The 231,873-nt window shown below is 39.4% G+C and overlaps 12 protein-coding genes and 1 long non-coding RNA gene across 29 annotated transcripts; 8 read left to right on the top strand and 5 right to left on the bottom strand.

The window, feature by feature from the left end:
* The first annotated feature begins 7,047 nt into the window (after window positions 1–7,047).
* sp7 (Sp7 transcription factor) lies at window positions 7,048–12,112 on the top strand. Of its 2 annotated transcripts, none has more exons than XM_042405992.1 (2): window positions 7,048–8,044; window positions 9,649–12,112. In XM_042405992.1, exons 1-2 carry the CDS (start codon window positions 8,024–8,026, stop codon window positions 10,996–10,998), a joined length of 1,371 nt encoding a protein of 456 aa, XP_042261926.1. In that variant the 5' UTR covers window positions 7,048–8,023; the 3' UTR covers window positions 10,999–12,112. The 2 variants fall into 2 exon arrangements, with proteins under 2 accessions (XP_042261926.1, XP_042261925.1); XM_042405991.1 differs by having other exon boundaries at window positions 7,048–8,059.
* A 3,248-nt stretch (window positions 12,113–15,360) lies between these two features.
* LOC121893868 lies at window positions 15,361–20,665 on the bottom strand. The gene is made up of 3 exons (XR_006095441.1): window positions 20,512–20,665; window positions 19,837–19,971; window positions 15,361–15,864 (listed from the first exon to the last, which is right to left on the bottom strand). It is a non-coding gene; the product is annotated as an uncharacterized LOC121893868 (long non-coding RNA).
* A 5,058-nt stretch (window positions 20,666–25,723) lies between these two features.
* tarbp2 (TAR (HIV) RNA binding protein 2) lies at window positions 25,724–32,952 on the top strand. The gene is made up of 7 exons (XM_042405994.1): window positions 25,724–25,966; window positions 28,282–28,596; window positions 28,795–28,864; window positions 29,043–29,160; window positions 29,289–29,416; window positions 29,791–29,986; window positions 30,935–32,952. Exons 1-7 carry the CDS (start codon window positions 25,914–25,916, stop codon window positions 31,090–31,092), a joined length of 1,038 nt encoding a protein of 345 aa, XP_042261928.1. The 5' UTR covers window positions 25,724–25,913; the 3' UTR covers window positions 31,093–32,952.
* Window positions 32,543–46,619, bottom strand: tespa1 (thymocyte expressed, positive selection associated 1). 2 transcript variants are annotated; one of them, XM_042405984.1, is made up of 13 exons: window positions 45,343–46,619; window positions 43,760–44,055; window positions 42,345–42,532; window positions 41,936–41,978; window positions 40,920–40,960; window positions 40,170–40,223; window positions 38,401–38,440; window positions 37,768–37,815; window positions 37,380–37,475; window positions 36,880–37,088; window positions 35,519–36,756; window positions 34,332–34,419; window positions 32,543–33,400 (listed from the first exon to the last, which is right to left on the bottom strand). In XM_042405984.1, exons 3-13 carry the CDS (start codon window positions 42,487–42,489, stop codon window positions 33,309–33,311), a joined length of 2,094 nt encoding a protein of 697 aa, XP_042261918.1. In that variant the 5' UTR covers window positions 42,490–42,532; window positions 43,760–44,055; window positions 45,343–46,619; the 3' UTR covers window positions 32,543–33,308. The 2 variants fall into 2 exon arrangements, with proteins under 2 accessions (XP_042261918.1, XP_042261917.1); XM_042405983.1 differs by having other exon boundaries at window positions 43,760–46,619.
* Window positions 46,620–47,630: 1,011 nt separating this feature from the next.
* On the top strand, window positions 47,631–54,849 carry sp1 (sp1 transcription factor). 3 transcript variants are annotated; one of them, XM_042405980.1, is made up of 6 exons: window positions 47,631–47,738; window positions 48,369–48,442; window positions 49,479–50,874; window positions 52,087–52,228; window positions 52,387–52,577; window positions 52,797–54,849. In XM_042405980.1, the coding sequence occupies exons 1-6, from the start codon at window positions 47,732–47,734 to the stop codon at window positions 53,102–53,104; spliced, it is 2,118 nt and encodes a 705-aa protein (XP_042261914.1). In that variant the 5' UTR covers window positions 47,631–47,731; the 3' UTR covers window positions 53,105–54,849. The 3 variants fall into 3 exon arrangements, with proteins under 3 accessions (XP_042261914.1, XP_042261915.1, XP_042261916.1); XM_042405981.1 differs by lacking the exon at window positions 47,631–47,738 and adding an exon at window positions 47,762–47,796; XM_042405982.1 differs by lacking the exon at window positions 47,631–47,738 and adding an exon at window positions 47,789–47,813.
* Window positions 54,850–54,903: 54 nt separating this feature from the next.
* Window positions 54,904–59,449, bottom strand: LOC121893866 (cell division cycle-associated protein 7-like). Its single transcript, XM_042405993.1, has 9 exons — window positions 59,349–59,449; window positions 59,136–59,252; window positions 58,194–58,565; window positions 57,646–57,738; window positions 57,237–57,389; window positions 56,583–56,726; window positions 56,203–56,352; window positions 55,359–55,495; window positions 54,904–55,084 (listed from the first exon to the last, which is right to left on the bottom strand). Exons 1-9 carry the CDS (start codon window positions 59,349–59,351, stop codon window positions 55,039–55,041), a joined length of 1,215 nt encoding a protein of 404 aa, XP_042261927.1. The 5' UTR covers window positions 59,352–59,449; the 3' UTR covers window positions 54,904–55,038.
* A 105-nt stretch (window positions 59,450–59,554) lies between these two features.
* Window positions 59,555–69,275, top strand: LOC121893864 (anti-Muellerian hormone type-2 receptor-like). Of its 2 annotated transcripts, none has more exons than XM_042405989.1 (12): window positions 59,555–60,010; window positions 61,707–61,887; window positions 62,968–63,168; window positions 63,471–63,626; window positions 63,882–63,995; window positions 64,851–64,957; window positions 65,093–65,314; window positions 65,644–65,758; window positions 66,254–66,411; window positions 66,508–66,661; window positions 67,760–67,896; window positions 68,036–69,275. In XM_042405989.1, the coding sequence occupies exons 2-12, from the start codon at window positions 61,851–61,853 to the stop codon at window positions 68,150–68,152; spliced, it is 1,518 nt and encodes a 505-aa protein (XP_042261923.1). In that variant the 5' UTR covers window positions 59,555–60,010; window positions 61,707–61,850; the 3' UTR covers window positions 68,153–69,275. The 2 variants fall into 2 exon arrangements, with proteins under 2 accessions (XP_042261923.1, XP_042261922.1); XM_042405988.1 differs by having other exon boundaries at window positions 66,490–66,661.
* Window positions 69,276–69,475: 200 nt separating this feature from the next.
* prr13 (proline rich 13) lies at window positions 69,476–75,205 on the top strand. Its single transcript, XM_042406746.1, has 4 exons — window positions 69,476–69,689; window positions 71,191–71,242; window positions 71,363–71,853; window positions 73,811–75,205. The coding sequence occupies exons 2-4, from the start codon at window positions 71,227–71,229 to the stop codon at window positions 73,853–73,855; spliced, it is 552 nt and encodes a 183-aa protein (XP_042262680.1). The 5' UTR covers window positions 69,476–69,689; window positions 71,191–71,226; the 3' UTR covers window positions 73,856–75,205.
* Window positions 75,206–76,220: 1,015 nt separating this feature from the next.
* On the top strand, window positions 76,221–89,783 carry LOC121894159 (poly(rC)-binding protein 2). Of its 6 annotated transcripts, none has more exons than XM_042406557.1 (14): window positions 76,221–76,449; window positions 77,666–77,794; window positions 80,653–80,676; window positions 80,783–80,815; window positions 80,964–81,080; window positions 81,174–81,305; window positions 81,481–81,609; window positions 82,160–82,234; window positions 82,974–83,015; window positions 83,852–83,971; window positions 84,256–84,328; window positions 85,678–85,730; window positions 85,881–86,050; window positions 88,433–89,783. In XM_042406557.1, the coding sequence occupies exons 2-14, from the start codon at window positions 77,726–77,728 to the stop codon at window positions 88,467–88,469; spliced, it is 1,074 nt and encodes a 357-aa protein (XP_042262491.1). In that variant the 5' UTR covers window positions 76,221–76,449; window positions 77,666–77,725; the 3' UTR covers window positions 88,470–89,783. The 6 variants fall into 6 exon arrangements, with proteins under 6 accessions (XP_042262491.1, XP_042262490.1, XP_042262496.1 ...); XM_042406556.1 differs by having other exon boundaries at window positions 84,229–84,328; XM_042406560.1 differs by lacking the exon at window positions 83,852–83,971 and having other exon boundaries at window positions 76,222–76,449.
* Window positions 89,784–91,487: 1,704 nt separating this feature from the next.
* On the bottom strand, window positions 91,488–117,680 carry LOC121894771 (mitogen-activated protein kinase kinase kinase 12-like). Of its 3 annotated transcripts, none has more exons than XM_042407604.1 (14): window positions 117,536–117,680; window positions 105,133–105,665; window positions 101,909–102,092; window positions 101,353–101,544; window positions 100,869–101,027; window positions 98,302–98,460; window positions 97,941–98,049; window positions 95,923–96,032; window positions 95,451–95,567; window positions 94,933–95,070; window positions 94,017–94,728; window positions 93,067–93,134; window positions 92,431–92,731; window positions 91,488–92,280 (listed from the first exon to the last, which is right to left on the bottom strand). In XM_042407604.1, the coding sequence occupies exons 2-14, from the start codon at window positions 105,623–105,625 to the stop codon at window positions 92,194–92,196; spliced, it is 2,829 nt and encodes a 942-aa protein (XP_042263538.1). In that variant the 5' UTR covers window positions 105,626–105,665; window positions 117,536–117,680; the 3' UTR covers window positions 91,488–92,193. The 3 variants fall into 3 exon arrangements, with proteins under 3 accessions (XP_042263538.1, XP_042263539.1, XP_042263540.1); XM_042407605.1 differs by lacking the exon at window positions 117,536–117,680 and adding an exon at window positions 107,814–108,150; XM_042407606.1 differs by lacking the exon at window positions 117,536–117,680 and adding an exon at window positions 106,651–106,684.
* Window positions 117,681–118,175: 495 nt separating this feature from the next.
* On the top strand, window positions 118,176–141,205 carry myg1 (myg1 exonuclease). 5 transcript variants are annotated; one of them, XM_042406981.1, is made up of 9 exons: window positions 118,176–118,376; window positions 119,361–119,515; window positions 120,816–120,928; window positions 126,399–126,558; window positions 128,753–128,902; window positions 132,276–132,398; window positions 132,830–133,011; window positions 140,689–140,919; window positions 141,022–141,205. In XM_042406981.1, exons 1-8 carry the CDS (start codon window positions 118,190–118,192, stop codon window positions 140,876–140,878), a joined length of 1,260 nt encoding a protein of 419 aa, XP_042262915.1. In that variant the 5' UTR covers window positions 118,176–118,189; the 3' UTR covers window positions 140,879–140,919; window positions 141,022–141,205. The 5 variants fall into 5 exon arrangements, with proteins under 5 accessions (XP_042262915.1, XP_042262914.1, XP_042262919.1 ...); XM_042406980.1 differs by having other exon boundaries at window positions 140,689–141,205; XM_042406985.1 differs by lacking the exon at window positions 118,176–118,376 and adding an exon at window positions 119,163–119,209 and having other exon boundaries at window positions 140,689–141,205.
* Window positions 141,206–144,862: 3,657 nt separating this feature from the next.
* On the top strand, window positions 144,863–149,502 carry LOC121894522 (leucine-rich repeat-containing protein 3-like). Its single transcript, XM_042407167.1, has 2 exons — window positions 144,863–144,913; window positions 146,966–149,502. The coding sequence occupies exon 2, from the start codon at window positions 147,031–147,033 to the stop codon at window positions 147,886–147,888; it is 858 nt and encodes a 285-aa protein (XP_042263101.1). The 5' UTR covers window positions 144,863–144,913; window positions 146,966–147,030; the 3' UTR covers window positions 147,889–149,502.
* A 1,495-nt stretch (window positions 149,503–150,997) lies between these two features.
* On the bottom strand, window positions 150,998–204,919 carry col2a1b (collagen, type II, alpha 1b). The gene is made up of 54 exons (XM_042407091.1): window positions 204,452–204,919; window positions 201,000–201,209; window positions 199,418–199,434; window positions 198,919–198,951; window positions 198,170–198,202; window positions 197,900–197,953; window positions 196,043–196,144; window positions 195,087–195,164; window positions 192,814–192,858; window positions 191,735–191,788; window positions 190,289–190,342; window positions 188,834–188,887; window positions 188,013–188,066; window positions 187,849–187,902; window positions 187,508–187,552; window positions 187,352–187,405; window positions 186,978–187,022; window positions 186,714–186,767; window positions 181,025–181,123; window positions 180,575–180,619; window positions 180,103–180,201; window positions 179,826–179,879; window positions 179,331–179,438; window positions 178,990–179,043; window positions 176,513–176,611; window positions 175,725–175,778; window positions 174,491–174,589; window positions 174,118–174,171; window positions 173,564–173,617; window positions 173,089–173,142; window positions 172,642–172,695; window positions 171,984–172,028; window positions 171,797–171,895; window positions 170,269–170,376; window positions 170,113–170,166; window positions 169,943–169,996; window positions 169,646–169,699; window positions 169,226–169,279; window positions 167,071–167,178; window positions 166,650–166,703; window positions 166,427–166,480; window positions 165,511–165,672; window positions 161,021–161,128; window positions 158,514–158,621; window positions 158,147–158,200; window positions 157,524–157,631; window positions 156,898–156,951; window positions 156,575–156,682; window positions 156,334–156,387; window positions 156,075–156,182; window positions 154,348–154,636; window positions 153,899–154,086; window positions 152,823–153,065; window positions 150,998–152,552 (listed from the first exon to the last, which is right to left on the bottom strand). Exons 1-54 carry the CDS (start codon window positions 204,543–204,545, stop codon window positions 152,406–152,408), a joined length of 4,476 nt encoding a protein of 1,491 aa, XP_042263025.1. The 5' UTR covers window positions 204,546–204,919; the 3' UTR covers window positions 150,998–152,405.
* Window positions 204,920–231,873: the final 26,954 nt, after the last annotated feature.

Below are 231,873 nucleotides of genomic sequence, written 5' to 3'. Positions count from 1 at the left end.
TCATGAGGGACAGAAAAAATGCCATACAGACAAAAACAATCACAGTTATAGTTAAACGACAGGCCCTCACTGCGTGCAGGTTTGTCTTTCTCAGATTCATCAAGAAAGACCTGCAAAAGTGTATTTGTTTTTTATGTAAGACCGGCGATTATAGGTAACCATTAACTATTAAATAAATAAAGAAAATGTTGTGTGAGAGGGTTTCATAAGCTGAGGAAAATGTCAAAACTTCCAGAGTGAAATTTTGGTTATTTCAGTGCATTAAGAACATCCAGGAGGGGAGTTCATTAAATCAAGGAGAACTTCCAGGGTGAGGGGACCAAAAATGACTGCTGGTGGCACACTCGACACATGGAACAGATCACACGACGCATGGAGTTGGATTTGCCCATACGAAATAAAGTAACCCAAAAAAGAAAACCTCAATTTACTCCCTTTAAAAAACCCTCCCCCCCCCTCCCCTCCTTTTGGCAGGGCTCCGCCAGGGAGTAATGAGCTCCCACCCAAACCTCAGCACCAGCTGCTGTCAGGGTCTGGGGGCACTGACTAAATATGTATAAACCAGCGGGGGGAGAGGAGAAGGTGGTGGGCTGCTCTGTGGGCTACAGCTCCATACCGTCTGACATGACAATGTTCAAAGAAATCAATAAGAATTAACATGAAAAAACAAAATGCAGCTAATTGATTGGAGAAATCACAGCAAGGAAAGTATGTGCAAGCATGCAAACACACACACGCGCACATATGTGAATGTATACTTCTAAAATCGCACATATGAGTTATTGCTGCCCCCCTGGAGTCAACCACACTTGGCTTAATCAACTAAAATGAGTATTTATGTGGTGTTTCCTTATGTGTCACAAATGTAGCCCACCATGCTGAAATATTGTTACAGGGAGTTGTGATCATTTTTCAATCTTAACTGTTCTACATTGGTTACATAGTTCATTTATAACTTAAGTCACGTCTATGCCTGGAATTAATTAGTTCATATGTGGTGTCTTTCGATCACGTCTGAAGGTCACACTTTAAGACGGGGTAAAAAAAATGGTGTTAGACTCGTTTATACAATACAAAAAGTGACAGAGGTAGTTGTGTAAAAGAATGAAACAGGGAGAGCTTGAGAAACCAGATCAAATCCTGCATGCTTTCTTTTTCATCACTGTGTAAAGTCAGTGTGCTTGTTGTATTGTTGTTTTTGGAAAGTTACACATTTGTTGTAGGGAGGCCCCCCAGTACTGCTTGATGATTTGACTTATGACTTTAAGTCCACATCAAGTCACAAGTCTTAAGAGTCAAATTGCAAGTCAAAAGACTGACCATAAAAATATAATTGAGACCAATAATTAAATATTGAAGACGTGAAGTTAAGCCTGCCTTACGCTGTCCTATTTTTATATATACATATACTGGGATTTCACCAGGTCAAAACTTGAGACTTGAATGATATGCTGCCAAGTCTCAAGTCAAATTAAGTCTTTAGGGGGTCAAGTCTCAAGTACTCAAGTACTATTAGAATCTGAAGTCCTCGTTTCTGAGACTTAAGTTTGACTTGAGTCTGAGTTTCAAGTATACAGCACTGCCATAAAATAACATTCTTCAATCAAACAAGCAAACAGTGTGATATTTCGAATACGCATTTCGATATTTGGGCCTTTTTCACACATCAACCAAATCAGTTAAATCAAAAACATAGTGTGAATGATATTAAAACATGCAGTGTTTCTATTAAAGATCAACCAAACACACAACCCTGCCACACTGCATGTATGTTGCTTCACAGATAACCTGAAGTGTCCAGTCAAACGCATAGTACGCCTCACAGTCCCTCTCATTTCACAAAGTATGTATAAAGAGATATTGAAAGAGACTGTCATTGCGCCATCCTGAGCAATTGCATGCATGACGCCTGTTGGGGTCATTAGGTGGCCACAGGTCTCCTCGACAGACGGGGAGATTACAGGCCAGATGTCGGCTTGTATACAGCAAGAAGGCGGTGGCCTGGGATTTGTTTGGGAGTAGATGGACTTCTGTGTTTCTAGAGCTGATACTTGCATGTAATACCCTGTATGATAAACTGTATATTTAGCATGTTACGCAATATTTGCAATTCCAAAGTGGGATAATGGCTCTGTCATTCTGCGAACAGTAGAAATTTTTCATAGAGGAAAACAATTAATGTCTCTCCAGTGCCGTGTGGGATTATTTCTGACATTTGTGGTCACTGAGACATCACAGTGAGACGGGATCAAACTAGTCTTTGCTGGGGGTGGGGGATGTCAGACTCAAGTCTTGTTGCACTTTTAGAAAAAATATTGAATGTAATAAACAGCAGGAAACATTTTGCTAGTTTTCTTCTATTTTGCATTTAAACAAAAGTTCATACGTGAATAGGAAAAAATCTTCTTACAGGGAAAGAAGTACTTTCTCCTCATTGGTATATGTGATTACCACCATGTCTGGTGACTGAATATGTTCTGTCCACTGGCTGAAATGCAGCCTGTTGGTGGTTGGATTACTCAAAACCACCAACATGCCCTAAAGTAGAGACAGACCACTCGAGCCGGGCAGGTCATTTTATTAAAAGCATGTTGTCGCTTTTATGTCTGACTCAAAAAGGCATAAAGTGACTAACATCTGATGCCATAATCAGTAGCATCAACAGCGGTACAAATGAACATGATATACACCGGTGCGCTGTGTAACCCACCACCCTGTCTCTCTGTCCCTGTTCCTGTCTCTCCCTCTCCCAGTCTTTCTGTCTATACGTCTCCTTCTTTCTCTCTTCTCCCCCACTTCTCTTGCTCTCTCATTTTCCGTTGACAAGCTCTCTGAATCTTTGACCACACAGCCTGGAAAAATAGCACGGAGTCATGCTGCAAGGCAAGTCTATCCCTGACCCTGATTCCCTCTCACCACATTTCCATCAGCAGCGAAGTAAAACACATCTAATCATTTCAATTTTCCCCTTCCGTCGCAGTATTATTAACATTGTTAATTTTCTGAGGGTTGCAGCCCAGAGGGGAATGTCAAGGGAAATGCATTATGGCGAGATATTCCATTGATCCACCATTATACACACTTACTTGGTTGCTGTAATGGCCTAATGATACCAAGAGGCCAATTTAAAACCAATGTAAAAAACAGAAGGCTATTCCCAAAAGAAAGATGCATTAAAAACCCAAGCATGTGATGTGAATGTATAGATGTAGCCTAACATCTAAGAAGTCCTGCTGCTTTGTTTCATGCTCGCTTGTACTGCTGCTGCGCTTTCACGTTACCACCAAGTTGAAATATCTGGCAAACTCTTCACTACTATTTCAAGAAAGATGCCTGCTGGATGAACTTGCTGGTACTAAAGTGAACACAAGGAAGCAACTGGAAGTACTGCATGCCAGCACAACTGGAATGAGTACTACAATGTCCTCCTGAAGTGAGAGTACCCTTACTTTACTTATAATTTACTGACTGTGAGTATAAGTAAAAAGAAGAGGACCAAACTTTACTTTTGACAGGTCATTGTTCAAAATATGATTGATTTAAGTGGAAAAGTCAGAAAGTATGAGAAATCAGAAACAAAGTCAAGTGACAATACTTTTCTCTTCTTCTCTGGCTGACTATTGAATGTAAGCTGCCTCAAAGTCATCCATTGTCCTCTGCAATCGCATGTTAAATGGACTTCCTCAGTGAAAAACTTTATAAAATACTCCAAAAGTACAAGTACACGCAAACTCATTCACAGTAACAGGTAGGAATGGATATTGTGTGAAATTTTCTGATGCCAGTGCAATACCTGAGTTTTGGTACCGATACTAAAATTGTACTTATTTTGATACCATAGTTTGAAGATTATAAATATATGCATCTACAAAACACTTTTTGTCTCAACACAAAGCACAAGTTTGCTTAATCACAGTCTAACATTTGAAAAAACTATATAGTTATATCAGGAAATGTCTGATCAAAGAATCATTAACAAGACTAAGAATCTGACAAAGCATTCACTGCCAACTTTTGGCAGTTGATGAATCGCTTCTTCGGACAAATTTTGGTCAGTACTCAAAAGATATTGAGGTTCAATACTCAGCCCAAGTAAGAGGAGTACATGTAATTAAGCATCTGCCTTTGCATGATTCACTACCTCTAATCTCTGATACCCTTTCATACACTTGAGTGTCTTTAGCACACAAGAAAAAGAATTTGTGTCACTTTCCTCACCAACCTCCTCCTCAGTTTTTTCTGTCCTGTGGCGCCATCAGCACAAGTTGAACCATGCTGTATCAAGACTCTATCTCCACTCAGAAGACAAACAACACACACACTGCCATCATTTGAAACTGCTCCTCACTGGGAGCGGTTTTTCATTTTCTGTAGAGCCGAGCAACCAGAAGAATCTAAAAACTAGAAGGTTTGCACGGACAAGTTGACCACTGCTGAACATTTTGGAGACAGTCTTGTTGCTTCCTGTTTTCTTACAAAAGTGAAAAAAAAACAAGAAATATTCTGCCAGCAACACTCAAAATGCGCAACAAGTTGATGCCAAAGCTTTAGAGTACATTATAATTTCTATTTGAAAAAACACAGTTAGCAATTAGCGTGTGCCAACGCAGAGAGAAAACTGTGTCTGTACTTGATGGTTGTAAAAAATTATGAGAGTGCATTTAGCCTACAAGCAGGACTACAACAAAGTCAATGTGAGTGATGAAATCAATGGAATTTAATAGAATAAGTACATGCACAACTCTAGTATACACCTGATTTGTCAATCTTAGTCATATTGCCAAAGCTAAATAAAATAAGACAAGTTCAGTGTTATCCATTTAAACAACTCACTAATGATAAAACACACTGATCAAATCAAAAACTATCAAGCTATCAACACAGAGATATTCATCCTCAGAAAGCTTACATGTTCACACTGGACTCTTTACCCAGAATGCTCTGAGAGCAACAGGCCTGCATGGTAAGAGAAACGTGCAACATCCTTGTTTGAGGTACTTGAATGTCATCAATTGCCTACTTGAACAAGAATAACCTTGAAACCATAAGAAACTACTATGAAGTTGTTAAGGAAGAAACTGAAAGGGGCTAATATATATATATTTTCAGTTATTGATACTTAGCACTCACACGCCACTCATTGCATTCACGCAGTCTTAGGCTAATGAGCTAGCAATGCTACAAAGACCTTTAACCACTAATACATTTGATAGCTGTCACATGGACAGTAACTATCCATACGAAACATATAATCAGCCTTGGGGGAACATAATCGTGCCCACCCAACGCCCTGAAGCTCATCAAGCCTGCAGTGCCAATACTGTACCCAACTGTACCCAAAGAAATCTAAACCACACAGGGCAGAAAATAGTAAATACAGCAAGAGAAAGCTTTTTGAAGAGGCTGTTAAGCGCTTAACGCATTCTCTAATTATACATCTCACTTGCTCTCTTTTTGAAGAGAACTGTAAATGGGAACACGCCAAAGTTTTAGATCAGTACAAGTCTTATAAAAATGAGGAAAAGCCGACCACTTTGCAGCAGGATAGGAGTTTCTTTTACCTCCCCTCTCATTTCACTTAAAGGTAAAACAGAAAGCGTTAATGAACGCTAAGGAGAAGGAACAGTTCACTTAAAGACTTACACCAGTAACAGGCCATGTGTCAAATGAGAGGGGAAGGAAATGCCTCAGAACGTGTCAAAAGATTGCCACGTATAACACATGTATCTGTAAAGATTTTGGCACGATATAGTGCGTATAAGAGGGGATGTTATTGAGATAGATAGATAGATAGATAGATAGATAGATAGATAGATAGATAGATAGCTAGATAGATAGATAGATAGATAGATAGATAGATAGATAGATAGATAGATAGATAGATAGATAACAGGTGTTATCTTCAGTTTGATGTGAGGTTTATATGACTGCAGAGAGCACAATCCCGTAGGAGTGTGTGACAGTGTAAACTACTGCATGTAGCATCCTTTGTTCTTCTACTCACACCCCTCCTGGAATAAGAAAATAAAGCAATGAAGGTCAGTTGGAGAGCAGACTGCCAAATATAGCCGCTGTGTTCATGTGAGGGCCAGACTCTCCAGAACGACAAGCCCAGCTCTGACCATGCCCTGTAATTGAGGAGAAAATAAGGACAGAAATTATATGTTTATTTTTGACAACAATTTTAATCTTCTGTGCTCTCCTTCAGAAAACGAGACGCCCACAAAAAGGCGCTGAGAATCGGTCTTGTGCTGACTGAAAGTTGAGTTTTTGACTCAGCTTTCAACCAATAAATGAAGTCCGTCAAAATGAACATGACCTTTCAGCTAAGAAATCCGATGAACGCTGTTGATTGAAAAACAAATTATTTTGCCATCTTATGACATTTATCTTCACTTCAAACATATCACACAGCTCAATAAGAACATATTAAGATGCATGAGTTTAAACTTTTGAATTAACAGCTTATTATTCTCATTAAATACAGATTTAGCCCCCCAAATATCCTAATTAGTATTGGTTAGTCTTGTTTGTCTGAAAAAAACAAACAAACATAAGGATTATTCCTTTTCTTCTTCCTGTATTGTAACATTGCTCTTACACTCTATAGGAACAAATTTGTTTAAAATGAATGTTTTCTGTGACCACATTTTTAATATAACTGACATAAACTTTCCTGTTTTTACTATGATGTGTATGAATATTTGATATATATGTAAAATACTGCAATAAAAATGAAAAGTAAAGATGCGGATGGTTTGTCTTGTATGCATTCCTGACTTTAACTGTGCTGTATCTTTTTTTCAAACAAATTAAAAGTTAAATAATTTTCATGTGTTTGCTTTGACTAGGATGAATTTTATAAATAAAATATAAAATAATTATAAAATAGTGTATAGCAAGTTTAAGAAAGCAAAAAGCCATATTAACTGCATGCAAGCAGTTTGGAGATAAAATACATTCTAAATTGGTAAATCAGCAAAATTAGGCCAATACATATTTTCACATTTTCCTCTAAAAGATTTTTATTCCAGACTCACGATAGAAAATAAACTATGACAGACAGATATTTGACTATTTTTAACCACCACTCTACAACTGGGTAAGACTAAATATTTTTTGACATTTTCAAACTTTCTGTTCATCCTTCATTTTTTTCTCTCTCTTTTTTTTAAAATCAAACTTGAGGAAACAGTCTTTTCCCCCTCGTGAATGCGCCGTTTGAATTCACTTTATTTGATGCCATAATCTGCTCTTTATTTTATTTAATGACTTGATCCTTTTCTTCTTCGCCTGTCTCTGTAGCTCAGCCTCTTTAACCATCACAGTTAATGTCTAAAAAAGCAGTTAACTGCATTTAAGAATATTGGAAACAGAGAGAGGGTTGAAACCAGAATAATAAAATCTCGAACGGAAACCACAGACTCGGTCAGCTTAATTTTTGTGATTTATGTGGCGTAGGCCGAGGCTAGATGTTCTTTTGTTATTTTTCCTCTCTCACAGAAAACCGGGAGGGTGTTTTAGTTACTTCTCACTTCTTTATTTACAGTCCCCCCCTATAGTAATGTGTCTAATCTCATGCATACAATTGATAGCATGCCTCTACCATGAATCTTTTTGGAGAAATGCGGCTAGATAACTCTCTGCGAGATGATGCGTCAGACTCCACTGGACTAATCCCAGTGGAAAAAATAATGCCAGTGAAATTGAAATAATGTCCACATGGTGATTGATGAGTAACCCATTCATGCATTTATCTTGAGAAATGATTCGACACTCTCAGTTTGGGGAGGTGGGATGTCCTCTTTTATCCACCAATCTCCTTCCATTTTCCTCCATTGCACGGTTTTTATTGCTTCTCAGCGAGTCTTCAAAGAGCCCGTAGCCTGTAATTAGGGGGCGGGCTCCCCGTGCCTCAAAACACTTCCCCGCGTTAGTGCCCAACTTCTTCCAAACTGTCCCGGGACTCAGAGCTGCGCTTCTCCCGCTCCCCTCAGCTTCCTTAGGATTTTGTTTCTCAGGGATGGCCGCATCTATTCTGGAGGTAGGGAATGTAATTGTAAGTATATTTGATTTTCTTTTTAATTCTTCTTCTTCATACAAACCCAACATATTTTGATGTGAATGATGTTGAAATTCCCGCAAGAGTTTATTTGGAAGTATAAGACTGAATATAAACAGGGCATTGAAAATTATAATGTGGATGATGACGAGTATGGTTTGGCCTTAGTGATATACGGGATTTAAATAAACTTAACGCTAAGCTGCTGACAGAGTTTGTTTGGCTCAGTAACATGAAACTTTGTTTGTTAACATCTCTTCATTTTTGCAAAAGCCCATACTTGCACTTTCTCCAGGGTTACTCCTTATTCAAAAAGCAGGCCAAAAAAAAAGGATAATACCATTTGAATCAAAAAGTTGACTCCTGTTACCACAAGCTGAGACTGTGGTGGGATGCAAGAAATAAACAGACACAAACTATTGAGATCTTTAAGTCTGTGATGAAGCGTTAATAATGTGAAAATGGATGAGGGCTTCTTGCATGAGAAGGAAATAACCACTAATCACCCTTAAATAGGGAGTCACTGCATGGAAAGACCATAGTCTGAGTCTTACAGTTATGAGAATATTTAAGCAGATGTTTTTTTTGGGTTTTTTTTAAAATACAAATATTCAAAGTTAGAGGCTAGGATTAAATAGAGCTACACTGAAGAAAAGAAGAAAAAAATTCCACTTTACAGACTTTACAGCTTAACCATAATCATAAGGGTCTTACAGTGGTACCACAACAGATAATGAACCATTTAAATAAGAGTAACATCAGTACTGCAGACGCACTGCAAATTTCTATAGAAATATTATAGGAATATAACAGTGATTCTCAATAGTTACATCCACGTGTACAGTGTGTGGTGACAGATAGAAAGACATAACGCCTATGATAGAAAGACATAACGCCTATGATATGCAGGGCTTTGGTGTTTGGTGACTTGCCACAAGGAAAAGTAAAATACTAGAAAAAAAGAGGTACTAATGTAAAGACATTTTTATGTCAAATTAAATAGATTCTGTTTCAGATATCCAAGAACATGTTGACTTGAAAAATAGAAAATCTTCTAAACTGGCAGCTAAATTTTCTTAATGTTTACAGGAAAAAAACACGCATACACTTAAATCTATCAGAAAATGAGAAGATAAATGGCAAGACGCTGTGTAACAATGTACCATTATCCATGTTGAAATAAACACGTTTAACAAGATGTCTGTGTCTGCTATAACTGGGACATTACAGTTAGTAGTGCGTCACTTATATTTATGGATGTTGGGGATTGCGGAGACAGGTGGAAAAAAAACCTAAAAGTAAACATCAATGCAAAATTAAGAATAACTCGCAGACAGTGGTTTAAGTGAAACAAAAGAACGAGGGAATTCCTCCTTTGCTGAGCAGAGCAGAACCTTCCCAAGCGTAAACATTCACTGCTTGAAATTGCCCTGACCACTTTGAAAACGGAGAGAGCAGGAAAAGCCAGCGGTGGCAGTCAGACATACGTTTTTTATTAGAGTTGACACTGACAGAAGCAGCAGCAGCAAGCAGCCATTTCCTGCAGACAGACAGTCTCATTTTCCTCCTTGTCTCCTCCTCCTCAGGAAGACGCACGCTATGGCTCCAGTCCTCTGGCTATGTTAACTGCTACCTGTAACAAGTTTGGAAGCACCAGCCCAGTCAGGGATTCAGCTACACCCGGTAAGACCGGCAGCACCACTCCAGTAAAGAAGCCCTACAACATGACCTCTGACCTTCAGACAGCTAAAAACGGACGGACCGCAGACGGCAGTGGCCTGGCGGACTCCTACACTGGCTCCTTCACCACAGCTGGAGGAGGAGGAGGTGGCGGGCTGCTCACCCCCACTGGAAGCCCCCCTCCTTCAGCCGGAGGCTACACTACAGAATATAACCCTTTCTCCCACTCCTTCCAGACCTCTGTCTCCCAGGACCCGTCTCTTTTAGTGTCCAAGGCCCACGCTACGGCAGACTGCCTCACCAGTGTCTATACCTCGCTGGATATGACGCACCCTTACGGCTCCTGGTATAAAGCCGGTATCCATCCTGGCATTACTGCTGCCCCAGCTAATGCCACATCCTCCTGGTGGGATGTCCACCCCAACTCCAACTGGCTGTCAGCAACCCAGCCCCAGGCAGATGGAGGTCTCCAGGCCTCCCTGCAGCCTGTGGCGCCACAGGCTTCCCTTAGCCCACAGCTGCCCAGTTACAGCACCGATTTTACGCCTCTAAACCCAGCTCCTTACCCCTCTGTGGGACTGGGCTCCTCCTCTCACCTCCTCCAGCCCTCTCAGCACATGCTGCCCCAGGACATGTACAAGCCCAAGCCTGTGCCAAGTGCAGGGCTGATTGAGAGTCCCATGGGCCTAAAGCCTGCAAGGGGATCAGGGGGCTACAGCGGAGGGGGAGCACCCACCAGGTCTTCATGTGACTGCCCCAACTGCCAGGAGCTGGAGAGGCTGGGGGCCTCAGCCGCATCCCTGAGGAAGAAGCCAGTCCACAGCTGCCACATCCCAGGCTGTGGGAAGGTCTACGGCAAGGCCTCCCACCTCAAAGCCCACCTGCGCTGGCACACTGGCGAGAGGCCCTTTGTGTGCAACTGGCTGTTCTGCGGGAAGCGTTTCACCCGCTCGGACGAACTGGAGAGGCACGTGCGCACCCACACACGGGAGAAGAAGTTCACCTGTCTACTGTGCAACAAGCGTTTCACGCGCAGCGACCACCTCTCAAAGCACCAGAAGACCCACGCAGATTCTGCATTGCAGGGAAAAGCTGTAGCTGTGGAGGGAGACACAGATCCCCGGAGTGAAGAGACTGCAGAGCTCAACACCAGCGCTGTGCCCACCAACGCTGTCGCTGACCCAATCACCAACGGAGATGAGAAGACTGGCACACCTAATGGAGTGGAGAACAGCAGCGGACTGTTGGAGATCTGACTTCACTCAGTGTTGTATCCAGTGATATTTTGAAACATGGTGGGTTAGTTTTTTATGGTGAAAAATTGACCTTTTAAATAAAAAAAAGGGCAGTATTTTGTTTCAAGACATACAAAGGAGATCAGATCATGTTTGAAAAGACTTGATATAATAAATGACTAAGCATGTTGCAGGTAGCAATCACTTCATTTCCTCTGGACCACACACACACACACACACACACACACACACACACAAATATAAGAGAGCCTGCAAACATACATCAATGCACAAATGTTTGCGGGCACACAAACTCAACACACGCACAATATTAAGCCACCATGCCAGCGTGTATATGCACACAAATATAACATGCGTACATGCACAGAAAGAAGTATGAAGAAATGTGTAAGCCTATATAATGCAAACATGCATGCAAGCACAAACACAAAAGTATGTCTGCACACACACGTATAAGTAAACACGCTCATGCACACATTTTGTAACCTACACACATTTTCTGCCTTTCAAATGAGACAAACCACTGGGGAAATTTAATCTGCAAAAGCAGAAGGAAAAGAGCTCTGAAGCCGCAAAAGGAAAGTAGTTTTAGAACGAGACTTATGGTTAGGATGATGGAGTTGATGGAGCATTGCATGCCAGGAGAAAAATCTGATTTACAGCTGTACTTTGATACTTATTCATTATTCTTGAAACAATCAATGGACAGTCTTACTTACTGTTTCTTGTTGCCAAAGACATTTTGATGTAAAAGGTTTTGCATTTCACTTTTGTTTGCTGTTTGCTTCTTACTATGTCTAATTTAATTTCATATTTACATAAATAATCTAATTTATGTCTTAAATTATACACATGGAAGATTATCTTGCACCTTGCAGGAAATATAATGCCTGAAAAAAAAAAAAAGCGAGATAGTTGAAGCTGGCCAAAAAGAAAATAAAATGCATTAAATTAAGACTTATTTTTCCTATTTATTAGTTATAACATGGAGTTTGGGACTATGTTTTAAAGATTTATTTATAGATCTTGAGGTTAGATGTGTGTACTATTTCTATATAATCTTTGAATTGTGAAGTCTTCCACACCTAGCAAAGTAATGATTAATAAGGGCTTCTCCTTTATATGTCTGTACATATTACAGTTATAAAAAGTTTGGGCACCCCTTGACAAATAACATATTTTGGTGAATATGGATGTAAGAAGAAGTAAACACAGCCTCTCTAGGATATGGAGCATAAAACACAATATTTTCAGCAAACATTTATTTAAAGTTATTTTTTATGTCATAAATTGAACAAAAATAAAAACATCATTGTGGCATGGCATCCTACATAGTCAGTACTTGGTAATTCCCCTCTGGCAGATATCAACGCTTTTTGTAGCCAGCTAAGAGTCTTTCAATTCTTGTATTTTGTATTTTCTCCCATTCTTCCTTAAAAGGCCTCTAGCTCTGCAATATTCTTGGGCCGTCTTGCATGCACAGCTCTTTTAAGTTCGACCCACAGATTTTCAATCATGTTTAAGTCAGGGGACTGTGAGGGCCATTCCAAAACCTTCAGCTTGCATTTCTTGAGGTAGTCCATGGTGGTTTTTGAGATGTTTTGGATCATTATCCTGTTGTAGAAGCCATCCTCTTTTCAACTTTTTTACAGACGGTGTGATGTTTGCTGGTATTTAGTGGAATCTATTCTTCACTCCACCCGTGCAATGTTTCCTGTGCCACTGGCTGCAATACAACCCCAAAGCAAGATAGATCCACCCCCATGTTTTACAGTTGGCACGGTGTTCTTTTCATGAAATGCTGCTCCTATTTTTCTCCAAACAAACCTTTGCCGATTATGGCCAAAGAGTTCTATTTTAACTTCATCAGTCCACAGCATTTGTTTGAAAAACGCATCAGGCTTCTGTAGATGTTACATTGCATAATTCTGACATTAGATTTTATGATGAGGACGCAGTTGAGGTTTTCTTCCACTGACTCTTCAATGAAGGTCTTGTTTGTAGCATCGTTGCACAGTGGAATGGTGCACCACCACTCCTGAGTCTGCTAAATCTTCCTGCCAGTTTTTTACAGTCAAAAGGGGGTTTTGATTTGCCTTTCTGACCAGCATACGAGCAGTTCTCTCCGAGAGTCTTCCAGATCCCATCTTGACCTTCACAGCTCTCCTAAACTGCCATCTCTTAATTAGATTTCACACTGTGGAAACTGCAAGCTGACAATGCTTTACTATCTTCTTGAACTGTGGGCATCAATAACTCTCATTTTCAGAGTCTTACACAGCTGCTTAGAGGAACCCATGGTTGCTGAGTGTTTGCACAAGTTTTGAAGAGTCAGAGTATTTGTAAAGCTTTGAAATTGGCACTAGCTGACATTTTCTATTGACAATTGTTGACAGACTTTGGAACTCTTAGGGTGCCCAAACTTTTTCACACGCCACAATGATGTTTTTGTTTATTTATTTATTTAAAAAAAAAATCTATTTATGACATGAAAAGTAACTATGCATTAATGTTTGCTAAAAATATTGTGTTTTTTCCGTATCCTAGAGAAACTGTATTTACATCTTTTCAATTAAAAAAAATCACCATAATATGTTATTTGTCAAGGGGTGCCCAAACTTTTGCATATAACTGTATATATTTACAACAATATATAGATATTGTTAGGTGTGTTATTTTTCTACTTTTTTTCACATATTTTCTCTACTTTGTGTAACTTTCCACAATGAAAAGATGTCTGTGTTGCTTCAGTTAAAAGAAACATAAACATAAGAGCTTAATTTGTTGCTCACAATTTTGCTCGTGATGGTGAACTACCAAAGTTTTCTGATTTGTTGTGAAATGAGTGTATAAGATACTGTAAATAGTGATAAAGCATGAAACCTCGTAAAGGTATACATGTTGTAAGAGTTAAGGTGTGGAATCGTGACAATTTTGGTGCTTTTAAAAGTAAAGAAATTCCAAAAAGCATTTTTCTTCGCTGGTATTATTCGTATACAAAGACATTGAGAGATGTCAGTTTGACTTAAATGAAAAGCTGCTTTTTCTTTGAGCATGAAGCTCACTCCTCCACACCCTGCTCACCTCTCCTCACTCACTGCCGTGCTTTTCATATCTTACTATATTTCCACCTCACATGGCCAAGCAAATACTTTCATTATCTTTTGCAGCACAAACAAAGCCGTCCACTGAGGTGAAGTCTTAACTCCACACAATGACCCCCTTTCAGAGAGCCACTGTAGTTACACTCAAGACAATTACTCCACTCTCCAGCTTGAGAGGGGTAATTACTGAGAGCGATGCTCCAGCAGAGTCCGTATAGAGGAGAAGAGGGGATTAGGACAGGGGAGCTGTGGTTGTATTGTTTATTGAGGGAGGCGGTCAAACAAAGGACCCCAATTAAGGCAGGATGCAGGACGAAAGACATGATGTGGAGATACGAATGCAGAGGAGAAGCTGGGCTGACCATCAAACATTTTTTCTGTCAAATTTGACATTGTGTTAGGTAAAGTTAAGTAACGACAAGTGGCACTTATGTGTCTTTCTGTCCAGTTTCCTTTCAGGTCATTCAGGCTTTTGCAGACTAATAAAAATACTTGAGGTGGGTGGACTGCCCGCACTGCATTAAAAGAGAGATAGCCTCAGGAAAGACTAAATGAGGCCTGCAACAGATGTGCTGTCTAACATAGAGCCAGACAAATAATTATTCTATCTAAACGATATGTTAATAACCACAGTGGCTAAGATGTGATGTTTTAAATGGATGATAAGCGTTTAAAACAATTTCAGAGAAATGTTCAAATTGCATTATCTAACCAGTTAGAAGACAGAAAAGTGCAATGGGAAAAAAAAAAAACTATAGAAAATAAAGGATTTTCATGGCAGACATGAAGAGGAGACCTGTACAGCTGGAACCCCCCTGAAGCTACCGATTCTCCTGTTGTAATATTTACACTTCCCGGGCTGCATGGTTTCAATTTAGGGCTTCTAATGAGCTGTACTTGAGGTCAATTTATATAAAACGTCCCGGGGCCGACTCTGTCATCAGGGACCGACATGTTTATGGTGGTCTGAAGTGGGCGCACGGTCGAGTCCGCAAAATAAAAGGCAAACAGGGGGAATGGGGTGTGTCAGGCCAGTGAGTGAGGGTGGGGGGATTAAGAAGATGGTCAGTGGCTTTTAAAACCTCTGCTGCTACTGGTATTTTTCTGCCTTTTTAAAATACACTCCCTGTAGCCTTAACTTTATTTTTACTTCTTTTATTTAGAGAGTCAGGAAACATTAAGTGTTGCTTCAAATAAGGTCATAAAAAGAAAAATATACATGGAGTGACACATAGGGGCAAAACCAGAAGCCGGACAATCTGTTCCATATGGCTTGCCCACTTGTGCCCCTGTACTCCATTTACAAAATCAAATCATGGCAACACACAGACTTGTTAGAGGCTAAAAAAAGTTATTACAGCAGATCCCAGACACACCTGTTAAAGCCATCACACAGCCCATTTCCAACCCGACTAACACAAAGAAGCAATTTTAATACATTTACTCCAGCAGTGTTTATTTTAGCCATAAGACTTGATGAGTTACACAAACTTGCGCTTCATGAATTACTCCAGGGAGTTTCAACTTCCTGAGAGAATCCAGCTCTTTAAAATAAGGGGATACATCATGATGTGGTGAACAAAATGCTAATGAATCTCTTTTTCTTGCTATTATCTGGTCCTAAATGCATAGTCGAGTGAAACAATGGAGTGTGCTGACATAGCCACAGGCACGGGTGCCCACTACTGAGGGAGGGGCAGGGGTTTTTTGGGAGGCACGAAGCAGGACAAAAGCACAGGTGTCTGCAGGTGTGACTGGGTCTCTGTGGCAAAGCGGGGGAAGAAAGGGAAAAGAATGTCAGCACGCCCAGAGGCACAGCAGTCAGGCCATAAGTAAAAACAAGATAAGGTTTTCTGGCAAAGGGGAAAGGTAAAGTGACCTGAGTGAACCATAACATGACCTGAGGAGCAGAGGAGGTCAGCTTAAATAAAACAGGGGTTAAAGGGGAAAACAGAACAGATAAGAAAGGGCAAGAGGTAAAAAGGTCAAGCTATCTCACAGATATACTTTATGTCTACTTTGCTTATCATTTCAAGTCATCATTTACATTGTCAAGAAAGGAAACAACACCATGTTACAAAAAAGTACAATAGATGTGTATCCTCATTAATTATCCTCATGTGCTTTTCTTCATTTATGCACTAAATTCAGTTCACGTTGTGGCAACATGCCTTTAAGTCTAGCTGATGCAACAACATTGTATCTTGCTGCACTGCTTCCTATCTCTCCTGATTGTTGATTATTACATTGGTGATGGAAGTTAGACCACCCTTTCACTTTTGACCAAAAAGTTTGACTTGCAGCGACAAACTCTGAGTGCTATTCATATTTCCAACACTAATTGTACACATGTCGCAGCTTTTCTAGGCTAAAGCTGTCTTTAAAGTTTAAAGTACTCCGCTTACTGCCCAATGCACCAAATGCGGCACTAAATGAGGCCATTTTGTTTATAGGAACTGTGGGAGGGTTGTGGGTGACTCTGTGCCCCTTTAAAAAGATAATATGCTTCCCATTTAATGGCCTCCGGATGACAAATTGCTTCCAGGGGAAAATGAAGTTAAGAAAATTGCATGTGTGACATGTAAAGACATATCCACTCTACTTAAGATGTTTGACATCCATAATTCAATTATACGCAACAGTAGGTGCAGTTAGGATTTTTTGAATAACCGCATTTGCCCATAAGGCACGGATGAAGTACATACTCTGGCCCTTCATCACTGATCCCGATTATTTCCTATGTTGCCCTTAAAATCATCATGTAACAACAATGTTCGTGTCCTAATAATTAAAAAATATTCATTTTACATGCAGATTTGAAAAGAGAATACAATTATTTATTTGGAGCTTAACAGTGTGCAGACCTCACTCCTTCGTATCCTGCAATGATTTTTCTTTTTTTCTTTTTTGTTTGTCTTGTACCTGAGTAATTTGCCTGGATGTGTGCACACTCAGTCCCTCTCACATGCAGATTTGAAGACAGTAAAGCTGGCATAGTTTACTTAAGTTTGACCGAAATGGAACGTTTTTTCATTGACAAGAGGAATAGGCCCGTATCCCTTAAAGATGGTTGGAAAAACATTTAGAAAATTGATGGCCCATTATAACCTAATACCCTTACAAATATCTAGAGCACCCATAAACTATTCTTCCCTTTTAAAAATGCTTACTATCTTGATGGTATTCTGCCCTTATACAGCTTTCTGTCTTTCTTTCTTTCTTTCTTTCTTTTTTTTTTTTTTTTAGCGCAAGCCACAAAATACTTCCTTGGAACATTTAAAGCGAAGGGATTTAAGAGAGACAGTGCGGAGAAGGGGCGGTGGATATGTAAAACAAACAAACAAAAAAAAAGCCTCAGAAAGAAAAGGTAGAGAAAACACAGATCAGATTGACCTGCCGCTGAAAGTACAGCAGTAAGTGAGAAAAATAGAAGGAAGCCAAATAGCAAATGAATCTGGATCTGAATCAACTGAGTGAGGAAACTGAAGAAGGAAAAAGAGGAAAGAAGGAGAAGAGAGAGAGAGAGACAGTGAGACAGACAGAGAGAGAAAGAGAGAGAGTCAAAATGCAGAAAGAACTGAGTGATTTGGGTTGGAAGCGGGAGCAGGGAGCCAGGGTTGGCAGGGTTTTGGTGGAGGAGTGTGGTGGTTCAGAAGTCCTCCAGCGCGAGGCGCCAGTGTGTCCGGCGGGGGCCCTGACCATGAGCTGCCTCACCCCCCCTGAGCCACGGCCACAAACCCCCTCTCCCCCTTCACCACCAGCACCACCACCCATCCAACCCAAAACCCACTGGCAGGCAGCGCTTCACTGAAGCTGCTGCTGCTGCTGCATGTTTATTTAATATTCTGAAGAAATTGAAATATCTTTGTGGGTTAACACACATACATACACCATTACATATCACTCACCCGCACACATACGCACACACACACACACATACACACACACACACACATATGTACACACATACATTCACACACATTACCACCACAATATATAAATAAATAAAGTAGAGTAATAACGTTCTCTTGATCTGTGGCCAAGAATAGAGTTGGAGAAAATCTTTTTCAAATGATGTTTTCAGAGGCGTAGAGGGAGGAGCGTGAATGTCTGACACTGCATGTTGCCTGAGCAGGCGGCATGTCTCAGTCTGACTCCCACAGAGGAGAGAGAGCATTAACAAAGTGGTTGACAAACAAGAAATAGTTCCCATGTGACAGGAGCGGAGTGACTTTGAAAAATAAATAAGGACAGATATGTATATTTGCTGGCAGAGTTAAATGCCAGTTCAATCATATATGGACGGCACTGATTCTACGAAGCATTTCACATGTTAAGCAATTTAGAATCTCTGAGTGTGTGGTCTATAATTGAGAACATGTATATGAGGTGTTTGTGAAGTGTTAAATGAACAAATGTGGATGCCAGCCTTATTCTGAGCGTGTGTGTGTGTGTGTGTGTGTGTGTATGCATGCATGGCTACACACACATCCGTAATGAGCCTCTGATCATTACAAAGCAATTCCTTCAGACAGAAATCCCTTAAACAGCCTTGGTTTTGGGCTTCATGCTATCCCCCTTCTGTCTCCTCTCTCCTCAACAGCCACCAACCACTGCTGCTGCCAAAAATAACACAGGAGCGCCACTCGAACCCGCGCCTCACCACAGCACAGCTTGGCCGCAAGAGAGGGATCAAAACACACACAAAAAAGGAAACACATCATATTGTGGAAGGAGGGAAAAAGAGCATTCATACAGCTCCACGCTTGAAGATATCTACTGATGATTTTGGCAATGAAAGAACCACACATACTAATGTACCGGGCCAAGACAGGGGAAAGGAAAGTGTGTTTGTGGATGTGTGTGTGTGTATGCACGCATGCATTTTGGATGAAATATATTGTAACTGCTAAGATGGTATTCATTTCTGATCTCATTCAGTCAATGATTTAACCACTAGCTCCATAAAAACACTTACATTATCACGTTAAAGGTCAATAAATTAGGACCTTCAACCAACAAATGAAGCCCCGGAGAACAAGGCAAATTAACGCTGAAAGTATGAATAATGAGTAGTAGTGGGGTGTACTATGGTCACAAATAAATCATGGTGCTTTGATTGTAGGTTTGGGAGTTCAAATGGGAGACAACTTTACTCATTGTCATGGCCGGTTCACTTTGTGTTGCATTTGGCAAAATGTGCTTATCCACACTAACACACATATGCCAGTGAATGAAGCCATCAGAATCCAAGCTCTACTTCAATGGTGTCCAGCATGGGTTTACGAGCAAACCATCACAGGATTAATTGTCGAACCACAGAAATAAAGGAAATGATGGAGAGGTGGAAAATGTACAGAAATATTTTATGGAAGTGCTGCTAAATAGTTGGGCAGGAGGCTCTGAGCTCGTGGGCCCAAAGGATTTTAAGGGGTGGTGCAATTCCCCTGGGCATTAACCAAGGCAAACAGATCCAAAGTACAAAATGGGCCCAAATTAGTAGAGCTGTCAATCTGCAATTGTGTCTATAATCAATCTCATTACTATAACCTTATAAATAAATGCTATGTTCCTACACATCCACATACAATACAGTTTGGTTATGACAGGTTAGACAAACCTGCTGTCTTTTCAAAATTTTATCTTTTTTTTTTAATAAGACACACTAAAGGTTATCCAGGTCTAAACCCCCATATTTAGCTTAAGGATAGTCAACTAAATATGAGAAATTTACTGTGTTTCCATCTCGGCCTGAAGTGAAGATGACAGGTGCCAAACACCCGGAGGCTCCAAAGCACTGCCAAAGACACCGGCAGAGGCCCGTCAGCTGGGCAAATCAATGACTGACTGTCGCCCTCTTCTGGATCCACTGTGTCATAACAAATTGGTGCACAAGAAGCCAAAATGCAATTAGACTTGAATTAGACTTCCCATGCAAAACAAACGCTTTATAACTAATGTAGCCTACAATTAAGTGAAAACTTAAAAAAACAAAACAAAACCTTATGTTCACGCAGAAAACAGGCATATGAATAGTGGGGCAATGGCCTTCTCACACTATGGAGGAAGATTAGCCTGACTTAAAAAAAAAAAAACACCATCACAAAGTACAGATACTGGTACTTTACTGAGTACCCAAGTTTTCCCATACTTTTTACTTACAGAACATATGTTGCTTTTGTTTTTTTATGCAATTTTTACACTAGTAGAGTAGGTCCAATTTTCCTTTTGGAATTTAACGTTAGGTAAGTACATTATCACTGTGCTCGCTATTTCGTAGTTCTAGCAATAGATATTACTTGTGTACAATTTTGAATGCACGACTTTGACTTTTAATGGTATAAGTCTACATTGTACTAGTGGTAATTTTTCCGCCACTTCAGTCTGTTTAATGTATGTGACTATTCACCTGATTTAGTTGTTAAGATGAGGCAGTCGTCCACGTCGCCGTTAAAAAAAAACTTTGTGACTTTTTTACTTCCTATCCTGTACAACCGTGGAGCAATGTTGTGAAAACTCGGCACATGCGAGGCGGTGTATTCCGGTGTCCAAACCAGACGAACCCAAAGCGTCTTCGGACGAATGAGAACTTTTTTTAATGCTTTATTGAACAAAACATTTACAAATAACAAGGCAAGTCAACCATGGTATTGAAAAACTTGGCATGTGTCTCAGTAAGAGAAAACAAGAAAGAAAAAAACACACAATAAAACTATTAAACGTAAGAAAATAGATTAAAATATATAAAGTTTAAATAAAACAATATAAATAATACAATAAATAAAGTTAAAATGATAAATTTACACAAATCGTTCTTCAATTTAAATTAAGTGTTAGTAGTTAAATTAGTTATAAAATCATACACTTCAGGGATTTACAATACAGTCGAAACTCAGAATAAGCATTGAAAATGAATGGAGTTTTCATGAATTTGGCATATCTATATAATATTTTGCCATCTTTATTGACATAAGAAACGGTTTCAGTTTCCTTTTACACAATACGATCATTTACAAAATATCAAAATATTAATCTTACGGTTTGCAGAAGAAAGGTAAAAAACAAACAAAAAAAAACCAACCCAAAACAACAACAACAAACAAACAAACTCTGAGCTAGGGGAAGTTACAGTTCATAGATTTTAAGCAAAAAAACAAATATTCTTAGTTTTTACAGCCTTTGGATTAGAGGAAAATCGATTGAATCAATATTCTGTTTACCTGTCAATTAAATTTAGAGTTACCCTCAACAGTACATGTTTCCAGTATAAAATTTCCATCAATATAACTGTTGATTAAGGTACACATATTCTTTTCATTTCTCTTTCATAAGCAGTCCATACATTCTCCTTTATGTGCCTTCTGCAAACAGGAGATTGAGTCCTTTTCTCATTTATTTTATGTCTATAATCATTCAAGTAACTTTTGGACTCAAATTTCCTTATTAATCTGGGAGACTCATAAGGTCTTGGTCCCCTTTACAGAAAATATGGTCTTATTTTTTAATGTTGAGTACAACAGCAATGTCGATAACTCGATAAAATTGCTGTATCTTTTAGGCAAACATATTCACAAAGCCAGATTTCTTTAGTTTCTTCCAAACAAAAACTTGTTTTATGTTTAACTTCAGACAGTCTGTGATTCTGTCTGTAGTCTCTTTAAAGACATCTCATCGCTTTAGAAACATTGTGGACAACATTGCCAGATGATTTATAAAAGAAAGAGAATGGCTGACAGTGGTTTCTCTCATACACATGGGCTCAGAAAGATTACAGCCGCACACACACACAGATCACACTGTGCAGACACACAGATCACACTGTGCAATGGCTGCAGGGGTAGATGTCTCAGGTGCCTGGGCTTCTTCTGGAGGGTCTCCACTGGATGTATGTGCTCAGCTAGCCACAGGAGTTTTGCTGTAAAGGCTCAGTTGACAGAAAAAACCTGGTGTGGTTTATCTGCTGAGGAGATGGTAAAGGAGACCATGGCACCATGTAGGATCTGCAGCTCTTGCCTGACTGTTCTTAAAGGGAGATCCTCAGCTTCCCCTGTTAGGCCTAGCTGCTGGGCTGCTGGGTGGAGGATTGTACGTTCTGACTCGTCATCCACACAGGCATCCATGGTTCTGTCTCCGTTTCTCAACACCACCTTACTGACCTTGAGCAGAACCTTTCACCCCTCTACTGGCCTGTCAATGTATAAACCTCCTCTGTGGAGCTGTTAAGGGGGGCTTTAATGTGCTCTGGCTTTACTCCTGCTCGCTCTCTGTACCCTTTGTAGCCCACTTGTTGATATCATGCAGTACAAGGAGGTGTCTTTTGCTACAGGTCTAGCAGCACATCTTCAGTTTACATTCAGCAGCCTGATGGCCTCACCCACAGTACTAGCAGCGGTTGTTATCCTTGATTCATGTCTACTTTTGGGTGGGGCTAAACATCTTAAAATTAGCACAGTTGATCAGTGAATGTTTATTGTTGTCGTGATAGGGGTAGTATTTCTTATTTGTCTCAACTGAGGTTGGCAGATGCACTGCCTCCTTCTGAGACATGGCTGCTGTGCTCTCTAGAACTGTTCAGGTTCTCATTGTAGACCTGAAAGTGAAAGGGTTCCTTTGCCCTTTGGTTGTTATGTCCTTCTCTCTTCATAAACTGCTGCTGAACCGGGTGTTGTCTTCCTGCACTTTGAGCTCATACTCTAGCCAGTCTACCAGATCAAGGAGGGTCAGTACGGGTTTTCCTGACAAGTTAGAAACATGCAAGCCACACTCTAGTTCACTTTGCCTTTTCTTCCCAGTTGCTCCAACATGCTGACCAAGGGGTATACACAGAGGGAAAACATCCTGAAGGCTCTGGTGTCACCACTTACAATGTTGGGACCATCCATTAGTTCAGCAATCCGCTGTAAGGCAAACTGATGGCATGATGATGTTGTACATATTGCAGGTTGAGAGCTGCCATGGTGTCAGTAAATGGATAGCCAGTTACTGTAGGAGTCAGCGATCATTAGCACTTTTTCTATTTTGAGGTGGTCAACAGGTATTTGATACTTAAACCTCTATTAGGAAGAAGGTTGTCTAGAGTGATTCTCAGATGGTTGAACTCTTTGAGGTTCAGGTGGCTCATGTCAAGAATTGTCGGCATTGGGCCCCTGTAGAACTACTCTTGTCCACCAATTGGGCTTGGTGATGGTGCTTGTGGATTTTGTCACACCTCCTAAATGCACCAGCAAGCTCATATGACCGTGAGTTTTGATGTGTACGTGATGCTGACCTATAAAGGCACTCCTCACAATCATCACTCTCATGAGGTATCTCATGAGGCATGGTAAGTACCGTCTAAAGGGAAGGAAGAGATGGAAGTCACAAGGCTCAGGTCCAAAAGAAGGATAAGCCACGATGAAGCAGACAGGAATGAAAAGATTGATGAAGCAGGGGAGAGCAAATCAGGTAGGAAGCATGATGAATAGGCCTATTGTTTTTGTAAGGACAAGATTGCGTTCTTAGCATTTCTGGCCATGGTGATTAAATGTGCTGCTAAGGCAGAAAGGAAATTCTAGAGAATAGAGATATTTGCTAATGCAGCGATAAAAGTTTTTGGATACCATGGAAAATACTGGAGAGGAAGTGCTGTTGAGAGAGGTGTTCAGGCCCTCTCAGAGCCCAGATCGAGAAGTTATATTAGAGAATGATGTGAGTCATTTGCAATGGCCTTTGCAGTCACCAGATCTCAACCCAGTTGAACACCTATGGGAGATTTTGGAAAAATGTGCTGGACAGTGCTCTCTCCCACCATCATCAACATACCAAATGAGAGAATATCTTTTGGAAGAATGGTGTTCATCCCTCCAGTAGAGTTCCAGAGACTTGTAGAATCAACGCCAAGGTGCATTGAAGCTGTTCTGGTGGCTCATGGTGGTCCAACACCGTACTAAGACAGGACAGAACTCCCCATGCACAGCCAGTATTTTCAGTCAGGTGCTGGTCGGTTGCAGGAACATATAAGGTGAAAATCAAAATTAACCACCGCACACTGTAATGACTTTACTGTGACTTTATTAAGAGCGAACAACGCATTTCACCTGTAGCTTCATCAGGTTCGCTCAGTACAACCGCTGAGTACTCACAGGTGTGATAAATACATCTGAGTCACATGACTAATTATCACAGTCTTCATTTTCTCTAAGTGAACATGCAAGTCAAACAGATTATAAACAAACATTGGAAAATCCTAGAATGTGACCCTAGCTTTAATCAGTCATCCTCTAGACCTCGTTTCTGCTTCAAAAGAGGAAGAAATGTCAGAGATACTGTTGTCAGTTCTATGTATAAGGAACCTGCACAAACTAATTGGTTTTCTCAACAAGTGTATGGAAATTATAGATGTGGAAAATGTGCACACTGTTCAAACATACTTGATACCAAGACATTTAATCACCCTCATACAGGAAAGAAATATGGCATAAAAGAATTCATTAACTGTCTCTCTAGACATGTCATATACATCTTGAAATGCCCATGTGCCTTAATGTATGTAGGTCAAACAAAGCGCCATCTCAAACTAAGAGTTGCTGAACATAAGGCTGCCATTAGAAATGGTAATATGGATTATGTCATTGCTAGACACTGCAAGGAGAAAAACCATGGGTCAGCTACGTCCCTCAAATATATCGGCATTGAAAGAGTGCGAACCAATCCAAGAGGTGGTAACTTGATTAACCAGCTCTTAAGAAGGGGGGCATTTTGGATTTATGAATTGAATACTATTGAACCTTATGGACTTAATGAAACACAGGATTTGAGTTCTTTTCTGTGATATGAAAATGTTAACCATATGATACATAGTATTTTAGCTCTTCTCTGTGATATGAGTATGTTTACTTTATGAAACACAGGATTTGAGTTTTTGTCTGAGATATGTAAATATTAACTTGTATTTCTCTCTACAGGCTATTTGGACTCTTAGGGAGAAATGAGCCACTAGGCCCCCTGGCACTCACCCTTCCCATTTAGTGATGTGGAGGGACAGCTGTGGGACCTGTAGTCCATTATGCTAAGGGAATTTTACTCATCCTATTCAGTCAGTTGTTTACGGGATGTAATGAAGTTTAATTATATAAATTGGTGTAATTCTTGTAACTTTGTGCAACATTAATCACGTCATGTTTTTTGTAATATGTATATTTTCATTTTCGTGCCCTTTGTAAAATGTTCACTTTGAGAAAATGAAGACTGTGATAATTAGTCATGTGACTCAGATGTATTTATCACACCTGTGAGTACTCATCAGTTGTACTGAGCGAACCTGAAGAAGCCACAGGCGAAACGCGTTGTTCGCTCTTAATAAAGTCACAGTAAAGTCATTACAGTGTGCGGTGGTTAATTTTGATTTTCACCTTACTTAGACACTTTATGTTGTTTTTTCTTTTAATTTGTCACCCGTCTGTATATATATGTTTTATGTGAAATATAATAATTTAGATTAGATAGGTGAAATGAGTGTTATTTTCAACCCAGTAGTGTGCGGTAATGCAACACTTTGGATGCAAACCGCTTCTAATAATCAACGAAGAAGAAGAATTTGAGTTCGACCAATGAGAGCTCGACGTTCACGGAGATGCGTCATACGTCACATCTGTGCTCTTGAAACACTCCGCTACGTTGTGTTGTTGGAGCGGAGGGAGCTTCGTCTGTTCTTTACATATTGTTGCCTCATCATCTGTCTGGGAAAATATCGTCTAATGAAAGCAAGTGTCTGTTTTGGTTGGGGGGATTTAGCATCCGAAACCGACCGGCTCTGTCTGTGTGAAATAGGGAATGAACGACGAGACAGCATCGGACAGCTGGAAGAGAAACTCCGGGTGCTCCAGGTGAAGCTAAACTAGCTTAGCACGGCGGCTAGCCTGGGTACCAAATCTGGGAATAAGTTCATTTCATTTGCACATTTTCTGAAGCAGAGCTACTGATTTTAATTCTGTCTAACGTACCTAAAATGTAGCGAGTACAAATTTTACTCAGCTAGCTACAAAATGAGGTACTAGACATGTGTCTGTGAATGTGACATAGAGAGATGTTGCCTAACGTTAGTTTACTGTCATCAATTCAACTTTCATTTCAAGGTTTTTATTGTCATTCCAACACATTGTACATGTATTGGATTGAAATTAACATTAGTTGAGTCCCAGTGCGTTAAGATATCAAAACAAAAACCAATCGCAAATGGAAATAAATACTGAAAATACCAATAATAATAATAATGAATACCCTAATAATTAAAAAGTTTAAATCTTTAAAACGTTTTAAAGAATGAAAGTAAGAGCAGCAATCAATGCAACCATCTCATCAGTATAACCCATACGGTGCATCTACTAATTTGGTGGTTTGGTCTAGGAAGTCTGCAGGTGCTGCAACGATAAGAAATAATTTATTGATATGACACTTTACAGTCTATGGACAATATACACAGTCATTTATAGAGAAGTACGAATTTGATTATAAATTGCATTACACGTGCTATTTTACAGGTCTGGATTCTTGTAAAGCACTTCATCCTCTGATCTTTAGGGGTTTGTCCATTTTCCTAATGGAACTGTGTTTCCGTATACACTGCCTGGCCATCCCTTGAGTTCCCTTTGCATTGTGCGTGTGGAAATGCTCTTACTTTCGCTATTAAACATAGCCCTGAGTTCTAGTGTTGTTTTTCTGCGATTTGATTTCACCAAATGTTTAAGTGATCGCTGATCACAATCAGTTAGGATTTTTTTCCGACCACATTTTTTCCTCGAAGATGATGGTTCCCCACTATCCTTCCAGTTTTCAATAATGCATTGGACAGTTCTTAACCCAATTTTAGTCGTTTCTGCAATCTCCTTAGATGTTTTCTCTGCTTGATGCATGCCAATGATTTGACCCTCCTCAAACAGACTAACATCTTTTCCACAACCACAGAATGTGTCTTTTGAAATGGTTGTTTAACAAATGAGAAGCTACTCATTGCATCTGTTGGGGTTAAATAACTTGTTGACAGCTGAAAGATAATCGTCCATGCAGTAATTATCCAATAGGAGGCTCTTACCTATTTGCTTAGTTAAATCCAGGTGGCGACTTTTTTTTTGGCCAGGCAGTGCACTTTCTGATAAACTAGGGTGGTATTCCAGAAAGCAGGTTTAGTGAAAACTGAGTTTGTTAACCCTGAGATAAGGGAAAGTCTGGGTTTTCATTTCCAGGAAGAAGGGTAACTTAAACTCGTGGTCAGTTGCCATGGTAACTTACTCTGTGAACCTAACCTGCTTGCTGGCAGGTTTTCTTCAACAAACCCTCAGTTTCTCTGAGCCAGAGATGCTGTTTCATGTCCTCATTCATTCAGTCCCAATCACAAGTGCATATCGAAGCTCATTAGCAGAGGTTTACTGTCTGTCAGACTCAAAATCCTGGTTGGATATTAGTTTAGTTTCTCAAGGACTAGGCTATCTAAAGTTACTGCTTTTATGCGCATCAATCATTTCTTTGAACAGCGGTTTTTGCTCTCACATTCAAATATTACACAGCATCAATTCACCCTCAGCTCCTTCAGAATAAAGCTGAACAATTATATTCAAATTGTAATGTAGGCTATAGCCTGATACACAGTCAGATTCCACTTTATCATCATTAAGGAAATGTAAGTCTTGTAAATGACAAATTAATGGAAAACACTGAATAAAACTTTGTGTTAACCTATTGACACTTTTCCCACTCCGATTCTGGTAAAGATAAATGTGCACTGTCCACACACAAATGCATTAATGTCTCTACATCCTCTTGATTGAAATGGAGGCCCTGCCTTTTATTTACCTGTTGCCATGGTGACTCATAGTATCAGAGCTCCATTAATGATGGCTTTTTTCATTCATGATGCACCCACTTAACTGAGAGTGAACATGCTCAGAGTTGATTGAAGTGACTCTGATTAGCTGTTTCCCATCTCAGGGTTCATCAACACAGAGTTCAGGGTTAGACTCAAGAGTTTGTTGAACCTGCTTTCTGGAAAGGACCCTTGAGCTTGTTTGTATGAAATATAATCAAACAATCATTCATAGGGTGGATATGTTGACACAATTAATTTCTCTGATATGCTTATATCATAGAGATCAATATGATTTATCAACAATCCATCTCATGCAATTATTCTTATTTTTTCATTCAGTATTGAGCAAATGCTGGCTGTGAATCCCGGAAAGACGCCCATCAGTCTGCTGCAGGAGTATGGAACGCGGATAGGTAAGACCCCAGTGTATGACCTGCTGAAGGCCGAGGGACAGGCCCACCAGCCCAACTTCACGTTCCGCGTCTCCGTCGGAGAGATCAGCTGCACCGGCCAAGGGCCCAGTAAGAAGGCAGCCAAGCACAAAGCAGCCGAGGCTGCTCTGAAGATGCTCAAGGGAGGTCTCGGAGGTCCCGCCGGACTTGGTGTTGGAGTAGACGGGTTTATTGGGGTTGACGTGCCTACTGATGAAGACGGGTCAGTTTCTTCTTTACTTTTTGAATTTCTTTCCATTGGCTTTACAGTTAAAATGATACATTGGCAGATACATTAGAAGTAAACCTTTGGATGCCTCACTATGTAGAATAATTCAGCATCGAACGCATGTGAGATGGAGGTCCCTGTGGTTTCATAACTTCCTCTTCTGTGTTTGTTTTTATCTTATCCTCTGTGCAGCTCCCAGTCAGAGATGAAGACTTCGGGCAATTCTCAGCAGTCTGAATGTAACCCTGTAGGAGCTCTGCAGGTGATGAGACAAAGATAGAGCTGCTGTGGTTTAAGGTTTTATGTTTCTGTTAGACTAGTGGATACTGTCAATGTTTAGGCAGTCCATCCTGGTTTTCTGTTGTTAACAACATCTGCAGTGTTTATAGTGGCATTAGTTTTTGTTTGTGTAATTATTTGTTCATGCACTTATCTGCCAGGAATTGGTGGTGCAGAAAGGATGGCGTTTGCCAGAGTACACAGTCACCCAGGAGTCTGGTCCAGCACATCGCAAAGAGTTCACCATGACCTGCAGAGTCGAGAGATTTGTGGAAATTGGTAATTGCTAAATTAGAACCCATATCAAGCATACTGTTAGGTTTCTTATACATAACAAAGTCTTACTGAATGAAGATCAGTAAATTAAACAGCTGCAATGTGACTCATAGTTTCCTGTACGTCTTCAGGAAGTGGTACGTCCAAGAAGCTAGCCAAGAGAAATGCAGCAGCTAAGATGTTGTCACGTATACATGATGTCCCAGTGGACCTGAGGACCAGCAATGATGCTGACGCAGAGGAAGACACATTCACCATGGTGAGAAACAAACTTGGTCTGTGAAACCATTTCACCAATTGACAATGCTTATGAAGATTGTGCATGTTGAACGATTTGACATCATTAGAGGAAAGGACACACAACTGTGTAGCATTTAATTGAATCCCAGGTATTTAAAACATTCTGTTTTATTTCCTTGATTTCATGTAAATATTGTGTTTGCATCATAAAGTTCTTAATGTCTTGCATTTTATTTGTTCTAGTTGTTTGCCCTTAAAAAAATATGAAGAGTACTATAAGCTCTGCACCTTGCACTTGTGCACCATTAACACTTCACTGTCTCATGAATCTTGCTGGTAGATAATGACAGTGTCCATTAATTACTATAAAACTAATCTCCTCTGCACACACAGCACATGGGGAGCAGAGCTGAGTCGGGCAAAAGTAAAGGCTTCAGCTGCACGTGGGACTCTCTGCGAAACTCTGCTGGAGAGAAGATCCTCCAGCTCCGCAGCCACCCTCTGGGCATGCCCTCCGACTCTAACTTCTGCTCTTTGTTGAGTGACCTGTCCACTGAGCAGTGCTTTGATGTCAGCTACCTGGACCTGGGTGAGTCCACATACAGTACAGTAGCACTCAAATAGATAAAAATTACACACACTGCTGCTCAGTGCTGCATTCTGTCTACACTTGAAGTTTAAGAGGAGTATAACTTTGAAAGGGTAAAAAGAAGTTTGAAGTCATGAATATCTGCATGCATGGAGAACTCTGTTTTAGTTTTAGTTTTCTTACTGCTTCCACATCTGATTCACACCATCAACTTAAGACTTGTAGAGCATTATGGGTACATCTTGATGGCATAATACCACAAAATAAATTGCATGCTGTGTGGTGACTGTCATCAGATATGGAGGAAGTTCGTGGCAGCTGCACGTTGTTACGGTTTTGTGCTGTTGAGCCATTTTATCTTTACAGACAGACAATAATTTTAAGTTGGGTTTATGTTTGGCATGACTTGCCGGTTTGTTATTTCCTCTGGATTTTGTTGAGGAACCGGCACCCAATGAGTCTGAAGATTTAATTTTATGTAAATTGAGATGAACACACTTGAGTTCACATGATTAAACTTGTGCTGGGAAACTGTCATTATTTTACATTCTACGGGAAATATGAATAATAAAATGATAAAAAAGTGATTTTTGTAAACTATTTTTAGTTGCCACCATTTCCTTCTTCACAGGGTAATAAATTTGCAATTTACAAGAATTAGACTTAAACTGGAACATAGCCTGGATATGAGTGACTTCATGCATATGAATGTGGTCATCATGATCATAGCTGTCAAACCCCTAATGTGATTTATAATGGAGATAAAATACAGTATGTCAGTGAAATGCCACTAAAATATACTGTAGTGCTCTTTTCAGGCCAATGGATGTGGAGGATAAGACACATCATCATCTGCTGTGTCTACAATAATGCTAATACTTTTAATTTCCAGAGCAACAATAATGGTGTAAATATCTATTTTAACATTTTTGTTTGTTCTTGTTTCAGAGGAGCGCAGTCTGAGTGGTCTGTGCCAGTGTCTGGTGGAGCTGTCGACGCAGCCAATCACAGTGTGCCACGGCTTCGCTCCGAGCATAGACGCCGCTCGCGCCAACGCAGCCCACAACGCACTGCAGTACCTCAAAATCATGGCTGGGGGGAAGTGACAGGCCTCATTATCTTCCTCCTCACAGACTCTAACTCATCACAACGCAGCGCCAGGATAAATTTCCACTCCAGACGACACTTATCTCGTCAGCGAAATGGTCGTAGCGCATGTGATGAGTTCACTTACCTGAATTACCTCATATTTGGAAATGAAGACTTTTTTTCTGTCCCCAAATTAACCCATGGAGCCCATTTTCGTCACATTGATATCTAATTGTTGCCAATGAAGATTTAGTTGCCCAAAAACTCATTTACCCATCTCCTTGACATTTTGCATACAAATTATTTGTAGTTTTTAAAAGTTTTTGTTCGTACCCAGCATTGTATTTTCCTAAAATCTTAAGTTAAAAAAAATCTTGATCTGAAAATACAAATGGTGCTCTTGCAGTGAGTTCCCAAATAACTACTGACATACTCTAGTGCAACAAAAATTCAACAGGGTTTGTAGAAATTCGGGATTGTGGAATCCTCAATGATTGGTGCTTTGTTTAATCTCCGTTCACATGGATCAATGCCAAGAAGAAATTTCCCAGCCGTGCTGCTGAATTATGGAGAGAAAAGGACTCTTCTGCATAAATGTCAGAGGATAATTGTTTTAAAGACTGCCCCTTCATACAGCTTGTATGAGTACTGAAAATGTGACTTTTGTTGTGATTATTTCAACTGTAAAATCCAAAACTGATGTTCATTTGACATTTTTTGCTCTGATTATAAAACTCTGTTCAGGATAGCAGTCAGTTGACATGTGATTTAAAATTCAAAATTTTTGGAAATTAACCCCTTTTTGAGAGTTCCTTGCAACAGTTGGCCGGATACACAGTATGTTCATGTCTTTCAGAGGACTTTAGGAACTCTCAACAAGATCATCAGAAGTTTTCACATTTACGAATACTAAAAGAGAAAGCGCTAATACTGTCTTTTTAATTGAAGATAATTGACAACTGTACACATATTACAATTAAATTTAAACCTTATTAGTTTACTTCACACTTGTCAGTGTAATTATCACACCTTCAAAATTTGCCATTTTTTTTCTATTACCCTTCTTTTAGCTGACAGCCTTTGCATGAAATTTGTAAATTTATTTCAGTGTCAGAGATTTATGATGAGGCTGAAAGAGGAAATAATAATGTGAGTCTTCGATAAAGCTTTGTTCTTGGTATAACTGATGGAGCCGTACTTTTGACTTTCAACATTATAGACCAGGCAAATAAAACCACCACACATTTTCATGTGGAGTTTGAATGTTTTTACCTCAAGACTTACTTTGTGTTCATTATGTCGAGTGTTGTGTCTGGGTCACTTGCTATGTGAACTTTGTGATTTCTTCTTTAAGTTTTTTTTTTCTGTCGATGTGACTATAATTCCTGTTATATCAAAAAAATTGATGATGGTGATTTTCCAGATTGTATTCTCCACCTACAATCGTGTCTTTGTGTAAGGTTTATCTTCAGTACCGTAGTCACTTACTGCCTTGCACAGTTTAAAAAAGTCACAGTATTGAAAATGGTAGAGTTTGCACTACTTGAAAAGATAATGTCCTTTGCACAATGTAGGCTGACTGAGTTTCTGTACATCACTCTACAGTGTGCTTGATGTAACGTTGACTTCATTCTCTGAAAAGGCAGAACAGCGTATTGTTTTCTGATTATTGAAACACGGAGGTTATGTTGGTTTTTTTTTAACTGAATTTAATGTGCTGATACTATTGACATCAATGCTGACATTAAATTCAAGATACTTGACTTCTTTGTGGTGTTACAAGAAAAATGTGGCCCAGTTTTTAAAAGCAATGAACTAAAACCGGAGCTCTGTGTCAAATTGACTGTTTCCAATAAAACTTTTTTTTGTAAATTTTACTGTGAACTGTCATAATGAATCAAAAATGCAAAGAAAAGTTCTGATCAAAGGTGCCATTCTAGTTGAATTATGTTAACACAGCATGTCATCAAGGCTTTTACACAGCTTTACTTATTTACAATATACTGTATTCAGTATGAGCACTGTGAAAAAATATATGCTTTGCATATCCTGAACTTTTCTCATAGAAAAAAATGCTTCTTCAGTGCAGGGCCTCTGAAATGACACCCTTTAAATGTAGTCCGTTTGTCTGAAACACTTTCCAAATCCTTAAGCTTGGGAAATTCATGTCCTCAAGTCCACAGGTGACAAACATTCCTTCGATGTGTGTTTACATGGAGTTCCAGGTTTCCTGTCATCTGTTATGTCTGTCGGTCGCAGGGCTGACTTCTTCATCCGCGTAGCCGCTGCTGTCTGACTGAATGCTGTCACCCCGGGCCACTTCACCTGGATAAGGTCACAAATACAGTCAGTCAACAACTCCATGTACTGTGTACCACTGCACAGATGCAGCTTCAGTCTGACCTGAATATATGTACAGAATATACATACAGAACGTGTGTCGTATACATGTTCCTTGTGACAAATAACACCTGCACAATTGCACAATGATCTGTATACACCAGTCTGTCAGAGTCAGAGTCTTAGCTGTAAAGTTCCTGACACACTTTCTCTGACCTCAATACAAGACACTGAGCCTAAATCTAAAAAGGTTCAGCAAGAAATTTTGTGCTCACACATATTTGTGCCTTTCTGCTAGCATCCTTAATGCTGAGAAGTGCAGCACTGGTTACAGTAGCTGTTTACAGTAGTGACTGACTGACAACACCCGTTTCTTCACTCATCCATGACCGTTTGAACAGGGTGAATGCTTATTTGTTGTGAACTGGATCAGCTATTTGGTGACCACACAAACTGTATATTAGTGCTGCTAGTCCATTAATAGATTGGTCAGTTGACAGAAAATTAAGCGGCAACTATTTTTGATAATTGATTAATCATTTAAGCTATATTTTAAGCAAAAATGTCCAAAACGCCTCAGCTGCAGCTCCCAGTGTGAGGATTTGCTTGTTTTCTCAGTTTTACATCATTATCTTTCTTATCTTTCCTTATTAATTGTTTACTCAGATGTCTGAGTAAACAATTAATAAGGAAATGGTCTACAGATTAATCGATAATGAAAATTAAAAAAATAATTAGTTACAGCCCTGCTGTATATTACAATATAATACAAACAGCTATTTTGAATTTGAGAGGTCATGTTCCTGTAAAACATGACTGCAGGTTTCCAGCAACAGTTGTATCTACTGCCTGTGAACTAATGTTTTCATGCAAAAAATGTCAATCACACACAAATAAAATTATATATATACTGTACCTTTGTATTGATGTTTTGTGGCCAGCAGTGAGGTTGTTATTCTCGTAGTTTCTGATTGTCCAAAATCTTCCTCTCCTGCACTATGCACCTATTGAGATAAATAGTAGTAAGTGTATATTGCAGAATACACTGTAGGTCTGTTTTGACTCATCTATAATTAGAAAACACAAAAATGTTATGTGACATTAGGGCTGAATGAGATACTGTTTCATCATCAAAATTACAATGTACACTTGGATGCTATGTAATAATCTAAACTAGGCCCATCATGGTCCACTATGTAAACCCACTTACTGATAGGATATCAGTGGCTCTGTGTTATCAGTAGCTCATTTTTCATTTCTTATCTTAAAGACAAACAGTCAGATCCATTTGACACATACTGTTGTTTAGCCTTATCTAGTAACAGTTTGTTGTTTTGCAAGCGTATGTTGCCTGTGAGACAAATGACCAATCAAAATCATTCTGAGAACTGACTAGTATGAAATAAACAAAAATGGGGAGTCATATGACGTGAGAGTGCATAGCCAAAACTGAGTGCCATTCAGTGAGGCAAAAGTCTACCAGGGCTCAACAATTAATTGAAATTTTTATCTAAATCACAATATGGCCTACTGCAATTTTCAAATCACAGGAGGCGCAATGTTTGTAAAAGGCAAAATGTCTGTCAAAATACCATTTTAAATTAAATATTGTCCTGCTGCAGAGATGTCCTGGCCTACACATCATATTCTACAAACTTAAGAAATCATCTTTATTTGGTACATATCCCCGCAAAAATCATGCCATAATCATTGCATCAGTCAAAATAATCGCAATTAGATATGTTTTCAAAATCGTTCAGCCCTAATTTAAACTGAAGAATATTAATATGAAGCTTCCTTTTTCTTTCTGGATCTTTTCGCCAATTTCATAATTAATATCATGGTGATCACAGACTTTAACCTGGAATGATGGGTGAATATTGAATACAAATTTCATGTTAAATCAGTGTGATTAAACCTTTCCAAATGGAGCAACATGCTTTAAATGCTGCATATTTACAGTATCTGATAAAACTGTGCAACTTTCCTCTTAAATATCGAAATGTATTATTGCTAAAAACTAAAATATTTTTTTCCAACATCATTCAGCCCCAAAGTCTGTACATATTGTACATGTGCAGTACTATTTTTAGAATACCACACCTCCTCCAGCTCAAAGGAGTTAACCTGTTGTAGGTTATTGGAGTTGTGCCCCAGGGCCTGATGAGTCAGTGGATTGAGGTACCGGCTTTTGTCCTCGCTAAGTGGCTCTTCACAAGTCTCAACAGGTGGCTCAGTCGAAGTGTGACTGGAATCGGGTGTGTTCAAGGAACAGGAAGAGACTTCATCACCTTCCCACCCAGTCACAGTGATGCTGTAATGGGTGTAGCTACCATCAGGGTCGAGGACATGAAGTGATCTGGATACATCCGCCTGTGTGGCTTCCCCTGAAGAGGCAACATCAGCTCTGTGTGAGTCCTTGTCAGGCTCAGACACAGATGTTTGAGTCTTGTTTTGTATGTGGTGTCTCTGTGATACAAGACATGATCTATCCATGCGTTCTGTCCGATTGGAGAGATGAGATAAAGTGTTTCTTTTCACACTTTGCGTGTGTTGAGAGAATGGTGCCTGGTGTACACTCTCCACTATCGGCGGACAGATTAGATCAAATGTAACCTTGGTAACTGGTTTTAGATCATCTGTCCTTGTGTCACTTTGAGTCAAACATGAGTCCAGCTCAGTCTGACATGAAAGAAACTGATGATCTGCTTCTATCACGGTTTCTCCTGATATGGATGACGCTAGAGATGCTCTTATACTGTGAGTCATGCTGTCAAAGTCTGTTGGTTTGATAATTTTTTTATCAGCATCAACATTATCTGTTTGTTTACTGTCCTGCATCTTCTCATGACAGATTTTATTTCCATTTTGAAGATTGTCTGTGTCCGCCACGGTCTGCTGTATTTGCTCGTCTTGCTCAACGTTACAGAATTTATCAACATCCATAACCAGCCTCACATCCACAGCTGAATGACTCCGATTATATTCCCCCAAATCCAGTTTCTTGGTGGGCCTAGTCTTGGCCTTATCCAGGACTATACCCACAACATCAGGAAGGCTAGACCTTTTCCTGGGTGAGGGCTGTGGCGAGGTGGAGTCTGATCCTCGAGGAGACCCTGTGTAGAGGCACATCTTGGAGACGGTGTCCTTCAGCCTCTCCACAGGAGAGCGTGGCTCACTGCGAATGCAGCTCCTGAAGCGTTCGATCTTCTCCACGGGAGACATGGAGAAGGTAAATTCTGGTGTGGCCAGTTTCTGGAGAGGAGTGCGAGACACATGGGAGTACAGGGAGTAGAAAGCGTTGGCCATTGCTGTGAGTACTTGAACTTGTCTGAAACGACCTGTAGAAAGAATAAAATGTAAAATAATACAAGTACAATACAAATGGTGATCCCAGAATTATTTCACCCTATCACATATCAAACAAACTACAGCAGAGTAATTTAATAAATCAATGTTCTTACTAGCAAGAGACAGGCTAGGATCCTCCTCTCGTATCCGCCGTAGCTGTGAGTCCAGGAAAAGGCGGAAGTTTATGCCCTGAGCCTGAGAGGGGAAGGTGAAGAATCGAGGAGGAATGCGCACAGTGACCTGTGGCTCATCACAGCCAAAACCCAACTCATACAGAGTCTCCTCTGCATCCTCCGAACACATCTGCAGCACCTCAGATACACTAACATGCATGTGAGAGAAAGGGAAGGGAAAATGTTTTATTCTGGCATGTAGAGCACTTAATAAAACAGAGTTAAAATGTCTTTTACCAAATAATTAAACATGGAGCCAATACATTAAAATGTGACCAATGATAAGAAGGATATCAGGATGAAATACTACTATATAGAATTAAAATAGAACACATTCAAACGAGCCAAGAAAAAGAGAAACTTGGATTTGGAAAGTTGCATCTTGTCGAGCAGGTCATTCGAGAGCCAAAAGAAACCTCCAGAACAATAAAGTGCCTCACCTTGACGTGGTTTTACAGGTGGAGGAGGAGAGACAGCTGGAGGCCATGCTGTGGCCCAAGTTCAGTGTCGGCAGACATAGTCCCTGACGAGGGGTACTATCAAACAAGGGCAAAGGTATTAATATATTTTAAGTGTTAAAATGCATACGACCTACAAATTAGAATCATATTCATGTTAATAATGCGATCGCTCCAGCGTGTAAGTGAAGATTAGTCAGCTGAATAAGCTCACTTTGTTTTTGCTTTCCATTTACAAAACTTTAGAAGTGAAACCAGGTAATTTAAGATTCTTTTCTGAGGAAAACATTCCTGCGACAATAATCTGACACCAGAACAACCCTTTCTATTATACTTTCATTGCGAGCTTGGAAAGAGGTTGGTAACTGACCTGGTGAGTCTGCTGTGTTGTCGTTTGGTGGAAGGTTGCCTTGCGAGGCTTCAAGGTCAGCACAGAGAGAGAAAAAGAAGACAAATAACAGTCTCCTTAATCATCATTTCTTTGAGATTTCTTTACTATTGATTATAGAAATGCAGAAAGTCAGATGATTTCAAATATGCTTTCAAAACATACAATGAGTTTGCATATTAAAGTTTCACACACACATATCTGCAATAAAGTGATAAATAAACACTCTACTGAATCATTTTCATAGAAACAGCGTCACTATGCAGGACCTTAAGATATCAATCCAGAGACTTGGCATGAATTTTATGATGGGAATTGCATGATGGGAGGTGCAGTTTATATGCATTTACATCTGACTAAAATTTGAGTAACATCAAATACTGTTTATTGCTCACTTATATGTATATATATATACATATATATATATATGTAAAACTACAGAAGAAAATCTGTGTCCTCAATGCTATTACAGCCCTGTCAGTATGATGATTAAAGCAACATGGATTCATATACAGTATATATAAACATATATTTACTAAATCAGTGATAAAACATTCTTCTTGCTTTTTGTGTTGTTTCATTGTTAATATCTTCCGCTTTACAGTTGCTACTCACCCAACTCCAGGTGTAATTTTTCCACCATTTAACGCACAAGCTGAAACAGAGAACTCATTTCAGAATAGAAGAGGAATCTGTTGATATGCATCTGATGGTGGTTTTCACAGTTTATTTGCAAACCTGTGTCCATGGAAATAGTGTGTGTGTGTGTGTGTGTGTGTGTGTGTGCATGTGTGTGCATGTGTGTGTGTGCGCATGCATGCGTGCGTGTGTGGTGAGTGGGTTACCCTAGTCGATTTAACCACACAGCAACTCCAGGTGCACTCTTACTTTTGCTTTATGCCCAAACATGTTGACAGAAGCTGTCATACAGATGCAAATGTAATGAAACACTTGTACCAGAATGTCACTCAGGGATGAATTCATACTTTATTCAATTTCAATTAAATTCAATTTATTTATTTATATAGCGCCAAATCATAACAAGAGTTATCTCAGGACACTTTTCACATAGAGCAGGTCTAGACCGTACTCTGTAATTTACAGAGATCCAACATCCCCCTATGAGCAAGCACTTGGCAACAGCAGCAAGGAATAACTCCCCTTTAACAGGAAGAAACCTCTTGCAGAACTGGCCTAATACAAAGGGTGTATTGTTATGGATATTTTCTTGAACAGAAGTGTGCTACAAAAGACCGTATCTTAAACTTTAAGGCACTTAAAGATAAGATAACCCAAAGTTACACCCAAGGTATTAGTCCTACTACTTGAATTGTAACCTCACAAAAATTTCACAACTTTGGTGGTGTAAATACTTATGGCCCTGATAAGACTGTATCCTGTACGTCTAAGTGTAGGTACAATTAATATAAAAACTCCTAGAAATCTGTATTATTAAAGGTAAACTATGCAGTATTTGTTGGTTGCCTTTTTTTAAACATACAACCTTTTTTTTTTAAACAAAGAGCAGCAGTGGTTGAGCGAGCTAGAGAGTGAATGGAGAGAGGGAGAGGCGCTAGCGAGAACAAAGCCGTGAATCGGATAAATAAGACGTTATCTTCTGATTGTACCACGGTGGTTACATTCTAAGGCACAAATAAACATGCCCACACCTCCGCACACCTCCACACAACCCTGCAGGAAGTTGCTGCATTGCTGGATTTTGTGTGAATGCAGAGCGTCATCCTGTCCTCTGCGGCCTCTCTGCTCTGCATGTGTGTAGCTCAGCCCCGCCCTCGGTCAAGCAGACACAGAGACCTACAGCTCATCCATGACACTGAGACAGAGAGCAGAGCGGAGCAGAGGAGAGACTACAGACCCACTTCCCAAAAGTTAACGTCCTGAAGCGTCCCAAACACAGCTAAACAATAAGAAAATACAGGCAGAGGGCAGGGCCTCTGCAGATTCATACACTGCCACACGTTTCTAGTAGGTCATAAGAGGTGATTGAGAGGGATTATTTTTGTATGAGTCTATACATTGTTGTTTTTTTAGGAGCATCCTGCATAGTATGCCTTTAACTTTTGAGTTAATAACAAAAAAGAACAAAGAAGAACTGCTCCACACTTTCTCCTCTCAAAACATATCCTCCTCAGCAGAGGTGGAGTAATACTGTATAAAACTTCAAAAATATTTGTCTCTGTGCATGTTTGTCACCAGTATTACAGATAAAACAGCAGACCTGTTATGTTCACCTTATTTCCCTTTAAGGCCATTTCCTTCTTTTGTGTGTGTGTGTGTGTGTGTGTGTGTGTGTGTGTGTGTGTGTGTGTGTGTGTGTGTGTGTGTGTGTGTGTGTGCGTGCGTGTGTGTGTGTGTGTACTTACCATCAGCACCAAGGCTCAGGTCATCATCAAAGTTGTTGGCTTTCAGCACAGACTCTGAAGGACAGATACAAACAATGATTTAAATATTTTTATACCTTGAAATCTTGCTAGTGTGTAGTAGTGGAATGTAACTGAGTACATTTACTCAATTACTGCACTTAAGTGTACATTTACTTACTTTTACTTCACTTGACAATTTCCATTTCATGCTACTTTATACTTGTACCACACTACAATTCAGAGGAAAATATTGTATTTTTTTACTCCACCACATTTATTTGACAGCTTTAGTTACTTGTCACTTCACACATTAAGAGTTTCAATACAGAACATATGATGAGCTTATCGAATATGATACACTGTTGTAGGTCAAACTACTCAGCAGTACACAAAAATTGTTATCTCCACCTCAACCAACTACAACAGTAAAATGCTGAAAATACAACATATGATAGTATTAACACTCAGAGCAGCCATTTTGGATGTCAATACTTTTACTTTTGATACTTTAAATATATTTTACTTAAAGTGACATTTTAAATGCTGGACTTTTACTTGTAATGGAGTATTTTTATAGTGCAGCATTGTTACTTTTACTTATGTGTGTATGGACATGATTAAAGACAACAGAAATGTGAATTTGTGATCAGCATTTACTACATGCAGCAGTAGGTATGTTAGCTGCCAATTTTAAAAATGACTTATGTTGAATACTATTTGTGTTAAAGCTTCATCTCAGTTTATACTCACCAAAACTCAGCTGCCTAGTGTTCTCTGAGCATCCCTCCAATCTGTAAGACATATCCATATAGCTATTGCATAAATACACACACATACCCAGTCAGTTTCATATGCATGCCATTTCCTCTATCACAGAAGTGGTTTATATATAGATAACTTCATCTTGAGTACGATAGCAGCAGCACAGATCTACTCCCTGATCAGCTCTCAACAGGCTGATGAAGGCTGCAAACTTCCTCTTGCTGATACGTTCACACACTGAGCAGCAATAGGGTCAACACCTTCAAACCAATCTGGTCATTTTCATGTATAATTCTGAGAACTCACAACCATCCTCCTACTCCTTAAACTGTATCTCATTGACCACTAATGCAGCTTCCTTGTAATTGGCTGCTATATGAGACATTAAACAATGTCTTTGCATGCTGATCGCCTTCCTACAATCAGTTTCATAACAGTAAAAAGGAACTGTTATTTCTTTCTTGTTAAATAGTTGTGTTAGTATGAATCACAAGGGATTTTTTTAAAAACTGAATCAAACACAGGGCACAAGCTTGTTGAAGTGTTAGCATCTATATCTTGACAAGTAATATTTTTTTCTCATGATTAACACTGCCATAAAAAGTTGTTTGCATGCATGCCATGGCCTAGGCAGCTCTCGGTTGTGTCATTCAAGACTGGCAGATCTCCTGAGAACAAAATTAGCCTTTTCTGCATATTCAGTTTGGAGTATTATGATTTTAAAGAACTAAAATGTTTTTTATTCATAGGGAGCTGTAAAAATGCATCGCCTAAGGCCATTGTGGGGAAAACAATACTGTAGCTACCTTATTGCATCGTCTTCCTGGAACACCTGACCTCAGACAGTTTCCACTTTCTACGTACGGCTGTTTGTTAAACCAGTTTCCAGTGACTGACACCTTGTCCTTTAGAGCTTGTTAGTCAGAGCTGAAAGTGATCATCTTACAAAACAACAAACAAAAAAACAACCAAAAAAAAAAACTTAGTAAAGCAAGTTAACTTACCCACAACCCTGTAGCCAGTTCTCAATCTTTCCTACAAAGCATCCTGTGGAAATCAGACACTGCTTTATGAGTAATCTTCATAAAATAAACTGCTCTTCTTGTTCTTTTAGTGGATTTCACTTTTTTTTAAACAAACATACATACAATATATACTAATCTTGAACATACATTTATCTTGAAAAAAGTGTTAACTTCTGATTGCATTAAACAGTGGAAGTAATACTGTAGTCTTCTTCTGCTAAAAGAGGAAGTGGTCTGAGTTTTTATCTGAGTCACTTTTTTGTCGGGACATTTCTTTTAATGCATTTATACCGTCAGAAATTAAAGTGCTGACATAATCAAACATAAATCATAGATACTGAACAGATATGTGACTGGATATGTCACACTCTCCTGGGTTCGGACTGACCATCTGAAAAGACATCGTCATCTGCCGTAGAGGCTGAGGGGAGGTTGCCTAATGGTCCATCAGGGTCCAGTTCCTCCACTGTGGGCCACTGTCGGCTGCTGTTGATCCAGGCTCGCCGCCTCACTGTGGAGGACGGACTCTCCATCGCCTCAGTTCACAGACGACCGAGGAACACAGAGGAGTTGAAGCTGCAGCAGCACAAGAGAGGTGAAACATAAACAATATATTTTTAAGGATTTCACTGATGTGTTTGAAAGCCTGAGGCAGTAATATTTTTATGAAGAATTCCAAGATAGTTAGAGTTTTGGGTTGGTATTTTGTGCCAATAATCTTTGTCACTTTAGTTTACCTGAGATACTCTCCGCTGACAGACTAATGACATTATTTTGCATAGATTAGCAGCCACTGCCACTACAGTATAGGTATATCTCCATTAGGTTTTCCCTGTCTAAATAAACTTTAATGAACAATGAATAAAACCTGTCTACCTTGTCATTACAGGTTACATATTCCTCTGGATGACATTAACTGACCCAGTAAAACTTATTAAAAGCTAATATCAGCCAGTCTAACTGTTATATAATTAAGCTATAACAAAGAGCTCAACTACACTACACATCAAGTTCAAGTCTGAGGTCAAGTTCAAATTCAAGTTACCATATGTGTAATTTCAAATATAAAAAATACAATAAAAATGAAATTATGTTTCTTCAAGACCAAACTGACGAACTGACAAAACATGACATGATGCATGGACACCTGAGTGCAATAAAATATCTGAGTATATTCAAATAAACTGTATATAGCAGAGTAAAAAAAAAAGAAAAGATAAAACAAGATACATGCTCACTTATTAGCTATAAAAAATTGATATGATGTGACATACAGTAAAGGAAGGCCAACATATAAACGCATAGAAATACAGAGTGACAGGTTAATGCATCCATATACATTGAAATTAAAACTTGGAATGGATAAATACTGAATTAGTGCATAATGGTAATTGCATGTCCATTTATATACTACATATAAGTATATGGATTATAATGTATGAGCCCAATAAGACATTTGGTTTGCTTAGATAATATTGATATTTTGATAAACTGAAAACAAAACCACCATGTAGGACATACAGTAAATGATGTATACTGCTCATTCTTATGAAGATAATATAACTTTTTGAAAATTTGAATGACTTTTTCATATTGTTTGGTGATTATAAAAGTCTTTCAGTGTGTGTCATCCGTGTAAATATGAAACACTATTTTTAGAAGCCTACCCTGCAATGAAAATGTACCCGCAGGCTGTATTGAGTGTTTTAGCTGGAATATGAAGGTCTATTCAGAGTTTTCCAAAAATCCAATTTACAGCAAAATAGCGAACAAACTTGAGAGAGAGAAGAAAAGCAGCTTTACCTCCATCGACGCAGGTTTCAGTTCTGTTGCACTGGCGCTCTTTCTCTCGTTTCCTGTTGTCGCAGGCTGAGATATCTGAAACTTATCTGCAATCTTTAGCAGATTCTCAAGCTGCATCCAGCCTGTTCTGGTTTCCAATGATTAATTGACGATTACAAGTTTCTGGTAAGTTGCTGTTAGACATGTCAGCGGGCTGAATCATCGCAGGGGATGGGTTAGAGTAGACTGTAGGAAGTGACTTTGCATCTCATCTGAAACACAACAGTTATCAGCGTGGGACGCAGCTGCGACACATCCTGCAGAAACAAAACCAGACACACTCAACAGGTTGCTGGAAATGTCAAAGGCAGGTAAAGGTTAACTATACAAAAGATGTGATGGAAACATAATAATAACGTTATAAGATAAGCAAACTATGCAGAGCAACTCCCCCATGACATGCATTTTTAAAGGTTTATTCATAGCAGAGTATCTGAGCCAGAATTCATACTGTTAACTTTTCAACATTTATAACTGCATACTTGGCTTAATGTAAGAATCTTTATTTATAAAAAACTTATTAACTGACTTAATAACTTTTGCTTTTGGCTCAGTTAGACAGTGAAACTCTTCATCCTTTATCAATTAAAATCAGACTCTTCTTATTAATGGCTTTAACTGTATCTATAAAAAATTTATTAATATTAATAAAGCCATTATTTGCGACCTATGAACCCTTTATAAAACGTGACTCATCAGAAAGTGGTATCAACTTTTCTTACTTACCAGATGTCACGTTATTTATTTATTTTATTCTCATGCACACAGGCCTATAAGAGCCCAATCCACATGGACATAAAACATTCACATTTACATTATTACATTACAAACACCAAAAATCCTGTTGCAGCAGTGAAACATTTGTCAGACAAGTAAATAAATTCTCACACGTATCTGCAATCAAAGAACTTTTTCTCCTGTTCTGGGCTCTACAGATAAAATTGACCACAAAAAGGTTCTACCTAAAACAAAACTCACATTTTTCATAATCATCCAACCAGAAGAACTCATTAGAAATGAAGGACATTTTACTAAAAAAGTGTAGCCCTTAAGTCATCATATAAAACCTGAAATGGTCTTTAATCTCACCTAAATCACATAACAAATAAAGCCTTTTCTCTTCAGGAAAACCATTAAAGCAGCTTGTTTCTAAACAGTATCTAATAGTAATTTACCTGAACATAACTGTGCACACACAGATATAGGTCCTCTGCTTCACATAATGCTCTACACAGACAATATGTTAATAATTAAGGTTTGTACCAAACATCAACAGACCATCTTTCCTCACATACGAGGAGCAATTTATTATATTACACTATAACCTATAAAGAAATCAAGATTTAACCTCACTAATCCTGGCATTTCCATGTTAAATATTCCAGTTAAAGATATTTCTAGTGACCTGCTGTTCAGGCATATTCACAAGACTGATGCTTATGTTAATGCATTATTTTTTATGAAAGCTATTATGCAAATAGGCCAACTTTTTCATCATTTTACAGATGTAAATTTTTGGCTACCAAATTGTGTTTTTCGCTCACCCAAAGAGTGTGGAGTGAAGGAAAAGAAGCAAAGGGAGTTTTTGCATGGAGCACTGGACAGCTGATAACAAAACATTCCCATTCCCTACTTTTCACATGAACGTTATGCATATTGCACTCAAATGCTGTTGCACATAGCCAAATTTGCACTGTGAGTTAATCTAAACTGCTGATTGCACTGAACTTATCTGGCAACATTACCGGTATCTGTGCACACTTTAAATATACTGTGTGACCCATCACGCAGAACCAATTGCTTCCTTGTAAACTTAGGCTAGTTGTGTATAATGTTTTATGTATTTGAATATTATCTTAAAATGTTTATACATATTTATAATTGTTTTAGCATGCTTTTTTCCATTTTACTGCTATCTTGTTTGTCTGTTCTGGCTCCTGCACCAAATTCCTTGCACGCATGTTGGTGAATAAAGTCTGATACATTATTAGACGTGATGTGTGTTTGTGTGGAGGCACTGTTAGAAATAAATAAGCGAAATGAATCACATCTGTGTGTAAGTGCAGAAACATGTTTGACTTCAGACAGAGTTGGGTGGGTGCAGGCCTGGTCTAAGGATGGACTCCACCCTCTGTCCTGTTTACATGGGCACATGTGCTGCTTCTCTGACAGCCCCCTCACACATCCCAGTAATAAAAGCCCTCCCACACTAGGACCAACCTCTCCTCCCAGTGCTATTACAGCCTGTGTGTGTGTCTATGTGTGTATGTGTGCGTGTGTGTGTGCGGGTGGGGGGGTCTCTTCTCCTCCACCCTGCCTGACTCCTCCCGCCTCCTTGCTGTTTCCCAGCCCACAAGGCGCCACCAGGGAGTGGCTAGTGGCCACGACTTAAACACCCGTCCCCACCTCCGTGTTCAAAGAGAGGGAGGAGCATCTTTTCACTGTAGAGAAATAAGACAGTATCTCAGCTAGAAAAAGGCGAAATATCAATGTTTACGAGAACCTATTTACTTATAGCGCCTTTTAAGCGGTAAACAGATAACCCAACGTCAATCATACTCAGCGGTACTACCTAACTTGCTTGGTACCGCCCATTTCTCAGCCTTTGAGCCAATCACATGAGCGAGTTGATACTTGTTGGCAGAAACGAGCTTTCCCATTGGAGCAAATCAGCAATCCTTTACAAGAAGCTCTCAGAGAGGTGCGCTTCTTTTATGTATTGGGGTAGCGCCACAGTGCAATCACCAAACGAAGAAAACAAAGACTTTTAAATTAAGATTACTTTAAAAACACAAAACATCCTGTTTAGATACTATTACTGGACTTAATAAGATTTGACCACGTGGTTTGGCATTTGGACTTGCAGATTTTGCAGTTACTCTAGTTTAATAGACCAATCTACTACTAGTAATAGTTTTGTTTTGTTTGTTTTTAAAAAAATATATTTATTCTGTGTCATGCCAAACATTTGGTCCATCCCACACGGGGTTACACACACTACTATTTTACAAAACATGCATCTTCTGGTAATACATATACAGAAGCATGTGGAAAAGGAAAAGAAAAGAAACACACACACACACACACACACACAAAATGAAACAATACAAAACAAAAATCCCAAATGAATTGATCACAGAAAATAAATTGATCATATCTACAAATTATCTCGATAAAGGGCCTTTTTCCCCTTTCTCCAAGTAACTGGCTAATTTATATGGTTCTTATATGAACAGCCAACTTAGTCTTTGTGCATCATCCATATTTACAAAATCAACATCTATTTTTAACTTACTACACAACACACTGCGCAGTTCTCAATAAAAAGGACAGTAGAAAAAAAAATGAAACTCATTTTCTATATAATTTAGACAGCACATTGGATAATGTAGTAATAGTAATATGATTAGGACGTTTTTAATCTGGTTTGGCTTAAAGTCTTAATGAAATAAACATTTTAGGAAGCAGCTTGAGACAGACTTTATTTACTGTCATCTCATTCGTATTTGTATTATGTTCTATTCATTTATTTATGTTACATATGAGTTAGTTTATTTAGTTACTGTATATAATTTAGCCTTGAATTGCATTTGTCTCATTGGGGTTTTTTTTACCTCATTGTTGGCTGTTGTAACATTTTAATTTTCCTTTGGGATTAATAAAGTATCTATCTATCTATCTTACAATTGACAACACAATTAAATTGTGACTTAGTTAAAGATTACGATGTTAAATTCTAAGTCTATATTTTGAAATTAAATAATACAAAAGCTATACCTGCTGGTCACTGTTAAGACTGCAGGCTCAGCGGGGCCGTAAATCAAACGCACCCGTCCGTCTCCTTCATAGAGGGGGAGTCCGTCAAGTTTGTGTGAAGTTGTGAAAAGTTGTCAACCCGAAAAAAAGAAGAGAAACTCCTCCCGTCTTCAAATTATGAGCAGTAAGTGAACTTTTTTTGTGTTAACTAGCGTGTTGTGAACGAAGCATTCAGTTATCAGGTATAAGTTGAACTGAAGTACGTTACTTTAAGCGTATTCACTGTTGTATTTTTTGTGTTTTGTGGCGTCTCAAGCAGTTTAAAAGTGGCCAACTACTTAACTGCTAATTGTCGGTATTTAAGTTAGCTAACAACATTTAGCCAACTAACTGGTTAACAGCAACGAAACTTCTGTTTTTAACCGGCACTACCTGCCTATAAAACAATTTAACTTTATTAGACACATATAAGCTAGCTAACTAGTTACACTTAGTAGTGCAGATAAACATATTTCGCTCTCAGTAGCACTTCTACGTGACAACTTGTGTGAGTTCATGTTAGCTTAGCTAATAAGCTAGCTGGCCCTTCAGGCACTTGTGGTTGGATTTCCTTACATTTCTTGTCTTTAATTGCTTCACGTTAACGACACATTTCGTAGTTTTTGTCATTTTGTGTCGTCGATCATGTGAATACTTTGTTTGTTTTGTTTCGCCATTCCCCCCCTTTTGGTTTAATGAGACCATAACTCAGTTTGATGTGTCTGCTGCTTGAAAGTTAAAGAGAAGTGATCTTTGTAAAACTCTTCTTCCGCAGATCAGCAGCAGGGTGAAATGGCCGCTGTGGAGAGCGGTGGAGGCTTCAGTCAAAAGCGAAACACGAATTCACAAGTAGGTTAACCAGAACACAGTCTGACTAATGCCACATCTGGTGATTGTCCGCTGGGAAACATAAATCCACTCCCTCCCTCACTGAACCCGATATGTATTTCTTGTTTTGTTTTGATTTGATTCTGTAACCCATCTGTGTCGAGACGTGTGCGTGTTGTTGATTTTCTCTCTGGAGCACATGTCACCGGGGTGGGAAATGGGCAGGTAAAATTCGCCCACACGGGGTGTTCCCGTCAAACCCCTGCACTCTCATGTGCATTTCGCTCGGCCCATTTGGCTGGCCTTGGAGGGGGTGGCTAGAGGAGTGTGTCAGTTTATAGGGCAAAATAAAAGTGTGGGAGGGAGATGGGTGGGTTTGGGGGGAGGGGAGGCCGAGCCCGCCGCTGCTCTGGAAAAAAAAAAGTGGTCCCTCCCATATTCTCCCACCCAGCTTCTCCCCCTGGACTTCTCACTCCAGCCCCTGTGAACTGCTGGAAAGAGACTTGCGTGACAAAAATGGCTTTAATGTTATGAATTGGCATTTGCAAAGCCAGCCAGACTATATAAGTGTTTAAATGAGTGCAATTATGTGTTATTACATGAATTGGACATTTTTTATTAAAGTTGAAATGTTGATTTTATTTTTTATTTTTTTTGGCCCTCTCAGTTCCTCCTTGTTTCGTAAGGTCCACTTTTACTTCTGGCTATATTACTGTTACTGTGTAGCTTGATTTTTATCTTCTTTTTTTTTTAAATTACTTGTGCCATTATCCTGCTTTATTTATCCTAATTCTGTTTTACTCAACTGTTTTATTGTAAAGCACTTTTTAAAGGTTTCTTATTTCATTTATTATTATAATCACTATATTGATGTTATTATTTCCTTTGTTATTTCAACTGCCTCAGTACATGTAAAATGGGTTAAATTATCAGTAGACATTTTGACAGCCATTGATATATTTTATCACAGCTGCAGCATCAACATGTATGTTGGATAGTGAGATGTATTTTTATGTTCTAAATTCCTTCTCTTTTTTTTAATTTATTCTCTTTCCAGGACTCACAGCAGCCATCTCCTCTCGCCTTGTTGGCGGCCACATGCAGTCGAATTGACACCCCAGGAGAAAATGATTCACCTGCTGACCAACAACAACAAAACCAGCAGCAACAGCTGGACATGAATCAAGGTGTTTTCACCTCCAGTGCCAACGGCTGGCAGGTTATCCCTCTCAGTGTTCAAGCGTCCTCAGGCACCAGCACCATCACCACCGACTCCTCAGGGGTGATGGCAGTAGGAGACACAGGCAAGGGCAGACAGGTGCAGTCACCATCAGCAGCTGCTGTAAGCACTCAGGGACAGCAGCAGCAGCAGGCGCAGCAATATGTAGTAGCTCAGGCTCCATCACTGCAGAGTCAACAGCTGCTCACCACCCTATCAGGTGTAATGCCCAACATTCAGTACCAGGTTATTCCTCAGTTTCAGACAGTAGATGGCCAGCCACTGCAGTTTGCGCAGGCTCAGCAAGATTCTGGTGTTCCTGCAGCAGGACCAGGACAGCAGTTTCAGATAGTGTCTTCTCCCAATGGCCAGCAGATCTTAACCGCAGCCAACAGAGCTGGTGCAGCAGGAAACATCATAACGATGCCCAGCCTCATTCAGGGAGCAATCCCCATACAAAATATTAGCTTAGGCAATAGCGTGTTACAAAACCAGCCCCAGTTCCTGGCAAATATGCCTGTGTCGCTAAATGGAAACATCACTTTGTTGCCTGTCAGTACTGGAGCAGGTGGTACAGGGGGAGATGCCAATGGTGGAGGGGATACAGGGGGAAACCAGCTCATACAGCAATCGCAGCAGCCAGTGTCTTCCAACAGTGGGGCAACGTACATGACAAGTGCGTCCACTGTCACCACGCAGACGACATCTTCTTATGGAATGACCCAAACGCAGAACAGTAATGTAGCGGTGACGGGGACATTACAGCAGAACACAGCATCTTCTCTGGGCGTCCCAATACAGCCAGACAATAGAGACGGACAGCAGCCGCAGCAGATCCTTATCCAGCCTCAGCAAATCATTCAAGGTGGAACACCCCTCCAGACCATACAGGCCGGTGCTGTCACGACCGCAGGCGGTCAGGTATTTGCTGCTCCAACTCTCAGCCAGGAAGGGCTTCAAAATCTTCAAATTATGCCAAACACAGGCCCCCTCCTGCTGCGCACTGTTGGGCCCAATGGCCAGGTGAGCTGGCAGACCATTCAGATCCAGAGTCCAGGAACACAGATCACACTGGCCCCAGTGCAGTCTCTCCCTCAACTGGGCCAGACTCAGGGACCTGCTGCAGCTGTCAACACCGTGCAGATCCCAGGCTTCCAAACCATAAATCTCAACTCACTCGGTGGCTCAGGGCTGCAGATGCAGAGTCTTCCCATCACCATCGCCAGCACAGGAGGTCAGTCAGTAGCCTGCTTTCCAGGAATTATTGATGTGCAGTTTAAAAAGTATACATAATGGTTTGATCAGTTTGCATATGTTTTGAAGGTGAACTATATTAACATACAAAACATTAAATCAACAAATTGTATGTTGGAAATATTTTGAGCTGCCAGTGACTCTGGAGGAGCTTATTTTTACTAAATGATGCAATTCTCATCCAAGACAGTATGAGAATTTATAAATTGAACTTGTTATTATTGTCAAAGTTATTTGACTTTCTTACCATTACTTTTTTAAAAATGTTCTGTACATTAATTTATTTTGTGTTTGATCAAAACGAGAGGGGCTTAAACCCTAACTTTTGATTGTGTTTAGTTAGATGAGAGATAAAAAAAAACTACAGTTCAAATAGTGTAGTTCACAGTATTTGTTTACTATACAACTGACAGTTGTTAAGTAAATTTGTTGACAAAATTAGGTTTACTTGGTGTGTTGGAGTTCTTTTTTTTTTTCAATTAGGTTTTCTCTGAAACACAAAGCATCTCGTATCTCTGGATTTGATCTCTTGTTCTTTTGTGTGTGAAGTGCACTATACTGGTTTAACCAGTTCAACTGGCCCAGAGTTTCCTTGAGCTCTTTACTTCACTGCATGTGTTTGCATATGTGTTTGAAATTTTTTCATTTCTTGGTGATACTTCCTTCTTCAGACGATGGTCGCATAACAGTAGTACGGGCTGGCCACGATGTCTGTGTCAGAGAAGGGGTGTAACTTGACCCCTCCCATCACATAGGAATCTTTATCATGTCTAAACCCCTCTTCAGCTGTGTCACTGGCAATCCCTCCCAGTAATTTGTATATCCTTGCCAGTTTACATTTTATCAAATACTAAGTTTTTGAGGAATCATTGCATCATCATTGGGTGTAATTTGCTCTGTTATTCTTATGAAATCGGCTATGTAGTAAGCTTTGTTGGTGATGACATTTAACCAAAATTCACTTTAGTATAGAGGTTTAAGCCTGTAGGGCTCAGGCTATCCAGCCTTTAAATGTACAGTATATGTGCTTGTACCTTGATGATTATTATTCATTTCAAATAGTACATCTCACGGTACTTACACTGCTAGTGAAACTTTTGTGAACCCCCAGGGTTTAGTATGTTTATTTGACAAGCAATGTTGAGTAAAGACATTATCTCAGACTTGAGTATTTTCTCTTCCATCACTACAGGAGAGCAGGCATTGCAGACAGGCGGGGAAAGTTTGGATGATAGCACAGCCATTTACGATGAGGATATAAGCCCTCCCACCCAAGGACGACGTAACCGGAGAGAAGCCTGTACCTGCCCCTTCTGCAAGGATGGAGAAGGACGGTATGTCACTGAACCAGCTGTATGCCTATATTGTGCTTATTTAGAGGGTGATTTTTATCACAGCTTCTTACAATTTTTTCTGTGTAAAATATCTGTATTATTTACTGATATTACTGTAATTTTACTGTTATTTGTATTATTTTTTGTACATCAAACAGTGACCCAACTAAAAAGAAACAGCACATTTGTCATATCTCCGGATGTGGGAAGATCTACGGCAAGACATCCCACCTGAGGGCCCATCTCCGCTGGCACACAGGAGAACGGCCCTTTGTCTGCGGCTGGTCTTTTTGTGGCAAACGATTCACCCGTTCAGATGAGCTTCAGCGCCATAAGAGGACACACACAGGTGACGTTTAGGATTTGACTCGTGACATTTAGTCAAAAGCAACTACAAAACATTATGACACAATCAACTCCTGAGACATATTTCTGAAGTGGTCTCTGATTTGGAGAGTAAAGGACAAGACTGTACATACATCAACATCTGCTTGTCTTACCAAGAGTCTAGTAAACTCGTTTTTTTTCTACAGCATTAACTGACTTTAATTTCTATCCCTTTTTTTAGGTGAGAAGAGGTTTGTTTGCACAGAGTGTCCAAAACGCTTCATGCGCAGCGACCACCTCTCCAAGCACATCAAAACCCACCTGAACAAGAAAACAACGGCCGTCGCCACTGGCAGCACCACAGTTTCGACTGATGCTGCTTCCCCTGCAGCAGGAACAGAAGCCGGCACCGGAGCAGTGTCGGCCAGTGACCAGCACACCATTGTCACCATGGAAACCTTATCTGCAGAGAGCATAGCTCGATTAGCCAGCAGTGGGATCAACATGATGCAGGTGGGACTTCAACAGATGAATGGCAACAGCTACTAAGAACAGAGCAGGAGCAGGAAGATGGCCTTGGTGGACGTTGTATTCGGACGTTTGGGGTTAAAAAGGGCACGTCTGACTGCAGACACAGAACCTCTTGAAGGCTTCAGGCAGGAGAAGTGGTCACAATGCAACACAACAGACACTATTGAGAACTGAGGCAGGAGTGCTGATTTCCATCTTTCCAGGTGTCTTTAGATTCCTGTGGCATTTAAAGATCAGAGGTGGTTGAGTTGGATTAAAATGTTAGACTAAAGAAATCATCATGAAATCTTATTTCTCTCAAGTGGAAATGGCAATACACTAACATTTGTCCCACACAAAGACCCAATCTTACTTGATAGTGGGATTGCAATAAAACACCAAGACCCCCCTCACCTGATATTGAATTGTTAGTTAGTAATATTCTCTCTACAACCTTCTTTAGTAAAGAGATGACACTACTAAGTCACACTCTCACCCTTGTTTTCAAGGCTGTGAGCTTCGCTACTTCTGCCCCTCTTCACCTCAGGTGGTTCTTGCCCTCTCAACCTGGGCTGTTATATCATGCGTGCCCCCTCAGGTTAACTGGCCCTCATCCTCCCATAATGCTAAACTCCCCCCTAAAACTAAAATGGAAAACTATCATCATAATATCTGGCAGCAAACATTTGGCTCTCAAAGTTCTGTTTGCAGTTTTGGGAGAACTCGAGTGTTTTCACCAACTAACAATCCCACTATCATAGGAATAACATGTTAAGCGTTTCAGGAGTTTAGAAGAGGGCTGGACTATATTAGGTCACGACCTGGTTGGAGCCAGAAGCACTAATCAGTGTGAGGATGTAGGTGTATAAGAGCACTGAAATCCTGAGAATAACTGTTTAACCTCTTGTGTAGGTACACACATCCAAGCCATCATGCTTTGATATGTTTATCATAGCAAAAAATATTTAGATTTTTTTATGTATATATATATATTTGGTAATGTAAAGGCTACAGAAATTCTTAGCATAGGCGGGATCATCTTACATGATTGCAAGAGATTGCCTTTCAGTTGTATGAACCTCTCATGCACAATCAATCTTAATCTTATGTTAACTTTTATATATATGTAGATCAAATGTGCAAGCCTTTCTGTCATAGAATAATGTATTCTATACAGTCCTGATCTTCCCAGTACTTTTCTTTCTGTGGTATACTTATTATCTGAGACTTTGCCTTGCAGTCACATCAGTTTATTTTGTGGAAAATTATTGTTTAGTCATATCTGGTCAGAGTGAAGTATCTTGTAATAATGTCCAGACAGCATAAATATGTAAGCTCAAACCAAAGGTTCATACTCAAGTTTATAAGCAAAACTAGGAAACTGTCTTTGGTCCATGAACTTTCTAATACTTTTTACACTTGTAATGCATATGTGTAAGTTCTAACTGGAAAATATCCAGCTTAAAGGCAAACCTCGGTGCACATCCCTTTGTTGTCCAAATAAATAAGTTGCAAAATATATTAAGGGTCAAGGTTTCTCTGAGATGATATACTTCTCATCATTGTTAAAATTGTTTTCTTTGCTTCAGATCTGCTTAGTTTGAGAAACAATTGTAAATTTTATGTCAAAAATTTGTTTAAAACTCTCCTTTGAATCTCTACAGACTAAGTTCATTGGACAACAAGTGCTCTTATTTCTTCTGCCCCGTTTTAAATAAGGGATTTTATATTGTGTGTATACTACTACTGCAAATGCCAACAGCTGGATTAAAATTATGAATATACTTTTGTCTCATTTCTTTGCAAATTTATGTCCCAATCTAACAAATGACAATAAGTTGGTCGGAAACTGCTTTATTTGTTTAAAATCACAGCATGTGTAAGTGTCACTCAGACTAAAACAGCAAGACTCAAAACTTTCAACACAAAACTACAATACAATTGGAACAATTGCTCCCTCTGGTGTCTTGGAATCACATCTCTCCATCGTCATCCTCACTCTTCAGTTTTTTTTGGAGGCTGTAAGGAGAGAAATGTGTCAGTTCCAGAGCTTTACTTTACAGGTCCCTTAATTTTATTTTACACTAATTTCCTGATAATTTGCAGGTATTTAACAGTTACTTTTTAGGACACTTTACTGAGATGGTGGTGCAATCTGGTACTTGTTAAGTTGGTAAGTATCCTCTCATTATATTGAGGTTCATATGTAGTATTCAATAAATTAGACTCTTGAAAGAAAAACTTAATTATTGTAAAAAAAAAAAAAAAAAAATCTTCTGATGTAGTACCCCACCTGCTGAGGTAAGAGTGGACGTCCGAGAAACCGTGGTACTGAGCCAGGGGGAACAGGATACCAGTTGGGCAGCGGCCATCACGCTGGCGGCAGAAGCTGCAGTTGCAAATGCCTCGACAGGGAGGGCACCGCCACTCCTGAGGAGATACATGATTAAACACTAAACTGACTGGAGAAAGACAGAAGTGTAAGTACATAAGGAAAAGGATTTAAAAGGCGAACAGGATTTAACTTTACAAGTGCAACTACTTTTATATTTTTTCCTGCAGTGTTGCTTACTTTAAGGTGCAAATGATTAACAACACAGAGAAACAAATCCTGTTCTGTCTTTAGAAAAGTACTGATGTTATCATTATTAGTCACCTTTTGTCTTGACACTTAATGATGAGTTGCTAGGACCATGACTGTTAAGCTAGCTGAACTCTCTGTTTCACATATGTGTCTCCACTGGCAAAACTATTCAGTAAAAAGGTGAAAAAGCCCAGAGTTGTTACACAAGACTGAAATTTAAGATGGAGAGTAAGAAGTGAAATGACTTTTTAATTTTTTTTTCTGCACAAGTCCCTTGTTTCCCCAAATCTCTATAATGGAGCTGGTGAGTGCAAAGTTAGCATGGTGCATAGAGCCCAAATGGCTACATTTATGGGAAATATATAAGGTTGAAATAAACCGTAATTATCCTTCAAATACAGCCTCACAGAGCTGCTATCATATCGACTCTGCCACATTTAAATTGACCCCCCTGCAAACCTAAACACTCCATGACAGAAAATACAGAAATGATGTGTGCAAAATTCATCTTATGTGCATCTGTGCAGGTATAGCCTGTGTGCTGGTGTCTGACCGGATCAAGCAACGCCTTCCTGACATCCTCTCCGTATCTGTTCCTCAGGCATGGCCCACAGAACTGACCCTGAATCCCACGACAGTCCTCACTGCGGCAGCACGTCTTAGTGTCGACAGTTTTCTGTCGGCACTGGTGACATGTAGAGCCCTGAAAACAAAAAAAGAAACATCAACAGATGTTATACAGAGGTTGAGTACATTTGTTAGACTTCAGTACAGGAGAGACTGCCACCTGGTGGTGACTCGATGACCACAGCGGTTTCTCAGTGTTCTGAACTAGATCTTGTCACAGTGATTTTGTTAGTGGTCTCTGTGCAAACTGATTTGGTTCCAAAATAACATGATATTGAAATAAAGTCTATCATTCCCAGAACTAACTATGACTCTGTCGTAGACTTTATCAGTCATGTTGTCTGCAATCAGCTGAATCTCATCCTCTGTGATGTCTTCGACAGGTCGGACAATATGAGGTTTGGACTGATGAGGTCGTGGGGCTCCACGGCGCTGCGGGGCCCGGCGTACCTAGAACACAAAACAACAATGATCTTTTTCACTTTAACAGTCTGACTTAAGACACTGATAAGATTTAATAAAATATGTTCAGTTAACTTACACATATACAAAGCCTGATACATTCATCTTGACAGTATACGGAACATATTACAAATGGTTGAGTAAAACAGAAGATAAAACATTCATATGATTAACAAAGACCCAGTTTTAGTTCTTCAATCATACAGCTTGTTATGTAGTTCTTTGAAAAACATTTTTGCACAATGTGTTGCACTACACAATAATGCCATTATGAAATTATTTGATTTTCTGGCCTGAGATCTACTTTAAAAATAAAAAACATTAATTTACATGCAAAACAAACTGTCAAGATCTGACAAAAAATTAAAATAATTATATTGCACTTAAGTTAACACCTTTTAGGAGAGTAGGGGCTCCCAATTCTGTTCAACATTTTTTTTAGAATAGGAAGTAGTCCAAAGTTTTAAAGACAGTCATTGATAAATGGAAGAACTGAACCTCCAGCAGCTCCTCCTCTAAACTGAGCTCCAGTTTCTCCTCCTGCAGGGCTGAAGGATTGTCACTTCCCCCCATAGAGCGGGTCTGTCTGCGGGACGCTCGCTCTGGGTTCTTCCTGGACTCCCCTCCAGCTGCACCAGAGCGTGGTGGATGCTGCAGATGAGGTTGGATAAAATCACCTCAGTACATTTGTCTATTAATCAGAGCTGGAACTCAAATTTGAAGTAGTCATAATTGGGGTGATCTGACAGAGAAGAAAGATTAACATAAATATTCTGATTCACCTCTTGTTTACTTTTGACTTAAGCAAATGGGGAATTTTAATTTCCATCCAGTTAAATATTAACAACTGACTTTGGGACAAAACTGCTGGTGATTTGTGAAAGATTTTTCATCATCCTCTACTCACAGTACTTCTCTCTTTTGGCTGTTTACCACCTTGTTTCTTCAGAAAACCTGCAGCTCCTGGCATCTTCTGCAGGTCTGCCATCAGCTGAGCCAACTGTTATAAAATAAAATAAAAAGGATTATAATCAATGGAATATCTCTTTAGGTTTTGGACTGTTGATCAGACCGAACAAGCTATTTGAAGCCCCCCCAAATGATCTTGTGACTCCTTAAAGGATCCAACACCCCAAGTCTGAGAGCCACTGCTTTAGGCCAAAAACCCTCATTCTGATTTGTTTTGTCCCATTTGAGAAGACCTGTCCATTTCTACTGTAAACAAAAGGGAGAAGTTAGTAAAATAATAGATCTCTCTGTGTGGAAAATGTATCAAATGAACAGTGAAATTAAACATTCTTATTTCACAAGGGACCCTGTGGTTTCCCAATAAACCTTTGGGATAACTGGACATTATGAACCACAGCTATATACACCATGTTGGTGACATCAATCTGCTGGCCTCCAAATAGTACTATACCATATACTGTATGTAGTTCTGTGTTTCTTGGTTACCATTGCTTTATTGGCTTTGATGTTCTGTTCTCTCTTGGCCAGAAAAGAGTCCGACACATCTTCTGCTGAATCTGATCCATGCTCCTTAGAAGGAGACGGCCGAGCCACTGCTGACTCTTCATCTTCAAACTTAACACGTCTCCTCTTCTTTGCCTGACTGGTCTTTCCTGCCCTCTTCACCTCTCTCTTCTCGGTACTCTTTTCTTCACCCTCTGCATCCTCATCATCAGTGGACTGCTGGGCAGTGAAAGTGGAGCGGAGAGCCACCCTGAGTCTGAAGGGGCGGGCAGCAGCAGATGGTTTAGATGTGGCTTTCTGTTTCTTGGGAGAAAGAGAAAGCTGGGCTCCATCTTCATCTTCCAAATTTGAATTCTGATGGACATGAGGAGATTAAGAAATTGGATTATTTCTCGTTTGGCTGGTGACACAACTTTCACAAAGTTTTCACAGTCTAAGTAATCTGTTGAGCTCTCTAGGAACATAAACTGCCAGCTGCGTTGAAGTGAAAAAGAATGACCGATGAAATCACTACAGGGTAATGCCATAAATTCTACTTTTACAAAGCTTGAACATTTTCAGTTTCTGTTGACACTGTCAGAAAGGTGAGAACTCTACTTTATGTTTATTATGTAGGTCATAGTGGTGGTGTACTGGATTGCATTATATTGAAGAGTGTTCCTAATATTTTGTCCACTCTATTAACATACATGAGAGGGGCAAAATATTAGGAACACTTTGTATAATATAATAATATAAAAGTAGAATTCATGGCAGAACTGTTTTATTGGATTGCATTAGATTGCACAGGTGTTCCTAATAAACTGCTCAGTGAGTGTATTCATATCTCTGTGAGGCGATAAACCAACAACAAAAACAACAACAGAAAACGTCTATTACAATTAAATATGTATATTTCCTTCGTATTGAAGCCAAAAAAAGCACCTTGTGATCGCTGATTTCACCGTCAGAAAAACCGTAAAATGTTCGATCGTTTTCAGAGTCCTCCGCGAAAACATCAGCCAGCTCTTTTGTGGGGAAGCGCATTCCTAAAATCCCCGTCTGGTAAAATAAATATGCACAAAATTAACGTAAAACTTTTGAATTCATGTGTAATACATGTTCGGGCTGACCAATAAGTCATTTAAGTTGGTTTACCATTGTTTTCTTGATGGCCGTCGACGGCAAGGACTAGCTTCCCCAGTTCAGTTCGGCCCGCCCGCCCGCGCTCAAATACGTTAAACTGATAGAAAATTAGGTGTGCGTGTTTTGTAGCTTAGGGCAGCGAGAATGCACAGTATTAGCCAAGGTCAATGTCGCTTTTTAAACTCCGCCCTCGTGGGGGGAACTGAACACCTAAACGCGCGAAAGACAGACAAAATAAACAAAAGTGTACTACCTTATTGTTGATCATCCTCGAGACACATGCGCTATAAAGAAGACTGTCAAATAACATTTAAAAATAACATATTCCAAAAGACATTATTTGAGTCACAGTGAAAAAATGAGTTTATGTTTGTTCAATTGTGTAAGAAAACAGAATATCAGTGTTTACGGAAGTCCATTTTCTGCCACAAAAAGTAAAAAAAACCCTGAAAAGTTAGGGTAAATCCTCGGTCAAAATTATATAAGCTAGCTAACCGTCAAAGTGTAGACATTAGAAACACTTGAATGTTGACTCTCAGAGTTAAAGCCATATCGGACGTTAAAATTTTGACATTGTGAGACAAATATATGAGATAGTACAGTACAGATAAAACGTGAGTGTTGCTTTGAGCTTAATGCAAACGTTGACATGCTGACATGCTGATGTTAAACAGGTAATATTTTGCCTTGTTCACCATCTTAGTTTAGCGTATAGGCAAGCTAACATTTGCTGTTAGCAGTAAACACAAACTACAGCCGAGGCTGATGGGAAATGTCATGAGTTTTGCAAGTTTGTAGTCATAAGTTGTGGAAGAAGTACTCAGATCCTTTACTTTAGTAAAGTAAAAATACTCCATTACAAGTAAAAGTCCTGCATGGAAAATCTTACATAAGTAAAAGTACAGAAGTATAAGCAGCAAAATGTACTTCAAGAATGAAAGTAAAAGTATTCGTTTTGCAGAAAATTTTGCTTTGACTGACAAACACATTTATCAGTCAATTCATAAGCAGCATGTTATTGTTGTAGCTTCAAGAGGTGGAGCTAGTTTGAACTGCTTTGTAAGGGTCATAAAATAAATCTGAAGGGTCGTGGGATGCTACATGAATTTGGATTCTTTCTTCTTCTTTTTTTTCTTTTCTTTAGTCTTTAGTTCGTTCTTGTGAAATATTAAAAGAGTTTAACTTCTTTGGGACTCAGTTTCATTTGAAACCACATTAGGGAAAATGTCCCTTTGGGGGCACTGCTGGCAACTCTGACATCTGAAACATGACAAAGAGAAACAAATACACACTGATTTTTTGTAAGAGGCCACAAGGCAAAAAGTTTGGGAACCACTGCTTTAATCTTTAACAATGCAATGTAATTTATAAGTTCATAATTATGTTATTGAAAAGTAACCACTAACTAAAGCTGTTAAATAAATATAGTGGAGTACAAAGTGCAACAATGCCCTCTGAAATGTAGTGGGGTGGAAGTATAAAGTAGCATCAAATGAATCAAGTAAAGTACAAGTACCTCAAAATTGTGCTTAAGTACAGTACTTGAGTGAATGTACTCAGTTACTTTCCACCACTGTTAGTCATAAAACAAACAACTGGACATACAAAAAGTTTGACATGATGGTGGTGCTGGATGAAAAGAAGTCAGAGGATCATCAAAGTTTCATGCTGTTGGGAACATGAATGTCTTATTTCATGGCAATCCATCCAGTAGTTGTTGAGATATTTCATCCACAACCACAAATGTCAACCTGCTGATGGCGCTAGAGTAACTTAGTCTTATGGATACGTCATCTGGAAACCATGAAAGTCTTCAAAATTTTATGGCAATCCATCCAATAGGTGTTGAGACATTTTGATGTAGTAAATCTCATAATTTTGACTTAAAGGACATTTTTTTGACTTACTATCTTACAATTTTGACTTCAAAAGTCATGATTTGACTTCTCAAATGTATCTCAAATGTTCACTTTCTTAAAATGTATCTTACATTTAAGATTTAATATTTCGAAATGTGATTAAATGTGAAAATGTGAAACTCAACTTTTATTTAGTAAGTCAAATTTTGATGTATAATCTTATAATTTTGGCTTGTTGTCATTAGTATTTGTATTTTTGTAATTCCTCATATTTCATTTATGCTCTCCTTTTCCTGGCATAAATGGGTGTTTGTGGGACATTAAAAAAAGAAAAAACAGGAGATGGAGCGCCTCCTTTTGTAGCTCCAGTGAATTTGTCTGAAAGCTCTTCAGTTTACTTGTGGCCCTTAGATCATCTGAGTCAGCTGCAGATAACATCCCACCTGACTGCAGATGATATCCCTTAACAGTGGGAGATGATTATGTTGATAAATGTTATGTATTCCCACAGCCCATTGTTTGGTAGAAGGTATGTGTGGTACATGCAGGTGTGTGGCAGTGGGAGTGATGCTGGGAAACGTGGGAAACTCCTCTCACATTCCCAGGACTGATAAATATTCACTCCCTGCTTGGCCTGTCTGGGCTCAGAGTCACCATGATCCTGCAGCAGTGGCAGCTGATTTTGGCTTTAGGTGAGTGCATTTGCTATTAAAAAGCCTGTCTCTCATTTGAAGCTTGTAAGCTGCATGTGTGTCTTTCTTTTTTTTGGTTTATTTTCTATGTGAATTTGACTTCTAGGGGCACAATTTCCAATTTGATGATAATTAGATTATGTGTCGCTGAAGCACTGTAATAGTGTAGTGACAGTTCAGAAGGAGTATGCTACTGTAACTGATCTCCCTAACACTAACTCGCAAAACTCCATGAATTTATGAGATTTGAATTTAAAAAGGGAAATATTTAAGATTTTAGTAACTCCTTCCAAACCAGATTTCAATCATGCAGGGACATCTTAAATATGTCGACCAACCTTTCTAGAGTTAATGATACATAGGCCAGTTATTGGCTAGGATCTAAATGTGTAAGGAAAGAGATGGGTATGCTACCAGCGTATGTCCTGTAACTATAGCGCTGATAAATTGTTCTCAGGGAAAAAAACGTTTTGTGGATTGTATTGGATCTGCATCATCAAGCATCGGAACACTTGAGGGAAACAGCAATTTACTGAAATAAATTTTGAAGTAATTTCAGAGTCAGGAACACTGTGACAGCAGGAAACTAGAGCACTAAGAGGTGTTTCAAGAAATATTGAGGCTGATAAGATAGGATGCACATTTGGGCATCTTGATTTTTTATCATAATATATCTACAGTCAAACTTTGGACTGAGCTAAAGTGGTCACACTTTGAAAGATTCTGCAAGTCTAATTGTTTCACTTTAGTACATTGACTGTGTAAATAAATGTAGTATAATTATCATGAAAGTGATATTGACTCCAATAAATCTGCTTCTCATGATATTGCCTTGAACAAAGAACATTAAATCTTTGCATAATTGGTAGAAAATGTACTTTAAATATTTACTTTAAACTGGTATTTAGACAGTATTGTCCACCAGATTATAAACAATCAGCACTATAGAGTATAAGAGTCACCATAAAACCTGGATAACAAAGCCTCCTGTTAAAACCAGAGAGAAAAAGGTCATTTTTGCTCAATGAATCCACATGTACAACATCTACAGCAGCTGTCTGTTTGTCTTCCTCTTCCCAGAATGCATCCTTCTATGTATCTCCAACCAGTCTTTGATTCAGAAGAGACAGTGTGCATTCCAAGTGAATCCACAGAACCCACAAAACAACATATATACAACCGCTGGCAATGTGAGCGGCTCGGTGCAGTTCTGCGAGAACACCTACTGCTGTGTGGGCTATTTTCTTATCAACAATAGCCAGCCAGAGGTTGATCTTCTTGGTAAGAGACCTAAAAATTTATTAGACATCCGGACCAGAACATCTGGAGTAGACCAGATGTTGTGGATTCTGTTCTTGTGTCATTATCAGGAGTCATAAACATTTTTGCTCTTAAAATGTTATCAGATCGTTTAATAATTTAAGCCTCAAAACCAGCCAACATCAGGGCATATCTGACTGCTATTGGCTAAATAAGTTAATTGCTGTAATGTCTATGTTATGTAATATACACATCCTACTAGGTTGAGTAGGATTCTCATGTTTTTTTAATTGTCTATTGTGTTATTAATTTTTCTGCTCCAGCTTGTGATATCGTTGAAAAGTCTTGCCCGGATGCAACCTGCAGGCCACAAACACGCTTCAGCAATCATGTTATTAAGTGTGTGTGCCACACAGACCTCTGCAATAGCAACATCACCTGGACCCCAGAGCTGGAAGAGCCTCCACTCGCTTCTGTAGGTATGATGATAAGTGATTTATTTTCTTTTCATCGCAGAAAATGTTATCATTCTTTCAAAAGACACATTTTGTTTCCTCCCAAGCCAAATCCAAACCTCTCTTTCTCTTTCTATTCTCCTTTCATTTGAAAATCTGACCCTAAACTTAAAAAGATTAAACTTGTCATGTGTGTTTTTATATTATTTTTTAACATGATATTCACTTAATGAATCATATTAGATTCTACAGAAATTAAATGTGTTTCTTTTTTCATAGAGACGGCAACTGCAGTGATTCTGTTTGGACATTTGGTAGTCCTGATCTTTGTCGTACTCCTGGTCGTTGCTGTGAAATGGAGAAACCTCTTTCAAGATAATTACTTTCACTTGGGTAAAAGTTTCATTTTCAATTTTTGTTATGTGACTGCCCACTCCAGTGGACAACATCGACACTTTGTCCTGATTGCAGTTATTGTAGCAGTATGTCTTAAACCTGTTTCAGTGAGCAATAGCATGATATAAAAGGGAATCATTTTGTTTTCATAGATGAAAATACTGTATGTCCCATTTACTTACTGAATACAGTACAAGTAGGCGTTAACTGGAATAAATTAAAAGCCTTAATGGTGGACTGTATTATCACATTTTTATGATATCATCAACACACAGAAGAAGAGTTTGCTAGATCCCTCACATTTAGATAACTCAGCTTCCACGTTACTGCTCATCCTGGGAAGATAGAGTTAATATCGCAGCCCCTGCAGTGTCTTAGAGCTAGATTCAGACCAGACATGCTATAAAATTGTTGTCCTTACGAAGGAAAAAAGATATTGTTGATTTATAGCACATCCCTTCTCTGCTTCCCCAAAGATTTGGGAAAAAAACATTTCAACAACGCATTTCCTAAATTCAGATTCAGTTCTCATGATATCATTGTTTAACCTTGAAACAATAACATTCTCTCTGCTGGACTGGCCTTGGTGTTTATCTCTAGTGCTCCCTTTTACCTCCTGTCCTCTCTTTAGTACTCTTCAATCATATTTCTGTGTCTTTTCTGTGGATATTCAGTTAGGATAGTTTAAAATGAATAGTGGGTGACCAAATAATTTATGCCCAGATTAAAACTTTTCAGGAGTGCAATGCAGCAAATAAAACCAGACAGTTAAAAATAACACAAAATTAAAAGGAGTGGTAGTGTCAGATTTCCTTGAACTAGTGTATCTTCATTACATTACTGTCATTTTAGAGGAGAGCCAACAAGCCTCCCTTCATGACTCCCATGTCTCACCACTGTGTTCCTGCCAAACAACAAAAGCCTCAGAGATTGACATTGCTAACATTGAACTACAGCGGGTAAGCACAGCTGTCAAATCAATTTATATTTTATGGTCAACAGTGAGCAAAGTATCAGAAAATTATACAGTTAGATGATCTATTTTACCATCCGGTTAACTTGTACTTGTACCTGTATGTTATTATCTCTTTCAGATTGTGGCTAATGGGCATTTTGCCACCGTTTGGCAGGGGAAATACAAGGGATCCATGGTGGCCGTGAAGGTTATCCCTGCAAGATGGAAACATCAATTTACCACAGAGAAGGAGGTTTATGAACTCCCATTGATGAAGCATGCTGGGATTGTCCACTTCCTGGGCACTGGGAGGAAACCATATGGAGACAGTTGGCTCACAGTCCTGGAATTTGCTGAATATGTGAGTGGCAATCATTTGTTGAAGGAAATATAATAGGGCATTTTTCCATTTTCTGAGATATCTAAAGTTATTCAAGGGAGTAGGTGAAGGACCAGGAAAAGGAGTCTGAGGTATGTGCTTTGTAGTCCTGTAAGCTCTATAGAGCAGAAAGTTCCCATTCAAACGTTCTGTTTAGGATAATTAGCATTTCTTTTGGCACAGTGAAATGAGTTGCATGCCATACATTTTCTAGTCTACCACATCCTCTCACACTCACACTATCATTGTATACCCAAAGCTAACTCTTTAATGTTATTGGACATAAATAATTAGTGTCCCTTTGATTTCAGGGTTCTCTCCACTCCTTTTTGTGCAAGCACACCACCAGCTGGATGTTGTCACTGAAGCTGTGCCAGTCTTTATCACAGGGACTTTCCTATCTCCACTCTGACCTTCACAGCAATGGTATCAGCCAGAATATCACAGTGTGTGTGTGTGTGTGCATGTGTGTGTGTGTGTGCTTGTCCATGTTATACCCTACCTACATAGAAAGCACTGCTATCTCTGTATACATGTGCCCAATTTGAACTATTACCAGAATTGAACACATTAAGGTGAGTATTCTTTCAGGTGAGTTGTAACAAAAAAAGCATAAGGCTGCATACAAACAGCTGATATATTACAGGGATTCAAAATCACCCACAAGAAGGAACATTCACAGTTCAGCAGTATTGCAGACGGAAGACATTTGAATTATTCTGGTTCAGTGTTTGAACTGTAGTGTTGCGGCTGCAGCTCCTTACAGCCACTAGGAGGCCAATACTCTAAATGTAAGTGAATGAATGAATATATGAGTCTTTCTTGATCCGTAACATTCACTGCATTTATGAATTCAAACCACAAATAAATTCACAAATCAGAATATTTTCACAATTATTCTGTATGTGTCTTTCCTTACAGATGTGCATAAACCTCCTGTGGCCCACAGAGACCTCAGCAGTTTCAATGTGCTTATGAGAGCAGATGGTACCTGTGCTCTGAGTGATTTTGGTTGTTCCACCATCCTACGTTCATGTTCCGGACCTCGGCGGCGGCAGAGCTGCACAAGAAACACAGTGGTGAGACCTGTGTGGAGATACAACTTAGTAATGCAAGATTAAAATCTCTAAATGAAAACATACGGAATGACAGTTCAGATTTCTGTCCGTCTGCAGGGTCACGCTCAGGTAGGCACATTGTGCTACATGTCCCCTGAGATCCTGGAAGGCTCTGTAAACCTACACAGCGGCTGGTGTCTGCAAGGGGACGTCTATGCTTTGGGACTGCTGCTGTGGGAGATTTGGATGCGCTGCTCTGATTTATTTGAAGGTAAACTTCTTCTTAGGCCTATACATAACATAATGGGGTAGCCTTTGACCATGAGCTAGTCCAACCACATGTGGGCCTTTAATCAGGTGCATGATAACAATCTATCTATCTTTTACCATTATATTTATTCTGTTATGTCAATAATAAAAAACATGACAATAAAATAAGACAGAAACAAAAAATAATGAAACAAAACAAATAACAACAACAAAACAGAAACAGAACCAGACAGGAAAAGAGGAAAACTTAAGTCCCAACTTTTGTTTTTTTTTTCAGGAAGTCCATAAATGGTGCACATCTTTTCAACGTCCTTGGATTTTCCCTTTAATGCAAATGTTAGTTTTTCCATAAATAACGACCTTGAAAGTAATTTCAGCCATTGGTTGAGAGATGGCTTTAGTGCCTTTTTTGTGTATTTGGCATGAAGATACCAAAACGATATCATCTTTTTCTTCTCAATGTGGGAAATATATATCACTTTCTCCAAAAAATCTTTGATAACAGGACATTCCCATGAACAATTATAGTTTCCCGCTATCTTCGTCACTTTTAATGCACTGATCTGGGATATTTGGATTGAACTTGTGTAGCTTACAGGGAGCAATATAGGTTCACATTAACCACTTATATTGTAAACGTTTGAACCTGATATTGATAATTAAAACTATATACAACTGTTTCCACTCTGCCATTACTGTTTCTTTTTCAATATCATCAATAGTTGCATAATAACGATTAATAAAAGCAAAATTTCCAACATCACATTAGAATAACTGCAGAGACCAAGTGCTCAATCAGTTTCAAAACCAGGGAACCTTAAGGTGCTCTTGAAGTTGAAAAAAACTTGTCACAAAAGAAAAGCTCAGTCACTCTTAGGCAGAGCAAGGAGAAGAGTTATGTTAAAGCCTTCATTCACTTTGGCGTAATAACAGTCATCACATCTGCCAATACTGTCAGATTTTCACAATTTCTGTTTTTACTTTCCTTTGATGTTGATGTGCGTAATCTGCTGTATGTCTGTGCACTGCTCGGATACACTTTATCTATGAGATAGTGCTAAATGGATGTTAAAATTCATACAGATGTCTCCATCTGCAGGCCATATTGTTCCACAGCATCTCATGCCTTATGAATCTGAGCTGGGGGCCAGTATGACCCTGGGGAGCCTCACCTGGTACGTGTTTCACATGGAAAAGAGACCTTCCATACCAGAACACTGGGAACTGCTACCACAGGTATTCTTCCACATGATGCCTCTCACTTGGACATACAGTTTGTGTTGGCCATGTAGTAATAAAATAAATATTTTGGATTGCTCATGAAAATATGAATCTATTGTGGTGAATGTACTGACGGACTGTTTAAAACTCTCAGGGATCTGTGCTGCAGGAGCTACTGACAGATTGTTGGGACAGTGACCCGGATGCCCGGCTGACAGCTTGGTGTGTTGCGGACAGATTAGTCTCCCTTCAGTCTTGTCACTCATTATGACTTTTTTTGTTTCAACTTGTCCCGTAGCCAACATATCAAGCACTTGCAATGTTTTCTTTGAGTTACTACTAGAGCTGCAACAATTAGTCGATTAATCGATTAGTTGCCAGCTATTTTGATAACCAATTAATCATTTTGAGTCATTTTTTAAGAAAAAATGTCCAAATTACTCTGGTTCCAGCTTCTCAAATGTGAATATTTTCTGGCTTCCTTAGTCCTATATGACAGTAAGAGTATCTTTAGGATTTATTGACCAAATAACAAATCGATTAATTGAGAAAATAATTGACAGATCATTCGATAATGAATATAATCGTTAATTGCAGCCCTAGTCACTACTTTTAGCCTTTCATAATATTTTCATCAGGTTGAATTTTATAGGTAAGCCTCTTGACTTAAACAGGTTTCCATTACATGCTGTCTTTCTTTTATATACTTACAACAGGTTATATTATAGAAAAATTGAAAAGTGTGTCCATATTGACATAATGCAAATGATTATTTTTCAAAGAGAATGAAAAGAAATGTTATTTCTTCATTCTCAACAACAGGGTGGGGTTTGTTTGGATTGTTTGCTTGTGTGTCTAATTTTATATAACTGTCATATATGATCTAGGTTTTGTATTGAAATAATAATCATTTTTTAAAAAGATATTTACAATGACTAGTTACTCTTAAAGTGATGTGGCTTTTTGACAGCACACATTTTGACTTGTAGCAGCAAAATCACAGCTGGTGCTAACACTGTTAATAACCGCTCTGTAAGATTTATATGTTCCAGTAAGCCAAGCCATTTTTTTTACAGAAGACATTTCAACCTGTCACAATAAGAACAGCACAGGTGTAAATAATAAAATTAATGGCCAAATTCAATTTAGGTGCTTCGGTTTCTTGCTGTCATACTGTCATTGTTTACTGGGACATTTTAATAGAGCATGGCCATCGTTAATTTCATGAGTAACACCTGTGCTTTTCCTACTATGACTCAAAATGTCTGTTGTGAAAAAGGCTTATTGGCTAAAAAAAAATGCACAATGATTGGTTTGGTTGAGTAAGTGAGTTATTTTTGTCAACATCTTTGGTGTTTTTTTGTCAAAATGAAGTTGAATAAATCTCTAGAAAGACCTGTGTTGTATGCTTGACTTTGTTCACATAATATTGGTCCATGATGTAATGGATACATGTGTGACTATGGAGTGAGTATGGATCCGGTGTGTGTGTGTGTGTGTGTGTATGTGTGTGTGTGTGTGTCATGGGCTCCTCCCTCTGAAAATATCACTAGCGATACCTGCGGGTACACATCATCAATTCCATTATCACCTCACTATCTTTTGTCCCACTTGAACAAGTATGTCAGCTTTTCATCCACACCCCACTGGACTTTTGCCATTACGCAAATAACGTACGTATGCTTTAACAACGGGCGTGGCTTCCTGATGCATTTTTTTGCTGCTTCCGTGCAGCTCAATGCGGAAGACAAACACTGGGAGCACTAAATTCCTGAGAAACTCACCCAGAGCGGGGACAAGTTCCAAAGGTAAGCTTAGGAAATCTGGTCATTGACAAACAGTGATTGTAAACAGAGTTTATGGCGCATAAACAAATACGACAAAAACACTGTTTATACCGGTTTGCTTAGGACTTAACGCCATATCATGTAATGTAGTTAAATAATGGAAGTGCTGCAAAAATGAACTTGAACATTAGGACATAATTTAGACATTATGACATGTGACATGTTATATCATGTGATAAGTGTGTATTGTGTCTGAAAATGATTTAAAATACTGACAAGAGCTATATTTAGTTATTCAAGTATTTTGTTGTGTTATATTTAGTTGTTATAAAGTTATAAAGTAACCTCATGGCCTACAATAGATCTATATCCAGTTGCCAGTTTAGGCATATACAGATAAACCCGTGCAGGCCTGTAAAACAGCCTTACAATTAATCAATCCTCATGAAGGCTTTAATATTCATTTGTTGTTAAAACTGTTTCAATGTCATGTTAGAGGCTGTAGTTTGTGATACAGTTAAATTGCATTGTGTTATACTGCATACTGAGAGGTGCTCGTGACATTTAGTCTACCATTATTTATGTAACTGAGGATGACAAAATATCAGAAACACATTTAAATCGGTCTCAACAGGAACTATTATAACCTTCATGTAAGTAGGATTTAGTGCAGGGTTGTTGTTTTAGACTGAATCAACTGGCTACTGAGTGTAAATCTATCTGACAACAATAAAATCTCAATTTACTGCCACTTTAAAACTCTGAATCCTGAATCATGTGACCCAGGAAACAAAGGATCAGGTGCATTGCAGCCTCCGGGTTTGATGTCTGTCTGACAACATCCACTCTTGCCAACTGCTGAAATTACAAAATCGGTTGTAACATTTTCAGGCAGTAAAAATACAGAGTGCCTGAGAATAGGTCTTATATCTCAATTTTTAAGAAACTGAACTATGCTGAAGCAATTAGTCAATTAATAGACCAGCCAATCTAAATGTTGTCAACAGTTGTTTTATTTTCTCAAATGTGAGCATTTTCTGCTTCTATGTTTTAAATGGCTTGTTTGAGCAAAACAAGCAGTTTGAGGAAGTCTTTAGGCCTCCTGAAATCGTGATATGCATTTTTTGTTCTTTTTTTTCACATTTTTTACTTTTATTATAACTTTTTTTCATCTTTATACAATTATAATGTTGGAAACTGGTGTAACCATTCTGTCTATTGGTTTAATGAGCAGATATAACCAAATATTGGCAAAAAAGATGTGCAAATGTGATGCAGATGTGTGAAAAGATATCATCTCAGATCAGAACTCCATTTTTCAGGGTTTGGACAAAACCTGTGGTGACTTGTTTGATTCAGTTTGAATAAAGAGCTGCATGTAGAATGATATGATAAGATGCAGTGTAGTTACACCCTTAATAAAAACTATATTATATTATATAATTATATAATAATGTCATGTGAATTTACTTCATGAAATATTCAAAGTCCATTTACGTGGCCTTTCTCACTGTTTCTCCAGGATTTTGTGTGACACCTGAAGTCAAGACACATAACCATGTGGCCAAATCAAGGTACGATAGCATACATAACAAATATATACTTACAATATTTTATGACTTGGCTTAGGCCTGCTTTATAATGTGTATTTTTGAAGAATATGGCGGATATCTGTGCATGTGTGTATGTATTAGGTCCTCCCCCTCCAATGGGACCACCAAACCCAGCCTACCCTCCTGGATACAACCCCGCATGTCCTGCTGTCCCTCCACCAGGAGTCTTCCCCAATCCTCCACCTCCAGCGTTCCCACCTGGCCAATTCCCACCTGGCCAATTCCCACCTGGCCAATTCCCACCTGCTATGAATCCAGCCATGCCACCACATGCACCTCCAGGGGCGATGCCCTATGGAGCTCCAGGGCTTCATCCTTATCCTATGGCTCCTGGTGGATATCCAGTAGTCCCCCCTTCAGGTGTTCACCCAGGTCCATACCCACACTCCCCAAAAGGGGGTCACCATAAAGGCCACCACAAAGGTCATCATCATGGAGGGATGAATCCCATGGCTGCAGCGTTAGGCGGGGGAGTAGCAGGAATGGGAATGGGGCTGATCGGACATAAAGCCCACAAAAAGATGAAGAAGAAGATGAAGAAGACACATAAGCACCACAAACACGGCCACAAGGTGAGATTGGGCTTAAAGGTTAAAGAGTTTAAAATGGCATCCCCTGCAGGTGAAATATTAATGCCAAACTAGATCAAAAGATTAAACTTGAACCTGCACACAGGCCTCTAACTTTATTTCAGTCAGCTCTGTGAACACAGTAATCATCGTTGTTTACATGCTACTGGAAGAGGGATACAGCTTATTATTATTACGATTAATTTTATTGCCATAAAACCAAATGATAACTAGTTACTGGATTGCATTATGAGGCATGATGATGGCTCACATGAGCACAGACAAAACATTAGATTATAAATCAAACATACTGTACGTAGAATAAAGTCACATCTCTTTCTACACCCTGTATGTTAGATATAGCGCTGCAACTAAAGATTATTTAATTATTGATTAATCTGACAAATAATTTGTCAATTAATCATTTGGTCTATAAAATATTAGATATTTTAATTGTGTAAATGCCCATCACAAGTTCCAAGGTGACATCTTCAAAATGCCTGTTATTTTCTAAACCCCCAAATTTTCACTTTACTATCATATAAGACAGAGAAGAGAAAAGCAGGAAGCCTTCACAATTTTGAGAGGTTGAAACCAACAGATTTTTTGCAATTTTTCTGTAAAAAATTACTTAAACAAGTAATTGATTTGTTGAAATTGTATTTTTTCTGTCAATTACCTAATATAAATGTTTCAGCTCTACTTGAATATCTCTGCTTTGATTAACAGAAGGAAACAGGGAAAAAAGCAACATGAAATGACTTCAAATTTTAGTTATTTATTAATAATTAGTCATAGTCAACTTAGTCAATTTCATAGGAAATTGGTCATGTCAAACCTTGGTTGATTAGTTCACCAGATAGACAGCGTTAGCACAACATTAGCAACAATATGTAGCTCTGCTGCTACAAATATCCGCCCTGTAAATTAATTCCTTGGAAACATGATGTGGCTTTTGCTTTGTCAGTTTGCATTTGACTATCTTACATAAATCTTCCATGTGGGTGTGAATAGGTTCAGTTAAGACTGGTGCTTTCGGGAGTTTAACACACAGCGGGGGTTAATTTTTTGCTTTGAATAGTTCAGTGACTGCTCAGTTTTGTCAGATAATCAGTTATTGTGTTGACTTTAAATTTATTCCAAAACATGCTGTGTATTAATGGTTATGAGGAGGTTAAGAGACAGTGTGAACGAATGTTTAACTCATCTTAAGACACCCCATTAAAAATCAATCGGCTTTGCATTCCACAGATTCAGATGAGCTCCATGTGATCTGTTTCTGATTAATGGAAGTGAGGTATTGGATCTGTTTCAGGGCTAGACTAGCTTCAAACAACTGAATGTGGCTGAGTCTGAATGGTGTTAATTACCTGGGTGGGAATGGTTGAAAACCTACCTTTTCAAACTACGCCATGCTAGCGCTTCCTTACATCTCAATTCTTTAAAATTGAATAAATAAACAACCACTAAGCACTTGCACTCTTTCACACTGTGAACAGGCTGTAACTTGTTTATTTTAGGGAGGGATGCATTTCGAGTTTTTGATGACATCTAGCTGTTGTTCCTAAGACTTTTAGATACGCTTCTTATAAGTCAACAATGGACTAAATTGTCTGTCAGATGAATGTAATGTAATGGAGTTGATCCAGTGCAGAGGAAGAGTTGTTTTTATGGCACAGGAAAACATACAGCACATTCAGTTTAAAACAGGAAACAACTACACACCAAACTGAGATTAACCAGTACAATATACTGTCTTAATACATCATTACTTCAACATCTCTTTTGTTGGCCAGATGAAACTGAAAATCCATGATCAATGACAATCCATAGCAATGGATTTGCAGTAACTTGGCCTTGAAAATAACTGATAATATTCCTTCCACTTGACTGTGTTATGACTCATTTAAAGTGTATTAAAATATTAAAACATATATAATCTTTCTGTTCTTCTCCACAGTCTTCCAGCAGCAGCAGCAGCAGCAGCAGCAGTGACAGTGACTGAGGCCACCAGTCCACAACTCAGCTGTTACAGAAAGGCTGCTTTACCAAAGGGCAACCTGACTATTAACTACAAACATATAAAATGAATTGCTAACACTTATATAGGATTTCTGTAATAATACAGTTCTGTATTATATCCTAATTGGGCTATGTATAATACCAGAAATGCACACACAGGCTATTGCTGTAAACATATTCACACACTACTGTTACTAGGCTCTACTGTTATTCCACCATGTGGGCGTAGATTTGGGTATGGACAGTAGGGACACGTACCTACCAATATCAAAGTGTTACTAGATTGTCCCTACTGATATTTTTACAGATCTCAAACAATCTAGCTGCTTTAATCCATGTAATGTTTATGTTAAGATCTCTGCAGAGTTGCCAGGTTTGTGTGTTTTCTACAAAAAACTGCGCTATTATGATAAAGGGTGAAAGAGCAAGATATGGGGGATACTCGACCTGGTGATCTGGCAACCCTCTACTTCAAGCTGTACGCATTGTTGACTAGCAGCAGCCCGGTAACAGTAGCAGTAGTGGAGTCGGTGAGGTGGATAATCTGAAGCGGTCAGTATTTATAGTTTAAACATCACATGGTCACAGACTTGAAAACGACTTCACTGGGCAAAACTAAGATAATGTGAATCCACAAACTGAAAGAGGGACAGAATCTCAGTTGAGGTTTGAAAACCTTACAGCAGCAAGTTACAGAGCAGCACATCACCTACACGTTTCTATACATTTATTTTATGTAATATTTCTCATGACAGTCTATGATCTGTTATTTTTAAATATTAATATTGGTCTCTGATTTATAGTGAAGTAGTCTATCAATAAAATAAAATGTAAAAATCAGAGAAAAAATCATGATCACAAGGCAAGTCAGCAAATGAATATTTAGTAAAGTAAACATTATGCAGTCAGGCTCTTGTGGTGTGTATGTGTGTGCGTACATGTGCCTGTGAAAGAGAAAAGAGTGATAGAGAGCAAGTGCACATACACGATTACTGAAAAAAATATCCCTACCAAAATTAAAACCAAACCTACGCCCTATTTGGTTTGTAGTGTCTATGTCAAATGTGAAATATTAGTTCTAGGAGGTACAGTGAAGACTTTTCTTAATGCTTGACTCTGGATGTTTGAGAAAATCTATAAGAGAAAATATGTAAAAATCTATAATTTTTCATTCTGTCCTGAAAGTTTTTTTAAATTTTTTTTTTATTTTCTTGGAAAGATTAACTATAGAGAATAAAACATATATTGTGTGTCTCTATTTGGGCCTATTGATTTTTATTTATTCAAATATTGTGTTCACTACTGTATGAGATGACTGCAGGAAAGCTATATCTGTATTACTTTATAACTGCACTAATTTTAATCATATATGCCAGGCATACAATCAAGCCTCCTCAATAAATAGATCTGAATGAAAAAACGTAAAAATGCGTGTTATACCTAAAATGGTGCAATATATTTTGCATCCACTAATGGCCATATATGATAAGTATTTCGAAATGAGAAGCATCTTTATTGGCCAAGTATATTTAAGCATACAAGGAATTTGACTCCTGTTTAGTGACTTTCAATGTACTTACACAGAATAACAACACAGCAATCTACAGAAATACACACAAGCAATGCCTATACACAGATGAAACTCTTCCTGTGAACTGTAAACAGGATACAAATAGTGCAAAGAAGTGAAGAGTGCTGAGATAAATGTTAAATGGTTAAAAAAAAAAGAAGCTTTATAAACATATAGTAGGTGGTTATGTACAGTATATACAGCCAAGATTCATTGAAGCTTATAAATATCAATAGCTTAGAGTCAACATATTAGGAAACATCATACACTTCTTTCTATAATATAGAATATAATTCTTTCTATAAAATAATAATTTCAATTTTATAATCAGTGTTTAAACACGGGTAATACATGCCATCAGTTATTTCCAACAACAGACTTTTTCTAATGTGACGTTTTATTCAATGCAACAGTGTTTCTATAAAATATATAAAAATAAAATAACTGTTATTTTGTAAATGATAGCTTTAATTTAATAAGTAATAATGTCCCTCAAATGTGCCACTTTAACTTATTGTAGACGTGATTTTGGGGCATCTTTGGGTCAAACTTGTGCGACAAACTCAGGATGTATGTGGAGTATGTGGAGTATGTGTGGTTTTTTCCAACCCGCATTCTGTGAAGACCCGCCCCTAATCTACCTCTGATTGGCTCTGTCTGTGATATTCTTACACTAAACCAATCATCTCACTCCTCCTTCCTAAGCCTAACCAATGAAGGTAACGAGTACTAGCCAATCAGAAGCAGAGTAGGGCGGGTCTTCGTGGAATGCGGGTGCAGGAAAAAAAAATATGGCGGGGGGGATCGCGTTGGGTGAAAGGGGAAAGTTCAGAGGTTATAATTGTGTTGTCTTTGTGTAAAGGAGTGGAGCTCGATTTCACATCACTCTTCCCTCTTCCCCGAGTCCTTTCTAAACTCTCCCCCGGGTCTCTACCCTCCCGAACCTCTCCCCTTCTACCCTTACAACCCCAACCCTTCCCCCGATCACCTTCCAGCGCACGAATCAGGTGAGTTTTATGTTGGTGTTTGGCGTTTTTTTATATTTGTTGTTATGATCAGAAGTAGCGGAAAGAAATCGCGCCCAGCGTGCTAACAGGCCGCATGATGATGAGCACGCAGTCTGTTAGCTTAGCCAACCAAGGGGAACTTTAATTTTGAACGTGGAGTTAAAACACTACTGCCTGTTGTTTGGTGCGCATACATATAAAAAGGAGACCTAACTATCGGTGCCACATAAGCTGCCGACATTTAGCCAAAAAATCACAACGTTGAATAACTAAGCCAGTAGCTAGCTGTGCTAAGTAGCGCACGCATGCTCCATTCATTTCCCAGCACGGTGGGCAACCAACATGCTAGATGCTAACACACTTACAACTAGCGTTAATAGTTCATTTAGACTTACTTTAAACTAAACAACGCAAGCGAAATAAGCAAGTTCATATCTGCCTTTCATGTGGAGTAGACCTATATATTCATTTTGTGATAAATTTGTCTGACTGCGATAACAAGAGGTTAATTGTACGCACATTTGTTGATAAACTTGAGTCAGATACTGATGAAAGCATCGTTAGCCGTCAAGCTAAACAAGGTTGGCCATATGATTTCCAGATCGTAATGAAATGGATTTAACGTTAATTTACTTGTTTGGAGTGGGATAACTTGCTGTCTGATGTTGTAAGATAGATCCTACAAACTAGCAGCTTGTAGTTTCCACAGAGAAAGTAAGAACTAAACCCTTTTTCTGATTCATTTTAATAACCGTCAGGGTTTTACTGTCATACCGGCATAAGCTGTAACACAGATGTATCCTATTCATTAAGAAAATGTTCATCTTTATTCTCGAGGGCACGTTTGTCAAACATAAAATAAATCATAATTAACGTATGTTTGCCAGTATATCATCCAACGTTACACATTTAGCCAAAACACATGACATGGTGAGGTGTTCTATATTTTATGTAATTGGTAAGTTAGTTCATTGCTTAGCAAACCGGGCACTTTGTGTAATGGTAGCATTTAAATCTGACCATATGTTTGTAGAAAGAATATTTTGAGAGTATTTGCTCTTGTGGAAGAATTTGATTTAGGCAAATGATGAAAACCCCAAAGGTGATGTGAGTGTTTGTGTTATCTGTGTGTGTTTTTATTTTTTACATTTAGTAAGTTACAATTTACATTATCTTCATTGGTATATCATTTCGTTTGTTTGTCTGTACCTGTTAGATCCATCTCGGTGACCAAAGACCCCAGTTCTATACGGACGACTACGTTTCAGTTGCAGTTATGGACTCCGGTGTGATTGAAGGAGGGCTCAATGTCACCCTTACCATTAGGCTGCTCATGCATGGCAAGGTGAGGTCACCCATCGGCACTCTTTATAGTGTATGGTGTTATTTATTGTTATGACGTCCCTGAGGGATGCATAAAGGGCAGGGACTTTGATGTGATGAGTAAGGGTATTGACATGGTGATGGGATCCTGTTTCTCAACGCAAAGTGGAAAAGTGTTTGTCCATGTGTGTCTGCTATATAATAGGCTGTGTTTTTTCACATCTCTAAATGTGGCCCTGTTTACACCTGGCATTAAAATGCGTCTTGGGTGATCTGATCACAAGTGGACAGCTGTAAGTGCATGTGTGTGAATGCATCCAGGATGCATTGAGATCCGATTGCTCAGACCACTTTTGGAGCTGGTCTGGGACGTATATGGCCACATTCTTTAAAGGGGACTTAACATGCTTTTCCTTAATTTCAGTCATATATACAATGTTACAATGTCGGATGTTCATACTGAACGTGGCTAAAGTGTCAAATAATGAGGTAAACATATGTAGAAGTAATCCCTGTGAGCAAAAGGCCACGTCTTCAGAATGCTTTGAATGCTCGGTTTCCAAAGTTTTTTTCTACTCTCAGCCCAAGCCGACATCGGCTCATGACAGATTTTTTTATGGTCATCTGCTCCACTGCCATTATGGCATTTTTCCATTGTTTTGGGGGTAGTCACGCCGAGCCATGACTCAAGTCGAGCTAGCACACTGTGAGTGTTTTTCCATTGCACAGCAGGGCAAAGTAAAATAAGCAGTTTAACTGTTGGAGCCATGCTGGTTGTCTGCAGCTCTTCATCAGACATCATCATCACTGTGGCTGTTTCTGCTTGCACTATTCCTCCCTGCATTATTTCTGATTGATCTGCTGAACAAATGGCTCCAAATGTGTCCATATGTTGTTGCTGTTGCTTCTTTTTTTTTAGTGCCGTTAACGAAGCTCTGCTAAGTCGGTGAGGGACACGTTTCATTTCCTGTAAATTCTTCACAATATAAGTCTCCCATTATTTAGTCATTCAAAGCTTTTAACATGAAGCAGTAAAGCAGGAAATATTCGGTTTGTATCGGTGGTAACTTAACATGACTCTGATACGACTGCCCTCAGTAGGCTTCCAGAAAGCTGGCCAATGAGAACAGTGGGCTCATTTGGAGGGGGGGCCTTAAAAAGACAGGAGCTAAGACTGCCTGTTAAGAGACAGAGGCTGAACTGAGGGGGTGCATAAAAAACCAGTGTAAGATAAATGAATTTTATGAACTGTCAGTCATGCAAAGCTGCTTTAGTGGAGTCCCACAATAAAATATAGAGCTGGAAATGAGCATAATAGGTCCCCTTTAAGCACTGTATATGCAAATATGTCCAGGGCCAAACTTTGGATAGACTCAGCAGCCAACGTTTCTTCTTCTTTGTGTAGGAGCAGCTGAGATTGTGACATAATGAGAATATCTGGTCCACCTTAAAGGTAAGCCCACCTTAACACACCCGCTTGCTCTCTGTGTGTGTGTGAAGGTGGACTGACCTTTAAGGTAGACCAGCTATTCTCATTTAGTGACAATCTCAGTCGCTTCCAAACAGATAATGGAGAAATGGTGGCTGCTGAGTCTCTCAAGAGTGTTGCTCAGTAGTTTTGGCTCAGCACTTGGGCCGCCTGGTTAAATACAACAATGCATTTGGTCTTTGCAAACGGAAATGATGTACGTGTTTATCACAAGTAGTCACTTGAGATGCATGTGGAGACGCATTCTAATGCCAGGTGTAAACTGACGTACTTAGAGCCGTCCACTTGTGATCGGAACATCCAAAACGCATGTTAGTGCCAGGTGTGAACAGAGCCTGTGTTATTTTCCAAGATGGATCAACTGTGCTAAAAATATTAATATGTTCCTTGTTGCTAATATTTAGTTATGTCAGAAGTAAATGGCTATTTTTACTGAGAGCAGACTTGTATTCTTCACCCACTGAAATCAGCAATTACATCCTCTATCCCTTCGAAATGTTGGAGAGGTCTCTCTGCCTCCTCTTGCTGAATGATCCCATAGCAACTTGAAAGATCAAATGATATTACACACAACTATTCCCACATCTCTATCAGACATTTTGTAAAATCTACAACCAGGAGGCACGTTTCATCCATCTGACTTTGACAGCAGCCACACACTTGTTGCATCTCGTGCCCTACATTGGCCTGTTGTTATTACTGTGGTTTCAAATTATAACATGCCATGTGGCGAGAAGCGGCTGCTCAAAATCGGACTCTTAGACATCAGCTTACACTGCAGACATACCAAACTGTTGATACAACCGAAAAATGATCCTCCATAAGATCTGCTAACTTGTAGCATCTCAAAAGAGGCCCCAGCACTGGCTAGGCGCTACCTTACAGATACTGTGTGCTTGACTTCATCCTGAGTCTCACTGTGGTCAACAGCACCATCTTGAGTCTCTGTAGGATTAGACGAAAAAAATGATCTGTGGTAGAGAGCTGGGGCATTCATGATGGATTGGGCTCAGACTCTTTGAATAGTTGACTAATGCATTTTACAGTCTGTGAATTTAAAGACTACCAATTAAACCTTTTGTAAAGCACTTTGGCTTTTTTAAAATATCAGAATCCCATCAACTGTAGCATTCCCATTTATTATAAGGGGTTACATCTAGTGACCATAACCATTAAGGAATTTCTGAAGGAGGTGCTCTGACAGTGTCAACTTGTCTTCTTATCCAAGTGTTGGAAACCAGCCTTACTTAAGGTTCCTCATTTCCTGAAAAAACTATAAAAGGCATAGCTAGAGAGGTTAGACAGGTCTAATCCTGTGGTAATAACAAATGGTAAGCTTAAAAAGATGATTTAATGAGCATAATGGAACAATATCTTTTCTCGTATTTCAGGAAGTCGGAAGTATTATCGGAAAGGTAAGCTGCTGTTTAATATGATTGTTTGATTGTCTTCATCATTGAATTAAGATCTGTTTCATAAAGTGATAATGAATCTGACTTTGGTGTGATCCTCTGCTAACAGAAAGGTGAATCTGTGAAGAAGATGAGAGAAGAGGTGAGGTCCCTTCTACCTTTCTGTACTCTACATAGATATGATACAGTAAAAGTGGCTGTGATATTATAATTACTTCCAGGCCTCAGTTGCAGATTGTCACAGAAGTCTTCCAAATTGATTCTTTCAATTACTTGCTCTTTATCTGTAGAGCGGGGCTCGCATCAACATCTCTGAGGGCAACTGTCCTGAGAGGATCATTACTTTGGCAGGGCCAACCACCGCCATCTTTAAAGCATTCTCCATGATCATAGAAAAGCTGGAAGAGGTAGGTCCCAAGTACATTGACTTTTTTTTTTGCAGATCAGCAGTACCCAGTCCAAACACAAACTGGATTAACCTTCATATCTTTTTGTTCCAGGACATAAGCAGCTCAATGACAAACAGCACAGCTACCAGCAAGCCCCCTGTGACCCTACGCATTGTGGTGCCTGCCAGCCAGTGTGGCTCCCTCATTGGGAAAGGTGGCTGCAAGATCAAGGAAATCCGAGAGGTATGCACACAGAAAAACATGTAATACAAAACCTAAAAAATAAAACCACTTGAGTTAGAATTCCTTCAGCATTGACCGTCACCTCTCTACCTGTGGAATTCAGTACGTCGAACGCTATATGATACACAGTAGGTTCTCAGTGCTTATCTCATTTCCCTCTGTTTGTGTTTCCCAGTCAACCGGTGCTCAGGTACAAGTGGCAGGAGACATGCTCCCTAACTCCACGGAGCGCGCCATCACCATCGCTGGCACTCCTCAGTCTATAATTGAGTGTGTGAAGCAGATCTGTGTGGTCATGCTTGAGGTAAGTGGATTCGTGAAAGCAATGAAGCAAATGGAGTAGTAATTGTGTATCTGTAAATTAATCATGTGAAATAGTGAGGTCTCTGTTGTGAGCTTGGTTTGGACCATGGATGTGTCAAGCCTGCCTGCAGGATTATGGCTGATATTGTAGTGTTTTACAGGTATTGTGAAAACCGTATAGGGCACTGTACAAAATGTTAAACCTTCTTAAAGGAAGGCTTTATGTTTTGGTTAGATATATATTTAAAGTGCTTTACAGATTTTCTTTCCCATTTTGCCTGTTAGGTCAAGCGTGCAAAATGCAGCTGTATGGCTTAAGAAAATATAAACATCAGATTGAGACACAGAAAGGACTGTTTAGGATTTGGAGGTGTGAGGGTAAAACTAAATGAAGACATCCGTAGTATGGAGCTATGATACCTTCATGTTACTATACTTTGTAGTTTAAAAATGTATGAAATAATTCCACTCTGATTTAGATTTTGCAACGCTTATATTGTAACATGGGTTGTAATATAATGACACATCCACTTGTTTTGTCTCCTGCACAGTCTCCCCCTAAGGGGGTCACTATCCCTTACCGACCCAAGCCTTCAGGATCTCCCGTCATCTTTGCAGGCGGACAGGTACTTCAGAGGGACATGGGATCCCACCTGTTTGTATATGATGTTTTGGGGGGTATTAATTGCTGCAGTTGTCTTTCATTTGGGCTCCAGTGAGTCCGGGATGTATATTTTGCAGGAAAATGTGTTCTTTGAAATACTGATGTGTGATGGAAGGTCTTGAATACAACTCAAAGTAACATCTTGAATGAAGAATTTCAGTTTCCAGATTGGTCAAGACCATAAAAGTTACTTTCAAAAGAATCGCTGTATCCAAATTGTTTTGGCTGATTGTTTGAAGAGATGACCATAAAACATTTACTCTAGAGACAGTTTGTAACAGCTCCCTATTTGTGATTCCTCTGATTTTGGTTTTATGTTTCGAGCATTAAGTTTCAGTAGTGAGGTGGCCTTCTTTGCCAGTATTGTTGATGTGAACCAAACTGCTTTCTGGAGCTTGTTGGCCTAACATCGCAAGTTCTTTTATCTTACTAAATACCTTTTTTATTTTATTCTTTAAAAAAAAATCTCTCCTTCTGGTTTTCCTTAATTCCACTATAATGTCTCTAAATATTTCTCTTTTCCCAGAAATGTGGAGACTTTGGACAAGACATACGTATTGATATTCTTAAATATTAGTTCAGAGAAGGCTTTGTTGTGTTGGAGTGTGATATTTATTCATTAAGAGGGATATAGCTGAAACAGTAACTTAACCTACAATCAGATGTGAGGCCTATGAAAGCTTTGTTTTCGTTTGTTTCAGGCATATGCCGTACAAGGACAGCACGCGATTCCACAGCCAGATGTAAGTGCAGTAGTCATCTTTACATGACCCCCACCAATACCATCTATTATTACAAATGTGCGACCACCCACCCACACCTCGTTTTACAGTTGCCAAACTGTAGCCCTAATTGTTTTTTCTGCCTCCCTTCGACCTACTATCATCAGATTTCGTAACCATTTAGAGAGCAGCGCTGTTGGCACTTCATGTTTGTATAGTTCCTTTGTTGACTGGCAGCCAGTTGTTAATTAAACTGCTGTTTGTGTTTGTCCAGACTCTCCACTGTTCCATGAATAATAATCTGTTCCTGCTGCTCACCCTTTCTGTTCCGTCTTGTTTTACATGTCTCGTTCATTAGTGTGTCCCAGATAAACATGTTCTTTGTTCCCACCTTCATTAATGCTTATTACTTTGTTTCTTGTGCTCTGCCCACATGTCTTTGGACTCAATCTTTCTGTCTCTCTCTCTCTTTTTTTTTTTTTTTTTTTTTAATGAGCTTTAGATGTTCTGTCAGGAGCATTGGATATGATAGATTGTATATTATTAGCCTGAGCTGCCTCTGAATATTGGCATCAGAGCAAGGGAATACTAGTTAGATATGATATAAAATTTATTAAGGTAAAATATGTTGGTTTTTTTCCTCTAAGGCCTTTAAGCAGTGTTATCACTTCTATGTAATTAGTTTGTCATCACTTAGTGCAGTTTTCATTTATTAAAACTAGATCTGTTTATAAAGGTGGCACAGAAACATCATCTCTTCCTTCCCTTCCAGCTGTAGTGGTGATACTGGTACAGTGTTATGCTAAGTTGAGACTGTCTCTCAGTTCATGTGTGGGTCTTGTATTGGTGTCGGTTAGGAAATCTCCTGCACACTGAGAGCTTCCTCCCTTGTGTATTGTGACTTTGCCCTGACCCTGAAGACTGCAAGAAAGCTTTACCAAGAGATGCAGCCTGCACTTTGGAGGAATACCTATGGGGTACCCTACATAGACAAGTCATAAAACACACAGTCAGACACCAGTGATCCATGTAGAGCTTTGTGAAAGGATATGAAATCTATACACCATGGCATTGAGTGATGAAGTGTGTGAAATCTCTTTTTTTTTTTTTTTTTTTTTTTTTTGGTGTTCTTTGTGTAGTTGTCTTTACTAACTGATTTTTGCTCTGTTTTTCCCTCTTCCTGTGTTTTCCATTTTCTCCGTTTCTCTCCCTGCCTCCTCTCTCACTCTCACAGTCTTCCTCTGCTGCTATCTCTCCACAGCTCACCAAGCTTCACCAGCTGGCTATGCAGCAGAGCCCCTTCCCCATCGCACCAAGCAACCAGGGATTCACTGGTATGCAGCACGACATGGCCCACAGGCTTTCAATGCAACATTTTGTCAACTGGTCAGGCTCAAAATTCCAGTCTCTTTGATGAGAGTTCATAAAATGATATCCATCGTTTCAGTCCCTCAACCTTTGTGAGAGACTGAACCTCGAAGCTTTGTGAAATTATTCATTTCAAATTAATAATTTCAAGATGCATGCAAGGTGCACCCACCTCCTGCTTTTGTGCAGTATTTATTTATTCTTGAAATAAGTGTGGTTGATATGGTTGTGGCTGTGTGTGAATTTTTTTTAATATGGCTATAATGGCCAACATTTAGGGAACTTAATTACTAATGCAGCCTTTAAAACTAGCAACGATGATGGACCAAACAGTTTGAAAATGTTATATTGTAATATAATCCAATTGAACTGTTTTTAATAAATACCACCATGGCAGGTTTTTACAGTCATGAAAAACCTGGAAAAGTCATGAAATTTGGAAATTGAGTTTCTCAAAAGGTTTGGAAAAAGATAAAATAGCTTATCAACACCCCAGTGAGAACAATATTAGTGGAGAAATGAAATTTTATGCTGCAAGGCTCTTACTAAAGTGTCTACAACACTGTTTGTGTTGTGAAAGGCCTCTGCTAAGAACACAAAACAATATGTTGAATAAAATGCAACTCAGACAGTACAGACATAAATTAACCCAAATCAAATCATAATGATTTATTATCATCAAAACAACTTCCACCCTTCACTCCTCACAGCGAGTGGGCCTGCTACAGTGTCTCTCTCCTCTACCACCAAACATAAGCCAATTTCAGATACTGTATTCAAAAATTATCTATGTTTCCTGTCATTAATTTGTATGTTGTTCAAGGTATAAAGAAGGGCTGGGTGATATGGTTGAAATCAATATCACAACATTAATAAGAACCTTTCTCCCATATCAATACAGTATACATCATGATCTAACAAATGTATACAATATGTAACATCGATTTTCAATGACATCATTCAAAACTATCCAAATTTGCAGAACAAAACCTTGAGAAACTCATTTTGTAATTTAGTTTTTAATTACAATGTTCTTTGACTTATTAAATTGGCAGCAGAAGTTTATATAATGGTTACACAATATGTTCATATGTATATGCCACCACTGATGATCAATAAGATATTGAATGATTGCCCAGTGATAGGTGAATAGGGGCTCGTTCACTTCAAGTAGTTTCTAATTACAGGTGGTGATGCTCTCTGTTGTGTAGTTTCTATGCATATTGCAAGTTGATTGATTTGCATATTTCAGCATATCGTTAAGGTTATTTGATTGTGGTTGATTATTTTTTTTCCCTGTTTATTTCTTTGTCAGGGATAGATGCTTCTGCTCAAACCAGTTCCCATGAGATGACCATTCCAAACGATGTAAGTGCTTCCAAAAGTCAATTTTTAACATTTAAATTCTCACTTTACATTCAAGTTGATACATTTACGAAAGGCATACGTTCTTTATGTTCATCATTGTCTATTGTAAACATCTTTGTTGCTTAATTTTGCCACTCTTCTCCACCGTAGCTTATTGGGTGCATCATTGGCCGCCAGGGGGCCAAGATCAACGAGATCAGGCAAATGTCGGGTGCCCAGATCAAGATAGCAAATCCAGTGGATGGATCAACCGACCGTCAGGTCACCATCACAGGCTCGCCTGCCAGCATCAGTCTGGCAGAGTACCTCATCAACGCCAGGTAAGATCATCTGTTAAACTATGTTAACTCCCAACAGGTGATTCATTCAGTTTCAGTTTTATCGTCTGCTGCATCAGTGCATTTTGATAAAATTCTAAGAACTACTCGGGTCAACTTAATCAGATTTTTTTTTTTTTCCCAATTGCTTTTCTAAATTTGGCCAAACACCCTTCTGTTTTGTCCTTGGCTGTCAAATTTAGCTCCTACAGTCATCCATACAACAGTAGGGTACATTATGTTCCTAATAATAATGTATGCAAAAACATAATAATTGACCTAGTTTTCTAGTGCGATTTCATGTGCCGTTAGAATAATTCAGTCCTTGGCATTTCTGTTTCAACTAATATTTATGGCTTTGGTGTTTTGTTAGCTCTGTCAGTCTGCACTTGTGCTTCTTCCCTTATTCTACCCCTCACTTAGCTCTACATTGATCCATCGCTAGAGATTTTTTTTTTCCCTTCAGTTTTGGGTGCCACGTTCATTTCTAATGACGCTTTTTGTCCTGTGTTTTGATCACATCCCTGAGTGACCGCCCCCACCCCCCCTCAACCCATTCTCCCTCCCACCTGTCCCTCCCCATTGCTCACCAGCCTGCCCTGTGACCCATCCCGACTGTGTTGTCCCTCTCTCCTTGTCTCTCTTTCTACAGTGTAGAGTCCTCTAAACCTCCTCCCTCCTCCTCCTCCTTGAACCCTGAACAGACCAGCCTGTGCCCTTCCTCCACCTCTACTACTACTACTACTACTACCACTACTACTACTACTACCACCACCTCCTCTGCTGCTACCTCCTCCTTCTCTTCCTCCTCCTCCTCTTCCTCCTGTGTGGTGCCCCCCTCAGCCTCCATCCCTCTGTCCTTGTTGGCTCCAGGGCCGCCTCCTCCTTCCTCTTCCTCCTCCTCTTCTTCCTCCACTGATTCCCTGCTCCCCAGCTCTCCTGCCTGTGTGTCGAGTCTCCTCAGTCTCAAGCCCCTCCCTCTCCTGGCCCTCCATGTTGTCAGCGGGGCGAGTAACCCCGCACACCCAATCCCTCCCGAGCCCAAAATTGCCCCCGAGCTGGGCTCCAAATCTAAAAGGCGAAGGCTCTCCCCTTACTAACGAAGGAAACATAAGTCATCTACTACTAAAGTACTGACAATACTCTTTGTTGTCTGTACCTGCACTTGCTTTTGTATCTGGCTGTGCCATGCCACGCTTACTACAGAAAACAAATGCACATTAACAGTGTTACACAGCCAGAAAGATGGTTGCTGCCATATTTATTAAATCGATATCTGTAGCTTGATTTGGCTTGTCTCCTAAAGGAATGACATGTTGAGTGCATTATATTTTTAAATGACTTTGAACTTAGCATGGACAGTGAATTATGTCACTGATTTTGACTGAAGCATTTCTCTTTGTGTAAGCTCTGCTCAGGTAGCGGCTCTCTCTTTAAGATGTCATATAGTATGGGAATAGTTTTCTTGTAGTGTATTTTAAGTGATTATTATTAGATGTCATAATGAAGAGTATATGTATCACGATGATTTTGCTCATGTAGGAAACAATTGTAAGTTCAAGTAATCTGCCCTCAGGTATCAAAGGCATCAAATCACCTTTTTAGATCATGTTGTTGATATAAAAATACAAACATATCATAGTGTAATAGTTTGATATTTTGGGGAATACGCACATTTGCTTTCCTGCCATGAGTTGGATGAAAAGATCATTTTACCAAGTGTTTTTTTTTTTTTTTTAACTCATGTTTGTACAGTAAACATGTAGCTTGAGCCAGCAGCCAGTTAGCTTAGCTTAGGAGGGGATCGTTAGCCTGGTTCTCTCCAAATATAAAACCCCAACATGTCATTTTGATTTATTTTTTGTACGGATTAATCAAATGATATTGTGTTTATTGATGTTCATTGATGCTGGCACGCACGTTTTGTTTGCTTTGGACAGAATCAGGAACGTTGTTTTCCCCTGTTTTTCAGTCTTTAAGCTAAGCAAACCAGCTCTTGGCAGTAGCTTCATAATTACCTACAGACATAAGAGTGGTATCAATCTTTCCATCTAACTCTTGATAAGAAATTAAATATATTTCCCAAAATGCCGATCCATTTCTTCAATGCAGCTCCACTGTCAAACCCTTCAGTATCAGTTTGAGATCTGAACAGCTGATGGTTAGGAAAAGAGGAGTGGCTAAACTGGACATCTAATGATCTTTTTCTTCTAATGATACATTTTTTTGTTTAATAAATCCAGATTATGTCATCATATAGCATTTAATTATAATAATATAATGTATAGTAAATGAGGTTAATATTTATCTTGTCTGTCTGACTGCATGCATGCTTATTCTCTCTCCCACCCTGGTCTCCTGGTGTCTCTCTGTCTGTTTCTCCAGGCTTTCCTCTGAGGCCACAGGACTGGCAGCCAACTGATAAGACACTGCATCTGCACTAAATCTCACTTTTATATCATCGGCTACCATAAAGCAGTCAATGCAACTATTCAACTTAAGAGTTTATATATTATACCGCCTCTTCCTCATTTGAAATCATGTCAACCGCCACTGATTTGATGCGCTGCGTTCATTATTTATTTTGTTTTTGGTTTTACTCTAAAGAAGCAAACAATTAGGTTTTTAATTCCCTTTTTTGAGTCAAGTTGGAGATTTTAATGAGTTATTAGATTTTTTTTTTTTTATTTTATTTTATTTTATTTTTTGATGGATCCCTCGCTCTCTTCCCTTTTTCTTTCTTTGTCATCACAGAGGAGTAGAGTTGAAAAACTCTGAATAGGCATATAGATTTAGTTCTGTACAGTCAGTTTTTTTTTCTTTAAAAAGGTAAAATAAAAAAAAGTATCAAAAATAAGAATAGAGTGACTGTTTTATTGTGTTTATATAACCCCCCCCCCCACCCTCCCCCACCTCCTTTTTTTTCTCACTCAGTTCCGAATGTCGGTCTGCCAACTTGTATGTCCACATGCTTTAGGTATACAGCACTAGTCAAAAGTTTGGACACACCTTCCCATTCCCTTCAATGAGAAAGTGTGTTCAAACTTTTGACTGGTGCTGTACACTCTCTCCTTCATCACCTTTTCAATTGAAGTGCTTGTCATATGAAATACACTCGTGTCACTGAGAATACGTAGCTGTACATGCACTGTCACTGATTATATTGGTTATGATGACAAATGTTCTAACACAATTGAATTTATCCACATAATTTAAAATGTGTATTACTACACATGTCACTTTCTCCTACCCCCCCCCTCTACATGTCATTCCTGTGTTCCCCACTCCTGTTCCTGAGATCATGTGTTGATATTTTGCTGGGATGGGAGGTTTTTGGGGGATTTGGGCTCGGCTTTAGGGATCAGAAGCAGAGGGTTCTCCTCGCTTTTTTTGTAAAGACTGATATATACTAAAAAAAAAAAAAAGTTGGAATATTTGTTTTAAATGGAGGAAATATTTTTTTTAACTACCAAAGGGGGGATTAACTCCTGGACACTGATCTGTCTATTAAATGTGATGAGGCTGAGAACTGAATCATTTAAGCTCTGGAACTAGACAAAGAAAGGGTTGTGAGTTAACACTAGTTTCCTGCTCTTTGCTTTGCTCGAGTCAGAATTTTATTTTTTATTTGCAGGAAAGAAAACTTTTGTGCACGTTTTTTGAGACTGTAGACCCGGGTGCCACAACATTGTTAAAAAAAATACAGAAATAAAGATGTGAATTGCTCAAACCACAAATTGTCTTGAGAGTTCTGTCACCACTTGAAGTAACGAACACGCAAATGAATGTTTTACAGGTTTGATTTTTATTTTAAATGGTTTCTTAAATATATTTATTGTACAGTTACAATAATGCAGTATAAAAAAAGCAAACATATCGGTTCATACAGGGTTGTTCCAATCAGCATCACGGGTAACAAGTACCTCCTCGATCGAGACACTAGAGGGCAGTAGGTTTGCTTTTTGGCAACATTTTATCCTGCATGAGGATTTCTAGCATGTATTATTGGGGGGACATTCAGCTTAAAATGCTCTTGGAAGTTGAAAATTCTCAAAATGAACACCATAGAAGAGATAAAAAAATGTAAGCTGCCATTTCTAGCTTATTGAGTGGGACCTGGTCCGTCGTAGATTAACGGAACAGGAAGTGATGTGCTGTTGTACAGAAGGCTTGTCAAGGGACACGTACATCAAGACCAGAGTTATCATACTGTCTATGAAGGAGCCCTTACACATAAGTGAAAGTTGGCCATCTCCAAAACACCCCTGTTGGCCTAAACTTCAGCTGGTGAGGACAATCTCAGAGTGACCTCTCTGAAAACTGATTAACTGTAATGTGGATTTGTAAAGCTTTAACATCTAGGTTAATCTCTTACTTTGGGGATAGTAAATAGGTAAAAGTGGACCTGGGTAAATCATGATGTCACAGGTCCAGTTTTTAAGTGTACATACATTTTAGGACAAGGCGGAAAAAATTCTTCCCCCCCAAATATTGAGTAAGCCAAAGGTAATTTCTGTCAGTCTGAAGTGTTTGTGCCACAGATTAAGCCTGTGATGGCTCTGAGATTTATTTACTGAAACAATACTAGAATCACAAGTTTGCATAAATGAGCCACATGCTTTAGTTTCCCAAAATGATCTAAGCTTTAATATCTTTTCTGTTCTGTGTGGCACATTGCAAACATAGTGTGGTCACATGTCTTCCAATGGTGGAACTGAGTGAAGGTCGACAACCATAAATGTCATTCGTGGTTATTCTATTTTGGTGTTTTGTGTCCCTGTTCTCCATACTGTATTCTTTCAGTCATTAAACATCTGCCAGTAATCAGACTTTCTTTTGCTGCATTTTTCCCTCTATGGATGGAGCTAATGTTTCACTTGGATCTGGGTCACAAATAGTGACACATTCATAAATATCCAATAGGCTATCCACACTTTTTCACAAGCATGCTTTTTTGATGCTATATACACCCCCAGATGCCCAAAAAAAGGGATTTTCGAACTGGTATTGCATTTAATACAGTAAACACTGCAATACTAATAAAAAAAAGCACGTCTGCCCTGAATGAACCCAGTTGCGGTTCTTTTGACCTGTAATAGGACATGACATACTGTACCAGAGCAGACATATTGCTTTTTTCTTTGTTCACATGTTGTTCCTCTTTTCTCTGTGTTTTGATGCTCAGACATGAACAACAGCTACAGTACATTCTACTACCATAAGCTTTTTGAGGTTCAAATAGAATAGTGCCACCTAAGTAGAAACATCAGCACCTTTAAATTATACAATCTCACATTTTAAAAATTTGTTCATTTTACAACGTCACATATATACACGGATATTAAAACACAGAAGTAAAAAATGGCAACATAATCCATGATCCAAATATAAATAAAAAATGTGAACTATACAAATGAAAAATGTAAACATTGTTGTTTTTTTTTAAAATATCAATGAATTCGCTGCAAAATAACAATAAATTAGTGCATAATGTTTTGAGAAGATATAACACGATGATCATGAGGAAATCAGTACATTTCATAAATTAAGTGCAAGCAGCAACATTAACAGCTGTTCTGGTAATGTTGACTACTAAAAACGTTATAGAAGCCCTGATAGGATTTCATAATGTTCTAATATCATGACATTTTGCAGAAATATGACACGGTTTTGAAAAAACATGACACAAATTCTCATGACGGAGATAAAAATACAAACCGACATGGAAGTGACGAGAGACATTAATAGACAGTCGTAGATGGCCTCTTTTAACTGAGGCCTCTGTCGCTGAGGTGTAATTTGAAGGGTTTTTGCAAAGCTGATCTTGGGTTTGTTGCTATGGAGGGAACAGAGTGGGCTGCCGCTCTGTCAGCTCGGCTAGCGCCCCGTTTCAGTTTCACATCCTCGTGATGGATTTCTCCCAAAAGGAGCGGGATTTGTCAGTTCTTTCCAGGATGTCAGGTTTTTGAGAGCAACACTCACCAATCTTCCGAGGATTTGATTTGTGTGCATGTGAGGAGGGAGGTGAATCTTCATTTCCTGCTTTGATGTGATGTCCCTGATCATTACTCAGTGTATTGTAAGAGTGAAAGAGGCATTCAGAGGCCAGATCTGCGGGTGTTTGAGTGGGCTGAGGTGTAATGTTTTCACCAGTTGGTTGGAGGGTGGCTGGGCTCCGCACTGCCTGAATGGTCCAGCTCAGTGCTGTCACAGTCCGAGTCATCATACAGGCCCTGGTAAAGAGGAAAAGCATGAATTATCTGAGTTAGAACAGCAGCATATACTAGAACATTGATCTATTTAGTTTCAACTGTTAACTATATCTGTATGTCTCTATACACCTGCTTATACTTCTCCCTCTGTATTCACTCCATGTAGCGTACCTCATAATTATGGTCATTACTAGAGAGCTGGGTCTTGACTTGGCGAAGAACAGCCTCCTTCTCAGACAATCCATCGGAGCCCAGCTGGGTCGGGTCAGATGGGTCCGCGGGAATCTCCGAGCCCTGAGACAGCAGGTCGTCGCTCTTGTCATCCAGACGTTCGTCGGTGTTGGTGCTGACCACGTCAGGTGTGCCGCTGTGGGAGTGGTCGGTGGTGTTTCCCTCTTCGCCGTCTGAGACTGACAGGTTCTCTGAGCTGAAGGTTGACAGGGACTGGCATTTGCTCATGCTCACAGGACGCCTGAGAGTTAATGAAATAGGAAAGAGTACATATATCCATGAGCTGTTTCTATGTCATTTCATGGCATTACTGTATTTATGAGTACAGTACTTCACAGTGGAGAGAGATGATGGGTGAAATAACGGAGTTAAAAGATGACACATGTCCCCATGTCATATTCAAACCCAAGAGGCTGCAGTATGTCTTTTTCTCAGGCACATAAGTTTAATTAAAACTGTGATCATGCGTGTAATTTTTCATTTGTGTTACACTAGGAAGATGAGTATATTCAAATGGATGTACAGGTGAAAATGTAAATATGTGTGAAATATGGTACTGCGTATAACAACCCTTACCGTCTTCTTGGCAACTCCACTTCACTGTCCACTTCTCCTTCCTCCTCTTCTGATGACACTCCGCGTCTCTGTGGAGAAGATTAGCAGAAAACATGAAACATCAGTGTTGCACACTACACACTAACCACCATCCTGCCAAAAACTCCTGTGCCATCTGGTGAGATATGACCCTGATGACACTCATGCTGATACTCTAACACTTTCAGAAAGAATAGTCGATTTCGGGTTTTGGGTTCCCTGACCTTGAAAAAGTCATCAGTAGCATGATTCTTTTTTATTACATTTTTGTAATGAACGAGACATAAAACCACATTCAGGCAGTGGGATAAATTACCAGTACTGGCAAATCAACTATGCACAGGTGTCAATAATTAATTCCTAATTAAGTGGCCTGTAATAAAACACTTATCTTTTGAGTCTTATTGGTATCATTAAAAAAGACAAGCATGCTCAAATTTTATTTTACAGATCAGAGGACAAAAATATTTTGGCCAATGATTGCAGAAAAATACTATGTCTGCATTTTCTCCATTTGCAGATATGTTATTAAGCAGATATTTTATACCTTAAACCTTACACACTATTCATATTCTGAAAATGGGTCAAATTTGACCCGAACAGTATGTAAGGGTAAAGTTAATAAGCCTGTATAACGTGCTATTAAAGGCTAAGATGACACTGTTTACTGACACTAATGAAGGCAGGAAAAACAGTTACCCGGAAAAGGTTTTGTTGTTGTTGATCTGTAGCATAAAATCAACATCTCTCTATTAAATTGGGAACTTTTATTAACAACTCCAGTAAGAAAATACTATATATGAACACTATGTTGCTCAACTGGCAACAAATGAAATGAAATAGTCCCAGTGCTGATTAATCTCTGGTCTCTTTTAAAGTCAAACTAATTTTTTGAAACTGAGCCACACTTAGTGCATAAAATTTTCCATTACCTGACTGCGTGTGACTGCTGCTCTGTAGAGCAGTGCTGCAGGTGTGAGGCGTTGACTTCTGGGTGAGCGTGTGATCACTGTCCCATCCTCCTTCTCCTCACCATCGTGAGGAACACGGGGGTTCCCGAGAACAGACGCCCTCCCTGCAGCTGCTCCCCTGCCACACGGTGAGTCGGGGCTGCTGGAGAACGGAATAGAGGCTGCATCTTCGCTGGGCGTGTCACTGCGTGGAGGTGTTTCTGCAAGGTCATCGGCCCCTACACCCACGTCTGGGACCTCCTCCGACCCTCCAGTCCTTCTGCTCTCCCCCAGCCCAGCTGAGGCACTCTGACTGCCTGCTCTGTCCAGCCCTGGCCTCACCTGGCCCTTCCTCCGGCCTTCAGCCTCCAGGGTGGTTGAAATGAGATCAGGACTGGAGGAGGACATCTTTTTCAGCAGGAGGTCATGCTGCAGACCCCTGAGGGCTGCACTGGGATCTAGATGCTGCTTGCTGCTGGGAACAGATGAGGTGGCGTTGACCATTGCTAAAGAAGAGGAAAGGGTGGCTTTCAACTGAGCCAAGTCCCCAGTGCTGCCTTTGCCAGCTTTCCTGTAGCGGGGTTTTCCTCTGCGTGAGCGGCCAGGGGAGGTAGAGCCCTTATTGGGTATCGTGACCTGGGTCATGGATGAGTCCAGTTTGGGAAGAATGACCTCTGACTTAAGTAAGTCTGGCCTGAAAAATACAGGGACAGAATAATTTTTTTAACTTTTCAATACATTAAAACGCAATTCTTGATATATCCCTTGCAAATGTATCTTCTACATTCTTCCTCATTTAAATTAAAATAACCTTGAGGTGCACATAATTTAAGTGCAAGTCAATCAAACCAATCCACATATAAAAGCTGCAAACATGAATAACACTTTGCCGCCTCACCTTTTGCTGTGTGAGGGCAGTTTCTGAGGTACGTTGCGTTTCTTCATGAGCTTCTCCATTGAGTTGGAGGAGGCTGATTGTCTGGAACTGTGGTGCTTGAAGCAGCCCGGGTACTTCTTGTCCAGTGAATGCTCCCTCCTGATGTTAAACACAAAGCCAATATTCATTTAATGGATGTCAATGGATACCCAGCAAGGCATAAGAGAGCACTCTGTTACATGCAACGACCCTGTGTAGACTGGACATAATGGCTGTTTTCTTCACATTATGGATGAACCTTTATTCATCCATATTTCTCTTTAATTACAAAAACACATGTTGATGGAAAACAACCTATTAGTGCAAGGTATTTGAATAATTAAAGCTCTAGTTTTACTAATGTTACAGTGAGGTTAAGTTTGCACTAAGTAGGATTTGGATATACTATACTGCTCTTTGTCTCCTTGATTTCTAACCATTAGTGAATCATCATTTACTCTTAAGAGAATATAAGTACAAATCAGTGTCAGTTTCCATACTTGAGCAACTCTTTCTCTTTGATCTCCAGCTGCAGCATGATAGCGTTGAGCTCCATGTACAGATTGTTGGCTCTCTCCAGTTTCCTCTCGTAGTGCTCCCGGATGTCCAGCGCATGTCTGTGTGGAGAGGAAACACACATATTTATCTTCTACTCTTTCTATCATGACATTGAATACTAATTGTAATACTACATATGAAATGTACTGTATATGTCTTTGCCGGCATTACTTCTGTTTTCTGTTACTGAACATTTTGTAGGGATGAAAAACTGAAGTATTTTAAGTGTTTTTTATTTTGTCTTTGTCATGTTGGCCATTTGCCAGTAGGTTTGAAACGTTGCCTTATTTCAGTTCAACAAAGTCTTAGGAACTGGACAGGACAGGATAATTACACAATTACCTTACTGCATTAAAGTTAGTCTGACATAATTTGTCTATTTTAGAAGTGGAGTCTATATTCTATGTATCTAACCTCAGTTCTTCTCTGCGTCGTTTGATCAGCTCCTCGTCCAGCCTGTGAAGACACGTCCCCTCTGACTTAATCTTCTCAAAGTGGTGCCTAACCTCGTCCCTCCACTCCGCCTGGCGGGACACATAAAACACATCCATCAGAGCGTGTATTAATGACCCGATCGATCGCGAAAACATAATACAGTCAAGATTTAGAAAATAATTATTTATGTTGACAAGCAAATGTAGTGTAATATTTTACGTACTATAAATGTGGCATGTTTCCTACATATGCACAGTTTTTAATTTTTGTTGTAGATCAAGTTTTTAGATTTGTACACTTGCCATCCCTAAACTTGCCATTAGGATAACAAAGCTTGACTTAATTTGCTAATAAATAAATGAGTAAGCTTCATTGCACGTTGGTCTGGTAAAAAAAAAAAAAAGCTTTAATTTGCAGAGAGATTGTGGTTTATGTGTATTATTGAAACAAAACCCATTAAGCTGTTGGATGATAATCAATATTCAGGGAGAAAATCTGAACATGAACTGACATGACACGAACACACTCGAAAAAAGCAGCGTGGGCATTTTCTTGCACACAGTGGAGCGTGACAGCTGTTATCTGATACCTGTCATATCAAAGGACAAAGGAAGTCAGACATATGTGTGTGTGTGTGTGTGTGTGTGTGTGTGTGTGTGCATTTGTGTGCGTGTGTGTGTGTGTGTGTATTTCTGTCTGTGCACGAGTGATGCTCTTCTTATTAAGCTAATGGACTCTGTGCGGACTCTTCAATATCTCCAGTCCCCTCTTTCCCCCCCTCTCTCTCTCTCTTTGCTCTCTGCTCCCTACCATTAAAGAAATCAATACACTCCAGTAGCAAATACTTCTTTCTAACGTCACAAGAAAAATCCATTATGGGGCAGAGAGGAGAGAAACTGGGGAGGGCTGCAGAGGGAGGGGAGTGGTGCAGGGATAAAGAAATAAAGGATCAAGGATAAGTGGAGAGAGTGATCGAGGTTTGTGTTTTGCATCATGAGATATAACCAGAGGCAGAGGCAGTTTGCTGCTAAGAGGAAATTTTATTTCTATTGTTCGTGAGCACAAGTGTATCTCAAGATTATCCGGTTATAAACAGATCAGGCTGAGTAAAGACAAATCCTCCATATATTCATACTTTTCTATGTTTCCTGTCCTTCATCTGCTTGTGTTTGCAGCGGTCTAACATATTTGTCAAGGGCCCCCATCCCCCACCCAACCACAGGCCGACACACCCCCTCCTTCTCCATCACACAGACCTTCTCCATCACGCTTTGATATGATGGAGGTTGAAAAGATTCTCGCCTTGACCAGAAATCATCACTATCACGTGACAAGCAAGAAAGGAACCAATGGAACCAACAATAATATGTTGTGATTGAAAGGACACGTATTATTAGCGGGCTCCCAAGAGACCTTGGGCCCCAGAGCAGCTGCACGCTCTGCACTGTCTATAGTTACTGCAGCAGACTGGAAACAAATGGCAGTGACTTGACAGCAAAATGATTTTAGAGATACTGGATGCTGTTGACAGGAGGTGTTTTAGTGGAGTGGACAGACGTACAGAGCTCATTTATGAACCTCACCTGATGTCCATTTTAGTAACAGCCATCGGATTATTTATTTGTCTAGGGAGAACGTGACTTGAGAAATAATTGTTCTCCATGACATTTTCCCATAATTCTACAAACATGGTGTATAATCAAGACTGTCAATAAAATGCCATTCTCTGTAAAGTTTAAAATGGTACTGATAAATAGTCAAAAATAAGAAATCTAATTACACTTAATTATATAAAGGGTGTCCTGGTGACTTAGGGTTTAAGATGCTGACCATGAACTGCAATGTCCCTGGTTCAAGTTTGGCTCTCACTTCCTCATTTCTTGTCATGTCTTCACTGTCTGCTATTAAAGATTAGGAAATAAAATAAAAATAAACCCGTCCTTTAGATATAAAATAAGTTTTTGAGTTAAGGCTGTTGAGGGATTAAGGAGGCTCACCTGGGATTGGAAGTAAGTTTCTTGTGGGGTCGATAAGATGTCCGCTGAGGCGATGTCCAGATGGAGGAGAATCTGTCGGAATGAAGGCCGGTTTCTTGGCTTGCAGTTCCTGTGAACAGTTTAAACAAATGTCTTGTCAGTAATGCAAGAGACACTTAATAAAATGACATTTCGTGTCGTTTTAATGCTTCTCTCCTTTTGTTTTTGTTTACATATTCTTTCTTCTCTTTTCCTTTCCTCAACCACTTTAACTCTCTCTACCTTCTTAAGGTTTTTAACTTTATTATATCATCTTACTGCTAACACCTCAATTTTCCTTATCCATATCACTCTTCTTCTCTCTCTCCTCCTGTGTGCTCACCAACATTGCCTCAGGAGCAGTTTGAAGCTGTCGGGGCAGCTATCAGGTACAGGCAGCTGCAGGCTGTTGTTGCCCACTCCCCAGATGATAGCAGAGGAGTCCACATCCTTATAGGGCACCTCTCCTGTCAGCATCTCCCACAGCACGACGCCAAATGACCTGCAGTGACATGGAGCATATTTACTTTCAGACACGCTGATAAAGATGTGTAGTGAACAGATGAAAGGCAGCATGACTGAAAATGTCACTCTTAACTGTTCAGTAATAAATTTTGCTTTCACTGTTGAGATTCTTGCAACTGTTATCTTTGATAAAGTATAAAAAAATGAAAAAATAGTTGGGTAGTCTTGGTAGATAAAATGGGATGTTATCAAAGTTTGATCAAGTTGGTATGATGGAAAGGTTGGTCAATTGTCTATTATTGGAATCATGATCATCAATGCTGAAAAGTTCCACTGTTAATAGTCAAAATAATGTACAGTATACGTCTGATTCTCAGTGATTTGGTCAATTTTTATACTCCCTGATAAATACATCACAGCTCCAGGAAACAGTTATTGATAAATTATTTAGATTTTCCAACTTTTGCGAAAAAATGTTCAACAATTCAGCATTTCATTGATGAGTTTGGGCTCTGCCTCTGTTTTGTCGGGGACCAAGAGAGTGTGCCCATGGGAAGGTTAGGTAACTAAGGAAAGTCTGTTGTTGGTGACTCCTTGGGTTGCCACAGTGACCATGTATCCAAGGTGCCAAGAGCATCACACACAGCATTGAGGGGGGTTTGTGATGTTGGGTTTACATATGTATTTTTAGTGTCTCTCCATCTCCTTGTTTATCGTTTATGATGTGAATACAGAAGAAGAGAAGACGATCTGTTTCTTCCTCTGAAGGTGTATTTTACCGCCAGGTTATGAAATAGCTGTTAATTAGATGATGGATTGGAACTATTGTATTGGTGTATTTCTGCACAGTATGATAATCATTCAGTAATTTGTTGAATAGCAATACAAACATTAAAAAAAAAGTCCATCACTACATTATTCACACAATTCAACTAGCTATATAATTATACTGAAGCAAAATCTTGCTGCATTACAATTATAATACATGTAGCATGATACTGGTGTAAGTCACATAATCTTATGTTGGTTTGCAACATTCGTTTTGTGTGTTTTTTAGTGTTTTTTGTGTTTAAGGACAGCAATGTTGGCTGATCTGTCAGTTGGTCCCCCACCTAGGTCCATTAGTTGATGGATTGCCAAGGAATTTTGTACAGACATTCATAGTTCCCAGAATGCTGCCATAAAGTTCACATTTGTGTTTTTTTGCCTTTATTGGATAGAGGATAGTGAAGTGGCAGACAGGACACAGGGAGAGAGAGATGGGTATGACATACAACAAAGCTCCCTGGCTGGAATCGAACCAGCGACGTTGCTTAAGGTAGCATGAGTAGTAACCATTCAGCTTCCAGGGCGCTCCCACATTTGTGGTTTTGAGTGAATGTCCCCCTCAGAATTAATTGTATTCACTTTGCTGAATCCTTAAAGATCCCCCTCAGACATGTTTAAAGATATGTCTAGATATATAAAAATATTCTGCTTTGAATTAATAATTAGTGTCTAATATGGTTTTCAAGGATTTCAAATCCTTGAAATGACATCTACTCTTTTTTTGTTGTTGCTTTTTATGACCTTTTTATTGTGTGTGTATTTGTTGGCCTGTGTGGTGAGGTGCTGCATACAATTTTCTCTGCAGGATAAATAAAGTATTGAATAGAATTCACTTAAAACTAGGAGAGATTATATTTTGTTGTAGTTAATTTGAATTGAATCACCTTACAATGTGTTTATGTTCAATTCTACATCTGTCTATTTCAATATAGTCCTTATATAAAAGTCAGAAAAGAACATGAGTTGTACCAGCTGTCACAGTATGTCAACACAAAACAAAACTGAATACATCCAACATAACATAGTACTTAACCACAGCCTTTCCCTCTTGGACTCTCTGGTTTTGTGGATTGGGCTACTATCAAGTGATTTACATAAATTTTAAACAAAAGTGTATGGTATACACCCGTGCTTTGCTTTCTTTCTACATCAAAAGCTTTTTAATCCTATTTTCACTTCTCTGCTAATGCACTGCTGGCCCTGGGCCAAACCATCCACAGGCTTGGAAGGTTATTCCAGCCTCTCCTGAGCACTGCAGCATCTGGCAAATCAATTATTAAATTAGCCAACGTTCCTTTCAGGACGGAGAGGAAGACTGATGGAGGGATGTAGAGAAAGAGAGAGAGACAGAGAGGGAGAATGTTGTGGGGGGAGATCAGGACTTAACACAGGGCAACCCATCAGATATGGCAGGGACCCTATAGAATTTCATGTAATGAGATATTGTACATAATACTGAATAGATTTTCTGGAAATAGGACCCTGCGCTCCATACTGTAGTAGGCTGTAACTAATGAGATTCTATGTTGATTCAATGACAGATAAGACAAATCATAAGGGAACACTGCAAAGGCTCGCAAATGCAAAAAGGACAGTTTAAAAGGTTCTGAAACTTACCAAATATCAACCTTCTCTGAGACAGGCTCGTTACGTATGACCTCAGGAGCCATCCAGGCCACCGTACCAGCAAAGGACATCTTGGTGCTCTTGTCACTGAGCTCCTTGGACGTGCCAAAATCAGAGATCTTCACTGCATCATCGTAGGTGATCAGCATGCTGAAAAGAAATATTGGACGCCATTTATCAGGTTTTTGTTTAACTGTTTGAGAGAACAACTAAGTTACGCAAATGTTTACCACATTTATAATAAAAGAAACCCCAAACATCCATTGGGCCAGTAGTACAAAGACACATCATTACTTCATGTATGTTAGCTCCTTGCAGAGTTAGCAATTTGCCAATTAATTATAGCATCTCAAACAGGCCGATCAGAATATCTTTCTAAATGCTGGAAAACAATCATTTTTCTTCATATCTTTTTATGCTTTCTCTCTAGTTGTAGCTATAAAACTAAATGACCAGTTACACTTAATAAACTCACTTTGGTGACTTGAGGTCTCTGTGAATGATCTTGTGGAGGTGAAGATAGTTCATGCCGCCTGCAATACCCATGGCCCAGTCCATCAGCAGTGATGGAGTTATCTTCCTGCCTGCTCTGAGCACCTCGTACAGCTGTCCCTGGGCACAGTACTCCATGATGATGCAGTAACATGGAGCCTGGGTACAGATGCCTCTGAGAGTGTGCAGAGGTATGAACAGTATGTTAGGATAGAGCATGTTAGAGTTGTTACAATTCCTGTAACGAATGGAAACTGACAGATTTTATGCATTTATGTTCATGAAACATTTTAATTGTTCGATTTAAGGGTAAATTTCATAGTTATACAATAATTAGAAAAGCCATTAGCAGAAGAATATGTGCTAGTATAATAGAGATAGTAAACAAGGAATGACAAAGGTTCACAACTAACTTTCAAAGCAGCATGAAAGTGAAATAAAAACACAAACTAGTCATCAACCAACACGTTTTCAAATATTACTCAACATATTAGGGGCAAACTCCTCATGATATAATAAGCCAACTGATTTTTACTAACTTGAAAGTGATGATGTTGGGGTGTTTGAGCTTGCGTAGATGCTTGATGTCTGTCTCTTTGATGTTCCGCACTTTCTTTACAGCCACTTCCTGTCCGTGCAGTTTGCCGAGAAAGACGGCACCCTGGGCTCCACTGCCCACCCACTGCAGGTCCGATATCTCCTCAAATGGGACTTCCCATGCCTCTGAGATTGGGGAAGAAGATTTGGGCAAAGTGTTTGGTGAGCTTATATGTGTAGTAAGATCTCAAATATGGATGTAGAACAGGGCGATGATTGTAAGCAACTGTACTGATTAAAAGTAAATTTCAACAACTTGAATGATGAAGCTAAGCTGCAAAATCATATTCTTAATTGCAACTGATGCTTTATATTGACCATGTATGCAATAGAAATATCCCTTAGCCAAGCTAGAGGTGTGGCTTCATTGGGGCCACCACTTTGGTCCAAACAATGAAAACAAACATTTCAACAGCTATTGGATGGATTACTGTGAATTTATGTACAGACATTTGTGGTCCCCAGAGAATAAATCCTAATGACTTTAATGGTCCTCATCTAGCACTACCATGAGGCTAACATTTGTGGTTCAGAGTGAAATATCTTGACAACTATTACATTGCCATGACATTTTATTGACTTATTCAGTGAAATAGTTTGACATCTATTGAATGGATTAGCACAAAATTTTGTTCAGACATTCATGGTTCCCAAACAATAAATCTTACGGCTAGGTAATCGCCTGAAGTTTCAGCATGAACAGCAGGTTCTCAATTGTGGTTCTCAACAAGAACTGCAATTATATTTGGTACACACATCCATAACCTCCTCGGGATGAATTGTAATAACTTTGGTGATCCCCTGACTTTCCCTCTAGTGCCACCATCATGTCAAATTTTCTATTTACTCAGTTTTAGTTTATGACCAGATACCAATAAACCCTTCAATCAGCCTCAGCTTTACTTTAGTTCTAATTAGCAAATGTTCACATGCTAACAAGCCAAACTATATGGAAAACCTGGTAAATATCATCTGCTAAACATCAGCACGTTAGCATTATCACTGTGAGTTAGCATGCAAATGTTATCAATTACAGCCTGACAGAGCTGCTTGTGTAGCTGTAGACTAGAAGTCTTGTTTCAATGTTTTTGTGTTGTTGTTGTGATGATTGATATTCCTTTATTACATTTTCATATAGCTCCTCTCTTCGGTTACTTGTTATTTTAGGTTTTAGGTTCAGGTTTTTAATATTTTAGCATGTCTAGCTGTACAGTGTGCTGTGTAGCACTGTGTTCTTTGTTCAAATGCAAATCAAATTTAAATGAAACATGCTCAGTTCATGTTCAGCTGCCACATATATTCAAAACTGTATCAAAAGGTAAAGTAACTACACAAAGAAAGAAAAGTAACCCAAAACGTCTTAAACCAAAGCTGTAGGTGAAGCAGCACCACAGGCGCTTCTATATAAATCTGTAACAGTAAAACCTGTTGTAAGCCCTGCCTCTTACAGTCAACACAGAACCCATGTTGATATCTTGTTCTGTAGTTGAACCTCACTTTAACCTAAGACTCGGGGTGCACGCGCAGACAGACAGGAAGCTCTAATCTCCTGTGGGTAATTCTCCCTCAGCCTCCTAAATCCTGCTTAGTGCCATTGTGGGGCTGACGCGAAACAGGGGTCCAACGCTCAGGAGGGGGGTTAGAGGAGGGAGGGGATTTGAGAGCCTAATGTGGATGTATGGTGAATAAAGAGGTTGAGGGGTAGTGACGGTACTGGTGGTGGTAGCTGTGTGTGTGTGAGTGTGTGTGTGTGTGTGTGTGTGAGAGAGTAAAAAGAAGAGAGGGGGGAATTCCCAAAGGGTCGGCAGGGGTCCATGTGGCCAAAGACAGACTGTTAATACAGAGAAAATATACAGCCTGCTTTGCTGCTGTTCTCAACCCGAGCAATGAACATTTATCATATTAATAAAGATGATATAAATGATTAATGCTCTTCAGTGATTGATTGAGGGTTCAGTCTTTAATGAGCCCCTCAAATTTTCCACAAAAAAGACATAAAGACATATCTGATACACCAGACTTTCCCTCGGTTTTCTTTGTTTGATCTGAAAATTTGAGGAAATTCAGCACATCATCAGGCACCCCACAATCCTTCAGAATCAATAAAGGACAGACAATTTTCTTGCTTTCTATTGTGCTACATTGTTCCTTTTGATCAAAGCTTTAGAATAGGGCATTGTCATTCGGAAGGCAGGCATTCAGTTACAATACCCGTATTTATTGCACTCTTATAATATCCGTTTTGCTCTCGTCAGTGTGGGTGACTCCCTGTGATGCTACACAGAGGAGGGGAGCAGCGAGGTGCAGATGGGATGGGAGTGATAACAGCACAGGATGAAAAGGAGAGGAAAGGAGACGAAATGAGAAATGGAAAGGGCGGAGGGTGTGGGAGGGGTGTGGGGGGGGGGCAGAGGGGAGATGTGGAAGTCAAATATAAAAGGGTTATAAAATATCAGAAGGTTATAAAGACAAGGAGAGATATAAATCAGCCACCTTCGTGACTGATGTATGACGCTATATTTATTTTGATCAAGTTTGCGTTTGGCATCTCATCTGACTTTATTTGTTCATGTCAGTGCGAAATATGAAGTGTTTCTATTTGTGGACGTGTTTATGTGTGCATTCATCCTTGGGCGCATGCTCACATATGTGTGTGTGTGTGTGTCTCAGGTTTGCGTTAATAGAGATGAGAGGCGCAGGGTCAGAGCGTGGCCATGCATAATTCATGAAGCAGATTTGGCAGAGGAGTCCCAGGGGAGCTCCACGCTATTGTAGTGGCTGCAGACATAAACAACACAGCGTCACAGGGAGCTAGTTTCATGGGGGGAGTAGCAGTGGGAAGGAGGTGGGGTGGGCACAAGCAGGTGAACTGATGGGGGGAAAATATCAGGGGAAAATAAGCCCTTTGCAGCTTTGATTGAGTCTCTTTCAGTCTTTCACGTCAAGGAAAGTGTTTGTTTACAACATGGCTTTTGTGGGAGTCATTTTTCTACCAACTGTTTAATGTAATTAAACTGGGGGATAAGATCGTTTAATTAGCATATCAAAGCGTCAGACTGGAATTAAATGGGAGCTAGTGGGTGCTTTTATTGGAATACTAAAAGCAACCAATGATTCGACTGCATGCTGGAGTGTCCCATGTAATGGTTTTGACAGCTAGACTTACCGTCCAGGTTGTGTTTGTGCTCTGTGGAATAGGCTTTGCCAATCATAGTCCAGACAGGCCGCAGACACCCAAACAACCCCTCCAGAAACCCTCCTCCCCCTCCATTAGGCTGGCACTGTAGCCTGGCATCGTCCGCCTGGCTCCTGACCGCGCTGCTGTCCGTCTCCTGCCCCTCTCCCTCTGTCCTTCCAGGACTCCCATCATGCTCGTGGAGCTTCAGGACACTGTTGGCAAAGTGTTCTTGTTGTTCCTCGCTCGGTGTTTGGTTTTGCCCAGAAGTCTGCCCTTCTCCTCCTCCACCCCCAGGCTCCACGGCGCCCCCGGTATCTATGGAGAGGACGTTGCGAAGGACGCACTGGGTCGGGGTCAAGTCCATTTCTGGGGTGCAGGGTGTTTCGGCATCGAGCCGCCGAAAGGATGGAGGATCGGAGAGGGGTGTGCTGAAGCCGGAGAGAGAGGGTGAAGGGGCGCGAGGTTCATGAATTAGTGCCATGAGGGACTGCGGTCATCCGAACAACTCGAGAACTGGGAGCCTTCACAAGACCAAACATAGAGAGAGAGGGAGAGAAAGAGAATGGAAATTGTTACAAATCATATCAAAGTTAAATCATTGCCATAACCCTCTGGGAGCTGCCAATGCCATGGCTGATTTAGCTGAATATTGAAAGGAGAGTGTCACCTCTGGATGATAATTTAGGTCTATTATAAGTAGAAACTGTAGCTATGGTTACTGAATTATCATTACTGGCAGAGAAACTCAATGAAGCAGCCCAAATGGCTCAAGTCTTATCCAAGCAGCACTGAACTACAGTATCTGCAAAAGCAAGGAAGAACATCCCCCTTGAGCAATGATCAATATCACAGAAATGCACATTCATGTTTTCTGTTCTCTTCTGATTCAAGTAATTTTTTGTTGTATCACTCAAACACTGCTGTGTGTTTTCTATTGGACTGTGTGGTTTTCAATAAAGGATAACACTTCAGAGAGGACACAACTACAGTACAACCTGAGTAAATAAGATTCAGGTTTAGTAAATAGATATCTGTCAGTATGAGGGAGATTTATTTTTTTATTGTTGGTCATTTAAAACACAGATGACTCTTAGTATCTTTCAGAAATCACGATCTATTGCTTGCTGCACTGCAGACAGATACAGGTGAAGGTAAGAGTACAATGGTTATCACTCTACATGTAGCCTCGCAATCGGGCCACTGACACTTACTAATGAGTGTCTGAAGATATCAAATCGACACTAGAATGTGAAACATGATTCAGTATGTGTGGGTAAATCTATCAGCCTGTCTGGACCATGAATCTGCGAAAACCTCAGCATGGAGAGTATGAGACCCCCTTTTAAGCCAGTTAGATAAACTTTTATACTGTCGGTGCAGCATGACAGAGCCTGATTTAAACAATTTCTCTGCATATCTTACAGAATATTATATGTATAGTATTGCTGTTGGTTTAGCATGTTAACAGTTTACAAAACTAAGGTTCAATAGGAAGAATAGTGCCACCTCCATTTATTTAAATCCTTAATTTGAGCAAGATCACTGGCATGTTAAAATGGATGAGATCAAATGATGGCTGTACTGTAGAATAATGAGGGAATTCTGCACGCCTCTTCAAAGCTTGACATTTCTCCAAGGACAACAGCATATATACGCTCGGCTGAGGATGAAAATGCATTATTTCTTGTCAGAGTCTTTTGAAGTGATCCACTCCTCCTCCTCTGTTTGTGACAAGCCAGACTAAAGGGGTGACAGGTTTTGCCTGCTTAGTGGAGTAATGATACAAATCAAAAGCCATAACAGCACCAGCATCATTGTGTTGTTGCAACAAAATAAACATGTGTTTTCCTTTTACAAAAACCAAAACATGGAGCCTGTCTGCTTCCGAATCATCATTTAGTCATTGTGAGGTGTACTTCAGCTACTGTCCAGTCCGTTTAAAGGTCAATTTGAATCAAATTACTAACCCTAAATGTATCTACATGCTATTACAGATCATGATATCGACCAGTCTACTGCGACAATTACTCTGACTAAAAGTAATGTGCCTGGCATCTGATGTATGAGCTATCAGCCCAGTGTGCCATATCACTACCTACTGTATGTATATAAAAAAAACATCTATAATTCATAAATGTGAAGAGAGAAATGATTCAAACCCAGCCTGGAGGATTCATTAACCAAGCCACAACCATAAACCATAAAGTCTGGAAAGATCATCCTCATTATAATTTTCTGCGCAGAAAGAAACCCAACCACTGAGACACATCTGGTGTCCGAAATCTGGAATAATCGCACATCATTCACATCCGACTGATCCTGTCTGCTAATAGTCCTGCTCTCCGGCTCCCACTTTATTTATTTTCGAGGTATCAGCTGCGGGAACTGCAGGAGCAGGATACGGTCTGTTCCAGGCCAGTGCATTGTGGATGTATCGTAAGGGGTTTTCTTGTGCGCATCACCGCATCTCCTCGCACCTCCTGCGGTTAAGATCCCCGGTGCACCAGCGGAGCATCACACTGACAACTGAAGTTACATCCAAACACACTATTGTTGCTTATATTAGTTTGATATAAGACATGGATGGGTTATTCTTTGCTAAGAGCAGCTGCTTTCTCTGTGTCCACCTGCTTATCACACCGACTGTAATGCAAAAATCTGTTTCCTACCTCAATGCTTACAGCTGAAGTCCATCGCTGGTTACGCTTTCCCCACTTAAGTTTAGAGATAGAATCTGATAATAGCAACCTAATACTTCTTCTTTTCTGGTTTTGTCTGCACAATTACAGATTCCTCCTTCTCCTCCTATCTGCATCCGAGGTTTCTCAGCCGTGAATAGACTGGAAGTCTGCGTCTCTCCTGCGTTTATCCCAGTGAACAGTAAACACAGCTATAGCTACGCTCCCTTGGTTCGCTTGTTTTTCTGCTCCTGCACCTCCTCCTCCTTTTCCATTCTCCTCTGAGGATGCAATCTGCGCACACTCAGGAATTTATACGGCCGCTGTATCTCACCTATAGTAAACAGGACGGGAGAGAGGAGAGAGGAGGGGACGAGAGGCAGAGAGGGATGGGGAGGGGAGGCGGTGTTGATGTCCTATCAGAGAAGAAATGCGCTGTGACGAGCCCAGTCCGGTGAGACACGGGACAACCGCAGGTAGACGGGTTTATGAGGCTACTCTTAGGCAGGGAGGGGAGTCAGCCGGTATGTGAGGTGATCAAAATGATGTCATCCCCAAAGCATGCAGCATTTGACTGGACAGCACCATGTAAATCCCTTCAAGCCCTATTAACGCCCTCTGTATCAAGCGTAATTGGTGCATAATCTGCGAGCAGCCCGTCTGCCACAGAGGGAACATGAAGGAAGGACGGCAGGTCGTTTTTTTTTTTTTTTTTTTAAATTATCATCTCCAATCTCCAATCTCTACTGACCCATTTCTCTGAGATAAGAGGAGTGGGACAGCTCAGGAGAACCTAAATGGGACTTTCCCCAGGCGCGATTTTGTTTCCCTCAGCGATTTTAATTAACCTGAATGAAATAAAATATCACACCAATTGAAACAACTTATCATCTTTCAACACTTTGTGTTTGAAGCAGATCCTAATACACACAACACAGCCTCTCCTTCAAAGTCTCAGTTGAAGAGTTATTATTCTTGCCATCATGTAGTTAATAAATTAATTAAGTTTATATTATTGTGTCATATAAACCTAAAAAAAACTAAATCATATGAGCCATATCAAGAATGATACAAGTCTAAAAAAAAGTCCAAAATAAAGAATATTAATTTCAGACTTTTATGTCTACAAAAAAATTCATACATTGCAACACACAACATAATACTGTAGAAATCAGAATGAATATCAATTGAATAATCAATTCTGCCCTCTTTTCCAGGCTTTTGAGACAAAGTTAGGAAACTTAAACACATCAAAACATAACAACCATTCCAGTTTTTGATCATCAGCACACCAGAATATTTCAGGGTTTTGTTGAGCCATGTCATGAAAAATGGACACTATCATCATAGAGAGCCCCCTTCTTCCAAAACACACAGCTCCCACATTCAAGTCAGGGAAATCCTGCGTGACGAAAGGAAACCAGGCCAAGTGGGAGATCATGAAATCACTGTAAACGGCTGAGAATCTTCCAAGAGTCAAACTATTTGGCTGACATGGAGAAAGACATGTTTGTGTAACAGCTGGGGATCCCATGTCTGAGCTGTGTATTTACTGAGTCTAAATGGTCGTAGCGACGTGACCCTTTCTGAGTGCTAAATCCAAATCCAGCCCTTATCTCCCAGATTAAAACCGTGTTGAGCTTAAACCCTATAAGGATGACCTCATCGTGCTGCTTCAACTGTAGACAGTGGGGGAAACCCAAACTACTGCGCCAACCATGTGAGACTGAGAAACCTGCACATACACAACCACTCAAAGCCCCCCCCCCCCCCTTTTTTGCTGTGCTTTGTGAAATCAAAAATTGATTGCTTGTTTTCATTTATTCCTCTTTTTAGTCATCTTCTGCCTTCTGATTCTGCCTTCTGAGAGCAGTTTGTTTTGTGGTTTCCCTATGCAGTGATACAGAAGTTTTTATGACTACATTTACAATTTTATATTATCTTTTATCTTATCTTCAAGTTCCCAAATTAATATTCAAAGAACCTTGCCCAAAATGTGGTTTATTAATGTTTCATGTTGAAATAGTGGGAAGAAATGGGCACTTTAATCATTCTTGCTACTTTATTCCATTCATATCTTCCTCTCCCTATTCTGTCTTTAGGCAGTCTGAATGGAGTAGCACATCCTCTGTTCTATTTCTATCTTTTTCTTAAAACTTTCTTCATGATTTATTTATTGGCACGTATAGTTGCAGGACGGCTCCTCGTTAGGGATCTTCAAGCCTCTAAGGAACGGTGCTGTTGCCTCTGATGTCCACCAACACAGCTTCAGCTTCTTTTGTGTTTACTCCACCAGAAACAGGCACAGACTGAACACTGCAGGGTATCACGCCTTATCAGATAAAAACCTCAAATCTACAAAGTGACAGCTTTTCAAAAATATATTCAGAGGGTCTGGAGCTGATTTTTTCAAGAGAGTGTTAGTGTCTTGTAACTTGTCTGTTGCCTACTTGCAAAATACTCTTCCAATTTATGGGGAAAATAAATCAAAATGTGCAAAATTAGAACTGCATGGCTTTATTATGACTAAAGGAATGACTGTACGACAAACACTCTGTGGTATGCACCCAAATGGCTGATGTAAAATGCTGCATTGTTTGGCAACATGCCTTGTAATCTGTAGGAGGGAATTACCAGAGTCCTGCAGTGAAGGATGTTGTGAGGAATGCCATGTGTGTAAATGTCTGTGCATATGTGTATACATGTCTCTGACTATGAGTGTACAGCATGTTGTGTACGGCCCAGTGCCAAGTGGACACAGATTGTCCCAGTCCGGTTTAGGGGGAAGGGGTAGAGGTGTGTTTGGCTGGGTGCAGAGGAGGGAATGAGGGGGAGGGCAGCTTCTGGCTCATTGGAGAGCCTATTTATGGATCCTCATCGAGAGCCCCTTGTGTTACTCATTGTCACTTTCACTCACACGCAGCTGAATAGGCGGCCAATCGTCAAAACCACTCAACTCTGTTCCTAAAGGGAACGTGAACAAAAGAAGCAGAGATAATTGGCACTCTGCTTTAACATCATATTGACTAAAAACCAACAGCAGAATAGCAGAGACATTCTTTCTGATGAAAGAAGAAAGGTAAGTGTGTGTTTGTGTGAGCTTGTACTGTATATGTCATTGTCGACATACAATATGTGTTAGAGTTATCTCTTTTCGACTGCCAGAGGATGCTGACATTGAACAACAGTACTGTCATCAATCAGGCTGCAACTGTTTGTGTTTCATCCATAACGCCCACTGATGGGATTCATTAAGATTGGCGCTAACCAGTATTGGTGGGCGTGTAGAGGGTGGAAGGGTGGGGGGATTCTCCATTTCAACAAGATGATCTCACCTCCTGTCTGCAGCTCAGGATGAAGACTTTTCATTCATAAAGTGTGCCATTCACACATGCACGGGTTCAGGCACGTGCACACGCACATACATGACCAACATGTCTCCCAACAGGATGCTGAGGAGACAGTTGAGCCAATGAGGCAATACTCAGGTGAGATCACTGCCGGACTCTAAAATTCCTCTTTCCGCTTCAAAACTCTGTAAAGGATGAGTGTTTGGCGCCTTGCTTTGTTTTGACCTTGGCTACATAATAGCGCCACATACTCAGCAGGAGAAGAAGACGTCATTATGGAGAACTGACCGAAAACTTAATAGATAAGCGGTACACAAATCTGTGCATCTTAAGTCTTACACTGTATGTGCATATGTACAATCTCTCCACATTTCTTTAAAAGTCAGTGTAAAGGAAAATTATAGATTTCTTTTGAAACACATTATACATGTTAGAAAAGAATTGCTGAAAACGTGAAAAGACTGAACTGTATAGTAATGAATTGTGGAGTTAGACTGTTAAACTGCTTTTATCCATTTTTGCAATCAGGATTTTTTGGGCGGGCCTGAAATGGTGGATCCATGACATTGAGTGGTGACTAGCATGACCCCTCCCCAACTCTATATAAGAACTAGAGCGCCTTAGCGTCAGCTGGGTGTGTTGTCTGTTGTTTGCTAGTGACAACATGCAATTCTTTTATTGCAAGCATAGCATTAGAATCCGGGGTATGCTAATGTGGGACTGTATGCTGCAGTCACAACAGTAGATGTAAACTCTCTGAGCAGACAGAAAGGTCTGCAGTCAACTATGAGATATTCTAGATTAGCAGAGCAGTTCCTCTTGATAATGGCATTGTCCGTGCGCCAAGCTTTGTTAACATAAATGCACAATCCCCAACGCCCCACCTCTGGTCTTACTGGAATCATTAGCTGTTGTATCCGCGCTAAGGATGTAGCAACACGGTAGCTCAATGGCGCTATTGGGGATGCTGCTGTTAAGCCATGTTTCCGTAAAATCATGACATTGCAGTCCATAACCCTTTTATGAGTGGTGATCCGCAGTCACAGTTCATCTATGTTGTTCACCAGAGACCGTACATTGGCGAGGAAAATGCTGGGTAGAGATAGCAAATGAGGAATTAGCCTTAGCTTAGCCCTTAGCCATCCTGTCTTCCCTCAATTATTTACGCTCTCTCCAAGCTGGCTGAGCTTGGTTGACAGCCACTGGTGTCATGGTTTTAGCTGTTACTGGTGAATGGGACCATTTTCGGTCAACGTTGCTCAAGGAGTTATTTCAAACCCAGCTGAAGCTTCTGTTGATGGGTAGAGTCGGTGTTAAAGCTCCAGAGGATATTATCCATGTCCCACTGCTGGTGCAGAACTGCTGCGGGAGCCGCGCTTGTGTGGCTGCCCACACTCTATCCAGTCTCACCCTTGCTGCCTCGGGCTGCATTGTGGACGCTACTCCGGTTCCTTTGCCATCACTACAGACGTATTCTCGCAGCTGCTACATCCAGCCCCTCGCTGGCGCTTTACAGCAAAGAAATGAGTAATGTTGACACCGAACTTCATTGAAAAAAACGTCAATTTAACATAACGATGATTGTTGATGGATCGCTTGTTACCTACTCATTTAATTTAAATTTTTACTGAAATAAATCTGCATTTACCTACAAAATATGTGCCGAATTAAACAGTGGCTCCTAGCGTTACTCTATTTTTGAAATATCATACATGTTGCTTGTCTTACACCTACAAACAAAGCCTTTTTTAAATTGTATATTTTTTTAAGGAAGTTCAGCAAGAGCGTTGTTGAGTTCAGAGGCTCAGAGGCTGTTCAGTTGGGGCGTGGTTTCAGCTCCTTCAGAGGACACGCCCCCAGCATTTCAGAGCTCAGAATACTGCTTGTTTTTCCACGATTTTGAAACCTAATTTTATATCCTTGGCGATTTTTTTAATCATTCAAATATTTATTATTGTTTTACACAGACTTGAAAATTTCGAAACCACGACTCACAACTTGACAGTTACAAGAAGTATCCCAGACAACAGAGGTACCATAATGACTCATTCCAGCATGCTCTAAAATATGCTAATCCAACATTTAGATCAAGCACTGCTTTGATCTTCCAGGGAGATTAGAGATGCGTCTGATTTCCCTTTGAAAGCTCTGAGAGGCGAGGAGGCAGCCAGGCAGCCTTCTGCGGAGAGCCTCTGGCAGCCGACCGGTCAGGAGAGGGTTAATAACAATAAAGGGGAGGTTGGAGAAGCCTTCCTGAAAGTCACGTGGTCTGTGCCGGGAAGCGGGGGGGTAGAGGGGCGAAGGGAGGGGGTGATGAGAGGGGGTGGAGTCTGGAGCATGTTGCCGTAGAAACAGAATCCTCAGTTGGCCAGTGTGAAGTCAGAGGCGTAATATTAGGTGGTGACTGCAGTTAGATGCTGCTGGTGGTGTGAGGTGGGTGGGTGGATGGGTGGGGAGGGGAGGAGAGAGGTGGGGAGGGGAGGAGGGGTGACTCACACTGGAGGACGCACTCTGCATTCTAATGGATGGACACACATGTGTACACACACATACATATACATCCTCGACTACATCACCTAAACCTTGAATCCTCGGTGCCTTTTCTCATAGCATAGCATGGCTCAGCATTATCCTGCACGACTCTACTACTTCAGAGCATATAATTAATTCATTATGTCAATGGCAAATCCATTAGTGTACGTCTCAGTGGCTTCACTTGCATGTGTCGAGAAAGGGCATCTATTAGAGGGAACCAAATACTCAGACAGGCTAGTAAACTATAGCCATGTAATTGGTGACGGTATAATTGCATAGCGTACGTAGCAATTAAAGCGATAATATGTGTAAACCATGCTCAAGATTACCATTGGATTAACTACACTTCCCAAATGCCCTTGAGTGTAGCAGCACACCAGCTGTTACAGGGGAAGTGTTGATAATTACGTTGACGATTTTTAGGCTGTTGTTTTGAGGGTCTTTTACTTTTGGCTGCAGGGAAGTCAGGGTGTATCTCATTAGATCTGTTATGGGTACATAGTTCATGTTAATGAACTTTTTCTTTCAGGGGGGGAGGACAAGAAAGCATTTAAGCAGCAACAACCTACTAAACAGATATTTTCTCAAATGCACAATTCGGAATCCTAATAATTAAAAATATATGAAATGCATAATGCCTCAAGGTTGACAAAGGCAACTCAGTCTCACAGCCAACCAAATGTTTTAATTAATAATAAATAAATAAATGAAAAAAATATATATATTTAATTATTGTTATGGATTTTCACTATTAACGAGTATAGATTATCTTAATTCATGCAATGAGTGCATCTAATATTGTCTCTAATATTGTGATATTATAATATCAGAGTGAATTTGAATGCCAAGTTCACAGAGACTGAGACAATTTTGCCACAAAAAAGAGTTAATTTTATGGTCATGAACTATTAATATTTTAATATAAATTGACATATTATATGCTTCAAAGTGACACATATCATTAGGAAGCATGTATGTCTAATCATTCTATGTCTGTTTTACATTTTTTTACATTACAGGAGACTTAGTTATGTCTATAAACTGATCTTTATCTCCACTGGAGATAAAGATCAGTTTATTTATGTGTTTGGTCATGTGTGTATCTGTCTGCAGCTAATCTTGCATACTACTGGACCCTAATATTTTTTGTGTACATTTATGACTGTATGCTCAAGGACCTCTTGTGGTTGTGGTGATTAATCATTTTTGAAAAACCTATTTTATAACGCCATTCCTTCTGAGCCTATTGTAAAGCTTAGACTTTTGTCTTTTCAGCAGTCCTCACCATTTTACGATATGCATTATGACATAGCAAAAAGCATTTCCGGCAATCAGCTAGGCTAAAAACAAGGCTTACCTAGTCTGTTGCAGGCCACATTTTGACCTTTGTCATGGCTCAAAAACTGACATCCATAGAAAAGTTTGGTCTCATCTTGAACTGGAGCATCTGCAGATTAATTCCATACCTGTTATGATCCACTAAAGTTAGGCACAATATGAGATGAATAAATCCCTGTTTTTGTTATCTTCGCCACCATTTTGACTGTACAAACCTGGCAGAGATCTCCTCTCTACTGAGTGCACTCTTCTAGGTTAGGAAAATAAATCAGACTTTTCTCAATTGTGTATCAACACAATTTAACATAATCAATATCCTGTGATGAGAAATGAATGCACTGCTTTAAGTATAAGTAATGAGAAGCTTTGTACATAATTTGAATATATGGAATTATTTTGTTTTGTTTATATACTGTATATACCATATAAATGTTCCCACAAAACAGAAATTGTTCTATTTTTGTTCAGTTTAACTACTCAAGAACGTTCAAAACGGCCACTGCAGTGTTATCGCACAGGGGAATGTGACGTACACTTGCCCTGTAGCAAATAATTGACTTTTTGATTGAACATTGCTATTGCTCTTCCTTTTAAGGCAAGCTGGGGCAGGTTCATTTCCCATCATTGCTACGTGTAAAACTGGAAGCAGCAGGGAAAATCACAGGCACCGTGACGTTTTCTCGGTCACCACCCACATCTCATGGTTCGGGGCGAGCCAATGGAGAGCTATCTCACTGACTGATGCAGAGCTGGCTGGTTAGTGTTGTAGGAGGCTGGCTGATGAACGTTTGCTTCAGGGTTGTTTATTTCAGTTTGCCTGTGACCATGAGTCATTCCATTTTTGGGAAAATGTAGCAGCTATTGTACCCTCTGAGGCAAAGGCAAAGAAAACTAGATCTCTTGGCCCTTTTTGTTTCTGGTTTTCTCTGTAATTGTCCATTTAAGCCAGTGGTTCCCAGCCTTTTTGGCTTGTGACCCTCAATATGAGCTATACTATTATCTGTAGATGATTCCTCATCACATGTTATAGCTTTAGAGGACATGAGGATATGCTGGGTACCACCAAGCTAAGTCTCTAAGTCTATCTCTGACTTTCTTTCTGTTTTGCATGTCTCTGTTCTGTTAGGCAGTTGTGTCCTGTCAACACACATAACTTGTTAAAGATGAGATAATCCTCTCCTAATTTGCCTAATATATTCAGCATAACAAGAGGTGGTGGAGTTGTTTCCCAAATTTATATTCTGGACGAAAAGCCGCCAATTACACAGAGTTATGCTAATTACCCACTTGACTGGATCTCATATTAGCTGCATTAAGAGTCCATAATTAATTCAACTGTAGTAAAGTGGCCAATTGTTATTTGTGACAAAAGTGATGGCACATTTAGAATGTGAGGATATAAATGACAAGTTGGCTCCTTGTTTTGTTGTCTCAAAAACAAGTAGCCAACATAAATGAATCATTTAATACATCATCAGGAGGCTCGTTTAGCTTGTGTGCTTTCAGTGCAGTGCGCTGTCCATGGTGCTGATTATGGGCTATATGGCCTAATGGCAAGTGCAAAAGGTACCAATTTACTCATTTAACCTGTGACAAATAATCAGATGTTGAAAATGGGGGAAATGCTGGAATAAATAGTTTAACTTAGTTTAAAAATTTAAATCTAATGTTCCCAAGACAAATGAAAACAAAATCAGATTTTATCACTAAATAAACCATACTAAGACAGAATCTGCAATTAAGTGGCATTATCTCAATAGAATTATGAAGAGTTTAAGCAGTGACCCCACAACATTTCTTGCTTTTTTCAGCAAGTGAAACTAACCAAAACAAATCTTCTCTCCTTATTGGCAATTTTGTCTTATAAAGCTCAATACAAGACTAATGGGTTGGACAAAGTCTGCAGTCCACTGTGGTTCTCAGACACATTTTCGCAACACCAACCCTTCAAAAACTTTGTTTTTTTTACCCCATGTATAGGCTATAGGTGATGTTTGAGCAAATCAACGGCGAGATGTCACGTTACAACAGCCAGGAAGTGGATGGACCATGGGTGTCGACTTGAAAGCATTTTCCAAGAGAAACCCTGGACCCTACCCCTCTCACAGGAAACTGGAAGCCCCCACTTAAATCAATGTCTATCGATTTCATTATGCCGAAAAGTGTCAACGTGTCTGTTGATATGAGATCGGGACTGATTAGCAGTAGAGCTACAGTGCCTACAGCGACACCTGGCTGTTGTAAATGTAACCTGAAATACTCCCAGACTAGACTGACCGATAAAAAATCTTGCAGCCTTGGAATGACCCTCCTTTGTCCCAAAATGAAAATAAAAATGTTAGCTCCAAATCCTAACAGCAGCAGTCTATCTGTGATCAAGTGCATCATAGTGCAATGAAAAAATATCAAACATTCATACTAAATCAGTGGGATGAATCATGTCCTGCAGGAAACAGACTCTGCGATCATAATTCAAATAGAAAAACAAACCTTTTGCAGGCTCGGTGCTGCTGAATGTCGTGACACGTCGGACTGTTTGGTGTCCACTGGTGGTTCGGTGTGCAAATAAAGAAGGAACAAATTATCCACACGAGAAAGCCATGCAAGCCGCGGTGCCTCTGTTCAGCTACTACAGGGGTCCCATCTGGCTAATTACCTTGTCAATAAGGTGGTACCGCGAGAACGGGAATTGAGAAGCTGCGCCCCCCTTATGGCTCACATCCAGGCCGTAATGAAGTTATCACAATAGCTACACCAAATTATGCCTCATTCACTCGTCATTTTAATTGTGTTAACTTTAAGAATAAAAAAACGATAATGGGATTTATGGGCAGACACAACATAACCACATCAAGCCCATAACGCTCACTCAAGCCAAGCCAAGCTAAACTTCATAACATAAACTCACAAATTTCAGATATTGCTGTCCGACAGGGACTAAATAACCCAGGTAATCATTCTAAAAATCACACCAAAGTAGCTCAGTCTGATAATGTTTGCTGTTCTCATTGTTTTTTTGTTTTTGTTTTTTAAATGTCTTTCTTTAATTGTTTAAGACCATTTGAGGATGCATAAAAGAAGAAATATAAAAGTGTACTGACATTTCATTGGCCAGATTAATCTGCTTGGGTAAACTGGGCAAAAATGAGCTGCGAGGGCCCCCCGAACCTCCATCCCTTCCATACTCTGAGCATGTACCCAGTCATTTTCAAATGGCCATCGTGTACATTGCACACAGCAGACTGTACATTGCATCTTCACTGTGTTTTGCTCAGAGCCACCGTAACCAATCTGTACTCCTTTTCTGGAATACTCCTGCCCCAGATTTGCTGTACGTAAGTAAGCTTGCGGTTCTTTGGTTAAGCCTATAAGAATGCGCACAACATAACCTAAAATAACACAGGTTTTAAAAGTAGATTATGACACACACTACCAAGATTAGCTAAAAAAAAATCCCCTAATAATCACAGTTTATAAAGTACATATAGAGCAGTTTTAGTAGCCTAATGCAAATGACCAAGATAATTTCTAGTTAATCAAATTTCAACAAACGAAACACCGTCGTGATTGAAACACACCATGAATGTATTAAAGAGAACACACACACTTGGAGTCTTTGGGGCCCCTGAGGGTCTGGGGCCTGGGCATTTGACAGATTTGCCCCGGTTAGTAATCCAGCCAATATCAAATAATTTGTTATGAATGATTTTCATGTTTTTTTTTCTATCTATGTAGGCCTAACTCTTTTATCCGTGTAAAAATCATATCAGGATTTGTATTGTTTATTTGTGTGATATTTATACAGGTTTTTCATTTATCTTCATTGTTTAGTACAGTAGAAATGTTACTCTACTGAAAAAGTATGTAACAGCCACGGCGAGGCTATATTTTGAGGGTTTGTGAGGTTTGTTTCACTGCCTGCAGCGACCTCTGGCTGTCAGATAAACGCGTTGCAAGTTTTTTCCCACTTTCAATAAAAACTCTTTCATATATAAATATACGTGCCTCAGTTCATACCAAATATCAATTCTATCATTATTATAATATAATATTAAAAATATTAAAAACAAAAAATAAAAAACCTCAGTCTGTTCTCTGGGTTTCCCCGGTTCGCAAACACAGGCGCACCATATCCGGTGCAGCTGCCAAATCTGTCCGCTACCGGTGCGTCTCGTGTGAAGTGCAGTTTTAATGTGGCGTGTATGTTTGACTGCACTGAACTTAACAAAAAACACGCATTTTATCAACATAAGCAAGCCAGTACGTGTTTTACGTCTGTTAAATTCACAGTCTAACTGCTGTTTGCTCTCTGTAGACGTTACTCGCCTTAAACCGCGATACATGTCAAGTCAACCGAAGAGAGTCCGCACAGACAACATGACCGTCCAAAAGATCGGGACTCACAACGGCACCTTCCACTGTGACGAAGTCCTGGCGTGCTTCTTCCTCCGCCAGCTACCTGAGTACAAGGTGGGTGCAGTATGGTGAGAAGTGGTGTGAATGGAGAGATGATGGGATTTATTTTGGTCCTTCTCTGCTGCTGATGCTGTTGTGTTGCTTTGACATACAGTGTGTTGTTAGTGCGTCATTTGAAAGCCTGTTACTAAAATCACACGGTTTAGATGTTTCTTCAGTCTGCATTGGTTGATCTTTTAATTTTTTAATTTTTTTAATTTGAGAAATATTATTTTTATTATATCAAGGGTCCCTTGTTGTATTGTAACACACCAAGTGGGGGTGCTGCTGTACAGATAGATGGAGCATCCAGAACCATGAAATACTGTATCTACAATAATCCCTGTATAATTATATACTTTAAACTAGGAAGAAATGCCAAAACAACAGATCAGATATCCATAAAACACCATACAGCCACTATAAACTTGCACCTACTGTACATGCCCCTGTAGGATCAAAACAAACTTAGCATGCTTTTGATTAGGCCTGCAACTGATGATTATCAAAAAAGATGTCAGTTATTTTTCAAATTAATCAGTTAATCGATGACTGTATATAAAATGTCCAATACCAGTGTTGAATGTCCACAGTTTTCCGTAGCCCAAAGGCACAGCTTCAAATTAGAGTTGCAGCGATTAGTTGCCAACTATTAAATTAACTCTTTTGATAATCGATTACTCGTTTTGAGTCATTTTTAAGGAAAAATGTCCACATTCTCTGATTTCAGCTTCTCAAATGTGAAGATTTTCTGGTTTCTTTAGTGCTTTATGACAGTAAACTGAATATATATTTTGATTTTTGGACAACATTTGTCGAGGATGTCTCATTGGCCTTTGGGAAACAGTCTTTGACATTTTTCACCATATTCTGACATTTTACAGACCAAAACAACTAATCGATGAATCGAGGAAATAATCTACAGATTATTCGATAATAAAAATAATCATTTGTTGCTGCCCTACTTCACATTGCTTGTTTTGTTGGACCAGCAGTCAAAAACACAAAGATAAAGACAATCAAAAAGTCCTTAATTTGAGAGGAAGGATTTGGATAATTTTCCTTGATGAATAACTTAAATGGTGATTTGACCTATAACTAAGGGTCAGAGCCCAAAATGGGCTACAAGCCTGCCGCCAATCGGTGCAATTAGGGCAACACTTTTGTTATAATTAATAGTCTTGGACTGAGAAGTTTTAGAAAACCAAAGTGAGACCTATAGACCAAATCCAGATGATAATGTTCTCTCTATTTGATGTGAAATTCTTGATGATAAATGATTACAGATCTTCAAATCTTTCTATTTATTGCACAGGATGCTGAGATCGTTCGGACCAGGGACCCGGCAAAGCTGGCAGAGTGTGACATTGTTGTAGATGTGGGAGGAGAGTTTGACCCAAAGAGGCATCGCTACGACCATCATCAGAGGTACAGCATTGGCAGCAAGATGCTGCATAATCCAAAGAGCTGGATTTGATTTACGGATGGCTCATAGCAGCTGCAGACAAGGATGACAACCTTCTTGTTGCTAGAGATAATTACGTTTATAAAGTTATTGGTTTCTACAAACATTAGGAGTGGGCCGTAGATGGATATTTATTGTTCACCACCTGTCATTATAATCATATTGTGGGTTTATATTAGTACAATGATTTTCCCAAATCAGTTCTAAATTAATGGCACAAAGCAATTACTAAACTAGATTTCTCACAGAGCAATTCTGTAAAATATTAGAGAATGCCTGCTGAAAATGACAGTTTGACTTTCTATTAGCATGTAGTCCAGTGTGTGGATGTCAGCCAGAGAACTTGATAAAGGTCATGAAAAGTTTAGAATACCAGAGGGGTTGCTAACTAGTGGCTATTGGTCTGTTGGTAAGACTAATGGAACTAGGTAAGCAGGGATGATGGCTGGACAACTGAGTGGGCCATGGCATTCAGATGAAGCTGCCTATCAAGCCTGTGTAGGTTGCCTAAGAAGAAGGTGTAGATATAAGGCTGGGACAAGCCTCCGAGTATCTGCTTTTTCGAGTTAGATTTAAAGGCAGCTACTATAAACTACTATAACCATCAAGTGTGGCTCATTGACGTGTTTTTAATATTTTTTGGACAACCATGCAGATCTACAGCACAGAGGAATAAGATATATCAGGCTTCGGATACACACACAATACTTGTAAGTAGGATGAGTTCATTGTCAGTGTGGCTCTGCACATGAGATTTTTTGACAATAAGAAAAATATAGAAAATTTCCAGCCTTATCCTTTAAAGGTACATTGGGTCAGGGTTAGATAATGATGTTGTCATCACAGGACTCAGCAGATTTGTGAAGGCACAGCCTGATACCCACTGCAGGACTTAATTATACACCAAGACATCATGTAATGTAAGTACTGGTGGTCCATAGGAATGCTCACCCAACTTTTGGCACATTTCACTGCGTGGTGATAACTTTGTATCAATCATCTACTTATTGTGTTTTGTTAATTATAGATAAGAGATATGCCTCTTATATGTCTGTGCTGCAAAGCACAAGTGTAACTAATATCATTAGCGATGGCTTGTTCTATTAAGATGTGCCAATAAGCCATGTCATTGAGCCAGTCACAATAATTAGTCTTATTTATTACACCTGGGCTTTTCACATTATAGCAAGTCATAATGTCTGCTGTGAAAAGGAGCTATTGTCTTGTTTTGTATAAGATAAATTTGCCACTGATATATCCTATCGGTGTATATGTCGGCCAATATGTAACAAAAATTGTGGTAGAGAAAGGCCAAAGATGTGTCTGTGGAAATTTACAATGTCACTATTTTACATACATCTGGATCACAATTCTTTTAAAAACAAATTGATGGGATTCTTGCTAAAAATACAATATATTTAGGAAGATAAACGTATATTGGTCAATATATTGTTATTTGAAAACTCAAATGTGTTAATCCATAAGAGTTTTAAATCTCATCACAGAGGTTTTTATACACACATGAACCTTTTTAGACCTGAATTTAATTAAACACCCTCTACTTTCCCCTGACATGGCTTCTTAAACTCTGGATTGTGAAATCAAATGGATTTTCAGACCCGGTGCTCTTTTTTGCTGCCCAGAAGTCTAAAGAATCATATTTTCATTAGCTGAAATCCAAGGATGAGAAAGTTGATTTCTCTGTGGCTCCTGCTCTTAAAACGCTCAAGTTCCCTAATTGCATGAATCAGGAAGGAAGAGGCTCCATGTTTTCTGCTAAATTTCCTGCCAAAGTTCCTTCCGAACGATTGTGTTCACTCAAGGTCTCATCACATTGAGTAATCACCCATTCCAGGTGTCTTGTCAGCTTAAAGTCCTGATGATAATCAGAGATAGTTTTTATGACCACGGTGATAAAGATAAGCCAGGGCTGTCTTCCTGGCAGGCGGTTAGTGATAATTAGTGCTCCTTCAATTGAACGCCCCCCTGCTGTTGGTTCACGAGGCGCAGAGGCTGCCACGACACTGTCAGGGGCCACAGGAGAATGTAGCTGTCACTCACATGCACAGATGAGGGCAAGATGGTTGTGATGGCAAGGATGGATTTAAGTGGGCTGGGGTGCTGGAGGAAGTTGGAGAAGGAGGTGAAAAGAATGATTGCTGTCCTCATTTCAATAGCATTTCTTTAAAAACAATGACAGTGTACAGATGAAACTGATGGCTAAACCAATACATCAGTTATAAATGTGAAAAAAAATAGTAAGAGCAAAAAAGGTGTTTGGCCTTTTGGGAAATTCACTCTCTTGACAAGAGTTAAATTAGAGGATTGATAAGACTTGCATATCTGTCTGTTCAGTCGGGACTATTTCTTGCCCGGACGCAGTGATTTCCTGGAGTCTTTTTGTCACTGTGAGGTTGCCAGGCAACCAGCAGAGACTCTTGAAAATCTCTGGTTCCCTGGCCAAGACATAAACCTCCCCCATAAAATTGTGATTTTTGTCATGTTTGGACAGTGTCAGGCTAGCTGTTTCTAGTGTTTATGCTAAGCTAAACTAACTGGCTGCTGGCACCAGATGCATATTGAACAGGAACATACAAGTGTGGAAACAATCTTCTCATCTACGTCTCAGCAAGAAAGCAAATATGTATATTTCCCCAAAATGTCAAACTATTCCTATAAAGACAGGTCATGGACGAGAATCCTTGTTGGTTCCTCATGGTCCCCCATGACCATGAGGTAGACCTTCAGTACAGCCCTGGTATGGAACAAACTGACATTTTAAGCTGATGATGATGCTAGATAAAAAGTCGAGGGGTCACCAAAGTTGTTAAAATTCATCCAGAGGGGGGCATAAATGTCTGTATCATATTTTATGTCAATCCATCCGATATTTGTCGGGACATTTCACCTTGAGATCATGAATGTCTCTGCCAAATTCCATGGCATCCATCCAATAGTTATTGAGATATTTCAGCCTGGACCAACATGGAGGACAATCAGTGGACAGACATTGTCTATTAAACACATATTCATAATGCACAAGTACAAAACTACATTTCAATGCATAACTTAAACATTTGGCATTATAGTTTTCTGTCAATGATCAACACATAATCTGTATACGTATCATTTTTAACAAAAAGTTATTATTGCATGTAGCTCTCACTCAACATGTGTACACACAACATATATAAATGATTACAGACATTGATATTCTTAAAAAACAAACAAACATCTGGTACAAAATGTTAAATGCCATGACTACTCCTGCATCCCTCAGTAACAAATATTAAAGTATTCTTACTGAAATAATTCTCCTGGAGTTAAACCAGCAAAGACCCAAAGACAATCCCAGTTTCTTGAGCGCTCCTATAAATGAATTTAGTTTACTGCACTGGAGGTCACAGTGAGATCTAAATGAATTAAAGCGGAACATTCCCCGCCATCTGCCTCTCAATGGAGGACATGAGAAACCAGATCTGAATTTCTCAATCTTGTTTTGAATTTTCAGTGATAAAATATTTTCGAAGAAAAAACTGAAGTAGTCAGAGAAGCATTGACGATGGCTAAAACACAGGGTGAACTGAACATGTATCAAGGCCACTGTGATACAAGTCATGAGTAATAACTTAAATCAAGTGAGACTTTCTGAAGCTTATGAAAGCCCACGCTGTGCTGTAATACAGTCTGTCTCTCCTTGAGCCCAAATTTCCCATCATTCTGAGGAACTACTGAACTCTTTAGAGCCATTAATATTCTTTTCAAAGACAGTTCAAAAGCGATTGAGTTTCTTGTCACACGTCAATAAGGGGATGAATTCCTGCTCATCATAATCATATTCTTGCCAAAATATTGCTCTTGGTTTTTATATTTTACTTTACTGACTGACCTTGACCACAGATTTCACACAAACAGTTAAATGACTTCTCTTTTGGTATGCATATCTTTTTCAGCAATTCTCCATGTTTCTCTGTCATTTTCCTCTCGCTCATTCACTCCCATCTCCTGATAATCGGCATAGAAATGCCTCAGCTTGGCCAATTAGTCCTTTAATGGCTGTTGATTACCCCCCACTTCCCTAGCATGTCACTCATTCATTTGACGGTCTGTTTTCCGCTGTGCTGCAGCCCAAGCATCCTAATTAAGCCTGAATTAAATGTCCAGCAGTGACTCGGTGCTGGAGCCTACCCATCTCAGCACGTGGCTGAGGAGAGACCTCCAGTGTCTTTTATTTATGTGTGCTCACGCTTACAAACACGCCTGAGCTCGCTTTCTCTCTCCAGTCAATGCAAACTCGCTCTGTGAAGCTGAATAAAATAGTAACGGATGCAAGTCTTTTTTTTATTAAGTTTCTTTATTGATATCTGATACACATCCAGTAATGTACAGCATAGCTACATCTGGACGCAGCAGGCATTTTATTGAAGATTACTGGGAAAAAATGTGAGTAGTCTATTCATGAGCAGAACACTAATGTTTAGTCGCCCAGTCTGAGGCTTTACTTTTGGGTATTGGATATCATCAGCTTATAGACCGTGCAGTGTTTTAGCATTGATATAAGCTGTTTTTCATTTTCAATGTATGTTAGATACACAAGTCTCTCTGCATTGCAGAAATACTGCTATGACACATGTCATATGTACCCAAACAAGTTCACTTCAGCTCATCATTTTCTTTTAATTTTATTAGTATAGAAGCTATAGTAATATATGTAAATTACTAGCAGCAGAATTAGGTTTTCTAAACTTAAATCAATACAAATGAATGTAACATCACCCTTTGAGCAACACTCTTCTTACTCTTCAGCAATAACTAGTAACAGTTATTAGAATTGTATTATTTTATAATGTATTGATTTTTTTTTATTTATTAGTTTGTCTCCAAAATGTTAGAAATAATAAAAAGTTTGACAAAGCTAAGTTAACATCTTTAAAACACTTTATTTGTCCACCTATAGTCAAATAACCCCAAAAGTCTTAATTTTACAAGGATATGAAACCAAAAAAGGAAACAAATCATCACATTAAGCTATAAGAAACACATGATGATACCCAAATTATCATGATTATCAAAAATTGCCATTTATTTATTTTTTGTCATCTAATCAGTTAATGAGCTTACAGTGCCAGGACTAATTCATACTGGTTATGAGAAGTGATCAATATTTCATGATGGTTTAGACTTTTCATGACTGATGATCTAGTTGAATTCTGATAAACCACTTATTTACTGACCAGTTACAAATAGACTGATATGTTTGGCTATTCAGGACCTAAATGCAGGTTCATGAAGTGGAAGGTATCTGTTTCAAAGCATCACACATATAAGCTGTAGATGGTTTTATATAAATTCAACCATTGTGTATAGTATATTGTCGTAGTGTTTTTTCTGGCTTCTGCTGTCTGTCTGTAAACCTTCCTTCTTTCTGCTCAGGACTTTTGGAGAGAGCTTCAACAGCCTGTGTCCACAAAAGCCATGGGTGACCAAGCTCAGCTCAGCCGGCCTGGTCTACCTACACTTTGGCCGTCAGGTGCTGGCCCAGCTGACGCAGCTGAAGGAAGATGACAGGCAGCTGGAGGTGCTCTATGACAAGGTGAGAGGAGAAAGATGACAGATTTATAGCTGGCACAGGATTAGCATTTATTGTGTTCTGTCCACAGCACAAACACTTCATTGGAAACATGTTTTCCACTGGCCTGCTCGTCTAAACACGGCAAATTTCCACATGGAGCTGGAAAAGTCTCATGGGTAATATGACAAATATTAAATCTATAGCACCTGCACAGATGCCCATAAATATCACATGAAGTGAGGAAATAATACATATTATAGTGGAATTAAAGAGCACTTATTTATGTGCGCTTATCTATGGTTGGTGCTGTACGGAAGCCATGCAGTCAATTTATGCAGGAAATGCTGAATGTTAATTAAAAGTTTAGTTGATGGCATTTTGCCTTCATCAGACAGTTGGCAGTGGAGAGCGACCAGGAAAAAGAGGAGAGAGACAGGAATGTGACAAAGTTCCTCTGCCAGATTCAAACTGAGGAAACTGCAGTTATGTTGCATTTTATTTTTTATTTTTTATATAATGCATTTTAGACAGCCAGGCCAGCAGGAGGGCCGGCACACAGAACATTTTGATGGCTAGGCACATTAAGCCAGCCAAATCTTAGGTCACTATTAACTCATATTATCATTGGCCTTTTGATGTGTCAGTTTGTTTAAAGCCCCAGTAATCTTTTTACTTGTGGCTTTGGCTTTATTTATTCTAGGATTTTGCATGTCTAGTCCTCAGCTAGTTTAGAAAAACTAGATCTGTATTTTTTTGCCCCAAAGCTTAGTTCCACTTGTAAGCCACTTGTAAAATGTCAACTGTTTAGTGATTGACATTCCAATATACTAAGGAGATGGCTTTTCAGTACTGAATACATCTACTTCTGTGCTCCTCTTCTGCTTATTTTTTGGAATTTTGCCAGTGAACTGGAAAACAGCAGCAATTTGCAGGTTCCTTTTGGTTTAAAGGGGACCTATTATGCTTTTTGTGGTTTTCTGTTATTTATATACTGTTATGATATTGGATATCTATGTTAAACATGGTCATAGTCGAACTTGAGGTTAAAGGGGACCTATTATACTCATTTCCTGCTAGGATTGTCAGTTTCAGTTAATTTTGCTTTTGATAGACCGACACCCATTAACTGGTAATGAATGCATTTAGTCACAGTAGCTCTCGATGGCATAACGTGGTACCAAACTAGCTCTTTCAATCCCTCGCCCTCTACCACACTGATTGGCAGCATATCAGGCTCAGTCATTTGGCACACCAACTGGGTGATGGCCTAATAACAAAGTAACACCTACGTTGTTATTACAGATAGACTGTAGAATTATCAGGTTAACAGCCTGTCAGCTGTGTGACTTTATATCCGTGCTGTGAAGTCTTTCAGAGCATACAAACACCATAAACAAACCTGTCATGTGCCCAGCATGGTGCTGTTAAACCAGAGACACTGCAGCCACACCTTATTTTAATACAGTCTGTGGGCTACACACAGCACGGTACAGCTATGCTAACAATGCTAGCCATGTTAACTAGCTGCTAGCCTACGTGCAGGTTGCTAAAATGTATCCGTCACCGCTCTTTGTATCTGTGGGTTGGTGCTCCTGTCAGTTTCGGAGCCTGTGTGTGAGACGCTTTGGTTGGTAAATGCACTCACAGTCCCGCAAGGTACCGTAATTTGGCACCGGTTGAACTAACGTGAATAACGTGAACTAACAAGTTCAGTACCAAACCCTAGCATGCAAATTAACCTGTAGACTGATATGCGTAACTGGTCAAAAATATTCTCGGCGGTTAACTGTTGACATCCCTATTTCCAGCTCTATATTTTTATTCTGGGACTCCACTAGAGTTGCTTTGCATGATTCACATTTCAAAAAACGTCTTATTTATCTTGTACTGGCCCTTTATGCTTCCATTCAGTTCAGCCACAGTGGAGTCCCAGAATAAAAATATAGAGCTGGAAATTAGCATAATAGGTCCCCTTTAGTGACCAAGCAGTGCACTTTAGCCTTCAGTAACTGCCAACACACTGTGACCAAACAGATTTCAATCAGGATAATGTAAACCTAGTACATTTCTCTCTCCCGAAAGTTCTGGCTGTCTTGAAAAAGGGAGGATTTGCAGCCAACGCTTCTTTTTCAAAAACAAACATGAAACAACTGATTTCCATGTCATTATATGTGCATAACTTCCCTTGTCACATCTCTCTTTCAATTCCCTGTAGCTGTATGAGAACTTTGTGGAGGAGGTGGATGCTGTAGACAATGGCATTTCACAGTGTGACGGGGAGGCCCGCTACAGCATCTCCACCACGCTGAGCGCACGTGTCGGTCACCTGAACCCACGCTGGAACAGCAAGAGTCAGGACACTGAGGTGACTGTGTGAGGGATTGCATGGTTGTGTGTGTGTGTGTGTGTGTGTGTGTGTGTGTGTGTGTGTGTGTGTGTGTGTGTGTGTGTGTGTGTGTGTGTGTACCTTCACTTAGTATTGAATCTACCTGGCCTGTCTCATGTAGTATTATTGTAACACTGATGTAGCACTTATTATATCGGGTTGATGGGATTGAAATGCTAATCTTTCAAACTAAAAACCACAGATTACATTTAATGTCTGTGGGTCTCTATCTGTCATATAAGAATATTAAAATGAAACATTATTTTTGAGTTTAGTATTTTTAATATAATGTCCAGATGACTACACAAGGAAGGAAAAAAATGTTAAACCCTTCAAATTGGGGAGATTTATCTGGTTGGATTGGCTAACGATAAGGTTAGTTCATGGTTAGTAGGTGGGGTTAGCTTTAGTGTCAGAATTTGGATTAGATTAAGTTGTAGCAGAGAATCATCTCTGTGAATGTCGTCCATTGACTGTATATAAGTATGGATTACGCGTCTCCACTTCCTTCCTCTATGCAAAAATATTTCCTTTGTGGGAGTTGCCATCTTGCATGTGTGACGTCATTTGGAGCCAGAGTCTGCGTGGTAGAGTCAGACGGCTGACTCGCGGGACACGCCCCCTCATACGTCCCGCCGTCTGATGGAGGTTTGAGAGCGGCTGTTACAGCTGTCGATCATGACGTCAAACTCCCTTCTTATATCGTGAAAATAACTAATTAAAAACAAACTTATCAGAAAAATGAGCACTTGAAATCAAACGGGGACTATTGAGATATTTTGGCTTCACCTTTTGGGAGCTGTCATGACATCCATATTTATATACGGTCAATGATGTCATCACATACATAGAACAGAAATGGTTATAAGAAATTTAACAGCATTGCAAGGTGTTATTAACATGTTGCATTTGAAGGAGGTGTGAGGAAGTGTGTTTGTGGCCAAACAAACACATATGAGAGGTTAACTCAGGCTATTCTGGATTCTTGTGGTATATGTTTATCAGGATATCCTGCATTGTGGTGTGAAAAAGTGAATCCGTCCTGACTCCAATTTGCAATGTGTAGGCGCCTAACAGCAGCAGGTTTTATTACCATGACGCCTGTCTGTATAAACTCTTGGTGGCATGTTAATGTCTCTCGGTGCTCTGTGGATAAATGTGTTTTTATCACTGCCTGGATCTCTATGACTCATGGACACTCTGGGTATTACTGTGTAAATTACTATATTTATATATATATATATATATGACAGAAAAAAAACATGTGAAACACAACTTAACTGAAGCTAATATTGTTTCATGGCAACCAAACTACTTCCAGGATATAAACATGTGTTATATCTTCTCTCTTTGCTCTACACAGAACAGAATATACATATAATATCCAAGGAGAGTATTTTTAATGCAATTTATTTGAAGCTACAAGACACATCTAACACACTTTGCAACATGGTCTCAGACAGACAATAACAAAAAGTTTGTGAATGGTCATAATTAAAGCAGCACTTTTAGTCCCTATTATGAGTCAGGCTCCAAAAATGATGGATCCTACATTTGGCATAATGGAATTCAATAACATTTTTCATCAAGCCCTTCCTGCCTCCTAAATATTGACCTCTTTCAAATCCCACACCTGCAGTATGTAATGCAGGCTTTCAGTTAAAAATTCTCAGTCAAAAGTCTCAAGCTCGACCCTGACGACATCATTAGGGTCATTGTTTCAAAATATGGAAAGCTCCCTCCAGAGACATAGAAGACATTATTCAAGTGTCTTCACAAGCTGAGTTAGTACTCCTCATGACTAATAAACTGACCTTCACAGTTTTTCCCACAGGAATTCACTTGTGGTGGTAGGTGGTGCGGTGTTTGACCAATGTGCATGCAGAGACTCATGCAGTTTAGAGGGGGGAAAGTGCAACCCAGGTTATTTTTTGTAGCTACAATTTAGCGATGTCCCCTAAACACCTCACATGCAGACTATCAGTAGACATTACAATGTACAGATGTTCCCTAAACGCCTCACATGCAGGCTATTGGTAGACACTAGCTAGGCAGCTGGGCACAGAGAAGCCTCTAGTCCCCACTCAGTTACTGCAGCACGCAACACAGACAGTTTTGATCTACCTGGGTGGGATTTAATCTACCTGGGCCCAAGTACAGCCTATGTATGGGAAATACTACTTCATGTATAAAAATGGTGAAGTGGAGTCCCCCTTTAAAACCAGAATTACATTAGGACAAACTAAAATATATACAGTATATCAAATGCTAAAATACAATAAAAAAACATCTAATTCATGACCCAAGGAACATTTTTAGGTAACGATGCAGGTAAAGCTCCTGATCCAAACTCCCAGAAGTCCCTCATGTTTTTAACAACTCAATATTTACTAAAAGGCCCCAGTATAGAGAGGAACCTCTGGCTTTAATGATCATCACGATCAACGAGCAACCTGTAGTGAAATAAAAATACAAAATATGTTAAGAACGTTGCGGTAAATTATGCATTGCAATCAGCATTCAGAGGTCGTTTTGCAGGAACAGCACAGGCCCAGAAATGGTCTAGTGTGGCTTTTTTGTCTCTCATTAGTGCAGGAGGGCAATGCCTGCAGGGAAACTACACCTGTTTTTTGCAGACTCTCTTGAGATACCCGGGCTTCGCATATGTGTTGACTATGCCAAGGTTTTTTTTGTTTTTTTTTTCCATTGTTTGCGCTGTCTCAGTGGAGTAGTTGGCCTATTTGTTTTTTCACATTTCAGTTCACATGATTATAATTCTTGTGCTCTTGGCACTTTCCTCCAATTTCCCCAAAACTTCCATTAACTCACATTTGTGGGGCAAGTCCGCTCCAAAAGATCACAAAGTGAATATTTTTTGGCAGACAAGTCAAGACTTGATTGACCTGGTGAACTCTCAACAGTTGCTGTTTGTAATATTTGAAAAATCTAATAGATTTTCATCGCCTCCATACACAACTGTTAAAACTCAGGGCCACTGCAGCCCCCTCAATCAGATGCAGGCTGATTGGACTTCTGCATGACAAACTGTTTGATAACATGGGTTTGTTCCTGAATCTGTCTCTCTTCTCATGCTCTCTTGGGTTCCTGCTCAAGAGACCATGCGAGAGTGAGATCGGGCTGGGGTTTGTGCATGACAGGAAGCTGATAAAACAAAGGTGCATGGCTCATTAGGATGATGGTTAGACAAGACTTCATTTTGAACCATGACACATGTCATCTATTCTTTTCAGTTGTCATAAAACTGAAGCTTGTACATTATATTTTTGAATTTATAGTAAAATGACTCTGTATTTGACCTTAGCATGTATGTATTCACACCAAATGTCACCAGGAGGGTTTCAAGAAGGCTATGGTGATGGTAGGGGAGGAGTTCCTGGACCGTCTGGATTTCTACAAGTCTTCCTGGTTGCCAGCCCGCACAGTCGTGGAGGAAGCTGTTAAAGAGAGGCATAAGGTACAGGATTGTCCAATCTAAAGTGTACATTTTTGGGGTTTTTTTTCTCTCTTTCAATTCTGTCTATTTTTTTTTCCTTTATTTTTGAAGATGAATTGAATAATCAATACACTTGTGGGTACAAAAGGTCTCTAGGTGTCTGTTCATGTTATGGTTCATGTTACCTCATATCTAATTAAATACTGCAAGTAATAAAACAGTTTATTATAGTACATTGTTCATCAGCACCGTTGGCTTTCTCCCTACCTTCATGTTTTTACTGGTATGAGCAGTTGTTGAGAAACATGATTAGACAGCTGTAAGAAATCCTGGATTACACAGAACACTGTAGTTGTCTCCTCACTAATAAAGCTGAAGGACTCTCCCCTCATGTGTCTGTCCTTTATCTTGCACATTATTAACACATAATTTCCTTGTTCTCTCGTTTTCAGGCAGACCCCAGTGGGGAGGTGGTATTGTTCTCCCAGGGCGGGTGTCCCTGGAAGGAGCATCTGTTTGCCCTGGAGAAGGACCTCCACATAGAGACTCCCATCAAGTTTGTCCTTTACCCTGACCAGAATGGACAGTGGAGGGTCCAGTGTGTCCCCGCGGGGCTCAACACCTTCCAGAACAGGTGATTTTTTTTTTTTTATTCCCCCCCCAAATACAAGCTCTACAACTGGGGGATGTTGTGACCCTGACTTGCACACAAGAAATTCTCCCAGACAGGATTTTTAAAACACTGATGGATAACACAGTGACAGGTGTAGCTCCTGAGTCTCCTAGACGTTTTGGATTGAGTTGATCTCTGATGACTGAAACGAATCATGGTGTATGATTTAACTTTTCATGCTTATTGGACCATTTGACAACTACTCACGGAGGGTTGGCATGTCATCTGGTGAGAGACTTCACTCCTACTTGGATAGAAATAGGGATGAGGATGATCCTTTAGTTAATAGGGAGTTTCTTTCTCACACTGCTCTCTAAGGAGCTGAAAGGATGTAAACACACCCCACGCACCTCAGGAGAGCCACCTGAGCCTTTTCACCACATAAACTCCTCTCACTCAGGAGATTCTTCTTGTTTTCCTAATGTTAATTGCACCCATCTGCCTAATGCAGAAAGCTGGCATATTGAATATGCAGTGGATGTGGATTCTACAATTTGACAGACGCTTTCATACAGCCAATTACCTAAACCTACTCCAGGAATCTCTTTTTTTTATGATGATGAAATTTAATGAATGTGTGATTCATAAGTATAATCTGGGCAGCACCATGATCTGTTGAACAAAAATCTCTTCAATTAAACAAATGACATAGTCTACCCACAATCCACTCATAACATGAATTTGAATAAGGTCAATCAAAATTTACATAGTGTAGCTGTATCACTGAGAGTCTACAGTCCTATTAAATCATAAAATAAGTGCACTGAATTGTCTCAGTGACAAATTTGCTTTAGCTGAACAAGATAAGACTGAAATAATTGTTTTAGTAGTTAAAGTATAAAGGGCAGAACATGAGTTCTGATTGCAAATCCTATTCTTTAAAAGCTGAAAACCAATCAGTCCAGTAATAGACTTGGACCTAAATTTTGACAGGCAAGTTACAACATCACCCTACCCCCCTAAAGTAGAATATTATTGCTAGAAATAAATAAATTGTCAGATGATATGAACACCTATCAAGTCAATGTTTGTCACCTCTGGAGGGGAACTGTTTATCCGATGAGCCTCTCGCATATCGACCCACAATGCTGCTCCAATAACGTCATCAGCATCCCCACTGGAGTTCTATAGTTGGTGTGTTGTTGACTACTGCCCTAAATCCCAGCATGCCGCACACATTACAGACGTATGGCCAAGGAAACGTGCTCCAGGCTTACCCTGCATCTTATGTAGAGATACTTATTTTTCTAGCTGCAAAAAAAAATCACGTTTAACATCTCTACAATCCACACAACACATTTTCAGTTTGATTTTTTTTTATTGGATATTAGTGACAGAACATAATTATTGCTTAGGATGGCTTATTTTACACATGGTACAGAAAATCTTTCCAGCATCCATGTTGCTCCCTTGTTTTGAATTTGATTGCTGTGCTCCGGGTTTTGATGACTTGTGCTGTTTCATACTGGTCCCAGCTTTTCAATCAGCAGGACTGATTAGTCACCGTGGACACTCAGGGGGTCGGTATACTCTGAGAGAAGTGCTTGTCGGATGGGCGAACGTCATCTGAAAACCCCTACACCTACACTTTGCTGACGTCAAAACAGTTTCTGTAACTTGTAGAAACAGAGAATCCAATATTCACATTCACTTCACGCAGCGATTGGCCAGGTGTGCAGGGGTCAGAAAGTAAGCAGGCTTTGAACGTCTCTGTTATATTAAAACGATTATAGCTTCTTCTTCTTCTTGGCTTCAAATTTGGCTGCTCTGAACAGCTTGTGCTTTTCGAAGTAAGGATGAACAGTATTGCCCACATCAGTGAGTGCATCTTTCAGCTCTGTGCAAATGAATGCAGATATTACTGTAGGGAATGAGAAAGGAAAAAAGTAATTAGTTTTGCTGATCAACTACTGTAATTACTCAAGTGTGTGTGTGTGTGTATTCATCTATATTCATGTCTGAACAGTGTGTATCAAAGAAATTTGAAATATACATCGATTTGCCTGGCAAACACCAAAAATCCGTATTTTTTTTTGTATGTAATATGTTCAGCAGTTTCAGTTATTAAATTCTGTAGCGAAAGATAAATTAGGCCTTTACATAAAACTAAACTGAATTCTACCTCATTGTCTGACATACTGTATTCTTCCTCAGTTATTTCCCCCGGAGCACAAATCATGCAGCTTTCAGTCACATTTTTTTGTGGGTGAATAATTATTATTGTGACCTCTATTTTTCTGTTTATCCAACCTCCCCCCCCCCACAGCCCTCTATCTGATTTTAGGGAGCAATTTGCATTCACATCGAATGCAGATTCCACCCAAGGGAAAACTTAATAGAAAATGTAATGCTTTATCTAAAAGACAGATTCTTTAGCAATTGTCAAAAAGAAGACAATTTTTTTTACACCTTTGACAAGCTGTGACATTTTCCATATAATTTCCACTCCCTGTATTAAAGGTGTTTTTTTGTTTGTAGACATTCCCCTGAGAAAACATATTCTATAATCTCTATGAAATGTTAATTCATTCAATGTACTTGTTATTTATCCTTGAAAGTGAACTCTCATCCAATCTCTAACAAAACAAATTGACAGTTATAAATTTGTACTGTTACAGTATACTCAATATGTACCCACTAGAAGTGTGTATCAGTGCATTTATCTGCAGAGACCCTGCACTCTGCCTGTATTTTCTTATTATTTTGCTGTGTTCAGGACATTTCTGTGCGTCAACCTTTGTTCAGTGAGCGTGTAGCCCCCAACCAATAACAGCGCGTAGGTGTGAGGTCGGGACTTGTAGCATAGCGACCAGGTTGCATCGCTGTCTCCGTCTCTCTCCTCTGCTCAGCTCTGCTCTCTGTCTCTGTGTCATGGATGTATAAAGAGCTGCAGGTCTGTGTGTCTGCTTGACTGAGGGCTGGGCTGAAATGTCTTGACAACTATCGGATGGATTGCCATGAAATTTTAGCATAGACATTTATGTTCCCCTCAGGATGAATTATAGCAACTTTGTTATTATTTTTTAACTGACGCCTTCATTAGGTCAAAATTTCAATTTATGGCCAAATATTTGTCAAACTAATAACAAATCCTACCAGCTGTGCTTTGTGTTTTGTGCTTATTAGCTAATGGTAGCATGCTAACACAATAAACTCAAATCCTTCTAGCTTTAAGTTAAAAGCAAAACAATGGCTACTAGACTACTAGTCAGAGTCCCTGAATAGATCGATGGTATCTTGATATATTTTTCATGTCTAACCTTTTATTAACTTTTTTTCACAACTGTTGGCTCTTATGATGTGATGTTATGTGACTCCATGTTGCCTTTTGTCTTGAGTACATCCTAAAAGCCGTTGTGTCCACTACTTGTTCTTGGGATTCAGTTGTTTACGTTTTGGTGCTTGTGTTGTGAATTTTTGTCGTGTCAGACAATGAACTCCTGTCCCCATCTTGTTGATTGGTTAATGGTCTGTGAAAACATCAGGACAATGATGTAAGCAAGTCCAGGGGCCAAAAGCATAAACGATGCGTACACACAAAAACCACGCATACGCCATTTCCCACACATAAAGTGGTATTTATAAACACATAATGTGTGGTGAGAATGTGTGCAGCTCACGCTGACGTGAGCTGAGGGTGATGTGATGAGGTGGAGGTGAAATATCAGGTGAGAGATGGAATCTTTTAGTAAAACATTGTTTGTTCAGGTTAATAAGCAGCTGCACTGATTGTGTGATTTTTATGTGTTTACACAGCAATCTCTAAAATGCCAATCAAAGGCAAATTTATCAATGTAATATTGATTAATTACTTTTGTCTGATTAAGTTTTAAACATTTTTTAATCTACATAGAATGCATCATTTTATTTAACTGTTTATGTTCTTTTTATTTTATCTTTAATTGTGACGCATCTTGTAAAGTCGGTTTAGATATGAGCACTACAAACTAATCATTGATTACATTTCTGAGATATCACTGCCAATGATGGTTTCAGATCCAATTGTTGAATTAATGACATGTGCAGTATAAAGACCCACACAGCTGTGCGTAATGACAACCATTCCGCCGTTGGAGAACCTCGCTGGCCAACACCATCAGTGAAACTGAACTTCCTCTTGTTTCATTGACAGGTGTAAAGACTGGTGGAGCAGGCAGCATATTGATATGACAGCTGGTTCAGGGTGTGTCTATCTAATTGTAGGAGTGAAAATTAGACTCTTGCATGTGCACCTAGTTCCATGATGATTGGGATTTATAAAACAGAACCATGTGTACTGTATGCACGGTTTTATAAATCTGAGGAAAAGAATGCGTATGCATATTTCTGGCTTTGTGCGTACAAACAGTTTTAGTGATGAATCTACACACAGTTTTATGCATCTGGTCCCAGGACATCCCGTTCTATCCCTGACAATGTCTGATGTTGTATTTTAAAACATATACCCAAACCTAAAGATGATGAATGTGGTGAATATTATACCTGCTAAACATTGTGAGCATGTTAGCGTGCTGACATGGCTGTGTTGAAGTACAGCCTCACAGAGCTGCTTACACAGCTTTAGACTCTTGTTCTTTTTCGAATTGAAGGTCTAAGAATAGAAGGTGTCATGTACTGTACAAATTGTAAAGCCCTTTTGAGATAGATTTACGATTTTGGGCAATAAAAATCGAATTGACTTGACAAGCACAAGCACAGTGATACCCTGTACTTGGCTCGAGAGATCACTATCACAGAAGATAGTCTCTAAGCCACTAGTCCACCTGACCACCATGTTCTCTAAATGTCTTGTTACCTCTGACAGTATGTGCCCTTATGCCTTTATCCTGGTTTTGATATGTCTCATTATTGATACAGCATAGGTTGCTTGAAAGCAGGAGGGGGCTTCCTGAGCACATCGTGATCCTGATCCTGATCTGACCAACGTTTGCTCTGCCTCTATTTTCACCTCTTTCCGTGAGCTCCCCTTGCACCTGGCTCTCCCATTAGTGTTTCTTTTCTCCCTCTCTCTCATGTACAGTATTTCTGTCTCTGTCCTATAATCACCCTCTTCCATTTCATCACCCTCTGTCCTATCTGTCTTGCTGTCTTCCCATTATTCCTCTTCCCCTCCCCCTCCCTTCCCTCATCCACCCTCCGCCTATCTCACCTTTCACACTTTTCCGCCCCTCCCTCACCTCATCCCTCTCGCTCCACTTTTTTTCCACTCTGCTGCAGAATCTCATCAGGTGGCAGCGCTTTCAACTAAAAAGACAGGCACCTGTTTATGGATCGCAAAGCACTTCAAAGATTTAATTTAATGCAAACATGGCGGTCGGTGTGGAGCTACATGAGAACAATAGCTTGTGAGATGGATAAAAACACATTGCTCCAGATGGCTCTTCCTACGGGTGGCCTGCTTCCTCCCAGTAGGCATGTGCCGACTCTGCAAAAGGGGTGTTGTTATCACCTGTGTCCCTGCTACTGCACCTGGGGGGACAAAAGGTCTATTTTTATCAGCATCACATTGCTAAGGAAATGTGAGCAGGGAGAAGGAAGAGGGGAGTGGAAGCGGTCCTTCCTTGGAGATGTACTGTGTAAAATAATACTGCAGGTTGACCGCAATATGAACCAGAAAATATACCTCTGAAAAAACACACTGGTGGGTGTCTCAGTTATCTGGTATGACATCATACATTAAAGGAGAATTTAAAAAAAAAAAGAATTGGAAATTATAAATTGTAGTTACAAGGTATTGATACTGAAATAATTCCATGTAATTTCCCCTCAAAAAAAGCAAAACTATGCATGTTCTCTTTTCTTTCTGTCTGACGTTACTTGGCTCAGTTAATGGTGTGGCCAATGCAGGGAGACAATGTGTGAAATGTGTAAAATCTCTTAACACAAGAGACGGTGTGCATGAATTATGAGTCAGCAAGCTGCAGGAGGTTTCAACACTTCTGCATATGCACCAGTGTCTCTCGTTATCGTCTTGGAGAGGGCGACTGGACAGATGATCCGGGCTCTTTACATTATCACTAAACACACACACACAGTTGATATTTTATTTTTTAATGACCTGGTATCTCCAGTATATCTATTCTTGAGTAGATTTTTTTTTTCTAATGAAGCACTAATTCCCAATATCTGTTCGATTATGGTATAGTCTTTGGAGGAGGGCGGGGGTGGGGTTACTTCTCCCATGCGAAGTTAATTTCCTAATTGTGGGCTTATTTTTAGACCGGTCATCTTGAGAATCAGAGCTTCCTGACCTGTCATAACAACAGCAGTCATCCCCCTCCTACTCCTTCCCTCATTACCAGCCCTGTTGACCTTTCCTCAGAGCTTGTTTTCCAGCCATACTGTGGAGCTATCGATTGGTTGATTCATTTAACAGGGATTAGGGGTTTGTCATGCTTTCCTCTACGGGTTGTCTTAATAGGGATGAGACTGTGTAGATGTGAGATGATGGCATGGAGAGTAGAATATGAGGAAAAAAAAAAAAGAGTTACATGTACACGTCAGCCATTTGAAATTGCGGTTTACTCGTGCACATGTCTGATGCTGATCTACTGTATAATTGTCATATTATTTTTTAATATATGTACCCAAGACTTCTTTGAAAACAAAAACTGAATTGAATTACTTGTCACTCCCTGAATATTAAAGAATTGCAGGATGTTTTGGAACAAAAACCCTTCAAAATCCAGTGCAGGAGACAACACTTACCTCGCTTTGCTCACAGTCGTGTTTGACAACTGTGTCACTTCCTCTCTGACAAGTTCAACCGTGCCGTACAGTTCCATAATTCATCAAGCAAGTGACAGGGAGGATGAGGAGCTTGAGGTTGGCATTTTTATAAAATGCGAAGCGTTTAACAGTTTTGGTAGGGCGAGAGGTGAGCGATGGAATGATGAATTAAATAAGAATCCAAATGAAAAAATGGCAAAATATATTAATACTTTGAGAAGAACAGTGGTCTGAGATAATCGAGATAATAACCCCATCAAGGCAGGAATGACACACACACACACACACACATACACACAAAAAGAACTGGTAATGTGTTTTAAACGATCTGCGAGGCTGTGTACAGATATGTATGTTACATGAGGTGGGTGGTAAATGAGCTGCTCTATTTTTATGAATTTTCAGCCTCCGTACACTCCATCCAGAGACACTTTGTCGAGGTCAGCTCGTAAACCCTTGCAGAGCCAATCTTCCCCCCACTATGTAAGATTGCCTGTTGACTCCAGTGCCACCGTATGACTCTCCAACCACTGTGCCGATGTGTGATTTTCCACATTACTGGAGAAGAATCAAGCTGATTTTTATTGGTCTATTTGCTGGGGCTGATTGTAGTGGTGCCATGGACGAGGGTTACTGCTGATGGAAGCACTTTACCTCGGGCCCCTCTGCTGGTGAAATTTCTGTGCAAAGCCATGCTCAAGAAAATCTCAGCCATCATTAAGTGACCATGTTGAAATGTGTTTGAAATTTACTTTTATTGTGTTCTTCTAACATTTTATAATTGCTTGTTTTTCTGGTTGTGCCTATAGCACAGTCCGTTTTGCAAAGTGATATGTCAACAGGAAGTGAGCAGCTGACCACACATTGTCCATCTGTAAGCCAACTTGCCCTTCTGTTTTCCTGTCCCAGGCTGTCCCTGCCAGAACAGTGGCGCGGCGTTCGTGATGAAGCGCTGTCGGAGCTCAGTGGGATCAAGGGCTGCATCTTCGTCCATGCTGGAGGCTTTATTGGTGGGAACAAGACCCAGGAAGGAGCCCTGGAGATGGCCCGGAGGACCCTGCAGGCCGCTGCCCAGTCGCCTGCAAATGGAAGCAGCTGACCGGTCAGAAATGACCGCCAACAGCACATTTTGTTTTCGGGGTCAGTCTTCAGAGAGAATGGCAAAGATTAAAATGTTAGTTTGCTAGCTTGCAGCGTGTTCATTTCAGCCAGGGCTAATGTTGTTTTTTTCTGCCTTGCCAGGATGGGAATGGTATGGAAATGGCAGCCAAATAACCTTGGACCAGATCCCTAAATACCTATATTCCAAAACACAGGCTCACTTTGAATCTTAATGTTGGACACATTACTCTTCTTCTCTCTGACTGTACTTATAAATGTGTAATTGTTTTGGTATTCATTTGCAATAAAAATACTGTTTGGATTATATTCTTGTCTTTTGTAAACATTTCAGTATTAGGTAAGATCAAGCAATAAAGAGATTCTTTTTTCAAATTCTGCTCATATCGCTTGGTTTTCACCTTCAGCTGAGACAATGTGATGTAGTCTGGCACACCAACTAAAGCATCTTCAAAGCCTGTGAATACCCCGGCCTTACCTTTCAAGGGTCGATTTATAGAGACACCTGGAGAGAGGTTCATCCTTTCATTTCCAGCATGCTTACATTAACTGTAGCACTACAAAGAGACAAAAAGGCTACTTCCGCTGGCTCTAAGATCAAAGCGTCAATAATGAGCCCTGATCAATTCTGAGAAATTAAATTTTCAAACGCCACAAAGAGGTACTCCTTATGGCAGCCCGAGTTGTGACAAGGTTACCGGCAGTGGGATGAGCTGTAGAGTCAATTTCCTTGTAATAAAGTCGGGGGATGTGCCTTGAATTTTGTCATTAATACTCCAGGTTTTCTTCCCTCCATATCTCTCCTACTACTCCTCCCTTATTGCATTTGCCACAAGGCTGCCCTTCTGCTGCTCTTGTCCTATGTGTATTTATTTCCATCAGGAAAATGCCACAGCAGTGAAAAAAACAACTTATTTGTTGCTTACAGCTGTTAATGTTGCTCTGCAGCTTCTCTTTATTCCACATTTGTCATTCATTTTGCTCAGTGGTGCGGACTGTTAATTCTTGAGTGACAAGACTCTTTTAGTCTTTTTTTTCTTCTTCACTTTTGCTTTCCTTGTTTTTCTCGTTATCTAAATGGAGACGCCCTGCTGTCTTGGGTACATTTTATGTCTTTAAGTCAAGGAATTTACACAGACAGTAAAACGGTCATAACAATAACGCTCTTAATCCCTCATCCAATCTATATTTAGTCTGAAGTTTGAGTAATTGTTTCCCTTTCAGCTGCGAGTGTTGACATTTACTTTTTATCTTTATTCATAGCTTTGGAAAGGTACTCTTCCTTTTGCATCGTGTTTTCCACACTACCTCTTGTCTCACAAGCACACACACATTTTAGTGTTATTACTCTGCTCTCTATTGTGCTGGACCTGAGCCAAGGTCTCAATCCAATCTATACACATTTTTGACAGCCCTTTGCAGTCACATGTTTCATATTTTAATCTCTGCCAACCAATACTGTGTTATTTTGAGAGACAGAGACGATGGCCCATATCTTTAGTTTACCTCTGTGAGAGGAGGTGTTGTATTCACCACAGCGGTGTAACTGCAGACACTTTGAGAGAAACATCACACTGAAAGGAACAAAAGCTGACTTGTAGCCTAATATGTATTGATTTGAGTTTCCAGCCACCACTTTACCCTTGCATGCACAATTTCAGGCTTATTCACGATCAAGTGCACTCACCTGATTGCTGTGCAGTGGAAATCGTAAGATGCTCTGACTGTGTTTTAAAATTCCAAGCATCCTCAAAAGCCTCCCCTTGCTTTTTTGTTTGATTTTTTAGTTTGGTTTTCATTTTGTTATTTTATTTCCCCCTAAAGAGCCAGGATGATTTTGCGTCTTTCCGATTTGCCACATAGTAATTTCTAACAACAAAGCAACAGACCAAACCTTTGTGCTGATCGTTTGCCGTAAGCATTTTTAGACGACTCCAGCCCTGGCAAGTCCCAGTTGGCCGCACTGTGGAAAAATGGCTACTGAGAGCCTCAGCAGAACACCTGCCCCCAGCCTGACCTGTTGTTAGTGGATTCAGTCCCAAGAGAAAGACAGGCTAGTTACAAGAAATGCTCCACTGCTTTTTTTATCTCTATCTCTCCCACTCCATCGGGTATAGTCGACACACAGCCACACTGCTGGGCATGTATTTTCCGGTCCTTTCTTCTTTTCTCAACACAAAATAACAGACAAAAGTCATAAGCATGCATTTAATCCTCCATGTGTGTTGAAAGAGTGGATTTCTGCTACTGGCTGTCGGATCATTTCCACTTCTGCCTCTTTCTGTTTACAAATATGTGTAAGGTTCATTCAGTTTTCCCCTCCAAGGACTACAGCCAAACAGATGATGCCAAACCGCTTCACTTCACTGAAGTCAGGTTTTTCCAGTTGAATTCACATTGTCAACATTGTCATCAACAAACTGCTCCAGGCATGTACATCCATTAGAAGTGCTTCCTCAGAGAACATCCCAAACAGACACAACATAACCACCAACGCCCTCCTTTTCCTGGTTCCCCCATTCTGTTTTTCTTGCTGCACATTGAACTTCTCACCCATCATCATACTGCTCACTCTCAGTTCAGGGGCCAGAAAAATAGACAATGTGTAATACATTTTCTTATTTGGGAGGGGGAATTTTGCTCTCTGCCATCATGCGCTTTCTCATTATGCATCCTTTGTCCCTTGTTTGTATCTAAAAAAACACAAAACTCAGCTTGTCCGCAGCCTCCATCTCTTGTCAACCAAGGGGACAATCACCGGTCAAGGGCAAAACATTCACAAAAATTTAGCTGTAAACAGAGGAAGGAGGGGGGGCTGCATCATACTTGGAGCATTCTGTATTATATTTGTCTGGACTGGATATGTCATCGTTTTTAGCAGGTTGACAGGAGCAGGACAGGGTGGAGAGGCAGAGAGGAAGGATATGAGGGGGTAACATCATGGCTGTCAGACCCATCCTTTCCCCCCTGAGGGCTCTTCTGTAGTTCAGCAGGTATTTTTGCTGCTTATGGTGGCAAAGAGAGAGCAGGGTACTTATCCTAACTGTAAACCTCCATGAATAACATTTTTGTACATAGAGTTTGTGCCTGGTGTATTTTCTCACACTGTGCATTCATCTTGTTATTTATATGGAAATTTGTGACCCTGGTAAGTATGTGAGCCTCAAGGTTGCCATATCCTCCCTCCCTTGTGACTGTAATATGTATTTATGTAGGAGAATTATCATCAGAATGTCTATATGGGTAACAAACAAAAAGTTCAAAGTAAATCAATCTTATTTTTACTTGATATACAGTGGTTTTCTGTAGTTTGAAGTTTTTATACAGTGATAGATTAAGTCTCTCTATAATTGACCTCCAATAATAACCCGGAAAAAAGATCTTAATGTTGTGTCTATTAGTCAGCACTCCCATTTATCTTTCTGTGACGAATGAAAAATAATAGTCTGACATCTATTGCAAGTTAGCAGGTGACAGGTTGATTTTTCAGGTGTCGTAGCTCTTCTTAAACACCTATGTTTGTCTTTCTACCTGTTAAAAATGTCTGTCCTTTCACCTGTGCACCTTCCTGGGATTCAATCAAAGTTTGGAAAGCAGGAAGAAATAATTGTTAGAATCTAATTATACCTACAGGTAATTAAGTTAATATCTCATATGGAGGTAAGCTTCTCAGAAAGAGAGATTGATGGCACACCACCTATGTTTGTCTTCTCTGTCTCCCTCCCTCCCTCTCTCTCTCTCTCCCTCTCCCTCTCTCTCTCTCTCTTTCTGTGTGTGTGAGAGAGACGGAGAGAGAGGTACGACAGTCAGTGATGAAGCAAACTGCAGGAGACAAATCACAGAGCCTCAACTGATGCTGCTCACACAGGTTTTTTTTTTTCAAAGAAAAAAACATTGAGGAAGATGATGTCCAGTCTGCTGTTGGAAAAATTTGAAGGAGAAACTGCAAACGGAGTCTAAAAAAACATCTTTTTCCATCTTCTGTATCCAAAACTTCTCAAGAAACCATTTACACGTAAGTTATTTAATCAAATACTTTTTATCCATTTATGTCTGTATGTAAAACCATTATAATATTCTAATTATAATGCATTTGGTGTAATAATTAGTGACTACATTGTTATAGTCTAGGATTTCCTTTTTAATTTGTATTAACTTTTTGATGGTAGCTTCACGGGGCGAATAAAAAATAGCAAACACTAAACTTCACCTTTATGATTCAAAAGTTGCAAATATGATACATAGAACAGCCACTTTTTTGGCTTGCAATAAGCCATAAAATCTGTTTTCTGAGTTTCCTTACCTTCAGATAGTCAAATTGACCTGTTTCACCCAGATTAATGTGATTTATAGCCTAAATGAATTATGACTTCAGTGCAGGTTAATCCTATAAGAACATGAGCTCAGACTCAGAATCAGGGCAGGGATCACTGTGTTCTTTTCTATCAAGGTTATGTGTCCTTTTACTTTAAGAAAATAATGAGGAATATGAATAAGAAATTGTAAATTGAAATCATCAGCTGTGGCTCCAGCGCCAGCTGTGTCTGCTGTCTTCATCCCCGTCTGTCTCACTCTCAACCTTTTCTCATTCCCATTGTTATTCATGCAGCAGATGATTATTTTTGTAAATTGGGGATTTGCATGCATCTACGTTCAGTATGTTAATAACAGATGGTTAATGAATGGTGCACAAAATCCTCACCTTTCCTCACAAGACATACTGGGCCACTTGATGGACATTACAGAGCTGTCAGTCAGTCAGTCACCTTTAGGCTATCAAAATCCAAATCCAGGTCACTGTTAGTCTGAGGTTGGAGCCTTCAGTGTGTGATGTCTATGCAGGAGAATGGAGACATATGACAGTTTTGATTCTGTTATGAAGACGGGGAAGAAAGCATAAAGTGCTTGACATTTAAGATAACTGTCTTGTAATCAAATTAAAGGGGTATATTGTGATTTTTTCCTTGGAACAAGAACGTCATATGGCCAGACTTGTCTCAGCAAAACAAAAATGTTCTGACAACTGATTGTATTGTCTGAACAGCCTAAAATGACACCATTTACAGACCCACATAGATAAAAAAAAAAAAGTCAGACAGACAGGCGGGCAGGCAGGGAGCTGAGACTTGCAGCAGCTCTAAAATAGCTTAACACACATAACACATGTAGTGTATTCTCCAGAGGTTTTGCCCATGTGATGCAAAGTCTAGCCAGATTTTTTTTTTACTTTTGCCTCCTAACTGCATGAGTAGTGAGCACATGCTTACCCCAGACTACTGCTGGGTTATTTTTTCCAGCTCTGTCACTTATTGACTGTAGGACATACGCAGGATTGATGTTCTTGCTGTTAATAGTGCAGCAGGCAATACTTGGGCTATCGATCCCTCCTCTTTCTAACCTCCATCCCTACAATGCACGCCCCCCTCCTTTCTACCCATTGAATATGATTAAGGAGCTATGGTATCATGGGAAAATAAATAGAGGGATAAATGAGATGAACATGTATTGATGGGCGTAATGCAATGCTTTTCTTGTGGTCTTGAATTTTAGCCGCAGGCAGGACACAGCAGGAGAAGAGACAGGCGGGGGAGTTCAGATGATCATGTTTAATGATTTATGTCCTTTTAATGCAGAAATACAAAAGGGGTTTTCAACCTTATTAAATGATCATTACTGCTAGTTAGACTGTGATTCATGAGGGATCACTGCAATAAAATGTACTGTTGCCTAAGTCAAGTTATTAAAAAGCAGCGCCACCAGATTTAAATTAGTGTGCAATGTGAATTACAAGTGATGTTTTTCTTGCATTGAAACATGTTTTGGTGCTTTAGTATCACAGTCTCTCTGTGCAGGAGCGTATTTATCAGATAAACCAGCTTAAGCTCATTTCATTGTCTACCTCTTTACCCACTGACCTTTTTTCTCCTCCTCCTCCTCCTCCTCCTAAACATAATAATCTCCCCTGTCAGCGTTCATTTTGATTGCATTTGTTTGAAGGCTTTCTAAAGAGAGAGAGAAAGAGAGAGTCATCTGTTCCAGACTGACCCTTTTTTTCTCAATCTGTCAGATTCTCCCGGTGCGACCGTGTGTCTGATTGGGACCTGGTGTGTGTCAGGGGGCTATGGTGAGGCGATGTGCACAGGCTGGTGTGAGGAGAGATGTACCAGCGTCAGTGGAGGAAGACGGAGTGGTAAAGGAGTGGATCTTCATTCATGGCTGTGCATCTCGCTCTTGTTCTTGGCTCTGTGGGGCCAAGCGTCCCCGCAGTGCCCGGACAGCTGTCACTGTGCCTGGGACACGGCCACGGTGCTGTGCTCGGATGCAGGGTTGCGGGAGATCCCAGAGGGGATCCCCCCGGAAACTGTCTCCCTCCACCTGGAGCGCAACTACATCCGGAACATCCCAGAGAGTGCCTTCAGTGATCTGGTCCACCTGCGGGACCTGTACCTGTCCCACAACCGCATTGACTCACTATCCTCAGGGGCTCTGCGGCATCTGGGCCCTGAGCTGCGCCTGCTGGACCTCTCACATAACCAGCTGAGGCAGGCCAGCAGAGAAGAATTCGGCTCCACTCGTGCAAAGACACGACTCTACCACAACCCCTGGCACTGTGACTGCACCCTGCAGGAGCTGATGGAGACTCTGAACCTAGAGCCCGAGACGGTGAACGGAATCGTTTGTGAGAGCTCTGTGAGAGGGGTGGGTGAGGGGAGCAGGTGGGAGGACCCGGGGTCACAGGGCGAGCATGCAGGTCAATCGCTGGTCAAACTGTTGGATTCTGGGGTGAATTTCTGCAGCCTGCAGAGGAAAACAACTGATGTGGCCATGCTGGTGACAATGTTTGTGTGGTTCTTCATGGTTATTGTGTATGTAGTGTACTATGTGAGGCAGAACCAAGCCGAGGCACGCAGACATTTGGAGTACCTGAAGAGTTTGCCCAGCCCACGCAAGACCCCCACAGAGACAGACACTCTAAGCACTGGTTTCTGAACGGCTGCTTTGGCTGTAATTAAAATGGAATAATCAAATGCCATTTTTATGGAGAGCAACTGATAAACTTCAAAATGCTGTGAGGAGTTACTGTAAGCCGACTGTGGATGACAGTGATACGTAGGAAATTAACCTTTTACAGCTGTGTTTCGTGATTGCAATATTTCTTTATATTTGTTACGACTGAGTCCCCTGTGTTTTTCTTAATATTTCTTTTCCTATTGCATTTTAATGAAAAGCGAGGGGTGAATTTTTTTTACCCATTCTTACCCATCTGTGCCAAGAGAAAAGAAAGGAAACCGAAACAAAAATAATATATAATATATAATAATATGAAAGGATGAAGTAAGAATTGTGGAGAAAGAAAGACATTCTTTGAACTTTATAACCCTCTATCTCCCTTTGTAGACCTCTATGCTTTTATTTTCTCCTCCTACCATGCCCCTTACTATGCTCTTTTATCTTTCATTAAGCTCTAATTAAGAGTCTTTGACCAACTGACCCTTAATGAACACTTGAAAGGCACTAATCAAGTGTAGTGTCTTTATCAGGTCAAAAAGGAGAGAGTGTAATCTCAAATGTGTGTCCTCATATAATTGCTTATGTGTGAATGTGTTTGAAGTGTGTGGTGCTTTTTGTGCGTTGTTACAGCACATTTTTACTATGATAACATTGCTTTTGCATGGATGCTGTTTAAGCCTTTCCCAGTACATGACCATTAAGCCAGTTGTTTTGGTGCCAGTGGAGAACTGCTGATCTAAATTTACTCTCAGGAAGCCATTAGAGCTGGAGGTGAACAATTTTGTCTCCAAGCTGCAGCAATCAGCTCTAAAATATCTGGACAGATTAGTGTACAGCTGTCACCGGTACAGAGAAAATTCAAACCAGATTTAGAAATGGATTGATTATTAAGATGCTCGTTATAAACATTGTGAATTAGATTAGTGTAGCTATTTATCCTGAGAGAAGCTCTGTTAGTTTAGCGTTAATTAATCTCTTGAGTTCTGCTTTTTTCAGTCGTCTCTGCACTGATTGTTGTGTACAAATCGTTCCATCTCCCATTTTCCACACAGGCTGGATCATAATTGATTTTTTTTTTTCAAGTCACTGTGAAAATAACACTTTTCTCATTTTCTCATTTAGTACATTTTGAATGGCTGTCATGTTCAGATTAAAATCATTCCTGACAAGCAGCATGCACTGTAGGTGTGCTGAATATCCAGCTCAGCCTTCTGCATAAATGCGATGAAACCTGACCGGATGAACCGTCACCTATTTTTAGTTTCACAAGTTCATTGTAATCGTATTTACTGTGGAGCATTATTCTCTGAGGGGAGGCTGTAGTGTGTGGTTAATGTATGAGCGTTTGTCATTTTTCACTGTAACAAATAGAAACTGTGAAAGGCCTCACTCAGTTAGTAGTCAACTACATTTACCACTGCCCTAAACACACTAGGGCAGTGGTTACCAACCTGGGGGTTGAGACCCCCACACAAGGGGTTGCAAATTCAGTTTGAGGGGTCACAGGTCACAAGATTATTAACAGGATACGAACTCTGAAAACGGATTTCTGCTAAACAAAATTATAATCATTTTTTCAAACAATATATGTTTTTTCTTGTAAATTACAGGATAATTTTAGCCGTTTGTAGCCTTTTAAAGATTATTAAAACAAACAAGAAAAAAAAACACTCTTTTTATGAGCAAAAATAGGCTGATTTTGGGGGGGCCACAAGTAGCCTCACAAGTCAGAAAGATTGGGAACCACTGTGTCCTGAATCCCCTCAGTGATAAATTAAAGTGTACAGTTATGACCCTCTAAGTGTTCATGGATGTATTGTACCCCATTTGTTCTAACAATTGGGTTGGTAACGTAAGATCTGAAGCGAAACTTAGAATAAGTCAACTTTCTGTGTACTGTACCTGTGCTATATGTGACGTGCATGCTTTGATATGGTATACAGAGAAAGACTGGTTCAACCTGTGTTTTTCAGGATGAAGACAATCTGTGAAGTAGAGCTAGAATCAGTGAAACTATGAGTAGAGCGATGTTCATATTGTTACGATAACTGCTCCATGTAAAACTTGGTCCTGGTTGGTAGACCACAGGTTAAAAGATTGGAATAAAAAAGTTGGATATTGTCCTGTGACTTTGAAAACAAAACTGTCTGTGGATGAACTTGTGACGCACTGTTAGTGTAACTTTACATGCTCAGAATATTTCCTAAATGTTGTCACAAATGTTGATGTGCCAGAGTTTAATTTCCCAAATGCATCATTCTCTACACTCATTGGCTCGGGAAGGTACAATGGTGCTGACAACCCAAAACACAAGAACCAAACATGTCCTCTGTGTTAGTTTTTTTCTGTAGGTATTTTTTTTATTAGTGATGTATTTCTGTCCCGGTGATTTGTTTTCTCTCCTGTTTGTATGCCAATAATTACTCAAACAAGGATAAAGTCATAGATCGGAAACCATTACATTAAATAATAATAAATGAACTATCAAAAAGTGATTTCAGGAAAAACAAAAAAAAAAATCAACAATGACAAATATATAAAAAATAAAAGAAACATTGCTCTACTTTGTTCATAGAAATGCTTCTACCTTTTATTGCTACTGTAGGTTGAAAAAGGCAAGAAGGTGAATAGAAGTACAGGAAGACATTATCAGTTCACAGAATGAGCTGGTCATGGTTGGCAGTGTTTCCTATTTCTACTCTACCATGCGATTGAAAAAACTATTTTACATATATTTAAAAAAAGTACATGATATGGACTTTCACCACCTCCTTCTTCAACTTGTTTCTGTTTGTTCTTTCATCATCGTCAAAAAAATCAAATTGGCCCCCTCCACTGCCTTTTCTTAAAATCTGAGCTGTTTCTCCCCCCAAAAACACACAGTGGAAACAGAGCACAGCAAAATATTTGGGTGTGACTTTACTTTTTTTAAGGAATTTCCTCGGGGAAGAGTAAAAACTTTTGCCGCAGATATTTCGAACTACGTAACAAAACAGAATATAAATAAAAAGCAACATCAGCCTGTTACTTGGTTTTGTCTTTTATTTCCAATTTACATTAATTAAAACGTAACAAAAACAAGTCATGATCATAATAATAATATAATAATGCTATTATTATTAATAATAATACTATTATTAATAATAAAAAATATACACAACCTCACACAAATGAACCCTCTGCGCTGGCTGCAGAAACTGGAGCAACAAAGTCAAACACACCTTAAATCTCTTCAACAGTTTGTGTGAGTGTGTGTACGCCAAGGCAGAGGGCACGCCCTGTGTGAGGGGACTGATGAGAGGAAGTAGAGAGGGATGGGGAGGGGAGGGGTAAAAGGTGCAAATGGGGGGGGCGGGCAGCAGAGACTGGGCTTTCAGGACCAAACTTAGGATCATATTGATTGTATTTTTCTAAAATATTATGGGGTTTGTAAACAAAGATTCAGGGGTCGAAGGCCTTAGTTTGATTTGTAAAATTGTTTTTTTAGCGTGAGGTAGCTTTAAAATGTCAAAACAAATATTGAGACAATTAAAAAGAAAATTAAACTCATTATTCGTTCCAAATTGGGCATGCCTTAAGTGTAAAAAAATCATCACGGGCATGTTTGTTTCTGTGTGGGGGTTGAAGCAGGAGGGTGGGGAAAAGGCAGGGACATTTATCACCCTGAAATCCAAAATCCCGGGGTGAAATGCACTCTCTGAGAAACTGTATATATATGTATACACACATATACATATATATACATATATACAAGGCACTACATATGAGTATCTGGTTGTTAAAAAATACAGACTGTTTTACAACAATAGCACCATCGAGTTTATTATAATACACAGTAACTTTTTGATACACACTGTGGTGGTAGAAATAGGAACACCTGCACTTTCTATGTAGCAAGATTTTTGGTTTCAAAGAGATACGTATGCTTTAGTGGATAAGGTACAGGAGTGAGGGGGTTTGAAAAGAGGTGGAAGTAAGAGAGAAAGTTGGTGGATAAGGTTTTTTTTATGTGTAAGTGGGCTTTTCATTACTTAGCAACAAACTCAGTTCTACCACACCTGGGACCCAAACCTAAACAATAAATAAATAACACCAACACATTATTCTCTCTCTAGTTCCCTGGTATGTTCCCGTACTCTCCTCGTACTTCCTCCTTCTTGTTCATGGGGTGGGTCTGGAGGGGGCTGCTGTTCACCCAGGGTGAAGTGGGGGCTTTGGGGATCACCGGGTGTCCATAGGGGGAGGGGGGGGCGAGTTGACTGGACGCGATGCTGGATGAATCACAGATGACAGTTGCTGGTGCCATTCAGTGCAGATATCCTACGGAGTTCGACTTGGAAAAGCACTTTTTACTTAGAAAAAAAGTCCCATTTTAAAAAAGTGTCTTGATTTTTCTTTTTCTCTCTTTCTCTCCTCTTTTATCTGAAGTGTGCTCCTCTTTCGTTTTTATTTTTTTAAATTTCCCACTTCTTCTTTCTCTTTCGATCCCTCGTTCTTTACAAGAAGCAGACTGGCCCGACATCAACTCCGAACTCCTGGTCTGCTCCACCAATATCCATGGGGGCAATGTCCACGATGGGCAGACGAGAGGTCTTCTGTGATCTGTATTCAATCACTGTCTTGCCCCACTGTCCCGTGTGTTTCTGTGCAGGGGAAAAAAAACACACAATGGCTGTTAAATGACCTACAGTATGACTTCTACAAAATTCCAAAGTATGAGATTGGTTTGGTAAGTCTGAGTGAACTCCAAAGAGAAAGAGAGAGAGAGCGCTTAACATTTGTGAGGAGAATTTGTGTGAGCTTTAGTGTTCTGTGAATAAAATCCTCCCTTTGTTTGTTTTATTATATAATGTATATTTACATGAAAAAGCGTGTACTCTGTGTGTGTGTGTGTTCAATCTGTCCAATCTTACCGTGCAGCCGTCCTCCATCACGCTGTACGTGAAGCGGCTGTTGCCCTCGGCTCTGATCTCCACGTCGTTGGAGCCCTGCAGCAGCACGGCCTTCTTCAGGTTGCCTGTTGAGGCGTCCATGTAGGCCACGCTATTCTTACAGTGGTAGGTGAGGTTTTGAGACGCCTCAGTGGACAGCAGTCTCAGGAAAGTCATCTGGATGGCAGCAGTGTTGGGCGCCAGGCTTTCATCACCGTAGCTGAACTGCATGAGGCCAAAGGAAAGGAGTAAGTGAGAAAAACAGTTATTATTATTACTCTATTATGGAACCAATGTTGTGAACTGTTGTAAATGCCTCATGAGTAAGGCTAATTGCTTTTGGTTTTAACCAATTTGTAGAAAAAATGCTGAGATTTTCCTACATGTAGAATTTGTATGTGATTATTTAATTGTTAAAATAATTTTGCAGATATCAATGAACAATCCTGGTGGGCGGGATTAGTGACATACACAGTGTCGATACTGGGAGTCACCAAAGTCAGAAATTTTGAAGTCCCCCAAACAAGGGCTTTAAAAGGACCAGAACTCTTTAAACTGATTTTTACCCAGATTTTATGCTCATGTGCATCCAAAAGTTGTAGTATAACTGAAAATAATGTCCACATTTTTTGCTTCTTGTATTAGAAAGTAAAAAGAAAATTGTGAGGGGGGGATTGGGGGTGAAAACCAGCCTGCTGATTGTACAGTATAGTCCCCACAAATAACATAAAAAAATAGCTACACTGTGTTGAAAGTTTTGAAAAGGTATTTTTTAAAATGAGATTTTCACCCACATTTTTGTTTTATAGATGTTTTTGGAACTGAGTTTCACATTTTTAAAAAAATACCAGTAGTTAAAATCCATCCATCCAACCAACCATTATCTTCACCCACCTATCATGTGCAGGGTTGCACATGGGTGAGACCCAAATAATCAAAATTAACATTATTTGGGGAATTTTTTGGGAAGACAAAACAAACAAGAGTCAAACTATGATTACATTACAGGGAATATATCAGCTCGTGTGACTGCACAGAAGAATGAAAGTAGGACTTACGTGGAATCCTCCATTCATTGTCTCTCCGAACCAGATGTGTTTGTGCTCCTTGCTCTTGCTGGACCACCAGTTCTTGCGAGGGATGTTGGAGGGCTTGGAGTGGACGCAGGACTCCCCTGTCTCCATGTTACAGAAGACCTTGATTGCATCAACTGTGCAGCCCTGATTGGGATCAATCCAGTACTCTCCTACAGGCAGAGAAAGGGAGGGAAAGGACAAAAAAAATCAGCTTCCAGGACGAGACTTTTCCTCACATTATACACCCTTTTTGCAAAAAAAAAGCTGCATGGACTGGTAATCTTATGACACACTGTGCAAGTCAGAGTCAGACACACCTAATCCAAATCTTAACTTTACCAAACTTGAGCTGCCAAGATGAAATGTCACATAGCTTCCGTCTTCTTCATCATCTCACCCCTATTTGACCAATTCCCATTGGTGTCACTCACCGCTCTTCCAGTCAGGATGGCAGAGCTTCAGGTCTCTGCAGGTGCGAGCGGGGTTCTTCCTGGATCCCTCGGGGCTGCGGATGTTCTCAATCTGGTTGTTGAGGGATTTCAGTGTGGCGTCTACCTCAACATCATGCTGGCGGAGGTTTCCAGAGGCCTGGTCGGCCCTCATGTACCTGAGAGGATCAGGGGACTTCTCAGTCTGACCCAGGCCAGCAAAGGCAGACATGTCGATGCCAGGGCCGGGGGGACCAGGAGGACCGGGGGGTCCGGGGTTTCCAGGAGGACCCTGAGAGGCAAAGAAGAATGGGGAGAAAGAAGGGTTATATTTAGCACTGCACACCATTTGTCTTGTCATCACTCCTCATATAGTGTCATCTCTTGCTCACAAATGTTGGATTATTCTCCCCTCTCCAGTCAGACTAGACAATACTCTCCTCATCTCCCATAATGGGGCAGAAAATGCGGCCATCTGTTCTGCAATCTGTTCTCTCGTCTCATTTCATCTTTCTTGTCTAAGACTTCACTCTTATTTCAACAATGCACACTTCGCAAACAAGCTCAGGTGATGCCAACAAGAGCTCTTGCTGCATCTTTTCTGGTTGCTTTTTAATCTAACCTTTTCTTTCCTTCATGTTTTTTTTGTGTCCATTTAAATATCACTTAACCAATTTCATGAACTCTAAATGATCACCTCAGCACTGTTGTCAAAGTTTTACATTATAGTGTATACATGTAAGTATAAAGCAACCATGATATTGTTGCAATTCTTGAGATCTGAGATGTTGAATGTAAACTGACTAAAGATTACAGCTTGTCTTGTGAGCCTGTACGAATATGGCACCATGTGACAAGAAAAATGCAGAAATGTCTTTGATGGCTGAACTGCGAGAGAGTTTCTAATATGTTTGACATTAGTTGTTATATAGAATTTTTGTATGTACATTTTAAATGGCTCTTAAATCTATAACTATTATCTAAATATTAACCAGATGTTTAAAATAAGCATTTTTTTCATTATTTGATTATATTCATTTGTTTATTAAGATGACAGTGTAGGTATAAAAGCCAGAAAAGACTCCTGTTAGGTTAAATTCATCTTGAAATATTCAATTCAATTTTACATGAATTATCCCACATTTTTCTTTTCACACATGTTATCAGTCCTTATTTATGTTTTTTTATATCTCCATTTGTATATTTTGATTATTTAACAAAGAATTATTTCTCAATTAATTTTTAACTATGACTATGATTTGCAGTAGATTAAGGGGAATGCAGAATACACAGTTTCTTATCAGTTCAGAGACAAAAAGGAAACATTACACTGAATATACAGTGACTTTGTGGTGTATTACAGTAGGTCACATCATATGGGATTACAAGATTTGAGCTGATATTACTGCATTCAATCCATATCAGCAACAGCATGACGTAGACCTGGAACTCATGATATTATTACGTGCTGTGAATTTTGCACAGTCAGACTCTCAACATGGACCTTTTCAAATTTTAAAGGCATTTTGAATTACATAAAATAAATGGCCACATCCATGTAATACATGTCTTTTTGTGCACAGTGTAGGTTTGTAATTAAATGTAACTCAAAAAAATGATTTGAATTACGTGAAGGCACACATTTGCAAGCTAAAAGGTATTTTTATCTTGTTATATTTTTCAGAAGAAGATCAATGTCACAGGCAGAGAAGGTTCTAGTAGGTACTCACAGCAGGTCCGGTGTCTCCACCGCGACCACGAGGTCCAGGGGGTCCGATAGGTCCTGGCAGACCATTTGCACCGTCCTTTCCAGCAGGGCCAACAGGTCCAGGTGGTCCCTAAATACACAGATGGAGGGAGGTTTTTGATGTTAAGCTCTAAAGACACTGCATGGGAAGAAACTAATTTTATTCATTTTTGAATTGATGATATTCCAGTTTTTTTTTTTTTTTAATGACAAATGAGTATTTTGGTAATGTTTGAACTCACTCTTTGTCCAGAAGGTCCAGCAGGTCCAGTAGCGCCCTGGTCTCCAGCTTGACCCTGAAACAGATGACTACATTTAAACATACCTTAAACTAGTTGAAGCAATAAATAAAATACTATCAGTTATGAAAAGAATAAATAAAGGAATATGCTGTAACCAGAACAAGGATTATTTTAAACCATAACCAGACCAGTGTACAAAGGTCTGGATGCGGATAGATTCACATTCAGCTTGGATGCTTACCGGAGGTCCGGGCAGACCCTGCAGACCAGTGAAGCCTCTGTGTCCCTTTTGTCCTCTCTCACCACCCTCTCCAGCCTCACCCTTGTCACCTCTGGGTCCTTGGGGTCCCTGAGAACAAGTAGACAACATTCTAATTAGATAAAACTTACAATAATTTAACTTATCTTTGTTTTTATGTTGCAACAGTAGCCACAATGTAATTCAGAACTTCACACTTTTGTCTTATAAAAGACAGAATGACGGTCAAGTCAGCATAAATAAATGGCCTAGCATCAATAATTTTAAATTGTATGTGTTCATGGTCAGAAAGATTCTGTACATACAGGCATTCCTCTGGCTCCAGCAGGTCCTGGAGGTCCAGCAGGCCCTTGTGCACCCTGGAAAAAAAAAATAGGTAAGTAAGGTAGGTAGGTAGGTAGGTAAGGTTCATCCCCATCACTTGTGCCAACAACACACCTGTAGCCACATTCACCTGTATCTAGAGCATTAGTTCTACTTAGGACGTGAGTGCATTTTTCCAAAAGCACTCTGGCAACCCATAAGATCAAATATGTCTTCTAGAGTAAGATTTCACACAGTTACACACAAAGGTGCATTTTAGGAGCAGATAATCTAAGAGTTATATAGTACTTTGATGAAACTACTGAAATGCACTGAATACATAGCATGTAAATGAGAAAAGTAGGCACAGAGTTTATCTTTTTCACTTTAACCACAGGTCTGTCACTCAGGGTTGATGAAACACTTGAGACATCCTCTCAGCTATCAGACAGGATGCTAATTTCCAGCAGGTGAAACATCCGCCTTTTATAAATCTCTTTACTTAACAGTACCTAACAAATATCACTACTTACTTAGCTGCATTATTTCTTGAAACACCCAGTTGAATTAAGAAAACAATATCCTGTTTTTTTAATAAAGTTTCACTTGTGTTAGAGTTGCTACTCACAGACTCTCCTCGGTCTCCCTGTTTGCCTGTGGGACCAACTGGGCCAGAAGCACCAGGAGCACCTGGAGCACCAGGAGCACCAGCTGGACCAGTGTTACCACGGTCACCCTGCAGCACAAAGAGCACAAACGGTCACGACAGAGAAGCTACAAACACAGGATCATTGACTGCAATGTTAAAATAAAATGGAACCATATTATGTAAAATCTAAATATCTGCTATGAGAAAACGTATATGGCAGCAGATATTTAACTAAAATGCAATTAAACACTGAGCAGAAAGCAAAAAGGTGAGTCAAGCAGAAAGTACATTGTCTAACAGTTATAGTAAACAATGGATCATCAAACCCTCATTCTACAGGCATTTTCACATCATGTCTAACAAAGTCGCTTGTAAAACATCATGAAGAATAATCATAAAACATAATCCTTAACCTGAACAATAGCATACTTGATAAAGGAGCCTTGAATAAACAGGTAAAGCAATTTGTAATTACAGCCGCATCCTTCAGCACTGAGGACTGAAATAGGTCACCTGAGCACAACAGACACAACACAACAGACACATTCACCTACTGTTGTGTATCTCTTTTATTCTATTTTAAAGGATTCTGTATTTCTCACCTTGACTCCAGGAGAACCATCTCTACCAGGAGGTCCATCAGATCCGGGGTTGCCCTGTCAGACAGAAAGATTTAATGTTAGATGTTTATATGGATTAGATGTCAATAGCATACACCTCCACCAAGCAGGATGTCCAATTGAATACTGACCAGCTTTATAATGAACCCAACAAAACTCATTAATAATTATGTGTAAACACAAAGCAAATAGATACATGACGAAAATAGCAGTGAAATTTAACGGACTTGGCCTCCAGACCAAAATTCTGCAATTTCAGTAATTGAATATAAAGAGTTAAGAGCCACTGGACTAAATATAAGCTGGCAGACGTATACAAAAACATGCCGTGTGTTGGCCATTTTCTGACCTCTCTGCCAGGCTCTCCTGCTGGTCCAGTAAGTCCAGGTGGTCCAACAGGTCCAGGGGGTCCACGGTCTCCGGGGCCACCAGAAGCTCCTTGTTTTCCTGGCTCACCCTGAGAGGAGAGGACTCATTACTACACAAGTGACACCATGAATTACCTAGACATACAATTCATCATGTGACACTTATGTAATGATATATTCACTCTAATGTCCCAGTGAATCGTTGTTTTTGGAGACATTCCAGTGAACACAGATGGGCTTAGATCACTATCAATCCACACTATTGCCTGATAATAGCCTCTAAATTTGTATGCAGGTAAGTCTTCAGATGGAAATGAGGACATTATCTGATTATCATTTATTCAACAAGCTTCTTTGGTGGCATTCTGTTAAATCAGCAGTGAAACCTGCTTAATCCTGCCTTTAAGACCTGCTAACATAACTGTAGTGACAGCATGAAAATCTGATGGTCGACATCTATTTCAGAGGTTTTTCCCATGATGACAACCATAAAATTAATTTTAAAAACATAAATTTTGAAAACTCAGCTGCAAAATTCAAGTCTGAAAACAAACGCTCTGGAGCTGAATTAAACCAGTCACATACTCTAAGGTACTGGATCAATCAGCAAAGATGCTTTGACCTTGTTAACAGCTATTAAACTAGGCATTGTGGCTATAAAATGCAGCATGTTTTTCTGAATGCTTGGCCTATTAATGTCCTTAAATTTATTTAGAAGCTGGTTTTGGTCAATAATTTTAAAGAAGTTTCTACAGAAGTTTTTTACATCAGTGAAAAAGCATCACCTGCGCACTGACTCCAAACCACAACATTTATTTAAATGTACAACATTTTGATCCCAGTCGGATCAACACATAGGCTGCAACTAAGGATTCTTTTCATTATCGATCAATCTGTAGATTATTTTCTCAATTAATCAATTAGTTGTTCGGTCATCAAAATGTCTGATGTCTTCAATTGTCTCTTTTTGTCCCGACAAACAGTCTGCAACCTAAAGATATTTAGTTTAGAGAACATTTTTTGAAATTTTCTCTCAAAAAATGACTCAAAACAATTCCTTGATTATCAAAATAGTTGGCTATTCATTTTCTGACGATCAACTAATTGATTAATCGTTTCTGCTCTAATACAATGCATATAATATGAAATGCAAATAAGAAGTTTGAACATTAGAAGCAAAGAAACAATTGCAGCACTGTGAATGGTGTGTTCATCCAGCCAGGTGTATAGTAAGAGGGGTTCATGTTGATGTCCTAGTAAAGGACGTTACCGACTTGAAACATACAATGTGTGACCTGAAAACTATCAGATGGCCAGGCTGAAAATATAATTAAATGTTTTCTGTATTTGAATGAAAATAGGTCAAATTTAGACTATACAGTATAACAAAATATTGACAAAGAGCAGCTTCAATCAAGAAATACTGGTTTCAGTAAAGCTGTTAAAACTCATGTGCTGCCCTCATAGAGACCACACTTGAGGAAAACTACAGGATGTCACAGAAAACTGTATCTGCTGTTGAGACTTTCGTGACGCATATTCTCTGCTTGAAACATTCCTTGCTGAGTTTGGCATCGCTGCTGCTTTCTTGGCATCCCTTTCATGCATATTGATGAATAATTAAATGGTAAGGACATGCCCAATGAGATGTTGTATGTAGGGGACCTGGCTCATGTCACAGATCAAATAGTGTGAGATGAAAGCAGGGGAGCCTTCCTGTCACATGTCGTACTGTACATCACATGGAATCAAATGGAGAAAAGCCTTGGCTCATGTGAGATCCTGATTTGATTGTGATCCGATTAGGACACGGCAGAATGACAGTCCAGAAGCTGCCAATATTCTCTTGTACTTTTGTGTGCACTGAGTGACAAAACATTAGGTATTATGCAATGAAGGCAGATTCATGAATACTTATTTTATTAACAGCCTGTTTTGTTATTTAAGGTTTACAAACATTATTTTACTGGAAGCTGTGAAAGAGAAACATCTCATGTTGGAAAGGTGTAGCAGGAAACTGAACTCCATGCTTTACTAATCCTCCCTTTCGCAAAGAGATATACCATATAACGTTGCACTAAGAGTCATACTACCAATCTGAGATTTATTTCAGTGCATTTATACAAGTGCTGATATGATGCATTGATTGAAAGAAGATTAATAGACAACAATTTCGACTAATTACCTATGAAGCAAAAATGCCAATGATTTTCTTGCTCAAGCTTTTCAAAAGTGAGCATTGGCTGTTCCCCTTAGTGTAATGAAATTAGAAATTCAACATATTTTGGTTTTGGACTGCAATTTAAAGACACCTTTGACTCTGTGAAACTAGGGTGGGCATTTTTCTTTATTTTCTGACATTTCATGGACTAAATAATTAATTAAAAATAGATAAACCAACAGATTAATCGATGGTGAAAATAATAATTAGTTGCAGCCCTAATGTGTGAATTATATCATTTGATTAGGTGATGATTGAGATACTTACAGAAGGTCCAGGCAGACCGGGGAAACCTCTCTCACCACGCTGTCCAGGTAGACCCACAATACCGCGTGTGCCAGCCAAACCCTGAGGACCTGAAGGACCTGGGGGACCCTGAGAGGAGAAAAAAAAGAGGCTGAAAACAAAAATAATGTGTGCTAAATATATCAATAGTCAAGATTGTATCATTCGGTAGTGTTTAATAATTGTTGTTTTTTCATTTTTTAATTAATGAAATAATCTTTTACTTTTAGACTCAATATAGAACAGAAATAACTCACATAGCCCCCATAATCAGAACCAAAAAAATGAAATTAAAAAGCGAGTTGAAGTTAAATAAATAAAAACTTGAGTAATTACAGGTGGATTTTTTTTACCTTTGGACAGAGCAAGGCTAGCTGTTTCCCCCCATTTCCAGTCTTTATGCTAAGCTAAGCTAATCAGCTGCTGGCTCCAACTTTCACTGTAGTGTTATCGGTTTTCTCATCTAACTCTCAGCAAGAAAGCAAATATGAGTATTTCCCTAAATGTTTAACTATTTCTTTAAATAGTGCTTATCATCAGTACAGTATTTAATACAAAAGGAACAACCATTTCTTAGGTCAGCAAGTGTTATTCTTTGTTGACACGTACTTAATACAACACAATATAAAGCTAGCCATCTTTATGGTCGTGTTTCAGTAAGTTTGATTCTATGCTATTCTGTTTCAGTCATTCTCTTTCTTTACTTTTGCAAAGATTTCTGATTTATATCTTTTGTCATTTTGTTCCACCTAGGATTTTACAGCTCCCAACTGCAGCATCACAGATGAAAATCGATCTCTCCATCACCTCCCTCTGGTCCACTTTCATCGACACCACCCCAGTCCAATCTGCCACACGGTGAAAGCTCTCTTAACCCTTGCTCACAATAAACGCCTGACTTGAAGTGACACCTGAGACGCACAACTGAGGTGACACAGATTTTGATGTGTTGCACAGTTCAAGATTTCATACATGTAATCTATAGGTGGGAAAGGTCTTGACTTGACATTGCAGCTATTTTTCTGTTTGAGTATGCAATCATCTGTAATATGTCATTATCTCGACGGGGCTTGTCATTATCTGATAATTGACTAACAGCCAATATACCAGTTATTATAAATCACAGGCCCTACAACCCTCCCTCCTACAGATCTGCCAATCATAAAGTTCTAAATCATATTCAGTGCCAGCCCAATTTAGCACCTCGCTCTCCTCCTTTGCCCATTAGCTTCAGCCTCCTTAATGTACGGTCATTAGGGAACAAAACATTTATTTGCAATGATTTTATTACTTCCTATAATTTTGACTTTTATGGTTACTGAGTCTTGATTGGCAATAGATGACACTGTGCCACTGGTTGATCCATCATCTAATCTTATTTAAACAAGTCTAGAGCCTCAGGGAGGGGAGGTGCGGTGGCAGTGTTTTATAAAAACTGCTTTAAATGCTCAATGATTGACTTCAGCATCTTTCTTTTAAAAGGTTCCTCGGAAACTTTGTGTATAATAGTATACAAACCACCAAAATCATCTGGTTTTATAAATGAAATTAATGAACTGCTCTCCATCATCATACCAAAATACAAAAATATCCCGATTTTAGGTGACTTTAACATCCATGTGTGCTGTCCTGACCATATTTTAGCCATGGATTTTTAACTTTTCTTGTGTTCTAACAGGGCCTACGCACAATAAGGGACATACTCTTGACCTGGTTTTGTATTATGGCATCATGATTAGTGACGTTGTATGCCAAGAAAGTGTGGTATCTGATCATAAGTGCCTTCTTTTTAATATGTATGTCCATAACACAGTCAATAATAATACAGACCTGTCCTATTCCTGCATTAATTCCACTTCAGTCGCTAAATTCTGTGACACTTTTACCTCCTCTGACATAGGTTTTGACTCTTCAGTGAGTATTAATGATGCCACTACTATTTTCACTTAAACATGTACTAATATTCTGGACACTGTGGCTCCCTTAAGAGCTAGAAAACCCAATACCACACCTCAGCCCTGGCTAACTAATGACATCAGATCTCTACAGCTGTTATTCTGAATGAAAATGGAGGAGTTCTAGACAGCCTGTAGACTTGCAGACTCTGAGGGATCTAATGAAGACCTTTAATCAAGCAGTGAAAATGGCCAGAGAAGAGTATGATAATTACTTCATTAATAAACATAGATCTAACCCCAGACTCCTCTTCAACGTTGTGAGTCACACATCAAGTCCACCCCCTGCTGTTATTGAACCATCAACTGACAAATGTGAATCGTTTTGATCTTTTTTTCTCTGACAAAATCAAAAACATAAGAAACAACATTTAATTTGTTGTCACTGAACCCTCTCCTCCTAGCTTCAACTGTACTTTAACTTCCTTTGATAAACTAACAATTGAAAATGAAACTGAGACCACTGCCAAAATGAAGAACTCTACCTTTGATTCATTCCTACCCATTTCCTTAAAGAAGCCCTTGTCATAACCTGTCAATTTCTGGATTCATTCAAATCTTTACTCTCCTCTGGTCTTGTTCCTGATTGTTTTAAAACAGCAGTAGTACAACCTCTCCTTAAAAACCCACACTAAAGCCAGATACTCTTAATCATTTCCGGCCAATCTCAAAACTGCCATTCTTTGCAAAAGTCAGATAAATTCTTTCACGAATGGTAATGGTCTCTTTGAGGTATTTCAGTCGGGTTTAAGGGCAGATTATAGCACAGAAAATGCACTCCTTAGCAGCTAACTCTGGTCAACACACTGTATTACTCCTGTTGGATGTGTCTGCAGGTTTTGACACTGTTGATCATAATATTTTAATTGAAGTCTTGAAAATTGGGTGGGCATTTCAGGTTTTAGATTGGTTCTGTTCTTATCTTTCAGGAAGGTCATTCTGTGTGCAAACTATCAATCAGCACATGGAGTTCCGCAGGGATCCGTTCTTGGGCCCTTTTTCCATTTACATGCTACCACTTGGTCATATTATTAAAAAACACAAAATCAGTTATCATTTCTAAGCTGATGATACACAATTATATCTCTCCTTTGACACTGATGACACCAATCATTTAAACAACCTCCACACATGCATTGCAGATATCAATAACTAGATGGCATCAAATTGTCTGCAGTTAAACTTAGAATTTAGAAACAGTAATTCATGCATTAATTTCATCCCAGTTAGATTACTGCAATGCACTATTCTCATGCCCCACACAACAAAACCTCATTAAACTTCAGCTGATTCAAATTGCTGCAGCCAGACTCATAACCAGGTCCAACAGGAGAGAACACATCACATCGCTTTTATAATCCCTTCAACCCAGTCCATCTTGGAGTGGATTTTAAAATTTTAGTGATCACTTTTAAGGCTCATAGAGGGTTAGCTCCAGAATATATGGCATATCTCCTGACCTCCTATGAGCCTTAATGCAACCTGAGATCCTCTGGTGGGTCAGGTTCCTGGCCATTCCTTGGTCAAACCTTAAAACTAAAGGTGACCGGGCCTTTTCTGCTTGGGCTCTTCAGTTGTGGAATGACCTGCTGGAGGAAATCAGGGAGGCTAACACATTGTCTTCTTTTAAGTCACTTTTAAAAACTCACTGATTTGGACTTGCTTTTTATTGATTTTACTGTTTGTTTTATTATCTTTTGTTGTATTTTATCATAATATGTTATTACCTGTTTGCTTATTGTCTTTTTAAATTGTATGTATAGCACTTTGTAACTTGTTTTGAAAAGCGCTATATAAAGGTATTATTATTATTTGTTTATGATGGGTGTGTGTGTAGTGCTGAGTGTAGGCAAGGTAAAAGACCGGGGTCCTGTCATTAGTCTGTCACTGGGCTTGCGCTGCCCTGTGCTGTCATATGTCTTGGTCTGCTATTACAGTCACTGATGGACACTGACAGCTCTGTGTATTAATGGAGTGTGTGCTCGGCTGCTGTCCATTACTGATGAAATTGGCTCTTTGGGCTGACAGAGCTTCGTAAAAGTTGACAAAAACATAGAAAACCAACACATTTAATCATTTTCTTCTCTCTATAACAAACGCCTGTGTTCACCTTGACAGTTTTCAAGGTGATGTGTGCAGTTTGGAGAGAAATTCTTCTTAGAAGAAGAAGAAAGAAGAAGTACTTTATTGATCCCCATGGGGAAATTGATATTCTGCATTTGACCTATCCTATACACACACACTAGGAGCAGTGGGCAGCCACCATGCAGCACCTGGGGACCAACTCCAGTTCTTTTGCCAGTGCCTTGGTCAGGGGCACTGACAAGAGTATCAACCTTAACATATAAATAGAAATAGAGAAGAGAGAAAGAGAGAGTGGCTAAATATGTGTGTGTGTGGATGTTCAGGACTGGAGTGGTATTTCAGCACCACAAGGTCAAGAAGTCACAGATTATGTAGAAACCCAACAGTGTCTTGAGTATATGAAGGGATACGATAAAAGCATGACAAACTCACAGGGGGACCGTCCTCTCCAGCATCTCCCTTCTCTCCCGAAGTCCCAGCTGGACCGCGAAGCCCAGCGTCACCCTGTCTGCCTGGGGGTCCACCGTCTCCCCTCACACCCTTAGGTCCGTCTTTACCAGGAGGGCCGGCAGGACCAGCAGGTCCAGGATTACCCTAGGATATGCATGGAGGATTGCAATGCATACATTAAATGAAATCACATACATGGAATAACATTACAAACACATTTAATTTCTACCACATACAAGCACCCATATAAATTCAAACATCATGATCGCAAAGACTGGGTTTATTGAAACAACGACATGTCACACAGAGGTTAAGTTTTTTATTATTTTGATTATTTTGAGTATGTGCCTCTTTAAATAATCGCTAACAACACATATCTCCTATTTGCACTCTTACAGTATCAGACTTTTTCTGACAATATGCACTTCCTCTTAGCGAGTCTGTAAAAATATTCCAAACAAGCTACAATTCCTACTGTGTCTGACAAGCTGCTTTGGTAGTGCGTAGGCACTGCAACAGCAACAGCGGGTGTTTAACAGGTGCAAATTAAAAAGGCTTCTGATGTGACAATAAGTCAGGTGACATTTAGAAAAACATTCCTGTATCTGTTCTGCTGCATCTGGTACGTGCTTTTGAAAAATAAATCAAGCCCAGTTTCCTCCTCCTCCCCTGTACCCAATTTCACAGTGACATGATCAATGAATCTAACTGGGCCTTCATTTTTCATCTTTCTCATATTACCTGTAATTATTTAACAGTTAATTTATTGCAGAAGTCTATGTAAACGATGTATCAATATTATAAATTGTTTTTTTGGTAAATGTAATTGGTAATGTTCATTTTACATGAGAACTCAGCGGGATGAATGAAGGTTGAGATACCAGGAGATTGAACTTACATTGGGACCAGGGGGTCCGACACGGCCAGCAGCACCAGGGAAACCAGTGGCGCCCTGAGAGAGAGTGGGTAGATTAAGTTAGACAATGCCATAAAATAGTCAATCAAAATGATGGTTTCTGCATGTGCTACTGTACAGCAAAAGTAAAATGACAAAATATTTCAAATGAATTGAAAGTGAGAAACTTTGCAAAAGAAAAATGCATTTTCAAAAGGTCACTTACAGGAGGTCCCTGAGCACCACGAGCACCTTTAGGTCCAGAAACACCTGTAGGACCCTGCAACAGAAAACATTATGTACCTCAGTGTCTGATAGCTGTGATATGTTTTATGGAAGAAAATATAAGCTTATTTAAAACACTGTCAGTTGCTTTGCCTGGTGTGGCACAATCAGTGAAAAGGAGAGCTTTCACTCTGGCTTGATGTTAACCCTACCACAAACATTTAACATGTGCACTCATACATGTTTTGTCTCATAAGAAATGCTGAGTGTCTATTGAACTGTTATGCAATGTTCAAAACTTCAATAGGCTGCAAACATCCAAGGTTTTGGTATAAACCCTCATGTTTTAAGGTTAAGGCAAAGCTAGAGAAAATGACTGTTTTATTCAGCAGCAGAGTAAAAGAGCCTAGAGAGATACTCACGGCAGGTCCAGGGGCACCAGATGGTCCTTGGGGTCCAGGGGCACCAGCATCACCCTTCTGTCCAGATTCTCCCTGCTCTCCCTTGGCTCCAGGTTGACCATCAGCACCCTGGTGGAAAAAACAGAAACAGTTATTAAATATGTTAGACATAAACAACAACAAATGAAGCTTAAGTAAAAGTTAAATGAGGAAGATATTTTATCTATCTCTGTATATAAACAGACATGGAATGTTTAAAGCAAGACCATGTAACTTTTGAAAGAAGAAATTACATCTTGTTTCTGTTACAAATGAAATGTTGAATTAACAAGGCATAAAACAAACCCTTGCTCATTTTAATACACTCAAAGTTTTTGCAGATACAGCCTTTCCTTGGTCTGGTTTGACCATTAGCTTATGGTGGCTAATGTTAGCAAACTTAAATGAAAATAAATGATATCGCTGAGTCAGTTGACTAACTTTATGACTCTTCTCTATTAGTGCTATTGTCATGCTATATTTTAGCATTTAGCATTATCATGTCACTTGTTGCCAGAGTGGCAGGTGTTCACCAAAAGTTTGACTGAAGATTTGATTTAAAGTAGTAGCAAGTGTGCAATTTACTTCAGAAGGAATTTACATAAAAATTTACATAAAAATGAAAGAAAAGATCTTTTTTTTCACCTTTCCTCTTCTTTTCATTATTGTTTTCACAGAAAACTTGATTGGGATTGTTATTGCTTCAGTAACAATTACAAGTCTAGAGGTGTGAAGTTGGATTTCAATGTATCAAATAAGAGATGCTAATAGAAACAGGGTACTTCATGCATCTTCCAACAAAAAGCAGTTGAATCAGGTGCTTCTCAGTTTGACACTACTGTCAAACCCAGTAGTATCGAAACATTAGTCTGTTTGCACAATTAAAGGCTGCAAATTAATCAGTGTGCTCCACTCCCTTATGTTTTTTGAAGAGCTGCTAATGTTTTTTGTGGCGTCTATTCTCAGTCTGTGTAGTGATAAGCTGTGATGTTACAGTCTGTGAGCTGTGAAGCAAAAAGTATTTTGACACCTTGTAGCGTTATTCATTCTGAAATAAATTCAATAATTAATCATAGTGCAACCCTTAAAAAAAACTCATTAAACTGTATTGACACAACAACATTGATGAAAATCCATTTGGAAGGATGCGCTTATTAAAAACATTTATTTATTTGATGTCTGCCCGGAGTCTCTGGGAGGAAATAAATGAATTAGTAATAAGAAGACTTCCTCCTGTCTGCACACTAATCTCTCCCCACAGAATAACACACAAGAAACAATACATGAGTCAAGATAAAAAAAGATTCACTCAGGCCTAAAATAGAGGTAAAAGCAATTAGATATCCAAGTCTTTCTAGACAGTAGTTAAAGAAAAGAGGTCTGACAAAGGAAAAGTTGCATCAGGTGATGTCTGTCATCACACAGCTCATGTCTTCTTTTGATAAAGAGGAACATGTCCGTTAAACTAGAATCTCATTTTCCAGGTAACTTAACATGCAGAGAGGGTTTATATCCTTTTTTATCATGTGAATAAAGGAGTCACAAAGCTCTTTAACTGGTAATTTTATTATCAAGGTGTTGAGGTTATAGTTGTATATTGTGTACCTATCTGTGCTATAATCCAATAATCATATATTTCTTTCATTGTCAGTTTTAGAGGAGTTACTAATTGCTGTGCTTGTTATTTTACTAATCAGCTTTGTATTACTAATTTTACACGGTTTGCTAAATTTTGTGTTTCAATTTATGTACATTATATTACATTTTAGTTGGAGTTGCACTAAACATACTGTGTGCATATTTAAAAAGCCAAGCTGTTGGCTTTATGCTGCAACTTATTTTCTGTCCTTCACATAAGGTCGCTTCAGATCGTTGGAGACATGTTTGACAATGAATCTCCTTTAAATCATCTATGAAAAATTCACTTACAGTAGCTCAGTGTAATCATAAATATTAATGACTGAATAGAAAAGCCACAAAGACAACTAAAGTATAACTTGATATTTAAATAAAGATTTATATATATATCATTTATATCAATATATAAATGTCATGACATTTAGTCTATGGCCCTGGGGTCATGTTATTCAGACTTCTGCAGAAATAAGAACTGGTCAGTGTTGTTTTTGTTACTTACAGGGGGTCCAGCAAATCCAGCAGGTCCAGGAGGTCCAGTCTCACCTCTGTCACCCTGAAAGAGGAAGGAAGAGAGGCAAGAATGAACTCAGAAAATAGTTTAAGGTTTATTTATTGATTGAAAGTGAAAGCAGTGGGTGATCTGCTGAAAAAGCTCCTGAACTCCAACATCAATACAGAAAACCTATTTTTAAAATATCTCTAAATCTTACAAAACGACTGTCTCTTAAGCAAAACCTGCTATTGAATAGAGAATTGAATTAGTGGATATCTTGAGGAATCCTCCCTCAAACCGAAGAAATCAGTTTTTGTACCACAAGCTGCTGTACCTGCATTAAATTAATAATCTGAACTTTTTTTACACAGATAATGGCATCACATTTTCAGGGTGAATCAACCTTGATTTAACAGTGACACTTACAGGAGCACCACGGGTACCAGGAGCACCAGAAGGACCAGCAGGTCCAGATTCACCCTATAAGAAAAGACAGCAGCTGCATCAGCAACACACATCGAGATATGAACAGTAAGTTCAGATATATACAGTTAATGACATTATGAACGGATTCCAAAGATGAATGCAAGGCCAAAGCAGGTATTTAAACATAGGATCATGATAGCTTCTATTTAAGATATGTTAAACAAAAATACCAACAAAAAACATTTCTGTGCCACTGTGCCAATAGTTAAAAGATTTTAAAAATGATATAGTGCTCACCTTCTCACCGTTGGGACCAGAAGGACCAGGAGGGCCAATGGGACCAGTGAGACCCTGTAACACAAAATGAGTTTTAAGACTTGAACAATTGTGACGCAATGAATTAGTATAACACTGACATCACTGACAATTAGCTGTCATGAAAAATAAAATGGAAGACAATCACTCACTCTGGCACCGTCTTTGCCGGAAGCACCTTCAGGTCCTTTCTCTCCAATGTCACCCTATGGGGGTTGACAGGGGTTTAGGCATAAAACTTGATACAAAGTACATACAATTCGACATATTAAATGTCTAAGTATTCAGTCTTTTATACTGTGGCTTACTCTGTCTCCTTTGGGTCCAGGAATGCCAGCACCTCCTCTCTCTCCAGGCATACCCTGCAGGCCGGGGGGTCCCTGAGCTCCTGGGGCACCAGCAGGTCCAATAGCTCCCTATTGTGGAGTAGAAATAAATGGAGAGAGGTTAGTGCAATGACAGCAGTGGATCGAGACACAGACAGAAAAGCTTCTTCAGGTCACTGCATATTGAATAACATACATACGTAAGCACCTGCTGCAGATGTGAGAAGGTGCCATATGTTTACCAATGCAATTGAGGGAACAAAGTAGTTCTTTTGTTTGTTTGTCATATTTTAGATTGCTTTTGCTTAGACTTTGGTTTTATTTAGATATGAGTCAGAAACACAAAAGGGTGCTGTCGCAGAGTGAGAATGCATCTACTTATTCAACAACAGAGACCCAAACACATCTTGTCTCTGCATGCTCTGTTCAAGGTTATCACATAATTGGGAAAACTTGAAAGAGCAGTGTGAAAACATTGTGGCCCACCTGAAACAGGTTGTTCACTCTCTGGATTAAAATAAAGTTTTACCAACTTTCCTGACCAAATCTTAAATACAAAAGTGTAAAATATAAAATGAAAAAACATCTGATTAATCAGTCAGTCAATGTTAGACATGAAAAATATCTCAAATTCCACATGTTCCTTTACTTTTAGATTCTTTAAGGTTTTGTCATAACACAGTCTCAGTTCTGAATATCAAAGCAGAGAAAATGGAAGCAAATACAAGCTTAGATTTTCTCAAAGTGGCTCCACCAGGCCCACTCCTGGTCAAAAGATGGCAGGCTTATTGGCAGTGCTTTTTGCTGCAGCGTCAGACTGGAGATCAGACACACAAACACCAACTCTCCAATCGTTAAGCTGTAACCACAGGGCTCACACAGCCTTGTAGCTGCTTGTGAATATATTAAAACTGTTTTTTTTTTTTACTTAAGGGGGTAAACGTACAATTTGTTTCTTGCAGCAAAACATTCTGCATCTTTCTCAGAATCCTGCTTCACCCTCCACAACTGTCTCATCATCCATCCTCTATCACCATCATATTCACACTCAGCTCTATAATCCTCATCCTCTCTATCCGCTCCTGTCTGACCTTAGGGGAGGAAAACCTATGAACTGGGATTAAAATCTGACCAGATAACAAACCAAGAGTAGGAATTGCAGCCGCTTTGAGCTCTTCCTCAAATCACAATACAGTTCTGACAAATTACTGTATAATCCATATATTTATGCAATGTAGGTATTATTTAGGCTGTCATATACTAATTTAATTGTAAATAAGACGTGATGTGTCAAGATCTTGGTGGCTTACCACCTTGGAAACTCACAAATACTTGGGATAATTACTGCCAAAACAAATGCTGCTGTTGCTGTGCTGCTGTATGCAATAAGAATATATTAAGAAACTGGCGGTATAACCAGAGCTTTATTGCCAGTGGCATAAATACACCTCCGGGGATAATGTTTAAAAATGTGCCTCTTTCTGGTTTTAAGAGCAAACGTTGGACTCACCTTGGGTCCGTCAGTTCCAGGAGTTCCAGGCAGACCTCGGGGTCCCTGCAGACCCTGAGGCCCTGCAGCTCCTCTCTCTCCTGGGAAACCACGCTCTCCCTGCACAGTGACACAGCGACAATCAGCTGCATGTCTGACAATCAGTCATCTAAACGGTAGTGAATTTAAATTAAGGCTATCAACTTACTCTGGGTCCAGTGGCACCAGCAGCTCCAGCCTCTCCAGGAACACCCTTGAAGGAGAAAAAGAAGAGGAGTTAGGAGAAAAGATATGCACAATCTGTATTTGATAAATCAAGTCTGTATGTTTGTAAAAGAGGAACTCTTTATGTAATCGTGCGACCACTACAAATAGATTAGTTATGCTTGATTGGGGGTACAGTAGTGACCCAGCTGACTAATTCATTATTAGTGAGAGCCAGATATTTATAGGATGATTGTTCTAATATATTTGGAGAACATGGATGCTAAATTTTTCCATCCACAGTGAGACAAACAAGAAAATAAATAGCAGGAATTTAATACTAAGATGCTTTCATAAAGGAACAACCTAGATAGAGGCAGAGTTCCTTATTTCATTCATTTTAGGACACAGGTCTGAATTTAAATGTCTTGTATCAGTGAAATGGTGGTGCAGAACATGAACACTGTCAGGGTTGGGAGTAAGGTAGCTGGAGGGTCAGTTGCTGTAAGTGAATTCGAATAATAATGTCCTTCTAATGACATAGGCACAACAACCTTTTGGACTAAACATCTCCTCTTCAACCATATAACAGCACAAGGCTAGAATTTCCTCTAAGTGAGTTTGACTTTATAAGCTTAATTTCACCAAAGAAGTGCACCCACCTGGTCTCCGGGCTTGCCTCCCTCACCAGGTGGGCCAGGAGGTCCAGGCAGACCCTGTGTGCAGGAAACACAGAAAAATCTTAAAAAACATTGAAACAGAAATGAATGAAAATGACACAAATTCATGTACAGCAATAAATCAACACATGCTATTTTAAACCATATTTATGTAGTAATAAAAAAAGCAGGTCAATCCTTAAAAAACATGTAGCTGTATCAGTCATAATGTGGGAATTTTCATTCAGGTCAGTCTGTTCTGATTTATTTGCAAAGCTGAGTGTAATACCAGAGAGAAACTGAGTGGTTGTATGTGCCATGTTTTTTTGGAAATTAGACACTGGAAAAACAGTCATACAATTACTGCGACACAGAAAGCATTAGAGTTACAGTTTTGTATTCATAAATAAACTTTAACATGTAAATAAAGGTAGAAGCAGACAGACTCACCTGGAAACCTGAGGGACCAGGCTGTCCTTGCTCACCTCTCTCTCCAGCAGGGCCCTAAACAAATAATCCATAATCACAATCAACTTCTGTCATTAACTAAGTGTCAAGAATTTCAAATATGATTTTGATGTTGATGATAGTGGGCAAATATTACTATAATATGCCAATTATGCATCTCTGATATCAGTAAACATTTCATGTAATTGAGTTTTTACATTTTACAGTGTTTATACGGGTTAAATAACCACATTGAAACACAAGCTTCAAAACAGGCTGAAAGTCTTTGAGTCAGTGATGCCATCTCACAATGTCAGGACATTTGTGTCAAGGATTATTTTTTTCCGACAGAGCTATCGTCATGGCAGTCTGGGAAATGGAGATACTGAAGGCTTCTAAGTACAGACTGAGAAAGGGGAAAGATAATATCAGTGTTAAAGCTATATGGAGTGGGATGGGGGAAGACAGAGATGCGTACAGCAGGGCCGGGGGGTCCAGCAGAGCCAGTTTCTCCATCTTTGCCAGGCAGACCCTGAGGAGAGGAAGAAAGAGAAGGAGGTAGGGGGGGACAAATAGATAAATATCAAGAGTTAAGCCAAAGGTGATGCTATTAACTAGATAGACATCTGACACTGTAGCTATAATTGAGCTTTTCAACATGCTTCTCATGTGGAAGCTGAACAGTAGATCAATGGTGAGTCATAGTAGACAGACTACAAAACACCCTGCATATCTGGAAAAAAGGTTTTAATTTAATCTGTTTAATAAATTGGACACCTGATTAATAATCATGAACATCCAGAGACTGAAAGCAGTCTACTCTACTACAGCATGACTGTTATTAACTGGTTTCTAAACAGTATTTTCTTATTATTGTATATTCCAGAGCGGCTGTTTCTTCTATGTTACACACCTGATTAATTCATGCTTTAGAGACATGTTTGTATTTTGAAATTACAGGAAAAAATACATGTAAAATACATTTCGATGTTATCAGTGGGTTATTGGAAATAGAAAAGGTGAATAACTTACTCTCAGACCGGGAGCTCCAGACAGTCCTTTCTCACCAGACTTGCCAGGCTCACCCTAATCACAACAGAAACAAAAAGCAGCAGTTAATCACAGGGTCACTGCTGATTCGCTTGGGACCTATTTTGAGAGCAGAGAGGGTACATGTGACGGTGCAAATCAAATGGCATAAAACGGTTTAGCAGTACTCTGGGTGTTACTGAACAGGTAATCCAGGGATGTTATTTTAGAAAGGACAAATAAGACAATAAGAGTAGTAAGTAGTAAGTCCTGTTGGCCCAAAATCTGAAACAGGTGAACATTTTTCCTATATAGATAATTCCCACAGCTGTGTTACTCATTCACATTTTCTTTTTTTTTTTGCATAGTTGCTTACAGTTGCTCCCTTGGGTCCGGGGAATCCCATGACACCAGGCTGTCCACGGGCACCCTGTGGGCCGGGGGGTCCTGGGCGACCATCCTCACCAGCAGCTCCCTAGTGGAGGAGAGTTAAATCAATTTTGTTAAGGAGCACATTTAAAAACCTCAAATGTTGACCAAAATGATTTTCATAGAAATTAAGAATCAAAATACATAATCTAAGGGAATAAATAACAGAATATATGCAATCATGATAACATTTTTGAGGAGTCAAAAGTAGCTGTCAAAAGATGGGTCTGATGGAGACGTGTAAACTGTTTCCAAAGACTGGAGGCGACACTGAAAAATGCTTAATCACACTTTGTGTTTGACTGGAGATGTGGAATAGAGAGGAGTAGCAGAGAAATGTCGAATATAGCCTGAAGGTATACGACTGCTACTCAATTAGTTGAAAATTTCACTTCCTCCCTTACTTCGAAATGAATGAAAGAATAAACCCAACAAACCCCAGAGGGGTAAAACAGGAAAGCCAAGAAGCAAAGAATTTATAGATCGAATAATCACTCAGTCATAATCAGTCTGACCATATGCCAGACCTTCAGTCAGCCAATCAAAAAAAAAGAAACAACTGCTTAATCACTGTTAGTTAGCTACGGTGATTTAATGAAATACAGTCCCTGAGCAGCAAACTTGTTGTATGTTAGAAAATGCAAAACATAACGTTGTTTTAAAATTCTCATTTTCATATCAAAGTGTTTACAATGCATCTGTTGTCACTGTTTTTGATGGTTTACTACAGATAAGTTAAATGGCCGATTTGCAACATGCAAAAGAGGTGCCAAGAAATCACTTGGATTTTCCAGTGGAGAGTTTTGGTGTTTGGTATGAACAATATATATATTTTTTTCAGGCCAGTCAATTTTTTCATTCTAAGTTCAACGTGAATGTTGAAGCAAGCAACATGAGACATTATCGCTCTGCAGTTTAGCTCATTTGAAACACAAACACTACTGGGAATCAGGCTGGTACAGTAGATTGGTGGATAAATCAATGTAATTTGCAATTCAATTTGATGAGCCACTTATGATTCATTACGTGTCAATAGCACAATTGCTAAAATTACAATCTCTTGCTGGTTGTGTAATATTAAAAACCCATAATGCTGCCTGACGATAAATGATGTGTGATTATTCCTAATGGTTTACCATCATACAACAATCACATTATAGCCGTTACAAAAATGCACTCACAGAAGGTCCAACTTTGCCTTGAGGACCAGCATCACCAGGACGTCCAGTAAGGCCCTGTCAGAGAACAGAAACACAGCCGAAATCCAGATAAGTCATCAGACATCTGCATACAGACACATGCTGAATAAAGGTACAAACATATGGCACTGTGGGAAACTGAATTTACGCCTCTGATTGGGCCTGTGTGGAGCTAGCAAAACTTCCAAAACCTACTGATGGAAATGACTAAGAATTGAAATATGAATTAGAGAGAACATTTAAGGTGACAGATGTTACTGGGCTCGGTTTACTACTTGGTTTACTGCTTTTGTTTTTCTTTGCCCCAGAGTGATTATTCAGTAATATCAAGAGCCACTTGTGTTGCTCTTGGGAAATTAAATCTCTCCAGGAGCGAGCAAAACACTTATGAGCAAAACAACAACAACAAAAAACACAAACAAACAAAAAAAATCCCAACACTGTTATTGCAGGAAAGCAGTATATTATCAGTTGAGAAATGTACCACAAGAGCAAATTAGCGCTGGTCCAAATCTCAGCTAGATAATAATTAGTTGAACTTCACCATACAGTTTCTATTTTAAAGCACAGTGTGAATTATTGATGACATCTGACATCATCTCTCACCTGCATAGCAAGTTAGGCTAACTGGTAACAAAGCCAAATTATTTTAAATGTGATAATACACAGGCATCAATCTGATAATCAATTTATTTTTCCTTATTTATACATGTTTTGCTGCCCATTTCTGTGGTAAAACAGGTGAAACATGTGATTAGTAAAGATCTTACTCTGGCACCAGGCAGACCAGGTTCTCCAGGACGGCCAGGGTCACCGTTAGCACCCTTGGGACCACTGGCACCAGAGGGTCCACGCTCACCAGGGGCTCCCTGTGTTAGGAGAGAGAGATTAAAAACAGGGGGTTGGTCACTCAGTCAAATTAGTAAAGGGGCGACACTTCAATTCTCAAACCACAGAGGAAATGAGTTTCCCTTTTAATAGTCTGAAGGAGTTTCATTGAGCCGCTGGAGATGAGAAGATTAAATTCTGGCAGATTCATTTTGGTATAAATGAAATTGTGCGGGGGAAGATAATGTTAAATGAGATGCTGGCTTTGGCGAAATGGGACATGTAGGTCACTGGTGCATCATGGGCTTCAGAGCTATGCTGCCACCTTATGGCCACATGGTGGAGTTACATGTATCACTGCTGCCTGCACAGTGAGCTTTAGATTCAGTTATGGAGAAACTGGAGCAAAAATTTCAGTCAATTTCAGCAATTTCAGTCTTTGCTTTACACCGAAAAAAGTGATTTATTATATACTTCATCATTCATCAGTAAGGGTGCTAATATGGTTTCATTGTGAACCCTGAACAGGCCCTTCACTTATAACGTGCCTCATCAAGCACATGATTTTAAAAGTGCATGTCATTTTGTGCAATTTAACTTGATTGAGTTAATTAGGCGAGAAGTTATCTTCAAGAGATGTCATCTTGGACAACAGAGTCAATAATATGTTCAGTGAAATCTTTTCCCAAAATTATGTAAAATGTTTAGTCTATGTATTTTGCATTTACCTCTACCACAGCAAGGTCAAATAAGACGAATGACTAATGCTTATAAGTCATCCCAAAATCCTCATTTATAAATAATTTATTCCCAAGTGTTAAATAGATCTCCAAATGACTTCTGTGTTTTTAAAACTATTACATTAAGAGAAAAAGTTATAGCTGTAAAAGCCTATAAAACGTCTTTTTTGTCGTAACTTCTTGTGTAAAAAAACTTAAAAATACATCAGTGACACATTATGTTGGGGAATGCAATGTTATGAGGATGTTATTTTCTTTTAATTGTTCATGAAAAATTACAATTATGTAGAGCTCTTTTTTTAAATCAAAGAATACATTAAATTATGTAACTATATATGGCACAAATCAAAAGTTCTATATTTCTTGTTTTTTTGAGAAATGTTTTGTGAGGTTTTCTCAAATTGCTATCACATCAGGTACTCCATCCCTATATTCACACATGCATAATCCAAACACACGTCTTCTTCTCTTCTACAAAGTATGTTATAGTCACTACTTAAATGTTGATAAAGGATGTCAACTGAAGCATATTTTTCAGTTGTTTGTGATAATGCAGTGTAGGAGTTTACGGTCAAATTGTTCTCCTTGAGTGCTGAAAACTATCTCACTGCCTGATTACAGTTAAACTGAAAGCTTCTAGGGGGACAGTTCAATACAAGTCATTTTTGTCCAAAGCAAGACTGAGAAGACCTGAACAAAATTATAATACATCGTCTTATAACCAGTATAATCAAGGTACCATCTTTACTAGACAAAACAGCATTTGCATTAAAATTAAAAAGCCAGCTGAAAGAAAGTGCGCTCTACTCCAGTTTGTAATAATCCAGAAGAGACTTTGGGCAAGTTGTTAAATCCTAAATATTTAAAATAAAAAAAAACTATGCTCAGAGCTGGTCAAACAATAATGAAACTAAATGAATCAAAGTTTGAACATGAGCTTGGAGGAGTAAGATTAAAGATGGAAATATTCTGTTTTGGGGCAGTTTCTCTCATTCTGTGTTAAGCTGGTCGGTTGGTGGTGGCATGCTATCCCTTGAGCCTTAAGGCTGTGTGAAGGCTGATTAACTTTCTGGAAGAACAGAGAACCTATAAAGGCCTGTGTGAAATGCCTGGAGGGCTGACTTTCAAAACCCTCAAAAAAAGTGCTTCAGCAGAATAATGTCAATTCTGAAAGTCTGCAAAAACCTACAATCAAAGACAGATTTGTAAGTTCTGATGACGCTACACTAAAGCACCAGAAATATGAAAGTGTTGTTTTTTTCATGGTTGGATTTGAAGGTTATGGAGTCAAATTGAAGGAAATTGAATTGCACTTCATGGAGATGTGATTTTTAAGCAATATGAGTCCTTCAGTATGTGACAACATCATGATAAGGTGATTCAGAAATGTAATTTTGTCAATGTAACAGTCAAAGACAAATAGTAATCCAACGAGAATACTGGACTACATCATTGTCAACAGCAATTTCCAAATGCAATATGCAGCAACAGTCACAGGTTTATACCCGTGATTATTGACACATCTGCTGCATACATTTCCTAATCTCTTCATGCCTCTACCATATCTGTATGTTATTGATGCAGCACTGTTCATTTTCTCTTTCAGAGCAGATTTTCTTTTTCTACAGTGATGATAAAAACCTCTTCTCAGGAATGAGTGTAACTGTGACAACACTCACCTTGGGACCAGCAAGACCATCTTGTCCAGGGAAACCACGGTTACCGGGGGCTCCCTACACAGAAAACACCACACCGGAGACAGGGTCATGGTTACAACAATGATATTTTAGTCACTGAATCTCATAATGGTGCTTGGAGAGGTACCAAGCAAGAAAAGGAATCATTTTGTTTCATTAAAACTGATTTTACTTGAAATTATTTGCATTACTGATTAAAACCATAGGTTTTACTTTCACCAATACAGTATTGGGTGGCAGTGCTCTAGCAGAGTGTTGCCAACCAGAATATCTTTCATTAAGCTCTAAAATAACCTGATTTTGACAAATTTGAAAGCACTCACTCTCTCTCCAGGAGGTCCAAGTGGTCCAGCAGCACCAGGCTCACCTCTGGGTCCTCTCTTGCCTTCTTCTCCTTGTGGGCCATGTGGTCCCTGAAGACCAGCTGGTCCCTGGAAAACACATCCATAACAGACTGTGTTAGTACAGGACGAAAAAAGGCTTCAAAGACTTTTGAGAAATGAAATAAATATTGTCTATTGTGATGATTGGACATGCAAAAGTGAATTTGAGGAAACCTATTTCAGCACCAGTAAGAGATGCTAATCACTTTGAGTTGATATGTTCTGTATCTATCAGACTACATGAGAAAGCACAAGGTCATTTCAGATCATGTAATTTAAAATATCTAAAATCTGCTGATTTCAAATGCGCTTGATCTTAAACATGATTGTTATTTATGTTTATTATATGGCTAAATAGCATGTCTGGGTTTAGTGGAATATGGTGAAAAATGAAGGAATACAAGGAAAAGTAAAAGAAAACAAAACAAAACTCACAATTTCTCCTTTGGGTCCAGCCTCTCCTTTGAACCCTGGAATACCTGGATCTCCCTAAACAGTAACAAATAGACAGACAAACAGACAGATAGACAGACAGACAAAGAGAGAGAGAGAGAAAGCAGCAGGTTGTGATTATTTTTTCAGTGCCGTGTTATTATTTGGAACTAGAAATGAGCAGCTGATATCAATTGTGAACTGGGAATAAACTTAGACCCAACACAACTGCAATGAAAGGAGTTATCTCTGCGTCATGAATTATTCAGTGAGTACATACAGATGTTCCTTTTGGCCCGAGAGGTCCAGTTGCTCCCTGAGGCCCAGGAGGCCCACGAGGTCCGGGGAAACCAGGCGCACCAGCAATACCAGGAGCACCCTTGAGAGAGAGACAGAGAAACACAATGTTAGTCAGCTGACTGGTCACTCAACCATCTGCACATGGAAATGGATGTAGTCCAGAATAAGTTATCACACATTTTACTACAAGTTAACAGCTTGTGTAACATCAGTGTGACTTTAACAGTGCATCAGCGAGAAGGGACAACAGTTACTATAACTGTAATGTTTACCTAAAACTGACTTTCAAGCTTTTATTCTGTTCAGTTAGAGTGTAGAGTCTGTAAATTAGTGCTCTGTTGACGTGTGAGGAACACATATTGTACACTTCTACTGTAAAATAGCTTAATACAAAAATACACATAAAGGTGGTGGCAGTTTGAAACACAGACAAATAAGGATTTTATACTTACAGCTGATCCTTTAGATCCAGGGATACCATCAGTACCGGGGTTTCCCTGTAGAGGGAAAAAAGAAATAAAGCAAGTGAACGCACTGCAATAATCATTACAGCTCCTGATTATGTTATTATTCTGGGACTGATAAAAATGTTAAAATATGTATATATATAATTAACAGCCTCTCTACAACTCGGTTCCGTCAGTGCTTGAAATAGTATCTATAAAATGAAAAATATCACCCAGTATAACAGAGTGGGATATATTTAAAAAAGACTGTTGTTAAAAATAAAGTATATTTGTTGACACAGCCCATTTGAACAGCCTCAAAGTACTGTGCACTCTAAAATGTAATTTTAAAAGTATTTCCTTTCCTTCTAAAAGTATTTCCTATTAAGTAAAGCCTTTTGCTTAAACTTCAAAGTTAACGTTTTCTTTCTAATACGTGTTCACAGCATCACTTACAGAAGCGCCAGAGGGTCCGGATGATCCAGGAGTGCCAGACTCTCCACGGGGTCCCTGAGCACCCTCAGGTCCACGAGCACCAGTAGGACCGGCTTCTCCCTGAACAGCAACACAAAAGAAAGAGGAGCAATTAAATTAAATTAATATTTCAGCAAAAATTTTGAAAAGAGAATGTGCATACAGTAATTGTCAATGAGTTAAAATAAAACAGACAAATCTTACAGAAAACAAGCAACAGAAAGACTCATAATTTCTGTTATGCTTTGCTAATCGACTGCCAAGATAAAGGGTGATATTAAAAAAAAAGACATGTTAATAAAATAGGAAAGAAGGGGAGCTGAGATTCAACTGAACCTGAACTGACTTTACATGATTCTTATCAAATATTGTCTCAGATACATGATAGGGCTGTATAAATGTGTCTATAAAGCCTAACAGTAGACACACAATACAGCATGTCATTACTAATGTCTCTGTATTTCTAGCAATACATTTTCTACAGTATACACAAGTTTACCAAAAAATCAAAATAAAACAACCTTATAATGTTTTGAAAAAGAACCACAATGGTAAAAATGTGTGGAAGAAGAGAATATTTTTCCAATATCTATATATAATCATAGTACGACAAATATACAAACTTACATTACAATACTATAACTTGTTTGATAACATGAATTTTGACAACAATATTTTTGCTAAGGATAACAATATGATCATAAAATCCCCATACAATTAAACTGAAAGTTGAAAAACAGTTATATTAAAGTATCAACCAGACACATGACAGAAGAAATATGAAAGGGCAGCGACTGTAACATGAGAGCAGAGTGAGGGCTCAGTCAAAAATACTTAAATAGCATAAAATATGTTATATTTCATATACACAACAAAGTGAGACTAAGTATTTGAGGTGAAAATGTTTAAATTGTCACTAGGTATAAAAATAGCAGGCTAGAAAAACCTAAACTTCCAACAGATAGATGTATAGGCCTACTTGGTTTGGTCTACAAACTCCATCTGAGTTAAATATCACAGCATTAGATCCATACTCTAACTCAGTACATTGCATACAAACAGCAATTTTAGAATAACAAACTTGACCAGTGTTAACATAATAGCATAAATGGGTTACTGTGTCATAAGTAGTAAGTGTGTCACTAGTAAGTGAGATCAATATTGCCAGGCCATCATGAGAAATCTTTTCAGTAATTAGAGATGAATCATGCACATTATCTAATTTGAAAACAGTGAGTCAAGCCTCAAAGTCAGTTCAGCCTTTAATCTCACATCAGCTGTCTATGTTGGTTCCACTTCAGGTAGGCGTTACCTGAGTTTTCATGTCTGTGTTGGCAGCATGAGGCTGCAGCAACTGTGACCAGCTAAGTAGTTATTTGCTGTTTTATGCTAACATGCAAGTCATGAGTGGATGTCTTCTTGGCTCTGTTGATTCAGCTTTGTCTGTTTGGCAATATGGCTGTTGCTGCTGCCTGCTGGTTATAATTTAGGCTGATATAATCTATTTACAGTGGTGGAGAGCTACTTGTATTTTACTTGAGTATTTCCATTTTATGCTACTTTATACTTTCACTCCACTACATTTCAGAGGGAAATATTGTATTTTCTATTCCACTACATTTATTTGACAGGTTTAGCTACTTTACAGATGAAGATTTGACATAATGGATAATATAACAAGCTTTTAAAATACAACACATCGTTAAAGATGAAACCAGTGGTTTCCAACCTTTCTGGCTTTTGACTTCTTATAAAAAGCAGTGTGTAGTCAGGGTCACATTCAGTTGTCTATGAACTCTTAACAGCTCCACCAACTTCTCACATGGTTTCATTTTAGTAAATGTTCAAATGATCCAATATTTCACCAAAAATCAAAGACTAGAGAAAACATCCAAAAATTGAAAACAGATATATGTACCAGAATTTTGTTTCTTCTTCTTTCCTCTCCCATTAATCATCTCATGACCCCTAAGATTTATCCGGTGACCATTTGGAGGGGCCTAACCCCTAGGTTGGGACCCACTGGACCAAACTAGCTAAATATATATGAAGTAGTTCAATATAGCTCCACCTCCAGCAGCTACAACAGTAACATGCTGCTTATACACTGATGCTTCAGTATTAATAATCTGATGATGTCATATATAATATATAAGTCAGAGGGACAAAATGAGTACTTTTACCTTAATACTTTAAGTACATTTTGCTGATAATACTAATGTACTTTTACTTGTAATGGAGTATTTTTACATTGCTGTATTGGTACTTTTACTTAGGTAAAGGATCTTAATTCTTCTTCCACCACTGTTTATGTGCAGTATTTGTTGTGGCATTACTGTAATCTTGATTTACTTTCTTCTAGATGCTGAACTCATTTTTCTTTGGTTGTTGTTATGGCATGTGCTTTATGATTAGAGCTGCAACTAACGATTATTTTTATTAAATTGTGAATTATTTTCTTGATTAATCGATTGATCATTGGGTCTATAAAATGTCAGAAAATGCTGAAAAATGTTGAACATTGTTTCCCAAAGCCCAAGCTGCAACCTAAAATGTCTTGTTTTGTCCACAACCCAAAGACTGTTTGGGTTTTATCATAGAGGACAAAAGAAACCAGAAAATATTCACATTTAAGAGGCTGGAACCAGATAATTTTAGCAGTCTTTCTTAAAAAATGCCTCAAAATGATTAATCAATTAGCAAAATAGTTGGCGATTAATTTTCTGTTGATCAGCTAATTGATGATGCTAATTATGATGCTTGTGTGCTGTTAGTTTACTGTGGTGAAATGTCAGTACTCATTTTAGGATTTTCCCACTGGTTTCTTGCTGTCTCTCTGTAAACAACATCTCTGTAAGTGGGTAATATTCAATATTAATCTTGCAGCCTGTTCATTCACATAAATGTTTCTCTGTAATATTGGCTTCATGGGCAATTCAACAAGACTTCTGTCACACATAAGATAGGTAGTCACATTCACATTTTCCTCCACACACGTCATATTCAGCTAATTATTAGTGAAGTATTTAGACTCCTATTGACATGACAGCTTGTTTTACACTTTGACTATGGTGATCTGTTATACATGCACGCCTCTGCTCAATGCTTACATTGGCTGGATATTGTGTATCACAGCGCTCTGAGGTTTGTCACAGGCTGCAAATCCTTAGTCACCATTGCACCCTATAAGCCAGAGTTCAGTGGCTTTCATTGGCCTTGCTAAGACTCACTCACTGGTACGTATTTATTTATTAGTCCATCCTCGGTCTGCTCCCCTCTTACCTTTATGGGTATATCTCACTCAAAAATAATAATTATTGTTTACGCACATATGACACCCTCTTACTGTCCGTCCCTAAGGTTCACACTGAATTTGACAAACAGACCTTTATGTTCTCTGCCCCTGCAGCCTGGAACCACTTGCAGACAGATCTGCAGCTAGATGAGCTGATTGTGATTAGGGCATTTAAAAATGTAGTGAAGGGTTTGGAGGCAAATTAAACTGGAATTTGTAATTACTTCCTTAGCTAGATCCATTTCCTCTTGTCTGTCTTTTTAGGCATGTGGTTCTGTGAGTTGCTACTGTATGTTTTGTTTTATGTGTTTTTAATGTTTGCTTGTATGTTGTTTGAAACACTGTATTGCTTCTATCTTGGCCAAGGATCCCTCGAAAAAGAGATCTTGTAATTTTAATGGAGCTCACCTGGTTAAATAAAGGTTTAATAAAAACATCTTCTTCACAGCATAATTACATGTGAACTGTTGCTGTGGTTTACGCTGTTGCACTTATGGCCAACCATAAGCTTATACGATGTATAGTCATCTTTTGCTCATCAACACTACACATTTCATAATGAGACTGCCTGCCTCAATAATTCTTGGGAATTTTAATGTGTTAAGTAAATCAATAATTATCTGCTGCCACATATCAACTCCATAAAGTGAGTTAGCAATATTATCGCACACTGTTTGGCTTAATTTGAGAAAAGAAACAAACCACTGCTCAAAAACACATCTTTGTGGTACAACATTGAAATTAGAGTTGACTGCTTATAAAGTTAGCAGTGTTTGAATGAACAAAATAATCAATTTGCTGTCTTTCCAGTGTTTCTCATAAGTGTGCTATCAAAAGCCAAGTGCTTAATGTTTTGTAGACTTCCTGGCTTAGTATAAAAATAAGACTTGGGCCCCTATTTAAAGGAACTTGGGTCAGTATTTTGAGCCCCGCCCCCCCCATATGGACACCAGCCAGAGATTTTACTGCACTGGTGGTTTGCAGCTTTTCAGCATGCTGGTGAATGGAATTCCTTTACTATTGCTGCAGCATTGTAAGACTCAATAGTATGACATAATAGAGTTTAAAAGTATTTGCAAAAATGGTGATGTAGTGGCCCTAATTTTTCTGCTCCTGAAGCTCACTATCAAGGCCAGTATTTTACTGGCTCAGAAACAACAGTGAATATTGGGACAAAAGCAAGAACGTCTGCCAGTTTTTTTAAAGTATGGAAAAAAATTCTCAGCATTTTAGAGGCAGTAGCTTGGCTGTTCCTAAATAACACAATTCAAAGACTCGATTGGAGCTTGGTAAAAACCATGAGTTGGATCATTTCAGTCCTGGAGCAAGGTTTATTCAGTTGGGGTTCAAATAATTGTTTTGTTTCTGTGTTGCTGGATTTTACTGTGTTAGTCTTGGGCACTTTTAACTGCAAAGCCTTGCTCATAAGGCGCAGGCAGGAAAAAAAATTAAAAAAAGGCTACATTTCATGAGCTCCGGGGGAGTTAACAGGCAGGCCTGATTTGAATAGACAGTGAATGGGCTCCTGAAGGTACAGCTCAATAAGGTAATATGAGATTTTTAACGTTCCTCACCATGGGACACTTCCTAGAATATTACAAAGTCACACAAAAGCATGCATTCACTCAGAGGAGCTGTGCACTCTGCTGCAGACAAACATAAAACTACATATAAGAACAGAATGTTTATGGAGGTAAGTTGATACAATATATAAACACACACACAGGCACATGTTTTCACATCTTGAGCCCAGTTTGCCTTGATTACTTCAGGGGAAACTCCTGGATTTTTCAAACTCCATTTGTAAAACCTAACTATCAAGGGGCTCGAAGAAGAAAGCAAATCACAAATACTGGGCCCTTGAGCAAAGAGCTGAGTCTTTCTGCCCTGCAGGAGGAATAAATCATATGCAAAGCAGAAAGAGAGAAAAGAAGAAAAAGACAGTGTGAGGGAGGGAGAATAACACTTAAAAAAACCTCCTTCCTAATTTTCCATACAGATGGAGATTTAAAGCACTTTTTTTAATACAGTGCAGCCTTCTCTGATTTCACTAAAGCATTTCAACTTGTCCCCACAAAATCCTCCCTGAGCTGTGCATCGCCATTTTCTGAGATAGTAACTTTTTGATTTGATTCAAGAAAGTCTTACCATAAGTACATATACTTCACAAAACTCAAGTTTTTGCACCTGTTATACATACATCTTTGTTTCTTGCAAAGTAGTTGGAAGTTTAGTTAGGCTGACAAGCTTTCTCATATAAAGAAAGGGACAGACACAGACACAGAGTTACTCTCTCATTCACAGAATAAACACAACAAAGGTGATGATGAAGAAGAAAGTGGGGGTACTACAGTATTTAGGTGACTTATGACTTACCTTTGAACCAGGAGAGCCAGGGAAGCCTGGAGCTCCAACAGGTCCAACAGGGCCCTACAGAGAGGAAAAGATAGGCTGTCAGCTCAACTATTTATCACAGAGACATCCAGCTGTAAAGGTGTAGAGACTATCATACTGCAGAGGCATGTGTGGAGAAGTGTGTGTGGAGAAGTGAAGAAATTGGGATGAATGTTCCTATATTTCTTACTAAATCTGAAAGGAAATTAAGAAACTGAATTAAATGAGACTCAAAATGATACTTACTGGGGGACCAGCAGGACCAGGCAAGCCATCATTTCCACGTGCTCCCTGAAAATTGTAAACAATTATTAGCACATAGCACAAAAGCAAGCAGTGTAAGTAGTTTTACACAAACTATTAAATCAGCAAACTGGTACAGAGGACTAAGAGATAACTCCTGACACAATGAAGTTAACTTCTGCAAATTACACAGCAGTTATTAGCACAAGTGCCTATGTTTGGTGCTTTAAAGAGAAAATCTCTGGATTATATTTTAAGCATATGCTCCTCAATTCTGATACTAAGAAAACAAAGTGAAGCATATAACCCATCTGTTGTTAATCAGAAGTTAAGTTTTGTGTCCAATAACAGTTTTTAGATAGAAAAGTGACACTCACAGCAGCTCCACTTGGTCCAGGACGACCTCTCTCACCAGGCAAACCACGAGGTCCCTAATGTAGGCAAGGAAGAGGAAAAGAAACCTTTACAGTCAATATACCATTAAGATTAGTTTTGTACAACTTTTCTGCTGTGATGTCCAGAAATATACACACCATTGGTCCAGGAGCGCCATTCTCTCCGGGAGCACCAGCCTCACCCTAAAGAGAGGAATTCATTTTTATTCACTTCAGTTGTTACCTTGGCAGCTACACTTTCTAGTATCTATACACACTCTGTACTTAGTGGATTATCCAAGAAGTGTTATCTCTAGGCAGATTACAAATGATCTGAAAATGATCTCATACCAATTATTACTGATATTTTTTTTTCATTTTCCTGCACTGAGTTCCTTTTTCACTTAAGTCACATTCAACACAGAAAGATACTGACACAGTGAAAGAAGTGGTGCATTAATGATTCAGAAAACAGTGGCTACACACAGAGTAAATCCTACCTTAGCACCAAGAGCTCCAGTCTCTCCCTTTGCACCATCAAGACCTGGGTAACCCTGAAAGAAAGAAAAGCGATAGTATGCACTGTTAGGCAACCAATACTAAGAACAAAAACAAAGCAGCTCATTGTACTGGAAATAATTAATAGACAAAAAAAAGCACTTACTCTGTGTCCCTTGATGCCAGGCAGGCCAGGAGTTCCTGGGAATCCACGAGCTCCCTGTGAAGCAAGATGAGAATAGATGAAGGAGGTTTATACAAGGGATAAATAGATAAAGTTAACACTATGGAGCAACGTTGCTATCAAGATGTGGATTTCCTCCACTGGGCAGGAGCCAGTGGAACAAATTATATCACAGCAGATTTTCATTACACAAACAAAGGTTCCTCTTTGAGAAAAGGAGGGAAACAAATTTAAACAAAATGATTATATATATATTTATATATTTATCTATTGAAATGTAATTTGCTAAATTCAGCCCAGTTTTGGCTCCTACTCCTACATACTGGCCACTAATCATAAGACCACTAAAGGCTCTCCGGTTCTTGTCTTTAGATGATGCAGTAAATGACTCTACAAATCTAAAACTCATAAAATAATAAATTAGAAAACATATTTGAACTCTCAATTCAAAGTCTAGAAAATGTGATCCTTCGTTACTGTCAATTATAGAATTAAGCGGTCAGCTGCTATATTGTAAATCTGTATAAAGTGATCTGAGGGAGTAAAATTTTCACTGATGGGAATGCTAGATTGCTATAAAAGTTAAGATAAGCATACATTTTCCCAAAAGTTAGTCTTTTTTTTTTGCCAATTTGTGTGTTGGCGTTTGAAACTCATTTCTTGAAACTTTTACTCAGCTGGTTCTTGGTCACCAGAATGCATCATACAGCTAAACTTAAAAGTATATCAAAGGAGGTTCTTTTACAAAACTGCTCAATATTTATACAGTCAGAATTAATCAGAATCAGCCTGAGAAAACTCACCTGAGGTCCAGTAGGTCCACGCTCCCCTGATTTTCCAGATTTGCCAGCTTCACCCTAAAACAGAAACAGAGGGAGACAACAATGTAACAAAAAATCCTGAAAATGTGTGAATTTTGTGTGAGTGTTCCTTTTAACATGTATAAACACGGTATATGGTCTTTGATGTGGTTGCTGAGAGAGTGAGCACTCCTAGTGGACATGCTGTGACATATCATGTCTGCTGCCATCAAGTGGCTAAAAGTAGGAGTAGCATTTTGATGTCTGTGACACCTGCATGAATAAGCAATAATAATGTCAATTTGTTTGATTCCGGAAGATGAAAAGCAACATGTAAAATTTGAACATGTGCAATTCCATATAATTCAAAAGGCTGGTTGAGTAACGAAGAGCCCTAATTAGTAATAGTGAAAATAGTAAAAAGTAGAATAATTAAAAAATATTATGTAAAAAAAAATTAATAAAAATCAATGTGAGCTCCAATAAAAGAAGTTAAAGATGACATGTGAAGATCCATTTATTAGCACATCATGAGTGCATTTGGTCACAACAACAAAAGACACTGCAGCACCACTTTGACACATAGTTTCTGTGTCTGACTGATACAGTGCAAAGTGCAACCTGTTGTGGAGTAACTACAGACTGGTAAACAGTATATAATTCAATGAGTACGCTGAAGTCCTAGATGTTTGACAGTAATGGCATATATGTTATGGCTTGGGTGCAGATACTGTCATAGTTGCTGCATTACAGCTTAACTCAGATTAGCAAAGTTCGTGGACTGTTCATTTTTGATTGAAACAGTATTGACTGTACGATGTAAAATACATCTGCAAAACCTTTCCTGTATTCCAAAAAAAGCATTTTCTATGGTTGTATTGCCTTAACAATAAAAAACGTGAAATGAGCAGGCACAGTATGTCTTTGACCGACCAGAATATTTACAATAACAACATTCAAAGCTGAAGGATACAAAGTGGAAAAGCAGAAAACTAGAATCCATCAGAGACCAATCAAATTAAAATATTTAATACTGGAGAGATATTGTGATACTAACAACATTAAACTTAAAGCAAATACCAAATCAATAAAAATTTAAATCAACATACTGTACATAATATTTGATGTAAATAATTAATGCAGTAAATCTGTGTTATTATGTAAGTATGTATCAAAAGACAAGTGTTTAATGGTGGGAAATAAAACACAACACAATTAACCTATGATAATCATGATAATAACAGTATTTCTGTCAGAAACAGCCACATGAGAAACTTATTTCTTTCACTGCTGTTTCTGATAATATTTGGGTCCAAATGGGTCATTCTGATATGTAGTTTTTTCTTTATTCACAGAATACACATAAGAGGACAGTCTTTACCAAGTGCCAGAATTATTAGAGTTTCTGTTTGTTGGAGTAATTTTTCAGTTTAATAAAGTTGTGACAGACACACTTACATCATCTCCAGGTTTTCCAGGAGGTCCAGGGGGACCACGGGGACCCATGGAGCCCTGTTAGTAAATTGAAAACAAGCAAAGGTGAGAAACCAATAACCAACAGAGGGCAACACTGTTAAACAGTTTAAACTTTGGGTCATAATTCATAACATGATGACAACTTTTTTACAATCAGCACACAGAAAACACTGTTAAAGGAGATGCCAAATGCTATAAAAAAGACACTACTACATGTGAGTTCAATTATTATTTGACTGCTACACTTGCTGCCATTTAGCAGCAGGATTTAGAGGCTAGGTTACTTCAAAAAGATGGAACAAATACTTCAATATCCTTATCCAAAATCCTTGAAGTTAAGACGTTTCCGTCTGTCCGTCTGTAGTGTGTGTTGATATGTCGACATTTTTCACTGTCTGGGCTCAGCAGGAAAAAGAAAAACACAGACCAGCAACAATATTTTGGGATTTTTAACAACACCACTATATTTCCTAATAATTAGCTGATTACAGCAAGGGCATGTTGTTGGTATTTTTTTCCGGAAAAGACCAGCACGAGTCTTTGACCTTCCACAACTGTCAAGTTATTTTCTAGTGGAAAGCTTGATTTTAATCACACGTAACGATGCACTGGCACTCTTTTAAAAGAAAAGGCACCTCAGAGACTTTCTGTGCTTATCTGAACTCCACAGGAGCAGATTAGCACAGCAGTGGGGAGACCCTTCATAGTCTACCTGCTGAGGGAACGGGAAGGACAGGGGACGGCAGTCTGGTTTCTGGTGCCTCAGGAGGTGTAAGTTTTAGGGTTGGGAGGGTGTGAGAGCTGGGGCAGCAAGGAAAGGGAGCAAACTAAAAGGAACTGTAAGAACAGAAAATTTAATGGGAAGGGGTAATATCTACTATTTAAGAAGAGTTATTTAAGCAGTATGGAATTATCTGAAGAGCCATATAAAGGAACAGAGGACGTAAAACAAACATGGGAAGTTGTCAGTGAGACAGAAGATGAGAAAATGCAGGATAAACTCTCCTCGCCTAAAAGATATTGATACAATCTGGTACCAGCCAACAGCAGATGGCCAGGTTTTTACCATTTGTTGTCAGGCTTCACACAGATGTGGGCTGGAGACATGAGCACTCAAAGGATTGACTGAAGAGGGCTGTAAATGTTGAAATTTAAGGAGCTGGCAGGTCAAATAGAGAAGGATATAAAAGTTAGTGGTGAGCAATGAAAGGTTAGAAAGTGTTAATGGGAATGTAGTGTATCTACAGTGAGGTAGAGTCTCCATATGAAGACGTGAAAATAAATAGGATAAGTTTGATCAGAGAAAGAGAGGGGTAAGAAGAAGAAGAGAGAGAGGCTTATGGGAGGCTGGAGGGGAGGATTTGAGAAAGGCTATAGAGGAGGTATTTATAATAAACCATGTAGTGTGGGCCAGGGAAGGATACTTACAGATTGTCCGGGCTCTCCAGCCTCTCCTGGGTTGCCTTGGAAACCTTGTGGGCCCTGGGATGTAGAAAGAAGAGAGAGATGGTTAAGTGACAGCATAACTGTTGTTATATACAATGGAAGATTTGAGTAAGAGGACGCTAAATTTAACTGATGACTTCAAAGTTGACCTTATTCGACTACTGATTATGAACTGGCTCTAATACAGACAGTTTATGCAGTAAATCTGTGTAGGTTGTGGTAGATATATCACGAATAATCTAGTTGCATCTTGGTTTATGGTAGTTTTAAATGAAAAAATCAGTTGAGTTGCAATATAAACATACACATGTTGTAAAAAGGACCAAGTACTCTTTCCCCTTTATATCTGTGTCTGTTTGTCTTTGTAAATACTTCAGCTACTAAATCACACCACTTCAACACACAAGACATTATCTTTTCCAAAGAAGTTTTCCCTGTATTAATTCTAAAAGCAGTCAAAGGTGTCCCAGGAGGAAAAAAATGGTCTCTCTAAATGTGGGCTCAAGGTGATTAAACCATCAAGTTGAGGCAAGTCAGTTGGCATTGCCTACAACTTAACAGCTTTACTCTGAAGGCTGTGAGGGCTCAAAGGGCTGCAGGTAAAGCTTGGTTGTGGGCAAAAGCAGAGAGAGGCGGGGGAGTGGGGGTATGGGAGGAGGTGAACCCTGTAGGCTCTGTGAATGGTAAATTGTCAGGTGTTCTACAGTATGTCTGGGTTGTGGCATTGGAAAAAGCCCCGGAGCCTGCAGCTGGGAGACCAAAGTATTCTCCATCTGAAACCCTCCCTCGGAAAACAGCACTTGCAGTTAAAACAGGGCTGTGTGTAAACATTTATCTGTCAATGTGCAAAGTGCCTCTAAGTCACTGGTCATTTTGGGATCAATATTGTTATTAAATACACTCAGGGGAAGTAGACAATGCAGCAAACATACACAGTATCAAGCAAGTTACAATTAGCTTAGGTTTAGCTGAGAGAATCCTGTCTGTGACTGGACACAGGATCTTGTCTACAGGTGCATCCGGCTTATGTGTTGTTTTAAGGGGGTAAAGGAGGTACTTACAGGTGATCCGGTGGGGCCAGGTGGTCCTCTGGGACCCATAGGGCCCTGAGGAGAAGAAGAGAGACAAGAGACACAACATCAGGATAATGACAGATAATTACATTCTTCATCAATATATACTTTTCAAACTACACAAACTACACAAATACATAAAACACACTAGTACATTTGGAAATTCTGTTTATGTCTGTTGTCTAGTTTTTGTCCACTTAAATTCTGTCAGAAGCTATAAAAGCATATCACCTGCTTTGCCCTGAAGCTACAGAAAATCCTAACAGCTCTACTTGTCAAATCTCTAAATCGTTTGAAATTCCACAGTGGCATTCAGACTTTCCCTTTCTCTCTATCCCTCTCTTTTCACTGTCAACCCCCCCTCCTCCCACTTCTCTCTGCTCTTTTTCCAACCTGCTGTGTGTTTCTATGGTTCAAAGGTCACCAGCAGTAGTGCTGTACTCTTAAGAGGAGTGTTTGAACTCTACATGACTACTTCCACTTATGACATGGAATGAAAAACAACATAATGCTGAACTGCTTGGTTTCTACAGATAAATTCTTCATTCTATAAATGTGAGATCTCAGGCATCAAAACAGCAGGTGAGATTTCTTCAATTAAATTGTCTCCGACTGAATCTTAATCTGCTTTGTGGGAGTTTCTGGCTGGAATCACACGCCAAAGTAATTTCAACTTCAAGTTCATGCATCACTGCTCAACAAGAGAAAATCACATTCTGCAGAGGTGATGAGCCAAATCCCTCTGTTGCTTTCTTTCTCTCTGTGTGTGCTTTTTCTTTCTTATACACATACACAAAACACACACTTAAAAAAAAACAGCTGTATAAGCACAAATGGGATCGTGAGAGGTGGTGTCTATTAGGTTTCAAGGTCTTCAATGAAAAAATGCCTTGATTACTTGTGACAACTTTCCTCTCGCATACAAACATATTTCTTTCAGTAGACTTGCTTTTATAAACCCTCATTTCAGCATCATGGTTATGCTTAAAAAAATCAGGGATTGAAGCCAAAGAAAACGTCACAGCACGGCACAGTGGTCCTCAGAGGCGAATGAAAGTCACCTTTCAGTGGATGTGGGAAGCCCTTACCACAGCGGGTAGGAACCTATCAATGGAGCTCTATATCTGTGTTTGAGGACATGCATATGTGTGCATACATTTCAATAAAAGCGTTGTTTGAGTGTCTGGTATGTAGGTGTACGGATATGAGTTGGGTTCCTGTGTGTGTGTGTGTGTGTGTGTGTGTATTAGGGCTATGAGTTTGACTTGTGATTTAACATCAGTCCAGTCTGTGCTTTCACTGCTCTTTCCCCCAGCAGGCTCGCAATCGCCACAGTAATGTGGCGATTGCCAGCATGTGGGCTGGCTTCAAAAAAGGGCCCAATATTGTGGTGAGCTCTCAGACAGACATGTGGAGGGACAGTCAGTAGGAGTGAAGCCACACAGACTGCTGTAAAACTGTTGGGATCTGATCAACTCCAGTCCCCCTCCTGGTGTCTCAAACCTCTGCTGGGCTGAGACACTGCCAAGCTGCTCTGCGGCTCTCTAAACCAAAACAGCTCCCAGTGTACTCTTCACTCCATCGTAGGCAAGCTGCCATGCCAGCTAACCGACAGCAGCGGTGGTTTGAAATATAATGAGGGTCAATGGCTGTTTCCTTAGTTTATAAAATTACCCTGCTGTACTCCAAGTGAGGTGTTTATTTTCCATCAGGACCCAGAACTTTGTAGAGTCTTTTCTCCGACACTGGGAGAGAGCGCTCACTTTTATCTTTGAGGTTTCTCCCAAAACCATTAACATAGGAAGAGGTAAAACAAAGGTGATGCTACAACTTGCTGTAACTTGTCTTAAATCTGTAGTCTGAGTTGTTTCTTCTCATCCTTGATCAGTTTAAATCCTACTTGGGTATCTCCTCTCCTGGTGAAGAATGATGACGATGATGATGTGTCCATCTGCCAGTTTCCGTATACAACAACCATATGATGCATGTCTGGTCCACGTAAGGAAGTCATCTGTGCCCCTCCAGAAACGCCAAAAAACACCACTGGATTTGGTAAAGATTCTGCATTTTGCTCAGAGACACTTTAAAAGGGCAGATGCTTGCTGATGCAGATCTTTAACCCAGATCTTCAGGTGGAAAGACAGTCTGTCTAAGCTCCTGACCCCTCCAAAATTGTAGCATCCTAATAGATTCATAAGCATCTGACCGTAAAAAAAAAAATAACATGGGAGTGGCAGCAGGTCTCATCATCGCTCGCTCACCATTGGTCCTTGCATCACACCCATCTGTGCGCCGCCAGCCTTCTCGTCAAAACCACCAGCCATCTGAGCAGCAAAGTTCTGAAGGAGGCAAAAGAAAAGACATCATTAAGATTTTTATCAAGACATACAGGTTGTTGAGGTGCCAATTATGGCCTATTAGTGAAATTAAGCGTTTAAGGTCATCTGCTGAATTGAAAAAAAAAATCTCACACTGACTGCAGGGTAAAGCATCTGGTTGGAATAGACTTGACTTGACTAAAATAATGAGTAAGAAGAATTTCTTCATATTGCACCAACTGAGTTTTGGCTGAGTTTCTGTGTTCATGAGACAAAACTAATAAGGAAAATGATTGCTAGGTTTTTGCTTAAGGAATGTATTTATGTTAGAGGCCAAATGTGTTGTTAGTGATTTGCAGAGTTTGGAGGATGCTTTGTCATTCTGGCAGAAGAGGAATCAGCATTTAATAGATTGTCAACAACAGAGATTATTATGTGAATCCTGATGCAGACAGAAGAGGGACAGAGGGCATGAGAACAATTTTCATCTCGTTCTCCTTCACAAAGAGTCTCCTTGTTTCCCCCCACCAAAAAGCTCCTTCCTTTCCCCTCCCTAAGTCTATCATACTACCTCCTGCCCCTCCACCTCCCCCCTCTTCAATCCACCTCCTCCCTCCTTTTCTCCTGCAAAGAATGAGAGGCATTTTGTCTATTCTCTCTCTCTGCATCCACTCGCTGTTGTCTCTCTGCCTCCACCCAACGCCAGCTATTTCCCACATCCTTTGTGCTCTTGTATTCTTTCAAACAATCTTGTTTTACTCAATTTTACCCTTCTCTCTGCTTATTCCACCCAGTCAAAGTAAAACCCATTCTTGGCCTTGCATCAGTATTCGACCTGTCAGTTCCCATGTCTGCAATAAATGCCAGCCCACCACCCCTGCTTGTCATGGGATACTTACTCCACCAAGGCCAGGGGGTCCATTAGGTCCTGGAGGTCCAGGGGGGCCGGGGTTTCCGGGGGTGCCAGGCTCACCATCTCTGCCACGGGGACCAGGGGATCCCTGAAATAGATAAATGAAATTAAAATAAATAAAAAATCTAACTAACAACCAAGAATATGACCCAAGGTTAGGTAATAATGACTACTTGTCATTTGTAATTACTGGAAACAAAAGATAAATTACATTCCTATTTATAAGCTGAATTAACCAAATGATGCAACCTCTCAAGAATAACTCAGATATAGGGCTGAAACATTATTGATTTATCTTTGGATTATTTTTCTTGATTAATTTATTGATCGTTTAGTCCATGAAATATGAGAAAATAGTAAAAAAACAAACAAACAAACAAAAAAACACCCATCACAATTTCCCAAAGCCGTAGTTGACACATTCAAATATCTTGTTTTGTTGGACCAACAGTCCAAAACCAAAAGATATTCAGTTTAATATCATTGACAATTAAGAAAACCAGCAAGATACTCACATTTAAGAAGCTGGAAACAGATCATTTTTTACTTAAAAAGCAACTAATGATAAAGATTAATTAACTATCAAAATAGTTGCAGATTAATTTTCTATTGATCAACTAACTGATTAATCATCTACTCATTTACGCTCTACTCAAAAATGCAGTTTATATTTAGATTTTTGTATCTGCAGTGTGCTGAATACATGTTATTGACAACTACAAACACTAATGTGAAAAGAAATTACATATCCTTGAGTAAAAACCCTCCAATTCTGTTGTGATCTAATTGTAATAAACACAACAATACAAATATCATAGATTTACAGAGCATTTATGAGCAAAGGACAGCAAAGGACTCAGCACAAGTCAGCACTATTTCATTTTAGGCCTGCGTGCCAATATTTGAACTCAGTAGTACTTCACCACTGGACACTACGCCACTGGACTACATTTGTCAGACGCTGTTGACCGAAAGCTAATACTCATTTGAACCGTCTCCAAACTGCACTGACAATATAGATGAGGAAACTCGACTACACCTGACCTGCTGGTGGCAAACAGTGATCCATCAGGAATGAGGTCTTCTTTTTCAGCAGAACCAATAAGAACATTTAAAGGTAAAAAAGATTTTAAAAAAGGTTTAACACTAGCACACACCGTAGTCAAATACATAGTTACAAACAGTTCAAAAACAGCTAAAATACAGATGTTTTTTTAAGAGGTTGTAGAGCATGCTGATGATTTATTAGGTCGTATCAGACTACCTGGCATACCTCTGTGCATGTAGTGACAAATTACCCTGTGGGAGGATCCTGAAAAAAGAATGTGCTGAACACCTAAAAGGCTGCTTAACTTGAGCTAACAACAACAACTAAATTCACCTCCTCCTTAAATATGCATAAACAAGATGACTAAAAGACATAAACTCCTTGCTTGTTCATTAAGACAATGATCAAAGCCTGGCAAATGCAGCAACGCTAATTTCCCACACTGAGCGACGGAGGCCTCTGAGAGAACCAGAGGTTTACATTATAAACCTCAGACAGTCCCACATCTGTTAAACAACCCAGACCGGTGCAGACCACACAGCCTAATGGAAACGACACATGACTAGTTAGAGTGAGCTGCGCAATGAAAGGCTACCATTTTACAAACCTGCAAGCTATAGCAGATACCCTACCCACCCCCTTACTAACCCCCTAAAGACCTAAAGCTATCAGATTAAACAGGACATAATGTACCTCTTAAGGGAGCCAAGTAGGGGTCTAGTTTTTTAAGGGTCAGGGTGTGAAAATGACAAGAAGGGGGAGAGTTTTTTTATTTTCTGAACATGTCAAACTGACCTTCTCTCCCTTATCTCCTCTTGATCCGCGGAGTCCTTGCTCTCCTGGTGGGCCCTAGGTGAACAGGAGACAAGGGAGTGGTCAGTACAGTAACTTCAGGTGATATCTCGGTACATGTGAGCTGAAGAAACTGCTGTAGCTTGTGAACTCTGCTACTGTTACGTCAGATCTGTCTCTATTTCCTGTCACTCCACAAGGCAATCTCTCTCCACCTTTTGAGAATGCTTTCGAAAAACAGCAATTTATGAAAATGTATAAATCTGTGCATACCATTGGGCCAGCTGGTCCTCTTGGTCCTACAACCTGGGTAAGTAAAGGGAAAAAAATAGAGGAACAATAAAGCCATTAGTATTATTATGTCAATTAACATTATCTGTGTAGTTATTTTAATGTAGCATACAGTATGAAGGTGTGTTAGAAGGCACAAACTCAAAACTCTACAAATCCAGGCCCACAATGTGCTTTTGCAGAACTTCTCAAGATTATATTTACCAGATGTATTTGGACAAGTGAGGTTTAGATCTCTATGAACAAGGGGGGAGGGAGAAATGTTATCTTTCCCCCATCAGAACAGACTTGTTAATTGCTAATCTCTTCGGGCAAAGGATTATGAGAAACATACAATAAACAATGCCTTCTTATTTCCTGCCATGAACTTGTATTCCCTCAGAGGGGTAAAGCATTTCCAGGTGCAGCGCTGCAGCAGCAGGGAGACAACTGGACTAGGAGGATCTTTATAGAGGATTGTATGGAGGCTGTATTGTGCTTGGCTGTCTTCCTGATGAGTGGGCTAAAAGGCCTGCTTCACTCCTCTTTCACTCACCTCCTCTTTCTTTCATAGAAAGGCAGTATACGATTTCTGAATTCCTTGGTTATTTCTCTAATTACAAAAAACTATTCTCACACACTTTCACAGCCAAGGATAGTGTGCTAATGTTAAACTCTCTAGACAATATTCTCAAATTTAGAGAACAGTGAGTTTCTTTTTCAGAACAAGATACTGTGTGATATTAACTTACATCGGTAATGTCTCCAGGTTCACCTTTCTGACCCTGATTTTGGAAAGAAAAAGCATAAAAACAGTAATTAGGATTAGGACTTGCAAACAATTTTCAAACATTTCTTCACCCTTTCTCATGCATTATGCACACTGCCCCTAAAAGACCAAGTGAAAAACACAGAATGCTTGCAATTTTGAAGAAAATAGTCATTTGTGAGATGTTGAAAATAAGTATCCACAACAATATCATTAGACACATAGAATGTCACACAGTGTGGGGCAGGAAATAACTGTTATCCATCTGGCAAAGCTGTTTCACATCAAAGTCTCATCTAAATCCATAAACTACAGGGCCCTCCTGCAGCACTAATATGAGTCTGGAACAGATACAGTTTTAATTGCAGCTGCTGGGTCGCTTTATTTCACAGACACACACACAGACAAACACACTTTATCACGATCACATACACAGACTAATCCACACACAGAGCATCTTAAAATCTGGCAGTGTCTCTCACCTTAGCTCCAGGTACTCCTGTTATGTGGTTGAGCAGCATAGAGGGGAAAAACAGGCCACAGTTAGCAAATGCATTACGCAATAACAGTCCATGAGGGAAACACAGTATTTCCCAAAAGCCCAGAAAGTCTACACTGTATGTGCTGATAGCAAAACTTTAATTTCCTAAATTAAACTACACTAAAGACCACCACCAAATTATATTTGTGGTACCCAAAGAGCCCATCAGGATTGATAAAGTGTTGTTGAATCACCATCTTACTGTAAAAGCTTAAAGCAGAAGCAAAGCGGCTGCAGGTAGCAGTGAATGGTGGACAGCAAAGGAATTTGAGTAAAGCATAAAGTACATTTCAGAGCATTAAGTCTGATGTACTGTGGGCCCATGGCTGGATGGACGTATTGTTGTTCTCTTGTAAGCCAAAGAAATTAGTTAGACCAAAATGATCAAATCTATTGTTAGCAATATAGCAATATTGCTGAATTAGAAGTTTACAAATCTTATGGGTAGGGCTGGATATCATTTTAAAAATGCTGATACTATAAAAACTGATATTATATGATACTTTTCAGTACTTAAATATTTATTTGCTTTTATGCTTTTCTTTGAGAAATACCAATATGTTATTCTAAAAAAGCCTATATTCATTTAACAAAAGAAGCCAAACTTCTTAAAAGTCATACAAGAAAAATAGGCAAAATCTTAATTTAAATCAGGAACTATCTTATCAGAGAAAAAGTAAACAAGATTACTAATGTGACCAAACATTCAATGCCACTTTGTGATACTGGTCAGTTTTCAATTCTCAGTGGTACTGACTCATTACTGTCTGTACATTAGTATTGAGGTTTGATAGCCAGCCTTATTTTTAAGTGGTTTATAACTTAATATGCTGCTGTTCATGTTACATACTTTATTATTATTTTGCCTTGAATTGAAGATAAGTATTCTATTAAGCATTTTAATTCACATGCATGCATTGCAAACAGTGACACTTCTGATTTCACTCATGCTCCTCAACTGACTTTGCTCATATTTCCACAGCTGACCGACAGAGTGTTTCGATATTAGGGTCCTTGTTTATCAGGAAGCAATGACAGTTTGAAATGTTCAAAAAGTCTCAACCCTCAATAGGCTGTCACAGTTTTTTCTTAACATCAGATCTGCAGCAATCCACAGAGAGGATATAGAGTAGAAATGTGAAGCCATGTCTGCTTGACTGAGGTATTTCCTTAATGGCTCCCACATGTTTTCATGATACTCAGGGTAGGAGAGAGTATTCAAACAAGATGGGGCCAAGGTGAGCCAGCTATGGAAAAATGACGAGGTAGCATTTCACTGAAATCTGGTCAGATGTGTCATTGTTGTTGTATATTATCATTTGTTTGCTTTGGGGATAGAAAACAGTATTCAAAACAAAGGCACGATTGAGACATAAAACAAAAAAAGTGGCAGAGGTTAAAAAGTTATGAGCCAACCTTTGATTAATACCAAAGAGTCCATGTGTCATTTTCTCCCCAAAGTAAACAACATGATCTTGCACAGTAATTTATTTATGAAAGGTGTGAGATAAATAAATTACAACCAATTGGAGGAGATGTATCAACTGCGCAGATGGGGCAACACTCTCCGAATGGGATTTCAGGTTTGGGGCAGTCTTTTAGCTCCTCGCAGACAATTTCATCGCACAGGACGGTTCCAGTGTCACACACACAGATGCGACAAGGCTCTGGTTTCCATACGTCCTTGTCGCTATAGCGCTGTCCATCTTGTATACAGGTAAAAGCATCCTCCTCTGTGTGTGTGTGGTCATAACAAAGTACACAAAGAGGTCCAGGTGGGGAGGAAAAAGGAGATTATGCATCAGGTATGAATAGCAGTCAATGCAATGTATAACACATAAACATCAATAGCATTTACTCAAAGTCATAACATGTCTTTACATGAAGCAACCAAACAATGTTTTATTTTGGTGGGAAACACACATGTAGTGCATTAACAGGTACTCCAAAGTGTTAAATATGTAGGACTAACAAAAGAATAATCCACAAACATATATTGTTGAATTCTGGTTATCTGCTATCTTTACAGTTGATGACCCACCAATTGATGACTGAATGTAGATTTCTCCTTATCAGTACATCTTCTACAAACATAAAATCGTGTGTCAAGCCACATCCACGTAAACCCAGTTCAAATACAATTGAGAACCTTTGTTGTGTGTCTTTTCCATCTCTTTCTCCACATTTCCTGTCTGCCTCTCAACTATACACTGTCAAATTAAGGCTAAAATGTAGTGCCATCATTCCATTTATCAATAACTAACACTGAGTCCAGTTATTGAACTGATACAACAGCATGCAACCTCTTAATGAGCCACAGGGTGGCAGTGTAACATTACAGAAGCTGAGAAAGACCTGCAGGAAACCTCCAATAACTTCACAGTAGCTGGAGACCATGTGCCTAAATTCCTCGACAAGTTAAATATAGGGCTAGTTTACATTACGGGAGACACCCTAATTTACTGCAAAGGAGACAGACTCTGCATTCAGTAAATGAAAAATATTTAGGTTTTTTTTTTAAGACCACAGGTTGGCAAACAGTGCATAGCGGAACGTGATGGAGGTGGGGCATGTTTCAATGCAGGTACTGTACATGATCTGAATTAAACCACTCAAGAAAGTTTAACAATGGACTTCTTGGTAATGAGCCAGTTAATTTTCCATATGGGCAGCTCACTTAACAGTCAACCAGGCCAGACACTTGCTCAAAGACATGCTGTGATCGGACCCACTGAACCTGCACCAAAGGGGGGAAAGTGGTTGACACACCAAAAGAAAGGCCTCAGGGTACGGACTACCGAGAGGGTGAGAGGAGAAGGAGCAAGTACAGTAGCTATATTTACCTTTGAGCGCTGCTTAAATCTAGGTAACCTGACGGACCTCAGAGGCAATGAATGAGGTCTTTCTGGAAGGGGACAGAGTGGGCAATTCACAAACTATTGCCTTGTATAAACATAGGGCACATTTTAAACTCCATCTGGAAGCGATAGCTGTGTCAGATGCCAGTTCAAACACGTCAGAGAAAAGAAAATGGTCAGCTTTCATGCACATACCTTTGCGGTTTTGACATTTCATTTTACAGGGCTGGATGCACTGTCAGATGCCTGCACCTGTCCTTTCAGTGGCTCAAATATAAAAGATTCTCCTGATATGTGGTATTCTGGGACAAGGGCTCCTCTATAAACTGCAGAACTGATAGAGAGCTGGCTTTTCAGATAATTTGTAAGTCTCCTCTCCCATGTGTTGGCAGCTATACTGTTTTCCAGGGGAGTAAAATGAACAATGAAAATTGTAAAGTGAACCCAGGTGTACCTTGAGGACAGTCGAGTCAAGTCTGTTTTCCATCTTAGGCTGCCACTATGATAGTAACTTTTAGGCCTCGGTGCTGCTTCTACCACTATCTGATTGGCTTTCTGCCCCCCTTGTCTACATGAATGGTCTCAAAATTGAGAGGTACAGATATGACCCCTGTCCCCTCTTAATGATTAAGGGCCACTGAACCTGCTGCGCTGAGGTCACAATCAGACCTCTTTACCACTTCAGCATCTCTCAGAAAGATTTCTGCCTCCAGTTAACACTGAGGAAAGAAGGGCTTGCATTATATCCAGGGGCCTTCATCTCTGAAAGGGTAACCTGAAACTTGCAATTGCATGAGTGCCTTTGCTTTGGCGTTAGTATTTCCTCCCTTTTTTTCTCTTTCTTCTTGAAAATACACCTTTTATTTTCTTTAAAAGCTTGGTAATCTCATCTCATTGTATACTGAGAAGTCTGCACTTCTCAGAATTACAATAATAAAGCCCCTGTCTCATATTTTTCCAATCACCTCTCCCTTGCACCCTGGCTCTGTGTCTCTCTGGGCTGACTGTCACAGCTTATGGGTAATCTTTTAAGCAGATGGAAACCCTGAAATCATATGGAACATTATTTCTGGCCCCAATCTACTGGCATATCTTCACTCTCAAATGTCTCTTGTGGATACTAAAATCAATAATGATGATGAATAATCCCAGTTCAATTTTATTCCCCCCAAAAAGTGCAGAGACGGTAGAAAGTCTGCAGGTACAAAAATAGTACGAGGGCCCTTCTGATTCTTAATGGAGTGAATATAAAAATAAACACATTAAAAGCTTTTTAAAATGAAATTTTGGTTATTAGTCCGCCTTTCTGCCTCAACAAGCCAGGATTCGCCTGGATGCCCTCTGACAGCAATGGAATGTGAGAACTTTTCACCAAAGGCCCTTGAGCCTGACCACCTTTCACTTTTTACCCATCCCCTCCCCCTTTCACCCTCCATACTAAGTGAATATGCAGTTAAAAGGAGAGCCTGTCAATGCTCCTAAAGCACCCACAGCTGTCCAGCAGCTCAGCTTGAGAAAGAAGGAGGTAGGGTAAGAGCTTTGAGCTAAGTCCACTGTTGGGGATCAAAATCTGAATTATAAGTAGCTGAGAATGTATTAAGAATGAATAAATACTGCTGACGGGAATTAATCTGAATAAAAAAACAAATTCACATAAGCAAGGAAACAAACAGCTCCAGCTTTGTACGCGTTATTTCGTGTAAACCTGGCAGGTCCCTCCATCAATTCCATCACTTTTACGCGCGTCCAAAAACCTGATCTGATGATATCGAGTTTTATCACATCAACATAGTTGCAGATACCTCAATATCAGGACTCTTATCACACAGAAGGTGCAAAACTAACATCAGTCAGACACCTTCTCCTGCAACAGAGTATCCAAACAGCGACGAACTTTCTGTGCGTAAAAGGTGCGAGGGAATAACCAACTCACTTCAAGCACCAAAAACAAGAATAAAACTTTTCAAAGTGCAGGTGCTGTGCTCACAGGACGCCAAATATAAACCTATTTCAGAGTAATATGACTTGGAGAAGAACTTTTGCCCTCTAATATTCATCACATGACACACTTCTTCATCAACCACTTGATCTTTGAGAGAAACAAAACTGTCACTTACGGTCGTCATCCTCCTGACATCTCACAACGGCTAATAGACAGACTTGGGTTGCTACAAGTAGCAGTAGAGTCCTTGAATCCATAAAGCTGAACATGTCTAAATATTAGACATACAGGACCCTTGAGGGAGAAAGAAGGGTGCGATGGGAGCGGAGGCTTCTCTCAGTATTTAGTGTGTGTCCCCAGTTACAAAAGCCGAACCATTCGACATTCACCCTTCCCAAAAAACCGATGGGGGAATCCAGCGGCAGGACCCAGACCTGCAGCAGAAACTCAGCACCGACCGCTTCAGGCCAGACGCTGTAGTTTTATGTCCCCGTTGCCTTCAATGAATCTTCGTATATCCCTAAATATCAGTCCAGCCCCTTACCCCCCGTGAGGTTGAAATCTGAGCCCCGTTTCCCTCCCATTCTGTCTCCCTGGTTCCATTATTGCAATCCCAGACCACTCCTTTCTCCACGTGCTGCTACTGAACCCAAAAAAACTGAAACTTTTCCCCCTAACTTTGGTGCCCTCCCCTTTTCCTCCCCCGCCTTAAGTTCATCGAAAGCAGCGATGTCAGAATCATTCCGTTACACTAATTGAAGCCATTTCTTCTTCATTTTGTTCATGTGGGTCTGTGTCATCTGTGTGATAATTAGCCATTTACAAAGGTAGGTAATAGGTTTTCTGTGGTGGACCGAAAAAACACCAGACACTGTAATATTTTACACGGATATTTCACAAGCGGTTAAGAACACTGTTCTTAGGATATGAAAATACCATAAAATACACCACAGAGACATCCAGAGTTACCATAACTGTTGCTACAGTGAAACAGATTCGAGACTAAAACTGAAATAAAGTCTCTACAAATCCACCCGATATCACAGACACTTGAAGTCCCTGTAATATTAAAATATTCATGTGATTCAGACAAGGAAAGAGAGATGGGATAACACCATGACAACACTTCATGATAAGGATAGGAAAAAAATAATTTTTAAATACCGTAATACATAAATAATGCTTGACCCACAATTCTTTGTTGTACAACATTGATGCAAAATGTGTTTTAACCTGATATATAGGCATTATTAGTCAGTGTCAATACTACACACACATAATGGTCCATCAGTTCATGAAAGGTCAGTCACAATGGAAATAAGCCTTTTAGGCTTTTTTGTAATTTAATCCTCAATAATTGTAACCATTTTAAATCAATCAGCAATCAATCAAAGTTAATTTGTTGGCAAGCTTCATTCTTAATTTATTCACTTCTGAGCCACAATAGTTCATGTCGTCCTGCATTTATTCAGCATTTATTATTCTTCAGTCATGTTGTATATGGAGTTTAGAGCAGCAACGGTCAATCATTAGTCAACTGAAAGAAAGTTAATCAACAGCTGTTTTGATAAAGCCAAACATTTGCTGTCTCCTACTTCTCAAATGTGAGGATTTGCTGCTTTTTTGTCTTGTATGAGTCAACAAAATATGTTTGGATTTTGGGCTGTTGGTTGGACAAAACAAGCAATGTGAAGATGTCACTTTGGGAAATTGTGATGGTTATTTTTCACTGTTCCTTGCCATATTATAGAAATAAAATGTTTGATCAATTAGTCGAGAAATCGGCATATTGACTGATAATGAAAATAATTTTTAGTTGCAGCCCTTATCAAGCTGCTCGGTATATGTATTAATTAAGCTTGACTTGTGTTTCTATGTTCATTATATATTTGCAACACTAATTTATAGATTATTGTTTTTCCACCTGTCAGCTGCATAACACCTGTGTCATTCAAGATAAGAGGAAAAAATGATTAAATTCTTAAATATTTTCTTTTTTTCGATGGCTTGAAAACTGAAGAAGCATAGAGAGATTTATGCCAAAGTGGGCATGGCCAGGTGTCTCACCTGGTTTGTCTGCTGGGTTGTCAATCTCCTGGCTGTAATAAGCTGCAGCAGTTCGTGTGTATAAAGCTCAAGCTGTAGTGGAGGGGGGTAATTTGATGATGGTGCGTACAGTGAAATTCCCGAGAGGACTGTGTGAAAAGAAAGGATGGCTCTGGTGGTTCAGGGCCCACACTGTGCATATTTTCCACATGTATGACAGCTGGAGAAATTTTGAGGGGACAATTGAATTGTCAGTTCTCTCTTAGTATCATCTTGAGTTCAGAGCACAAGTATTTTGAAGAGATGCTGCCTGCAGGGCTTATTATTTTTATTCCACTTGTTCACCATGGCAATCAGACCTTGTTACGGTTCTTGTGTCAGAATCAGGTATATCCTTTAAAATGAAAAGTTTCTCAAACTTTCTTCAGTTTGCTCACTTGCTCACTCACTGATTAAATCAAGCAAATTATTCCAACAGTAACATGTCGTTGTTGGATGTGTTCATGAATCCTGCAGCGTGTGCCGCACGAGCAACATTAGAAGGAGGGATTAATTAGAAACACACTGTTATGTTAAATTACAAGTTTCACGTTTGTTTAAATACTAATGGTTACATTTTAATCAAAGGACTGTGGCCAGTAAAACAGTTGGATAAAATTCAAAGCTGTGACAAAACATGTGGCCTTGACATTTACATTTTTAAATGAATGTATTTTGGCGCCATAAACAGAAACTGGAGATGCAAACATACAATACCAGCTAACAAAGTGTGGGTGTTGTTGGTGTGTGTAATGGCCGATCACATAGTAGCTCACAGTTAAATGTGGGTTTGTATATTCACTACAAAACATGATGTTTAGAGAATGATTGATGCACACTGGTGGGAATTCTTACAGTTTCAGTGGATTGATGTCCTCATAAACTCAGATATAGACCCAGAATCTTCCCACGCAGCTTTGACCAAAAACCTTCAACATTATAATTTGGGGTTATAATTTTAGGTACTTCACAGACTGTCCAATGTTAATACTCCTACTATAACCACAGTAGTGCTACCCCTTGTCAAGCTTACCTCAAACTTAGCTGATATTGACTTGAGCAAACACAGGACAATTTAGATGAAATAAAGCCAAATTTTAAAATGACACATTTAAAAGCCAGCATTTGATTGAAAAATTGACTGGGATTATGACAGAGAGATGCTTCCTCTAAAATTAAGATGCAATGGCTGCAGCAGCAACACCCTTTTCTACATTTTCTGTAATATGATAATCTCCAGGACCACTTCTGTTCACTGAGGGAACATGGGCACACACGGGCAAGCCAAACAACTTTGATCTTCCCATCAGGCCTTTGGACAGAGTTTGTGCTTGAATGCCACTCTTGTCCCCGGTCTAACCCTGTCACATGTTGCTAAGGTGATAAATCACAACAGCTAAGTGAGTGCTCATGGAGATGCCATGCCACTCCTGTACCTACAACTCTAACTATATATAAATGGTAGGGGACAGTTTGGTTGCATCATTTATGCAGGGTCCTCACCCCTCTGCAGGTTGTGACCTGTGAGGTTCGACCTTTGACCCTCTCACACTTTATTGGAAACAGGAGCAGCTGGTGCGTCCTGAGTGTGCAGCATTGCTTCTATTCTCTACCGCTTGGCCGTCTAAGGAGAATCGTGGTGGGCTGGTGGGTCAAAAAGTGTATACTGCAAGTTAGTTTGTGAGGGTCATTTATTGAGTCCAGGTTCAAGTGGAGTACATAACTGATCACTGATTATTTGAATATCCTGTTATAGAAACCTGTAAGTTTCACTTATTACAACAGAGGTAGTGAAATAGACTTTCATGCCAAAAACAATCTGATTTGAATAGTTTTACTTGATGGGTCAAATGTCATCAAATGTGAAGCTGAGTCATCTGTTTGATTTTGCTCTTTTACTTTTCGTTCACTTATAAATTATGTAATGTGTTTGATTTGGCCGTCAAAGTTTTGTTTTTCATATAATCCCTACTCCACAAGCTTACATGAAAATTGAGCAACTTGCAATTTTACATAGTTTCATGGAGATTTTCTGCGGTTTGTATTACACAAAAAGTGTATGTCTGACTATGTATAGCAAAGTTCCCAGCAAATTATACTTGTTTTCCTTTTCTGATCTTGTGGCTGGCCTATAAACCCTGAGCAACCCAGGGATCAAACACTGGAACACTAAAACTACCAATTATCTATTCATAGGCTGGAGACCTAAAATCAGCTGTAGCGTCTTATTTAGTTATTACTGGTTGTAACTGACAGTCTGGCTATGTCAGCCATTGCTTTTGTGGATTGAAAATTTGTTGTGAAATCAATAGCATAGTGTTGCTTGACAGGAGTTCATGTGCTACTAAGATACTGAGATATTGTGAGCTGATGTGTTGAGCAGAGGTGTTGTTGTGTTCCTGTAGCCTGCAGACGTCTTTGAAGAGAGCTTTGAAGATGACTCCCTCGGAAATTACACCCTGTGTCTATGAGAAGTTTTGATATGTCCTGTTTCTTTGAGTGTGCATGCATGGTTTAACTATTAAGGTTTGCTGTCAGTGAGTTGAGACAAGACATCGCTTTGTTTCAGAGAGCCTGCAAACCTCAATTATGCCTGGATGGACTGCAGCGTCCTGTGGCAGGATTTTGATTACTTCTTCAAAGCTTTTCTGTGCTGGACTGACAGGCGTGTTCCTCTCCAACAGGGTGAGGGGTTAAGGGTGACCGAGTCCTCGATGCTTCAGAGAGGATGAGAAAATAAACACTGACACTTGAGGTATCAAATGTGTGTCATGCAAACACACAAGGAATAATTCCTACCAGCATGAGGATAGAAATAATCATTGTTTTAAATTCTTAACAACTTCTATTTGGTTTTAAAGTTTATGATGATACTGCATAAATTGTGTTATTCCTTTTTTAAAACTTTGATTGTTTTCCGACAATTCCTAATTGGTTGTTAGTGGGGTTTTTTAGTGGGATTGTCTCTTACAATTCAAAAGACCTGCACTTTGTAGAGGTAGAAAATTATGGGAAGAGTCGGTGAATATAGGTCTGTAGTTGTTTAGGAATGAAGTCTGTCTGGAAAGATAATCAGAGAGTATGGGAAAAAAAGAAGACAGAAAGGGGGTGGGGGGTGGGGGGTGCAGACAGAGGAGGGAGCTGCAGAAAAATATAAAATGAGCGAGAGAGTGAGAGGTAAGGTGGGTGGGTGGGAAAGATGGAATGCATTAGGGAGGGAGGGGAGAACTGAAAGTGGAGGAGAGGGTGGGACGCTACGAGTGGGAAGGAGACTGATGATGAAGAGAGAGAGGAGAGAGAGAGAGAGAGAGAGAGAGAGAGAGAGAGAGAGAGAGAGAGAGAGAGAGAGAGAGAGAGAGAGAGAGAGAGAGAGGTGCACATAGCAGGGAGAGCTTTAACTGCGGCCATGTGAGATTGCCACTGAAATAACAAAAGCCATGACATCACCAGCTGGGTTGGATGTGAAAGAGTGCACTGTCAGATCCATGCCAGACTACCTATAGCCATAATAACATTACTTCCAATAGCCTGGTTTCAACTATGGGGCCAAATGGGGATAGCCAGAATTTACTCACTACCCACATTGTCCCATAAATTTCACTCAAATTTTATTCAGTTGTCCAATAAATTACAATTATTATTCTAATATTAACTTTTTATTATAGTATTATTTCAAAGGTTAAGGCTGGTGTCATTCTATATTTTTCTTATTGTCACCACCATGTCTATTGTACTCAGCCTTAGTAAAGACATAAATCTTTAAAAACAGCTCATTTCTGAAAAAGGCTTAGTAATTTCCTACAACAGGTACTGATTACTGAGTATTTTGCAAATTTAACTTAAACAGGAGTAAATATTGCATTTGTTGGGGACTATTTTCAGCAGTTAGCTAGTATTTACAGCAGCAGGACAGTATACAGTATGTGGGATTGACTCATAATTAACTGCAGTGCATTGTAATGTAGGAACATGTCACACAATGCTGTTGTGGTGAGGCTCACTATGGTATATGGCAGAGAGGGATATTATATGAGGCTTTGGCTACGCAGACAATACTTGATAGTAAATTAAATTCATTGGTGGTTTTGAACTTTTTATGGGACTTGTCAGCAAATCCCATAAAAGGGAATAAAAATAGAATAGAATTAGACAGACTCATCCTTTAACTAATTTCAGAACTAAAATGACTGTTGATGACCATTTAGTTTTTGCACCACAAGTTACATCATGACCACACCAGCCTGCAACCCTTAACTAGTGGCAATAACTCTGCAGTCTTGTCTTATGAACTGAAATGTTTATTGATGGAGCATGAAAAAAAGGGCTGGGAAACAGCAGTCTTATGTGTTTCCAGCTCGTCTAAATAAACTGTATCCACCAAACAAACTGTGGTTTATTGATTTCGAACATTGCCATGAGAGTTGTGGACATAAAAATTAACTGTATTTGTAAGCAGTGATGTTTTTGCTATGTGTGTTTAGTGTTTTTTTGTTTTACACAGGATGTTAAAATCCTACTTCCACTTTGATATGGATATCAGCGTGTAGCTGAAAATGCAGGATTACAGTATTATGTCTCCCACGGATGGCAACAACCGTCAGAGAGTTCTCATCTCAACTTCAACATTGCACTACAGTACTACTACAAAAGTGCATTAGTGACCCCGACAACAACTCCCAAATTGCAATACAAGTAGTACACTAAATCAAAGCTCCCTTTGATTTTTATCTGGTGTTTTGACCATCAACAGGTGTTCCTCAGGCAAATGTAGGAAATGAGAAATATATACTGTGTAGCAAAATGATGATATCCTTATTGCATGGGAAGTAAAAACATTAATATGAATAGACGTACAAGCATGATTCAAAGGAGTCTTGCACAAATTTTCAACCAATAAATCACAAATGATACAATGAAAATAGAAACAACTGTTGAAATTTTCTTATTTTGTCTGTTTTTCACTTGTCATAATGCAAAAAACTGGTATTACAAAGAAACTGTTTGAGATGTGATGTTTTTCATCACATTACGCCCTCTGAGTTGCACTTTGTGAGTGAGAAATTTCAGTGTTGCCCAATAGAGAGGAGGAGCAAGAAGTTACATTTTTACTGCTGTTTCATCATATTTTCTGTGTATACATGTGTGTTAAAGTATGAATACAGACAGTGCATGTGTGTGTTTTTGAGTGTCCACCTCTCTGTACCGATGCCCCGTCCTCCTAAGATAAACAACAATATAGATCATAAAGTCAGTAGCCCAAAACGAACTATAGTCACGTTTGAGTGACAGATGCCATCTAGCAGCTCTAGTAATCATGACCCGGAGAAGTGACGCAGTTCAGCTGACATCTATATTAGGTGACAAATTTCCATATTCGCATTTGGCTGGTTGGGTGGATGACTATATAGATAGATGGCGAAAAGTGGACTTTACTGCAGGAGACTGCTGTTCACCTCCTGCTTCCAACCACAAGTGTCATGTTTCCAACTGCAAGTAGGGACAGTTTTTTAAAAACCAAAACTATGATGGTCATGCTGTTGCCATGACGACGAGGGTTGCCTAACTTTAGGGAAGTAGTAACTTGATCCCATGCCATGTTTCTAGTGATCATTTGAACCCAAACCATGATCTTTCCCTAACCCTAACCAAGTGGTTTTTGTGCCTTAACCACAAACCTTAACCACAGTGTTGTCACATCATAAAACATAATTACTTTTTAATAGTGACTTGTAACGGTTTTGGAAAGCTATTGGTCGTTCTGGAGTGCATGGTACGATTGACCTATTTGGTTGTTTAATTATGAGGATGTGTCGGTGTACCTGATGATTCAGACTCAGAGACACCCCTCTGTCTGGCTTGGAGCACATCAGTCAACAACACAGCCCAATTATGTTTGCATAAGTCAATGACCGTCTCGCACAAAGCCCTCACTATTTGAATTAGCGGCAGTTGACACCAAAGTGTGAGCCCAGGTTAAAAAAATGAACATTCAAGAGTTATACTCACAAAGAGAAACATATAAAGAGAAAATCTTTCAATCCAGTTATAAGCTTTGACAAGATATAAACAGTGAGGAATTTCTTTGTTTTTAGAAGAATAAAAATGTTTCAGATATTGACCACATTATCAGTGCACATGAGTTAGAAAGACAGGGTCAGAAAATGAGAGGAAAATAGAGGAAAGCAGTAGAATGTGGCAGCATCTGTGGAAATCTCTTCAAGGAGTCGGGGGTGGGGAGCGTCTGAAATAGTCCAAATCTCTGGAAGAGCTTGGTTTCAGTGATCCGGGCATGTGCTTCTGAGACTGAGAGAGAGAGAGAGAGAGAGAGAGAGAGAAAGAGAGAGAGAGAGAGAGCGAAAGAGAGAGAGAGAGAGACAGGAGCAATGATGAGGGAAAAGGGTGGAGGGAAGAAGTGGAAACTTCATGAGCATTTGTGAATGCTGACGTACACATTATTGAAGTACTTCACATATTTTTAAAAGAAAGTATTTTTGAAGTATTTAAGAGCGGGATATCCTGGCAAATAATGACCTCATAAGTATAGATAAGAGACCTCATATAAACAAAAGCTCTGACAGTTTTACTTATGCTTGCATTATCTATCTAGTCGGTAGAAAAGGCTGACAGACATCGGAAATAGCTCAGGTAGGAGAAAATACATTTTCCAACAAGAGAAACAAGAAACTTTGATTAATCTTTTTTTGTATGAGTGTATTTCTCTTCAACTTCACTCAATTTTCCTCCTGCTCGTTTTCTTTCTCCCTTTCTCTGAATGTGTCTGGTTTGTCTATCAGTGTGATCAATGTTCCCACCTCTCTAACAGGCCCGGCTTTGCGATTTGGGAAGGTTTGTCTTTCGGCAGCGCTGTCAGGTTTCCTGCTAGCTGTTTTTAATACATCAAACACATCCAAAAAGTCCACTGTTTTTCATCAGCAAGTATTCTGAACATTGTATCCTGTCACAGCACCAATATCACGGGCCAACAATAACTGACATGCTTCAGAGAATAATAGTTTTATAAAATTTTTTTACAGAATTTGTCCTTCCAATAAACTAACTTCAGTGGTTAATTTTAGCTATTGCATTGGAAATAATGAAAGACCCGGCAAAGGTATGTGTTTTCAGTGGTCTACTAACTCACTGGATTTTTAAACAAAAGTTTACTAAAGCTTTTGAGGTATGTTGTGTTTAGGAGCCATTAAATTACTACTTGGTGAGAGAATACTTGACAGTGAAAGTGTCTGTGAAGAGCCATGGTTTCACACCTGTGCCATCCCTTCACATCTGCTCTCCATGGCCTCTTGATGTTTCCAACAGCATCCATCTGAAGAGCTGGCACTTAGCTGAACTGTAAACTGCTCCGCTGCCCTACATTTCTCTTTCTGATTGTCCTTCTGTCTCACAGCTTGTCCTTAATCCTGGAAGTTTACTTTTTACTTTAAAGGTGCACTAATCCATATTTCTATCTGAACATTGGGGTTAAATAACTATGTGTAATATGAAAGACATCGCTCCTACCGATTGACGCACAAATAATTATCACCCGAGTCAGCAGTTCCCCTCATCTCTACAAAGTGTGTTAGCCTCTTTAAGCTCATTGTTTTGGTTTTATGACCCGCAACTAAACTGTTTTGGTTCAGTCTCACCGCTCTCATCAACCTAATTTCCAGTCACAGCAGGCAGCTGTGAAAAATCCACTCCAAACTATCTGCACATCACCAAATGGCAGACAGACAAAGTTAGTGACTAGCTGGAGAATGTAGCGGAGCATTTAGCAAATAAAGAGTCAGATATTTTCCTCAAGAGTGGATAGAGGCCAAAATAGGGCTTGAAGGAGAATGAATATTGGACAAAAATTTGTTCAGAGACATAACTTAAAATCAATGCCAATGTTTTTCTGTGGCTGCTGGGTTTAAAAATAGTCAGATGTTTGCCAGCTTCTTCATAACAACTTTATAAATAATATGTAATATATATGTGTATGTGTTTACAGCTTGTTGCACTTTCATCCAGTGGCCAGAAAATCAGTTAATGCACATTTAAATACAATCGAACAAACCACCAGTGGAGTCAAGACTTTAAAGAGTGATCAATACATCAAGGGAACAGTCTTGCAACACTGAGGCATGCAACCCAGAGTAATAAGATCCACCTGCGTTTTACAAAGGTGGTTTTTTTCTTCTAGTGATTATTTGATTCACCCCCCAAACCTGGAACATTCAGCATTTCAAAAAATTTAAGAAATTGTGGATTTTAACGATATAAACAAAGCAAATTACCTTCATGCAGAAAACTTTTCTTAGTGTTCCTGGAAACATCAGCTCTCACTGGAGATCTTGGGTCCATTTTACCAATGCTCACTGACAGCGCCATGGATATATATGTTTAGAGGCTAATCAGTGACAGCTGTGTTAAAATATGTAATTCCCATCATAATAGGCCAAACAAACACTCTTAACAGAGACAGCGAGGAGGAGTGCTTTGACAAACTGCCTTTTGTGAGCTATGTAGATCCATCTGGGAGTCATTCACTTGCTCAGATTTAAAGAGATGCTGGCAGCGTATTTATTGTCTTCATGGATGTTTTTTATTTAGGGGAACAAATACTTTTCACCCCTCACTCAGAAAGCCCCAGTCACTGCCATTAAATACTGTTATTGTGTCACCGTAAGACCTGTTGTCTTGCTGTGACACAATACGTGTGTTCAGTTAATTTTGATACCACACAGTACAAAGAGTCAAACATATTCATGAATGTTGTTCTCTTTGGGAACAAACGATTGAATGAATTCCACAGTGTTGCCTTACTTCCAGCTTAAATAAGATTATACAATTATGTTAAAGCAAAACAAATAAAAAAGAGCATGTCACAAGTGATTCCAGCCTTCTACCCCTATTATGCATTGTTCACATGATATTTCACCACGACAGGCCAACAAAAAACATAAGTTAGTGTGTCAAAAACATGTCCTGCTTGATATGCATCTCATAATTGATGGTTATGACACAGTCAAAACACTGGAGGCCATATTTGTGAGGGGGTACTGTATTGTGGAGTCTCTGTGTCCTGTACGTATGGAGCTCATTTCCTGTAGTAGATCAGTCAAGGTTAAGCACATGAATAGGCCTATTTATGGAAGCTGAGAGGTCCTTTGGATGAAACCAGGTGGTGAAATCTTGAAGGTGGTGAAAAGAGATTTTGACTTGAGTAGAAGCAGTTGGTGTTGTGTTTTTGTGCCAGACAAGAACTTGGATATTGGATGTTTCTGCACAAACCTGGATTATGTCCAGTGCTAACTTTTTACAAATTCTCGAGGCATGACACCTACATTATATTTAAAGTGGCTATAATCAATATCTTTATATTAAAAATGGATCACATTAATTGTATGTGAAAGGGGTGTGTCATTGTGAGAGGCTACAGACAATTATTGCCCTCAACTCTGCAGTTCCCCTCAACTCTAAGCTTCATAGTGACTTTCAGTTCGTTGTTCTGGTTTTACAGTCTAGAACTTACTGTTAGTTCACTCTCACTGCTTTCATCAGCATTGTTTTCAGTCACAGCAGGCAGCTGTTTTCAGCAAAAAAGCTTGTGTAAACCAGCACTACTTGTCCACTAGAGTCCTGCATGGGTCCAGTTGGGACCCGTTACCTGCAATTATCTCCATGTCAAATCTGGACCTGCTCGGACCCGTAAACATAAGACTCGTGGCCCGACCCGTGATTAAACACATAGGCTACAAAGTCACTCACTTTAAAGTGTTTTATTTTTACTTGTTGCGCAATCATAATCTGTGTCTCTGCAAGAAGGGCAGTAGGCCTACTGCACATGCCAGTGCGCACACATAGACACGCAGTCGCAGACACTGCAGCACTTTCTCTCTCTCTCTCTCCCTCTCTCTCTCACACACACACATACACACACACTTAACAATGATTTCATATACTAATGTTATAATGACTGCTCACTTGTATGCCTTATAACAGTCTCCAACATACTCTGAAGTTTCATAGTAATCCACTGACTCCACCTCACTTCACAATAAAAAAAATGTGGTGGCTGATTAGACTTAATAATATCCGCTGATTTAGATGTTAAAAATACTGGCAATCATCTTTATTTCGGACTTATCTTTTTTTGTTCTCACCTACTACCTGCCTGCATTTAGTTCATTTTTACCCATGCCCATACCTGTGAATTTATATAATTTTATTTTTTTACCCATTACACAACTTTTTTGTGGGTTACTCGGTGCAGGACTCTGTTGTCCACCACCAAACAGCAGTTAGTGACTAACTGGTGAACACTGTGGAGCATTTAGCAACTAAAGATCCAGACATTAGGGAAAGGGAAAGTGAATATTGGACTTATATTTGCCAGGTGGTCAGAAACAAGACTCCTGATGAAGGCTAATGTGTTTACAGCTTGCTTTTACAGCAGTTATTGCAGATTTAAAGGTCCAGTAAATGACACTGAGCCTCACTGGATGTTAGCAAACAACTATTTGCTATGTAAAGATATAGTGGAATAAAGGCAACCTGAGCAGTGAATTAAGTTACACACCCTATGTGGGTAATGTTATCTGAGCTTAAGTGTTCTTTGTTTCAGTAGCCGGTCGCGTGCATGTTAGTGCATGTGAGTCCCTCTGTGTCCTCCTTGTTCGTTTCCAAGATGGCGGCCACGTCACAAACTTTCTCAAATTACAGCTAAACAATACACTAAAATATGTTTCTAAAAACATTTGAGGTGATAAATAGGCAATGCACCAACAGAATCTTGATCCATATTTGATCAGCACTGCCTAGTTTGACAGTTTGATCTGAGTTTCGTGAGTTGTTGGCTTTCTTTTGGCTTTCCATGGTCATGGCAAATAAAATATGGCGAAGGTATGATTTGGGAAACAAAAAATCTTGGATAAGGTTCAGAAAAGACTGTTGTTATAGTTAATAAAAAGGCAAACGTTAACTGCAGGTCTGTAATGGGAGAACTGTAAAATATGAATATACAGTAATTCTTAGGATACTGTGCTGTGCCAAATATCTTTTACAACACAATCAAAGATGAGGAAAAAATAAAACAAAACTGAGTAACCATTACTTAGTGCTGACGTCTGAAGTTCAATGTTCAGGTAGAAACAGTAAAGACAGCAGCTGCAATCTTGTGCTGAACTCAGCAATATCGCCATGCTCCCTTTCTCCCATTCACATTCTTGCCCTCAGGAACCTGTGGAGAAACCTGGCCTGGTCCCTCCCCTACTTTTTAGAGCAGAACAGCTGCATAAGCAGACCTGGACAAGCTGGGCTGCCCTGACCGAAGATGGACCTCCACACCTTTGACAGGTTGCAGTGATAAACTTTGCACAGGATCACTCAAAGAAGCTCACGAGTATGAAGGCTGAAGTGAAGGATGTCCATGTCCCATCCTTTCTTTCTCTTTCTGCATAATCTCCCATATTTGGATCCTTCTTTAATGACATTTTTGAGCCCCAGACTTCAGATAAATCTCGGCGTGGTGCATCTTTCTGAAGCTATCAATTATGGTGATGAAAAAGAAAAATATCAAAGTCAGACTGCCACCTCTTTAGCAACAAAATTGCTCATCAAATGACAGGAAGTCACTGCAGCCCAAGCTTTAACTCACCACACCTACATTTGGAAATAATTATAAGGCCGTCAGTCAGATTAATTCGTGTCAAGTTGCAGGGAACATACTGTATACAAGCATACACACAGATTACCCCCGTTCCAACACACCCACACACACACACACACACACACATCTTCTCTCCTTCTCTGTCTCGCACACACCCACCCAGACACATGCAAACACGCATGCACTGTACATATAAATGACTGCTTTCTTTTCACTGTTGTCCAACCAAGTGAACCAAACTTTATTTGAACAGGGGGACCTATAAAAAGCCACAGTCACTGGTACACCAGCTTCTGAATGAGGCAAGTATTCTTGTATATTTTGATAATAGGGTCATGCCGCAGAGCCTACAGTAGGTCGGGCAACGCACCAATCAAAGAGTCTCCTTTTTAGTGGGGTAATAGTGGGGTTAAAGCACGCCAGCCTTTCATATGACAGACTGAAAACATGCCATTAAGTCAAAGAGTGCCTGGGTTAGTCCTTGAAATTACGTTTTTTGTCCTTTTACGTTTTGGGGGTGCGCATTCAGTCGATGCCAGTCATTTGGTGCCCTGTTACATGGAGACAACATTGCTACTGGATCATGCACTCATAAAAATGGTTCTGCACTTATTAATGATCATGCACTTATAGAAATGTTTTATATTTTTTAAATACATCTTTACCCATAGTATTTTGATAGTTTTATCATTTGATGGATATCAGCAATATGATCTCTTTCTATGACAAAGATGAAAATATGAATCATCACATTCTCCTGCAACACTAGAAATTCATCACACATGCACAATAAATGTTTGCATATCAGCAATATATTGATCATCTTAACCCTCAGATGTGTTGTGGGATACGAATGGGTTGCATAATCACAGGGGAAATAGTGTCTGCTGCTGTAAATGGAATGTTCCACATATAACTGCACGGTTGCAGCTTCTGGCCAAAAACCATGAATCATGAGACAGACATACATCCAGGAGGAAGGAGAGAGAGAGAAAAAGGGGAAGAAGTGGGAAGAGGCATGTGGAAGAGAAAGAGAGGGAGGGATAAATAGTAGTTTATTTCTTCTCCCTTCTCAGGTGTTGTGGAAAATCAGACTCCCGGCCCAGTTACATCCACGACAGCTCTGAATTTGAGATGGATTTGATAGGAAGTTTGTCCAAGAGAAACAGACCCCCATTTTGAGAAAAAAAAGGAGGACAGTTCTCTCTCTGGAAAACAAAGACACATTGAGCGCTGTGCCTGTGTGCTGGAAAGATGAACTGATTCCCGGTGCCTCAAGCTGGACTGTGTTAGAGAGAGAAAAAAGGTAACCTTGAGTGTTAATGAAAAACAGAAGAGTTGTGGGTTTTCGCTGTCCTTTAGTGGGACATCCTCTGTGTCGCTGCACTGGATTGGCTGAAAGGGTTTTGTGATCAGTAAACAAACTAGTTTATTCCCCAGGCACTTTCTCATTGTATCTTTGTCTCTGCCTGTCTTTCTGTTTGTTTCTCGCTTTCTTTCTGTCCCTCATACACACTTTGTATACTCACACCGACTGGGCAACAGAGCTTCACAGCTCTCCAAGTCTGAACTGTCATGCCCCTCTGAAAAGCTGTGAAGGATCTCCCCACTTCAGCTCATCTTGACTTCCATCTGGAATCACTCTCTTAAAAAAAAGTTAAACTCAAACACTCCACAGTCGGCTGTTGTCAGCACAGCTGCTGTGCCCCTCAGGTCTAAAGAAAAAAGACAAAGGAAAAAGGGATCAATGAGCAGACAAAATGGTAAAAAGTTCCTCAAAGCTATACCAGTTTGCAGATCAGTTTAGGTTTAAGTTAGGTCAAGTGTTTAAAGAATAAGTTCACAATGTTTCAAGTCACAATAGTCATGTGCCCATGTGTACATTGACAGAGGTTTCAAAATTTGTTTTTGAAATTTTTGTCTATTTAGTACAAAATTCCCTCTTTGTTTTTCCCTCGACAGTGTTTCCTTGTTGAGCTGCAGTGAAAGGATAGTAACAAAGCGAAGGGAATTTGTCCTAAAAAAAACGAATTGATTTGACTAATTTGGATGGATGGAGCCGCATATCGGCATTTAATAAATGTTTGAATACATTTTTGCACAAAACAAGGACTGTAGATTGTGTCCCCCATCACTTACATTGAAAGTACATCATAGAACTTTAATAGCTGGTATGAATTGGGGGCATGATTACAGCAAAAACTGCTTCAATCTTCATTTAGGCACCTGACTTTTGTTTTAAGACAGACCTGAAAAGCTGTGAATCTATTATTTAACAATGACAGAAAAAATATTCATGGATGCATGGAAATACACCCTCTAGGAAATGGAAATATGCTTTTCTTAGCTATTTGTCCTCATCTAGCTGTTGCTCACACATTAACATGATATTGTTGAAATTTGGGAGACCTTAACGCCAATGGCCAGCTCTGCCACAGAGGGTCCTGCAGTAAATCTTGTGGTGGAAGTCTTTTGGACACTGGCCGGTTGCAGTTCTGACATTCACCCCAGCTGAATCAATAAAAGCCAGCACTGTCACAATTGTGCACTCCTGACCCCCACCCACTCACACACATTCATGTGCACGTTCATACACACACACACACACAGACACACACACACACACACACGCACACACAGACACACACATACATACGCTTAGTCATACAGACAGGCATTGGTACACAGACACACACTCACACATACAAGACACCAGACCTTCCCAAATACGTACATTCCTCACACCCGAATGAGATCCTCAGCTCTTTCCTCGGCTTCGTGCCCTTTTGGACAAGGGGTCTTGTTATGTGAGTCCAGCCGTGCACTTCTTTTATACACTTCATGTTTCTCTAGACATCAAAGTGCTGACATCATGTTGTCAACCCTATTGATAGATGTTTGGGTGTAGCTTGAAGGTAAAAGACACAAAAACCTGATTTCTAACTTTTAAATACTTTCAATGGTACGTACCAAATTTATCAGCGTAATGTAAGCATAAAAAGTTAGATGTTTAGAGCACTAAAGAGGTTTTTCATAAATGTTTTTACAGTAATAAAACTGATGTTATTCTGTATTTATAAAACCTCCGTTCAAATTGATATTTACAATCTTTGTTTGATACTCAGACTAAACCAATAGAGCCCCCACTAGTGCATCAGTTGATTTAGGTTCCAGTATCACTAGTTGTACATCACCCATGGTTACTAATTGCTTGCCGTGGCAGACGACCAATAGCCATCAATCAGACCCTAAAAAAGGGAGAGGCTGTAAAATTAGAGTCACCACAGAGTGAAATGTTATACTGACAAGGATGTCAATAAAAATGCAACGACACGCAAACAAAGAAATTCAAAGAAACACACTGTCAGGGTCCAACATACAGGCATAAACTTCAAAAGTACACCTCATCCTTCAAAAGTTTTACAGTTGGCCTAAACAGTGAATGTGTGTATAGAAATGATTTTTGTTCATTTCCTCTTCTCTTGTAAAACTGCAATAACAAATAAGGATTTAACGGTTGCATCGGTGACCTAATGGTTACAATATGACCACATTAGATTCTGGCCGACATTTGTTGCATGTAGGAACCCCCTCCACCTCCATGTTTCCTTTCTCCCTCTGCACTGTTGACTGTCAAATGAAGGCAAAATGCCCAAAACTAGCCTTTAAAAAATGGTGCACGCCATGAATTTATATCATATATCTTATGCAAATGGAACATTTTCAGACCTGTTGCCTGCTTACTCACATTCATAGGTGATACATGTTGAGACGGGTACCAGCTATTGAATGATGATCAATTGCATAACTTTGTAACGTCATCCCAGATAGCATACGGAAGTGGGCCGCTTCAGGCAATGATTCGGCACTGCTGCCTTCTTCTGGCCCGCACAGGCCAAATGAGGCTGAAATGACCCACATCTAAAATAGCAAATATGGCCCAAATATCCTAGATCAAATGTGGGCCTTTTTTGGTAAAGATTCAGTGCTCTCACTGGATGTGGGTCAGTTCTGGTTTATATGGTTTGTTCTTGGTTGACATACGGCTTGCTTGTGGCCCAGATCTGGGAAACAGGAGCGGACTGCCCAAGTGCCATCATTCCACACAGTATGTGGGCTGGATGAAAGTGCTGAAAGTGTTGGGTGTTGGCCGTATCTGGGCCTCAGCAATTTTGCTATCTGGGATACTCCTAACTGAAATATTGTGTTTAAAAACTAAGTGTGACAAATAATATTGGAAGCAATAAATGAAATGATTGTAATTAGAGCATAATTCATATTTTTACTATAATTTTATCCTTCCCGAATTCAAACCCATTTTAATTAATGCTGAGTCATCTCCCTGAAATGCACTTTATAGTACATACAAAAGATCTTTGTTAAAGCTGCCACGTGCAGTCCAAAAAGCAACCACCATGGCTGAGTGGTGAAGCCAGTGCAGAAGGATGTTAATCTGCAGTTCCTCTGATGGTCACCCTAATGGTAACTCTAATAAAAGACTGTGATGAAGTCACTGGACAAATGTTCCAACTTCTCTCTTCAAACATAGCATCTCAAAAGCTAATTTTATTTCTAATGTGTTTTGGTTGCTATTTTTGTCTTGCTAACCATTTTGTTCCATTTAGAACACTTAAAGGCTTTAAAAGATATATGTTTTAGGTTGTGTTTGCTTGACTGATGAGTTTCTTCATCTACCAGACTGAATCATGGTGGTCACCACTTGTTCATCTCACCTCAAATCCACCCTGGCTTTCTCCCTTCTTTAACTAAATCATGTTTTGGCTTCTCTAAATGGCAAAGATGGTGCTGAGCTATAAATCAAACATGTACATGTTTTTCCATAGTCTACTGCTCTGCCCTTCTATTCAGTTAGCCAGCTATAAACACATCAAATATTTTTGTGGTTTTCTTTTGGGTAGTTACATTATGCCTTACAAAATTACTCGTGAAATCATTCATGCAACAAAGCTGCTTTCGAATTAGAGGTACAATTTGAGCATGAAAAATTCAATATCTCTGCTGGCATTAATTTCTTTCCATAGACATATATGCTCAGAAAACAACCTGCGATTCATTCATGATTCATGATGGATGAATCTCGAGGAAGCAGGTTTTAATTTCAGGGCAAAAGACAGGGTTACAGAAATCTTAAGCACCCTCTTTGTAACAAGAAGTGTTAATACAGTAGTTGCATGTTTTTGGAGAACTACAACTCATGACTGAATGGCTTTGTAATGTTTATATCTTTCTTCTAATGCCTGTTCGTTTGTCTAGCTAGAATATTTGGATTTTTCATGCTATACTGTGGAAATATATAAAATAGGACTATGTGTTTACCTCCTTCATCACATCCTTTACCTCCTTCATACACCTCTCCCTCAATCACAGACCCCTGGAACAAAACACAGTGAGTGTAATACTGCAGAAATGAATGATCAGAACAACATAACAGCGCACACTAATCTGTCTGTTTTGAAAAGTGATACTACTGTATTTCTTGCTGCTCTTTCCTTCCATTCCTCCGGTCACGGTGAGTGCTCTGGCCGACTGTGTAATCTGGCTGAAAGCAGGCCACATGGCCCTCTATCTCGTGAGGAGATCCCTCTGTGTGGCTGCTCATTCTTTTCACCCGACATCTAAGCCTCTCAGGAATGCTGAACTCTCAGACACGGACTGAGTTTGCAAAGTGTGCATGTGTGTGGAGTTAGGCATTGTGTTTCAGCTTGTGTGTCAGTTGCATTTTTCTCTGTGTATATGATGTTCATGAGCCATTGATTATGATTACATACAGTTTACTGTAGATGATAACCCTCTTTCATTAAATTGGGGACTGAAATAGCACAGAAATATAGACTCTACACTCTTTAAATCTACACAGAAAAAAGTGGCTACAGGTACGTAACGTACAAAGCTTTTTCTTAGCAAGAAAACAACGTTGTTGTTCAGACTGCCGGCCCTCAGGGTCTTACAGAATTATGTTTCCCAGTCACACGTGATAATCTCTCAAATGGGTCCAATTGAACTCATTAACCTTGAGGCTGATGAAATGGGTCAATTCTTGCACCACAAAAGTTTGCACAGACTTTCCCTTGTAGTGAAATGGCACTCCAAAGGGACTGAATATGCCTTATATTCTATAAATAAAATGATAGGAGAAGAATTTCACGATTGAATAACAAAAATGCCTCCTTATCTTGCACATTTGATTTCAGTTCACCTTTTACTTTTGTATGTTAGTCTCTATTTTTCTTCATCTCCATCATGTCTCCTTTTTATTAAAAAAAAATCTTGCAAGTCATAATGACATAATTTAAGTCATGCCATCTTTATGATCCATTGTCAATTATTTTTTAATTAACAATGGATCAAATAATTATTTGTATGTGAAAATGATTGCTTGCAGTAATACATCTACGGAGAATTATCACCCGTCTCTTTAGTTCCCTTTTGTTTCAGTGTCTTTCAGCTCATATTTTTGGTTTTGTGGCCTGCTTTTGTTATTGTTGTTTCTAGTTGCAGCAATCAGCTGTTTTCAGCAAAAAACTCTGATATGCTACTGTATGCTACTTGCCCAGCACCATACGGAAGACAGATAAAGTTAACGAATACCTGGTGATCATAGTGGAGAATTTAACTGCTGAAGAGTCACATATTTCCCTCAGGAATTAGTGGAGACTAAAACAGAGGTAAAAGAAGAGTGAATATTGGAATATTGATGGCCAGAAAACCAACTCCAAATGAATGCTGTGTCTGCTCGATATGCAAATAAGCAACTGTTTATTAACAAGTTCACCATATATTATAATTTGTCAATGCTGTCATTGTAGTTTGTTTCCAGTGCCTCCAAGTGGCCCAAAAATGAGTTGATGCAGGTTTATAGGTTCTACTATAGACTGTACATAAAGATGGTTGGCATTGGAGCCAATTTGAAGCCCAGAGTTGCAGCTTATGGTCGGCCCCATTTTTTCCGTTTGGAGACAGGACCTTCAAAACAATGAGTGCCCTGCTACCTTGGACCGATGTGAACATTAGCTTACTGGAAACACCAAGTGGTGCATATCTGGGCTAACATTAGCTACTTTAGCTAAATTGTGCTAACACAGCAGGTATCATAATCCAGTAAAATTAAATTCACTGAAATATTGCAACAATAGTCCAACTCAGTGCGAGTCCTAGAGCCGGGGAGAGCAGCAGGTGAGCGAACTGTCAATCACAGCTGTCAATCAACATCCACATGGCAGACATCAAAGCCACTATAAGTCTTCAAATCTTATTAATGAAGCAACAATTTCCAAAATGAACACTAGCACACTTATTAGGGGTCTGCATTTAGCAATTGAGACCATAATGATTCGTTGAAAAAAATGATTTACTTAATATTTCTAGAGAGAAGTTGATGCTTTTTGAATGGGAGTCTGTTGGAGCCAGCATCTAGTGGCCATCAGTGGCATTGCACTTTAAGGTTCGTCTGCATTGGCTTCAGTCTTGAGTCCTGGTGGTTGCTGCTTGGATTCTCCAAGGAATCTTTCAGCAGTAATCAAGAAATTGTAAAGCAGCTCTTTACTGTCAAATAACAGGCCTGAATGGACTTCATGGTCTTTGTAAAGAAAGAACATTAAGAAGTGCACAAATGTATTTTTGTCCAAGTTGAACTGTGTCAGAGGGTAGGATTATGTGTATTATTTAGAACGAATACAGTCAACAATAGGACTTCAGCTTTTTCCACAACATTCACATCAAAGTTACCAAATGTGAACCTTGTTGATTAGCAGCAGGCCACTGTGGTTCTCTACAATACAGCCTTTAACTGGATCAACCTCCCTTACTTTGCTATTTTCACCCCTGAGCTGTTTAAAGACCCAGTCTGAGTGGCAGGACAGGGTGGAGGTCTCCACTCTTGCACCTCAGGTATTTTATACAGGAGAGCATGGCCCCTCAAATTATACCTCCCCTTCCTTCCATCCCTCCTCCTCCTTCTGCTCTGCTTGCTCTCTTGCTTTGAAACCTCTAACTCTCATCAATGGCCTTTTTGAGTAGGGCTGTTTGGTTATAAACATTGGTTTTAAAAAAAAAAAAAGAGGGCGGAAGGCTGTTGATGGTGGCCAATTTCCAAAAGCAGTCGAAGTGAAAGCGGAAGAAAAGGGAAAAAAGGGTGGAATGAAAGCACGGGAGATGGAGGAGAGAGATGGAATGAGGGAGGAAATGGAGACGCTAGGTGTGTGTGTGAAAAGGCTGTACAGTCGTTTGTGGTCTCCTAAGGTGAGTCCAGCGGCAGCACATGGTGAGAGGTTGGACTGAGTGCTCCCTCCCTAACCCACTGACACAATGGGGCTCTGTGTGGCGGACCTGAGGAATGCTGAGAGATGGCAGGGCTTTGGAGAAGAGAAGAGAAGAGAAGAGAAGAGAAGAGGGGGTTTAGGAGAGAGAGGAAGGGAGGAGGGAAGGGTTGGGTATGGGTAGTGGATAGAGAACAGAGAGAGATGACAATGAAGAAGAAGAGAGAGATGGAGGGAGGAAGATGAGCATGAGATACAAGTTTACTTCCTTTCAGTTTGGTCCATTTATTGGAATTCTGTTAATCTTGTCTTGAGGGTTTAGGAGAGGTATTTGTATAAGCTTACCTGCACAAGCGCTTGTTCACTTTGCATTCATCTATAGCTGAGTATATGTAGCTGTTTTTATATGTGCATGTCTTTGTGTACAAATCAAACCCTTAAAAAAAATACAATTTTTAATGTGCAAAGAAATAAATCCTTTCTGTTAATCAGAGGAATAAAATACCCTCTTCAAATAATGCAAATATACAGTTGGAATTGTTAGGTTTCTGACTTTGAATATGTTATCTTGTTAGTTAGACACTTTGCTTTTGTCATTTAAGAACAGTGTATCATTAACATATTAAATGATATACTGGAGTTTTTTGTAGCTGAAAAGCACAAAAGCCTGTATACAACTTCATGCATATACTACCGTATGCACGTAAAGTAACTTATTACATTACACCTACAATATATTTATTCCAGCACTCTTTGCACTCCCACAGGCACCAATGCATTATTATAACCCTGTATACACAGTTAACAGTTTGACCTGTACAGTATATACAGTAGATGTTGTATGTTGTCCTTTGAATACGCAGTATATACAATACATATATTTATTCACCTTCTTGCCTGTTCATAGCTGTATGTCTGATAATCTCTGTTTAGCTTGATGTCCTTGTTTAAGCTTCATGTCTGCTGTTTTCTTGTACATTTTTATGTAAGTACATTAAGAGTCACTGGAAACTGCAGTCATGTTCCTTTTATGTCTAAACATATAGACCAGACCAATTAAGCTGATTCAGATTTTTATTTGATTGTTGATAGCGGTCCATATTGTGTCCTTCACTAGCACAAATATGCAATTAGATAACCTGTTCTGCCCCATGTTATTGGATTATTTCCCTAACGTTTTAGGGTAACTTGTACCAGAAGTTATGTTCTTTGAACTGCATGAAAAATAGAGTTGTTGTTATGACTTGAATCACAATAAATATAAGGCATGGATAGAGGTTGGTTTAGGTTATAGGGCAGGAAGCATAGTCAGGCAGACATGAAACCTGAGGTTTTAAGTCAAGAGAAATAGGATAGAGAGGGCATGGAAGAGGTAGATGACAATAAGTGGAGGACTGGAGGAAAGAAGTGAAGACAGGGAAAGTTAGAGATGGGGTCAGTCAAGCAGGGGGTGGTGAGAAAAAGGTTAGTTTTTGAAATGGGGGTATGGTGGCAGAAGACAGACAGACGGGAACTTAACTAAGTACATTTACTTACTGTACTTAACTTAAGTTTGAGTATTTCTATTTCATGTGGTGTCATACTTATTCTACAAAACATCTAACAGGGAAATGTTCTATGCTCCACAACATAACAACTTAACATATTTTACATATGAATATATGATCAGCTAAAATAATGTGCATTGCAGATTACACTACCTAACAGTATTAAAAGGATTGAGTATTAGCTCCACCTAAACTAGCTGTATTAAAAAACTGCTTACATAGTAACTCATCAGTAATAATAGCACAATAGCACAATATACGTACATGATAATAATAAAATAAAATAACACTGACAAGGGCCATTTTGATACTTAAAATACATTTTTCTGGTAATACTAACACACTTTAGTCAAGTAACATTTCCGATAAAGGACATGGACTTTTGGGCAGTTGTGGCTCAGGAGGTAGAGCGGGTCGTCCACTAACTGGGAGATCGGCAGTTCAATCCCTGGCTCCTCCAGTCAGCACGTTGAAGTGTCCTTGGGCAAGATACTGAACCCCAAATTGCTCCTGATGGCTGTGCCATCAGTGTATGAATGTGTGTGTGAATGGATGAATGTTGGCATGCAGTGTAAAGCGCTTTGAGTGGTTGGAAGACTACAAAGGCGCTATATAAGTGCAGTCCATTTACCATGCAGTCCATTTTACTTTGAGTATTTTTACATAGTAAAATTACTGCTTTTACTGACATGAATACCTGTTCCATTACTGCAAGGACAGGAGGACTTCAACTGCAAGACATGCAAGAAGAGATATCTAGCTGGGACAGGGGGACAAACATGTAAGAGCTGGATACGGAGGGAAATGGAGGAAGATGGTCGATGACAGATAGATGAGCAAGAGAAATAAGATGTAGGAGGTAACTGTGGTGTGTAGGCTAATGCCTGGGATAACATTAAGAAAGAAGAAGATGAATTACTACAGGAGTGAATGACGGTGATAAACAAGGGGACACGGATTGAGGCATGTAATGGATGAAAGACGCATGAGAAAGAAGAAGAAAGAAGGTAAGTTCAGTGATGGCAGAGAGAGAAAGACAGAGAGGAGAGAGAGGTGATGGCAGATTTGTTTACTGACTCCCCCACACTGAGCAGGCTCTAGGGGTCTAAAAGGAGACTGGGACTCTGCAGTTGGCTGAACTTTTTGACTGAACAGCCTGGTAAGTTTAGGTCTTTAGTGAAAAATTACCCCCAGCTAAAACAAAGGTCGGCTGACTTACCAGAGCAGAGATCAGGGGCAGGGTGGAAAAATATAGCTGAACATATATATTTACATCCATGTTATTTCAATACAATAAGACTTGTGTCCGATATGTAAAGTTAAAGTACACGTACTTTCAGTTTTTATGTATATTTCAACCAAGTTTGGAATGAGGATAATGCAGATAAAATGAACTCCTAGGTAGTTAAAATATTTAACATCTGATTCACAAACTGGCAGAGAGCTGAGAGAATAAAGGATATGCTCCTATTTTTGCTGATGTAATCAAATAAGATGATATCTATCTCACATTAAAATATATCACAGCCTAGTTAATGACAACCAATACACTTTACTATGGGACTGATTATAGTCCAGCTGACATTTAACAACAGTTGAGATTAGAGACTTAAGTTAGCTGAAATTTCACCACATGTCCACCAGACTCCATTGTTGCACAGCTGTTTTCTTTTTGTATGTGATACATGTGTAAGTGGACTGATGGTTTCATTTACTAGTCAAATGTACAGTAATTTGGTTATTTCCGCCGGGTGCTCTGGTTTCCTCCCACCTTCAAAGATGTGTATGTTAGGGTTAATACTCCTGTCAGTAACCCTGACCAAGGCACTGGCAAAAGAACTGGAGTTGGTCCCCGAGTGCTGCACTGCAGCTACCTACTGCTCCCAGTGTGTGTGTATAGGATGGGTCAAAGGCAGAGGATCAATTTCCCCACGGGGATCAATAAAGTACTTCTAATTTGGGGGAGGGCAAACTCAACACTGAAACTATTGCGTTTGATTTCCAGCCTCACATTTCTCACATTTGGATTTTGTCATGTATATTTTCTTCTCTGCATATCAGATAACACTCAGACAAACAGGAACATACCACATAATATGTTTTTAATCATGTATTAAAGTGTCCTGCTTTCATTAAATATAACCACCAGATTTGATATCATGTGGTACATTGCACCCCACTTATGTTAATCCCCTTGCAAAATCTCTTAATTAAACTAATTCAAACCAGTAATTCTCATGGCATTTTTTTCTAATGCAATTGTTCAGCAGCAATGCTTTGTTTCCAAGTCTGTCTTGTTTGAATTTGAGCTGATAAAATATAAAAATAGAAAGAATAGATGGAAACGAGTGAAAATGAATACCTACAGTAAATGAATACCAAACACAAACTGTCTCACACTGTGTCCATTAGATTCAAGAAATTCAAGATTCAAGAGAGATTTTATTTGTCACATATGCGTACAAGTATGTATAGTGAAATGTTGTTGTGTCAAACAGGAAGTGCACAATACAAGTACCATGAATTATAAAAGCTAAGCTAATATTTACAAAATCTATACCTATATCTATGAATGGAAGAGCCAAAAATAAAACATTAAAAAACAAAAACTAACCCTAACCCTGTTGTCAAGGTGGGAGGGTGTGGTGTGCAGTACCTGGGAGATGGCGTCGTCCGTGGATTGGTTTGGGTGGTAGGCAAATTGCAGGGGTCTAAGGTGCTTGTTAAAAAAGAGCAGATGTAGTCTTTAGTAGTCTTTTCTTTACTAACCTGTCAAAGCACTTCATGGCTATTGAGGTGAGGGCAACTGGGTGGTACCCTGCCACATGTGCCTGGAGTCACTGGAACTGTGATTCCACTTTGTCATTGTAGCGTAGCTTTGCATCCTTTATATCCTTCATTAGCCTTCCTTAGCCTCCTCAATATCTCTGCTGATGAGTCCTGTGTTGTACACTGCAGTGTGAGCATTCAGAACAAGCATTCAGAGTGAAAGAGTTCAGTTTGTTTGTCTCCAATTTTAACAGCACATCTATTTTCCAAATACATTGACCATATCATACATTTTGCCCCCTATACCACAATGTAGAAGTCTGTAAAAGGGCCCTTCATACCAAATAGAGTTGAAAGCTTTCTTGAAGTCAATAAAACAAGTGAATATCTTACCATTTTTTGTATGGTGTACATGTTTGTTAATTAAAGTGTGAAGGGTACATACATGGCTGGTGGTGCAGTGTTTTGGGAGGAAGCCAATTTAATTTTTACTCAGGATGGAATCTTCGTCAAGGAAATCTAGTATTCTTTTATTTAGATCATACAGAATAATTTACCTAGACAACTGCTGACACAGAACCCCAGACGCTAGTAACTCAGTAGTTACTAGGGTTTGATTTTTCCCCACTCTTATGAATCGAGGAAAGGAGCCTTTTGCACCAAATGTCAGGTAAACATCCTGACTGTAATATGATATTGAATAACTTCAACACTGCATGCTGCATCTTTGGCGTGCATTTCATTTTTAATGCTATGTGTACCACAAGCTTTCCTTTGCCTGAGAGATTTTGTTTGTGTGGTCCATTCTTCCTTGGAAATTGGGAAATCAAGGGGGTTTTGTTTGTCTTTAATTGTTTCTCCTAATGTTTGGAATTTTTCCTTATAACACATTGATCTGAATTAATTAGATTTATTGGAATTTCTTTGTCCAGATTTTCAAAATGTGCTCTCCAGATGTCACCATTTTGGAAGGGTAATGCTTGTGGTTGCTCTGTGTTAAAGTTGTTCCACATATCCCAGAATTGATTCTGACTAATGGTGTTCTCAATATCTTCAAGTTTCATGTGGGTATAATTTCTTTTCTTTGTTCCTAATTGTATATTCATATTTGCTTAAAATTTCACTGTACCTAATGTGTAAGGCTGGGTTGTTTGGTTGGTGATATTTTTCATTTGCTGTTTTTCTCTTTTCTGATGGACTTGATCAAACCATTTGTCAGAGCCTTTTGACAGGCTTCCGTTTTTGTTTTATAAGGTCAGCTTTAAGA

Source organism: Thunnus maccoyii, chromosome 3, assembly GCF_910596095.1.
Source record: "Thunnus maccoyii chromosome 3, fThuMac1.1, whole genome shotgun sequence".
Taxonomy (NCBI): domain Eukaryota; kingdom Metazoa; phylum Chordata; class Actinopteri; order Scombriformes; family Scombridae; genus Thunnus; species Thunnus maccoyii.
The sequence above is the reverse complement of the archived record's forward strand: the minus strand, read 5'-3'. Positions and strand labels throughout refer to the sequence as shown.

Coding starts and splice junctions, on each gene's coding strand:
- sp7 (XM_042405991.1), top strand. CDS start 8,024: ATGGCCGCATCTATTCTGGAGGTAGGGAATGTAATT. Junction 8,060..9,648: donor TGGAGGTAGGGAATGTAATT/GTAAGTATATTT, acceptor CCTCCTCCTCAG/GAAGACGCACGCTATGGCTC.
- tarbp2 (XM_042405994.1), top strand. CDS start 25,914: ATGAACGACGAGACAGCATCGGACAGCTGGAAGAGAAACTCCGGGTGC. Junction 28,865..29,042: donor ACCCTGTAGGAGCTCTGCAG/GTGATGAGACAA, acceptor CTTATCTGCCAG/GAATTGGTGGTGCAGAAAGG. Junction 29,987..30,934: donor TGTCAGCTACCTGGACCTGG/GTGAGTCCACAT, acceptor TTCTTGTTTCAG/AGGAGCGCAGTCTGAGTGGT.
- tespa1 (XM_042405983.1), bottom strand. CDS start 42,489: ATGGAGAGTCCGTCCTCCACAGTGAGGCGGCGAGCCTGGATCAACAGC. Junction 40,961..41,935: donor AACTGGCTACAGGGTTGTGG/GTAAGTTAACTT, acceptor TATGTCTTACAG/ATTGGAGGGATGCTCAGAGA. Junction 37,089..37,379: donor ACCTGTAAAACCACGTCAAG/GTGAGGCACTTT, acceptor CATGCATGTTAG/TGTATCTGAGGTGCTGCAGA.
- sp1 (XM_042405980.1), top strand. Junction 50,875..52,086: donor CACCATCGCCAGCACAGGAG/GTCAGTCAGTAG, acceptor CCATCACTACAG/GAGAGCAGGCATTGCAGACA. Junction 52,229..52,386: donor TGCAAGGATGGAGAAGGACG/GTATGTCACTGA, acceptor TACATCAAACAG/TGACCCAACTAAAAAGAAAC.
- LOC121893866 (XM_042405993.1), bottom strand. Junction 56,353..56,582: donor AAGTCTACGACAGAGTCATA/GTTAGTTCTGGG, acceptor TTTTGTTTTCAG/GGCTCTACATGTCACCAGTG. Junction 55,085..55,358: donor GTCCACTCTTACCTCAGCAG/GTGGGGTACTAC, acceptor CTCTCCTTACAG/CCTCCAAAAAAAACTGAAGA.
- LOC121893864 (XM_042405988.1), top strand. CDS start 61,851: ATGATCCTGCAGCAGTGGCAGCTGATTTTGGCTTTAG. Junction 61,888..62,967: donor GCAGCTGATTTTGGCTTTAG/GTGAGTGCATTT, acceptor TCCTCTTCCCAG/AATGCATCCTTCTATGTATC. Junction 63,169..63,470: donor GCCAGAGGTTGATCTTCTTG/GTAAGAGACCTA, acceptor TTTCTGCTCCAG/CTTGTGATATCGTTGAAAAG.
- prr13 (XM_042406746.1), top strand. Junction 71,854..73,810: donor ACCACAAACACGGCCACAAG/GTGAGATTGGGC, acceptor TCTTCTCCACAG/TCTTCCAGCAGCAGCAGCAG.
- LOC121894159 (XM_042406556.1), top strand. CDS start 77,726: ATGGACTCCGGTGTGATTGAAGGAGGGCTCAATGTCACCCTTACCATT. Junction 82,235..82,973: donor TCATCTTTGCAGGCGGACAG/GTACTTCAGAGG, acceptor CGTTTGTTTCAG/GCATATGCCGTACAAGGACA. Junction 83,972..84,228: donor TTTGGAGGAATACCTATGGG/GTACCCTACATA, acceptor TCACTCTCACAG/TCTTCCTCTGCTGCTATCTC.
- LOC121894771 (XM_042407604.1), bottom strand. CDS start 105,625: ATGGCACTAATTCATGAACCTCGCGCCCCTTCACCCTCTCTCTCCGGC. Junction 96,033..97,940: donor AAACTTACTTCCAATCCCAG/GTGAGCCTCCTT, acceptor GTGTCCCGCCAG/GCGGAGTGGAGGGACGAGGT. Junction 95,568..95,922: donor CGACGCAGAGAAGAACTGAG/GTTAGATACATA, acceptor CTCTCCACACAG/ACATGCGCTGGACATCCGGG.
- myg1 (XM_042406981.1), top strand. CDS start 118,190: ATGAGCTGCGAGGGCCCCCCGAACCTCCATCCCTTCCATACTCTGAGC. Junction 119,516..120,815: donor GCCAGCTACCTGAGTACAAG/GTGGGTGCAGTA, acceptor TTTATTGCACAG/GATGCTGAGATCGTTCGGAC. Junction 133,012..140,688: donor CTCAACACCTTCCAGAACAG/GTGATTTTTTTT, acceptor TTCCTGTCCCAG/GCTGTCCCTGCCAGAACAGT.
- LOC121894522 (XM_042407167.1), top strand. CDS start 147,031: ATGTGCACAGGCTGGTGTGAGGAGAGATGTACCAGCGTCAGTGGAGGA.
- col2a1b (XM_042407091.1), bottom strand. CDS start 204,545: ATGTTCAGCTTTATGGATTCAAGGACTCTACTGCTACTTGTAGCAACC. Junction 173,143..173,563: donor CTGGACCCCCCGGCCCTGCT/GTACGCATCTCT, acceptor TTATTTGTTTAG/GGCCCTGCTGGAGAGAGAGG. Junction 172,029..172,641: donor GAGGCAAGCCCGGAGACCAG/GTGGGTGCACTT, acceptor TTCTCCTTCAAG/GGTGTTCCTGGAGAGGCTGG.